We start from the raw sequence: 259,207 nt of genomic DNA, 5'->3' as shown, positions 1-259,207 counted from the left end.
AGCTAAGGATGCATTTGTGCAGGGGCACCAGACCCTGTTTTGCAGATGCCAAGGGTTCAGGAGGTGCTTGGGAAGGATGAGTTATGAAGCTGAATCTGGAAAGGGAAAAAGAGTCTCACTTTTTTTTAAGTGTCAGCCTTCTCACTTGGTGGCAAGTGGTATATCCCATTCACTTGACAGATATTCTGTGATTTGTGACTGCCGAGGGTCTATCCATAACATTCAGGTTGGCTTTAACACGGCTCCAGACCTAAGAAATGGGGTGGCATTTGTCCGCCGTTTTGACAGGATGGAGCACGTGTCCGCAGAGAGGGAGATCGTTTGCCTGCTGGTTTTTCTCCTGGACTACAAAGGGTGGCTTAATCTTGTGCACTTTAATGAGCAACAACTATTTGCTTGCATTCACCCACGTTCAGTCGAGAGCTTTCTGTGCAGAGCTCCCAGCCAAATGAAAGAGAAAAAAGCACCTTTGAAGTGGAGAGCTAGAACCAGGTGAATCCGGTAGGACAGTTTCAGGAGCATTTAAACAGCAGCAAAGGAGCCCAGGCCCGTGGGCATGCCCTTGCCATACCTGCCAGATGTTACGTAGCTGGATATACATTCTCATTTCATGGTTCAAAATGTTTTTGGCAGGACCCAAGACTATGGACGTCCAAAATGGCTGCAGTATCCACAGGAAGGATTGTTACAGTTTTGGTGTAAAAGTATGTTGCGTGCAATTTTGCATTCAGATTTGTTCCTGTAATTACATGTTAGACTGAAGTCCTGGGAGCTAATGTTTTTCCCTGTAAAATTAATTGGGGAAAGCTAACTACAAAATGTAATGATGGAATATTGAGGAAATTCATTCTAATTGGCTGTTATTTAAGCTTTATTTTTAAACAGTGCTGCTGCTTTCACCGGTAATGCAGTTTACTATAGTGCTATATTAGGCACAAAGAGCTGTAGCTATATGATAATCATCTCACAATTAAATTTACAAGTACTGGAGATTTCATTACTAAGTATCAAACTCAAAGGACCAGATACATCATTCCCATAAATGTTATTAGTACAGTAAAGTTGGTGTTGTTTTTTGTTGTTGTTGTTGTTGTTGTTTTTTCTTTCAAAGCTAATAAGACGATAAAAATAGAATCTGTCTCCATCCCTGAGATCTTCCAAACTTGGCTGGACACAGCCCTGAGCAGCCCAATCTGGCTGTGACACTATCCCTGCATAGAGTTGGGCAGACCAGAGAGGTCCCTTCCGATCTTAATTTCCTTATGATGCTGCTGCATGTTGCTGCTCTCATACCTCAAAATATAGCTAACTTGAGAGGGCAGGGTGCTGTGTGAAGTGCCCTGCCACCCCAGGGCTGTTTTGCAGCTATTTTTTTTTTTCCCCAGGAAATTCTCTGATACTCAACTCTATTTTCCTCTCAGTTTCTCCTTGTAAAATCTGGACTACAGATTCTACCCAAGTAGGAGAAGTGACCCTGATGCCCAGCTGTGAAAGGAAAGGAAAATCAGACTTACTGGAGTAACTGGTGTTGTTCATAACCAGCAGCTTGGGACCTTCTTTTCCAAGCAATGCTTCTCCCAGGGGCAGAGCTCAGCACTGCAGTACTTGGATGCTGTTCTCACCTCCAAAGTAAACGTTTTTCATTCTGGGGAGACATTGTTTTTTTAAAGGCATGTCTTTCACTCTGACACCTGCTTCAGTGAGCTGTTTTCCTTGTTTTCACTTGTGCAAGAGCCAAGTAGGGCGCATCCCCAGTGATACGGGTGAGGCAGGGGCACAGTACGTAGCTCACGCTCTGGGTCATAGTGATGGAGAATTACTGAGGAGGGAAGGACCATAGCTAGCAGCACTGTGAGCTCTGCCAGCAGCAGAAATAAGAGCAGTTGGGGCTTGATTTGTGCGCAGGACACACAACCATGTAAATAAATACCATACTTGTCTGTCCTGGGCTTAGCAGAGCTTTTTGGTCTATTTTCTCATAAAATGCTTTGTTTGTTTGTGTATGTACAATCTAACCCACCCCAGCATTTCAGAAGCCTCATGGACGAGTAGAAGGCAGTAGGCAGTTTTATTCCTCTCTGACCATACACCAGTTTGTGACCACCTTAGCCTACCAGTCCATAGCTATACAGTGTATTCTGTAAGATATAGGTATGTGAGAATAATGTATCAGAGTTTTGTTTTGGCTGTACTGTATGTATTTGCTTCGTTGGAAAAGCTGAAATCAATAAAAATTGCTGGAATTTCTTCAAGCTTCCTGTTTCGGATGGATTTATTTTTGTTGTCTTGCCATGATATGGTAATGAATATAGCATCTGTTTGAGAGGTTTGCAAGAGCCTGTTACCCTGCAGCATTCAGCCACTGGTCTCACCACTGGTCTGTTCTGCTTTTTCTGATACAAGGAATGAAGCCGTAAAGCCTGTTTCCTCCACCATTTCGTCTTTGGCAAGCCTTAGAAGGTTTCTCTCCCATGAGCTTTTACAGTTACCACTTCAACCTAGGAAAAATTTAAGTATTGATAGCATCATTTGTGTCACCTCTATGGATCCGCACTTTGTTGTGGGGAAAAAAAACACCTTAATTCCTTCTGAACCTGACTCACATGAGCGGTGTTTGAAGCTACCTGAGTCTTATATTTAAAAAGCGAGATGAGTTGATGCTCCCCAGTGTCTCAGACAGCCATGGGCTGTCTTTGGTCCAGGCTGGGAAGTCCCAGACCAGTTCCTCAGACACAGCCGTCATTCGTTGTGCACGGTGACCTACTCTGAACCTGTCCCAATTAAACTATTTCCTGCAGAGATGGGGAGGCCAGAACTGCATTCAGTATGCAAAGTGTGACTAAGTTGTGGGTTTATTTAGGGGCATAATAGCCACATTTTTGTTCTCTTCTGCTTCCCTAGTAATACATAAAACTCAGCTTGCTTTCTGCACCACTGTTGCGCATTGAACTGTCACTGGGATGGGACCATCTACCATAAAGTTCCCTCCAAGTCAACTCCAAGCCCACTATTTGGGAAGATAAGTTTATTTCACCCCAAGCATATCACCTAACATTTTCTAAGCTGCTGTTTCTCTGTCGTTTATCACCCATTCTTTATCGATCTATAGTTCACACACGTTTTGTATACAGGCATCACACTTAGTTCTCAGGTACATGGCCATGTGGGTTTTCCCCTGTCAGGTATTGGCTGTTGTAGGAATCTTCCCCATTTCTCAGAGGCATCACATGTAAAATAAAGAGAGAGAGAAAGAAAGATCTTTTTCTGCTCTTCCCCTTTCCAAGTATTCTTTTCACCCTGATATTTACTGGCCCTCCAGTCTCTGTGGCAGGCCTTTGTATAATTGAAGACACTCTTATTTTTTATATCTTATGATGTTGCTCCTTCAACTCCTTTTTGGAATATTTAGTTCAATTTACATTTAACTTGGCAGAGGTTATGAAGTTTTTCCTACTTTTGTCTTCAGCTATTCAAACAACACCTTCTGATAATTTCCCTCTCCTGCTACTTAACCCAGCCAGCTCCCTTCTGCTCTTACTCGAGGATTTCTTCATTGGTGGGATGTACTGGGTTTGTCTTTCAATATGATAAGCATAATCTGCACTGCCTGTAATGCTCAATTCACCCTTTTTGCTTCTCCTTGCAGTAAGCAAGCAGCATCCTCTTGATCTCCTTCAGAAGATGGCTCTTCAGAGAAGAAACCTTGCAAAGGGGAACATGATCTCAGCTATGAGGAGTGTTTAGCTTGTTTACTCGAGGCAAGGCTTAGGGATAATCCTTACCACTGACAAGTGTCTTATGAAAAGAGGATTCATAGCCTATCGGAAAGGCTAGGCACATCCTGTAAATCCATGCATAGAAAAAGGGGCAGGCATCGCCCCATGCCATTTTGCACAGAGCTCCTTTCCAGGAACACCCTCTGCTGCTCTGCTGAGATTTTTGAAGGCTGGGAAAGCACCAGAGGATTAAGCACAGAGGCAAAACACCAAACCTCAGACTCCTTAATCAGCTTTGGATGGACCTTATACAACAACACTTTGAAAAAGAAATTGCATTGGCAACCATGATCATTCCTTACCCAAGCTGTTTCTAGGACAGTGCATATTTCCAGTTGGCTTTGAATGTAGTACCTAAGCAATTATATTACGAAAGCCCTTGTGGAACAGTGTATCCAGAACTCCTTGGGAGGATTAACTATCAATATCGCATGTGCTGATGATGTCAATTCCACAGCTTCTTCAGGTACAATCCACACCTGAAGGCACAGCCAAGAACGGTCATATAAATTATAGGCTAGGAAAGCAAGGAGTCTTCCACTGAGTCTTGCAGCATTTCTGAGTGTCTAAAATTAATGCAGATGAGTCCTACCTCTGTATTCTTGAGCAGGCTCTCTGGACACTGAGGAAGGACAGGTCATGTGTCATTGTAGATTGCAGCACATGGCTGAACTTTAAAAATTAAAGGTTGCTCAGCAATGAACATGACACTACTATGTGTTTGGATTTCTCTCTGTCCATTTACAGTATGTAAAATGAATACCAAGAATCTGGAACATGCTTTCATTTTTCATTCAACACCCCACTGCCCCAAGCCACCACCCAGAGGATCATCACCTCCCAGCCCAAAGCGGTTCCCAATTTGTGCTAATTAAACTGTGCAGAGACCACATGGCACTGCGCAGAGCATCCCTAGGACACACCGAGCCCCGGCCTCACACCGCAATATCACGAAGGACCCCACAGTGCCACCGCCTCGTGCTGGGACGCACTTGCACAGCCAAGCTCTATCTCGGTTTCCCACACCCTGGGTGCAATCACCCCGAGCAGAGGCACCGCCGTGGCATCCCGGTCCCACACGGCACGCTCCCGGAGGACACGTGGCAGCCCATACCAAAAGCCCTACCCCATAAAAGCCTGGTAGGTGTAAATGAGCTTCAGCATACACAGGGCACCCGCAGCCCACAGCCCCCATAGCGCTCGTGCACCCACACTCCAGGGCGTCTCCACCATGGGAGCCAGGGGCACGGGTCAGAGGAAGACACAAGTCCTGTGCGAGGTGCAGTGACTCATTCCTTATTTACCTTCCCTGTAACATTCGTTACTTTATGCTCCTCCATCGTATAACCGTCATTTGCATCTTTCCCGCAGCTATGTGTCCTTGAAGATTTAATCTCGCTGAGCACAGTTGTTATCTAGCCAAGACTGCACTTGGCCCCCTTCTTGGTGTTTTCTAAGCTTGCCTTTGTCCCTTGGGACATGTTGTAGGAAACCCTTTTGAGGGACTCCTGTGAAGCTACCAAACCCAGAACCACATCTCTCTCTCCTCTAACAACAGGTCTCTCCTTTGCATGGACAAAATGCAGGTAGAGCCTTTACAGCCCCTTCTCCTCCATCCACATGGGTGGAGCAGTGACATCCAGAGCAACATTTCCTTGTTTCAGGGAACACCAAGCACAGTTTGTCAGGATGTGGCACCCACCCCTGGTTGCTCGCGCTGAATGACCTCTGTCTGACCAAGCCCCCTCTTCCAGCTCCCTTCCAGCTTTCTGCAGTCTCATGTCAGAAGGGATGTGGTGAGAGGGCCACCAAGTCTCAGCTCCCACCCACCCGTGCACTGATCCTGCGTGCTGGTGTCACCAGTGGGACCCTCAGTGCCTCCAGCATCCCCAGCCCACAGCAGGGATGAGCAAAGGAGCATCTCACGTTGGGAAGAGCACGAGAGTCTGTGCAGGGTACGAGGGGTGGCACTGGGGAGGAATTGCTGGCAGTAAATCTGAGGTAGCAGATCTGCTCCCGATCGATGCTTCAGCCAATGCTGCAGGTCTTGGGTGTCCCGAAGCTGTGAGATGGCCACATCTGAGTGCTGCTCCTGCAGCAGCTCCAGAGCTCGATGCTGTCATACCGAGAACTTGCAGGAGACCTGCCCGAGCCTGGTTTCTCCCCTTCCTGTGGAGCTGCCTGCCTTTCTGAAAATGGAGAGCAAAGCCAGAGGAAATGCCCCCACCCTGCCACCCTGCACAGGCGTGCCCGGCTTCCCAAGGCAATGCAATGGAAAAAAAAAAAAAAAAAGTAGAAATTTCCAGAAGTGATAGCGCTATTGGAAGTTCCTGGCACTACAAAAGCCAAATACTTTCCCAGAAAAGCTGAGTTCCTCCCTCCTTCCCCTTTACAAAGAGCCTCACAAGTGTGCTGCAAGTTCTTAGCTAACAGATTTGAGCTCGGGCAATAACTGTAACTGCTTTTGGGTCCCGGGGCCAAGTTTCAGTCTGAGAGATGACCCAGACTGGGTGCTGTGCAATTAAGCATGGCAGGGATTTGCTTTGTGCATCTTATTGCTTTCTTCCTTACGTTTTCTATTCTTTCCCCGGGAAGCCTCTTCATCTCACAGTACAGGTAACTCCTGCCTCAATCAGCAAGGCTCTCTCCTGGCAGAACAGGAAAATCAGTCTCCTGTCAGCAGGGCTGAAAGAAACGCTCAAAAAATATTAAAAAAAATAAATGTGAGATTATCTGAGCACCTTTGAGTTCCACCCTGAGCTTTTCTTTAGCACTTTTCAGCTGTTAGGAAACCGATTCTTGTTTCCTTTCAGGGGAGGAGAAGCAGCACAGGGGTGCTGAAGGTGATGCTTTGTGTCACAGAGGGGCCACTGGCAGGATCCCAGCAAGACTCTGGATTTCCCAGGCTACAGCACATCTCCTAAATGGCTCCCATCATTTTTGTCTGGGTGATGAGAATCTGGCTGTGCCTATCTCAGATCTCTTTTTCTTTTTCTTTTTCTTTTTTCTCTTTTTCCCAGGGCTAATCCAGAAGCAGCCTAGAAATGATTTCCTGAGGGAAGCAGAGAAGCAGAGGGTTAAAGAGCCGGCGCGGGGGGGGAAAGGGAGAAGGAGGAGATGGCACAGGCAAGTGTTTATGTTATCCAAAGCGATGACTCCTTGGTACACGGAGCTAAACCCACACCCATTGCCTTTCTGCCCCTGGAACCTGGGCGAAGCAGCAACAGCACTGCAGGGCTCAGCCACCGTGGGAAAGGCAGCGGAGCCCCGGCGAGGCCGGCCGCGCGGCGCGACCCGCTGCGGGTGACTCAGAGCCCCACCTTGCTCCGAGCAGGAGGAAGCAGAGCTCGTGGAGAGGCAGCCGAGAAAAGGCAGAGCACGAGAAAAAGATGAGCAAGCCCCCCGTGTTCACACACACACACACACTCCCCACGATGCTGAGGGTAAAGGAGCGGTGGAGACGTGTGCGGCATCGCGGCAGCCGGTGGGGGCACGAGAAGCAGTGGAGGGTTTTTCTTCCAAACATTGATGCCCAGAAGGGAAAGGCTGGCGGTGACTGGTGGGGGGAGATGAGCAGCATCTTACTCATGGGCAGGTAGCGAGTTGATCAGTTTTGTCCTAGGAAGGGAGAAACAGGACCCCAGGCTGAAGGAGGCAAGAGCAGCGTACGTGGGGATGCCTCCCCTGGTGGGGATGCCTCCTCCTTGGCTCTGCCCTTGCCACTGTCCTCCTGCCATGCACCCCCCTGCAAGGGCACCAAGGGGCTGTGGCACCCCCAGGAGTCCCAGCTGGGAATTTGGTCCATGCATCTCCTGGTGTTTGGCAGGGGATGGACGGTTCTGCCCTTCATCCTGAGCAGGAGGGCAGAGGGCAGAGGGTGCTTGTGCCCAGGACCACAAGCACCCTCTACCCAGACCATCACCAGCACCCTGTCACCCTCCTTTGGGACCATGGAGAGATGAGAGAAGCTCAGAACAAGGTGAGGCACCGACGTTAGTGCTGAGTCTCCCTCACTTTCAGGCACCTGTTGTGGCTCTGGGTGTCTGTTCTGTTGCTCTGTTTTTTGAGGGGGTCCCATGCCATTGAAACATGGTGCGTAGCTGCCTGCACAACACCCTGCAGGCACAGCAGGAGTTTGCTGCTCCTATTCACCCCAGAAATCCTGCCACAAACCCCTTCACGTAACCTCAGGTGCTCTGAAGTCCCCCCAGATACCTGCTGGCTGCTGGGGCTCAGCACCAGCAAGCACATCAGGAATCTGCCTCCAGCACACAGCTCGTGCTGGGCCCTGGGAAAGAGCCCAAACCCTGAGCCTCCGTGTCTGAAGCCAGACTCCTGCTTTCAGCATACCGCAGAGCAACACTGGTTTCAGACAGACCTTGGCACCTACCAAAACCAGACCGCAGATTCAGGGCCTTAAATTTCACTGGCCGGGGAAGGACCGTCCAAGGCCAGAGGTGATTTTGCATCATCGTCTTTTCCAAAGCACAAACCTGAAAAGCCTTCTCTGAACCCTGGGATTTTCAAAAGGGACGAGTGATTTGTGAGGTCTCACATGTTTTTAAAGCCCTGTTTTCTTAAAGTCATCTGGAGGCATCTCAACACCTAATTTGTTCAGCACAAATTTGACAGTGATGGTGTTGCTGTGAGGGTGCCCCATGCTCAGCTGCCAGCAGTGCAGAAGGAGATCTACCATCATCTCTCCTCCCCTCTGGCTACGGACAGCAATCATTTGCCCACAACTACCTGCACAGCTTTGCAGGGCTTGTAGGACAGCTTGCTTGCATTATTTTTTTTTTAAGCTGCCAAACACCAGCTTTCCATAAGCTGAGCTAAACAACCACATCTGAAAAACTTTCCCTACAACCCTGGCCTCTATTGCTCATTCCCTGTTAGGAGAAATCTCTTGGGATCAATCCACCCTCACATGAGCAGCTTAAAATTAGACACTGAAGTCTGAGGTTGTCACTCTGGGTTCCCTACAGAGCCAGTGGAGAGAAATAGTCTGCCCAGCATGTGGTTCACCCCATTATACGAAAGAGGTAGAAGGAGGGGCAAATTAATAATTTTCTATTTCCACTGCTGATTAAGGAAGTCCAGATGAAGATAACAAATGTTCAGATGTAGCTAGGTTGCCTAAACCTCACCCTTTATCTTTTGTGAGTGCACATACACAAAAACACCCATGCTAATACTGTACTGCAAAGGGACAATCTTAATTTCTAGGATGCTGGACTAGCTCTACCCTGGCAGGACGGGATGCAGAACAACACATTCCCTGTGCCTTTCTGACATGAGAGTGAAACGAGTCGCAGACCACCAAACAGGGTGAAAACAGGTGGAGAAGCTTTGCAATGCTCCTGAACGTGGCGCTGGCACTCACAGGGCAACTGCATGGGTGTGCTCCCAATTCTTTTCTTGCCATCACCACTCACACTGTTCCTGTTTCTCTAGAAAAAAAAAAAAAAAAAAAAAAAAAAAAAAAAAAAAAAACAGCTCCTGGAGTCATTGAGCTGTTTAGGTTCACTTTCCTTTTTTTTTTTTTTTTTTTTTTTCTGAGCAAAAGTCTGCAGAGAAAAGCTTGACATGCTCAGCAACGCCCATGTGCTGGAGGGTAACACATCGTTTTGGTTGGGATTAAGAGGACTTCATTGTAAATAGCTGGGCGCTCTGACTCATGCTCATAGCTTAGTTCATTTTGCTCATCCTTAGATGGAAAGCCTTCTAACTGGATTTCCTCAGCAATTTGTGGCTGCTTTCAATGTATCTGGTTGGACATAAAGCAATGCAAAGAGGCTGTCAAAGCCTCACCTGACTGTCCAGCCTTGCCTTTATGGTGGTGCTCTGACCCAACAGGGAAATGGGAGCTGGAAGTTGCATAACCGGTGCCAGTTACGCACAAGGGCAATGGAAATGAGGAAGTTTATCCCCAAAACAAGGATATAATGTATTTGTTCTTTGTGTCCAGCAAGACTCATACCACAGACTTTTGCAAAGGTGACTGCTGGGAGTCTGGGAGCTCAGCAAGGGGAGATTCTGTCAGAAACCTGAAGATAGGAAGTGAGCGTCCAGTGAAAGCAGTTAGGTATTTAATTTAATGTGTCGTGGAAGATCTCCTCTCACATGCATGTGTGTGTACAGACATCTATGCCCAAGGGAAGAGGCTCATTCTCTGCCCAGCCTTCTCCCACAGAAAATTGCAGCTGGCAGCACGGCTGGAGCACGATCAGGTCAAGCTGGAGGTCTGCAGGGTGACTAAGGCAGCCCGGGTGCAACCTTTCCCCAATAAACACACGGGTATTTATGCTCAGGGATGGTCTCAAATTCAATAAGCCACTGGATTTGCATGTTGGGCCATTGCAATGGGAACACAGGGCCAAAAGAGTTCAGGCATCCAAATATGAAGGCACAAATCCTCGCAGCAGGCCACATCACTGCACACGCCAGTGTTTGAAATGCCTCTGGCATGAACCCCAAATTGCCAGATGCACAATTACTGACCAGCTATGTAGACAGGGCTGTTGTATCCACTATACTCCACAGGGCATGGCAGCTGTCTGGCTAGCATGCCCTTTGCAGACATAAAAATAATACTTTCAGTATTACTTCTTCTCTTTGAATGTAACCAGACACACATGAGCTGCTCTGTGCTAATTCATCTCACACACAGCATTCTGGGCTATTTAATTTCACACTGCTCTGTAGGATTTCAAGTTCTCAGGTGCTGAACTTGACTACTCACGCACCTACACTGGGACATAAACAAAAATAAGAAAACAGCAATAAAAAAAAAAAAAAGTCTCATTCTCCCCTTTCACATCCAGGTGGTACCTAGCAGGAAGCAGACTGAAATTCATGGTCCAAATCCCAAGATTTCAGGTCTTCTGTTAGGGTAGGAGTAAATCTTAGGGTGCCTGCCAGTTCTGTATGTACTGATGCTAAGCCACCCTCTCCTGCCTGGCTGGCGTTAAGGAGTTTAGTGTAAGGAGGTTCTGAGCACAATAAAATGGCATTAGCAAAGAGCTGCACTGAAATAAGGACAGAACTGGGCGTGTGGACAATTCATTTTTTTAGTGCTGTTAAGCATCTTAGGCTGAGCCTGGACGTTATTACTCTGTCACAAAAAAAAAAGATTGCAGATAATGAGCTAATAACACCTCACTTTCCCAGCCTGCTTTGCATCTTCAAAGCGCTCCACAAGAACAAACTAATTAACTGTCCAGAGAAGAAGCTCATGACTAAGAGCTGAGAAGCCATGTGAGTCAATCCGCTTGCAACAGGTCTTTGCAGATTTCAGTAAAAATTCATTTCGAAGGAAGGTCTGCCTACTGGCTCGACTGGTCACACCGATCCCAGGCCACATTCCACGGGTGTGAGCGGCGAGGATGGACCCAGCCCGGGAGAAGCCCCACCGACTTCAAAAGAGCAACACCTCGACAGGAATGCCCCAAAACCGACCGTGTGGCTTCCTCCTTCTAATTTGTGTGTGCGCGCACCCGGCACACGCTAAAACTGCTGAGCTAACAGTCCCAGACCCAGCAAACCTCCGCCAAACAAGGGCGCATCCCAATCAGCATGGGAAGGCATTACTGGCAAACAGCCCCATTCCAGTGTCCCGAGACCATTAATTCAGGAACACCACACCATACCAGGGGATTTTAATCGAGAATTAGGTTTTCTAGCATAACTTTGAGGAGTACAGACCCGACGTAGTCTTTGAGCTGTGTCTCCAGCTTGAGGATCAGCGCTGAAGTCCCAGCTCTCTTATTCCTTGCTTTGGGCAAATTATTAAGCTTCCACAAGAATGTGACTTCTCCTGCAGGTCCTTGGCTTTTGGGGAATGTGGGTCACATTTGCTTGAGCAAAACAGAGATGAGAACGTCATTTTTTTGCTGTGGGTAAGTGAATTCAGAGGCCCAGCCCTACAGAAAGAATTTAGACATTTCAGGCCAAGAATCTTCTCTTGTAAACTCCTGCCTAGCTGCATAAATCTCCACCAGGAAGCATCCTTGATCTACCTCTGGGGCAGAACCTCTAAACAAAGACCCAAATTAAACCTACTTTCCCCAGATCCTCAGCAGATTTCAACCCAAAGGTTGTGGGGAACAGCTGGGGAGGAAGCGTGGCTCTGGGACATGTTAAAGGGTCGGTGCCTTCCTCAGGGAGACACCCATCCCAGATGTGCTTCAGAGACACAAGCCCCCATCTCACAACCCCTTTGTCCAGGGTCTGGTGGGTTTCCAACCTGCAGTCCCCCAGCCTGCAGGCTGCTGAGGGTCCTGAGGAAGCTCTTTGCTGTCCCTCTGTTTTGTCCGTGGCACTGGAAAGCCTGATACAAAATCGCCAAATCCACTGGTGGATCCAGGTGCCTTTAAGTGACCTCATGTCTTTAGGGCAGGTGTTATGGGCCATATGCTTTCCCGCAGAGCACTGGGCCAGATTTCCAAAATCTCTCAGCACACTGCAACAAAATCCAAGGAGGAGTTTTGTGCCCAGGAGAGCTCACATCTCCATGAAACATCCAGGGTTGGGTTTGATGCTGCATCCGTGTCTGGGACTCATTGCAGACAGCGATTGCTCCCCTTGGTTCCTCAACTGGTTTGTGGGCAGAGGCTTTAGGGAGTTTCACATTATTTTTCCTTCTTCCCAAAAGAGAAGTGCTTCTTTCTGGGTTGTTTATTGGTTTGCGTGCAAGGAGCTGCCGGTAGGTCGGCCTGTCCCTAGCCCAAGGGCCTGCGAGCTACAATTGGGACTTTTCCGCAGCTGCCAAGAAATGCCAACAATTTCCAGAATCCTTTAGTTACTCTTCCTTTGCCGTGAAGATATTTGGAAGGCAGCGGTTAATCACGGGGCTCAGCAATTTACAGGGCTAATTGCCCCAGAGGCAAATAACCAGGGGATGAGGAAAAGTTCCCATCCTGCAGAAGTGTGCTCCCTCCAGCCGGGACCTCAGCCCCTGGTTTTACCACGCCAGGACACACAGCCCCGAGTCACCCTCTGGAGACTTTTGTCTCTGCCCACTGCTAGCAGGGATGGCTTCAGGGTCTGCTGGTGCCTGGTTTACTGGGGGCAGCTGGAGGGGCAGCAGGAGGAGCCCTTGATGGAGCTGGAAGACCCCAAGGGATCCCATAGAGGGATCTGGAGCCGAAGGGCCCCAGGGATCCCATGGAGGAATCTGGTGCCCAGCATCAGGCGATGCTGACGTCTCCGCACTGCAGTGCTCCACCAGCCATGGGGGACAGGAGCCCTTGGTGCAACCAGCCAGCCCTAGGGAGCTCTCCATCCTCTTGGCAGGGACCTTGGGCACCTCTTCCAGCACCCAGAAAATGCTTCTTAGTCTCTGGCAGCATGATTCTGCTTGTATGGATTTTGAAGTGTTTGAAACACTATCCTGGACAAAAACTCTGGGGTGGAAAATATCTCAAAGCTAAATGTTTGCTTCCCAAAATGTGTTGTTAAAAAAATATATATATATATAAAAAAAAAAAAAAAAAAAAAAAAAAGCAGAATTTGAGAACTGCAAAATTAAATTGAATTTCATCTTGTCTGTTTTATTTTGTTTGAGGTGTGACATGGCACACAGCCAACAGCCTGACAGCCAACAGCCTGACAGCCCAGTGCTGCAACGCTGCCTGAAAAGTTACAGTTGCTGCTCTATTTCAACAGGTAATCAACAACATCTGGTTCATCGTGAGAGATCAAAGTGCTTCCCTGGATCAAAGCATCCTGTCTTTGTCATGATATCAAAGTTAGATTTATTGCTCTGCGAAAGCACAACTGTATTTATTTACGTGTGCAGATAAAAGGTTTGGGCAGCTCACAACGCTTCCGAAGCCAGGTGAGCGCCCCAAATAGAGTAATTTTGATGTTGTGCTGTGCCACAATCTCACACATCAGCTGTAGCATGTAGCACAGGAAGCGTAAACCAACGTCACATGAAGAGAGCACTGAGTGCTGCAGCTCTGCTGGGCTCAGGAACCAGAGCTCAAAACCATGCTCATGTCAGGGGGAGGAGAGATAGGAATTTGGATCTTCCATCTCAGCAGCCAGTGCTGTAACCGCTGGGCTGTTAGATAAGGGATGCACTGCCTTCCTCTGCTGCTCTCTCTCCTCCTCCTCCATGTCTTTTGTTTAAGTTGTGAAGGCAAGCCGGGCAGAAAAACCTCTGCTGGTCTGGTGTTGTACTGGAGTAATCTGCAGCAGGCCAGCTTCTTGCATATTTATTTCATGCAGGAAGGCAGACAAAGAGAATTGCTTCGTAATGAGGATTTTCCCAGGCACAGGTCATGCCGGGTCTGAAGGCAAAGCCTGCAAGTCCGCACTTCAGCATGAATTTCCATCTCTTTGAATTTCCAACGGGCCCAAACTGGAGCTTGTGTGCAGCGGGCACATACGGTGTGCTGGGGTCATGCTGTGAGAGCATGGAGTGCAGGACCAGGCTCTTTGCAAAGGCGATGGCACTTTGTGAAGGAAATCCTCATTAAACGTGGCCATCAATGGACTTAGGACCTGAACATGGCTGCCTGAAATAAAATAACCAAAATTCAGCCTGGCATCCACATCCCCTTCGGAGCTCCCCAGCTGCTACTGCAACCAGTGCAGAATTAAGGGTGTCTTGAAACGCATACCCTGCCCTTGGGTGTCCAAATCCACTGGGGATGCCCCAGGGGTGCTGCGGGCATGGTTCCCCTGTGCCCACCGCTGCTGATTCACCTTACTCCAGAGGCACGTTGCAGGATCTGGCACGGTGAGCTCTGCATGTGTGTGCACACAGGTAGCTGCCTGTGTGTGCACAGAAGTATCCATGGCTGAGTGCACGTGCCTGGGACTCTGCGTGTGCAAGAGTGTGTGTGCTTGCATGCAGCTCCCTTCCCCTGTGGGGAGCAGCGTGTCGCAGGACAAGCTTCTGAAGATACCTGGCCTAGAGTGGGGTTCTGGGAACCCCCCCCCTGCCTATGGTTTATGGGTTAGAGATGACACAAAACTGGGAGGAGCAGCTGACACACCAGAGAGCTGTGCTGCCATCCAGAGGGACCTGGACAGGCTGGAGAAATGGGCTGCAGGGACCTCATGGGGTTTCCTGAGAAGTGCCAAGCCCTGTCCCTGGGGAGGACCAGCCCCAACCCCAGTCCCAGCCCCAGCCCCAGGATGTGCCGGGGGCACCCTCATGGCCCTGCTGGAGCAGGGGGGACCGGAGGGACCCAGGGGGCCCTTCCCACCTCCACCTCTCCATGATTTTGTGATTCAGACCTGGGTACTGCCCGTGACTGCCAGAGCTGCCTCTGCAGCTTGGCTGCTCCCACCAACCATCACAGCAATGCTGGTGCTCAGCACCACACCAGGTCAGGAGTTACAGTGCAGCACTGCCTTTACCAGTCATAAACCTTATGGATCCTACGCTGGGCTCCCTTTTGGTCTCAGCATCCCAGTGCTCATGCCAGTAGTTGCTGCCTGCACCAGAGAAGAGCACGGTTTACAGCCAGAGCTTAAGCTGAAACCTGGGCATGAAAGCACAAGCAAAAGCAATGATTCAGACATCACTAGGAAGCTTATTTTCCTTCCACTAAATGCCAATAAAATGCTGCTTCCAGACAACTGCTAAACCCTTTTCCTTTCCATCCCAGAGCATTGTTGCCTGCTTTGTCAGCAGGACTTGTCTCATGGACATGGGTCATTGCGTAGATGCTAAACTGTGCTTACGGTGCATTAAAGTCCTCATTGACAATTTTACACTTCTGTGGAATCAGCATAAAGCGTGGGCGACTTCTACCAGGTAAAGGTGATTAACTGTTACCAATGAGCTGGCTACTACAGGCAGTGATTTACAGGGCTAAGATATTAGTTGAAACTCGTAGTTTTATGGGGCGTTTATAAATAACCATAAGAAAATTGCAAGTGTCAGGTATTCTCTGCATGCCACCCAGGACGTGGGAGTTGGTGCACCTCAAACTTCGCACTGTGCCTGTTGGGGGGACAAAACACCCCAGCACCTCCAAAGTGCGGATACCCCAACTGATGGGGCCAACGAGGGGTTCAGCATCACCACTGCTGAGCCACACGGGGCCCTGGCAACATTTCAGCTTTGAGAGCTGCTGCTCCATCATGCTCGTGGACCACTGCAGCTACACCACGTGCTGTAATTTTGGTAGTCTGGGCACACGTCTCTGGCTCCTTGGGATATGTGCTGGCCAGGTGGCCCCAGGACAGCAATTTGCTGTGCTGCCTAGAGCATCCCAGGCTAATATGAGTATGGACAAAGATTCAAGCAGGCTGTTTCTGTCTGTAGTGGTGGTGGCAGGACTGGGCTCTTCAGAATCTGTGTTTCAGCCTCTGGGAACCATCCTGGGTCTCGAGTAGGCTGAGAAGAGCACAAAGCTGCCTTGCACACAGCTCTGGTTTCTGCTGCAGCCCAAAACATCAGAGCAATATTTCACCAGCACCTTCTAGGTAAAAAACACATCTTCATCTGCATCTGCTCCAGCACATGGGGACAGTGGTGCCCTGCCGTGGGGCTGCATCAACCCAACAAGTGCAGACACTTGTGAGACCTGGGCAGAGTTTCCTAATGCTGTGGTCCAGGCTCATGCAATTGTGCTGAGACCCCCGTGCTGGGAACCCCGTGCTGATCACCAGAAGAGGAGGCTTTGTACCCTGGGCTGGAGCTTTAGAGGGTGAGTCCCCTGTTCGGGAAAGGCAGGGTCTCTGCCCCTTGTACCATGCTCCAGAGGATGCTGGTGCTTTGGCTTAGCATCCAGAGGTCCTGCTGCCCACATGGACAGTGGGGCTCCACAGCAGCTAGCAGACACTAACACACTGCCAATGTTCCCAGTGGCACAGCAGAGAGGCTGTTAGGACCCTCCGTGAGCCCCCAAAGGCTGCTGTCAGGGGCCCCTAACTCCACAGCGGCATGGCCAGCCCAGTCCTACTGCTGCACTAATCCAAGACTCATCCTCTTGCAAAACACATGGCATGCGTGGCAGGACGGGGACAGCACGCCCGGACATCACTCACCAGCACACAGCACCCTGCACCGCACCCCAGCAAACCTTGGCACAACGCGCTGCACCCATACAACCATCCCGCAGCCCGTGGTGCAGCACTCGGGACGCATGCAAAACCCCAAAGAAGACCCCCAGACGGCTGTGCCACGTCCCAGGGGATGGATACCAGCATCCCTCATCACGCTCTACCAGGCCCACTCGTGGTGGGGTTGGGGGACATCCACAGACACGGGTGGGAGACGTAGCAGGGCTGGGCGCTGACTCAGGGTGCGGGGAGCAGGGAGGGAGGTGCCGGGCGGGGAGGAGGGCGCCGGTTTCGGCCCCGGCGCGCAGGGAGCTGGGCTGGCGGGGGGCCAGCATGCTGCCGGGACAGGCCGTGCTGTGGGAAGCAGGGAGTGCCGCCGTGCTCCCACCCTGGGCGCTGCCGCCCGCGGGGACGGGCAGAGCGGAGGCAGCACCTCTGAGCGGCACCGGGCGCCCGCATGGGCACGGCCCCTCGCTTCTGCAGAAAGGGTTGGGGGATCGGTTTTTGGAGCTGTGGGGAACAGGGTGGCTCCAAGTTGTAATCTTCTGCCCTGAGTGATGTTCTCTGCCAAGGGCCACATGTCGAGGCAGGGTGGGAATGTCACCAGCTGGACCTTTGCTGTCCTCTGGGGATTTAGGGCCATGGAAGGACTGAGGGGCTGGAACATCGCCGCTGGGAGCAGAGGCTGGGAGCTGGGGCTGCTCAGCCTGCAGAAGAGGAGGCTCAGGGGCTGCCCTGAGGCTGTAGGGTCTCCTCCTTGGGGAGCTCCAAACCCGCCTGGACATGGCCCTGGGCACCCTGCTTGGGGTGGCCCTGCTGGGGAAAGGAGGACCAGAGGATCCTAAGGGGCCCTTCCCACCTCCCCCACTCTGTGACTCTCTGTCTCCATGATTTGCTGCCCCAGCACTTCCAGCCTCCCCAGCTCTCCCTTTTTGTCCCAGGAAGGTTCCAGGCTCATCCCTCCACACCCAGGTTTTGAGGAGGTGGGTGATAGGAGGCTGGTTGCCCTCCACTTGCTGCCTCTCTGAAGCTGAGGTTTCCCCCAGCCTCGCTCCCCCAAACCTGGTGGCATGTGTTGGAGTAGGCATCGCTTGACAGGCTGCACCAGGAAACCTGCAACATGTTCCTGCATGGCTGGGCCTGGGACAGGGGGAACAGGCAGCCCCAGCATGAAGGGAGAGGAAATTTCTTGCCAAGTGACAAGCAGCCCATGAAGCTCCACCATCCTGCGCCTCCAGCCCTTCCCCATTACTTCCCCTATCAAGGGAGAAGCCTCACAGCCCAGATGCTGTTGAGCAACAGCAAGGGACAAGCCTGGTGCAAGCCTGGTGTCTTCTGCTGGCCCACAGGCCAGATGCGTGTCCCAAAAACGCTCGGGAGCATGCAGCAGATGTGCCCCTGTGGGCACTGCATGTGGGAGCGTGCTAGAGAGACGCCTACAGCTAAATGAAAGGGATCTGCACCCCTGCGAGGACAGAAAAAAAAAAAAAAAAAAAAAAAAAAAAACAGTCTCTGCACACTGACTCACCTCCAGTCTTCGTTGGAAGCTGTCAGAAATATGCAGACGAGGGTCTGCTCCCCTTTGGTGGGTGGCAGGGCTTGTGACCAACCCATGGACCAAGGGGGTTGGGAACAGGGCCCCTGCCCACGTCACCCCCAACCCCTGGCACAGAGAGGTAGAGCAAAGCGAAGCAGCCATAGGACTGCAACAGGAAAAGCAGCTCAGAGCACTGAGGTCCATTACAAAGCCTCCCAAGGACCACAAGGCAAGGGGCCGTGTTGTGCAGGAGGCCCTGGATGGCCGCTGCCTCTTTTGTGCTCCAGGGGTGGGCGAGTGGCCGGGCCTGGCCAGGGCCCGTTTCCCCCTGGTTCAGAGCTTCAAGGTGGAGATGACACCCGCACCCCCTCACCACTCTCTTTATTTACAGACACAACACCATTCGGGAGCGTGGAGATGAGAAGCAGCACCTCGTGAAGCCTCTGCCCGCCCAGAGCACGCCGTGCCTGCAGCAAGGCCCCTGCGAGCGCCGCGCGGTGGGGCGGCGGGCACGGGGCAGGCCCCATGGTGTGGGGCAGGCAGCTGGCTGGCTGAGCCTCACCTCTGCCTTCTGAGCCATCTATTTCCACCGGCCGCCCACCATGGTCTTCCCACGGGCAGCCTTCGACCTGGAAGGGAAGGAGGAAAAGATGTGCAAAAGGGCATGAGTGAGAATGGAAAGAGGGGAGAGGTGGGCGCCATCGGAGGTCCTGCAAAGAGGAGCGAGCCATCACTGGTTGATGCTTGTTGCCCTGCAGGAAAGGTCTTCCTTCCCAGCATGGGGCTCAAGTGTGGTTTGGGACATTTTGGGAACAAGCTCATGCATTTAGCCAGGTGTTTCCAACCAGCCCCGAACCCCTTCCCGTGCTTCTCCCTCCCAGTGATCCTTCAGAGAAAGAACGAAGGCTCTCCAGCCACAGAGGGTTAGTGATGGCTGCATGATCCTTCCCCTGAGGTCCAGAAGCTGTGAGGGTGTTAGGCAGGACCCACTGCACCGCTCTCCTTAACGAGAACCAGGGGAAGTGGCCAAGGATCAGGAGAAGGAGGAGGAGGTTCAGCTGGTCATTGATGGGCATTTCTGGCATCCTGAGAGTCACTGACCCCCCCCCTTGGATGCCAGTCCCCAGGTCAGCCCCTTCCTCAGCCCTACTCCTGGACTGGTGTCAGCACCAGGGGTGCATGCAGCATTCATGCAGGGGGGGCACGCAGCCTGTACTCACCCTTTGCTGCAGTTACAGGCCATGGTAGGGCAGAAGAGAAGAGAGATTTGGTGTGAGCAAGGGGGGGATGCTGCTCACTGCAGGGGAGGATGCAGGGGGGATGCTGCTAACTGCAAGGGGGGAATGCTGCTAACTCGGGGGCAGGCTGCTAAGCACATCCATCCCATGCAAAGAGGGATGTGAGAGCGGCATGGTGCTCCTGAGAGTGCAGGTTAAACATCCACCTCCACCCTGGGAGTGTTATGAAGGGTTCCCCAGCCCTGCACAAGGGGCATGGGGACCGGTTCCCCTGTATTTGTGGGGCCGCACAGCACCCACAGCCCATGGGATTTCCTCTCCTGCATAAGCTGAAGTCTCCAGCACCTTCCCTGAGATGCTGGGCAGAGGCCCTGCAGGGATAGGGACAGCTGGAGGCAGGCAGGACCCTGGAGGACACGAGGCTCCAGGTACAGAGACCTCTCCCTGGGGTCCGTCCCCAGCCAGGGTCTCTGGGACAGGGGGGAGCCGGTGGAGCTGGGAGGCCATGGGGATCTCTGGATGGCAGCAGAATGGCACAGACCGAGGTCTCTGGGCCAGACCTGCAGGTCCATGAACACAGGGTGCCAGCGGGCATGAGGCAGCCAGGAGAAACACAGGGAGAGAGCTGGGGCCAGGGGAGCGGGGAGCTGGAAGGGCAGGGGGTGGTGAAGGAGGATGCTCAGCCAGCCCAGCTACTTACACCTTCTGGTGGTCACTAACGCGGTTTCGGAGGACGTTGATCTGGAAGAGAAATGCAGGTGGGTGGTGAGGCTTGGCAGGATGCCTCACACCTGGCTGGGGACAGGCTGAAGGTGCAGCACTGCTCTCTCTTCCCCAGCCATCCCTGCCTGGGCTTTAGCACAGGGCTGTGATGTGCTGCACAGTGGGAAGCCTGTCACAAAGCAGAGTACAAGTCCCCAGGAGCTGTGAGGCCACAGGGCCACCACCAGCAGCAGCAGCAGCCACATCCCGCAGCATTTCACAGCTTTGAGCCCTGCTCATATTCAAATGGGAGGCAGAAGTGGCTTTGCTTTCAATTGTGTAGAGCCTCTTAGGTGTTTGTCACCCCATGGCAAGGTGGGCACGGGTCTTTTCTGACACAGCCTGGTCCCTGAGCCATCTCCATCAGGTACCCAACCCACCCGGTGTTCAAAATGGGGAGCTGATGGCTCAGCCAGGCATGCAGAGGGCGAGTCAGCCCGGGGAGGACCTGGTGGCTCACCTCATATTTCTGCCGCTTGAACTTTTCCTGCAGGTCAAATTTCTCAGCCTCCAGGTCGCGGATGGTTTGCCACAGCTCCTTGGCTTTGTCCCTGTGGGAAGGGACGGGTGATGTCAGTGCAGAAAAGGGATGTGGCAGCAGGGTCACCGCAGGGGATTGGGGGGTGATGGCACCCCCTGCATGGCAGGGACCATCTTTCCTCCTCCCCCATGGGTCCCTGCAGGCTCCGAGCCCAGCTGGGGACGTGCTGCCAACGATGCGAGGCCCACGCGTGTGTCAGGGCCGTGGGGACACGCGTGTCCCAGGCATGTGAGCATGGCTCCCTCTGATGGCCAACGCTGTCACCAGCAGCCTGGCGTGGTGGCCTGGCACAGCCACCCTGGGGTGGCACAGCCCGCGTCACCCAGCGGGTGGGACCCCATCCTGGACATCCCTCCTGCAGCACCCCTCACCTCAGCTTGTCTTCGCTGAGGTGGTCGATGTTCAGGGGCTTCCGCCGCTCGCTGAGGATCTTCTTCTTCTTCTCCCGCTCCGTTTGCTTCTTCCCCCCCTTCTTCTCTGACTGCAGAAGCCATCAGTCCATCAGAGGGAAGGAAACCCACCCCCAGCCTCTGCTCTGCCCCATCTCCAGCTCTGCCTCCCGGCACCCCCTGTGTTTGGCACTCCAGGAGTACATGAGGTCCTCAAGGAGATGCTGGCAGCACTGCACCAGACACAGCCCCCAGACCCCAATCCCAGTCCCTGTGGTGAGGCCGGACCCCCAGCTCCTGCAGCACAGGGCTCCCAGCCCACTTTGGTCACTACTGTCACCCAACCATGGTGTCCTGTCTTCTTCTGCCCATAGGACCCCCAAGCTACCACCACCGAGCATCTGCATGGTGCTGTGGGGCCAGCCTGTGGTCAAGCCCCCCTTGGGAGCACCAACAGCTTCACTGCAACCCCTGGGGCAGGATCACACCTTTTGCATGTAACCCCCGAAATGCAGCATGTTGGAGAAAGCTTTTTTCTTCCGGGCTTCCTCCTCGGCTTTCTTCCGTGCCTCCTCTTCCTCTTTGCGAGCTCTCTCCTCCTGCCAGGGTTAGCAGTGGGTCAGGAGGGGATGGATGGAGACCTCATGGGCCAACTTGCATGCAAAACGCAGCCCCCATGTGCTCCACGGGTGGGTTCACATGGCGTGGGTGGCCTGGGGGGTGCCCATGCCCTGCAGGAGGCCACTGCCTGAGCCCCTGTCCCCCGAGGAAGACTCACGGCCATACGGGCTTGGCGTTCCTTCTCCCTCTCGCTGCGGATCCGCTGCTGCTCTGCCCTCTCCGCCCGCCGCTGCTCCTGCGGGAGGCAAGGACAATGGCCTGGGGGTCCCAGGTCATCCCTTTTGTCCCTAGGGACACATCCCTGGCTTTTGAAGCCCTGAAAGCCCCACGGGCAGCTCTGCTGACCCACATCTCCCAGAGGAGTACAGGGACCAGAGCCCATGGGGAAGGGAGGGATGTCTCAGGTCCTGCTGTGGGGACTGCGGGGAGAGGATTGTGGCTGTTTGCCTGGGGCAGAGGGTGGCAACAGCGAGGAAAGGGGAAGGCTGCAGACATACAATCCTGTCCTTGAGGGAGATGAGCTCCTCCTCCTCCTTCTTCCTGCTCTCAAAGTGGGCTTCGATGAGGGCCTGCAGTTCATTCAGGTCCTTCTCCATGCGCTTGCGGTGGATGTCCTGCGTTGGACAGAAATGGGGGTGACAGCCATGGTCACACAATGCAACCCCCCAGGAGCGAGGGGAGCCCCCGCGGAGCTGGGCTGGGTGTGCTACTCACATCAAAATCCAGGCGCTCACCATCGGGGATTTTGGGAGGCACCAGGTTTGGCATGAAGGGCCTGGAAGGTGAGCGGGAGGGCTGTGAGCCTGCAGCAGGTACCCAGGACAGGACGAGGCTTTCCACCCATGCTCTGATCTACCCAGCCCTCCTCTCTGAGCCTCACGGCCCCCAGGGCTGCGGAGTGAGCACATTTTGAGGACAGGGAATAACGCTGCTTGCTGGAGGTTGCCAGCTGGACAGCGCCGGAGAAAGACCTCTGGCATTCCCGGGAAGCTCTCCAAGGCACCCGCATGGCTGAAATAACTCCGCAAGTGGCAGGCAGAGCGGCCACATCCCTTTGCCAGGCACCCTGGGGCTGGAAGACACCCTACCACTCACCCAAAAGAGAGTGGAGGGGCTGTGTGCTCCAGCATAAGCTGGAAACCACTCCCTCATCCCCTGTGGGTTCAGTCCCGGGGTTGTAGGGGCTCACACAGATGCCAGCCCTCCCCCACTGCCATGTGGGGAGGTGATACCCTGGCTGTGCCAAGGACCACATACCCCAGGCTGGGGTGCATGCAGATGTCCTCCAGCTGGAGGGCCACAGGGTAGCTGGACCTTCTCCAAGGAGCACATAAAATGCTTCAGAAGTGCCCATACACCCCATTCTTAGGATCCTCTTTGTATCCCTCATTTATCTGCCTGGTTCCTCTCCCCTTTTCTCTCCAAGTCCCAGTCTCCACACTATTTTCATGCTTTTTAGGCCTCACTGCCGCTGTCCCTTGTGGATCTCACCCTGTGGCACCAACCCCACCACATGGAGGCACAGCTTCTAGTTCAGACCTTGCACCGGAGAAAATGCACCAAAACTTACTTGGGCTTGGGCTTTGATTCACCTGTGGGTCCCCAGGAACAGGAGAGAAAGACAGTGTCAGTGGCACGGAGGCATTTGCTTTCACACCTCGACCCAAAAACCCACAAAACTCAGCCAACCTCCCCCTCTCTCCCAAGTAGATCTTCCTCCCCCAGAGGCACAGGGTGAGGTGTCCAGCTGTGTGCCAAAATCCCACACACACCGATGCTCCCCACTGAACATTTGGAGCCTCCCTGCACCGCCCAGGCATGGTGCCACCCACCCCAAAGAGGATCAGGGGGGGATGCCTCACCTTCCCCAGGCTCCTGCTCTCGGTCCCCCTCTCCACCTGCAGAACACACAGTGCTTGGAAATGGGGCCAGCCCCGCTGTGCACCCTGCCCAAGCGGTGCTGCCCCCACCACAAAATCCCCCCCCCCTCCAGCTCTCCAGGATGAACAGGGGAGCGCCTTCTCCCCTGAGAAAGCAATAGCTCTGCCCTCTCCTTCCGTTTTGGGGGTGAATTTCTTACCGAGGCAGCATGAAGCCATCCCTCCTACAGTTCTGCTGCTGCCCCAGCCCTGGCAGAGGATAGGCCCCGGGCATTTCTGCCCCATTTGCCGCAGAATCTCCCTTCAGCAGCAGCTGAATTTAATGCTGAAAACCCCGCAGCAAGGGGACAGCACCTTGGGAGATCAGGTTCAGGGCTGAAATGGCCCCAAAATGTCTTTCCTCCACTCCTGCTTTACCTTCTCCTGGTGCTTTTGTTTCATCTTCTTGTTCTGTTTCAAAAGTAAGGGGGAGAACGTGAGCAGAGCATCCGCAGGCGAGGGTCACCGCCTCCCCTGTGCACCCTGCTTTGTGGAGCAGGGCTGGGACCTGAGCGTGGCCACCGGGCAGGACTGCGTGGGGACACAGAGCAGGCAATCCAGGCCTCTCCAAAGAGGTCTTTGGATGGTGAGACACATCAGAGCATGGCCCCAGCTCTGCAAATCCCCACTCCAAGACGACAGCTACCTCTTGGTGGAACAGGCTCTACTCGTTTCTGGCATTATTTCGGAAGGCTGGACACCACCAACTTGGCGGCAGGTCAGCAGCCAGCAAAAAGCAGCATTAACCTCATGCTGCTTGTAGGGCCAAGGCACTCAGCACTTGTGAAGGGCAGGGAAGGGCACCCCAGTTTTGGCACATCTTTACTGGAAACCAGCAGTACGGGGGCTGCTGGCCCTGCCGTAGGTGACACCAGGACATCCCAGCCCTGCTCCGGGGCACAGCACGAAAACCAGCACCCCACCAACACAGAGCACGACCGTGGCATCTCCCACCATGTGCATACCTTCTGCCTTGGTTTCCTCGGTCTCCTCTTCTGCCTCCTCTACCTGTTCTTCCTGACCTGGGGAACAAGGGCAGGGTCACTGCGAGAGCCGTGGCTGCTGCTGGCTCCTCGCAGCCCCCTTCTGGGGGACATCTGTGGCTCAGAGCCGGCCACCAGCAATGCCAAAGAGCCCCGAGGGAGAGGAAGCTACAGGAGAAAGAAGCAGCAGCTCAGAAAGCAAAGGGCTTCGTTCTAACCTGCACCTGAAAGCTCTGCTTGGGTGGGGAGGGGGATAAATTTAAAGGATTTAGAGCCTGGTTTGTCCCTCGTTCCCTCCCCGCCAAGCTAGGCCCTCAGACCCCAGGGTGCAGAGGAGGGATTGCTGTTGCTCTCCTCCACCCAGCAAAGAACAAGGCTGGGTGGCATAGGTCTCATTTATGCCACGGTTGGAGCCTTTTTCCACTGGAGGGAGCAGTATCCCCATGAGAATCCTCCATCGGAGCGAGAGCAGCGCTAGGGCCCACAGGTCCTGGGAAGACTTGTGGTCCCGCAGCAAGAGAGGAAGAAAGAAAAAGAAAACAGCAAGCCACGGGCACTTTTTGGGGTAGATGGAAGACAGAAACCAGAGAACGAGAGCAGGTATGCACAGCACGGCTGGATGGGGGGAGTGCAAGAAGCAACAGAGAGAAGTGAAAGAATGGAAGAAAACCCTTCCCCAGCCGGGGAAAGGCACGAGACAGATGGACCCACAACGTGTTCACAGCAGCAGTGGAGAGATGAAATAAAGAAAGGTGCAATAGCTACCGTCTTCTTCCTCAATCCATTCTTCCTCTTCTGAGCCCGGGAGGAGGGGAAGGAATAAGCGCAGAGGTTAGTGAGACGCCGTAAAGCTGAGGGGTGTAGCTACAGCACGCGTGAGATGAGGACTCCAGCCCTTCGCTTTTAACTTCCAGGATGCTTCGCCCTGCAGCAGCCCGGGCTGCCTGGCAGTGCCCTGAAGCAGCAAGAGCCCCAGCAAAACCCAGGCCCCAAGCCCAGCCTCGCATGCTCAGCCCAGCCACGTCCCAGAGCAGCTGCATGCAGCGGGGAGGTCGGTTCTTCACCGTACGGGGGCAGCTGGAGGCTTCTCCTCGAGCACCATTAACATACATTCAGCTGAAGCGCCAGCTCCCCTTGAGATACTGTGCTCACACCTCTGAAAATACCCAAATCCAGCATTTCCGCCCCTCTTTTTTGAGACAAGGGATCTCCCTGTTAAAAGAGATCCTAAGACTATTCAGGCCGGCTTTGATCCCACTGATGTTTCAGGTGGAGGAATTCACAACATGGCCTCACACAGCCTCACACAGCCTCCTCTGGCCCACTGCAGCCCAGCAGCTTGCCACCACCACCCACTCGAGCATAACACCGAACCAGCAGCACTAATCCTTCCAACCACAAACAAAACACCTACCTTCTTCCACATACTCCTCTTCACAGAGCACATGTGCACACAGGAGAAAGGGAAGGGAAAGAAGACGCAGGTTATTGAAGCTGCTCTGATCATTTCTTAGCGTCAGTCTCGGGGCAGCTGTGGATGCTCCACGTCCCCTTACCTTCCTGCTCCCTGCAAAGCACGACACAAAGTGCCCCAGTTACAGCAATCCTCTGCAAAGGAGCTGAAATTTCCTCAAGCGGCGGGTATGGGTACTCAGCAGGCTGCGGGGTGCCGTGCTGTAAGGTGGCAGTGGGGACAGGTCGAGTCCCACATCACCCAGCAGGCTGCAGACATCGGGCAGCCTGCAGTGCTCAGCTGGCACTCCGGTGGTGGTCAGAGCCCAGGACCATTTCACAGCTCGAGAAGGTGGTCTGAAACTCTAGGAATGGGCAGCCTACATCTCGCCCTTATATCAGACACAGGCTCAGATCTAATTTTGCTGATGGTGCATGAGGAAATAGCAGCCACGTTTGGACCGATCCCTATAGCCACATGGCTCCAAGGTCAATCCCCTTCCCTTCAGGTGTTCCAGCAGCCCTCACCAGCAAAATCTGCCCTTGGATTTGGGCCTTGTTGGGATGCTCAGGATGCTGCAGTAGGACCCTATCAGTGACACGCTGATGGAGCCAGTGTTTTCTCAGCTCTGTCCCATTGGTTTAGAGCACATAACTTTTAGGGCAGGGTCTATTCCTTTGCAGAGCATTTGCTTATCGGCTCCAGACTCCCCACAGAACCGTCAGAGCAGTGATGCCAATGGGCAGGGGGGATCCCAAAATGCTTTCATGCTGGGTGCTGGGGCAACAACCACAGCTGGGCCCCCCATCAGCACCTCTAAGCAACGCTTGACCCTACAGGAAGACAGGAATTGGGAGAGAGAAAGGTGTTTAAAAACACACCACTTACTGCTCATACTCTTCGACGACCTCTTCAGAGTCCGACATGCTTGGTTATCTAGCAGAATTCAAGGCAAGGTGGAAAAAGCGAGGGTTAGGAGCTGAGATAAGGACAAGCACAGCCTGTCCTGCGGCACCCACAACACGGGCACAGTGATGCTGCGCCTCTCCAAAGTACTTGGAGCTGGGAGCTGTCCCCCGCCGGGCTGTGGTGGTGATATCTCAGTGGAGATAAGGTCCCCCCACTCTCCTCCTGTCCCAGGATCAGAGCTTGCCCCAAATAAGAGGCAGGAGATTAGACACGGCCTCGTGCCATGCTGATAGCTGCCATCAGGAGCCACGTCTGGGACACGCAGCTCCCCTTGCTGGAGCCATCCCAAGGTGCTGTGTTTGCTCAGGGCACAGGAAAATTACCCAATTATAACGTTCAGCTTGTTTTGCTTCCTGACTATTCTTAGCTCAGCTGGGATATGGAACCTTGCAGGGACATCCCGTTATCTGCAATAGGCTGAGCTTAGCTACAGGCGACAATAACTCAGATCCCAGCTGAGCAGCAGGTCTAAGTGTAGCGAAAACCATGGAAAATGTCCATGCTCATCTTCCTCACACACCGATCTCCCTCCCAGCCTGTGGCTGGGGGTGAATGCCACCCGTCGGCACTCCTCACCCTGCTCCCACCCGATGCTGAAGCACAAGGTTGCACAGCCCAGCCCCTGCACAGCCCGGCCACCCTGCTCCTGCGGGACCTCGGCGAGGCTGCGATGCGGCAGGAGAGCATGAGGCAGCTCTAGAAATAACCCCCATGTGCCGAGCCACCTGTTCCCAGAGCAGTGCTCCCATCGGGCAACCGGGAACAACTGGCCCTGGCTGCATCTGTCGGGCATTCATTACCCAGGATGGGTCGGAGAGGCTTCAGGATCGCTCATTAAAGATGCTGAATCCGGGACCGGGACCCACAGGCATGGGGAAGATGCACTGCAGGAGGGATGCCTCAGCATACCACACGGCTGTCAAACCTCCTTTCTGAGCAATGACTCAGGAGTGCTTTTTGGAGACAAATGAAGTCAGAAGCCAGCCCCGTCTGCCCCGTGTTCACTGCCCCAGCTGCTGCTGTTGTCCCCATCCCTCCAACAGACCCGGGGCTCAGCCCCACGCGTTCCCCAGAACTCCCCGTGCCTGGCCCTGTGAGGCACGGTCCTGCCACCTCAGAGTTTGGCCAAACCCTTTTATGTGGCCACTAGCACCCAGGGCTTCATGTGGCCCTTGTACAACACAGAAGCAGAGATCCCCTCCACGAGGCTATAAACATGGATTTCTGGAAGTGTATTTCTGCATTCCCATGCATCTCCTCTCTGCTACATCACCAGATACCACCAAACATTTGCTGAGGAACAGCAGCAAAATCAGGGCTGTTAAGGCGGCACACAAGAAAAGATAATGTTATACTGGAAAGTGGCTCTAAGAAATATTTTTCCATCCTCTGTGCAGAAAATGGCACAGAAGCAGGACAAATCTTCCAGTTAAAGCTCTGAACACTCGTTCTGAAAGAAAAGTGAGCATCCTGGCTCTGCTGGTCTCCGTGGGCCAGTACGATGCTCCCACAGCACCGCATCCCTCCTGTCCGCCCAGATACATGGGGAGCAGGGATCTGCAAGATCCCCCAAAGGCACCCAAAATCCTTTCCAGCCATCTTACGTCACTCAAGCAGCACTGGATGTGCTGCAGAGAAACCCCCTGGAGAGGGTCCTGATGCTTTCCCCGAGGGAATGCCTTCACAGCAGAAACACATCCCAGAGAAAGCAGCTGGGCAGGGCCATCAACCCCGAGCCAAATCCACGCGGGGCCTGCATCTCCTGCGCTTTCACAGCAGAGCCCGAGCATCCCACGGAGCCGCCCCAGCCTTACCTCTGCTGTGGGGCGCAGGTGAGGTCCCACGGAGCCGTGGGGAAGCCGGCGGGTGTCTGGGGTGTGCTCCTTGGGGGGCAGAGGCTTTAAGGGGCCCCCAGCGCCCACCCCGGGGCGGGCAGCGCCGGCAGGAATGCGCCCGGCGCCCAGCGAGGAATGCAACACTTGTGAGCTGCTATTTCGGCAGCCGCGGCCCCGGCCCCCTCCGCGCTCCCCCTGCCCCCCCAGGAGCCCATATAAGCCCAAGCTATTGTGTGGCCTCAGAGATTTGCTATTTTAAACCCGCTGGACGGAGATACGTGAGTGCCCGAGGGGCTGACACAAGCCAGCCAGCTGTCACCTTCTAGGGCTGGGGACGCTGATAAGGCAGAGCCGGGGACCAGACCCTCCACACCAAGACGCTGTCCTGTGAAGGTTCGGATTGTTTTTACCCCCCCTTTGAGACATCCGTCTCAGGTTTTTGCCTTTTTTCCTCTTGAGAGAAGATGGGGAGCAAACCTTTCAGGTCCCAGTCCAGGAGCAGCCAACCGGGAGCTTCTTAGAAAGAACTTTTATTAGAAAAAAAAAAAAAAAAAAAAAAAAGGCATAGAGGAAAACCAAATCCCTTCTAAAGCCCAACAAGCAAGATGAGACCAAGGGGCAGCAGGAGGGTCCCACACCGAATTTGGACACCGCAGTGGTTGCTGAAGGCACAGTCCCAGCCCGTGGCATAGCCCCAGCAGGATTTGAGCATCGTGTTATGGGCTGCCCACAGCACCTTGTGACCCCCCAGGGTGGGTGCAGCAGCCGGGGAGAGTGGGGAGCAGGTGGCTTTGGGATCTGCATCGCAAAGGTTGCTCCAGGGGAAGTGTGAGAAGGGAACAGGGCTTGCAGAAAGGGTCCAGGACAGGGTTCCTAGCTCCACGCAGCCCCACAAATAGGTCTGTGGCCAGCCTGCCCTCCCCATAGCACTCAGCAAAAGGGGTCACTGCTTGCAGGGGATGGGAGTGGTGAAGGACGTGTCTGAGCTGTGTGCTGGAGGGAAGCACCAGTGCTGTCAGGTCCACCTGTCCCTCCACGGGGTCTCCAAGCTAGGCTGGTGCACGAGCAACTTGGCAAACAGCATTTTAGGGGTTTGGGTCCCTTCCAGCAGTCACAGCTTGGGGAGGGGGTGACATCTGCCTGCACCCCCACCTCACGCCACACTCAGGGATGGGCACAGTCCATGGGTGGGCAGCCAAAACTGCCCTGGCCCGGCAGCCTCTCACCCCAACAGCAGGATCCAGCTGCAAGGGACACACACAGGCTGCTCCCCTTAGCAAGCACGGGTTGGGGCACAGCCAGGGATTAGGAGCAGAACGCCAAAATGTTGTAGGGAAGCAAGGCCAGAGCCTGCCTTCAGCACCTGCAGGGAACCTCCAGGCCTGGGAATTCCTGGAGAGCCAGGGAGTGAGGGTTGGGGACGCAGGGATGGGATTCCAGCCTTCTTCCTTCCCAGCCCACAAGCAGAGGACCCCGGCCACCCCATTCCACCCACACGTGGCAGTGGGGACTCTTGTGGCAGTGGGCAGGGCTGGCACGGATGATTGGGCAGGGCCAGGCTTTGATCTTCAGAGCAAACCAGTTTTTCCCCAGATCATCTGATATTATTGCATACGATATTATTGCAGCTGGAAGAGAAAGTGAAAAACAGTGAGGCTGGGGCTGGGGGTGATGCACGGGTGAGCAGGTCCCAGTTGTGCCCCAGCTCGGAGCAGTTTTCAGCGCAGCTCCACGTCTACCTTGGTGCCTGCAGGGGCATCTCTGGGCTGCTTTACCCAGACGTCACGCTTTGGCAGGCTGTTTATTTTCCCGACGTCCTGCAAATAAGAGAGTCGTGAGTGGCACGAGAAGGTTTCCTCCATGCATCGTGTGCATTACTGCCTTGCTGTCTGTAAGCAGCCCTCGAAGCGGGATTGCCCCAGCTAAAACCAGCCAGCCTTGAGATCCTACACCTGGTAGACCCCCCCAAAAAAAACAACTGCAGCACCAGCCCACAGAGGTGGATGGGGGCTTTATTTCAGGAAAATACGAGGAAAAAAGCCTTACCCAGGAGTGACCCCAGGAGCAAACCCTTTCCCAGCAGCCGGAGCCAGCTCAGCCTCCCGGCACAGACACGTTTGGGCAGTGCTAATCCTGGAGCTCAGCGCCGGGGTGCCCAGGCTTGCCCGCCCGGGCTGCGGGGCTGGGCTGGAGCTGCCCCTCCTGTACCTACACAGCTGCCACGAGCAGCGGCAAAATCCTATTGCTTTGTGGGGTGACACCTGCCCAGCATTTGTCCTGGCTGATTCTCCCCTTTCCAAGTACAGTGAGCTGTCTTGAGGCCAAAGGGTCTCCTGCCCATTTCCCTTTAATCCACATCCCTGGAGCAGCACCCGAGTCTGAGTCCCCAAAGCCAGGCACTTTGTGCCCCCAGGGGGGGTGTTTTTTGTGTTTTGTGTTTTGGGGGGGTTGGGATCTGCAGCAGGATCAGGCCCAGTACTCAGCAGGCCCTCTTGGTGCACACCAGGTCTCAGTGCCAGGCTGGATGGAGCTTTGGGCAGCCTGGTCTGGTGCAAGGCGGTGTGCCCATGGCAGGGGGATGGAATTAGGTGGTCTTTGAGGTCCCTTCCAACCTGACCCATTTCCATTCTATGTTTTCAGGCCCCACAGAGCAGTGGGTGAGCAGCGAGCATGCAGCTCATCTCCCAGCGGCCTGCAGGTGGCAGCTGAACCTGTGACCCAAATCTTTAGCGGGTTCAACCTGGGTTTTTCAAACCCTCCAAGCCCACCTTCCCCAGCTGCAAGGGGGTGTCCCACCAGGCTGCCAGCCCCCAGGCCTTGAGCCCGAGCTCTTGGCACAAGCTGGTACCTTGCTCTTTTCCTCCTTGGCAGGTTCCTGAGTTCGGCTGATCCACAGATTAATGCGGGACGTCACCGACCCCGGGATCTTCAGGTTGTCCTGTGGCAAGGAGAGGGACAGCAGGGTTGCAGCACCAGCTCTCCCATCGCATGAAGGCAACCCGGAACAAACCCCAGGGCACAGGGAGACAGGGCAAGCCTGCAGCAGGCAGAGACCAGCCCACACCTTGGCTCCCTCCCAGCTCCCCAAATACCAGCACATCGGCACAAACCCACACTCTGCCAGAGCACAGTTTCGGTGGCTCGAGCCCAGCCCTGATCACAAAACAACCACCAAACTCCCCCCAGCAGCCTGCCACGGTGTGCATTGGTACCCAAACCGGGGAGGATTTGCCCAAAAAGTTGGTGTCTGCCCTTGCACAGGACCCTCCCAGGGGATTCCTGCCCTCACCTTCTTGGCTGCGAGCGGCTCAGCCTTGCTGGGAGCGCTGGTCTCGAAGAAGTTGCGCTTGCTGGCCACCCCCTCCGAGGTCACCACGAGGCTCTTCTGAACAGTCACGGAAGATCTCACCGACCCCGAACGCTGGGAGGAGAGAGGGCTGTGAGCAGGGGCCGTGCTGCATCCCGAGGGGTGAAGAGCAAAGCCCTGGGTCAGCTCCTTCCCTGCCCATCACCAGCTCATGGGATTGCCCACCAGGACCATGCAGCATCCTCACGACCCTCTCCAAGGGATATCCCCTCTGCTTCTAAACCCCGTGGCCGATCTGTTTATCTGCATGAGACTGCCTTCATCATCCCCATCAGGGCTGTTTTTTTTTTTTTTTTTGGTGAAGCCCAGTCCCCCTCTGCCTTCTCCCCAGCTCCAGGCCCCCTTTCCCTCTTCCCCCCCCATCCCTGCACCATCCTGGCTGTGCTGAGGGTTTCAGTACCTGCACGGCCGAGGTGTACTTTTCCAGCTTCTCCTCGATGGTGGTGTTGCTACCTGGGATCCTCAGGCTCGCGCTGGTGAAGAAGAGGGGAGGGAGTTGAATGCAGCCCCCACAGTCCCCTAGACTCAGCCCATGGTCTTGGGGGGCTCCACTTGTTGGGAGGAGACCCCCTCTGACCCAGGCACTCATCCTGCCCCCAGTAGGCCCCAGTAGGACAGGGAGTCTTATCCACCCACTGCTCCCAGACCTGAGCCCTCAGTTCCCTGAGAAGATTTAAGCCCCTAGCCCAAACCTTGCCACAGAGTTGTGGAGGGCCACTCGAACTGCCCTCCAAAGCGAGATCGAGTTGCTCAGGGACCTGTATGGTTGGGTTTTGGGTGGCTCCAAGGGTTGAGGGACACCTTATGGCACTGTAACCAACTCCTAGCAGTGCAGATGAAAACGCTGGCCAGAGACTGCCTCAAGAGACCACAGGGGCAAGCTGGGGGTGACCTGTACAGATTCCAGCTCTGTGGTGGACTTTGGTCTGCCTGCTCTCACCCCAGGCATCGCTGCCCGGTCAGCCAGGCACCCTGGGGACAGCAGACCTGTCCCAGGCCCCATCCCCTCCTCCCCCTTGGAAAACAAGGGACGAGCATCCCTGCCCAAGAAGGCCAAAGCAGCATGCAGAGGGTTGCTGACCTCCTTGTGAGTGGGCTTTCGTCTTCTTCTTTCTGTTTCTTTGAGATCACCTGGAAGACACAAGGCAAGGAGACACTGGAGCCATCCTTGGTCATCACAGATAAACACGTGGAAAACTGGGTCAGAGTCAGACCCTAATTCACAGCACGGAGGATCTCAGTGGCTTTTGTGCTTTTCCCAGCCTTTTATTCCAGATTTTTTTTTTTTTTTTTTTTTTTTTTTGAAGGGGGGGCACAGGCTAGAAATGAAGATATTCTCAGGGATATAACGAGGAACAAGAGGGAGGATGGGTTATTTTTTCCTCCTGCATTCTCAGAGAAGAACAGAAATGGCAGAGGGTGGATGGTCATTTCTGTGACTCTTTGGGAAATCTGAGGACAACAAGCTCCCTGTTGTCTAACCACTTCCCACAAGTTTCCATGCCAGCACAAAGTATATGAACATGGACTTGTCCACAGTCACCCGCCTTTGGTCTGACAAGGAGAAGGGAAAGGGAGGGAAGACTGAAGAAGATCTGCAATGCCCAGACCAAGGATGGATTTCAAACGCACATTTTGGAACAGGCTCTGCCAACAAATCATCCCTTCCTTCATCTTCCACTGCCCTAACAGGAGTCTTTCTCCCACTTGCTTTTGCTCTTACCCGAAAGGAGACGGTTCTTGGGCTGCTTCTTCTGATGGAGCTGCTGTAAGTGGCATAATTTCGAGAAGTCTCTGACTTTTCTGGAGGTTCATCTTGGGTGGGAGGTGGCTGTATTACCTCCTTTAAGGGGCTCCTGGGTGGATGCTGAGGAAAAAGAAGACATCTGATGCACCTGTGCAGAGTTTGTGGGGAAGGTTCAGCTTCAGGTACAGGGATCAGAGCAGCCAGGGTGGAAATGGTTTAGAGACAGGGGTTTGAGACCCTCCTCCTTTTGGTCTCTCCCCCTTGCTCTTGTCCTTCCAGGACTGCACACCCCAAAACTCATCACCTTCCCCACATCCTGCTCACCTGCTGGTCCGGAGACGGGGTCCCCTCCGAGCCTATCTTCTCCTCCGTGCTGCGGATCCTCGTTCGGGTCAGGATCTTCACCTCACGGACCCGGCAGGTCCCCAGCTCCGGAGCCGCTTGCTGCTGTGGCTCCCCCTCATCCCTCCGCTGCTCCCCTCGGGGTGTCCCCGCGCCTTGTCCCTCTTTGTCCTGCAGCCGTCCCCTCACCACCACCTTCCTCTCGCGGGCTGGCTCCAGGTGCTGGTCTCCTGGTGGTGCTTCTTTGCCCGTGGCCGCATCCTGACCCTGGTCTGCAGCCCGGCTGCTCTCCTGCCCCGTGTGGGGCTGAGCCTGCTCACAGCTCGCTCCCTGCACTGTCTCCCGCTGCTCCTTCTCCTGTTTTGGCTTCTCAGACACGGCCATCGGGGACCTTGTCCGTCTCCCCTCTTGCGTCTTCAGCACCTCCGAGAGCTTGCGCTCCTCCTCTTCCTCTGGAGACGCCGGCTTCACCAGGGACTGGGGCCTAGAGAGAGACCACAGGTGTCTCTGGAGTCACAAAATCACAGAGAGGTCGAGGTGGGAAGGGCCCCCTGGGTCCCTCCAGTCCCCCCTGCTCCAGCAGGGCCACCCCGAGCAGGGTGCCTAGTGCCACGTCCAGGCAGGTTTGGAGCTTCCCAAGGAGACCCCACAGCCTTGGGGCAGCCTGTGCTAGGGCTGCGGCAAAAAGTTTCCATAAGTTTGGACTACTACTCTTTTTCCTTGTTTTTGGTAGAAAAAATGAAGCTTTTCTGCAGCCTCAACCCAGGGCAGTAGCACGTTTCCTGGGAAAGCAAGCACCTCCCAGTGCCTGCAGGACTGGCCAACAAATGTTTTAAGTGGGGTGAAGGCAGCCCAGCTCCTTCCCGTTCCCATCTCTACCAAGGAAAGAGAAATGCTAGCAAAAACAAAGCCAGAGAGCTGGTAACAGCAGAGCCCTGCTGTGTGCAAGAGGCCTCTCAGCAGCTGCAGCAGCAAGATAATAGTGGATGCCTAGGGAAAGTGCAGGACAGGTATGAAGTCTCCAGCCAGGGGAAGCTGGGGGACTTCAGGGCATGTCTTGATATTCAGAAGCCCACAGTGGCTCCATAAATGTGTCCAGAAGCCTTTGCAAACCCCATAAAACATTGGCATAATATTTATCCTCATCCTGAATCCCTGCATTGCATTCACCACACAGCTGGCCTGTGCTAGCACCAGGGAAGGGGGATGTGTCCTATTTACCTTGTCCATGCAGCCACATCCCACCCTTCTCCAACCCAGGCAAGAGAACAAGGCAGAGAGCTGTGAGTGCTCAGCACCACGAGCGAGGCCAATGCCCGCAGGACCTCACGCACCTGCTGGGCGTTGGGCTGGGGTCTTTCACTGGGCTCAGAGGCTCTTCATCCACTGATGAGGAGGACAGAAGGCTCCGGTGCCTTCGCCGGCGCTCCCTTTGCTGCTCTTCTTCATCCTCAAGCGTCCTCTGCTTGGCCAGGCTGTTTGGGGTAGAACATAAGGTCGTGGTGAGGCTCTGTGCCTCGCAGGGATCTTACAGAGAAAAGGGACCACAGTGCCCTCGGAAGGGCCCAGGGGGTGGTGGAAGGGCCCTTCATGGGGCAGGGGCAGAGGGACACCAATACGAGCCGGGTGTCGCAAAGTGCTCTCACTCCACCCAGCTGATCCGGGCATTTCCCAACACAAGCACTTGACTTCCCAACTCCTAATTTCTCCTGTTCAAGGCAGCAGTCATTTAAAAGGAATCCCTACATTAAGCAATCCGTTCCAGGCACGGATATTTAACCTGTAACTCAGCAAGACCCTAGAGCCACCGCAGGGATCTCAACCACACGACCTCGAAGGGTAACCGCGAGTGGCAGACGGTTTTAGCCCCAGCATGAATTATGGAGGTGGCATTTTAATTTTTATTGTGCAAAAAGCCTCAGATGCAAAAGCGTCCAAGGCTGAAGGGCGAGCACCGCTGAAGAGCTCTACACAGGAACAGGGACACAGGAGCCCCTTTGCTCCCCAAGTGTGGCCTCCCAAAGCCAGAAGGACCAGGAATGTGTTAGTCACAGCTTATACCAAAATGACAAGGTTCATAAGAACCTTTAAAGTCTCACCTTTAAAGATTTTATTTTAAACAATTCATAATTTGTAGGCTAAAATGCCAACCCGAATAAAAAGTTGTTTGGGAAGCTTTCCCTTCCTTCCGCCGTGCAAACCATGCCCAGCCTTTCTGCTGGCGCATGAGCAGTGTTGGGCAATATTTCGTGCCTGCACTGCATTTTTCACAACAGCGCTCATGTACCTGCAGCACTAGTCCTGAACCAGCTGCAAACACACACGGGGTCACCAGCACCACGAGGGGCAGCTTCCTCCTGGGAAGCCCTGGCTTTTGCCCTCCCGTGCAGGATCTGGCCCCATGCAGACTCCCAGGGGCTGGCACTCCAGCTTCATCCGGGCCCAGGGTTTGCTTTGAATTTGACTTTTATGAACCTGGAAGTCAGAGCACGCTTGGGTCTGTGGTATCGCCAGCACCGCTGTGGACACAGTGACTCGCCGTGTGGTTTGCGAGTTACTGTGTAATGAAGCCTGGGTCATAAATTAAACCACATTACCCCCCGCAACCACTCGCGGCTTCTGTTCTTCCTGGTGGATGGAGGCAGGGGAGCGCTGGAGGGTCAGTAAAGCAGAACGGAGAGCACGGGTCCCAGCTCAGCCCCTGCCTGCAGACAGAGCAATGCCACGGGACATGCTGTCCTCCTGCTCCCCCATCCCCATGACCCCCAGCATGCCACCCCAGGGTGGTCCCCAACGCGTGGCATGGGGTGGGACGGGGATGGAGAAGGCTGGGACCTGCCACAGGGAGCCTCTGTGAGCATCCCCAGCTGGGTCTCGTCCTGCCTGGGGACATGTCCCCAGCCAGCCCCCCACAGCAGCATTTGTCTCATGGGCCTGAGCCTGCAAACGCTGATGTACAGCTGGGCTGTGCTTGCAAGGCTGCAGGGCTGTGCCTCTGCCAAGCTCTCTTTGCGTGTCCCTCCTGCAGTGACAGCGTGGAGCCCCAAAGCCAGTCCAAACACGTGTGAGAGCCGGTTACTTCTTTGATTTGCATGCACAGGCTTTCTTCAAAATGAAACAGATTTTCCTGCCTCGAATTTGCTTGGCTCCTGCAGAGGCAGCGCATATCCTGGCGTTACCAACGTGCAATTCCTCATTATCGGTAATTAAATAATCCACACATTAGGCTATGGATTTGCTTTGCCAGTCTTTCCCTCCTCTTTTCAAAGAGGGATTTCTTTCTCACTGTCTTGCCTTTTTTAACCTCAAAGAGATGAGTAAAAGAAGACTGGCAAGTCTCCCCTGCCTTGTCGTCTCCTGCCCTGTTAATCATTAGTGCTGAGATATTTGACATCTGTGCTGTTTCAGGGAATTCTGCCTCTTCTAGCGAGAGGAGAAGCTGCCTCACTGCCTTGTGAAACTTCCCGGGTGCAGGACCCCACCGGGCTTGCGTTTGGGCAGCTGCACAGCTCAGAGGTGGATCTGGACGGGGTTTGGATGTTCTCTGGATCCATACTTGTGCACCCATGATGGAGGCAGTGGTGTGAGCTGGCAGCCTCTGAGCAACAGGACCTCAATTCCCAACTCTGTGCTGACTGGGCTGGGTGTCTCACCCAAAATTACAGCTGATCTGGGGACCCTTTGGCCTCCGTCTCACAGCTGGGTGAGGGGAGGTGGTCTCTGATCCACAACCCCGATGGGGATTTCTGCTCTGTTTTGTGGGCTGTGTCTGAACCACCATCACCACCCGTGCAGCCAGCAGTGGAGGTTGGTGGTATCGGCCCCAGGTCCATGCGGGGTCAGTGCTGACCCCGCATCCCTGTGAGCCACCAGCCCCTGCCTCACCCGGCCGTGCCCAGGAGCTTCCATCGGAGCCCAAATTGCTTTTTGGGAAGGGCGCAGCGGCAGGGCCGGGATGGTTCAGAGGCTGGGGATGAATCAGGGCTTGCTCAGCGCCAGATGGGCAGAGCCGGGACATGCACCCGGGGGCTGCATGGGTGAGCACGAAGTCCCACAGCCACCCCTGGAGCAAGCCCGGTGCCACAGCCCCACCGGAGAGAGCCCAGGGAAAGGCAAACAGACCCAGAGACCAGGAACACACCCAGCGCAGGGCGAGGATGCCTTTTCCAGAGCTGTTTTCCAACGCAGAGCTCAGCTTCCCCAGGCAGAAGAAACAAAACTGCCTCTGATCTCACCCACCCACGAGAAACCCCAGCAGCACCGAGCCACCTCCTCAAGCAGTCCCCCAACAGCAGCCCCCATCCGTCCCCGTCCTCCCCGACGCCCCGCGGTGCCGGCAGCCCACCCTCGCCTCCTGGCCGCGTTCAGCCACCCCCCAGGCACCCACCTGGAGAGATCGGACCAGTTCCTCCTGCTGTAAGACATCGCGGCTTCACGAGTCTCAGAGAGCCCCCAAAACCTGCGCTGGCATCCAGGCCGAGGCGCCGGCGGACCCACGGGGATTTGCGCTGCTCGGGGAGGGAGGGACTCCCTGCAAGGTTATTTCCCTGTGCACCTTTACCCTGCCTGCAACCCGTTTACCACCACGCAGCATCACATGGTCTCTTATCTACCTTGACAGAGGCAAGGCTGTAATTTGTCTACTAGCGGCGCCGCGCAAAAGACGCCCTGCCCAGGAGTGCCACGCAGAGCAAATCCCTGCTCGCTGCCTGCTGTGCCAGGGCTCGGAGAGGGACCCGCGCTCGGGGCTGGATCCATCCAGGTCTCCCAGGGTTTTGGAGACAACTCCCAGCCCAGAACCTGTTCTACCAGCAGCTCTGCACCCGTCAACACCTCCTCCAACGCCGGCCTGGAGGAGGTGAATTACCTTGGGCTGCGTGGGAGGAGGCAGCCGCTGGCTCTCCGGGATCCAAAACAGTCATTAAAACACCTCCGTCAGGGCGCAGACCGACCCTTTCCAAAGAGCAGGGCAGGGTGCCCCCCTTTTTGCAGCCTGGTCTGGATGCCTTGGGTGGAGCAGACACAGCTCCATTTTTTTTTAGATTTGCTGCAGTAAAAAGCACTCAGAAAGTCTTTGGGGAGGCGGGGGAAGCCTGAGCAGGGGGTGATTTTTGGGTGCTGAAGCCCTGTGCACACACACCCCGCTCCTGGCCTGGCCCACCCAAGCCACCAGCCCCTCCAGGCTGGTCCCCAGTCCCCGTGCCCCCAGTTCTCACACCGTGCCCTCTTTGAAGAGCAGGGGGAAGGCAATGGGGGGCTCACTGGGGCCACGGGGGCACCCCAAGCACCACAGGCTGGGCAGGTTGGTGGATGACTGCAGATGTCCTCTGGGACCCCACAGGGTCCCCAGGGGAGGTGATGTGGCCAAGCACCTTTCCCTGCCTCTGCCCCACAGGGTGTGCCCAGCGCCCAAGCAGCTCTCTGAACCAAAGGTGCCTGATTAAAATCCCGTCTCTAAAATACAGCCCTGTCAAATGAGCCATCCACCACGAGCCAGGCTCGTTCTGCTTTTCTTCCTCTTCGCTGTCACAGCTGTCTTTCAAGTGCTGTCATACATACGGAAAGTTCAGTGAGCTGTGGCACAAGGGAAAAAAATTACTTAAATAACCTTGTAAGCGTCCCGCTAATTGCTGGCAAACTATATATAGCAGTCCAGCATCAGCAAGCTACTATAAAGCAATAAACCTTTCTGATTAATGCACAGCGAGCACTTTACTTGCAAAACTCATTGCCAAAGGATATCACTGAAGCACAGGACTTAACAGGATTTATAAAAAGGATTACACCAGCGTAGTGAAAGAACACCCCCAGCTAGGATCTATACGGCAAAGGAACATAAAACCTCACGGTTTGTGATTCCTCTGGTTACGACAATGAGGAAATTCTAGACAGGCATTTAGCGGACAGGGATTAGGCAGGGGACAGGCGCTGGTGACGCTCGCCCCTCACACTCCTCCGGTCTTTATTTTCAGCTCAGACAATTTTTGAGCTGAATCAAAGACCCCCCCAGGGGGCTGCTCCTCCGGGGACCTGCCCTGGTTCTCTCAAGCCCAGGAGAACTGCTGGCGTGAACCTGCAGCGAGGAGTTCCCCGGGTCTGTTCCGCGCTGCAGGAAGAGCTCCCACCTCTCCAGCTGGGGCTGATTCATGCTGAGCTGTTTGGCTGCACGAAGCGTTGATCTCCAGCCTCCAGGACACTCCTGGTCTGAGATTTGTGCTGTCACAGAGCGGTTAGCTCATGTTTTCCCCTGTGCTGCTTTTTTTTTTTTCTTTTCTTTCATGTTTGCTCTAATCCCAGGCTCTCACTCCCAGGTAGACAATGGCCAGCCTCGAGCCCATTGTCTTAAACATGAAGTCATGTTGAATTTTTCTCTCTGTGTGTCACTTTGTACTCTTCCTGAAGCTCATCGGCACTTTTATCTTTTATTCCCAAATCCCAATCCTGCAAGGTTCCTCAGAATGCCTTCATCATGACCCTTCATCTCTGCCATGCTGGATACACCCAAATTATCTGCAGGCTTATCTTGCCATTGCTGTTTCCTATCTGTTAACTGATTATTTACCTCTGGTTGGACTTTCCTTCTTAACCGTGGCTGACCTTTTCCAGCCTTTGCTCCTGGAAATCCAGGAAAACTCTTACCTACTGAGTCACCCTTAGCCACTAGCTTGCCGACGCCTTCAGCGCACACCAGCAGCTTTGTGAAGCCAGACTTCCCTGTACAAAAGCTATTTCGGCTGCCCCACGCTCATCACCAAAGCAGCATTCACCAGCTCAGCCCAAGCTGCAGGTCCACAAAGCAGGATGTGATGAAATTGGGTGCGGGCACAAGTGGGGAACCAGGCTGACATTTATCCAGACCTGCTCCACGCACCAGGCTGCTGTGTGTGCTGCCCCAGATCTCCACCCAGGAGAGGAGCAGGACAAGGGTACGGTGCAGAGCTGTGCTTCTCCCTGGACACCCGCTTTGCCCAGGGTGGAGAGCTTGCAGCCAGCCCTGCAGCTCCTGAGGAGCTCCAGGAGGCCAGACTGATGCAGATCAGCAGAAGGCACCCATTTATACCTGCTAAGGAGCTAGACCAGTATCAGCTGGTTTTGCTTTTTGTTTTTTTTTTTTTTTTTTTTTTTTCCCTTGGGAACAGTGTCCTGTGTCTCATCCCTATGCAGAGCCTGTTTCTTTGGCTACAGGGCAGTGGAGAGCTTCCAGTTTCCATAACCGTGCTGCAATTAGGGCATTCCTCTGCCTCGCCCCAGGGCCCAGCGGTGGATCCTGCACCTCCGCCTTGCCCTGCGTGGTCCCCAGCCTCGGCCCCAGCTCAGCTCCTTCAGCACCTTTGCTCCCTGCCTAAAATTCCTTCAGCTTTTGGAAAGATGGGGGTGATGCACTAGAAATTCATAGTACTGAGCTACCTGCACTGTACAAAGAAAGCCAGGCAGGAAAACATCTGAGGCTGGTGCATTGCTGTTCAGAAACCGGGCAAAACCCAACCACAGAATAAAATCTTCTGTAGGAAGGGAACAGCCATTGTCTGAACTGCCTTGGAAGGAAGGAAAGAAGGAAGGAAGGAAAGGACATTTTAGACAACCATTGATTCAGAACTGCCCCCCTGGAGCCCCAGGGGTGCTGTGATGTTTTCGGGCTCCCCTCAGCCCTGCAGGGTGCCCTCCCCAGCAGATCCCCTCCTGTGGTGCCCCAGGACCACGTCTCATGATGCACGGACAGCCCCAAAGGGGTGTTGCTGGCAACGTCCCAGCTGACCCATTACATGGACAGACCGAGAGCAGCCGATGTTGCCAGCTGGAAAGCAGCTGTGTGGCAGATCCCATCCCTGACAGCACAGGAAATTAGCTGTAATTAATGAGGAATTCCTTCTGATATGAGCGACGAGGCAGAGGTTGACTTTCCTCTCTGGGCTGGGGCAGGGAGCTGCAGGGGTGCAGCTGAGCTGCAAATACCCCCAGGGCAGCACCCAGTGGAGCTGACACATCCCCAGGGAGCACCCTGGAAAAGGAGATATTTTTTTTTTTACAGCCAGCTAGGAGGGAGATTTTTGAATGGCCACATCAGGCCGAGCCCTTTGCTTCTCCCTCACTGCAGTTTTGACAGCAAAACCTTTCCAGTTGAAAATCGTTGCATAGATTTATTTTATTTTTTTTTTTTTTGACTAACCAATTTAAGCAAGTTTTGCAATTTTGAGCTTCCCTTGTTTTGCTCTGGGGGTTCTCAGCTGCCAAAAGTTACGGCGTGGGGGATGGTAGGCACAAGGCTCTGTTCAGTTCAAGGAGACGGGACTGACTCATGCCCTTCTAGAAATAAATCCAGTTTCATTAGTGACTGCTCCAAGCATCATCTTCTCCTCCAAAGGAGAGCACCTTGAAATTCCCCCTGGAACTGCAAGGGGCAGGAGAAGAGCTGGCTCCCAGGGCACGGAGCCAGGAGAGCTCAAAGCACACAGCTGCGTCTTCCCCTCGAGACTCGAGGCGGGGGGTTTCCATGCTTCTAAGAAAGCTGAAATCCACAAAACTTTGTCGACCATGGCAACTGATGGTCATGGGAATGGTTTTGTGCCAGACCAGGATGAAAGCAGCGACTGGAGAACGTCGTATCGAAAAAGCGGGTGAACTTACAGAGAAAGGAGTTTGGGGTCAGGTTGGTTTTTTTTGATTTTTTCCCTCCAATTTAAAACCCAGGCTGGCCATACGAAGTCAGCTGCAGCCTGTGATGAGCACACGTAGGTCTGGGACCTTGCTGAGGGCACCCCGGGTGCAGAGACGTGCTGGAGAGCCCCAGGCTTTGCTCGGCCACGGTTTGGGGAGTTTTGGTGCTGAGGATCTGGCGACGAGCTGGGCTCTGAGGAGCACCCACGGGAGCCTGGTCCCACAGCACCCATCGCCCGCATTGCCTTTCATCTCCCTGCCATCCCTCCCTGCCCCGCAAACACGACCCCTTTTATTAAAGTCCCAAATTATCGTAATTAACGCCAAGCTCAAAGCAACTGCTCTCGACCCCGACTCGGCTGGGGTTTTCTGCTGCTGTTTCAGGTCTGAAGCAGGCTTTGTTTCCATGAAACCTCCCTGCATTTTCCAGCTCTTCCAGTCGGTCAGGTACAGCCATCGCCTCTGCCTCCACACCTTTCTTCCCCTGCCAGAATCGCAGCCGAGTGTGTGAGCTCCCCCGGGGATAGCTGCCGCCCAGATCCCGGGACGCAGCCCTGGCGCGGCGCCTGCTCGGGCAGCGAGCTCGGAGGGGCGAGATCGGAGCCGAACCCCGGCACGGTGGGGTCATGCTGGCAGCTCCCCCATCCCCAGCACGTCGAGATTTGGGAGGAAAACGCGGGTGGGAAGGGCTCTGGGCGCTGGGCAGCAGCTCTGGGGGTGGGACGGGTGGTGCTGCCCCTGCAAGGGGGATGCAGAGGGGGACACAGGGTGACAGCCGCAGGGGGTGGAAGTGGGAAGGGACCTCGGGAAGTCATCTGATGAAGCAGCCCAGGACACCATCGGCTTCTTTGTGAGCCACACTGCTGGTTCCTGGTCACCTTGGTGTCCTGCGGGGCCCCCGGGGCCTTTCTTGCCTGGCTGCTTCCCTGAGGGTGCCCCCAGTTTGTCCTAGGATTGGGCCTGGGGCTGGGGCTGGTCCTCCAGGGACAGGGCTTGGCACTTCCCAGGGAACCCCACAAGATCCCTGCAGCCCATTTCTCCAGCCTGTCCACGTCCCTTCGGATGGCTCAGCTTTGAAAATGGGGATGCTGCGATTGCTCTGGGTACCTGGGGACAGGGACAATGACCAGGAACACCCTGCCAAGGGCTGAGCCTCAGCATCCCCTGCAGTGCAACCAGGCAGAGGCCCCATTTTGGTGCAAATCCTCCCCAATCCTCCCCTCTCCTCCCTCCAGCCCTGCTGGCGTGTTCCTCCCCCCCTGCTTGCACCCACCCAGCTGCAGTTTTGGGGGGCTGTGATATAGGGAAGGGTGGCATGGGGTGGCTGGTGGTGGACTGGGGCTCTCAGCAGAGCTGGGAGCAGCCAACGGGGGCTTGAAGAGATGACCCCATGCAAGGCTGGTCCCAGGGCGTGCTGGCCTGAGAGCTATCACGAGGACATCGCCGGGTGGCAGGAAAGGGCCAGGATGTCTCCCCCAGGGGGCTGTGGACCAGCAGCTGCTCGTGGCCCACGCAGTGAGGAGGCCACGCGGCGCAGCCCCGGAGACCGTCCTTTAATGCAGGAGCAGCCACGCGGGCACGTCTCAGGCTGCACCCAAGGGTGAGGGGAGCAGGGGGACCGGCGGCTGTCCCCAGGGCATCTGGGCAGTGGCAGGAGGGGCTGGCTGGCTGGTGGCCCCTCCAGGAGCACGTCCCGTGGGGATGATGCCCGCGGGAGCCGCTGTGCTGGGGCCGTGTGGGAACAGGGCAAGAGGCAGAGCCGGAAGGAAGAAGCTCGGGTCTCCTTCCCGCACGGTTGTCCACACTTCTCATCTCGGTGCTGAGCTCGGGGTGAGGGTGCAAAGAGTACGGAGGGGCAGCAAGGGAAAAGGGGGCAGGTAGCGGGGTTGGGGACCTTCTTCTGCCCTGGCACACCTGCGGGAGAGAAACAGAGCAGAGCAGTGGGGCAGAAGAGGAATTTCACCAAAAGCTGCCCAAAGCTGGTGCCACCCATGCCCGCACTGTGCAGGATGAGCACAGAGTGGGCAAACCCCAGGGAGATGGGGAGGAGAAGCCAGGGGAGCTGCTGGTGGGGGCTCCATGGTTGGGATGTGTGGGGCAGGGACGTGTCCCCCGTGTGGGGTGGGAGATGGGGCAGGCGGTGCCTCTTTGGGGCCGTTCTGCATTGCCCCAGCCACAAGCACAGGCAGGGGATGCTGCAGGGAGCAGGGGCGGACGGAGCCCCTACCTCTCACTGCCCTGTGGGGGACTTGGCGGCGTCGAACATCTTCTTCCTCCCCTCCATCCCCGACATGGCCTCCACGTTCTTGCGCCAGTCGCCCACTTCCACGGGGCGCTCCTGCCGGGGGGAACGGGGACAGGGCTTAGTGGGGGGACAGCCGGCAGCCCCACACCATCCCACCCCACAGTACGGAGCCCTGCTCGGGGTCAGCAGCTGCCCTGCTGCAAATCCCCATGCCCTGTGGACCTGGGGCTGGCCGGGAGCTCTGGGTGCACGTGGGTACCTGCCCAAAACCTGGCTAAACTGCACCGGGAGGCACGAAAATCCCAGAAAATCTCTTTAGGAGGAAGAAGCCAACACGTGGGACTAACTCCAGAGCTACACCAAATGCGAGCAGAACCATTTTCTGCGCCCATTTTCTGCGCAGGAGGCTCCCAGCTGCGCTTCCTCCCAGCTCTCGGTTGGGACTGGGGTTGCTGGTGATACTGGGAGAGCCCAGCAGCCGCGGCTGGGGCAGAACGGGGAGGTGGAGGCTGCCCTGGGAGCGTGCCAGGCACCGGCCCTGCCAGCCCACAGGCATTCATAGATTACGAGCCGTGCCCCAAAATCATCTCACGGCATCTGCAACAGACTCAGATCTGTTCACCGCCTGGCGTTGGGATCTGTAAGTGCAGTTTTCTGTCCGAAGGGCTGAAAACATGCCCTACTAGCAACACTGGGGAAAAAAAAATAAAAATAAAAATAAAAAATAAAAAATAAATTGTTGTGCTGCTGGGAAAGCAGCACAACTCTTCTTGGGAGGTGGGGGGGGATCTTTACATCCCAACATTGCTGCTGCTGCGGAAAGGACCAAAGGACCAAAACATTGCAATTCCTGAACATGGCACTGAGACAAAAATCCCCCCCGGTCTTTTTGGGGTTGTCAAAGTGTTCTGCTGCAGCACTGCCGGGATGTCCAGCCCGACAGCCAGCACGGTGACAGGATTTGTGCCTCCTCGTGGATATTTAGCCCGTGATGTGCTCAGGACAGTGAGCCAGGATGAGGTCGAGGTGCAGAGCTGGGACCCTGGCCCCTCAGGGTGCCATTTCCCACCTGGAAGCAGCGACAGCTCCGGTGGCTGCTGGTGCTGTGTCCCCATGCCCACATCCCACCCCTCGGAGGGGCTCAGCACCCCTGGGTGGGTCTGGGCACCCCATGCTGCCCCCAGTTTGGGGGACAACTTTCCCTTCTCATATCTCTGCAGTCACTAGGACTGGGCTGCCTGTCTCAAGTGTGCTCGCTGGGCTTGCTTCCTCTTATCTAATCTGGGTCTGGGAGTCTCCTGGGTTGTTTTCTGGGTGTGATTGCAGTAAACAGGAGCTCTGCTCGTTCCCAAGAAGACCAAAGACCAAACTCCCAGCTCAGCAGGTACACCGAGGGAGCTGCAGTACCCCTGCTGGAAGGGCCCCACTCGTCCTGGGAGGGAAGAGCATCCCCGAGGCAGCCACAGCTCTCACTCACCATCGTCCTGCAGCTGCCTGGCCCAGCCGAACTGCTCCCGTGGTGCCATGCAATGGGCACAGCACGCTCACAGGGAACGAGGACAACCCTCAAGGCTTCCCAGGGGACCTTGGAGAAGGGCGAGGGCAGTCCTGGGAGCCCTCTCTGCCTCTGGGAGAGCGACCCACCTTCTCCGTGTCCTCCTTCTTGACGGACTTCAGGTTGGCTCTGAGGTCCATGGAGACCTTGTGCTTGGAGCCCAGCAGAGCCCTCAGCATGGCATCGGCGGAGACGCGGACCCGCCGCAGGGGCGGTCGCTTAAACTTCCCCCTCAGGTCAAGCACTTTGATTTTCAGGTCCTTAATCTGCGGGAGGAGGGCAGGGGAGGGGGTCACTGCCTTGCAGAAGATGCCCCTGTGTGTAGCAGGACTCTGCTGACCCTGAGCCACAGCTGGGACAGGCCTGGCCTTGGGGACACCTCCACCAAGGGACCGTCCACCCGAGCACAAGGCTCCCCCTGCCTCATCCCAGCTGCTTGCATGGCAGCCGGACCACCAGGAGCTCTTGGCCCTACAGGTGGTGCTCAGGGGGGTGAGGAGGTTGCCCAGGGACCCAGGGGACAATTGGAGCTCCCTGAAGCAGGGACAGCCCTTGTGCTGAGCGACGTCTGGGCCCAACATCACTTGTGCAGGGCAAATGGCAGCCCTGAGGTAAGGCTGGGGCACATCCCGTGTCCCAGCTCAGCCCAGTCCCTGACAGACCCCCACCAAGTTCACGTAGCAGCAAGCCCGTCCTGCTGCCTACCTCCCTGGTGTTGTGGTTGCACTTGGCTTCGATGTCATATCGCTCCTCGTCCACAATCTCAACCTTCTCGTGCAGCTCCCTGCACAGGTCCTGGGGGCCAAGCACAACAGGGGAGTGGTGAATGCTGGGGAAACCCAGAGGAGCCTTGCTCCACGCTCAGGACACAGAAAAATACCTGGAGCTGGCTCAGGGAGAGCCCGCTGGTGTGCAGCGGCGTGACGCGCTCCGCCAGGTACCTTTCCTTCTCTGACTGCTTGTCCACGATCTCCTGATCCCATTCCTCCTTTGCTTTTGCCAGCATCAAGCTCTGTGGACACAAGCAGACGGCGGAGATGTGAACATCCAGGCTCTTGCATCCACCCCACAGCCTCCCCACACAGGGTCTGCGGGTGGGACGGGGACGTCCCCGCCTGCCCCCAAACCTCCCCTCACTGCCGCTGCCCTCCCCAGGTCCCTGCTTTGCAGCAGCACACATCAAACCCCCCTCCACAGCCTTCGTGTGGTGACCCCGGAGGCAGGGGAGCGGCGGGGCTGAGATATCAGAGGGCTGTGGTGGTCCAGGTGGGTGCCGACCTCAGCACTTTCCTGCGTGGCTTGGCTCTGCCCGAGACCTTCCCAAGGGGAGATTTGCTCGGCGTGTCAGCCGCAGGGCCCACAGGAGGGAGGGTTTCTGAGCCTACGAGGTGGGGACGGGAGCTGCTCCCAAAGCCCACGTTGCGGCCGTGCCCCATCGCTGTCCCACCAGCCCCAGCTCCGTTTCCCCAGCCAAACCCCAGGGAGTTTCCAACCCTGAGGACTCACCTTCAACAGCAGTTTGCGCGAGGCTGTGATCTTGGATTTTCTCTAGGGGAAAGGGGAGGAAAGAAAGCTTTGAAAACAAACTCAGAGCAAACGCAGGGGAGCATCAAATCACTCCGAGAGGCAGGGCACTTACCTCCCTGCAGGCAGGCACGCGTTCAGGCAGGAGCAATAAGGAAGGAGAAGAGAGAACGGGGCATCAGTGAGCAGCAGGCAGAAAGAGGAGGCAGCAAAGCAAAGTGGTTGCAGTCGGTGTCCTTATTTCTGCGTGCAATATTTGGCTCCTACAAGCCAGCCCAGTCTGCAGCCAGGCTGAGAGGGCTGAACTCTCTGGAAATGCAGTTTTTCTGAAGACCAGCCCTCAAAAAGCCAGAATTCCACTCAAATGTGGCAAGTGAGCTGTCATGGTACCCATTTTGCCAGGTCCCCGAGGCTCGGGTCACAGCACCCTCATCCACACCTCCCTGCTCAGCCTGGAGCCTGGCCCTGACGGGGCACAGAGGTCTCGAGCACTGCCTGGACCCCATAAAAAGAGACGGGATCAACCAGCACAAGCAGGGAGCATTGAATGACAGCCGAGGGAAACCCCTGCTACTTACGGCTCTGGCATCGTGGCTTCGTGTTGTTCTCCTAGAAATAAATAAATGCAAGAATAAATAACTTAAAAAGGGAATGGAGCTGAAACAGGTGAGCGACTCTCAAAGCTGAGCTCCCCGTGGAGCCACAGGCTTGCAGGAGGGATGGAGCGAGGGGCCATGGCCACGCATCGCAGATTCCTTCAGCATCCACATCCCCATGAAATACTCACAGTTTCATATTTTAAATACTCTCGGTAACCCTATGCCCCAGCAGCAGCTGCAAAATGCTGTTCCCCAGCACTGCCTCTAACACCGCCCCTGCTCGCCCAGAGGCCAGGTGCTGCGTAAACCCGAGGGATAGAAAAATCCAGGGGAAAAATGCCAATCTTTTGGAAAACGCCAATTTTGCTTTCCTCTTTCCATCCGGGAGTTACAAACTGAAGACACGTTTCAGAAAGAAATGGCTTTCTGCAGTGTTTGGTTCTGTTCCTTTGAACAAGGCTGAGATTTTTTGCCTCAACCTTTTGCATCCCCAAGAATTTGGGAAACATTTTCAACAACCCCAAAGATTACTGCTGGGAAGAAAAAAAAAAAAAAAAAAAACTATTTCTGGTCTCCTGGAGTAGCTCTGAGGCATGCGTGGGGGCTGTGCTGAGCAGATCCCAGTGTTTCAGGCAGCACTTCACCTCCCAGCCCCGTCCACTTGTCCCTGTCTCCTCCCCGTCCCCCGCTGCCTTGCCAGAACTGTGGCTTGAAGGATTGCAGCTGGCGAGGAAAATGCCATAAAATCCCAGCAGGAGCCCTCTCCTTCGGGACCTGCCAGATCCCTGGACCTACAAGGAATAACTCCAAGAACTGGAGATAAATATTTATGTATATATACATATGTTTAGCAAATCCTCATCCATCAGTTGTAAGCCACCGATTTCACTCCTTTTTGGAGGTTTTTGGTGACAAAATGAACATCCCAGAGGACACACGAGGAAGGCGGCTGCTCTTGGCTGACATGGGTCAGTTCCCAGCTGCTCCCTCCCAATCTTCCCGGGGGGGCAGCGAAGCCTTTGGCTCCCTGGAGCTGGGCAGGGGCTGGCGGAGCCGCTCGGCGTCTCCCTCCTTCCCCGGTGGAACAAAGCCGCAGTCCCAGGAGCTGGCACCCACACCACACCTCAGCCCGGTGACCTCTACCAAGGTCAACCAAGTTTTGGGGCCAAACATTCCTAATTTGACTTCCCAGAGGGCAGCCAGGGCTCTACCGAGCAGTAAGACGCGCCCAGCAAACTTGTGTCAGGGATTTTGGGGCTCCAGCCAGAAATAGAGCATCCGAAAAAGACTTTGCTCTCTGATGGGGACAAGAGGATCTGGGCAAGTTAATTCTGCAATGCCTCCATCCGTGAAAAGCTTAAAAAGCGTATAACAACTTTAAATCACAGAAAACCCCTTAATTCCAACACAGCCAGCCCTGACACCCCCCCACAGTGCAGGGGCTGGAGGCAGGCTGTGTACAACCAGCGCGATGCCACGCACGCTGCTCGCACCCCAAATTCCCCTCCCTGCTCCCACCAGTGACCCTGAGCAGTGAAACCAGGATGAAAGGGCTAGTGCTCCCCAAAATGCTCCCATTTACCACTTTTCAGGAAAATTCAACAAGCCTCAGCTGCAAAGCAGCCGGGGCAGATACTTCTCCCCTTCTCACCCAGCCTCTCTCCGGGAGCAGAGGAAACCTTTGGCAGATGCAGGTTGCACCGGGCTCTCTGCCAGACCCAGGAGCACCCCCCCATGAAGAAGTGGGAGAAATTCAGCCCAAATTTGCCTGCTGGGGGGAGCCAGTCCCACTGCTGGGCGACCCCAGCACCCGCAGCACGGCCGGGACCGGGATCCCTCTTACCTCGGTGGTGCCTGGTGTCAGCGGAGCCGCGCACTGCGGGGCCCGGCGGCGGAGGGGGAGTATTAAACCACAGGCGGCTTGCAAGTGGTCAGTAAAAATAGCACAAATCCCCTCTTGTGTGCACACGTTTGCTGCGAGCCCCGGCGCCCTGTGACGTGCGGCACCCACCTGGGGCACGGCCTCGAAGACGGGGCGCCACGAGGCACCGCACGCGCGCGCTGTCGCACCCATGTTTTATTGCACCCATGACCCCCGCGCAATTTGGGGAATTCCTGGGCTCTCCGTGGACGGTTCACCCTGGTAATTCTGGTGCTCACTGCCCGATGCCCTGTGCGTGCACGTGTTTGTGTGTGCACGCAGCTGTGCCAAGCCAGGCTGACCAGGGGCGCAGTGCCCGTGCGCTTTCCACTGTGCTCCTCTCCCTTCTGAGCTGGAAAAGCCCTGCAAGGAGACAGAAGCCACAATCCAAAGCACGGCGGTGCTTTTTCCCTGCAGAAAATCTCCTGACATGTTTTTTGTTTTTATGAAGAAAGCCTCTGAAGGGAGATGGGGGCGGATGGCCAGGCGAGCTGATGTGCAGGCGCCCATGCACGGCGGTGCCTGCGTGCTGTGCAGCGCTGCAAGCACACAGCAAGATCCCCACGGGAGCACTGGCCACGGGGCTGTGGCTGCAGGGGGGCAGGACAGGGCACACCAACGAGGGCCAAGGGGGAAAAACAGCACAGATTTGCTTACACCACCAGACCGGGTGGCTGCTTGGGACCGACGAGGGGGCAGCCCCCTTTTTGTGGGGCAGCACCAGCCAGACTCGGTCCTCCAGACCCAGCACAGCCTGGCAGGTTGGGATGCTTCAGTAACTTCCAGCCCTTCATCAGCCCTGATGTTTTCCCCGTGAAATCACTGAAAATTAGCAAAAAAGCTGCCATCTGCCCCCCGCCCCACAAAGCCGGGTGTCCCCGCTGCAGGAGGCTGGGGCCGGCAGCACCTGTTCCCAGGGTATTTTTAGGGGCAAGTTTAGGAGCAAACAATTCCCAGCGTGCGGCCCAGCAGGGACAATGCCTGGTATTTTAATCCCGAGGCTATTATGGTCGTGGAGGGACATGCAGCTGCGTGCATGGGGCAGCTCCATGGTGGGGGGGACGAGGAGAGCCCCGTGTGCCACGGAGCATGGGGTGCGCGGCTCCCCCAACCCCTTCCCCTGCCGGGACACCCCGAGGAGCTGTGCCATGGGGGCAGCAGCCCCCAGGATGGTGTGAGCTTGGTGGCAGTGATGGGTGGCAGCGGTGGTGGCAGCAGCAGCAATCCCATCCTGACTTCACCTGCTCTGGTCCCAGCACCCAGAGGTCCGGCACTGGATCTGCCCCTGGCGCTGCAGCCCTTTATAAGGCAAAAAGCCCCGCGGGGCCGTGCCTCCAGCATCTCCCCTCCGCCTGGGATTGTTCCCTGCCGCAGAGGAGCCAAATTTAGCCGGTGACAAAGGCGCTGCATTCCCCGCAGCCCTGCCCTGGGGACCCAAGGGCTCGGTGTCCGCAGCGCGGGCGATGCTTGGGATGCCATTTGCTGCGGGCTCAGGTTTCCTTCTCTGCTGGGACCCGGGCTGAGGAGGAGGGATGGGGTGGGGGCACCCCACAGCTCGGGGCTTCGGTTTCAAAGCCCTGAACTCCAGCCAGCAGCCAAAGGGCCGGCAGGAGCCCAGGGTCTGCCCATCTCTGCTCCAGCTGCTGTGACGAGGACATTTGGGGTCCTCACCTCTGGGTCACGAACAGCCTCGAGATGTGGGGCTGCTTTCTGGGCTGGCTCCTGATGCTATGGGCGCCCCTCCGAGCTGCTGGTGGGTAGGACGGGGACAGGCTGAAAGCCTGGGGGGGACCAGTCTGAGACCCCGTTCCTTGTCCCCCAGTGTTTGGGGCACACCAATTAAAACCAGGGCTGCCACCGAGGGGATGGATGCCAGCAGTGAATTCCCAGAGCTGCATGGGGAGGTCAAACCCCCTGGGACCAGCGGCCTCTTATAAAGGGAGCCATCAGCTGCTCTGCCTGTGCTGACGGGCTGACACGGTTAAGCAAGGACGTTGGTTTATATATTCTAAAAAACATTCCGGTTTTCAGCCTTAGGCAAAATATTTTGAAAGACAGAGAGAAGAAGGATAAAGAAAAAGAAAGGAAAAAGAAAGGAAAAAAAAAAAAAAAAGGAAAAAGGAAAAGAAAAAGGAAAAGGAAAAAAGGAAAGAAAAAGAAAAAGAAAAAGAAAAAGAAAAAGAAGAAAAAGAAAAAGAAAAAGAAAAAGAAAAAGAAAAAGAAAAAGAAAAAGAAAAAGAAAAAGAAAAAGAAAAAGAAAAAGAAAAAGAAAAAGAAAAAGAAAAAGAAAAAGAAAAAGAAAAAAAGACCATTCTCAACAATCCAAAATTTCAGGCCCAGACACTGACCCACTTCTAAAGCTCTTCCAGGGTATTTCCAGGCACTGCCACCCACCTCAGCCCCTGGACACGTCTCAGCATCCCCCGCTCCTGCTGCCTGGGCACAGCAGGGACAAGGGGACACAGGGACACGGGGACACGGGGACACGGGTGTGTGTGAGCTCTGCTGCCGCCCTCTGCAGCCCTGCCGCCTGCTGCTCGTGTCCCTGCTGGTGGCACGTCCACCGCTCGTCACCTCCTGCTGGGACACCACGGCAGGACATTTGGGATGGGGTGCCCTGAGCAGCTCCTGGGCCCCGCAGCATCCCGAGCATCACGCCACAGACAGTGGCGCTCGTCCTGCCCCCGGAGCCGTGCCGTGGGTGCAGTGTCCCCGGCTGTTGGTGCCCCACGAGCACGGGGCAGCTCCAGCACAGGCTGCTTGGGGCAGGCTCCGGGGTCCAAAAGGAGATTTGGTCGCTGAAGGATTATAGGTAGGGATGCTCAGCACCAACATCATTTTAGCAGCACCCGAAGGAAGCCAGCTACTTAACCCAATGCTGAAAAGAATACAGGGAAGACGTTCGGCTTGCCGTGATCGTGATTTCATTGTTGCATTGAACAGCACCCAGAACCTGCACCGACGTCCCCTGGAGCAGCGCGGCAGTGCCAGGGCTCACAGCAGGAGCAGGCACGGCCTCTCCTGCCCCAGAGCATCGGCACCACCACGCTGCAAACCCTCTGCCAGCCCCCAGCAGCCATCGGGGGCACCCGGCCAGTCCTGGAGATCCTCCCGCACCCTTTCCCACCCCCTGGCGCTGCACAAGGGCTGCCAGCACAGCACCCATGGGTGCTGGCCCCAGGGGGAACGGGGGCACCTCGGGGCTGGGAGCCGTGGAGCCAGCTTTTCAGGCTCCTGCCTTGGAGCTCGGGTGGCTCCGGGCACTTCACTCTGTCCTGGGGCTCTGCCTGGTGGCCCCCAGCATCCTGGTGCCACCGGGACTGGGTGACTCCCACCCCCCTTGCCGTGCCTCAGTTTCCCCACCTCCTGCAGCGTGAGGAAAGCTTCCCGTGTGTCCTCGCTCCGCTTTTCGGGCTGGAAGTGCCCCGAGAGCTCCCTTGCATCCCCACTCTGCAAGCAGTCAGCTCACCATCTCCGGTCCGGACCCACAACCAGCACCAGGTCACCGGCACTGGGGATGCACCAGACGCCGTCCCTTGTCTCTGCTCTTCTCTGGCCAAGCCTCTCAGCTCTTTCCTTGTTTTTCAGTCTCTGGGTGACCTTTTCCTCAGCCCCCGCAGCACGCTGCCGAGGGGATTTGCTGGCACGCAGCTGGGTCTGGCAGGTTCCTCCTGTGCCCAGGAGGCTCCGAGCCCCAGGGGACCGGGCTCAGCTGCACCTTGGGGTGCGCAGGGCGATGGGGAGCTTGGGATGGGGATGGAAAACCTCAGCTTTCCCCATGCCTGGACCTGAAACCTCATCTTAGCAATTTGCCTCGCTCTTTCTGTCCCTAAATTTCTCTTCCTAAATCACCGGAATTTCTACCCAGCTCACTGGTGCCCTGACCGTGCTGCTGCCTCCTGTGTCAGAGTGCAAGGGAGGTGTCCACGGCCAGGGCTGCTGTGTGCACACCCCCATGCTGCCCATTTTCCTCCCAGCTCTTTGCTGGCACTTGGAAAACAAAAGATATTTATTCACGGTGAGCGGGAGAGCAGGAAAGCCAAGACCCAGGAGTTAGGGCCCCCCAGGCTGGTGCAAAATTGAGAAAACCCCTCATGCTGGTGCTGCCACCCCTGGGTGCTGCTCCTTAATGGTTCGGGCTTGGGATGCTCGCAGGGCCTCACACGAGCCCCGCTGAATGCCCCAACCCTGGGAGCTGGGGCTGTATGAGAAGCCAGGAAAAATCCCTGGAGATGTCTTGTGGGCACCGACACCGACCACTGACACCAAGAAGTGTGTGGGGATGGGGTCTGGGGGTGCTGGGCTGGCCCACGTGTGTGAGCATCTGTGTCCTGAGCATCTCCCCATAGTTTGGGCCCCAGGAGTGCGAGTCGCTGGAGCCCCAGGAGCCAGAAAAACCCCAAACCTGGGGGGGCTTCAAGCTCTGAGCCTCTGCTCCCCAGCACCCCCTGCACCCCCCATGCTGTGCTCCCCCCGGTGCGCTCCTCCCGTGCAGAGCTCAGCCCAAGAGCACAGTTTGGCTCCGGCTGCACCCTCAGTGCCCCCCGCTCATCTCCGCTCACAGGCAGGGGGGGATTTAGCAAACCAACCTCCGAGGGCACGGGAGGAGAAAACGAGTGGAAAACCACCCGGCTCCTCATTCCCAGGCTGCTCAGAAAGCGCCCGGAGCAGGCAGCGGCCGTGCCACCGTCCCTCCCCAAAAGCCACCCGGCGCTGGCTTGGCGCGGGGCCCCGTGGCCGTGGCACAGCCCGGGGGACATCGCATCGTGCGGTGCTGCCGCGTTCCCACGCAGCCAGGCAATCTCCCAGCGGATCTGCAGCGCCTCCGGCCGCGGGGCTGGGGCTCAGGCTCCGGCTTGCGGAGCTCGGCAGCTCCAGGCGCTCCGTCGGCGCTGCTGCTTGTCGGGGCAGAGCCCCAGCGCGAGGTCTCCTGCAGAGCCAGGCAGCCGAGCTCGTCAGCCACCTTGGGAAGCCCTGGGGACAGCGGGAAGGGGACCCGGGAGGTTGGGGGTGAGGAGGGGGGTTTGGGAGCCCGGCTGCGGGATGCCGGTGGATTTAGGGGGATGCCTCCAACCCGTGAAGGTCTGTGCAGGGTTTGTGCTCTCCCGTGCCCTGCGGGGCCCCACAAAACAAAGCAACAAGAAGGGAAGCAGCAGAAGGGCCTGTTTGGGGATGTGCTCGGTACAAGGAGTCCCCAGTGCCCCCACAGCCACGTCTCTGCACCGTCCAGGCACAGCAAGCAGGGGTCCCTGCTGCAGCAGCTCTCCGGCCCCTTCTCAGCGTGGGGGCTCAGGGGGAGCCGCGTCCCCTTCCACGTCCGTCTGTCCCAGAGCTCACCGCTCTGCTGCTTCCTTCGGGCTCAGCCTCCCCCATCCCATCCCCTGTCCCGCAGGAGAGGCCTAGGGGGTCTCCGCCAGCCCGCCACAGTCCTGCCCACGTTGGCCGAAGGACAGGGGGCCCCCAGGTGGGGACATCACCTCCGTCGTGTCCAGAGCCCCGTGCGGTGGCCCTGGCTGTGTCCTTTGCCCTGTCGGTCTCAGTGGATGCGGCTCAAGCCCTGTGGCTCCTCCGGTTCCTCGCTGTCCTGCCCCAGGAGGGAGAGGCCGGCGCCTGCGCTGCCCTCCCCGGGACCACCAAGGGCGGTGGCCTCAGTTGCCGGCCGGGATCCCGTTCTCCCCGCCGCCCGCCGAGCCGAGCACCGTCTCCATCCTGCTCCTGGGATGCTGCGGGGCCGCGGGCTGGCCCGGTGGGGCTGCGTCGTACTGCACCACTGCGGAGAGAAGGCGCTCGTCACCCACACGACCCATGCTATGGGGCAGGATCAGGCCCCCAGGGGGGCTGGGGAGCAGGATCGGCTGCGGTCCCCACCTTCATCCCACCTGCACCCCCCCAAATATGCATGCAATGCCCATACCCACCCACGGGACCGCCCTGGCCCTGGGACCACCGGTGCCGTGATTCCCCCGGGAGCGCCCTGGGGGCTGGATGTGGCCCCTGGGACAGGATCCCTCGGGTCCCCCGCGCCCCGAGCACGGCGGGGCCGGTACCTGCTCTGCAGCTGTGCCGTGCCCGCACGATCTGGATGGCCTGCTGGTTCTTGAAGCGGACGAGGCCCATGGTGATTTCGGCGTTCCAGCCCGGGTCCTCCTGGGCGCAGCGGAAATCGATCTCGTGGCTGTCGTCCATCACCACGGTGAAGTAGATGTGCCGCTCCTTCCACTCCACGCACTCCACCGCCTTCATGCGGGCGAAGCTCAGCTCCTTGCGGCGCGAGCCCTTGGGCTCGAAGAGCTGCAGCCCCTTCTCGGTCAGCAGGCACCGCTTCTTCTTCCAGAGCTGCAGCAGCCCCCCGCTGCGCTTCTCCAGCACCCCCTCCCGCAGCACCTTCTCGGGGGTCATGGCAGCTCCTGGGTGCCGCAGGATCCTCAGCTCCTCCGGCCGAGCATCCCCCGACGGGGATTTCCAGCCCCCCCAGCCGGGCGCCAGGACCCCCCCCGGCTCGGTGAGGGGCTCAGCGCCCCCAGGATCAGCCCCCCGGCGGCTCTCAGAGCGGGGCAGCACCGGGATGCCCCATGCCGGCCGTCCCTATCGCCGGGGCTCTGCCTCCTGCCCCATGCAGCGTGTGGGATCCCCGGCTCCGCGCTCCCCAGGATGTGTCGCTGCACGCCCGGCCGCTCTCCCACTTGCATTCCTTCCCCGCCTCGCCTGGCCCCTCCTGCCGTGCAGGCACCCTTCACGCCCAGGCGAAGCCCGGCCAGGCCCGGCACGGCCCCGCTGCACCCACCCCGAGGGTGTTTTTGGGGTGCCCGCAGGCGGGAGCAGCCCCGAGGCCCTCTCTGAACCCCACAGGACTGCGGGGGGCGGTGGCAGTGGGGACGGGGGGCGGCGGGTGCAGCATGAGGTGACCATGGGGCTGCAGGGGGGCAGTGGCACCCACACGTGGGGCCAGTTGGGGAAGGGGCTTGGGGGGCACTCCTGGACAGGAACGGGCTGTGGGGTGAGGTGGCAGCTAGGGCAGGGGGCTACGGGGCTGGCACAGGGGGCGATGGGGTGCGGTGCCACCTGCAAATGGGGCTGTGGGGTCAGCGCAGTGCCACCGGGGGTGCGATGCTCTGGGCACTGCACCGACCTTGGGGGAGCTGTGGGGACCACTTAAGCCGTCCCAAGGAGAAGGACTCGATGTCCCCAGCCTGTCCCGCAGCGAGGAGCAGCACCCCCAGCCTCGTGTGACCTGCAGGGAGCGGGGCTGGGGCAGCACGGCACAGCCCGGTCCCGCCGGAGTCCTCCCTCCCCGCAGGCAAAACCCCGGCGCCTTTCCAGCCCGTCTCGTTCCCGGCCACCGCAGCTCCTCTGTTCCCGTGCCAGCGCCTGGTGGAGGGCTTGGCCCGGGTCTGCTGCCCCCGGGGACACCTGGGGACACCGTGCTGGCCCTGGGCTGCTCCAGAGGGGGACAGTCACAGCCCCACAGGTGGCTGGATGAGCCCCTGGAGATGCTGAGGGCGCAGGTCCCTTCACCCTGCGAGGGCTGGAAGGGGAAAAAATCCCCGCGGAGCCGTGCCGGGGTCACCATCCGGGGCTGGTGCCCGCCGGGGGCAACGCTGGCAGCCGGCGTGGCCGGGGGGCAAGTCTGCAGCCCAGGAGAGGCTCCTCATTATCCCTCATTAACAGGGCAGGGCCGTGGCTGCCGCAGCCAAGAACTGGTTCGTGCTCCCCGGGGCCAACCTCGCCACGCTGGCACGGCTCCTGCCCGTCCCGGGTTTCGGGATGTCGGGCGGCCCCGGCTCCTCCGCGGTCCCCAGTGACCCCACCGGGGCTGGGCACGGCCGGGGGTCACCCCAAGCACTGCTTTTGGGGGAGCAGAGGTGCCTGGGTCCGTCCCCCCAAGGAGCACCCGGGGCTGTTTTCCCTCACACTGGCAAAGCTCAGCTCCAGGGATGCTGCATCCCGGGAATCTGGGGAGAGGTTTGGGGGCTGCAGTTCCCAGCTCACACCAGCCGCTGCAGGCTCCTTCCTCGGCACCTGGGGAGAGCCCAGGGCTGCCAAACCCCCAGCCCTGCTGCTCACGGCCTCGCCACCACGGCGAGATCATCTTCCCACAGCCACGGAGGTAAAAGAGCTTCGGCCAAGGCTTTCTCCACACCTCTGTCCCTGGGTGTTTGGGGACACCCTTGGGTGCAGCTGTCCAGACGTGTCCGTGCACAGGGAGCAGTAACCAGCAGAGGATAGCAGACGGTCGCAGCCATCCCAGATGGGGCTGGGGCATGCCTGGAGAGCCCCTCTGATCCCAGTTGTTCTCTGGGGTCTCACCCCATCACCTCCTCCACCCCACCCCAGAGCAGCCCCAGCGGCGTCCGCCCTGCCCTGCCCAGGCTGGCACCCCCTGCCAGCAGCGGGGATTTCAGTCCCGACCTCACCCTCAGCCACTTCAGGACAACCCAACCAGCGATAACAATCCCTGGGGGCAAGGTCCCCGTCCCAGGACACCGCCCAGGCTCTCAGCTGGGGGATATTTGGGGCTGGGAGCCGAGCAGAGACCCACCCGCGGTGGGCTGCAGCATCCCGGAGGGCTTGGGTGCTCGGGAGCATCCCCAGGAGCAAGCGAGCAGCCTGGGGGCGGCTCTGCCGAAAATGCCCAGCAGAGACGAGCCCCAACCAGCCCCTGGGCTGTGTTAGCACGAGCTGACAGGCACTGAGCATGGCTCTGAGCCCCTGGGTGCCCCGAGACGGAGACAAACAAGGGAGGCCAGTGGGGAGGAGCAGGCAAGGTGGAGGAGAGGCCGAAGGACTGCGTTTGGTCAGCCGGGGGATGGCTCGGTGAGAACAAAGTGCAGTTTTCCACTGCTTGGAGGAGAAAAACACGGAGAAAAGGGACGCAGAAGTGCACAGCAAAAGGACAAGAGACAACAGATCTGTGTGCCACAAGGGGGACTGATGCTCACAAGGAGCCAAACGCGGTGATGGGAGCTGCACTGGTGGCACCTCCGTCTTTGGAGGGTTCCCGACTTGACCGGACACCAGGAGCTCTGCTCAGCCCTTTGGAGCTGGCCCCACAGGGCAGGCGGCTGGACTGGAGACCTCCACGGGCCCCTTCCACCCTCTGCCTTTCAGACATCCCAAAAAAAAAAACACCAAACCCATCAGTTTTCCCAGCTTTCCAGGTCTCCAGGAGCCAGCAGCCTGAGCGGAGCCCACCACACTCGCAGCACGCCAGCAACCCCCTGCTCCCTGACACCTCCCCTACAGCTACAAGGAAACGAGCCCGGAGCAAGGCTTGCTCTGCCTTTATTGACTCGCCAGCAGCGCTTGGACGGGCGCCCAGCACGGTGCAGGCAGCTGCAGCACGGCACCCACCCCACGCTCACGGAGAGCACAGGCGGCTTCGTCCCCCCGTGCCCCCTCTCCGAGGCGGCCAAGTTTCGGTCTCTGCACCGCGGGTGCTGCCCGAGCCCGCTGCTCTCCCTGCTGCTCACACCCCTCCTGCACCGGGTGCCTCCTGTCACCACCTCGGCCAAACCCCAGCCAGGCAAATCCAGCCCAACCCGGCCAGGAGAGGCCTGGGGGACAGGCTGGGTGATGGGACGGCGGTGGAGAGGATGGCTGGGAAGGCAGAAAGGGCTTGCTGCCCACCCCAGCTGCCCAAACGCCACATGAAAATCAAGGGTGGGTTGAATGGGAGAAAGTGCTTAACTCCATAAAGGTGCCCAAGTCCTACCCAAGGGATTTCTGCCTCTCCTGTGCTTCTCCAAACACCACCCGTCCCGTTTGCCCAACCGTGTTTACAACCACTGTGCTTCAAAAAGCACCAAAACTCCCTCTGGAGCTCACCAGGGATAAACTCTAAGCTGCAGCGAGGTTGATCCTGTGGGTATCTCCCACGGGTCAAAGGAGAGAAGCACGGAGAGAAGGCGAAGTGTTTAGCTGAAAACAAATTAAACCTGGGAAGCTGCCAAACTGGTGGATCACAATCCAGGGTGCTGCAAAGTAAAACAAAACAAAAAAAAAAAAACCTCAGGAGTAGGTGAAAAGTTCTTAATTATCCAGCAGTGCTGGGCACGCCTGTTTGGAGGAGCGCCACGTAACAGCCCGGGCAGGGGCGTCGATTCGGTGCGCAGGCGTGGCGGCACCACCACGCACCCGGGTTCTGCTGCGGGGCTGCAGGAAGGAGGCAGAAATTTGGGAACGGCCCCGCAGGGAGGGAGCAGGGGCAGAGCCCGGCCAGCATGAGCCCAGCTGGGCCACGTCGAGTCCCAGCGAGCTGCTCCCCAGCTCCTGCTTTAACCACGAGCCCCCATCACCGACATTTCCCGTCCTCCCTGGTCAGTCAGGGGGGGAATAACCTCTCAGGCAAGGCCAGGCTTGGGTCAGCTTTGATGTTTATTCCTTGCTCGGTGACACAGCGCAGCGTGGCACATCCTGGCGGCACGGGCGACGGAGCGGAACGCTTTGGGCGCGGGGGCCTCGCTGCGGGTGGGGGCGAGCTGTGTCCCCAGCTGCAGCCGTGCCAGCGGGACCCGGGGTGGCCGTGGGGGTCCCGCAGCTTTGGGGGGCGCTGGGCCAGGGCAGGGGGAAGGCACTGGTGCTGCGAAGCAGCGGGCAGGGAGGGATGAGGGTGAGGGTGCTCACGGCGGTGCGGGGAGGGCCGGGAAGCCCGGGCTGGTCTGGAGGGGCTCAGGGCGAGCGGAGCCCGGGTCTCGGTGCCTCACTGCGAGTGGATGAGCGCCCCGGCCCCCTGCCCGAAGCCGAAGCCTTTGGGCCCGAAGTTCTTGGCATAGCAACCTGCAGAGTGAGGGAAGAGAGAAAAGGTAAGGGCGGCAGCACGAGGGGAGCACGGGCACGCGAGCGGGTCCTTCTCCTGAGGAAGGCACTGCTGAAACAGGTCGGGGTTTGCCCTGTCTGCCGGGCAAACAGAGAGGCCCCCGGCCCCACAGCCAGCCCCCAAACCAGCTGCGGGGGTCACCGCCTCCCCAGCCCTCGCTCCCATCCCAGTTCCCAGCACGGGGCTTGACCCCACGGAGGCAGCACGCACCTTTGCAGTAGATCTCCCCGTCTTTGTCTGCCAGGGTGGTGGACTCCAGGCTCTTGCCACACTTGGCGCAGCGGAAGCAGGACTTGTGCCAGGACTGCGGGACGGGAGCAGAGCACGGTCAGACAGTAGCCGGGGACAGGGCAGTGACACTTTGGCTACCAAGTGGGTCCCTTTGGAGACCCAAAACCATGAGCAAAGAGGTCTGGAGAGGGTGAAAGCCCTTCTGTGGAAGAGCTGTCCTCCCTGCCTCCATGCTCAGCGAAACCCCCCAGCCCCAGGGGGAGGACACAGAGGGGAAAATCTGATGTGGTCCCTGCTCCCACGCTGAGCCCGTTCGAGAGCCTTCAGCCCACCTGCAGCAGTCGCTTAAGGCAGCAGGTAAGGAGCAGTCACCCCCTTTTTGGGTCTAAAACACAAGGATAAATCCCTCGACTTAGTGGCCTGGGATCCACCGCTGCTGCTGCACCTCAGCCTGGGGTTGGGACGGGGGGGTTGACACCTGCCCCTGCACAGCTTCAGCTCCAAGGAAGGCAACAAACAGATAGTAAGAACGCAGAAATCAGCCAGCGTTTAAAAATAAAACTCCCCCACGGCCCTGCCAGTCCTCCGGGGATAAATGAGCTCACAGCCTCGGAGCAGCCCGCAGAGTGGCCAGAGCCGCTCACGGAGGAATTTAAATAAACAGTTTGGAAAACATGAAACCTTTTTTGGAAGAATATGTGAAATTAGGGCCGGGGGAGGAGGTAGCAGATGGAGTCATCCAGCAAACATTAGCACATGAAATACATGCCCTGGAATCCTCTGAGGTCCCTGTTCGAGCACAATGGCTTTGCCAGATTTGGGTCCCTGTAAACATCGACAACAGCAGGAGGCCGAAAGCCCAGGTCATCATTTTAAGGACAACTTTGCCTTCCAACCCTGGGCTGACCCATAACACATCCATCACAGCCCCTGCACCACCGACCGTGGTACAACGATGCCGTGAGGCTGGGGACACGGCGGATCCCAGCAAAAAGATGATCTGGGCACGGCGAGCACCAACCAGGGCTGCTGCGGGGTGTCCGGCACCGACCCCAGCTGACCCGGTGGGCTCCACATCTCCACTCACCTCCCCCTGCCCCGGGAGCAGCAGTGACCTCGGGAACTCACTCCCTGCCCCGAATTTGGGCTGCAGCACCCCAGCCTGTGTGTGTCCCCCTGCCACACAGCCACCTGTGCTACGTGTGTCCCCCCCTCCTCTCCACCCCGTTTCTTACCTTTCCAGCTCCGATCACCTTCTCGGCCGCGTACACCACCTGGCCGCAGCGAGGGCACCCGTCAGACCCCCCGACTTTCTGGGCCATTCTGGAGGCGTTGGGGTTGGTGGGTCGGTGGGACTGGCCCCTGTGGAACAGAAGGAGGATGTTATTAGGGCTGCAGGAGCAGGAAGGAGGAGGGAAGGGCTGTGGGAAAGCAAACCCCAACCCAGTTTTGGGGGGCCTGGCAGGGCGGTGTTGAGCCCCATGAGCTGGGTGCTGGGAGGGGATGGGCAGCAGGCTCGGGCTGTGGGGACGTGTCCCACCAAGCCCTCATCCCACTGAGAAGATGGGAGCAGACGTGGGCCTCCTGCCAGCTACGTGGCATCCTCAGGACGTGGGAAGCTCCCTGAAACTGGTGGGCAGCTCTCTGGGCCCTGCTGGTCCTCCAGGAGGTTGTTCCTTTGGCCAGGAGGGGTGACCCATCCAGAAACACACCCGAGTCCACTTCCCCTACAGGGACACCATGGGACAGGGCTGAATCCTCAGCACCTCGGTGCCACCAGGAGCTGGGTTACGCCGGCCTTCTCCCTGCTCCCTGGGCACAGGGCCCAGCTGGGGGCTCTCAGCTCGCCCCGGGATGCTTTCAGCCCCAGGGTGAAGGAGGAGGGCTGCGTGGGGTGGGTGTCCCTGGGGAGCAAGGTGCCCCCAGCACCCTCCAGATTAGGCTCTGCTGGTCGGGGTTTTCTGGGCTCCACAGCCGAGCAGCACGGCTGGACAGATGTGAGGGGAAAAAGACGTGTGCCCGCAACAGCCCCGGTTTCAAAACAAGGCTTCAACTCACTCTTCGTATTTGATTCCCAGAGACTCGCCCTTGTCAGTGCTCAGGGTCCCGGCTCCCATCCCGTATCCGTAGCCCTTGGGGCCGTACTTCTTGCCATAGCAGGACTTGCAGTAGATCTCCTCCCCATGCACGGCAACGGTGGTGCTGTCCAAGTTCTTCTTACAGACCACTAGAAGAGAGGGGAGGGCCCAGCCATTAGCCCGCACCCAGATCTCCCTAATTAGCTGGAGAAAACAAGTCCTCACAAGGGATAGCACGGCTCGGCTTTCAAGGAGCAGGAAACCCTAGACAAGATCATTGTTCAAAGGGAGCGCATGCAAAACAGCTGGAGATAAGGATCACAACAAGAACATTGTCTGGCTTTAAAAGGAAGCAACCATCAAAGCTACAAGGCTGATAATAAATAAGGCAATCGCTCTGTTAACCCCGCTGCTGCCGGCATCTTGGGGGGAACGGTGAAGGAAACGGGAGCCAGGACGGGGCAGGTTTCCCCCCCAGACCCCAGGCAGGTTCCCAAGGAGGTGTTTGTGCCAACACGAGACATCCCGGGCTGTGACACAAGCAGGGTGTGCAGGGGCACACTCAGCACACCTGAAGTATTCAAGCCTTGGGCATCATCGTGGGACACAGGACGGGACACGAGGGGACAGCAGGGGGGGCTTGGGGACCCGGCTGAGCCTATCCAGAGCCCGAGCCCGGTGCTGGGCTCAGACCACACAGGCTCCTCGCCCGACTTTTAGGTTTTCCTGACTCCTGTCCCAGCTCTGATCTCAGCCTCCACGTTGGCTTCCAAGCCCTTCCTGGCACTCGGCACCCAGCAAGCTGCAACGGAAGGAGAGCAGCAGCCGAGCAGGCTCGCAGCGATCTCCAGTGTTTACCTGCCCCATACGGAGCAAGACGCCCAAGGCAGAGTCCACGGCACTGGCAGCCAGCCCCAAAACAGATCCTGTTACAGCTGTGACCCAGCCTTCTCCATCCTGCTTACATGCCTTAAATGTCAACGCTCCCAGCAGCCCGTTTCCCTCCCCACCAGCAGGAAAGTTTCTTGGCCTTTACCAATATCGCAGGAATGCAAACAGAGCACGGCGCTCCTAAATTCGGGGCGAGAGGCAGCGGCCCCGTTACTAAATATGGTGCTTCTCCTCCATGGCAGCCCCGCACGCTGCTGATGGGAAAAGGAGGTGGAAAAGGAGCAGGAGGTGGACGGGGAGAGGTTGTCTTGCCATCTAAGGAGGGTCTGGCAGGGTCTCCTGCTGGCTGCGGGCACTCCGGTGAAGGGGTCCTGTGGCTGCTGAAAGGTGGATGGCACCTGGGGTGTCCCCGCGGTACCCCGGAGCTCATCGGGGGCAACTCCGTGCTCACACAGACCCTGCAGGCCTGGAATTTGGGGACTGGCACCGGCAGGTTTAAAGGCTTTGTGCTAAGGGGGGTAGCGAAGCGCAGCATCTGGCTCCCTCCTTCTCTGCCCCGCGCCTGAAGCAGCCGCACTTTGCCAGGCAGCACAAAAATTCCTCCCCGTCTGCTTCCTCGAAATCAGCCCCGGCTCCCCGTTTTCTGCATCGCAGAGATTCCAGCGCCCTGCCCTCATCGCCTGAAGGACCCTTTGTTTTTCTAGGAGCAGCTGAGCTGCCCCACATCAGCCCTCCAGGAGCCGAGGCTGGCAGCCCCTTGTGCTCCACTCCTGCCTCGCTGCGCTGCCTGGGCTGGACGCCCGCCACGCAGTCCGTCAGCACTCACTCCCGGAGCTGCTCTCCTGTTTGAAGGCACTGTGGTAGGTTTGGCTCCCTTCTGCTTATTTTCTTGGCAAATCAGGCCCGAGTGTTTGTTTTTCTGCCCTAAAGATAACGGCTTCGAATTCCCCGCTGGGGCCCAAGCGCAGCACAGGGGCAGAGGCTGGGAAGGCAGGCGGAGCGGGGAGCAGAGCACAGGGACAGCAGCCCGGGCTGGATTCGCCTCCAAATCTCTCCCTGGCAGCCTGTTTCTGTGTGTTCCCTTCTCAGAGCAATGCCTCGTGCCTGATTTCTTGGCTCCTGGTGCCAGCCCCGTGCTCTGGGTGCCGGTGTGGTGCGAGCATCCCCCGGCACTGCCCCTCTGTGCAGAAGGGGCCATGGGGAAGGACGGCTGCAGGGCAGGGAGACCTCAATCCTCAGCCTGGAGGGAGCTCCGAGAGCCCCCAGCAGCATTGTTTTGGGTGGTAAAAGCCATTGGCAGGGGCAAACAATGGAAACGTCCCCACCCTCCTTATCTGGGGCTGCGGAAGAAAGGATTTCCTGCTGCAGGGAGCCAGCACAACCTGCCACCACTCCTGCCCATCCGGGGACGGCCACTCAGGGACAGCAAACTGCCCTCCTGGTCCCCTCGAGCCACAGCGAGCTTCTCAGCCCAGACACGGCCAGGCAGGAGGGCTCCTGCTCCCTTCGTGCCGCGCAGGGAGCTGCTGTCCCACGCCTGCATCCTTCTGTCCGCAGGCTAAACAGAGCCACGCCAGGGGCCTCACACCTTCCCCTCGCTCTGCTCAGGGACAGCCCTCAGGGCAGGGGCAAGCTGGTAACACAGGCTGAGGACCCTGGTAGCCTAATTCAAAGGGCTTTGAACCTGCAGCGTGGCCGTCCTGGCTTTAAGGAGCTGCTCTCAGCAAGGTGACACTACTCGCCAGGCCCTGTCCTGCTGCCTCCAAAGGGAGATGTGAGTGGCCAGGGTTCCTGCAGAGCACACCAAGGGAGGGACCCCCGCGGTCAGTCCCCGGCCAGATCCCACAACCAGGCTGGGAGCTTTGGGGTGAGTGGGGCAGGAGGGCCGGGCTGGTACTCACTGCAGAGGAAGCAGGACTTGTGGAAGCTGCTGCCTTCGCACTGCACCTCCTCGGCGAAGTACACCGCCTTCTGGCACACACCACACTTCTTCCCTCCACCCCAGTTCGGCATTCTGCGGAGAAAGCAGGGGCAGAAAACGTTTGTTGGTTGAATCGGGGCACCCGCTGATGTCCCCAGACACTTGGGGGCTCTGGCGCCGTGTCCCCAACAGCTTCCATACCCTGGGCACGCCCGGCCGGCCGCTCACATCTCCTCCCTGTACGGGGACCCCAATCTGCTCCAGGACTGCGGGAGCAGTGCGAAGGCTGTGAAATGGGCACCCCAAGGGTGCAGGACAAGCACCTGAGCGCTGCCGTGCAGCTCCTGGGCAGGTTATCAATGCTTCTGCTTCTCCCTCCTCTTTTCCTGAAACGTCTCTGGTGACGCGTGGCCAAAAGGCCCCTTTATTGGCAGATCTGCAGCTGACCCCAAAATATTAGGAGAGGTTAACACGGGTGGCTTGTTTTTGAAGACCAGGCCAACAGAAACCTCAGGGCACCCCAAAATCAGCAAAGTCCCGCTAGGAGGTGCTGAGGGAGGCCGGCTCGTTGAGTGTGGCCACGAGGAGGATCTGATGGCAACCCCAGGTAACCGCAAAGACACCAGAACCAAACAATTTTTGGTGATGCCCTGTGGTGTAGGAAGGGTCCGTGAGCTTGGGAGGTCTCCAGGGGCCTCTCCCCATCAACACCTCCATCATCCTCCATCCTGCTTCCAGCTTCCCCTTCCCCAGCTCCTGAAAATTGGGGGGCGAGATCCCCAAAGCAAGCAGCCCTCGCACTGCACGCCCCCGAGCCGGGTGCCAGCCCCCCGTGGGCAGCAGCAGAGGCAGGGAGCTGGGTCGGGAGCTGTTTGGGTGAGAGCTGGAGGCAGGAAGCCCGTTGGGAGCCGGGTTTCCGACCAGCGCGTGGCCTCGGTGCCAAATCCCTCCCTTTCGGCCAGATCCTTTGCATTGCCTTAAAAGGCCACGAAGCGTTTCTCTGGAAAGCGCCTTATTTCGGGATTTCCTCCTGGCCTGGCAGGAGGGAGCCGCCAGGTTCAGGAGCTGACCCAGGGGGGGCAGAAGGAGCCCGGGCAGCCCCCCCATAGCCCCAGGCCCCTCCTGCACCACACCAGACCCCTCGGGAACTGCACGCCGCTGGCTGTGGCACGTGTTTGGGGCTCTCCTGTCCCTTCCCAAGCCACCAGGTGCCACCACGGGGGGCTTTGGAGCCCCCCCACCACCCCCTGCTCCCCAGCCGGGCACCCCCAGCACGCTCAGGGACACGGCACCCACCCAGTTTGGGGCCAGCCGCTCCTCTTTGCCTCCGCCACGTGGTTTTTGGTTTTGTTTTCTTTTTTTTGTTTTTTCCCCTTTCCAGCAGCAGCAAAGCGAAGAAGCTTCCTCTACCCAGAGCGAGACGTCTGCAGCAGGGACGCCCTCCTCTGAGCTGCAGGGCACAGGGGGTGCTCCCAGGTCCCCCCTGTCTGCCCCCCGAGCAGATCAGGCCCTCGTGCTGCTTATTTTCTGCCTCTGCCCCAGGAAGATGAGAGGTGAGGCTTTGTGTCAGCAACTCAACTGTGACCAGGGCAGGGGAACCCCCCCGGAAAGCACCCAGCAGCACGCAGGCAGCCCCAAAAAAGCCCGATAAACGTCCCCAGGCAGGATGGATCTGTAGAGAACCAGCTTGCCCTGGGGACACATGGGGCTCGTGAGGGTCACAGCAGGGCGCAGAGCAGGGGACAGAAGCTCCCAGCCACAGGGAACTCCACACAACACGCAGGGCACGTGCTGACAGCCCGGCAGGCTGCAAGAGAGGCAGAAAAGCAGCGTCTGGTACGGGGCAGAGAGGGCAGGAAAAACAGAAATCGAGGGATGATCCCAAACCCTGCGGAGCGCCCCAGCTCCCCCCTTAACGGCTGCCTGAAGGGCTGTGGGAGGCTTCGCAATCATTTCCACATTTCTCAGCAGGCTCTGAGCCTCCAGGCCCGTCGCCACCCTGGTAACACTTCTCCAAATCCCCACCGGGCCCGCTCCAAATGAGGAACACAAGGGCCCTGCAGCCAAAGACCTCGCTGAGCATGAGCGAGACCCAGGGCAGCCAAACCCAGGATTATTTCTCTCCCTCCTGCAGCTCCACATCCCCCAGCGCCGAGGGAATCCCAACCGGAGCCCTCCAGGCAGCATCCTCTGTGCCAGTTGTGGCTCAGCGCTGCTCTGAGCAAGGCAAGGGGCCCTACAAACCAAGACACCGCCGTGCTACCAACAGCTGCGTGGCTCGGAAGCAAAGAACCACGAGGCTGACGTGTTTTGGAGATTAAGCATAAATCCAGAGCCTGGTGTCTGGCCCTAGAGCAGCACCACTCACCTGCTCAGTGTGAGCAGCAGCTTCACCTTCCAGATGAGCCTGCGGCGCACCGAGTCAGGAGGTAGCCTAGGCTACACTAAAGAACCAGGCACAAACCAGTACAGAACCAGCACATCCCAGTGCTCTGGGATGCTGCTACACCTGGGATGTCAGCGCCATCGTTTGTTTTCCTGCACCAGCTGGAAAATCATCCCCATCTGCTGAAAATACCCCGCAGGAACTCGTCACAAGGCACTTGCTTCGTGCTTGGAGGAGCTCGCTAAGGGCCAGGAGACCCACGCTGGCCTGTGTGAAGGGTTGTTTTTCTCGCAAGGAGCATTAATAAGAGGGGATGGCAGGAAAGCACCGGTGCTGCACAAAATTCATGGCCTGCCAAAGGGACAGGACAAGGGGAGGGAAGCACAGCTGGAACCCCAAGCCCTGGGGTGCGATTGCTGCCTTCCAGATTGCAGCACAGCGCCCAAAGCAGTGAACTGACCCCACGGCAGCAGCTGTATGGGGCCAGACATCTCTGGGGGCTTTGCCTGGATGGGAAGGGAGAAGGTCGGGGGGTCTGAGGTGGAAAGAGACCCTCAACACCACCAGTACCCGGAGCAGGATGCTCAGCGCTGCTTCTGCTGCCGTCTCAAGGCAGGTCTGCAGCTCTGCTGTGTAGGGACGGGGCCGGCACCAGGCCAGCGGGGTGCTGAGCCCGCTGCCATACATGGGTATTTGTGAGCGCTCACCCAGCGCGACCGCCACGTGCCTGCTGCTGCCCGCTGCTCACACGGCAAACCTGTCAGCTTCCTACCACAACTGGACGTTCACCTGGTTTGTCAGAGAAAAAATCCGATTTCACCTAGAACAAACGCCCAAAGCATTTCCAGGTAGGCGAAGAAAAGCTCCTGACTTCTGCAGGAATCAAACCCTTTAATCCAACTGAGCCCACCTGAGCTTTTGCAAACCTTTCTGCCCCCTGGGTCACGTCCCGGCAGCGCGGAGAGGAGCTCAGGAGCCCGGCAGGCGGAGGAGATGGAGGCTGCCCGGGTGGCACTCCCCAAACCACGGGCACGGGGAAGGGGCCGTGCTGCCTGCCCTGTCCCTCAACGCCCCGGCAGCAACGAGCCACGTGTGCTGAGCACCGAGCCCTGCCCAGGACCACGGCTGGTCCCAAAACGAGCGAGCCCCTTTCCAGCCTCGCCGCCGAAACCTGGATGCGCAGAGGCCACGCCGATGTCCCACCATTGCCGTGTCAGCGCCCGTGTCCTCTCGCTCCCTGCATCCCGGCCCAGCGCCGGTTCCTCGAGGGGAGCTCGGGGATTTGGAAGCAGCTGCTGCTGAGCTTGGCAGCACCCGCTGCGCCTGCCAGGCGCTAATTAACGCCCTCTCCTACGCCCTGGCCCCGCTGCCAGCTCCAAGGATCTGCCTGAGAGCATCCAGCCAGGTCCTGAGGGATGGGGATCCCCTGACACAGGGATCTGCGGGGATCGGGGGCTGCAGGAGGGGATGGGGGGGATGCGGGAGGGGAATGGGGGATGCAGGAGGGGAATGGGGGATGCAGGAGGGAACTGGGGGGATGCAGAAGGGGATCAGGGGATGCAGGAGGGGAATGGGGGGATGCAGGAGGGGGTCGGGGGGGGATGCAGGAGGGCACCTGCCCCCTCCAGGGCTCCCCACGCTGACAGACGAGGCGGCAGCCGAGCTTAGAGCCAGGAGGGTGCCCCTCGGCATCACGCCCCCCCCCCCCCCTCCTCCTCCTCCTCCTCCTCCTCCTCCTCCACCCGTGCCCTCTGCCCGTGCTCCCCTTCCCCACCCGGGGGGTCCCGCACCTACCTGCAGCGGGGCCGGGCGGGTCGGGTCGGGTCGGGTCGGGTCGGGAAGCGGCGGGCGCGGCGCTGCTCAGCCCGAAGCCGCTCGGGGGCTTTTGTTGGCGGCGGGGGAAGGCGGCGCTTGGCGCTCAGCGATGGCCCGGCCCGGCCCGGCCCGGCCCTGATGTGACGGCAGCTCCCGCCCCGAGGGGCCGCTCTGCAGGGCACGGCCCGGCCCGGCCCCGCCGCCATGCCTGAGGCGAGCCCTCAGCGGCCCGCCGGGCTCCCCGCGCGTCGCACTGTCGCCATATGTGGCCCCCTGTCGCCTCACACAGCTCCCTTGTCACGCCACACAGCCCCCTGTCACCCCGTGTGTCCGGCTGTCACCTCACGCAGCCCCCTGTCACCATACGTGTCCCCCAGTCACCCCACACAGCCCCCTGTCACCCCACACGTCTGTCACCCCACACATCATCCCTGTAACCCCCCGCATCCCTCGTCACCCCACACATCTGCCCGTCACCCAGCACAGCCCCCCGTCATCCCGTGCATCCCCTTTTAGCCCCACACAGCCCCACTGTCACCCCACGTGTCCCTCTGTCACCCCACACGTCCCCTCATTACCCCACACATCCCCTCATTACCTCACACAGCCCCCTGTCACCCCACACAGCCCCCTGTCACCTCACACAGCCCCACTGGCACTCCAGTCAGCCCCCTGTCACCATACATGTCCCCCGGTCACCTCACACATCTCTTTGTCACCCCACACATCCCCCTGTCGCCATACGTGTCCCCCAGTCACCCCACACAGCCCCCTGTCATCCCACGCATCATCCCCTTTTAGCCCCACACAGCCCCACTGTCACCCTACGTGTCTGTCACCCCACACATCCCCCTGCAGCCCCACACATCCTTCTGTCACCCCACACATCCCCCTGTAAACCCACGCGTCTGCCTGTCACCCCACACAGCCCCCTGTCACCCCACACAGCCCCACTGTCACCCCATGCATCCCCTTTTAACCCCACACGTCCCCCTGTCACCCCACACATCCCCGTCACCCTACACAGCCCACTGTCACCAAACCCTACCGAGTCCCATCACTAACCCACATCCCTCAGAGCCACGTCCACACATCTCTTAAACACCTCCCGGCATGGGGACTCCCCCACCTCCCTGGCAGCCCGTTCAATGCCTGCCCCCCCTCTGCGTGAGGAAATCCTTCCCGATGTCCAGGAGCCTCTAGGAGGGGACACCAGGAATGAGAGCATGGGCTGGCCTTTTCTGCTTGAAAAGAAAGAGACCAGCTATGGGTTTTTGGGGCTCAAGGGTCCCTTTCTGCTTGTTTTCTTCTGAACCACGGTGCCCGAGGCAGGCACAGCCTTACGGGAGAGAGCCGAGAGGAAGGGAGGAGCAGGAGGGGAGCAGAGGGAGGTGCTTCCTTTGGACCTAGAAAACTTTGGCATCGTATCCTTTGCCCTGAGCTGTGGGTCAGAAATTCCTGGTCCTGAAGCAAGACCTGAAATGCAGGGAGGGGACGAGGATCACGAGGGGAAAACGCTGCTCACGTCCCGTGCTGTGGGGCAGATGCCACGATGCACATTGCCAAGAGGACAGAGACGGGAGCGCCCTGGTGTCACCCAGTGCAGTTGGTCACGACGGCCATGGATCTTCCACAGGGTTCCCTGAGGCCTTGTTACACTCCTACCCCAGAGCAGCCACAGCTCAGGGCTGCGTCCTTCCCCTCGGGGTTGGGAAACCTCTGCCAGATGACTCAGAGGAAGTGTCTAACACACAGCACTTGGTGCTGCAGATGTCGGCCTCCAGCAGACCTGCACAGAGTTGGCCTCTCCAGCTGACTTCCCTTGGCTGTGCATCAAGGGTCGTCAGGTTTCGGAGGCTCACATCCCCCTGCTTCTTTTCTCAGCAGATGGAGCGTGTGAATTAGAAGCGGACTCACAGCCTCAGCCCCCTGCATCCCAAAAATCATGGTCCACCGCTGCAAACCTCAGGTCTGCTCTTTGCTCTGGGGCCGCTTGCTGCAGAAGCTGGAGGAGATCAGACTCGTGAAGTACCCAACCCTCTGTAAGGAGGGAGTGAGCTCCAGGCACAGGCAGCGGGATGCTTTGCTGTCTCACTGAGACACTCTTCCCTTTCAGGACAAACTCCAAACTCGTTCACATCCCCGAGCAGCAGAGCTACCACTCAGGCTGCGCACGGCAGGCTGGCTTCAGCCCTTCATTCCCTTCCATTGCTGCAGCCTCCCCGTCCATTCAGCAGCACCTAGGAAGGAAGGAGACAAAAAGTTTTCATTCAAGACTCCTTTTCTAGCAGGGGGAAGAAGGCAAAGCAGTTCCAGGAGCTCGGGCAGGTGCTGTGGGTCCCCACGCCATCTAGTGTCGCACCAGCAGTGGGACAAATCGCCCCAGCAGCTCACAATCGTGGAGTTAAAATGTGCTGGAGATGTCGTGGGCACCTGGGAAGGATCCCACCGGTGGGTTAAGGCAAACAGTGCCCTGCATCGGTGAACTGGGAGCCAAGCTGCCACAAGGAGTGACCAAAGACAACGTGGGTTTGCAAGAGGTCAAAAACGGTGCTAAGAGCTTGAAACAAAACCAGCAGCATTTGTGGGACATTGTCAGGGTAACCAGATATTAAAAGAGCGTGGAGTTCACAAGCTGTTAGATTCTGGCTTTGATCTACCGTAGTACCCATGGCAGATTTTGTAAACTTATTTTTCAGCAAACATAAAAGGAATGATTTTTTTTTTTTTTTTTTTAACTCCAGACAAACAAGCTGCTGGCAGAGGTGCATAAAAAGCACAAACCTGGGCCATTCCAGAAAGCCGTTTTATTATATAAATAAAGCACTTATTTATAACAGAGCAGTTAAAGGAAATTCAGTGAGAAACTGAAGGGAAGGAAAACGGTAGTTAAAGATGTTAGCAGCTGGAAGCACACAGACAGAGGTTTTGCATGGCCAGCAACACGTGCTCATGTAGATCAGCCTGGGAGTAGATGCAGAATAATACTTTTTGTTCAAAAGCTTCCTGCTGAGATAGGAAGGCCAGAACTGAATTTGAAGGCATGGATGATAGGAAAACAGAGGTGGGAATGTGTTCACGAGTGTCAAGGATCCAGGGTGTGTTTGAGAGGAGGAAAGGATGGCAAGAGGCTCATAGCCACAGAAAATAGTCCTCTCTTGCAGCCAAGTCTTTTTTTTTTCTTTTTTTTTTTTTTTTTTTTTTTTTTTTCCTGGGGATATAGTCCATTTTCAAGATAAATTGTATTTGGAATAGGGCTGCCATTCTTCTGGCTGTGGTTGCTACAGAGCGGGGGCAGTTTGCAGAAAGCACAGCTTACAGCAGACATTTCCAGGAAGGCACTCGACTGACTCCCTGGCACACAGAGCAAATCCCACAGTTTGGAGGCTCGTGCAGATCTGTGCACGTGCAAAGCAGCCCTACATCCCAGAAGTAACGGTACATATGCCAGAAATTTTGGGATCACTCTTTGTATGATTTACAGCCAGTTCTCATGAGCTGTGTCTGTGCAGGACTTCTTGGCATCCAGCAGTTTAGTCAGATGTCCAGGAATCCTGGGCAGATGTAGAAATCTCTCTAAATACACTTGGGTAAAATTTCCATAAGGCAAGTTTTGAAAACACAAAAGGTTTTCACAGGAGCACGGGGTGGTCTTGTCAGCTGTGTAGGAGAAGGGGGTGGGCTGCAGCCCCGTTACCACATGGCAGGTGGGGAGGACACTCAGAGAACCGTGAGCCACACCACTAGCGTGGCTGTGCACATCGCTGCGCCGGAGCTATGGCTCACATCAGCCTGGCACGCAGCCAGAGGTAATTAAACGCTTGAAGCAATAAATGCAAAGTAACGGAGCTGCAGGCCTGATCCAGCACGGGCTCAGCAGGTTTCTCACCACGAATAACCAACCCCGCTGGGAAGAACATCATGGAAAGCACGGGAAGGCCACAGCTGGGCACCCCAAATGGGACCCAGCAGGCCCACATCCCACAGGGGCCAGGAGCGGGTGCTGAGGGCTCCCAGCCTCCAGCATCCTCCAAAGGCCTTTCTGAACCAAGGACGGTGACTTCGTATTTATGACCTGTGCCTGATTTAGTGCCATTAATCTGTCCGGTTGTATGTAAACCCATTTCAACACCTCACACCCTCACTGCCTTGCTAGTTGGAGCTCTGTCCTAAACTACGTATTTTCCTTGACGCTCTTTTCTGGTGACAGGATTAGGGGGAACGGGCTAAAGTTGCGCCAGGGGAGTTTTAGGTTGGATGTTAGGAAGAACTTCTTTACTGAAAGGGTTGTGAGGCATTGGAATGGGCTGCCCAGGGAAGTGGTGGAGTCCCCATCCCTGGAAGTCTTTAAAAGACATTTAGATGTAGAGCTTAGGGATATGGTTTAGTGGGGACTGTTAGTGTTAGGTCAGAGGTTGGACTCGATGATCTTGAGGTCTCTTCCAACCTAGAAATTCTGTGATTCTGTGATTTTTATGGGTATTTCACAGCCCCTAACGTGGCCCTTAGCTCTGTCCATTGGAGCGGGCTCATCTGCGCGCTGGGGAAACCGAGCCGGGAGCTGCCAGGAGGGGCTGCTCGGGGCCGTGCTGAGGCGCTGCAGCCACGAGAGGGGGCTCGGGGCAGGCCCAACGGAGAGATTTGGGCTGGGCAGGGCCGCAGCGGGGCTGGCGGTGCCCGGCCTCGGGGCTGGGGGTGCCCGCAGCGGGGCTGCAGCCGGGGAAGAGGCAACGCTGAGCGCCGGGGCAATTCTGCGCCTCGCAGCTCCCCGGCTCGCTTTAAGCAGGGTTTTTATGAGGAGAAAAGCCCCGAGCGGAGCCCTCACGGCACCTCCAGGCGGAGCGGGGCCGCCGCCATTTCCCCTCAGCTCCCCCCTCAGCAACGAGGGGTCCCCGCGGGGGGGTGTGGGGAGGGGACGCTGAGGGGCTGACGGGCGGGCCCGGAGCTCCCCAGCCCCGAGGCCGGGCTGGATTCTGGTGGTGCCACACGGGCGGGGTGCAGGGTGTGAGGTGCGGGCACCGCCGGGACCGGGGAGCGGGGGAACGAGGGGCGCGGGCAGCGGGCGGCGCTGTGATGGCGGCCAGCCCGCCCTGCTAGGGCTGGGGTAGGACGGGGGGGGGGGGGGGGGGGAGGGTGAAGCAGAGGCTGCTGGGAGTTGTAGTCCGAGGGCTCGCCCAGGTGCGGCGCCGCGCGGGGGCCGCCGGGAGCAGTGCGCGGCCGGCGGCAGGTGCGGCGCCGCCCGCGGGAACTACAAGTCCCGGGATGCCGCGGGGCGCGGGCGGCGCGGCGGCGGCGGCGGCTGTGGCAGCGGCTGTGGCGGCGGCGGTGGGGGCGTAGCGAAGATGGCGGCGGGGGCGCTGCGCCCCGCTCCCGGCTGAGGTGCGGTCGCTGCTCCCTGCGCCTCAGAGCGGCGGCTGTGGAAGAGGAGGAGAAGGAGGCAAGGCGGCGATGTCGGAGCCCGAGCACCTGGGTGGGAAGCGGGCCGAGTCGGCGCGGCTGCGGCGGGCCGAGCAGCTGAGGCGCTGGAAGGGCTCCCTGACGGAGCAGGAGCCGGTGGCGGCGGGGGGCGGCCGCGGGCGGCACCGCGGAGCCGGGGGGTCCCGGGTGCGCTTCGAGGAAGGCGCCGTGTTCCTGGCCGCCTGCTCCAGCGGAGACACCGAGGAGGTGAAGCGGCTGCTGGGCCGCGGAGCTCGCGTCGACACCACCAACGTGGACGGGCTGACAGCCCTGCACCAGGTACCGGCGGCCGGCACCGGGATGGGGAGGGGGGTAGGGAGGCTCCGGGGGCTCCCCGAGGGTCCCCCTCAGCTCCGTGAGGGGTTCAGGAGGCTCTGCCCTCGCCTCACGGTCCTGCAGGCTTCGGGTGCTGCAAGGGGGTGAAGGCAGAGGGAGCGCTGCCTGCCACTGAGCCCTAAAATCGGGACCAAGCCCCCAAAACTGGGATTGAAACCGGGAGGGGTCCCGGAGGGGCTCGTGGAGAGCCCCAGTGAGCGGCTCCCTGCACCGGCTGCTCCCCAGGATGCTGAGGCACCCCTGTAGTGAGTTACAGCACCGGGCTGTGAGAGCCAGGAGCGTGGCAGGGAGCTGGGTGGCCCTTCTGGTGTTATTTGGGGTCTTTTTTTTAGGGAATTCCTTGCTCTGTGCTTGGGGTGTGCAGGAATGGCTGTGCCCGCAGCGCTCGCAAGGTCAGGAGGCTCGCTGGCCTCCGTGCGTGTGGCTGCCTTGAAAGTCCCCAAAGCGCCGGGCTGGCACCGTCTGCAGAGACCAGAAAGCGCCCACGATAAGCAGCAGAGATCGTGGTAATGTGCGCCCAAACGTGCCGAGGATCCTACAAAAGTAGCCGCAGAAGTTGGGCTCCGAATGGCGAGCCCTGCCTGGGGACACGTGCGGTGTTTTGTCTGTGGCGTTTGCTGCCCTTGTGTAAATTGACAGGAATGTGAGGGAGCGTGCGATAGCGCTCCCCTTCTGCGGTGGGAAACCTGCCGATATCTGAGGCTGGCTCAGGATTGAGCAGGGCATGTGAAATCAGCCTCCCAGATTGTTGCATCTGGTCAGGGAAATGAATCCGAGCTGAGCCGGGGCCAGCCTCAGGAAGAAAACTTTCTGAGCTCAAGATTTCGTAGATTAAGCATGGAGAGCAGCAGCGGCACTGGGGAAAGAGGCACAGGCACAGCCCAGGAATGACATCTGGAAGGTCTTTGTAGAGACTGACCTGTTAGGAGCACCAAGAGCAGTAGTCGAGTTGATTAGGTTTTCTTTTTTGCTTGGGTGACATTATTAAACAGAAATACTTGGGAGGCTTCGAAGCTTGGTTCACGAGCTCATCTGCTTGTGGCTGTCAGCGGGCCCATGGGCAGAGGGCTTTATTTGTTTTCTTCTGCAGTTCCAAAAATAAGCTGTAAAGCAACCAGCACAGGGGCTCGCGGTCTGTTCTCCAGTATAGCGTGGATCCATTTATTGTCACGTAATTAAGGAAACACACGAACGTCAGTGAGAGCTGTTTGTGGAGGATCTGGCTACTGAAAGCCTTCTGCCAAGGGAAAAGGCTGAGCGGGAGGTGGGTGGAAGCATGGCCGAGCTGGGATGACTTCAGGAGGGTTTGCAGCCAAGGCTGCGATGATCTTTTCAGAAGTGTCAGCGCGTCGTGCTGCTGCCCGCGGTGGGACGCTCAGCCAAGAGCGCGTTGGATTCATCAGACGTTGATCAATGGAGAATTATTTTTTGCAAGGTCAAACTTCTTGAGGATACGGCAAGCCGCAATCACCAGGCAGCCCGCAGATAGAGCTCTGTATATGGAAAGGTTTGGGTTCGAGGAGCTGCCCACGGATCGGGTGACGTGTTGAAGGGTAGCACCAAGGCCCTGGTGCTTCGAAAAGCTTTTAGATGAGTGAGGAGTTGAGCAGATGCTAACCGTGCTCCTGCTCGAGTCGCTTCTTCAGAGCTTTACAGGAAGGGAAGATGACTTTACTTTCAGTTTAATAAAAGCTTTGTCCCAGTGTCTCATTAACATTTTCTCATCTTTGTGCCTCAGACGATGCTGAGGCGATGTGTGGCCGAAGAGAGGTTCTTGCGCACCCAAATGGAAGAAGCACTGATTTGGTAGAGGATTTGTACGTGTCTGGTTTGATTGTATAAATCTGGATCAGGTAGAAATGTTTGTTTTCATGGTTGGAGAGGTTTCTAGCAGTTCCTGATCACTGAACATGCCCAAAATGTTTGTTCCCATATTATATAGGGACTGATGCTGTGTATGGGAGAGTGTCAGCTGAAGTCCAGTTAATTGAACTCTCTGGAGAGCTGGTTGACAAACTGCGTGAATATAGTGCATGGGAGGGTTTTTTCTTTTAAATATCTTCTCACGGAGCTAGGAACGTGGCACAATGAGACACGGAGCAGGTGGTGGTGGCTGCCCACCGTTGGTGAACGTTTGTAAGACCAAATGGCCGTGCAGTGGGGAAGCGACTCCACACATTGAAAAGGGTGGGTAAACTTTTTGTGTTGGTTAAGGAACTTTGTGAGACTTGCTCTGTGCAGGCACACGTCTCTTCAGGTTATGGAAGGCTTAACGAAGTCAACTGGCTCAATTTGTCAGAGTCAGCATCTGCTTCCACAAGGCGTAGGGCCAATCTCAGACTGGCTTAGTTTGTTTGAAGCGCGCAGCGGCCCCAAACGTTGGGTGGCTTTCAGCAAAGGTAAATTACACTTCCTCTGGTATCTGGGCCACTGTGACTAAGAATAATTGTGTACTGTCTCGCTAGGTGAGAAACTGTCTGCTATTTATAGCCGTGAAGCTGTATTTTGAAAATAACTTTTTAAATTACAAGTGGTGTTCCTGAGCCTCCAGCTTGTCGTCATCCTCTTGGAAGCATCAAGCGCGGCGCTAACCCAGACCAGCGGCTGCTGTCGGTGTCTGTTCCCTGCACTGTGGCTGCAGCCCCACCTGCATCTTTACCTCAGTGACTCCTGGGTTAACGTCGATCCCACGTTATCAATGAGTGAAGTAATTTCTTGAATGTGATGTATTTTTGGCAGTGGTTTTCTGCTTTACCCAGAAGGAAAGGGGAGATGCTAGCTGGATGTGGGTGGACATCCAGAAATCGTCAAGCAAACCACCCCCAGCAGGGGAAGCAAAATCTTGGTGGTTGTTGAACTCCTTTGGTGTTTGCAGGTGGTGGGAAGCAGTCAGGTAAAGCTTTCTTCCTCCTGAATGGCAGACGAAACCAAAGGCTGAACTTTTATGGAAATTGAGTCTTAGGGGGGGAAAAGAATATGAGGCTTCTAGTTGGGAAGGCATCTCCACATGCAGCAGGCAGTGCTTTGCTGTCTGTAAGGACTTTCAGAAACGGTGACGACATAAAAGACTGTTTATCCTTTGTCTGCCCTTTGATGATTTACCAGCTGTTTCCCTCTTGCCTGGTCCGTGGGGAACTGAATTGCCCATGAAACAACTCCTGAGCCTGTCATTTACAACACCCCTGAAGTAGCTCAGCACTTTACTTTTTGGATTTATTTTTAGGTGCTGGGCAACCGTGGTAATTCAGAAACTGCTTCATGAGAAGCCAGGTACTTTGCAGGGTGATTCTGGCTTGGATAACTGAGGCTGCAACCTCCCCGGCAGTCCCAGATTAAGTTATTCCTGTTTCTGAGTCAGAGCTGTAAAACCATAGGCATGTCTCGCTGCTCTCCAGAGCTGTGTAAAGCAGCATCCATGTCATGCTGAAGTTGGTCGACTTTTTTTTGATTGCTCTTCAGCAAATTTGGCCCTTTATTTACTTTCAAACATTGGGTGCAGTCCTAGGAAAGCAGAAGGCTACGCAGTTTTTTGGACCTTCCAAAACCACAGCGGAGGGCACGATGTGTTTCAGACCGCTCTCCGTTACCATAGTCAGGAGAACGTTGTGGCACCAAGGAGCAAACAGTGGAACAAAATCCAGGAGATGGGAGAAGGCAGAGAGAATTCATGCACAGATTGTGGGGTTGGGCTTTTTCTAGGCAGCACAGCTCGCGCTGCAAGGGCATCGAGCAAAGGTTTGCTCATTCCTCTGCTGGAACTGCAGCGGTGGCTGAAGCAGCGTGGATTTGTTGTGTGGGATAACGGAGATAGGTCCAACACTGCTCACACAGAGCCCTTGCAGCAGCTTCTGGGAGTTTTGTAGGCACCGAAAGGTAAAAGCTGGCTTGTGCCTAGAAATGTGAAGGTGTTACAGCGTACACGCAGTGACACAGAAACGGAATGACGTGTTCAGTTATTACACGTGTGTGTTTGGGGCATCACGGCTGTTTCTTGAGGTAGTTGAGCTTCTGATCTTTTAATTGGGGTGACAGTGCCATACATCAGGCTGGTTTTAAGACCGGGTGGCCGCATTGTCTAAAAATACATTAATCCTTAGGAGAGAAGGTGATCTAGGGACAGCCAGACCTTTTCCACCACGCTCCGTGAAGTTTCTTTCCAACGCTGTGCTGCTGGCAGTGAAAACAGGCATTGCAGAGTTCAGACCGTGCTTAAAGGTGCTCGTCAATCTGAGATTTAAGGTGTCAGGAGTTGGGTTTATCAATAGGATAATTGTGATACTTCTCTTTGGGCTTCGCTTCTACATGGGGGGTGCGATGGTGTGTGTTAGGAGCGTGTTAGACAAAGCTGGGTAAAATTAAAACCCCAAGTGCTCTTTTCCCAACCTGACGCTTTTATTTTCTTGCTGTGGGTGCACTCGCTCCCTTTTTCACCTTGCTGTTCTGTCCCTGTGGGTTCGTTCAATTGTCTGTCCCTCGCATCTCAGTTTCAAGACAACCGAAGTGGGCAGAATTAACTCCAGACTAAACAACCCAACCTTGAACTGAAAGGAGTTAGAGGCTCGGAGGACTGCTGCTGGCTGCAGCACTCAGAAACCTTCCTTTGTTGTGTTCGGGCAGCTCCTCAGCTGCTTCGTTCGGCTTCTGGAAACTGAAGGCAGCCCCAGCAGTCACTCTGGGAGCAGCTACTGGGAGGAAACGTGCCCCGGTGCAGTGAGTAGATGGATATTTGTGATGGGAAGTGCGCATCTTCATTGCTTCCTTCCTCAGCCTCTGTTTATCCTATCTAGCGATGAGATGAGTCAAGCTCTGCTTCTCCCCATAAACAGTGGGCGAGGGACCCGACAGAATCTTCAGCTACGGTTTCCTTTATGGCAGCCAGCAGGAGAGGCGGCCCCGCTCCCTCGTGCTGCCCCGTGGAGAGGTTTGGTCTCTGCAGCAGCGCCGCTGGGCGCCCCGCAGCTCCGCTCCCATTTGGGAAGCAAAACTATCCCAGGGACAGCTTGTGCTTAGTGCAGCCACCCAAAGCTTTCTGACTTGTACAAGCGAAATTCTTGAGCCTGTGTTAGAGACGAGCCACCTCATCTGAACCAGCGTTGTTTGATAAGGTTTTAAAGCTGGCTCGGCCAGAGACGGGGCTGAGCGCTCATGCGGGGCTGCAGCTGAAACGCCCAGGGCAGCGTTTTTGTGCTGAGCTCTCCTGGCACTGCAGCACCCTGGCAATTCCTAATATCACTCACACCTCTTAACGTTAGGGTCTTGGGGGATTTTTCTCTTATGGACAGTTGTAGAGACTTAAAATTCACATGGGGTGGTGTGGGGGCTTAGGAGACATCTTTGCTGTATGATGTAGTGAGATAATTACTGGCTAATGGTACAAGGTAAGGCTTTGGGGTTGGTATGCGGGCTCTCAGGTGGGGGTTATTATATCCCATAAGTCAAAAAGGGTTAGAGCAGCCCTTGTAAGAGGGCTGGGAGAAGGGAATACTGGGCGAGCAGTTGTGTAAATCGAGGGGTTTTACTTCCTAACTCTTGGACACAAATGAGGGCAGGGGGAGCATTAAATACTCTGAAATATCAGCGCTGCTTTAAAAAAAATAAATATTGTCTTTCTGCACAGGGCTGGGATAGAAAACGAGCTAAAAGGCAACCCTAAAAGAGACCCTTTCAGGGGAATAAGGCCCCCAGCCCTGGTTGCAAGCTCCCCGTAATGAGCGAGCCGTTTGACCTGCTGCTTACGGCAGGGCCCTAGCACGGTGAAGGTGCCCAGGAGAAATCCTGGGGCCTGAGTGTGCGGTTTATTTTCAGCTGTCCTGAAGGGAGGTGCAACAGCTGTCCCTGCCATCTCCTTTATTGGGCTGCAGCAAACTGAGCTGCGCGGGGCCCGAAGGTGCAGCCGGGAGGAGGAGGTGTGCGTGTGCCTCGCTGGGAGCACTCGGCGTTGTCAGAGCTCCGAGGGGGGATTCGGAGGGGATTTAGGCACCTATTTTTGTGGGGCTCGCTTCGGCATGAATGGATTTAAGGACAGCTTCACGGCGCAGCCCGTACGGGCCCGTGTAGGGAAATGTTTTCATGTTTTTGTCATCTCCTTGCCCGTGGAGGGCAACGTGGTGTGCTGGTGGAGCAGGCCTCTTTGGCACGGGGCTGTTCTGAAATGCTTAATTCTTAAAATGTGTTTGTCACAGGAAAATTGCGCTCCTAGGTTCCCAGGGTAGTGCCAATGATATCCCACGCTGCTGACAGCCGAATCCCGGGAGTCAGGCCTCTGTTTTCCTATCGAGCTGCTGAAAATTATGAGCATCAAAATTCTCGGTTCGGACACCTACGCAGCTTCTCGTGACAGCGCTCATCCATAATAATTACAAAGTGCCGTAGTTACAAATTAGCAGTATTTTAGAAAATACAGGTAGGTACACTATTGTTAAATATTTTCACGTTAAATACATTTTTTTTGAAAGATCGCTCTCCTTCCAGCTCGAAGCTCTCAGCTCAAATAGTCTTTGTTCATCTGGAATAACTGGGAAGAAAAATCACTCGTTAAGAATAAATGGTGTGAAATTTTTTTTGGTATGCTGTTTTTTCTCAGCAGCTTCTTTCTTGTAGCTGAAAGAAGTGGAACAGTCTTCACTTGTGAGAGTCTCACTCGAAATGTTTCCATAATACAATAAGCTGACCTTGCAGAGGGACACAAGCAATTTCAGCATTGCTTTTCCAGCGTTCAGCCTGCTCATAAATCTTTGTGAAATGTACAGAATGCAGAATGACCACCTGCCATTAGCCTTTTCTGTGTCACTGCCTTTTCAGGGTAAAACTAAACCTAGCCCCTCTCTGCTCCTCCGCTGGAGCATTGATTTGCCACAGCGATTGCTCACCATCCATTTCTGGCATCTGTCTGAAGCCACCTCCTATTTATAATTTGTCATTCCTCACCGTCTTAGACGGGTAATGCTGTTTCTCTCCAAAGCTTTGTGCTTTTTTATGCCTGAAATCGTGCAACAGCAGCGACCTGTGGTACAAGACCCTGTCTAAACACAACCGCTGGCGCAGCAAGGTGCGAGGACCCCAGCAGGGGTTTCAGGAGCCCGTGCCACCTTGTGGGGCTCTGCTGGCCTACCCTGGCTCGTGTCTGTTCACTTCAGCCTTGTAAATATCACGCTGCAACCCCCATGGATGTACAGGGATGGAGAGCAGCGTGAAGCTGAGCTGAGCACACGGAGCTGTGCCGAATTAAGCGAGCTGTTCCTTCACCCAAAGCGTCCCTGCAGCTGTTCATCCTGGAGGCAGGGGACGAGCAGGCTTTCTCTTCCAGGATTTGAACTCAAGAGTATCAGCTTCATCCCATCCTATTATTAATTCCGGGTCTTGAGAGACAACCTGATACTTGCTGCAAGACGCTGAGAGGGGTTTCTCCCTTGGAAAAGGGCTGGGGCTGCCCTTGGGTGGGGTGCTGCAGCTCGGAGTTACACCACGGACAGATCCTGCTGCTGCCAGCGGGAGCCTTCAGAACACTGATCTCTTCCTCAAATGCTTCTGGGGTTTTGAAGGATGAAACAGTCCAAGTTTTTATCTCAGAGACAGCTTTGTTCCCTGGTTTCTGTAGGCAAGATGTGTTCTCAAGTGCTGCCGGTTTCTTTTGTGGCTAGCAGCTAGGTCTGAGCCGGGCGGGTGTGCTAGCGCAGCCTGCGCTCCTGCAGGAAGAGCTGCGCATCCTGAGCCGGGGCTTAGCTGCACCTGTGACAGTCACACAAGCACTACAGGGTGTTTGACTTTGTTATTTATTGTTTTAAGTGATGTGATCATGCCAGCAGAAGTTCCTGTGTTAGCAAACTGCGAGCCCTTGAGTCTTTAGATCACCGTTGGAACTGATGTTTGTGCTGTTGGTAGGATCTACGTGTTGCATTAATACAACCATTTCAGTTGCTAACAATGATTATACTGGCAAAGATGCTTTCAAAGCAGTTTGATAGCACCAGCAGAATGCTGCATGCTAGCCCATTACCCCAACACCTTCCTTTTTTGATAAGAGGTGTTGGTTTTTTACAACAGTCTACAGCAAGCACCTCAACCAGAATTGTGAATGCTGAACTTAAGCAGCTCTCTCTAGAGCAGGTTAGAAGGTGCTGCTGACTTCCTTCCAAAGAAAATGGTGCACAGGCGAAACCTTTAAAGCTGGTTTTTATCTTCTGATGTGTGCTTTCAGTTCTTGTCTTGCCTTATGCTTCTTCACTGTGTTCTCTGGGAGCAGATTGAGCTACACCACGCCCTGGGGCAGCTCAGCTGACTACCTGCTGATATCCTCGTTGGTCACATGAGCTTATAGGGGAGTCTTTTACCACATGCAGCCTTTGGAAGGGAAAAGTTGTGCTCATACTGATTGGTTCAATGGCATCTGAGAAGCAGAAAGTCAACGTTGTGTATCAGAATCTCCTCCAGACGGTTTGACAGGCTCTAAAGACAGTGATCTTGTCTGCCGCTCATCCTTCCCCTCTGCATCCCAGAGCTTACTGCGAGGGGACTTTGCAGGGGACTAACGTGGGGCTGGCAGCCCCGTAACCCCTTGGATCATGCTTATGTGACGGGTAGTGCTTCCATCAGGAACATCCCCTTACCAGTGTCACCTTTGAAAGACGGCAGTGACAGCAGCCAGCTCTCTCCCCAGCCTGGTCCTGGATGTGATCAGGGACTGTTCCTTCTTCCCTCTCTCACTGTGGCTCTGATGTAGCACATGCAGCCAGAAGGGCCAGTCTGCTCTTCCTGGGGACTTCCCTTAGTCTGTTCCTTCTGGTGTGCACCTCCTGGTTTTACCTGCCTGCTCACCTGCAGCACGGCTGTCGCTCTGTGCCCTGCACGAAGCTTCAGACATTCTTGCCTGGAGCTCTTTGTGGTGGCTGTCAGACACCCGTGCGCACATAAACCAGACGTTTTTCCTGTGTTCCTTGTGCCCCTGACATTTTTCCTTTTTTAAAAAAAAAAAATAATAATTTTGAGGGTGAGGTCCCCTGGCAGGAGAGAAATGGAAGTGGCTCCTTCTCGTTAACTTGTCTCCTAATTTCAGAGTTCAGCCTTGCAGGAACGCACTCAGGGAGCAATTGCTGTTGTCTCACACCTGCAGGGCCTTTTTGACTCGTAGTTCCAGACTTGTACAATGAATTAATGAACTGATTCAACAATCCTTAGCACCAGGCCAGTTTTAAGATACGTTTTGACCTCTTTTCTTCAGTAGGCACCCAGTACTTACTGCTGCCAGGGAATACCTCGCAAGGACGATGTCTGTGGTTCTGTTCCTTACTGCCGCTTGGTAAATGCTGCTTAACCTTCTCCCAGGCCAGACATCGGTGGCTCTTAATGCTAGGGGTGTTGTCTTCTCTTATCTTGGCTGCTTTAATTTATTAACGTGCTTAGCAATTGTCTTCCAGCTGCTGGAGCATGCTTTTTGCCGCTGCTGTGCGCGGAGCGGCTGACGCTACAGGAAGCGCTGTAAAGCTGAACTCTGCTTTTGGCTCGTGTCCACTTCAGCGGAGCCCTTTTACTCCCAGCCCAGCTGCCAGTTTCATCAGCAGCACTGATGTGTCACGGGGAGCAGCTTGGTGCAGCCCGGGCACACACACACACGGGCACCGGGGGGGTCACACGGGGCTGGACGGCCCCGAGCGCCCAGCAGCTGGATTTTTGCTCCTTGGGGAGCTGGGTTTAAGAAAGGACCTGAAGTGTGCAGGCAAAGCACTGCTGCTGCCAGCAGGTGAGGAAAGCTGGCTGGTGGCAGGACTGCACTGCTACTGCGATGTGTGAACCAGCGAGGGGAGAGTGAGCACTGGCAGCTTTGGGTCTTCCCATAGCCCGAGCCGAATGGCTTTGTTAGGAAGAGAAGGAAGAGGTGAGGAGAACAGCGCTGCTTGACAGCTCGTTCTGTTTTCCTCCCGTAGTCCCAGGTGGGATCTGGCTCCTCTGTGGTTTGTTTGCTACAAACAATGCAATTTAGGCAAATTCAGCTGCTTATACCTATCGGAAGGCCCCCTCTTCCCATAACAAAAACAGAGAATGGATGGTTTAGGAGAATTTTAATCCTAATTATTTCAAAACTGAAAGAATGGTACGCTGTTCCTTATGAAATATCTCTTACATGGGGTGGCCTGCATGCTTTCCCCTCTGCACAATAAGCGACTAGCAGGTATCTGCTGTGTTCAGGGAGCACACTGTCTTCTTTTTTTTTTTTTTTTCCTGGGGAGTGTTAGGAGAATCTGACTCTGAGATGCAGCCCAACTAAAGAGTTTCAAGTGACAAATCTGTCCCAGATTGGCCCTTGTATGCTGGATAACCTTGTATCGATTCTCTGCGATAACTGTCTGCATGCATGTACTATTTCCTGTACAAAGATGCTTAAAAAAAAACACTATTCAGCTTCCTGAGCTCTTCTAAGCTGTTGCATCGACAGAAGAGGTTCCAGAACTCCTCAGGCAAACTCTGGAGAGCATCAAGTTCCCAGCACCAGGCACTGTGTGCTCCAGAGGAGCTCATGTGCTGTTACGGTTGTGTGTAGAGAAAGATTTTAAAGCAAGCCGAGTAGCAGAGGGTGGTTCCCACGTCGGTGGGCAGTGACAGCTCCCCTTGTGACAGCAGCTTGGTAATCCATGATTTTGGGGCTTTTTCTCTGTTCCTGGCTTCCTGCAGCCCGAACTAATGTATCTGGCTACGCGCAGTACCTCAGTGTGCTTGCGAAGGATGTGTTTTGTCTTCGCAATTTGTACCAGCTTTTCTTTCTTGGATGACTGACAAACAGAATTTGACCTTCGCAGCTCGAAATGGTTTGTCTTTTAAATTGATATCACTTGAGTTATTCTGAACAAGCATTCCCTCACGCTGGAAAAGATAAGTGGTAAATTCGTCTGTCTCTTGATGAGAGCCTTCAGGACCGTGCCAGCAGAGCCAAGGCTTCAACTTCAGAGCGTATTGCATGAGTTATTTTTGATCCCTTATTAATAGTGGCTATAGAAAAAACCCTCTGCTTATGGCCAAATATTGGCTTATAAGTGTTTCAAGTATTGGCTTGTCTTCAGCGTATGACTCCATCGGTACACAACATCCATTCTTTTCCATTTAGCTAGGTGCTGTTAATCTTTAAGAAGATTATTCAACGTTGCAGAAAGTGAATGAGGAACAAAGAATTGATTGTAGCCATTGGCAGTGGGTCCAGGCACTGACATTATAGCCTGCGTCCTGCAAATTGTGCTGGTGACTTACAAATTCAATCCCCATCCAAACCAAGAGCTGCTGCGTTAGGGAAACCAAGACATTTTAGTGTAACTTGATCCCGGGGTTATCTTTTGCAAGAAAGTGTTGTGGAGTGAAACCCTCACTGTCTTGGCGGTTTGGGGCTGCCTGTGGACAAGGCTGGGGGCTCTCTCCTTGTTGGTTTTGTTGCCATGATCTGGTCTCAGTTTCTCCAAGCACTTTTCCGTTCTCCACTTTATCCAGCCCATTTTCCTAGTTCTTTCAAGGCTGCTGTCACAGTTCTCAGTCTGTTATCTGATGCTGAAGCTGCCTCTCGTCATCACACCGATTTGTGGCTTGAAGAGATCACAGAAGACTTTCTGGCCCAGTCCTCTGCACCATGGCCCGATCAGATTTATCAGAAATATTTTCAGAATATACTTAACCAGGCCATTTCTGAGCACTTGCAAAAAGTGCACGTCTGCATCTCCCCTGGAAGCCTGCTGCAGTGCTGGGCAAGCTGAGCAGCTGGGGAACGTTTCTCAGCATTTGACTGAATTCCACTTTTCTGTAAGTGAAACTGGGACTATGGAGAAGGAGCCATTGCTTTCCCTTTCACAACAATCCTCCCGGTACCAGCAGACTGTGCTCTTCAACGTTTTATCTTTTACCTAGATACAGCTGGTTTTATTTAATCTTTCCATCTTTCCAACTAGCCGATGTCTTACAAGCTCGCAGTGAGCCTTGGTCTCCTTTTGAGTTTCTGAGGAGTGTCCAAATGTGTTGCTCTCAAACTGAGTGTCATATTTAAGTGGAGGTCTCTCCAGCCCTACAATAATTTTCTTCAGGGCCTCGCAGCTCTCGTTGACTTTAATGTATTCCAGAATAAGCCTTGCTTTCTTCTGCAGCAGCACCCCACTGAGTCATGCAGCCAAGCCGTAATTATCCAGTGGGGGTGGAGGTGAGGGGATGAGAAAGCAAAATGAAAGTAATGGTGTAGATCACCGATTCCGTGACAATTGGAGTAGTAAATGTTCCTTTTGATGGGGTAAGCTGAGACCTTAAGCAAGCTCTGTGCTCCCTGAAGTGCCTGAGCTGCCGTGGTGTGTGGCGTTGGCCGGAGGAGTGCCATGCCGTGCCCTTGGGGTGCTGCGTGCCCTGCTGCCCTCAGCCCAGCCTGTCCCGAATGGAGCCAGTGATGGGCAGGGGTCCCCTCTGATTCCACTTTCTTTTTTTTGGCCTCGTTTTGCCTTAGGGTGCTGTGTGGCTCCCACCTAAACGTAGGAACTTCCCAGCTTCGCTTTGTCACAAGACCATTTCTCGGGATGGCTCTGAATCTGAATTCGGAGCTCTCTGCCTTCTCCAATCTGGTTTCATCTCACACCACTAAAACGGGATTTCTGCCCCCCCAGTTTGTTGAAAAAATAGCACAGAGCTGGGCCTTAACGAGCTGCAGCAGCGCGGGTGGGAGCGTGTGCCCAGGCTCACGGCTTTGCTGCCTCCTGTGCTGTCCTGCTGCTCACAGCCGCATGCTGAGCGGGTGCAGAGTGAGCGTCCTGCTCTCTGCACACCTCGTCCAGCTTGTCCTCTTCTCAGCTTCTGAATTCTGCAGCCAGTCTTTCTCCCAAAGCCCTGTTTTTGTCTCCAGTGCCCTGCAAGCATGACAAGCCATGTTTGTGGTGCCACGTAAATCTATAAGGAATGCTTTTGAAGAATGGGGAAAGTCGTTTGTTTTGCTTCTGGTTTTTCCTTTAATATATATTATTTCTATTTCAGGTCCTATTCGTGCCTATTGCATCCTTTTCAGGTGGGGAGGACTAGAGCCTTTCACAACACCAGAAGCACGCTGTGCCATCTATTTATATAGAGACCTGATGATATTTTCTGTTTTGTTCCATTCCAAATAACTTCTAGAATTTGCTTTGATTTCTGAGCTCGGAGCTGATGTTTTCCTACAGCTATTTGTTATAATCCAAAGAGCTTGCTCCTGAATGGCAGTAATAAGCTCGGAGCCTTTCATTTTGCTGCGTGACACTAGGTGTATTTTTTGCCTGTGATTCACCCTACAGTTATCCGCATTGAATTTCATCTGCCATTTTCTCAGCAGTTGCTCGGTATTGTAAGATTCTTCTGCCGGTTCATCCTTTTTCTTTATTCTCTTGAATAGTTTCATCATCCAACTTTGTCCCCTCGGTCATCGTCTCATCTCCCGGATCCTTTGTTCAGTGCGTTGAGCAGCACAGACCTCAGGAAAGATCACTGGGAAGAAAATCTACTGCATATTCTTCGGGGCTCTCCCCACTGTGAAAATATTTCCAAGGACTAGAGCCTTTCACAGCCCTTAGAGGAAAGAATTTCTTCCTTAAATCCAATATAGATCTATCCTTTTTTTTAGTTTTAAATCATTTCCCCTTGTTCTATCACTCCACTCCCTGAAAGAGTCCTTCCCCAGCTCTCCTGCAGCCCCCGTTAGGCACTGAGGGGGGGATGCTTTGTGATATCTTTGGGTCTCCTGCGTGATGCTCACTGCTGCTTTCCTCTTCAGCTGGCAGGGTGTGAGCCACTCGGAAGCGAGACTGCTTTATGGCTTTGTCAACAAACCCTGCCCTCGCCTCCATTTCTCCCATTGCCCAGGAGCGGCAGTTGGGGGACTGCGTGCTGCCAGCTCAGTGCACGCAGATGACACAGGGCAATAAAGGTGGAAATTGCCGTCTTCTAGCTGGACTTCTGCCTGCTTTTGGTTTACTCGAGGAATGAGTAACTGCCGCAGTTCACCTGGTGGCCCAGTTACTCTGCCTGCTGCTTCTGCAAATAGTCCTGGAGGTGGGGAGCTGGCCCCGACCGCTCCTCCCGTGGCCGTGTGGGTTTGGTGCTCGGTCCTTCCCTGGCTGTGGCCTTTTTTGGCATCTGTGTGACACCTAAAGCCCTGGCGGAGCGCTCAGGAGTTGCTACGGAGCTGGCAGTATCTAAACCACGCAGGGCATGCGTGTGGCACTCAGCAAGTAACACACCCCATTGCTGTGTCTTACAGCAAACTTAAAGGCTTGTTTCAGGTCTCTTTCTTCGATCACAGAGACCACGGCTCTCGATTAGACTCAGAACGTCTTTAATGTCGCTGGGGAAAGCTGACACTGTAGCTCTGTCCGTTTTTCAAACCAGTAAGGTATCTGGTGTCGTGCTTTGACAAGAGTTTAGTGTGTGGCAACATCCTCGGCACAGCTTCAGGGTCAGGTACTGTGGGCAAGGCTCTCGCAGAGAGATTTACTTTAATTTGTTTTATACAGGATTAAAAAGAAAAAAGAAAGAAGCCCTTTCTTATTTGGGAAGCCCTAATGGCATTAATTGATTTTATTTTTTTTTCCTGTGAATAAAGGCAAGTTCAAAGAAACTCTTCCTGAAAGTGCAGTTGACATTTGAAAACTAATCTTCATGAGATTCTCCAACCTGTGTTGAGCACACACCTTTATTCAGCATGAGGAGTTCTCGAGAAGTTTGTCACAGCGCAGCCGTGCAGACTGCCATAAAGCCATGAGTTCCTCTCGTCTTTCACCTACCAATTGAAAAACTTCAGCCAGGTTAAAAACTTCTGCCCTAGTTCAGATCTTAACTGCTGTATTTAGGTAGTATTTTGCTGTTTTAAGAAAATGTATAGCTTAATTTGCTGTTACAGCAGAAGTTATTTAAAGGTTTCCTTACTGTTTGAAAGACAATATGGCCTTAAAGCTGCACCACGTTAAATAATGCTCCAAATCCAAATAACTGCTCTGGAAATGGTTCTGGTCCTGCCAGGACAAAACATGGACTCACTTTCTTTTTAGAAAGTTTTCTTTACCCAGTGCTGTCTTTGCTCCCCCACTTGCTGCACTTCAGAAAAAATAAAATAGTGAGAAAATTGTGAGTTCTGTGACTGGCACAGGGCTGCTTCCCGCTGGGAACTGGGACACTGCACGGCCCTTCAGCCCCGGTGGGTACTGGTCCACCAGTATCCAGACATTACCTCTGTCCAGACGTTGCAGGGTTGGGAATGAATCGGTGGATTAACTGAGCGTGTATCTTCCTTTTTATAAACCAACTTTTTTTTTTTTTTTTCTGGCCACAAAGGTGAGATTCAGATGTCAAGGCAAAAACTGCTGTGACTGCCAGATAATGATGTGCACAAAGACGAAGAGCATAGTGTTCTGCCTCTGAATAACGCATCAATCAACACAAGGAAGCTCCTCTCGCTTGTCATTTGCAGTCCTGTTTCGATGTCCCTGCATGCAGCCGCTGTTCTCATATTGGCCCACGCTTAGCACAAAGTGGGCACTTGGCAGCGTTTGCGGGAGCTCAGGGAACTTCCCCTGGGAGAGCTTTGGGGTGTGTGTGGTGGGTTTCTGTGAAAGCAGAACTAGCTCTGGGGTGACCTTTTGGCTTTTTCTGTAGGGAAAAAAAAAGGATTTTGGTCATATACAGCAGATGGCTTGACATAAGCACGATATCCAAGTAAATGGTTACACAGCAGCGTGAGGCTTCAGTCTGGACCTGCCCCCTGAGCTCTGCAGTCAGGTAGCCAACCTCACCTTTAGGCTGCTAAAAAACATTGACAGCTGCTTTTTGTGCCTGTGGGCAGGAGAAGGCCCAGAGAGGCCCTTCCCACCCGGGCCTGGCTCACTGGCCATCGCACCCAGCCTTTGCCAGGTCGCTCTCGCTGCCATAGCACGGCCCAGCCCCTCTCCATCCCCACAGGTGTGGTGTGAGTCCGAGAGGGCTGAGGGCTGATCTGTCCCCTGCACTGACAGAGCTGGGCTTCCTTTGGCATCGGCCCCTCCGTGCTGCTCCGCGACCCCCGGCGGGGCACGTGTCAGCCCCGCGCTGCTGGAGGCCACGCCAGGCCAGCTGAAGCTGATCTCGGGTGGCCTCTTGGAAATTCAGAGCATGCGTTTATGTAACGTAGAGACGGTTTCTGCCATCGGCTATTTCGCTGGCTTTGTGGAAACACCGGCAGGAGCGGTGTCACCACCGACGGGGCACCTGTGGAGCCAAGGGACAAGGGGCTGGTCAGCAGGACGTCTCCCTGAGTGAACCTACAGCAGCTCCGTTCCTACTTTCCACCCAGGAGTGAAATGTTTGCGAGCTTTTTAATTACGAAATGTAGTTCTTTCAATCAGGAACTTAAAACTTCCTTAATTTCGGGGCAGGATTTTCTATAGAACGTCTTGAGCCGGTGCCAGGGCGCGCTGGCGGAGCGGGAGAGAAATGACATGCTTAGTGGTCAGAGTGACTGAGCTGGTGAGACTTGAAATGCTAATGCCATTGGAAAACTGGCAGTCCCTGCTTTTTAGTGCCAGAAAGGCTTTATTTTTAGCGTTGGCACTTCATCAAGTACTGGACTCGCTGCTGATTGAAATAATGGGTATTAAAATCATGTTGGAATTAATGGGGATGAAGATGATGAAAAGGGAGCGAGTAAAATGATAATCTAGACTGGATTTTAAAGTCAGTCCCGCGTGGCCTGTCACTGATTGAGGTATGTCCTCAGGTCTGAACATGGAAGTGGCAAACCAGTCCCTCAGTTACAGAGGAGAAGCCTGATGGTGGAAGTGGAGAGGCACAGCGCTGGGTCCTGTTGGGACGAGAGATGAGTTCAGTGTAGGCTCTGGGTGCACGGGGGCACAAATACTGAGGCTGGAGGAGCTGGCGGAAGGGCTTGATCCCAGCAGCTCCTTGCATAGTGAAATCCGTGTGTCTGTGGTCGTTGCTGACCTCGCTACTGCTGCCAGAATGCGATTTGATTGGAAATGGTAAACGAGGGGCAAGAAGACGGGCAGGCCTGGGTGCCTGCGCCCATCCTCCTAGCAGCACGTAACAGCAGAGCGATTCCGCTTTCTTCCCAGTTTGGTGCCATCTGTGCTTGACTGGATCAAGCGGGGAGTGCGTGCGTGTCCAGCCGACCTCTTTCTTTTTTACAGCAACGGCTCCGGCTTCCCAAAGAAGGCAGAGCTGGAAGCTTTGGCATGCCGAGGGCTACCTCGGAGCGAGCAGATAAAGCTCCAGCCAATGGCGAAGTGAAGCGTGGTGCTTCAGCATTCACTGGCAGCATCGTTGCTGCATAGCGAAAACAGAAGTCCCCTGATAATTCGAAGGAATTTTACAGATGTTCAGCTAAGCCATCGATAGCCTAGCGCAGCAGATATTTACATCTACCTCCTCTTAAATAAGTCTGTGTCCCCAGCGCCTGTGTGAAGGCACGGAGAGCTGCAAAACGTGGTTTCTGTTCAACGCAGTTCTCCACCTGATAGTTCGTGCTGCTATTTCGTCTTGAAAACGCTACCTTCATGACATAATTATGCCTCTGCACGTATCCCTCTTTTCCCTTGTGCTCTCCTGGAGCTGTGTTGTGCTAATCACTCTAAGAGATTTGTTGTTAGCTTCTTTTGATGTCTGGCATGGATACTGCTGAGTACTTCTAGTAATTGTTGGGTTTTATTATTTTTTTCCAATGGAAAAATCTGACATAACCCATGTCTCTTCTTGCTTGCACGAGAAGTACGACTACGCTGCTGTTAAAAAAAAATAAGCAACATAGATAATTAATCAGACTAGAAAATGGATAGTACTTTTTTTTACCTCATTTTCCTCCCTTTTCCCCTGCTCTTTTTAATACTGAAGCTACCTCTTTCTGCTGGTTCTAATACAATTGCTTTGGAATTAGACTTGCATGAGGAAATTAAAATACAAAGATTTAAAAACTTAAGTTCCTGGTACAGAAGTGCCAGTGCAGGATGTTCTAGCTATAAGGACCCAGTGAAGCCAGAGCTGAGAAGAGAGAAGGGGAGGTACAGGAACTCCGTGGTTTTGCAGGACCAACAGTAAGAGCTGCTTTGTTTTTTCTCAGAATCGCTGCAAATGCAGCCCCTGCTGCTGGAGACGCGGGATCGCTTGGAAGTGGAATTTTTGGTAGGGCCGGCTCTGACAAATGCCCGCTTAAGTGTAGAGCTGTGATCATGAGACACAATGGCAAGGTCATACCTCTCAGTGCTGACAATTGCTAGTGGTGACAGTTGCAAGGCTATTTTGGGAGTGCTTTTCTCTTTGTTTTCTGTGAACTCCTCTTTCTGTGTTCCCAGATTTAACCCTGATGCTGTTCAGCTGTCATCGGGCTTGCCTTCGTTTGTGGAGTGCTGGCTGCTTTGCGCTGTATGTTGACATCACATAGTTACTCTAAATTTGCACTCAGTGGAAGATTGACTCCCTTCATCTCCAGACTAACCATATTGCATATATTTTAGACTTATGACGGGAGAATATAACATGAGTAAGTCTTGCCATTTCATCCCTGTGACTGTGACCTATGTGTTGTGGCAGCAGAACTTCAGTGGCCTGCTAATTCTTCCAGTCCAGTTTATTAACAGGTAATGTCCGGTGGTGTAAAGGTTTTCCTCTGGTTTGCAGGAACTCCTTAACCATTTATAAAACTCCTCAAAGTCCTTTAGTTGTATTAATCTTACAGCCATAAGGTTGTGGAAAAGAAAACCATCTTAAGTCTGAGGTTAAGGAGTGAGATAGCAAATGTTGGCTCTTGGAGTTTTCTCTTGTGACTGCTGGTAAGTCCTTAAGGGGAGGGGGAATTCGTCTCCTCCTGTGGTGAAGGGGCTTATGCTGTGGAAAAAGGACATCCCACCTAGCTGAGACAGGCAGCACCCTCTGGGTGTATCAGTTTCGTTAAGTCTAATTTACACTTTGAAAATACAGATAAATCAATCTTGTGCAAGGCAAGGTGTGGAAACATATGGCTGGGGCAGGTGGGACCCCAGCAATCTGGGTTTAAACCGACTTAAGCTGTTGTGGGGTGGTCTCAGATTGAATTTGAGACTGCATTTGCATGCACTCAGAACATTCTGCTTCTGGCTTAGCACTTCTTACTGCCTGCATTCACTGCACTAACACTCCAGCTCTTCAATTAGCTCAAAATAAAACACAAACATTTTAATCCGTTTGAATATGATCTGGTTCTGTCTGATCTTGTCAAAAACAGTCCCACTGGTAATGTTAGGAAGGAGTTTGTATGAACAAAAACCACTTGTCGCCCCATATCTAATGCAGAATCTTTTGTAGCTCATGGGTGGTGCAGCCTCTGCCATCCAAATGAGTCTGGGTCGGGTTTCCAGCATGAGAACATCATTCAGGGGCAGAAAGCTAGAGGTTTGGGCAAGTGAAGCGTCTGAGCAACGGAGGTGAGTCAGTTCTGGGTCAGAATGGCTGCAGACACGATACAAATCTGCGTATCATCGTCCTTCCCCACTGCTGTAAAATGCCCCTGGATTCACAAAGAATAAATGTGTGTGTGCACATATGTACGTGCACACACACAGATACCCTACACATCTGTACCTACAGCCGAAAACCAGTCAGAGTTCTCTGTGGAGCCTGCCTTGAGCAGGAGGTTGGTGGACTAGAAGTTTCCTGAGGTCCCTTCTGGCTGCAGTGGTTCAATGATATGTAAGTTGCTGTTGTTTACCTGACTGATGCAATCATGTGTGGAGAGCAGGGTGCTTTTTCATCAATTGCAGATAGTCCCTGCTCTGAGGATCTCATAATCTAAAGTATTATTTGTTTTGCTGTATGCAAGAATGGAGCGACTCTCTTCGGCAATTTCAGTTGCAGAGAGGGTCCTGAAGATCAGTGTGAGAATGTCAGACCACGGACACGGGGTTGTATGCAAGAATCTCAGGGGTGTTTGGTAACACTTTGACTAAAGAGTTTCAGGAATTGGTGTCAGTAACAGAGCAGAGGGAGCCAACCAGCGTTAGGGGACTGATGGATGTGTAGCTTTGGGGATGGTAGCAACTCTTGCTTTCCTCGATTGGAGGACGGTTAAAGGATGAATAAGGTGAGTTCATAGAGCAATCTGATTCAGCAGCAGCATTTTGAATAGGTAAAGAGGTGCCATGTTCCTGTGAGGCTGAGGAAAATATCAGGGTGCTTGAGGAGAGGTGGCACGTGGCCTCTGCTGGCCTGACATCTGTAAGGCTCGGTGAAAAGGCTTGCGTGTGTCTGATGTGCCAGTTTGCATGTTGTATTTCCATGTGACAAGTGGAGTTACCAAATGCCATTTCTATGCAGGAACCATGAGGGGTGTTACACGAGAATGTGGCACGCAGGATTACTGGATTTTCGCTCTTCCAAACAGCAGAAGTCACCAAGATAGGATTCTGTCACAAGACTGATGTATTCATAGCAGAAGCATGTAACACAGAAGCCAAGGCACTAGCCCTGTCTTCTTTTCCCTTTCTATATCTTACCTCTGCCTCAAGAAAATGCAGAGGTTCTCTCCTAAATCCTAACCAACCAAGAAGGGAGCACCAGGGAATTAAACAAGCCAAAATTAAAACCACAAGTAGTTATTACAGGTTTCCCGGCTGACTTTGATTCCAAGCTCTTGTATGCACACTGCTGGTATTTTATTACGTGATCGTATGACACTGGGCGATGCGACGTACTGTTTGTAAACTAAATATTTATTCAGTGGGGCTGCGTTTAGAAGTGCAACACGCTCACAGCCAAGTTCACCCTTGTTAGATGCACTCGTGTACACGGTGCCACCAAACCCCGCAGGTAAGCGGCAGCCGAAGCGCCCGTGCTGCTGAGGAGCTGCTGGCACTGAAGTGCTGGCAGGAACTGTTCTGCCTGAAAACCTTCGCGCTGAGTTCTCCTAATGTATTTATGTTAAACTGCCATGGTGCTGGCGAAGTTGTGGAGAAAGCAGTTGGCTTAATGTGGGTGCCTGTGACGGTGCTGCTGACATGCAATTACTGCCACTGCTTCCGTGTTCTTCAGGGTTTGTAGCCAACCCTGTTTTTCCATGCAAAGCAAACGTGTATTCCTTTGGTTTTTTCCTTTCTACTAAGCCGATCCCAAGCAATTTCTTAGAAATTTGTCAGGTGGTTTGGTTGCTCCCCTCCCTGCCATCCTGCGTGCATTTATTATATAGTGGGAACGTAACACAAGTCGTAGGCTGGAGGTTGACTAAATCATAGAACCACCGAATATCCCCAGCTGGAAGGGACCCACCGGGATCATCAGGTCCACCTCCTGGCTCCACACAGGACCAAAAATCAACCCTAAATCCGAGAGCGGCACCCAAACCTTTCTTGAGCCACGGCAGCTCAGTGCTGTGGCCACGTCCCTGGGGAGCCTGTCCCAGCGCCCGAGCACCTCTGGGTGCAGAACCTCTCCCTCACCCCCAGCCGGACCCTCCCCTGTCCCAGCTCCATGCCATCCCCTCGGGTCCTGTCGCTGTCCCCAGAGAGCAGAGCTCAGCGCCTGCCCCCCCGCTCCCTGTGAGGGAGCCGCAGGCCGCCATGAGGCCTCCCCTCGGCCTGCTCTGCTCTGGGCCCAACAAACCCAGGCACCTCAGCCGCTCCTCACACGTCTTCCCCTCAGGCCCTTCACCATCTCGTAGCCTCCCTTTGAATGTTCCCTAATAGTTTTATGTCCTTTTTTGTACCGTGGTGCCCCAAACTTCACCCAGCACTCGGGGTGAGGCCTCAGCAGCACAGGGTGGGGTGTACCGGAGCTGCTGCATCCCCTACAAGCGAGCAGCGCCGCACGTTTCCACCCAGCGACTTGTTGGAGCTCGACTGCTGGTGCCGTGAACGCTTCAGCCTGATCCCATCTGGCTCCTGCTGCTCCCTGGTGTTGCTCTCTCTCTCTCTCTCTCTCTTTCCCTCCTGTGGGGGATGCCCAGGAGATATGCAAACCGAAAGCCTCGGCAGGCAGTTGGAGCTGTTGCGCTGCTGATACTCATCAGAAGTTAGACGGAGCTTGTGTGTTCTGTGCGCTCCGAGGAAGGAGCGAAGGCTAACAATGCCATTATAATAATGAGGTTTCATTCGAGATAACGATCAGATTGTGTCTGGTTGCTGAACAAGCCTTGCCAGGCAGGCAGAGTTTTGCAGAGCTGCTCTGTAACGTTTCCTGGTGGCCCCTTTTCGTTGCTGTAATGTAAACTCCGTGCTTTAAAGAAGAATGTGTTGGCAGCGGCTACTGGCGAAAAAATCCGGCGAGTGTCCCTGGCTGCTAAGGGCTACACCTGTTATCAAAGAGGGGGAAGCTAATATGCCGTATCTGCAAATTTTAGAAACTGAGCACTTCCTCCCTATGGAAAAACTGCTAAATGCTGGGCCCCTGCCAGGAGCAGAAGGAACACCATGAGCTGGGGATGGAGGCTTGCCCGCCGATGCCCGGGATTTAAACTGTACGAGCCAACTTTCTTTGAGCGGTTTGTCGGTAATTCTGGGCACTGAGTGCAGTTTGCATCAAAGGCTGCTGAAGCTGTAATACAGCAGTGCTGTTCCAGAGGTACGTGGGTCTCACCCGCTGCCAAGAAAAATACCAGAACGGCAAGAGATCAGCTTGCTGAAGATCTCGGCTTATCTCATCTCCGTGAAGGTTGTGCTCTGTCTGTTACAAGTAGAGGATAGAAGGTAAAGAAGAAATTAAAAAGTTAAAGAGAGAAAAAAAAATCTATGCTCTGCAGTTTAGCCTCTTGTAGTGTACTAGCAGCAGTTCTACACATGAAACAAAGCCACTAAACTTGGAAGAAATAAGCCCAATTATCTGCTTCTCTTTCTGCAAAGCAAATTCCAACAGCAAAATAGGGCAAGAGTGCTTCATCAAATTATTAACGTGGGGAAGGCAGCACTACTTTTGACTTTTTTCTCCCTTTCAGGGCTGGGGGGCAGATGCCTGCTTTGTGATACTGCAGTCCGATGCAGTTACTCTTACAGTGCTCCCAAGGAACGCTGTACCAAATAAAAGAGGAGAACTTTGCATAGCGATAGATCCTCTCGGGTTACTGAAGTTACCCACTCCTAAATTTAAGGTTGCAGGATTAATAGTACTTAAGGGAGGACACATCTGCCACTTCACTTCCTCTTTGTCCTCTTCTCCTTCCTCCAGTAACCTCAGAAAACCTATTTTGCTTAACCAAAAGGTGAACTTTACCCTCTGAAACTCAGTGAAACTTTTTCTTTTCTTATAGGGTGTTTTACAGTGCTTAATTTTAGCAGGTAAGCTCAATAAAACATAAAACAGATACTTACGGAGGAGGATAGGATAGGGTGTCAGCAGTCAGGACTTTCCAAATTTTAGGTGGCCAAATATGTGCCCTGAGAACTTCTAAGCAGGGAGAGCTCCTGTTGTTTATAGCTCAGTAAAGTGATCTTGTGTATGGAGCAATTAACACCACAAATGTATGTGCAAGTGTGAATTCTGTGTAAACACGTAAGTGTTACTCAGCTGATGCTTAAAAACCCATGTAGAAATACATTGCCACCCCTGCAAGCTGCCCTTCGGCCTGTCTGAGCTTTGATAGGGTTTTTGAAGTTCTTGAAGTTTAGGGGATCTTTAGAAATTCCTCATTTTACTCGTTATCCCACTTGTTAACCTCATAATTATTGCTGTAAGCCTTATTAAAACTGTTGTAAGAAACGCTGCAAATAATGCTGTGCCTGATAGTTTCTTTCAGGAGATGGTGATGGGATTTGGAGAACTGCTGAGGGGCTGCTCAGTACCCCCGCGGGATGCCAGCTTCTGACATTTCTTTTCTAGAAATGCAGCGGAGAAAAGGAATCTCGGCCAATACAGTTTTTTGCAATATTACACAATTCGTACATACTGATGCTTGTGGCAGGACAGAATCGTACCTGCTAACGTTGGCTCAGCCCCGGGCCGTTTATACAACCGTTCACGTTACTCAGCTCCACTCAGGCCTGTCCGTATGTGGCGCTAACTAATGCTAAAATAAATATTTGCCGAGCGGTATCACGCCGCTTGATCACACAGCGCCAACAGCAGTGTTTCACGATAGGTGCAGAAGGGTGGAGTGAGGTTATTTTGCTCAGATATTCCGGAATTCATTTTTGCTCCATTAAGGGCTCGATCCACCTTTGCCACGAAGAGAATTTCTAGCACCAATGCAAACAGCAAGCACGAAATCTGTGGTGGTTCCCTCGGGAAATCGAGGCCCTGCCTGCTGTCGTCAGCACCCATGTAGCTTTTTTTGACCCAATGTCACTTTGTCATCGTTTTATCTCTTCAGGGGCCGGGCGAATCAAATTACTGCAGATTTCTTTGTAGGAACAGGTGGGGTTTTATCCCATTATCCCTTCTGTTCCCAGCACGCATTCCTTAGGAAACATGCAGGATGGAGACCAGCAGAATAATGAGGCTAATAACAAGCATTAAAAAAAAAAAAAAGTGTGTGGGGGGGGCTCTTTTATGGATCTAAACTATTTTTTTTTTGAGTCTAGCATATCCAGTGGCTCGAGGAAGTTCTGGTCTCTTCTCCTGGCCTGCTCCCAGCGTGTGCAGAGGTAGTGGGTGGCAGCTGTTGGGGTGGTTGAAATGATAAACAGTGTAAATACAGCACTCCAGCTATCAAATGCACATAAAGCTCACGGTATGAAGAGGTTCTCGAAGCTGAACTTAGCTCGGCACTTAAGCTGCAGGTAGTGCTGCTGTGCTGCCTTTCTTCTGGAGTGAGTATGCACAGGCACGCAGCGCCCGCCTCGCTGCTTTATCAGAGCCTCGCTGATAAAATTCTTCTGCGAGGCTGTGATTCCGCAGCTGGCCAGACGTGACGGTCCTCAAAAGGAGCCTCTGTGTGGGCAAACGCGTCTTGGCTATTGTCAGAGCAACGCGCTGGTACGTGACGGTAGTTTTATTTAAAAATGGGTACGGAACGGTTGTGTTCCCACGTTAAAATGTAATGGACTCGTCAATAGGGTTAAGTATGATTTGTTTGAGATGTGTTGGGGAAACGTGTGCTGTATTACCTTCAATGTGGGTGGCAGTGACGTGCATCTTAGCTCTGAATTTTTGCAGGCTCGGACACAGATTCTTTTAAAAACTGCTTCTTGAACTGAGAAGGGAACGTTATGAGTTTACGAGTAAGAAAAATTCCTCACCCAGAGGGTGCCGAAGCACTGGAGCTGGGGCCCAGACCAACTGTGGAGTCTCCATCCTTGCAGCCACCTGAAAATGGCTGGGGCAGGCCCTGAGCAGCCTGGTTTGACGTCGGGTTCAGCCCTGCTTTGTGCAGGTGATCTGAATAAGAGGGCCGAGGAGCAAACCTTGCTCCCCAGGCCAGTGGTCAAAGCTGCTTTGCATCTGCACTGCTGGGACCTGACGGCTGTGCTGGGCCCTGGGACTGCCCCAAGCTCAGAGCCCTTTGGTCCCCAGGGCGTTGTGGTTTGTTGGAAGGGCTGTGTGGCAAAACACGAGGTCAAACAGGGCCGGGAAACCCACTGGCACCTGAGCACAGATGCAGATGTGCCTGGTGCCGTTTGCCAAGTGCCCGGACTGCAACCGCCTTTCCTGCAGCTGCCTTTGGGGAAAGAAGTTGAAAAGCCAGCCTTGTGGATGGCTGCTTGTGAACCAGAGAAACGGAGGGATGCTGGTGTCTGTAGCATAGGAGCCTCGTTTGAGCTTTTCCTTGAAATACAGATAACGAGTGGGATGTCCTAGCTTCGGGCCTTGGTATATGCAGTGGAGCCCAGGTGAGCATGGCAGGTAACACAGGATTGTCTCTTTGGGGGCTTTGCTTCAACACAATTCCTCTCCTGTCATAGCAAGTAATGAAGAATAGTGAGCGGTGCTCGGTTTAGAAGAACAGTGCTGGATCTGCCCACACCAGGCGGTGTGAAGGACCGAGTGCTGGGGATTTTGGAGGCTGCTCGGCCAGGATCACCCTTCTCGCAGCGAGGAGCGAGGTCTCTGCAGCTGAACACGGTCACGGACGGTCCTTTTGCCTCCCAGTCATGCCTGGTGCTTCTCAGCTGAGGCACACGCACGGGGACATACGTATTAAATTGCCAGCTCATCCTTAAATAGCAGCCTCCAGTGAGCTGCGAACGCGCCACAGAACGTGCTGCAGCCAGGAATTTCAGGAAGGAGGAATTCCACCTAACAGAACTGCTGAGACTTGAAAATCTTGCTAGGTTTTCTCCTGGCAACTTCAAAGCTCGCAGGTCTCTGTAAGTGCAGGCTCTGGAGGTAATGGAGCAGCTAATAAAGGGTTGGCGGTCTCGTCCACAGCTCGCTGGGTCTGTAGGGCTAGCAGAGAAAGTTGTGCTTTGCTATAGTCAGGAAAAGAAACGGCTGCTGCTGAATAAGGAAGTTAGGCCAAGTGTGCCATGTCGCGTCCCATCCGATTTGTATGCAGTCACTTCTATCAAAATTCTGCTTTTGCTGTAATTCTGTCTGTACAGGGCACCACCCAATCTACAGGGGGGCTGCTTTGCTCAGTCATCTTCAGGTTATGTTTGCCCTGCTCATCCCTACTGCTAGTGATATTTCAATGATTTTCCTGATTTTTTTTGCTGATATTTGGGGGAACAGCATCACCTCCGAAAACACACAGCTTGCCTTGCTTAAAGGAATCCGATGCCATACCTAAAGCCAGTACAGATTTATCATTTTACAGTGTCTTTGCCCCGCTCCAGGGAGCCAAGCGTGGGGGAGAGGAGGGAAACAAATCAATCGGTGAGAAGGTTAAAGCTCAGGCAAATTCAGAGGTGGTCCGCCTGGGGACTCTGACTTTCAATTATTTTTTGAAATTTCTGAAATTAATTTGGTTTAGTTCCCAGCTTCGTGCTACTTTAAGTTTCGAAATATGCTAGTGCACAGTGTGGGAAGTTCAGCCCAGGCATTGCCCCCTGACAATAAACTGCAAAGGGAAGTTGTTCAACTTGATTTAACACCAATTTAACACCATCACTTTTCTTCCTTCTCTCCAATTCTTCCCTCCCCTTGCTCCCCTCCCTCCTTTCTCCCTCAGGCCTGTATAGATGAGAACCTGGACATGGTGAAGTTCCTGGTAGAAAATGGAGCCAATGTCAACCAGCAAGACAACGAGGGCTGGACCCCTCTTCACGCAGTGGCATCGTGTGGCTATCTGAACATAGCAGAGTGAGTGAGTTTCAGGCTGTTCTGGGTATTCATAACACTTTCCACGTCTTCCTCCTTGGAGCAGCTACACAGACAACTGGTGCTCTGAAACTCATACAACATCTTGGAAGCAACAGTGCAAGTGGAGAAGATGCATTCCTTCTTTTAGCAGATCCTTAGTTTGTTCTGATGAAGGTGGAGCCTGGTTGTCTTTTGCTGATCCTATTAAAACGATTTATGGTTCATTTAGGTACTTCAGCAAAAGGGAAATGTGATGGCTGAGAGGCAGGCACACCAATCCATGGAGAACTGTAAGGAAGCAGAGCTCTGCTGCTGCTTTTTATGTAAATAAGCCTGTGAGCAGTATTCTGGTTGTGTGGGGACTTTAGAGAGAGAAGTGCAATGTCCTGGGCTCCAGAGTCACTGATAGGCCAACAATATAATTATTTTTCTTCATATAGAGTTTTTGTTTCTGTTACTTAGCGTACTGTCTTACAAAAGGCAGAGAAGCAAATAAAAGTGACTTAATTAACCCACTTGAAATTAGAGCATTTTTCTATTTTTGAGTACAACACAAGATACTGGGTGCAGTATGGACATAAATGGGTGACGGGGTTAGATCAGATAGTCTAGTGAGCACAAACACTAATAAAATACATAGGAAAAAAAGAGACAGTAAATATTACTGAGAGTTTTCTCCAGTAGATGTTTAAAGCAAGGCAGGAACCTGCTGAAAGGGACTCCCAATAAAGATTTGACTTTTGGCACACTTACTGATTCCAGGGCTTGAAATAACATTCTGTAACTGATCTGAACACTCATTATGCTCACAAAGCACTAAATAGTCTGTTTGTCCCAGAGAAGGTACTGATACCAGACTCCTTGTTGTACACCAAGTTGCCCTGAGAGTTTGAGAATTGCCCAAATGTAAGACCCGGAGTGCTGGAATAATTGGAACCAAAGAACCAGCAAACATAAGGAGTAATTTCCTGATTCAGATCACTCTTTCTGTGATAAGAAGGCTGCATCACAGGCTAGAAGAATAAGGGGAAAATAGTATTTCACAAGATGATCCTCCACAGTGTATTCTAACCAAAAAAAAAATATCTGTGGCTCAGTTACTTCTGTGCATTGTCCTGCTACTGATTCTGTACCAGTTTGTTGGTTTGTTTCCTGCCCCTCTTCCAATACTAGTTGCTTTATTCAAACACATTATGATTCTTTCCCAGTCATACCATACTTACATGTATATATTTAGTCCACCACAGCTACCAGAAAGTTACTGCAGTAGGAATACTGGTAAGTATTTATCAAAGATGGTGGTTGGTTTTAAAATTTATTTTCAAAAATACCTTTACCTTTTCTTACCTCACCCTCCTAGATTGGTGTTTAAAACACTTTTTTCTTCCGAGAATTTTGTTGGTTACAAGATGTACAAGCTGAAGAAGGCATTAATCGTTCCTGAATGAACTTTTGGTATATTTTTAAATAACACAAATTAAAAAATAGATGATAGCTCAGATTATCTTTTGTTCTCATCTTTTTTTAAAAAGCATAATCTTATTAGATGAGTGCAAGAACTGAGGTAATTTCAATAACCACAGAGAAAGAAAAACTATTTGCATGAGCCACTGACCAGGGCCCTTGCATTTAACAGTGAACTTTTCTGGAGTTGAAATTCGATAAGAATATGGAATGCTCATTTGAACTTGAATGAGAAGGCCAAATACCTTGTTCTGCCACTTGCTTTACTGTCTAAGTTGCTCTGAAGCCTGCACATGAGTTCTAATACATTGGTATGGGTCTCGTTTATGTAGGTATTTAATTAGTCATGGAGCTAATGTGGCTGCTGTGAACAGTGAAGGTGAAGTCCCATCTGATATCGCAGAGGAAGCAGCCATGAAGGACCTGCTTCTGGAACAAGTAAAGAAACAAGGTAAATCAGTGGTGGGGTTGAATATGTGAGTTAGAAACCCAAAGAAAGAGGTTTTGTAAAGAAATCCTGAAGGCTTTCTGCATGGCTATAGATGGAGAGACCCGAAATCTGGACTGAGTGGCAGCAGAGAAACTTTGCTTCAGTAGCAGAATGTTAGAATGGAAGCAGAAGGTTTGTGTTGTGCAGTCTCTGTCCCTGTTAGCAGAATTGTTAGCAGCAAGACATCACAATACCGAAAGTTGATTTGTTTGATACGAATGGAATCTGCATCACTGGAGGTATTCAAAGCTTGGATGTGTACAGCTCTGGGCAACTCGATCTGGCTTTGAAGGTCTGCCTCCTCTGAGCAGGGATTTAGGCTGGAGACCCACCAGGATTCCTTTATATGTAGATGATTGCATGACTCCAGGGGTTGGGGTTGGGTTTGCATGCTAGATGGAATCCAGTCTTCTCTAATCAATGTGTTCTGCTTGGCACCTAGTGGATTTTTGCGGAGTTGGAATGGTTTTTGTTTTCTTTAAGCTATATTCAGGTATAATTAAGAAGACACCACTCCTTTGCTACCTCTGTTGATCATGTTGCCGTTCCACTGTGGAATCGGTAATTGTCTGTATGTGAGCTGGTTGTTATTCATGCGACTGTTCCTGTTGGAAAATTCACACAGAATCATGCTTTTTTCTGGTAAAGAGAAACTTTCACTTTCTAGTCTTGTGGTATTTATGACAAAGTTATCCTGATTATGTTTCCTATTCCCATCCACTTTGACTTAAATAGCTCTTCTCTCATGCTTACTCTGTGCAGGTGCTTGAAAAGAATTGTCTTGTCAGCCTTTGTGTTACAGGGCTGGTCAAACTGTGCCCATCTCCTCTCTGCAGCCAGGCTTCCTTGGGTGACCAGGAAGACAGAGATCCTTTCTTTACATCATTGTAACCTGCCTCTTTAAAGTGGGTGATGAGAACTGCAATAAAGTAGTTGAAACTTTACAGGGCATTAAGGCAGTAATTCTGCCTCTGCTGCAGATATTTTGCCTGACACTTCTTAGGATTCTGTTTGGCTTTTTCATTGCTTCACCACATTAACGGCATCCTGCTAAGATGCCCTGAAACAACCATCTGTCTCCACTGAGAAGTTTCCCATTGACACAGTTTAAAAGGATCATAATTGCTGGAATAAATGCGTTACAAGCTTCAGACAAGCGTCCATCCAGCTCTTTCTTCAGCAGTAGCTGAAAGCAGATGCCTAGGGCAAAGTACAAGAACAGGACAAGCTTGTATGGTTCCCCTCCCAAGCATTTTCCCAGCCTCCAATCACCGTGCCTCAAGGAATTCCTGAGCCAGATGGGCTTTCTGTACATTTGCAAATCCCCCGTGGATCTCTATTTTGTGGACTTGTGCAGCCTTTCCTGGGAACTCCAAGCATGTATAGCATTATATTTAATAACTACAGATGTGCTGCTACCCTTCTACAAATTTCTAATTCTTGTTTTAGTCTTTGCAACATCCTGCAGTACTTCCCAATTCAGAATCTGAGTTGATAAATAGTATTATTATTATATATTTTTTTAAGTCTAGTGCCCTACAGCTTCCTTGGTAATCATGTTGTTGTTATATTGAAAGAATTAATCCATAGGGACAGTTGCTTTTCAACACCATTCTTGATTGTTTTTGAAATTTGGCATCTACTTCATATTATTTTCCCAAGTCCAAGAGCCCTAGCCTGGTTAATCTTGTATGGGGCTGTACCGTGCTTGTGGCTGATCCATCATCCTTATAGTACTGCATTAACGTGAAAAAATCCACTCACTAAAACAAGCCCGAGATAGTTTTGCCTCTTGTAGGTTTGATTGAAGCTGCCCCTCAGCCAGAAGCACCTGGTCTCTCCACAGAGTAGCAGTGGTTTCTGCAGGTGGAAAATTTGTGCCTCTTGTTATCAGCAAGGCTGTGTCTTTATTCCAGGTGTACGTATCAGTGGACTTGTCTGACTTCATCTAAAGCAGATCTCTTAAGCCATTGGAGTAGACTTTTTTTTTCCTCCTTCCATCCCCAGAATGATTTAGAACTGTTTTACCAGAATCTGGTGGTTTGCAGCTCAGAGGAATTGATTATATGTTTCTTTCAGAGCACACAGCATGAGTGGCCTTAGTGCAGTCCAGAGATATCTGTACATGCAGCTTGCTGACTTACTGAGCTCTGAATGAGCATGCAGTTGGGCTTGTGCTGGTCTTGCAGAAGATGTCTTAGGATCATTTCTTCACATTTACACTGCAGAAGCACCATTGCACCATTGTTTAATTCAGTTTGCTGTGCTGTTTGTGATGAGTTGGTTATTTCAGTCTGGAACACTGCATATTTCAAATATAACCCTTCCACCATGCCTGGTTCATGGCTGAGCTGGTAGTTGATAAGGCTGGTTTGCAACCAGTGTCTCAGCTTTCAGATTTTGTTGCTTGTTTTTGTCAGACAGCTTTGAAGTTTCTGACAGTGATGCAGGAGTTCTCCCAACTCCTAGAAAAAGCTTTTGCTGATTTTTGTGGAAGATGGAAAAGAGGTTGCTAACACTGTATAGCAAATAAAACATACGGTAAGTTCACTAAGTGCATGAGAGCTTTCACTTGATAATCTCTTCTGTACTTTGCTGTCTTAGGTGTAGACCTAGACCTGGCAAGAAAAGAAGAGGAGCAGCAAATGCTACAGGATGCCCGACAGTGGCTGAACAGTGGGAGAATCGAAGACATAAAGCAGCCCCGGACAGGTGCCACAGCTCTTCACGTGGCTGCAGCTAAGGGCTATTCTGAAGTGATGAGGTAGGAACTCCATCCATGGCTGGTACACTGAGTTGAGTCTGGTTTCCGTAAGGAACACGTCCAGCTTTATGGTTGAGAGAAATGTGTTTCGTACCTAGATCTTTATGCTTTCTCAAAAGGCTTTGTAGAATTATGTGCCCAGCTGTGGTGGTTCACCTGGAAATGTGTAGAGGTTGGAAGGTTCCCTTCTATACCTCTAGGCCTTTAGGGAGGTTAAAGCTTTTCTGAGACTGAGACATAAATTAGAAGGTCAGCTTTCACTATGAGAGTAATAGTTGTAGGGCTAGGAAATTAACCCTGTCAGGGGTTGAAAGTCTAACTTCAGCCTACAAGGTGACAATACATGCTGCATGGCCATCACAAACACCCCAACAGTTTGTGTCCAGCTCATCAGTCTAGTAGGAAAATGCAGTGTCCTCCCCTACCTTCCTGTCCCCTGCCACTTAATGCTACTGCTCTTGCAGCCATCAGCAGTGACAGAATCCCACCACTTAACAGTTCTGTTTCTGCTGCTGCAGCACTAACGAGCTTATTATGAACATAAACGTGCCCAGTGTGGCACTTCCTGGCAATGAAGCATCAATATTTTTACAGGTGAGATCAAATCAGGGATTCCAACAAGAAAGGTTTTTTCACCGTTATTAATGTTTGGGTGGAGCTACCCATAAAGATCTATCTGCAAGGTTACTCCATTTCCCAGGTTAAAATCCTTTCTGGAAACATTCATCCAGCCTGATTCCTTATTTCATAGCTTTAAGTGCCATGACTTGATGTGTAAGAGCTGCTTCTTATCAAGCTCTAGTAACTTTGTTATTCTTCATGTTTCCTCTTTGTATTCATTCATTAGAGCTTATAATTGAGTTATGAGCTGTCTGTGCCTCTGCTGTGCCCAAGACCAGTAATTCATCACAGATCATGTGGAATAGCAATCTAATATCTCCCGAACAATATGGGATGTCGATCCTGGGGGTTTCCAGGGGAGGGCTGTGTAGCCAGTGGTCATCAACAGAAGCTGCATTTGCTGTTTGCAAGGTGTCTAGTTCTGATCAGCTACTCCTTTGCATTAAATGTTGTAATGATAAACAGATCTCACAGAGAGCTGACGTTATTTCACTCTCACATATTTTATGGCCACTCTGTGAGTTCAAATATAAAGCTTCAGTGACTTAAACCAAAGGCGTTGAAAGCTAGAAGCTCACTAACTCTCAAACGAGACAGAATTTGTCTGTGACCTTCAGTCTCTTAACAACTACGTTCCTCCCTTTTGCCAGCTGGAGAATCAACATAAAGTCAGAACCTGATTTCAGATTTCTTTCTCCGTGAAAGAGAATCTTCTTCACAGAGAAAGGTGCAGGAGTTTCAAGACTGTTCATGTCATTCTGGGGTCATGCTAGACTTCCCCTGAGCTGGAGGAAGGTGGCTGTGAATGGTGGAAACCCACCATGGAAACTTGCAGTAGCAGTTTTACTGAACTTGCAGAATTCCCCTGGGATGTTCTTTAATATTTAAGCAGCTGGATAATGGTTTTGCTACATGAGTGGCTCGGTACTTTCACCTGATCACTTGTGTACTACTGTGCATATGCCTCTAAAGTTTCAGACTACAGTTGTCTCTCTTTTGTTTTGTTTTTAAATATTCAAGCCCCAGATGCTCTGCAACCCTAGCACTTTGCTCTGATGGAGGAGGGAGGCAGGTGGAAGGTGCACAGCAGTGACAGGGATGCAGGGCTGCTCCCTGGCTGGTTTTAAGCTTTGGCTGTGCAAGGTGTAGGCTGCAAAAGTGCTGGAGTTGTAGATAATTTAACTGACGAATTTCGCAGCTGGCGATCAGTCGGTAATGTCCCTGCTTCTTACCTGGCAGCCCTGCCAGCGTTGGCTTTTTACAGACCATTCCTACAGCGTGTCCTTGTTCACCAGTAGAAGCAGCACTGAACTTGAGTTACCAAACGTCCTGTCCATGCCAGGTGCTGTGCCAGTCCCTTGTCACAGGGCTTACACTCCAGAGAGATGTTGCTGGTTTGTTTGGTGCCTGCGTGAGTCTGGTGGCTCTTGTCTGTTGCAGCAGTCCGGACTGGGTCACCAATGCCAGATCAGAAATTAAAATGTTCTCCAATTTAGGACGTGCTGAAAGGCAATCTTATCAATTAGACTCATTGCAGCAGGTGTTTGCAGTGCCAAAGTCACTTCTTTCATTGCACTGCACACTTCTGTTACGTGCACATTGACTGGGATATTGCTGAGATGAATAACAACAAAAAGCTGCTGGCATATTTTAAACCACGTTCCCTACTCTGTGACTTATGGCGTGACCTCTCTGTGGGCAGAAATCCTTCCTGGGTGGGCAGGACTCAACACTGCTTCTTTTCTCAGGCTCTTGATCCAGGCTGGCTTTAATTTGAACGTCCAAGACAACGACGGCTGGACCCCGCTCCACGCTGCTGCGCACTGGGGAGTGAAGGAAGCTTGCTCCATCCTGGCAGAGGCGTTGTGCGACATGGACATCAGGAACAAGCTGGTTAGTGAGCACAGGTGTTGGGACGGCATGCAGTGTGTTTTATACCAAGATGCCAATCACCTTTTTGCCATAATTGCTTATCAACTTGATCCAACAACGTGACAAAGTTGTATGGTGAGCAATTGTCCTGCACGTGTACTAAAGCACCAGAAGATAAAGACTCTTGACTGAAGGAAGGAAGAAATGATTTCAAGCTCTACCAGGAAAGATTAGTGATGAAACTTTAGGACCAAGAACATGTGAGAGGATAGGAGCTAATCTGTGTTTTCCTATTTTAGTGTAATCCTGACAAATTAAACAACAACAAAAGTCTTGGAGTGCACAATAATACACTAATATGAAGGTACAAAGCATTGAAAACTCATGAACCCTTGAGGAACTGCCAGTTTAAAATCCTTCCTGTTCTACAGTCTTGGTCATAAAAAGAGAAATCGAAAAATTCACTTGTGAGAAATGAGTAAAGAAAAAGAGGATATTTGTGAGAAGGAAAAAAAAAACAACACTTCTAATTGCTAGAAGTTTCCTTGAAGAGCCCATGGGTTTTCAAGAGCTGCACTGTGCTTTTCCAGGGTTGTTCTTTGTTTTCCCTTCCCTGCTGTGATGTCCAGGCAGTGTCTGTGAGCCGCTTCCTGCTGGAGCGGATTCAGTTGTGCCATGACTGCTTCTGTAGTAGGAAATGAGGTTGTGTTTACTTGGAACAGCATCAGGGAACGAAAGCAGATGAGAACTTGGTAGGAGAATTGTAGCACTATGTGGTTTGAGCACATCTATCTGTGCTGCAAGCTGATGCAAAAGAAACAGCTCCAGGAGAAGGACCCGTTTTACCACGGTGAGCTCTCTGGCATTCAAAATCCCGAGAATCTTTTTTTGTTCTAAATGCCATCAGAAGCTTCTCCAAAGTGTTCAGAAGGCATGTGGGTTTACTATTTTAATAGACTTGAGAAGAAACAGATGCAATTATATTTGCTGCATTCAAATGCCTGCTCTTTCCTGTCAAGAACTATTACCTCAATAGTCAGATGGCCGAGACGATCTGTATTTATTTGGTCACTGGCCGTCAGGTTTCATTATGTGTTGTTAATTATATTGGTGGTTATAGCTTTAGTTATGGTATAAATGTAGCTGATTCCTCATTTTATGCCCCAAAGTATTTTTTCTGATTTACTTTATTTGTGAATGCCCCTGGATGTGGGAAGAGCTCCCAAATCCTTTGGCCTGCTGGTGATTGTCAGCCTTTCAGGAGGTTCATATACGTAATGATATAGTAGAAAAAGTTTATTACAATCCTTCTAAGTCCAAGAGTGTGCTTTTTACAAGCCTGGAAACTTTAATGTATTCCTCTTGGCTTAGATTTGATCAGCAGGAATGAGGGAACTGCTCCTCCTCTGATCATGGATCGCGTCTTGAAACCACCATCACTGCCACTTGGCGTTCCCTGCTGTAGAGTGCAGCAGGGTGCATTGCTCAGCATCTGGGGGGGTGTAGTGTGCGCTCAGTTTTGTTCTTCACTTGTAAATAGTGCTTTCTGGAAGACTCATGGCATGCTGTGTTGGCTAGCTTCTTGTGTTCTTGTACTGTTCCAGGGCCAGACGCCGTTCGACGTGGCTGACGAGGGACTGGTAGAGCATTTAGAAATGCTGCAGAAGAAGCAAACTGTGGTGAGATTTTGGTTTTCCACCTCTCCAATTACGTTTCTGTGCACAGGTGTTCCCTAAAGAATATGGTGTCAACACAGGCATGAAGCTGAGGTCCAGCGATTTTTGTTAGTCGTTCAGAATCTTTAATTGCACCAATATTGTCAGTAGCTAGAAATCTAGAAAACTGGGTGATTGTATCAAGAAGGTCAGAAGCATGCTGACAGGCAGACTTCTGTAAACTGATAAGGAATTGCAGTTCATCTTGGAATTGCTCTTCTGTAGTTACTTTTAGCTCTCTAACACCAAACTGCTCTTTACTTAATGAGTGACTACCCAAGTCAACTTTGGGTCTGTATTTAAGGAAGTATGCTGTCACTGGTAAGAAAGATATTTGTTATCACATCTGCCTGTCTTACAATAGGGAGACTTTTGATTGAGTGAGAAGAAATTATAATCTTCAGGGAGTTCCAGACTGGAAAAAAATCAGTGATTTGAAAACCATATTAAAGTGCTGTTTCATAATGCAGTGAAGATACTGGAAAGAGTTACAAGTAGAAAGTTGCTATTTAAAAAAAAAAAAAAAGGCAAAAATATATCTTGATCTAAGTAAAGCCAAAAAGTTGGTTTGGGATTACATTTTTTCCTATTTCATCTGGTCTACACAACTATATTGCCTGGGTGCTTTCAAAAAATAAACCAACCTTCTTTTAAAAATAAATAAATAAAAATCTGAAGGTATCATTTAAAATGTTGGATTCAGAAACAGACATAATGAGAACATTGCTGATAAAACCCAGTAAAGTATTTTGAGGAACTGACAATGTGGGTGGTAGAACTCGAACTCTGATCATAACACAGCTGCTGTCATCTTTAAATAGCACCCTTAACATTCACAGAAACTTTTTAAAAATTAATCAGCTTCTCCCTAAATGAGGTGTTGATAAATACTACCAGCGTTGTACTGCGGGTTTCCTCCTATCTAACTACACCAGGATTGTGCAGATAAATGTAGTGTTTAGAAGAAAAGAAAAATAAAAACAACCAAAGGAATTTTTTGGATGGGTGCTAGCCCATTTTTAGGCTTGCTTTGGAGGGATTAGCAACCCCCCTTGTTCCCTATATTAGTTGCGCTATATAAAGGCCTCTTCCTTTTCATTTATTAAATGAGTGTAGCAAGAAATAATAGAACTGGAAAGAAGAGAAGAATCTTTTTTTTTTTTTTTTCCAGTGGATGTGCTTTTTTTTTAATCGAAGATCCATTTCATTGTGTGTGTTTATCGTGTGCCACTTTGAAATCGCTTAAAATAGAAAGCTTAATTTGTTAAGGATAAAATAGGCAGTTCCAAAACACTTCTCTAAGTGCATTAGTTCACTTTCAAAATGGCTCTTAAATCAGAGTTTTTTAATCTAAAGCTTAAGTACAGAATACAGAGAGGAACAATGTTCTATCCCTGCTAAAAGATTTGCTGCTGTTACAGGAGAGAAAGGGAGTTCTGTTTGCTGGAAGCAAATCGTTTGATTTGTTTGGATTTGTTTTTCCAGTCTCTGAATTCCCTGTGAATGGAGCAGGCTGTTTCCCACACTTACCTTTGATCCACTTCAAAAGTTTATTCAGTTTATCAGTATGCTGTACCCCAAATTTTGGCATTGGGCTGGTCTCTGTGTGGCTTTTCCTACATTCAGAATTTGCAGAGCTTTTGCTTCTTGTCCCAGTGTCAGCTCCTTCTATCAGGCGAGGAAGAAAACCGTGCTAGACATGATACAAAGGAGACAGGCTTAAAAGTGAGCCTCTAATTGCAGTCCCTTTTTTTACCTCAGCTGTCACTGTGCTTTTTAGACTTTTTGGTTACTGGCTTGTCCGTTAGTGGTGACAAAATTCGCGCTGCTAACTGGACAAAATAGTTCAGCTGCTGCAGTGATTGCGGATATTCTTGTTCGATGCATTGTGCTGGCACTTGAGGGATTTAAGAAGTGACCCACCCTTGTGGAAGATCCAGCCGGGACAGGGCGCACTTGAATACTTTCCTGTGAGATAAAGTAAATAATAAGTACACGGGCAGCAAATTTTAAATTGGTTTCATGTGCCCACAACCACGTATGGACAGAGCTCTGTGTATCTGTGTGGGCAGAGGCAGGGCAGTACCATGAAAGTTACAATTTGATTCTGGGTCCCAGCAGATCCTGCCCCAAACTTCTGTTAAGTTCTTTGCTGCTGGAACCTAAGGCAGTGCTCAGTGTCCTGCTACGTGCTTCTGGAGCTCTAGTCTAAGACATTCAGCACTCTTGCAGATGTGGGTCTGTTGAACTGGCTTCTTAAACAAATTCACATTTTCCATCTAAGAAGGTTGGGATGGTTGTATGCTTGTGTAATTATTGGAATTGTGATGAGGTGGCTTGTTAAGATGTCTCTCTTTGTTCTTTCTGCAATCTTCTTGGACTTCTTGACAGCTACGAAGTGAGAAGGAGACGAGGAATAAGCTAATTGAAGCTGACATGAATGGCAAACCTCAAAGTGGACTCTTCACGAAGTACGTTTCCTTCCCCTTTGAAAAGAAGCTGTACAGCATGTAACAGGAGGCCAGCTACATCTGTACGCAGTCAGCTGGCCTCAACTGCTTTAAAAAAAGTCAACTGCTGTTCATGCTCATTTCATGGTTCCTTTTAAATTTAAGTTCTTTTAAATATAATTTTACATGTTTCTTAGCATACCCATACCCATAGAACGAAGAGTTGGCTTGGTGTTTGGTCCCCCAGCTTCTGCTCTTTCTGATTATCATTTTAACCCTCAAGCTGAAAACTACAGCTTTGAAGTTGCAGCCCTGGTGATGAATTGTGTAATGCTAGGAAAAGAGAGGAGGCTGCATTTCTTTGGACTGAGAAATGCTTGCAAACTTAGGAAATGCGAGACTGGCATTGGAATCCATAGAAAATTGGCAGTGCTGGAAGTGCTGGGATGCAGTCTGTAGACTGATTTTTGTCCTTTTGCATGTTCTGTATGTAGCAAAATTTGTCTAAGTGTTCCTGAGAAATAGAACACAAAAATAACTCGCCTGGTAATCCTTAAAATTTCCATTTCTTGCAGCAAAGAGAAGATTCTCTATGAGGAAGATATGCTGAAGTCCATGGAGATGGAGGAAGAGAATAAGGACTCTAGCAGTTCTAGCTCTGAAGAAGAGGAAGAAGCTGAAGAAGATGAAGGTTCAGAATCAGATGCTGAAAAGGAGTCAGGTAAGATATAGTATAGTTTTGGATATAATAATTAGCCGAGCAATAGTAGAAGTTTGGGTTGAGAACTGCTTTTTTTTTTTTTTGCTTAGTTGTTAAGACATCCTGAAAGTCTTACTTGAAGTGTATACATGTAGCATATGGAGCACTCTATAGCTAGTGTACTAAACAAGCTTATCTAAATGCTAACCTTCACATCAGCATAATTTTTGCAGAAAAAAATGCTGTGGATAATATTTTAATTTCTACTTCCAGCTCACTTGAGCTTAAGATAACGCATTGTTTATAGGTTGTTTTTAAATAGTTTTTTTTTTTCTCGTTGGCCATTTTCGGATGAACATTTCAGCTGCTGCAAGATGGTAGAAAAGCAGTTGAACATGTAGGAAGTTAATAGCCTGTTGTATTTTGGATCAGAGAGCTGAAATGAAGGGCTGATGATGTTCTACATAATTATAGAGATGAGGAACTTTTTTTCTGGCGGTGATGTATCATAATTGCAGAACATAGTGGAAAATAGGAATTAAGTACATCAGGTGACATTAGCCTTTACATTATAGCATATTGCTGGCATCTTGCTGCTTTTCAATCTTGTTCTTTTTCCATAGTTTTTCAGGCTTCCTTAATGAGTTTAAATAACATATATGTGCAGCATAGATAATTTAAATAAAGATACTTAATTTCATGATAAGCCAAGACTTGCTTGTGTTTAATTTTTCCACAGAGAGAGAGATGGATCTTCAGATACGATGTGCTTAATGGTTAAACTATTTTTAACATCAGCTTACTTGGCCTATATCCCAGTTATAAATAAGTCCTTGTAGAGAGGTGTAATTTAAAGTTTTGTCCTGATTCTTGTATCAGTAAAATTGTCACCTGTGTTTCAGTCTTATGAATTAAAATTATTATCGCAGTATGAGAGGTATTGAGAATCCAGGGTGATCTTTACAAAGCTGGTAGCTACAAAAGCTGTTTGGGTATGAAGGCAACATGGTGAAGTAATATCTTGGCTTGTAAATTGAGCAAATGTAGTGGAGAAGTCAGTGGTAGAAAAAGGTGTTTATTAGAGGAGACATTTATTTGCTTCATAAATCAACATTTCACTAGGCAGCAACCTTTTAAAGCAATGTGCCAATTCTTGTAAACATAGTAGGAACTTGACCAAAACACCTCTGAAGTATGTATAGCTACAAGAAGTGGAGCTACGTGGTGTTCAGTTGATTTGGGAACAGCATGGGGTTCTTCAGTATGGAAAGTGCTACAACACTCACCATTCAATTTTATATACAGCCAAAGCAGGTCTTTTGATTGAGTTAGTTCACTGAGCAAAGCATGTTATGCCGATCTATTTCAATCTACTAAGGCTAAAATAAAAACAAAAAATATTAAAGTAAAGCTAAAAGATCAGGCTTCAGGCTTTGTTACCTGTGCTGTCCTTTCCAAGAGAGATTATTGGCTCCTTCGAGAAATTTCAATCAAAATTGAAATTGCACTGTAAACTTCTCAAATCTGTAATTAAAATGAACATAAACTCATGCAAGGGGATGTGGATGTAGTTGTCATCTGTTGTATTTGTGAAGGGGGTGCACATTTTTGGTATTTTTTAAAACAAGACTGGGATTACATCAACCCATATGTTATTGAGCAGAAACCAACTCCAAAGATAAGTAGAGATAGAAATAGCTTTTCATAGAAAATTATAAATGTCACAGTATTACTAGAGTTTGAAACACAATCTTAAGAGCAATTATACTTCTTTTTTTTTCCTGCCAGACATTTTAATTATGCAAGCTTAAATGGGAAATTCAGGACGTACATTTATGAAAATGTGAAAATTACTTCCCCATTCCTCTAAATCTTTTTTTTTTTCCTTAGATTTAATGTTTACATATATAGCTTTGTAATTCTTAGCAGGATTATTGACCTAAAGTGTTCGAAGTGCAGATTAAGAAAACAAACAAAACAAAGAAACGAACCAAAAGGCATCACACTGTTGAAAGTGAGCTTTTTAAACCAAAAAATGACTAACTCCTTTTCTGCCTGAGCACTAGGCAGGACAAAGTAAAAGCTGGCAGTATAATGCAGTAGTTTAACTCACAGTATGACTGGGGGAACGTCCAGTCTCAATAAACTTGTAGGGTTTGCAAAGACAATGGAAGGTTAAGAAATACGAAGAGTTGAGCAGTAAAATTGCTGGAGTGCCTCAGAGTAACACGTTTCTTACAATCAGCGACATTCTTCAAACAAAAGAAGCTAAGTGCATTAATACCATTTTATTCAGCTTGGGGACAGTTAACAATTCGGCACTAGGATGTTTATAAACAAAGAAATGTATGAAATTCTGTGGTCTTTGTCTGGGCTAGTACCTATTACAGCAGGTAATTATTGTGAACTGAAGCAAACAGGGGAAGACTGGAATTCCCTGACGCAGTTTGGAAGGGAATCGCTGAAGAACGATGCTGTGCTCATCCAGTCCCTCACTGTGGTGTGCAGGGAACTTCTGCCCATCCTTCTCCTGCAGTTGACTCCTTTCAGTCACGTTGCTCACAGTTAGTTCCTTCCAACCTGTCATTATCCCTTAGGCTTGTGCCCTTGCAATTAGGTTTGACCCTAAAAGCTGCCCTCTGCACTCCAAGCTTCCAGAGCAGGGTCACAGTCAGCATCCAGCCCAGCCTGTAAAGCCTGCTGGCTGCCAGCTCTGTCCTCCCCTTCCTGCAAAGCTGGGGATTCTCATGTGTTTTACAGGCTTTGCTCTTAGGAAATCAACAAATGGCAAGGATGCAGTATTTTATTTATTTATTTATTTATTTGTCTCACTCTGTATTCAGCTTCATGGCCAAGGTCTGCAAGGAGAAATGAGAAACCTGCTGCTCCTTAGGGTGTTAGGCTGGGGAGATGAAATGCTCGGTATAGAGGATGCTGATGGCAGTTCATGAGACTTTCCAGGGGGAGAAGCATCCTTCTTAGGGCGTCCTTAATCCTGGAACTATCAGTCCTGCTGCCTGCCTGCTACTTTTAATGTTTCTCTTAGCTTGCTCTTTTCCATGTCCTTTGAATCCTCTGTTCTAAGGGTGAGAACATTTGTTTCAGAAACTGATCACCGAGCTCCAAGGTGCCACCCTCACAGATGCTCTGTACCAAACTGCTTTTTATATGGAATAGGAGATTTGTGGGTGCCGCATCCCTGGAAGTGCTCAAGGCCAGGCTGGGTGGGCCTTTGGGCAACCTGATGTGGTGGGAGGTGTCCCTGCCCACGGCAGGGGCATTAGAACTAGATGATCATTAAGGTCCCTCCCAACCCAAACCATTCACATGCTGCAGTAGCAATGGCACATGCTGCTTTTCTTCCTGAGTTTCACAAGGGAAGAAGAAAAGTCCCCAAGAGGGAACAAAACTGTGGATAAAGTCTGTCTATCATCCTTAAGGTGCTCCCTGCAATGATTTTCTTATCTGGGGGGTGAAGTTCAAAAGGTTTGCTTGGCAAATATATCCATCTGGTGACTGTGGAAGTATTATTTAGTGAGGAATATTATTTATTTCCTTGCAGAAAGGCTTGTTTGGCTTTGCACTGACATCATCTTTATGATCTAAGGCATGCTGAGGTCACAGCAACTCCGAACTTGAGTTTAGCACACAATGTGCTTGTAAAGAAGGGCCTTGGAAGGTGCAATACTGAAACATGTGGTTTCTCTTCTTGTTTAAAATTATAGAAAGGAAGGAAGAGTCCTTTGCCAACCACTCCAGCCATGAAACCAGGCCTAGCATCACTGAGCAAATACCACCACCAGAGCCCAACTCCTTCACTGCATCTGCCAGAAGAGTAAGTGAATTTGGAATCAATGGGGATTTGAAGAGTGCTTGAAAGCAGTCGGCTTTGCTGGGAAGTAGACGCTCTGAAGCTGACTTTCAGAGGAGCAGTGAGACTTGAACTTAGGAAAGCCCAGTTGTATGCAGTTCTGATACGGATGCTGTGTTAACAGCAGTATGGGACGAGTGCAAAGAAGGGTGTTTGTATGATACAATGCCTCTCCCAGCCTCTTACCCTCTAGAACAAATTGCTGTGTCCACAAGAGAAACCTTGCTTACCACAAGTGCTTTGTGTTGCTGTCAGTCCCGAGATAGCTGATGCCAATCTCTTACCAGCAGGAGATCTTTCACCAAAGGCTGGTTCCTGCTGATATATCAGCAGTGAATTTGGCATCATCATCTAAAGTGCCTCTAACTTGCCAAACTCAGTTTATTTAGTGGCATGATGTTACAGCCCAGTAAACAGAGAAGATAAAGTTTGCATCTGACTAGATAGCGAAGCAATGAAAGCTTTTTAAAGGTGAAGGAGAGTTACGGACATCTTATCTGAATTCTCCAGCTCTCGTGTCACTCAGCTAGGTGGCACTAGGAGGCTCTGTGTTTGGTTGAGGACGGGTATCTCACGCTTCTGGTTTGTTTTGTTGCACCAGAATATGGAGGACAGCTGTACAGTGCAGGCACTGTGGAAAGATCGAAGTACACGATGCATGACAGAAGGAAAATGTTTCTTGCTTAGTCTCATTTATTTATTTATTAATTTTTACTTCTTTCATGCTATTAAGTCTAATTTCTTGTCCAAATTAAAGAAAATATTGCTCCTCTGTGTGTTGTTCAACCCACCCAGGCTTACTTAGGAGGGGAAATATTAAAGGTAGTGTTAAGGGTGCTGGGAAGTGCTGCAGTAGCCAAGAAAAAGACACTGCTAAAATACTGCAGTGATAGTATTATCTTTGCAGTCTTGGTAAATGACTTTGAGGGCCAGAAGTCCCAAGCAGATGTATTCAGGATTATGTCAGATGTTTTATGATGCACAGAACATAGTACAATAATGTTTATGTCAGCTTTGACCAAAAGGCTGTCTGCACCAGTATCTATCCTTGACACTGACTCAAGATACCAGAGGAGATGGGAGAATTTAGCTGGACTTCTTTCCCACTTCCAGCAGTTTGCATTTCAGGGATTGCTGAGCCCGCACTATTATTTGTATTGGGTCCCCTTTGTTGTACTTTTCCTCTGTGAATTTGTCCAGTCACTATTTGCGTGCCCATAACATTTGGGATCCTATAACATCGAGTGGCAAGGGATTGACTGTGTATTACACAGAGCTTCCTGCACCTGTTTTTTTTAAGCCTGCCACATGTCGGTTTTGATTGCTGCCCCTCGTTCCTGTGTGGGAAGGAACAATGAATAATTGATCTCTTTTCGCCCTTCTGTGTGCCACTTAGGATTTTGTTGGTCACATCTCAGCCTGAAGACTCCTCATGTACTGAATCATTCCTCATACAGAAGTGCTCTCACTCTACTCATTCTTGTTGCCTTTCCCATGGCAGGGGTTGGAGTTAGATGATCTTTAAGGTCCCTTCCAACCCAAGCCTTTCCATGATTCTCTGAATCTCCCCCTTTCTTCTATACTGCTTCTGAGCTGTGGAGTCCAGCACCGTGCATGTTATCAAAGTTGTGGTTGTACAATAGCACAGGTATTGTGGTGTTGTTTTGTATTCTATTCCTTTCCAATAACTCCTCATTTATTTATTTGTCTACACAAGTTCATACTTGTCTTTGCAGAAGGACCTGTTGTGGTCCCAGGCTCCATTCCTGCGTGACAGTAGGCATCTCTTTGTAAGGCTTAATGACTATAGCTAACGTCGTGCATTTGAACTGTTCCTCATATCTGAGGAACAATGAGTGCCTCATGGAACAAAATGCACAAAGGTCTGTCCTGGCTGTCTGGAATGCGTGCTTACCTGACCACAGAAAGATTTCAGTTAAAGGAGCTTCTGCAAGCCAGTAGTCCAATTTCTTGCTCCAAGCACAGGCAGCTTCAAGCCTCTATCAGGTTGCTTTGCTCTACAGGAGTTGAGCTGAGTGCTGGAAACTCCGTGAGGCTGGATTGTTAGGCAAGGAGAGCTGCACAATGACACGAGATTTCTTTCATCATCTGTCCTTGGGGAGGAGGGCACTACAGCAGTTTGCAACCCAGTGAGTTCATCTTGAGCTACGTCATGTACTGAAAGCTAAGCAGGAAATCAAAGGGACTCCATCTTACATTTTCAAGCGTAGCCCAGCAAGAAGTGTGGTTTGTTGAAACACTTTCAGGTCTTAAATTGTGCATTGCAGTTCTCTTTTTCCAAATGTCCCTTTTTCTCCTCTGCAGTTCAGTTGGCTCAACAAGTCCGATGAGCAGAAGGACGAGTCACCTTCATCGTGGCGGCTGGGTCTACGGAAGACTGGCAGCCACAACATGTTGAGTGAAGTTGCTGCTACGCGTGAGGCTCAGAGAGATAAGACTTCTCTCTATCGTTCTTCATCAAGTCCTCGGATATCTGCATTATTAGACAACAAAGAAAAGGTTTGGCTCATCTTCAGCAAAGATGTTTTCATGTATCCCAGTTGAGCAGAGTTTATCCCATCACAGTTGTCCTTGCATAACTGGGGTTCAGTGCTCCTTTGACCTACTTCCTGCTCAATTTGAAGTGGGCTGCCAGTCTGGCATGCCTCATTCTTTACCAGAAAATATCTAATCTGAACAATAGAACATATCTGCTGTAGAAATTCCCATTCACCGTAATTTAAAAGGATTCCTCCTATACCCATTAGCTGTATTTGTGAGTCCCATTCCATGTATTCACTAGCTGTAACCAAGCTGCCCATCTTTAATTAGCTGCTCAGTACTTTACTTAGAAGCTGCTTTTAATATTTAATTAGAAGTTGCTTTTATTCACTAACATGCTGTTCTGCAAATCTTGTTCAAAACTGATACTTTTATGCTGACATGGGCCTTGCCCAAGAAAATGCCTTAAAGCAGTTGTCCCTAGACGAGAGGGTGCTTTTGTAGTCGAAGAAATTTGGATGTGAATTTAGTTGTCACTGTATGTGCTGTAAATTTAACAAATTTACAGTTGAATTACTTTTGCTTCATCAGGATAAAGACAACAAGAGCTATCTTGCCACAATAGCCCCCAGAAGACTAAGCAGTACAAGTGATTTAGAAGAAAAAGAAAACAGGTGAGACTGAACTTAAGGCTCAGCTTCAACCTTGTAGACTTTCCTCTTGTAGACTTACCTTTTTGTGTATTAATGCTTCATACTTGTTGTCAGTAGTCCTGACTGCACAGGTAATCACAGTATTTGGAGATTTCTCTGCTCCATAACAGTCCTGGTACGTTGTCTTGCATTTAGGTGAGCAGGACAGTGGATTAGTTTCTCCATCCCTATATTCCTACTTATATAGTCTCCCTCTGGGAAACTGGATTTCTGCCTGCTTTTTCATTTTATGTGTAAGTGCCTGACTTTGTAACTGGCACCTACACTTGTACTTCTGCCACTTGCTCAATGGTTGCTGTCAGTCCTTTTGTTCATATCGCCGTCACTTTTTGATTCACTGGACTTTGTGAACTCTCATGTACAGAACTGTTTCCATTGCAGGGGCTGTTTTTACAGGAATTGTTTGTAGTTGCCTCTGAACAGAACCAGATGAGCAATGGGATAAATATCTAGTATATCAAGACATGGTTGAATTGCTTATCTCTGCAAATAGGTTCTCGTGGTTTGGAATAAAAATTGGCCTGGCTTTATTTCTAGAGAGTTCCACAGTAGTGATAGAAAGGCACAAACAGAAAAGTTACTGTGAGCAGTAATTGTTGTGAAAAAGTCACAGGAGATGACCACCATGAGAGAGCTTCACAGTTTGAGATTCTTTTGCTGGAACCTCCCTGCTGTGTTCTTGCTTAATCTCAGCTAGCCACTGCGATTTGGACTGCAGCAGACAACTTGTGTTTAACTGACTGATAAGCCTGAGCGGTTTTGGCAGTGGCTTGAATTGAGTGGCATATCCAGCTGACTGCTGATAAGTGTCCTTTGCTCTATAAAGCAGAGTGAGGAGGATTGGACTGCATGAACAGATGGTGCCCAGATGTACTTTGTAGAACAGATTTTTCCCAATATTCCTTCATTTCAAAACAGCTGAGTATCACTTTATGGAACACAGAGATGTCTGAAAGGACATCAGGACAGATACTGCAATTGAAAAATGAAAAATAATTGTGGGCTGACAAGGGTTACGTTACACGGTTAAGGTCCTGTCCAAAACCAGAGCAGAATATTGCTAAAGCGTGAATTAGGAGAAGGAGCCCTGATTTCAGATAAATATGATAAATACAAAACTAATAATTTATTCATAGATTGTCAAGTAGTTTTAGATACTGCCAAATGTTTGTCTGTTTTCTGCTGCTGTATATAGCAAAGGATTTTTCATACTGAGTTGTTTTGACTTCTGTCATTGCCTGAAAGGTTGGAGAATAAAGAATTTCACTGCAGTTGCAATACCTGTCCATTTGTTCAATGTTGTTTGATACAAGGTGAGAGGAGGAATATCAAGTGATGTTACTTAATATTTTACTCTACTTCTGTGGACAGCCTAAATTTCAATTGCAACTTTTCTGACTAGAAAAGGATCTTGTTCCTCTTTATGCAAACATCACATCATCTCGTGATTCTTAAATAATGCAGCTGGTAATCACAGAAACTGATGTGAAGGCCAGCAGAAGCGTTTCAAAGAGATGTCACCTCCAAACAGTAATGTTTATATGTGGAAGGGAAGGATTTGTGTTGTGGAACTGTCAAAGACTGAAAGTTTTTCTAAAGAAACCTTGTGGTCTCTCCTGCATTAGAGAATCAGCCGTTAACATAGTGCGGAGCGGCTCCTACACCCGGCAGCCATGGAGGGATGAATCCAAGGGAAACGAAGCTCCCCATTCTGGTGCTCCTACTACCTACGTATCTACATACTTGAAAAGGTATGCCCAATTCTTTTACTTAGGTTCCCAGCAGTCATTCCTTCTCTTAACATGCCTCCCAAACTTCAACTCTTTGCCTTCTGCTCACTGCATGAGTGTAATTGGCCTTGAAAACTTCTTCTGAAAGCAGGAAATGAAAATTAAGATTTGTCAACATTTGTCATGCTAAACGGTCTTCTTAAAGACTGTCACTTTTGTTGACTTATAAATTGTTGTGCTGAATTTAAATGCTCTTGTTCACATAATTCAAATGCAAAATGTTTTGCCTCAGTTTTATGTTAGTATTATGGTTAGATAATAAAAGGGAAATTGATCATAAAAAGAGAAGAAAGTAATTACAGTCTGAAATCAATGTTCAAATAGCTATTAACAGGTAAGTTGGAGCTTAGCTGATTTTGGTTTTCATTAGTACGTGTTTATGGCATCAAGATTATCCGAAAAATGGCAGTGTTCTTATGCATGACTTATGACACTTGTTAAAGAGCGTGACTGATGTCTCCAATCATTTACTTGTGGCAGTAAGGAACCAGTTTCTGCACAGTGTACATGACACTGTAGAAGCAATTTCTGATTGCTGGTAGATTAGCCAAGCAGAATCAGAAAAGCAGTGCTGCACGTAACTTCCATAATAGTCAGTATGTTTTAGCTCTCTGGAAGTCAGAGGCTTAGTTTCCTAGAAGTACAAGGTAATGGCCATCTCTGAATGAGGTGAATGAATGTCCTCGGGTAAGGCAGATAATGCATCACTGGGCTTTCATCCATGTTGTGAGAAGGAGGATCAGCACTTTCTGCAAGTACTGCACCATCACCTTTATTTTAGCTAGTATGGAAGCCATCAAAACAGCGTGTGTCATGGTGCAAAGCCAGTTGTGCTTGAGGAAGAGGGCAGAAATGTCTCAAGGTTTTAGGTTCCTTCACCAAATTCTAGACCCTGAAATAAATAACTGTCCTGAAGATGGAACGATCGCTTGAGATTTGGGAAGAGGCATGCTTTTTGTGTTCTCATCCTCATGCTGGTAGAGGTAAGTTCTGTTCTAGGATAGGTCCATCCAATTGCTGCGCACATACAGACCCATTTCCACAAAAGGTGAAACAGCCACTTCGAGCAGTAGACTCTTCCTGATCTGCTGATCCGTTCCAGTGACTTCACATCTATCCTGGGACATGATGACAGGCCAACCTCCATAGCTCTCTCAAAAGGCAGGCCGACAAGCAGCAGCTGATTACATTGGAAAACTTTTGCCTCCTGCAGCTGGCATGCCTTACTGTTTTCCCTACTATGAGAGACAGTCCAGTCCACAGCACCACTAAAAGGGTTGTTGAAATTTTATGGACATTGACTGTCTATCTCATCTAGTCCAGAACCAGCTGTAATATTACACTCACACAGTTGTACTGTATTCCCTTGGTTAAACTGTACCGAGATCACCTAAGGTTTTGGCTAGCAGTGGTATTTTGCTCATAAAAATATCCTGTCACAAAGGCTGAATTCTGGCCTTTTCTAGGAGGGTATTGTATTATAAGCAATTACAGAGCATAACTTTGCCAGCTGAGGAATAAAGGGTAGGGATATGCGCACTTTTCTACAGTTTTGTATGATTTTACAAACAACAAAACCACGATCAATTTGCCCTCTGTCTCCTAATGTTTTCTGTAGAAGAGCACAGGGAAATTAAACATAATTGTATTGAACCTCTGATTTCTATTATAAGATGAGAAAGGGAACCTGCTGCTTGTTACAGATAAGCTCTTTGTCACCAGAGTTTTGTTAACATTTGGAAAACACAACTCCAAAGGATAAAAGCTCATCCTAAGAGAGAAAGAATTAAAGTGAACATGACATACTTGTATGTCACTGACAGGACAACTGCTGTGCATCTGCGTTTCCCCCTCACCTTAGCATTTAGCTAAACTCCGTAAAGATACCTAGTTACATTCTGCAAGCACTTTTATGACCCCCCAAACAAAGAGTAAACAACAGCAACAGCATCTTAAGATGTTGAAAATGGCTTTTCTGCAAAATTGGGACAAAATAGCTTGCGTTAACTTCGCAAATGCACTTCAGCTCTAGTTGAAGTAAATGTTAAACCTCTTTCTCTAATGGCAGTGATTGTCATTCATTCTGCTTACTCCCTGGGTGTACCACTAGTGAAAAAAAAATCACAGAACCCTTTTCTGACAACCTGTTCTCCGTTTTAGTGCATGTTGGCCTTTGAACAGCCAGTTCGCATCAGCTCTGTGTTAAAGTGTTTGGAGGAGAACTGGTGAGCAGATTGAATTAATTCAGCACCCTTCCTTCGACATCGGCCATAAGAGATGCCTCACACCAAAATGAAATCACCTTTTCAGTTTTCTTCTTTTTACATATTTGCAGATACTCCTTGCTATTTTTGATGACATAAAATCCATCATAGCAAGCTGGCCCAACCATCCAGACTCTAGGAGGCAGTTCACACTCCATCAGCAGTTCGTTTTGAAGACCAAGTTGCAGAAGCTAGAGTAACTTAAGAGCAGCCTTCCCCTCTACCCTTGCTTTCAACAATCATTAATTTTGGAGCTAGGGGTCCTGCTTAGGCCATGGTTCTTGCTAGCGACCACTGTGACCTGCTTCCTTAAGCAAATCCCATTTTGCTCTCTGCAGCACCCTGTGGCAGAATATTTAATTTAAAAAAAAGTTACATATTTTGGGCCAACATATTTTTTAGTGTATGTGGAAGCCTTTTAAGGTTTTGAAGGTTTTAAAGATTTTTTTTTAAATTCCACTTGCCTTAGCTGTTTCCAGAAGTATTCTTTTTACTGATGTGAAATGTTGCTTTCCATTTCATTGCTTATTCCCTCATGGCTATGTTATGGTGCGATGCTAGAAAATGAATAGCAGCGTGTTGGTGCCTTTATTTCTAATGTTGGATTCTTTAGCATAAATTCATAATCCTCCTTTTTACAGATTTACATGAACACAGCTGTTAATTAACAAGATTTTCCAGCTTACCTTTTTCTTGCTATTTTCTGGTCCCGTTCACATCAAATGTGAACAATTTGAATAAATGTCTTGGAAGCTTCCCCAAACTGCGCGGTGCCACCCGTGCCAGGTGGCACAGCGGGGAGGTGAATTCCCATGGGGCTGGCGATGCCTCGGCTCCCTTCTTGTGAGCAGGAACGAGTGAGTGATGCCCCAGCACCACCTTTCCCTGCCACCCGGGGCCTGTGCATGTAGGAGCCGGCCCTGTGCCATCACCAGGCTCTTCTCCATTCCCCCTTCTTCCCATCTCTGCTCTCCAGGCACCTCCATCCTGTCATCTCCCCTTTCCAGCCGCTGCCTTTTTGCTTCCGAAGCACTTGTCGGGTCTCCCTGAATAACCAACCCTCCCACCTCTTCCCTGACCAAGTTCCTTGTCTCTTTTGCAGCCCCCGCCTCGCGCCGCAGCCTCTCTGCCTTGGGTTCTCCTGGGATGGTGCCACGTTGACCCTGCTCCCCCCAGGGTTGCCTCCAGCTTTTCCCAGGCTTCTCCTCTTGTTCGTTCCCCTGCTGCATGCTCCGCTGCAGTCATCGTCCCAGTACTCCAGGCCCTGATTTCTCCCCCTCATCTCTGCAACTCGACGGCTGCTTGCTCTGCACGCCCACGCCAGCCAGGTTTAGCTCCCTGCTCTTACCCTCCTCCCAGCCCATCTCCAAGGCTTCGCCTTTTCTTCTGGTGCAGCGAGCCAAGAAGGAGAGGCATTTTCTTCCAAAATGATTTCATGCTCCTGCATGCTCCGGGCTGGGGCTGGCTTTCCAGAGGAAGTGTTGTGTAGAGCCCAGTGGAGGTTGCTACCTGGTGACGGTAATTTGCTTGTTCCTTTGGGACCTGGACCTGGCAAGCAGCCATCAACTGAAGAGCCCAAATGTAATGTTCCTCCCCGTGGAGGCCTTCCAGGATGCTCCAGTCTTTCCTTTGGCTGTCTAGGGATCAGCTGCTTGTTCTGGGCTGGCCGGCCTTCTTGGCATTTTATATGATTCGCAAATTGAGTGCCTAAGTGAATCGGACGGGTTCCTTCCTCTGACCTCCTGTCCTTGGCTGTTGTCCTGCCCCTTCCAAGTTTTATTTCAGCCTCAGGCTGCTCTCTGACTCTTGCTGTAGTGGTAACTTCCAGTCCCAGCCCAGTTACCCCGGCTTTCCCACAAACATCCATTTTTTTGTCCTGGTCTGCTTTTCCTCTAGGTCAACTTTTATCCCCGATGCATTTTGTCAACCACTTTCCTCCATGTGTGCTTGCATGGGAGTTGTTAGGATGCAGGAGGTGAGACGAAGCCTTCCTAGTCTTTGATCCTGCAGGCAGCCCAGTCTGACCAGTAGCAGCCAGGAATACCAGTTGCTGGGTGTGTCAGGTGTGACGGGATCCTAGAGCGTGCATGCATGCAGACAAGGAGCAGCCTGGCTGTTCGTGGGACATTTCAGTCAGTCTGTTTTTAGAGTTGTATAACTTATCCCACTTCGGGAGGATTTTTTCCGGGTATATCCTCATGGGAGAGCCCTCCTCCTTTTCTCCAAAGTGTGAGCACTTAGAGCATTTCAGCAGTACTGGTTTTAAGGGTTTTGCATTAAAATGGCAAAACGTGAATTTCCCTTGCTCATTCTTGAATATTTTTGGATGGTTTTGGTAGCGATTTGCCAGATGTACAGAGTTTGTGCCAAACGTGCCTTCAAGAAAATTAGAGCTTCAACCGTTCATCTGTGCCAAAGCTTTTAGCCACTGAAAACAGGTTCTTAGAGCTGGGAGCACTGGGCATCTTGAGGAGGCGAGGCAGCCAGACCTGCTTTTGTCACTCTCTCCTTCCCTGCTTTCAGCACCCTGATCCTTGCTCGTTGTTTCTGCCTTGCCCCAGCACACAGGGGTGCTCTGGGTGTGCCGCTTCCACGGCGGTAGGATTTTTCCTTTCCCTGATCTTCACTGATTCACCTCCACACCGTTATTCTCTCGCTGAAGCTCAGCTGGGCTTGTCTAAAAGGTGCTGCTCGCGCTGGCCTGCGTGTGAGTGATCTGCAGCGGCTCCGGTGTGCTCTAATCCCCTCGCACACACTTTGCCAAGATGTAATACTCCGCTGAGAGCCCGGCTGCGGTGATGTTCTGTTGGATATTTACTGTGCTCTGAAGGACGTGATTTTGTGATGTTTTACAGTGCTTCATTTGGTAGAAGTAGTGACCTCAGCAGCCCCTACATTTCAGCCAGTCGCAATACATCTCTAGCTACCTCACCCACTACCACTGGTCCATCTACCTCACTGAGCGCCCCGTGGCAACCTGCCTCTGCCTGTCCCACACCTCTCGGTGCGAACACTGCTGCGTCAGCCCGCCCGTACACCAGGTAACGGCTCTCAGCGGAGATAACGCTGCAGCAAATCGGCATTTGGGTTGGAAGCTCTGAGTTCTGGAATGGATTGTGGATTGGAAATGTACCTGCACAGGGGAAACCTTGATAAGAAATTCCAGAGTGGTTACGTTGGGCAGTTTCGGTAGTGTGTATGCACCAGGAAGCAGTTCACAGCCCGTGTGTGACCTTCTTCACTCACTGGAGTGGTCGACTGGGCACTCTTAACGCCCTGGTACGATCACAAGGGGCTGCTCAGGCCGCTCTCGGGTGTTCACTGCACGTGTCTCGGCGTTCATTCCTCCTGCCTGCTCACCGGTCACGTTTTCTAATCATTTTTGCTGCAAACAGGGATGTGAAGCCTAACCGTGAATTCCTCTCGCTTATTCTACAAGATTTTAAACTCTCATTTTCCTCTGTGCTGTTCCCTTCAAAAACACGAGTGCAGAACAAGGAGAAGGAGCTGGCAGTGTTCCCCAGAGGTGGCTGGTCTCGGTTAGCAGTTGAGTTCACTTGCTTTGCTTTCCATTATGTCTTCTCTATTTCAGAGCCCCTTTCAGGCAACAAACTGATTCTGCTGTAGAGAAAAGTACAGAGGGCCTCTCTGCTAGCACCCCCCTAGGTGTAATCACAAACCGTGCTGTGCTCGGCTCTGCTAACGGTATTGCCAATGCCGGTGCTGCCTCCACTACAGGAAAGGACTTCTCAGCTGAGGAAGCCAGGGAGCGCAGAAGGTTAGTGAGCAGAGTGCCGGTGCGTTTCGTTCCTCCTCTGTGACCAGGTCTCCCGTGGTGGCAGCAGGGGGCTGTAAGAGGTGTTTCTTAGGCACGGCGCGAAGTCTCTCTGCTGCCCCTGCTCCGTCCTGAGGTTTTGAACGGAGTCATCGCGGGGTTGAAGGTTAAATTTAGCCTCGTGATTTTCTGCTTGTCCTTTCAGCGTGTCTCGGCGTTTTTCTTCAGTAGTCGTCTCTGCTGCCAGTCTCAGTCCCTAAGGGCTCTGTGTATAGAGGGACAGACTGCACAGCAGCCACTTGGAGTAGGTCCTGTAACACAAAGCTCCTCCTAAAAGAGCTTCGGGCTGAGATGCGTTCAGACAAAAATGCATCCCTCTGGTTCTTAGTCCAGTTTACACATGCCCCCATGGAGACATCTGCTGCCCAAGTCCCCTGGGTCCCCCGTTGTTAGTTTGGGGGGCAACAAATCTTCCTGGAGCACATAGGTGTGTGACACGGGAGCAGATGGACTGCCCTCCAGCAGCATTCATTGCTTTCCTCTGAGGGTGGTGAGGCACTGGAACAGGCTGCCCAGAGAAGCCATGGATATGTTCAGGGCCAGGCTGGATGGGATTTTGGGCAACCTGCTCTGGTGGGAGGTGTCCCTGCACGTGGCAGGGGGGTGGAATTAGATGATCCTTAAGGTCCCTTCCCACCCAAGCCATTCTACATGTACGGTTCTGTGATTTTAAGACTGGGAAAATAGAAACCTGGCATGGTTGGTACTCCTTGAAAGGAAATTTACCTTGTGCATTTAAGTACGGAGCATCGAGTGATCCATATTTATTGCTGCTAACAGGTAAACTTTTGCAAGATCTGTCCCTTCTGATGGCGTGGATGAAATGGCAATAAATAAAACGCAGCGATGAGCTGTGTATTTCTAATGGGCAGCCTGTTCATGGAGTGTTTCCAGTAACTAGATTCTTCTGAACTAAAATAATAACTTCTCCTTGAAATACAGACTGTCCTGAGCGTGGAGATAATGCTCTGTACTCTGACATATTTTAAATGGCCTCGAGCCAAAGGATGTGAAAAGCAATGATGGAAATTATCAGCTTGTAAAGATAAATGGTGGAGCTCCGAGGTGCCATGTAATCTGCAGGCAGCCCCGTGACCTCTCTGGTGGAAGGAGGGCATGCCTGCTGCATGCTTCAGCTGCAGTGGATCCAAGAAAGCAAGCTAGGCTGTGCTATCTGGAAAATACCCACACTTGTCAGGTTGTTCAGGCATTTTTTTTCTATTTTTTAGAGCTAGCTCAGGTAGTGCTCTGAAGGTATTGCAAGGGTTCTCTATGAACCACATCCATCCACTCTGTGTGCAGGGAAATAATTTGCAGTAGCTGCTGCAGTGTGTCTTTGTCTGTCAGGACACTTACAGTCACGGCTAGGAGTGCCTCTGCGTGCTCCTTGTCATTTTGCTAGGGTCAGTTGGCTTGGTGTCATTTGCAATTGAATCGAGACGAGCTGCCAAAGATCCTCCTGGTGCACAGAGAGATTGTGCAAGAGGACAGAGCGTGCATTGTGCTTGCAGCTCACGCTCCAGCCCATTTCACAACCCTATCTCTGTTTTGGCAAGCGCAGAATAAAGTTGCGGAAGCTTTAGATTCTTCCCAGGAGAAGTGGTCTCCACAAAGCCCACCAGAGCCTTGGCGCTGTCTCCAGACAGGGAGCTTGACTGTGACTGTACTTGTAAATGCCAAAAAGATCATCTATTAATATCACTGCGTCGGCATTTATTGCCGAATCAGTTTCTATAAATAATAGAGGAGATCTGTTTGTCTCCTGCATTTTTATTAGCGAGCCGTCTCTGGCGAATTATGTTAATGCAAAGGGATCAACACCAGAAAATTCCTCCCACCTTTAATCGATGCTTTGCAGCTACCGAGGGAAAAAACACAGCAATGGTGCATTACGGGTGGAGGAAACCTCGTTTGTGGGTGTGTGTTCTACCAGCAGGATACACCGACACAGCCCCTGCCTGCACGCGTTGAACTAGGAAACATGGACTTGGAGGAACGGGAGAGGTCACCTAAATGGGAAAAGCTCATTTTGGGAGGAGGCCAACTTCAGGAAAATAAAATAAGAAGGGAAAATGGCAAACAGTTGTCAGGGAAGCACTGTATGCATTTCGGCTCCTGCCGGCAGCTGTTGCAGGAGCATTTGGTCAGCTTCAGTGTTTCCAAAGCTCCGGCTTTCTCTTAGCAACAAAAACACAAACAAGCTTATCTTCTAATATTAGATCGCAGCGATGGCTCCGAAGTTGTAGCCTTAAATTATCCAGGCGAAGCCAAAAGGTTAGAGCAGAAGATTGTGTTAGGTCTGGGGAGGAACGAGGATCAAAGGGCTCAGGAGCGCAGTTGCGCATCCTCTGCCAGCCAGCAGCCCTCGCCCTGGCCCATGGCAGCATTTCTTCCCTGTCTTTTACCTGCTGCACGTGTCGGCTGGCCAAAGCGGTCAGCAAACGCTCCGGTGGCTGGGAAATAGCATGAACCATGGCTGTGTCTTTACGGAGGGGAGGGAAGAACAAAAAAGCAAAGGCAGCAGCGCAGCTCGGAGGAATGTCCTGCGGTCTGTGTGCCTGCACTGGCCGTGGCCAAAGTGCTGCCTGCTGCTAGAGCCATATGGCTGTGCCAGGCGGCCAGGCTGCTGCCGTGCGTATTTACAGGTACCCAGCTGCACGTTCAGCCTCCCTGCATTCTGCTGCAGCACTGCGGAGCGCCGACAGCGAGGGGCTGGAAACGTGCCATCCTCCAGAATCAATAGTTTTTTTTTTGCCAGTTGATTTCTCCTTTTTTCTGGGGGACTTTCGGAGCCAGCGATGAGCGTTGCTGCCGGGCCGTTTCGATGATCTCCTGCCAGCGCCAAGCTGTCTCGCATTGCAAATGCGTTTGTCCAGCTGAGCTCTGAACAACACCAGCTCTGAGGGCGAGGTACAGGCGCGGGGGGTGCTCTGCATCCCGTCTCCATCCCCTGTCTCACGTGGATCCTGTCCCCCTCGGTGCAAAGCCGCCGTCCTTTTGGTTTCTGCTCGGTGCAAGCAAGTGGTGGGGATTCAAGGGGGGTCCTGCTGGCTGCAGCCCGCTGCCTTTATCTGCATTTATCCGAGATGACAGCGGCCTCTAGTGCCACCCACAGCTCCCTCGCAGAGTTCGCCACGATCCTGCCCCTGCGGTTTGAGCGCCGCGCTGCGTGGCCACGTCTCTCCTGGGAGCCCTACGCATGGAGGCGAGGTGGTCAGGGGTCACACCGAGCTGGATGTGACTTGTGGCACTGAAAGGAAGGTCTCAGGGTCTCCGCGAAGCTTTTCTGGGTCTGAAAAACTGCTCCGGATCCCAGGGCAGATGCAAAGGCCACCATGCAGCCCGTGGGCAGCACTTCTGTGCGGGGAGACGAGCTTTCCCCGAGAGCTTCTGAAGACAGGTCCTGAGTTTGAGCTCTCCACTGTGTAATCGCTTTAAAAGGATGTTCTTGAAGTTGAAGTCATGCCCGGTTTTGTCAGATTTAGGAATTTAATTTGTCCTTCCTCTTTTTTCCCCATCCGCCTTGTTTACACGATTGCATTCTGCAGTCGGGCGTTCTTCCTGCTGCTCAGGAAGGTTCCAGCCAGGTGGTCGTACTTGCTGTCAGGCCAGCTGCTAGAGGCAGGAAATACATCTCTGCCTTATTATTTTTAACATACTCTGCCCAATTTTTCAGATAAATCAAGAATAAGAGTGAGATGGGCTTGTTTTCTTAGGGCCCAGGGGCTGGAGGCCGTGCTCAGCCCGGCACCTTGCCCTCTAAAGCTTTCCACAGATTTTTTTTGCAGGTTTTGAAGAAAGTTCACTGACACGCAAAGTAAACGTGCCTGGCAAATATTTCTTCTCTGCTTCACTCCCGAGAGGAATTCATTCTTCATTCCTTCATTCTGAGGATCCAGCTGCTAATTATAGTAGCGTATATTAATAATATATTAATAACTGAATCCTCCTCCACCAGTACTATTAGATGAACAATTTTTGGCAAGTCCTTTTGCCTCGTGATTCTTGTCCTGTCCAAATTCAGAACATGACTCCTGCGGGGTGAGCGCAGATGCCTGATACCTCCGTTAACCTTTATCATTTAACCAAAACCCGTGAAATCTTAGAGATAAACCACGGACGTTGCGTTCAGGGGGTGTTTAAATGTCACTGGAGAGGAAGCGGTGGGTAAAGCTGTGAGCGCTGCCTTGCTGCCACCTTATTGCTGTTGTCAGTGGTGGCTGACCCTATAATCCTTGTCGCTGAGCGGTTTTACTTCCACGGGGGAGCACCCGTGGGGACACCCCCGCCAGGCACCACGGCAGGGGCAGGGACAGCTTCCCACCCCGCTGCCCAGCGGACAGCAAGAAGTTAAAAGGGCTCGTGGAGAAGCGAGCCATCATCCGGCACCTGCTGCCGAAAGCGTTTTATCGGCCATGCTTTTGCGGTTAATCTCTTTCAGATAAAGTCGTCCTTTTTTTAAAAGGCTGCTGGCCGAATGACGTGGGAGGGCAGGAATCCTTCAGGCCGTGGGGTTTGCCATGTTGGGACGAGGCGAGGTCGCTCCCGCCGTCTCAGAAAGCGGGCTGCGGTTTTTTTATTTGGGAAAAGGTCGAGGTGTGGGCTGGGGGTCACTGCTGCTGAGCTCTGCTTCCTGTAAGGAAGGCGAGCAGGTGTGCTGCCGCGTGCTCAGCTGCCCCCTGCCTTTATCCAGCGCTCAGGGTTAAGGAAGGGGGGGGGGATTTTGGTATTTGCGGAGGAGCCCAGGCTGTAGGTTGGCCCGCTAACTCCAAGCGGGAATATATGCGAGCTCCTCCAGGAATGGTCGAGGGAACGAAGCGGGCACTGCTCGAGCTGACCAGCCTCAAAGAAGTGCAGCTGGAGAGCATGGAGCAAGCAGAAGGTAAAACTGCTTTTCCCCATCCCTGCCTCCGTTCCAAATCTGCGCGTGATTCCTCTTTACATCCTAACCAGAACTGCTGATGTTCCCCGGATTTAATCGTGTCTGATAGCCCCTTCCCCTAATGGACCCCAGTCACCTCTGGGTATCAGCACCTGGATGTTCGGAGTAGGGGCATTGACTAACTCAAACATCTTCCCATGCTTCTCAGTGTCCAAAAACATGAGTTAGACTAAAGAACGGACCTGAAATATTTGTAGAGATGCTGTATGGGTGTGCAGCTGGGAGCGAACAGCACAGAACCAGCTCTTCTGTTCATGTCTTTGCTCCACAGCACCGACCCGTGGATGCTACAGGTGGAGAAGCAAAGGAAGCCAGGTAGAGACCCAGGGACTTGTACGGAAAAAGTTTTTGAGCAAGCTTAATAAATCTGCTGTCCCTGGGAACAGCAGACTCATGAAATCGAACCAAAGCCTCTGGCAACTCTAAGAAATTGCAATCTTAGCTCGGTAGGAAATGGAAATCTGTTCTGCATTATTAATACTCGGCGATGTTTTCTGTAATTCAGATGGGGCTGATTCATGGTTTGGATCCCATGGAAGTGCTCGGGCAGCTGCTTAGTGCCTTCCCCACGAGGTGGCAGTGGAAGGCCGTGCAGCCCTGTGCCAAGCGAGCATTTTTCTCAGGGTTTATGTAGTTCAGTAGCTGAATCCTCCGTATTGCCGGCAAGTTCGTTGGGTTTTTTAGTTGCAAAAGGTAATTTCCCAGATATTCGTGTTTTTGTCCAGTGAATTTTAGTCAAGAATTTCCTGCCTTGTGTACAAACTGGCTTTTGGGAAAGCTGCTGTAGGTTGAAAGCTGCTTGAGGTTGGTTAAATGTCAGATTGTGTTCCCTGACTTGCTGCTTACTTGACAATGAGAGAGAAATACTGCGGGAGGCAGAGCACTTGCAGCTTTGTCTGCGTTTCGTTCATCAGCTGGCAGGAGATGGAGTTTCATCCCGCTCCATTTCATGCAGCAATTTTTTTTTTTTAATGCGAATTCAGCCTCTGAGGACTGCAGACACCAGCGCACCTTGTGCTGTGACGCAGTGATAAACTGCTCAGCGTGGTGTGTTGGCACCCGATGTCCTGTGCTGAACACAAACCAATTCAAGTATTCCAGCCTGGGAAGCTTTGCACTTAGGACAATTACAACTAATGCAGTCAATTAACTAAAGCAAAGTTCAGTAGAGAAAATGTGTTGCTGGCCAGCAGCTTTGTTTGCAGAACTCTTTGCTTGTGTCTTAGGGAAAAAAATCCTCAATTATTGTTGTTGTTAAACAACCTTTTCCCTTTTTCTGAGAGAGCTGCAACAGCCGAGGGTCACAGACCGGTGGTCACCCAGACAAGGTGGTCAGCTCGAGGAGCGTGATCCCCGTGCCGTTTGTTACCATTTCACCAGGATGCCAAGTGATATGAATTAATGCAAGGGGATAACACTGATCATCTAAAAGCTCCCAGCCCAGGTTCTGTCTCCCTGACTCAGTAGGTAACAGGGCTGCTGCCTTTTCCTTCCTCACAAAGGAGATCCCGAGCACCTGGAGCAGAGAGCAGCAGCACCCCTGGGTCCGTGCTTGGAGCACTTCTCACTTCTTCGTGTTGCAGCAGCTCAGCCTGTAGAGGACTGGCGCTGAGCTAGCTGCTGCGGGGATGCAGCAGGAGAGGAGCAGCTCTGCTTTCCGAAGAGCATGGGAGGAGATGAACACGGGCAGATGGGACACACGCAGTCGCTGTATGATGGGAAGTGTTCCTAGAGCATCAGCTGCCACGCGTGTAACCTCAAACCATTGTAAACATCACATCAAAGCGTGAGTTTTGAGGAAGGATAAAGGGTACTTGTTGTTTTGATTAGCAAGTGACAAAGATCGCAAGGCTCTTAATCTCTCGGATCAGCACCTGAACGTGTTGAGCACAGCCAAGCTGTTGCAGATAGAGAATTTCATCTTGTGCTTGTTAACCTGCTAATCGTACTGTAAGCAGATGATTGAAATTCAGGCCTTTAAACTTCCACGAGCTGAAAATTCACAGTCCAGATTGAAACACAATGACGGTTCACGACAGCCAGGCCTAGCATGAGGGAGAAAAGCAGAGGCCTGAAAATGGGGAATGCTCAGGCGAGCCTTCTCAAGCCAGCTGTGAAACGCTTTGAAGAGTGTGATCTTGAAATCTCGTTATCCCTTTGTCCTCGGCTTATTAAATGACTCAGCATTGTCTGGCTGTCTCTCCCCTCGTTCCCAGCTCCAGCATTTTCAGAGCCTGACATGTCATCCTCCTCTCCTGCCTGTTGCGTGGTCTTGTTAAATTATGGTCAGACAACTTTTTTTTTTCGTGGCAGCTTCTCTAAGGAGTATTGTCAGTAGCTGTGGGCTGATGCAGAGGACAAGTTAGCGCAGGGATGGATACAGGGGAGAACAGAAACCTGTTGCTTGGTCGTGAGTGCAGGAAGGTGTCTTCTGACTGTTCCCGTGTACCTGTCAGTGCCTGATCTGCTGCTGCATACAGACTTTAGTATCTAACTTAAGAAATCGTATTTTGGGAGCTGCTGTCAGCATTGTTTCCTGCAAAGCTTGCTCTTGCTGCTCTTCCCTCCCCCGGCTTATGGATAGTTTCTTAGCTAGTGGCAAGTTTCCAGCTTGTGGGATTGCACTGCTGGGATGCTGTACTTTTCCAATTGTTTCCAGGGGAACTGTATCAGTTCTTAAGGCTTTTGCCGGGCATTTTTCTCCCTTTTTTCATTATACCTACACATATATCCATATGATAAGGATTTTTGAATTTACTGCAGTGTTTAGGACAGCGAACGTGTGCTCTTGAGGGAAGTGACTCCAGCTGTCAGAGCCTGAATGACTGCATGGCCGTCCCTGTGCCGAACGTGCTGTTTGCCTGCAGGAAGCCAAAGCTGTGCCAGCTCCTCCTGCCTGCGTTATCCCGAGCTGGAAGCACCAAAAGTCTTCTCCTGGCTTCTGAGAACATGGTGGCTGTAAGCTTCCAGTAATTCTGGTTACTGAGTGGAGCATAGGGTCGCTCCCAGAGTAGAAAGGGGATTTGGACTGAGAAGAGAGAGGAGTCGGGGGGCAGTGGAGAGGCTCCTGCCCTCTCCACGATCTCATTTGTAACACCAGCACCAGGCATGGCCCCAGTTCTTATCCAGAAGTGCTGTGTTTGGAGGGACCAGACACCTCGAGGTACTGTCTGCCAAGCAGCAGCCCTTCTTCCTGCGCTTTATGGGAACAGGGGTGTGCTGGGGAAGGACCTGATGGGGCTGGGGCAATCCCCCGTGGCCCCCTGCAGCTCGGGGCTGTGCGGATGCAGAGCTGCGGTGTGCTGGCAGCAAGGCAAAGCTCCCCGATGGCTGTGACAAACGGGCAGCTGTGGCATTTAATGAAGATTCAGCTTCCAGATCTGCTCCGAGCATTGACCCACGCCGGTGACTCTCTTGTAGGCAAATGCTTTCCCAGTGCTGCGTCACCCGGGTATGAAAATGTCAAACTTGGGGACGTTTTCGGGGTTCTTGGCGTGCCCTCCCTGCTGCAGGTGGCTCCCCGCTCCCCCGGCGGTGGATGGCGTTTGTCACGAGTGCTTCAGGTGAGAAGTGCTCGAAAGAGTTCAGGACAGAAAGAAAGGAGAGCGGGGTTGTGATGGGATTATCAGAAGCCTCCGTGTTTTGTGGAGAAATTCATCATAATCCTGTTACCTGTGCACCAGTTAACACGGCTCGTCATTGCCCCGTGCTCCGGAGGGGTTTCTCTCCACAGCACGATCTTATTTTCCCTGGCACAGGTTCTCCTAGGGACAGACCCTTGTATTCCTGCCTTACCAGCTCATGGATCCAGGTTTCCTTTTGCCCTGTTTCGAATCTCCCCTTCTATCAGAATTTTCCTGCTGCTGCTGTTGGTGTGAGGTGGTGATGAGCAATTCGGGATCAACCTTTGTGTGGCAGTGTCCTCGTTAAAAGAGTTAACAGTGAAAATTGGCGTTTTCTTGAAAACTGAAAGAATTAAATGGAAGCTGGAGCAATCACTCAGTTCCCAGCTCGTTTCTAGCTCACACACGAACCAAAAGCTTGCAGCTGCCTGGTGGCAGCAGGACACGCTCGGCTCTGTCTCTGGGAACTGTAAACTTCTGCAGTGGTTTTGCAGCCTCTCACGTACGCGTCTCCAACAATTTATATGCTGCTGCTGGTTCTTGCAGCCGAAACTCTGAGAAAACGTTTCTCAGAGAAAGCTTAGCGCAAGGAAATGCAGTGCACGGGGCCACTTCTTTAAAGATCTGCACGGACCACGTGATGTTTGCTGGAGTTAATAGGATGCCGTGGATACCGCACTTCATTAAGCAGTGCGTTTCTTGAAATAATTAAAAACTCTGTGGATTGTTTACAGGCTGCTTTTGCTGTTTGTTCCCTTCAGCCTGCTGCGATCTGCAGTTTTTCTGCTTTGGAGAGCAGTGCATTGCTCTCCCTCTGCCGTTTAGCCCAGCCTTGCTTTGTGGCTGCATCAGATCTTGCTGTCTCCTTTCCGTGAATTTGTTGTCTCTTTCCTCCTTCCCTCTCATTTAGCATGCTCCAGTAGCCTAAAATTCAGCCGGTAAGCAAAGTGAAGCTTCACCCAGATTTGTAAAATCTGTCTGTACCTCCTGATGCCAGCACCGCCGCCCCAAATAAAGGAGACAAAAAATTCCTCTTGTCAATTAGAGCAAAACTGCGGCTGGCTTGCCAGCAGGTGCGGTGTCTGTGTTTGCACTGGAGATGTTTACAGCACAGCCACCTTCCCTCATCGCCAGGGGAAGGCTGGAGCTGCTTACTCAGAGAAATCGGCAGTGTCCCTGTGCAGTGGCTCTGCTGATTTGTATCAGAACAGTCCTTTAGCTCAGACTTGTAAAATGGCTTTGGGTGAGCTCCAAGCTTTGGGGAATTGTGTAAATGGAAACCAAAAGTTGGTAATCAATAAAGGCTGCAGCCTGAGCTGTGCTGGTCTGACTTGCAAAATGTGCTGGAGATTAAGTCACTGTTACGGGTGAGGCATGCAGAATTGCTAATGGTGCTTTTAAAATATTCCCATCTTCCTATAAATTCTGGAAGCACAGAGAAAAAGGTCTGGGAGAATGAAGGGATAAGAGACAAAACATTTATTCTCTTGCTGCATTCTTGCTGTGTCCATGCACTTGGCCGCCTTTACCCAAAGCTGTAGCTGAGCACTGAAGGAAGGGAAACCCTGCGGCAGCCTCGCTGTGCTCCTGCAAACCTGCTGCTTTGACCCTGCCACAGAGCCAGAGGGCTCCCAGTGGGCACACCACACCTTGTTTTAGCTCAGCTGGTGCTCCATGGATTTGTCTAACCTTTTTTTGATCTGTTTGGAAAATCTGCCTTGTCCTCTCCTGCACCCTGTGCCAATGAGCTTGGACCTTTTTTTGCTGCGTGCAGAAGTATTTCAGCTGCTCGAAGCACGACCTCGTGGTGCTCACACGTACCAGGAGTGTTCCTGAACAAGCACGGTGTGGCTCTCTGCATACGTGCTGTCGTATGAGCCAAATTCCTCTCCAGGCAAAGGCATGTCTCATTTTTCATCCTCCAGCTCCCCGATTCATGTATGTAGCTCCTGCGCTCCTGCCCTGTCAGTGAGAACTGCTGAATCCTGAAATCCTAAAGAGCACGAGATGCAAGTTCTGCTGATTCAGAGCTGCTGCAGTGCCCTGGCCACCTGACTTAGCCACAGCTTTACTTGGTTTCTACCTTTCAGGATTTTTTTTTTTACAACTGCTCTGAACTTAACTCGTGGTATATTTTACAAATGCGTTCTTCCCGCAGGTGGCTTATTACTTGGGGATGCTGTGCTAATAGCAGCAATTCTGCTTGTGTCAAAAGCTGCAGGAAGGGCTGATTGTTCCCTTAATGTGCCATTACCCGGGTAGCCCATATGCACAGCATAAAGGGGAGCAAAAGAGAACTTCTCCTCTGCAAAATTAGGAGTTGCATAGCTTTCACCCGACGAATGGCAGGTTGTTTTGTTCGTGAAACAGCAAATTCCTGGGAGGCAATCATCTCTCTGAATTTTAGGCACTTCTAGCGTTGGCATATCCATCACAGCTAGTGTTTCTGTCTGGATAATCAATGGGAAGAAATGAGCTCCTCTGCAATGCATTCCCATGATCTGTGCTGGAGGCTCTTTCTGAAGGTGATGAATTGCACCCTGGAAGTGCAGTTCGGTGAGTCTGGCCAGCTCGGATGTAGACATCTCCATCGCAGCCAGCTCCCAGAGGATGATTCATCTCCTCTACAAGTCTGCAGCGCCGGCATCTCCAGCACGGACGATCTTTCTCCCTCTCCTTATCCTCTGGAAACCTGGGCAGGACACGCAGGGGAGTTCAGGGCACGATTTAGCGGGTTGAATGCACCCAGGTTTAGGTGAGAAGACTTTGTTTTATCTGCCCCGTTGGGGTGTGAGGTACCCCATGGAAGTACCTGCAGGTAATCAGAGCACCCCCTCTGTTACGTGGTGCGAGTTTCTCTGCTCAGCAGCGGAGGGCAGCGTGCGTTTGGCTGCCAGCCACGAGCCAGCTGAAATCAGTGCTAAGCACACGATCGTGAAGAGATGGATAAAAGCTGGGGGGAGGGGGGAAACGATTTCGGAATGATCCACCCTCTGGGATTCGTTGGGTTTTGTCGTAGTGCAGCAAAGTCAGTAATCTTCCTAATAAATTGCTGGATCAGACGAAAAACCCGTTCAGCCCATTTCTTTATAGGTGGAAGTGGCCTGGAGTGGAGAAGCCAGGAAAAGAATCCAAGGAAAAATTAACGGTGCTCCTTGATAGGTCCTTATCCCTCTCCTGGCTAATTACTCTGTGAACTGATCTAGATCTCTGATATTCTGTTAACCTGTGGCAGGGACAGACCTACAAAAGAACATTTCATTTCAGACGCTCGTTCTTGAGGCAGTGTTAATAACCGTTCCCCATTAACCAGCCTGGAGAGTCCAAGCTAATTAATCTTCCCTGAGATGGAAGCCACTCCACCAGGATGGAGAGCAGTCTCAGCGCTGTGCAATCTCTGGCTCTGCTGGGGCACTGCCGAATTTCTCTCAGGTTCCTCCGCAGTCAGTGCATGTGCAGAGAGTTCAGTTCCTGTATTTTCACGTGAATAATTCTGAAATCTCACGGGTTTAATGAAATCTAGTGGTGACAAGATCTCTGTTTTAACTGGATGCTTTTCCGTATCGAGGGACTTGGGTTTCTCCGGTGTGCGGGGGTCAGTGCTTTCATTTCTTAACTCTTTCCCAGGTGGTTTTTCTTTGTAAGACGCCAGCAGTTCAGCCGGTTTCTAGTGTGATGGGTTTCATATTGATGAAGACAGCAGATTGCAGGAATATGACCGTGAATATAATGACAGGAAGGAGGGTCTGAGGAATGTGCCAGTGCAGGATTTCTGTTCTTGAGATCTTAATCTGCACAAGAGGTATTTTTTTTTCCTTACGAATGCAGTAAGAGATGAAATGGAGCAAATAATCTACTAAACAGTTATACATTTTTAACAGAACGTGTTCAATGCTAAAGAGTTTATTTATAAAGAGGCTGCAGGGAGAACGTAATGTGTGCATTTGTGTGTCACATGTTCATAGCAAAGTTGTCCCAAAGCAGAAGACAACATTAGTCTTGGTAGATGGAGCTAAAATTATATTTGTCTATATGAAAAAAATAATAATATCATGACTCTGGAGTTCACAGAGACAGGAAGGCAGAGCATCTGTTTTTATTTTAACATCTTCTGCCTTTTTTTTTTTCTTTCAGGTCATATCTGACTCCAGTACGGGATGAGGAAGCAGAATCACTGAGAAAGGCACGATCCAGACAGGCTCGACAGACTCGCAGGTCTACGCAGGTAAAGAATGGCAATTGTCATGTTCAAGTGAAAGATGAAGAGAGCCAGTGTGCAAAGAAGCAAGATTTCTTTTGCTAGTGTACTGCTACTTACTACAAGGGGCTTGTCTGCCCTGCCAGTGTTGGAGAGATTCTGTCAAAAGTTCACCCAAGCAGTTATTACCAAATACTCCTCTAAGCATACACAAGTGAGATTTCAAAGTTCTCATTTCTGCAGTATAGCTGCCTTTTCGTTTGTAGCTTGATCGTGTATATTTGGGTTGCTTTGACTCATTTATTGCGTAGATGCACTGAGAAATGTGTTAAAGGCAACACAGTGCTTTTCTTGGTGTTAGCATAAAGGCAAAGCCCAAAAACATTCACCTGGCCAGGCAGAAGCCTGCTGGGCATCTTCAACTTAGTACCTGAGCTGGAAGACTTGAAATCTAACTGCACAAATTAAAGAATTCTCACTCTTTCTCTCTAGGGTGTGACGCTGACAGACCTTCAGGAGGCAGAGCGAACCTTCAGCCGGTCTCGGGCAGAACGGCAAGCTCAGGAGCAGCAAAGTGAGAAAGCTGAGAGCACTGAGCCTGCTGAGGACAGCAGTGAGAGGCAGGAAACCCGGTCACGGTGGAGCAGAAGTGCAGATGATGAGGTGATCCTCCTGGCCTTACGTCTCCTTGTTTGAGTTAATGAAACCATTTAGGATAGATGACACAAGGAGAAATTCTTGTGGGGTCCTCTGTTTATTTCGAGGGGGGCAGACTTGCTGGAAAGAAGTAATATTGAGGATTATCCCCACCTCAGAAATCTGCGTGAGGGGTGTGGATATGGAGGTGTAAGATTTTATCTCTTCCTTTGCTCTCAATTGAGAATTTTACTTTTCTGCCTTGCCAGAAAATAAAACTGTGTAGATCATAGAAAGTGAGGACTAAGTCAGTGATCCTAGGCTTCCCGGCCATGGGAAGGTGCTCTCATGTTGTAGCTGTACAACGCTATTAACATTTGTCCCAGTCTGATGGAATGAATTATACTTGATCTGGTGGATAGAGATGATCGCTTCCAGCAGCAGTGAAGAAAAAAATTACGTTCTATAAGATCACTCAGTTACCCGAAGTCCCAAATCCTTTTCATTTTACTAACTTTTTGTCCTGTTTGTTTACAGACTGTCTATCGGCGATTAAGGTGCCCAGCACAACCAGACAAACCTACAACACCTGTATCTCCTTCTACGTCAGCGCCTCTCCTTTATACAAGTTCTTATCTAACTCGAACAAATAAGTATCTAGGTCTTGACTCTGTGAATCCAGCAGACTTCAGAGGTGCAGCCACAGTGATGGAGAAAAATGGTACGTACCCAGCAGAATGAAGGAGATTCAAAGCTCAGGGTTTTTCATGGGTTTTAGAACTTTGTATACAGAGAATAAGTTTACTTGTTGTTCTGAGGGGAGAGGTATGGGGAGCTGCTATCTCATCAAATAAATATTATTTGTTTAGATTGAAATCTTGATGTAGGATACAGCCTATTGCTTGTAAAAGAGAAGTCTTCCGTTTTTGGCTAAGTGACCGTATAACATGAATCCATGTAGTGTTTAGATCTTAGAGCTTGGGGGGAGCAATTCCACTACTACAGTTTGTCCTGAGAACAGAAGTAAGCTGTGATGATGTAGGAAAAGCTGACAGCTCAGATATCCTCTCTAGTCTCTGATAAAGAAAGGTGTGTGAGTAGCCGGATGTAGTAGGGCACTGGGATTCCGTTTCATTTTAATAACTTCTTTGTAATATAACACAAGCCAAAATGACCTTGATCAGCTTGAGAAGAACCCCGGTGCCTTAGCAAAAACGCAAATGTAAATCACTGAAACCAAAGCAGTCTTTCTTTGCTTGGCTAGAGTGCGAAGATCCAGATTTAGACGACAGATCTTCAAACAAACAGTCGATCCGAGAGAGGAGGCGGCCAAAAGAGAGGCGAAGAGGCACCGGCATCATTTTCTCAACAAAAGATGTGAGTTTGAGTTCCTCAGCGAAGTAAAACTCATTCTGTAATATTCAGGGTGAATTTTCTTCCAGTTCTGAGCTTCAGATTTTTTCCAGCTCAGTTGATTTCCCATTAGTCCTTCCCTCTCCAACTCTGTTTCAGACTGGCACTTCCAAAGGAATCACGTCACGCTTTGGCCCATGTAAAATCCAAGAAGCAGGCTCCGAGAGGCCTGCTCTTGATCACAAATCAGTGTGATCCTTGAAAAATTGTGAAAGAGCCCACATGGGAGAAGAGAGATTAGAAGTCTGGTTTCTTTGGAAGAAGGAGGTCTTGAGCCACTGGAAGTATTTTTCAAATTCCTCCAAGTCCAAATTTGGCTACACTTTAGGCCCCCTAAAAGGATGACAGTGAAGAATAAAACCTGTGTCTGGATCCCCTACCCAGCACCAGAGAACACACACAGCATATAATGCAGAAGAGCTGGCTGTGTCACGGTCATTTCTTTTTGTTCTGGTTTCAAAGAGATTTCTTCAGTCTGAGGGAAGAAAGGCAGCCCTCCAAACCTTGGTTAGAGGAGGAAAGAGCGTAAGGTACAATTCTTGCACAATACTATGAAAAATCAATGGTCTTCCCAATGGCAGACACAGATAGTGTTGAGTCTTTGGAGTTGCGAGTTGACAGGACCCTCCTGGAACATCAGAAAGTCCATTAAAAGACTGGTTGCAAACACCCCTTTTGACTATTTTCAGATGATTCTGGCATTTTTGCACATGTGCCAAGTGTAATCTTTTTTTTTTCTTTTTTTTTCTGCTTATTGTTTTCTTTGTTAAATGCTTTGCAGCTTGCCCGGTTATCTACAGGCTCGTTGGAGCGATGTTACTAGCTTCAGAGCAGAAGAAAAATCACTTCTCAGAGTTTTAGTTCATTTCTCTGTTATCTCTATATGAAACCACAGATACAGCCTCCGAAATGTCTTGAATTCAGTGCTGAGTCAGGTGTGATGCTGTGGTAGTTTACCATTGCTCTGTGAACTCCTAGAGCCTGCCATGGAGCTGTTAGGACGAGGGTTACAGAGGCAGCATAAAGTGCAAGCTGTCTGGGGTGGCTACTCTTTCCTTCTGAGGTCTGTGTGAAGGGGAGGACATTATTTGAAAGTCAATATTTTGTCAACATTTCAGACACGTAGTCATCTCAAGTGTCACAACATTTGTTCCCCAAGTAAATTAGGTGCATTACTCCCTCTCCTACGAGGTCTTGAGGAGCATTCAAATCACAGTAGCAGTCTCTAGAGAGTAATGCTTTCTCCACTACTAAGATGCTGCAAATGGCCATTAGTTTACCAAACATTATCAGATAATCAGCCAAAAGCAGCTAGGCAGGCAGTTATTTCAACAGAATTGTTCACAGCTTTAGCATCAATTCATAAGCAATACATTATGTTGCTGTGACAAAAAAATAAATTGCTGTTTTCAAGGCTGCCTAATTATATTGTTTGCTTTTCATCTTAGGATGATGATGAAGTTGATGGAAATGAGGAAGTGAAGGAAACTCGGGTAAGTGAAAACGTATTTCTGAATAGTCGGTGCTTCACTCCTGAGGGTTGGTGGCTATAAGTCTTCTGTGGCTGTACTTCTGTTCACCCCAGAGGTTCAGGCTCTGTGCAGCAGCTGAGCACAAACCGGGAGGTGGCTGAGTAGCATTTTCCGTACTGATTTCTCTTCTGAAACATGCTGAATATCTACAGACTGGCTTAGGTTCAAAAGTGTGCTGTCTGCAAGCTGCATAGGCAGTTCTTAAACCCAAAGGGACTGGAGCAGAATCAAGGGTGCGTGCATTGTGGAGGGAGCTGTCGGAGCGGCAGCGTCCAGGGAGCGAGGCTGTCAGGTGCCCTGGGGGAGGCGCGTGCCTGTAGCTCAGAATCATCCTGACGCTGTTAGTTTGGGCAGTATGTTTTGTGTTTCCCAAATCTGCGCCCTTGTCTCCTCCTGGATTTGTTTCCTTGTGGGAAATTGTCTTGCCAAGCAACACATCAGAGATTGTTCTTTGTTCCCCTGTTCTTGCAATAGTCTCTGTCGTCCTTTGAGGGCCTTTCTTTCCTTTCATAATAATTGCCGAGTCCTTCCAAATTGACTTGGTTTCTTTTGTTTCTGTCTGTCTTTGTCTAAAACACATTTAAGCCTGACAACATGACTTCCTCTGACAATGTTAAAGCTAAATACATTTCCAAACTTAAAGCATGTTGTGCAGGACCTGGGAAAAATAGTAAATTTAAGCTTGTGTAGGGGTGAGCCTGCTTGTTGTCACATTTAATCTTTGACAGAAAACATTGAACTTAGAATAGCTTTCTCACGTTCTTTGCAATTCAGTAGTGACCGAAGGATCATTTTATTGAAAACTTAACTGGTTCTTTGCTGAAAGTTTTCCATAACACTCCTTAGGGTATACTTTTGTTTTTCTTAGTGCTGCACTTGGTCAAAATGGGGCAGGGTCCTGGAGCCAGAGACTCACGTGGTGCTCGGATGGCTCTTAGCATGTACTTGTCTTTCAGTGTCAGCCTTTGCTTTCCCAAAGCTTACATTGCAAATGTGAAGCTGGGGACATTCCTTCCCATAGCGTGCACTAGACGGGGAGCACCACCTGCTTCAAGAGGCCTAGCTCTTCCCGCAAGAGTTTCTGTTCATACTGGTATGCAGTTTTGTTGGATTTTCCACTTAAATGGCTGAATCTTTCATGCAGTGTGTCATCCTTAAAACTGTTTTGAAATGTTGGTCGTCTTGCCATGAGACTGAAAGGGGTGTGGTTTGTAATGGATAAAAAGTAATGGTAACAGGGACACCTCATTTTCAGGAGTTGTGTTTTGGGCTTGCTAGGAGTGTCTTGTTCTTCTGGGAAATTGTCCCCAGTAAGCTAAATTAAGACAAAAGAGTGTGCGAAGCTGCAGGTTTGGAGGCATCTTCGAGTCTGATCCTGATGAAAACTCTGAGCACAGTCTGCATGACTCTTGTAAACAGGTAAATTGCACTTCCAAAGAATTCACCGTACGCTCCCAGAAGTTCAGGGTCACCCAGTCTCTTACAGTCAGTGATGTTGTCTTTCCCCAGACTAACAGCAAGGAATCCTTTTGTCTGGTACTTCCCACAATTTTCTTGTGGGTTCCCATCTAACAGCATGGCGACTTTCCATCGGTTCCCCTGGCCCCTGTTGCTTTGTGGCAGCAGTGCCCCTTTTCTTCTTAGGACTTTGCACATGTTAGATCCTGGCTTAGACTCTCCTTCCACTGGCGCCGATCCTCCCAGCCCTCTTGTTCTTATCCAGTTTCCAGTTTATTTTCTTTCCTGATCGCCTCCAGCATCATGTTTTCTTGATCACTCTTCCCCAGTTTATTTTACGTGCAAATTGAAGAGATTTCTGTGCTGCTAACTGCCAGCCAGGTTGGCAGGAGTCACTGAGCAGCTACTTGTTTCAGTTCTAGCAGCAAGGACAATTAATAATAATTAATTTATCAATGGTAACTTGCTGTTCTGGACAGGTAGGTGCAACCAACAGAGTTGTGAGCTTGAATTCACTGAAATGCCCTATTTTAGTTGCAGACCCCCACAGATTCCCTGGAGTTTGAGCAGATTTTTTTCCTTCCCGTGTTTATATCTTGGCTGATATTAGAAAGATTTTCATGGGAGCCAAGAAAGGCCCTACTTGAATTCCCTCCTCCAAAATATGCGGCGATGGAGCTGAGCGAAAGAAAGGTAGATGCAGTTTTTTGAAAAGGGAGAAAATACATGTTGTTCTAATTCTCAGAAGTGGATGAATTATTTTGGCCGAAACTTATGAACACCAGCGTGGGAAACCAGCCCAGACGCTTTGGCTGAGTTTTAGGCAACTGAGAGCAGTCTCGTAATAGGATGTGTCAGGCAACCTTCATATGTTTTGCTACCAACCCCGCCTTTCTCCTTGTGATGTAGACTGCTTGAGTACACTGTGGAAAGTTGGAAGAGTAGACAAAGTTTTATTGTGGAATAAATGTTCAAGGGCACAAGGGCTTTAGTTGGAAAAAGCCTCTGGGGAAGCAGCTTTAGGAGGTTTTTTTTTTTTTTGCATGGTTCCATTGGGAAGAATATGTAAAGGAAAGAGCCTTTGTTCGGTTTGGGCAGACCTGAGCTCAAACCAGAGATGAGAAAAGAGTTTGGCCTCAATCTAGTCTCCATTTCTCAGCAAGTAAAAATAATAAAATAAAAATAAGAAATATTTGCAAGAGTCTCAAGGATCACAGGAGCAGTACCAGGCTGAGCACTGGGGATGGGCTTGCATTAGGGAACCTCTGCGGCTCACAACAAAGCAGTGACCGAAATATTACCGAGGATTCAGTCATGGTGAGGCTAATGAGTATGAAGACCGTGTGATCAGTCCAGGTGCAAATCAGTGCAAATCTAGTTTGGGATGCAGCATTTGAAGGGTGATGATGAAGACTAAAGAGAACAGTCCGGTGTTACATTTTGGAGAGGGTTTTCCCTGTCCCTGGCTCTTTTGCCTTTGACTTATACCTGACTTCTGCCATTGCCATTACACAGTAGAAGAAATTGGGACCAATCTGGAAGAAAAGTGGACTCCGAATGATGTATCATCCATAACAGAAGTAGAAAAGTGTTTGTAATCATTTAAAGCATTTTACCTCCTTGCATTTCTCTTCCGTGGCATTGCAAATGTGCCTCACCCTTGGGTCATACGGTTTGTCAAGGGAAAGCTTTAAATACGGCAGAATGCACCGAGTGTCATGTTGGTAAAGTAACAAGTCTCTGGGCAATAAAAGTGTCAAAGAAAACATCTGTTTTCATGAACTTCCCCTAGGACAGTCTGTATAGCACAATGTAAAACCCAGACACATTAATGGGATTAACTTTTATGCAGAAATAATGCTGAAGCGTACGATTATGGATTATGGTCACAGTAAGTGTATTAAATAAGCTCCATTCTTGCCTTCCTGAACTTTGATTTACAAAACATGAGTATTTTAAATTCTGCAGAACACCACTCAAGCCCACTCTGTTTTGTAAATACTACGTTTTTTGCCTAATTGTATTATTAACATGAAATCACCAGATGCAACTGGATGCTAATAAAAACTAATCTCTCTCGGAAGGAATGAATTTCTAAGCTCGATTTTATGAATTCTAAGGGAAGACCAATGAACTGAGAAGTTCTTTATGCAAACTAAATGTCCTGATGTTATAGCTGTTTCCAAGTATGACTCGGGAGTCTTGATACTGGTATATTTCTTACCTATATTTTTGCTTTTAGTGGCATTTTATCTTCCATGGAGACTTGCAATTTAGCTTTTGTAGCTGTGCTGTTTATCGCATCCATCTTTTAAAAAGATAAACAACCAAAAGATCAAAAGCCATTTCAGTTCATGTTTTCTTACTTGCCTGTTACAGCCAGACTGCATCTGTCGGGAGCCCTGGGAGTCCCAGCTACGGATCCCACTAGTTTATTGTCCTCTTTTCCCACTTTGAGCAGTGCGAGGCGTAGCACTGTGCAGGCTGTTGACATGCTTGCGGACTGTCTTTTTAAGCTAAGGAAGGATCCGAGCCCTCCACTTTCTGGCCTCGGATTGCCTAATATGGTAAGGTATGTCCTCGGGCTGCACTGTTTTGCTGAGATACCAGGGAAAGTTGACTAAGAAAATGGAACAAAATAGGTGAACTTCTTGCTAGCTGATAAGAAAGGAAAATCATTTAATCTAGATAGCATTTTAGGATCCTTCTCATCGTCAGCCTTACTGATAGCATTATAGGATACTGCTCATCGTCCGCCTTACTGCTCCTAGCCCTGGGTCCCATTTGGGGAATAAGGATGCAGGAATTTTGCCCTGGTTTTACCCTTGACTATTTACTTATAGCATAGATGCAGTGTGACGTGGGAGGGAAGCCATCTGGCCCACATCCAAGGTAACGTAGGTGGTAGCTATGCGTCACTTGCAGGGCTATAGTTAAATGATAGAGAACTTAATTATGTGGAAAGCAAGGCTGTGAGAGATTGGGTCTGTTTAGTCCTGTTTATAAACAAAATGCTCTAATGGATTGTGTGTGCTGCAGCGAGAGGAGATCTTTAATATGAGTGCAGCTAGCAATATCAATATGGGTTTAAAATAGCAGAAAATTGCTGCAAGAGCATGAGTTAGTGTTTTGCTGTAGAGCTTTAAGTGTGGCGAAGAACATTTGTATTGTATTTGGAGTACCCTGGCTTCCTTGGGAGGTAGAGGGGGAAGACTATAGAACTTCATTCTGCAAATATTTCTACTAAAAATTCTTCACCTCTGCACAGACGATTTGCCTCATGAGCTCTCCAGCCTGATATGCCTCTGTTGTTTTTACTTAACCTTAATGTTTTGAGAAGGTTATTGGGCTTGCTGTCTGCCATCCCTGTCGGTACGGCATTTAAATCATCAGCATGGCTGTCCAGTTCCTATTTACAGCTCTGGGAAAACACATTGTTTGTGCTTAAAGCCAAGCAGGCCAAGTCGGCTACGTAGACTACAGGGTTACAGCTAAGTACGTTCAGGTTAATTCCTGCAATTCACCGAGCTGCTGAATTAGGAAGGTGTAATGTGAAGCAGTGGCCACGATGGAGCTGAGTAACACAAAACCTGCTAATAGCTGATTCACGGGTCCTGGTAAGACGAAGCAAAATAGCAAGTCCTCCAGGAATGGTTTACAAGGTCATAGAGCCATAACTATTTAAGGTAACTTCATGCTTTAACTTCTTCTTTAGGAAATTACTCTCTCAATTTCTATGTAGTCCAAGGTGACAAATCTCTCTCAGTTGTCAGCAAGTGATTTCTCCTGAAGTTATGGAGCTGAGCTTAGCAATGAATCGGATACCACCACCCCGAATGCCTTGGCTTTTGCTGGCATTGCTGGGAGGCCTGTGCAGTTAGTTCAAATTATCCCACTCCAGCCCAGGCTCCTGTTCCGTCGCCGACATGGGATTGATCTCACTGGTGTCCAGGGATCCTTTTTCTTCCCAGAAGGAACCAGGAGCAGTGTGATGACACAGTGCATGGGGTGGCAGCAGGATCAGCAGCGTGTGGATGCCTCTCTCCACCTCCAGTTCCACGTGAATGTGGCGCAGCCCCTCCAGGAGACAGGACTGGTTGCATTCAGTGAGGTTATTAGCCTGCCTCAGCTGGGTGAGGAGCGGTGTAATTCCCTGGAACATATCCCAAAGACGAGCTAAACCCAACTCTTGTTTTATGGCTAGTTGTGTTCTTACACTTTTTGACTTTAAAAGTTCCCAGCATATGTTTGTGCTGATACACGTCATGGAGCATCATGCTAATTTTTGTTTGAAACTGTCAAACTCTATCTCATCATGACACGCTCAAAATTATGGAAGGGAAAAACATCTCCAACCACTTAACTACTTGTAGCGGGCTCTCTGCCCCCCGGGAGCTGATGATCACATTTCATTGTCAGTCATCCAGCAGGCCACAGCACGGGCGTCTCTCCTGATGTAGCTGAAAACATTCTTCAGAAAAATCCAACCTGCAGGACTGAAGTTGTCCCATGCAGCAGCAGATGTCGGGATAGCCCTGTTGTGATGTCTGCCTTACAGAAAGGGTGAATTGTGCATGGGCGATAGGAAATGGCTTCAGCAGATGCAGCACGAATGTGTTGCACCTGGTGCTTCCTTTCTAGCCCTTCTCACCAGTCTGCTGGCCAACGCTTCCTTGTGGCCATGTGGCAAAGTCCCTGCGAGGTTAATAGTCTTGCAAGGACCATGCGGGATGATGTAGCCTCATGTTTAAGTAGTAAATGATTTGTCTCCCAGATCTGTCCAGAAGGAGTGAAAAGCTGAAGCTGTATTGCCAGATGGCTAAAAAGGAATGAAGAATAATCTACATTTGTTTGGAAAACTGAAGTCAAATTCTCTGGCAATAAAATATCCTTTGGAAACTACCACTGTAGGAAAAATTGTGTGTTCCAGTGACTCAAGCCTGGTGATGCTGTTTGTCACCCTTGTCTTTAAAAGGTCACTTTTTGTTCTGAGTTTATATCCTCCTACATGCTTTTGTTCAGAAAGAAGCCTCATATTTGGAAAGTCATTGTTTGGGGGTTTGTGTTGTTTGTTTTTTTTATAATTTAGACATGTAGTATCACTACCAGAAGTAACATGGTTTGGCAGGAGCTGCTTCATTATTTGGTATGTCAAGATGTAGAATCCTAAGCTGTAAAACTCCTTCCTGGCAGGGATTTGCAACCAGCTTTGGTTTTTCACGCCTCAGTATGTTTTCTTTACTCATTATAGTAGGTACCCAGTACAGAGCTAGTGCTGGGCACAGCTTTGTAATGGGCTTTTTTTTTTCATTGCTCCTCGATTGCATCCTTGGGAGCGAACGTAACCTTCTGCACCACAATCTGCTGCTGCTGTTGAAAGAAGGCCAGAAATAGGCTTGAAACATAGTTAGATAGCAATGTGTTGAAGTTATACATTTGTTTGGCCAGCAGCACTAGGATATTGCGTTGTGTCAGCCAGTTGCTTCCACAGACAGGCGAACGCAAAGGTTTTACAGCCCTGGAGTGGCTGGGGAGGGTGGGAAGTATGCAAAATCTGATGAATTTCGATAAAGGGAAAAATGGATCTGTTAGTGCCTGAGCGCTCCGAGATTTTTATTTCTCTTGTCATATTTTGGAAAGTCCCGTGGCTGGAAATGGCTGTGTTTACATCTGGTTCTCATATTCCTCTTCACTTTCTTCGTTTCCCTGACACCGCCTGTTAATGTTTGCGAGTTTCTGCCGCATTCCTCCTCTGGAATTCGACATCTTTGTGCTTCCTCCCTCCTTTGTTAGAAAGCTGAATCAGGGAAGAGGTAACTCACCAATAAACACTTGCAACCGTTGAGCAACTTTTACTGGAAAATGTACTGTTCTAACACTACTTCATTCTTAATGGTAGTCAGTGGAGGAAAACTTCAGTTTTGGCATGAGCAGGGCTCCAAACTGGACTTCAGAGTGGACAATGGAAAGAAAACATCTCTCCAGATGTTATCGTGCTGCTTTTTTGGAACAAAAGCATAATATTGACATTGGGAAAGAAGCCTGACTCTGAAAAGACAGAAGCAGCTTTTGGATGAACATGAAGCACATTATCTGCAGATCTCAGTCCTCCCCCTGGCGTGCGGTCATAGCGAGGGTTGTGGCATACGAGGACGGAGCCTTGGGGTTGCACCAGGCCTCTGGGTTCGTGGCTGGTCACACTTACAGCCTCAAATGGCACGAAATCTGGTTATTGATTCCATTGTCATCCATTTCTCCAACATCTTAGCATCATCCCTTGCAGAGCTGTGGTTAACGTAATGAAATCCTTCTCCCTCTTCTGCAAACTTTTCATTAAATTCAGCTCGCAGCTTCTGAAGTCAGGGAAGTCCCCGGAGCTGTTGGTGTACATCCCTCTTCTTGTCCTCTTCCAAGCGCTGGATTTGAGTGTTCACCTTGTTCATTCTTCCAAAATCTCAATTCTCCTCCACAGAACTGCTCGAATGCTCTCTCTTGCATGCATAATTTGGCACTTATAGGTGCTAAAATGAAGTTTCTCTGCTGAGAATGGTGTGGATTTTTTTTTAACTCTTTTAATCACTGCTTTTTTTCCCCATATTTGTAAGAAAACAAAAAGTCTGAAGATTTATATTTAAACCTATATTTTCAGCCCGCACTAAAATTATCTGCTTCTGCTCCTTCATGGTAACCCAGGTAAGCCTATTAGGTACAGCTCCCAGCCTTTTTGTGATAAATTTAGTGAGGGGAATAAAAAGTGGGGGAAAGTATGATGCTGTGCGTGCAATTATAGAATGTCAGCTGATGTGTACGTTCGGGAGGGGAGGAAGATCCTTCCCTCCTGCCTCCTGTCCCTGAGACATAATGCCAGATCTGCTCCTGGGAATCCTAGGCAGTGTGCTGCAGATGAAAGCCTGCTCCCTTGTACAGTTTGTATTCCATTTATGGCAAACTGCTGCAGTGCCTTTACATCACGTTTACAACACAGCTCGTTGCCTGACCAATAATTTCTTTGCTACAGTCCTTCAGCCTTCTGTTGCCGAACAGAACCGTCGCTGCCTTTTTCAGTTCTAAGCAAACCCTGCGAAGCTATAATTGAACCTGTTAAAGCTTGCATATAATTTTGCCGTGATTTATTTACGGCGTTTTAAAGTGGTTTTTATAGAGCATGTATTTTCAATCAAGTTTTCGTTATCCAAAATAATAGTGGGCTGGGGATTACGGTGCATACAGCTGCTACAGCTTTGACCCTGAGCTGTCCCACATCACAGCAGCGCTCGTCAGCCCTCTGGGTTCTTACAGTGTCTGCAAACTGGGTTGCAGTTCGCAGATAATGGAGAGTTGGCTGTACAAGGAGCAACATTTAGTATCACAACCTCTAAGGCAGGCTTCTCAGCACATCTCCTCGGATAGATAACAGTGCTGCTAATTTCAAACCAGCTCATTATGCACTGAAATGAGCAGCTCCGCGACAGAACCAGCACAATTTCTTTTGCACAAAGGCGACGGGCGCGATGAATAAAGATGTGAGAGCAGCAGGAACGAGGCTCAGCCTTTTCTGTGCAGGTTAATTCCATTCCAAAAATTCTGGTCGAGCTCTTCAGACTATTTAACCACGAGATCCCCTGCAGAGGAAGAAGTGACTGGTGTCCCCGTACCCGGGGTGTGGTGAGCACCAGTACTGTAACCTCTCATCCAGCTCTGGCACCCTGGATGCTAAAACAGGATCCCTGACTTGTCAGATCAAAGCTCGGGTTGATCACGGGCTTTTCCTTTGCAGGTAACGGTGCTCACATCCAAGCATTTGGATGTAGTAGAAGGATAGTGCAAGGCATGCAAGACATTCTTCCAGGGGAAAAAAAGTAATTGTAACACTTAGTGTGTGGAAAGACATTATTTAGGGCTTAAATAATCAGAAATGTAGGACATCTTGGGATGGATGGAATCCCAGGATTTGTTAAACTGTGCCCACAGTGTAAGCGCTCCTAATATTTGTTGTTTTGGGAGGTGCTCTACACTACAGATTTCAGTTTTGCATTCCAATCCAGTAACATAAAAGCAATTGGATATCAAATTTTGAGTCTGTTCTCTGTGGCTCGCATCAATAGTTCAATAGCTAATGGATATTTCGTGTTTAAGCTGATTTTCTCTGCTTTTTTTACAGACTACTTTAGACCCAGAACAATGACTTTATGGGCATGTAGCGCCAGGATAGTTTATTTCACTCAGTCCCTCCAGAGAGGTGTCATAATAAATGTGGCTTTAGAATAGATTTAAGGATTGCATAAAATAAGAAATGTAGATTTCAGTATTTCCCTGGACTTGGACATGACTAAACATACAAACAGCATGCTCTGCTCCTGCAGGAGCAGAATCCAGAAGCGAGGGTTGAGAAGATTTGTAATTGAATAGCAAAGAACTGAAGTCCCCAGGAGGTGCCAGCAGTGTCGGGCTCAGCGCAGCCTGACTTTAGCAGGGAATTCCTCTGCTCAGAGAAAAGTGAGCGAGATCATCCTCAAGGGCTGTGTTTGTGACTCCCAGCTGTGCCAATTTACCGATCCCTAGCGCCGAGGCCAGCCACCAAGGCAGGCTCACCCACGTTGCTGAACCATCGTCCTCTCCAAATTGCTCCAAAACCCTGCCAGGAGGTACGTGGTGTGGAGAGCAGCGTGGTGCAGCGTGGCCCCAGGGATGTCCTCAGCTCACCCCCTCCGTCAGCTGAGCCCTGGGTAGCCGGGGAAGGAGATGTGCTCTTCCATACGTGCCTGCTCGGGGGAGATAGGGAGGTTTGGCTGCAAATGAAAGAAAAGACAACTGAATGAGAAGTCATTCGGTGGCGTACAGGAGAGCGTGGTGAAACCTGATGTGGAAAATGACAGCTAGGACTTGGAGGAGATAGGCTTGGGATAATTTGTTCCAAAAATACCGACCGCTCTCCCTCATCCTTCAAGTTTTATTAGAATTCTTGTCTCCCGAGAGGGCTTCTGTTTTCCTTCTCCCCTGCGCTCCCGGAGAACATGCCGTGGGCTCACATCACCTGGGAGCATCGTTCTGCAGCGCTGGCTGTAAATCCTAGCTTTCTTTCCCATTTCTGTCTGCTGCAGGTTGGAAAGTTACCGTGCTGCTTCTATTCGCATTATCAGGGTAATATTCTGTAGGTGAAGGTTTTCAACACAGATTAAAAGGATATTTGATTTTTTCCCCTCAAATACGTGGCTCAGAGCTTCATCCTCTTTCTGGTACGTCGTCTCCTCACATACGGGTTTCCCTCTTTGTTTACAAAAAAAAAATGTTCTGCTTGGGTGCAAACACAAGTGTCCTGACCGAAGGAAGGGCGAGGATGGCTACCTCGAAGGACAAATGTCTGAAAAGCGCTCATAATCGCCATTGCTCAGAGCAGAGATTTGTGCTGCTTTACCCCAAGTTGAGACAAAACTCGAGAGCGATGTTGCCCATAAACACGGTTCAACCTGAAGTTACGGTGGGCGCAAAGTCTCGTGCTGGGGTTTGGGTGAATATTGCTCATTATTATTCCTGGGAGCTGCAGAAAGACTCCGGCGCAGAATAAGCAGCGCCGCATCTCCAGCCCAGCGCAGGCTGGTGTTGCATACTGAGGAACATCCTGACAGGAGCCCTCAGATCTGAGCCGTGACCTTGAATCTCCGAGCCGTGGGGATGTGAGGACACGCGAGCTGCGAAGGAAGATCGGGTTGCAGACTTGCACAGGGGAAAACTAGAAAGGGAGAAACCCCGAAATTGGGCACCTTTGTTGAAACAGCGCTGAAACCCGCCGTGTTTTGCCGTATTGCATCTCATTTGCTGCCTTCCTCCTGCCTAACCAGGATGCAATTTCTCATGCTCGCCCTCCTCTTTAAAACGAGCTCTTGTCCACCAAGATGCGTTTTGTCAATCTGTGAGGCATCTGCACTGGATGACTAATTAACTTTTAATTAGGAGGGAAGAGAAAGCTCGCTTTTTGTTTTGGCGTGAGGCTCGAGCTGTGAGCTCTGCACGTCAGCGTTGATTTTTGGAGCTTTCCTGCCCCTCGGCACGAACGTGGCTCCAGAGGGCTGCGGCACTGGGTCACGTAGGGCTGGAGGGGAGGCAAAAAGGGGCGAGCTGGACTTGTTCAGCTCCACCTCGGTGACTAAGCTGGGCTCTGGCAGCCTTGTGATCGTGATTGAGACACGGCTGTGCTGCTCGCCCCACGGGTTAGCCCAGTTTCAATTCCTCGTACTGTTTTGAAACCCCAGAAACCGAGAGCGGCGCGAAAGGACAGGCCGCGTGCGCGAGGGCTATAAATGTGCACTCAGTGCCCGAGTTTACCTCCTTGCTGCTGCTCCGAGAGCTGCAGGCTGGGGGTGATGAGCGCAACAGATGGAGGCTGGAAAGATCAAGGTCCTGCCCCAGCCTCCTTGAGCAGCGGGGTGCCTGTCGCTGCCTTCTCCTGCGTCTGGACTTCATTTCCATACCTTCCAAAGGGAATGCAGAACTATTTCCAGGGAGAATTCGACCCCTTCCAAACTTTTTTCCTTCCTGCAGCCAGTGAATAATGAATCCCCTCCTTTCTCATGCTGAGGTATCAAGCAGAAACCTGACCTCGAAGTGGCTTTCCCCGAGACCAGCGGTCCCACAGCCGCATTTCCTTCTCTGCGGCCACGCAGCGATGCTGCAGGGCTTCTCCCGGGCAGTGCTGGCTGCAGGAGGCTTTCACACAGCTGGGCCAAGCACCGTGCCCTGGCTGTGGGTGTCAGTGAAATCACACGATCACCGTGCAAAAACAGGGCACTGCTTCCAACCAACAGATCCGTGACTGTAGTAATATTTGCTAAGGAGTTCCATGTAGCTGTTCTTTTGTACTTACTATGAAATATTTTGTGATTAAAGCGACCTGTGGAGCCGGAGCAGAATGTGGCCTGCAGGTGGGTTAACTCCGGGCACGCTGTTTGGGCAGGGGCTGGTTTGGGTGGCTGGAAGCACGTCCAGGTCACACCAAACCCTGCTGCCTGGCACTGCTTCATCAGCACTGCCCGAGCAGGGCTAGTTCGGGTACTGAGCTCACCCCTTCAGGTACTGGGGCTGACACCTTCCCAGCGAAGAAACCCAGAGGCTTTTGCAACCTTACACTTGCTGCGCTCCACTCTTGTCTTTAGCGTCTGGGAGCTATTAAATCAGCTCACCGCTGCGTGGCTGGGGGCACGTTTCCCGTGCGTTTTTCCACCAAACTCGCCGCGTGCTTCGCTGGGACCCCGAGAGCCTCCCGCTCGCCTTTCCTGCAGGCAGCCTTGCCTCTGGAGACGCTGCTAACGTCTGGTGGCTGCCCAGGGAGGCAGCGTTACAGCAGAGCTCGCTGGAGGTTTGCTGAGGGAGAGGTGCCTGCCCTCCCCACCCCTCCTCTCCTCCAAGCTCCTCTCCCCTCCTCCTCGATCCCAGAAGCTGGGCTGAGCACGTCCATTACGCAGGCGAAGTGTCGCCTTCTCGCAGCTCCAAACAGGCTGCTGAGCAAACAACAAAAATCCTGTTGTGCTGCATGAATGTGTACTCCCTTTAATGGTATGAACTGCTCCGTGTCCTTTGAAATATCTCCCTTTGTCACAGCCACAACATGCGTGCTGGGGCTGGCGGCTGGAATTTCAGCTTTGCAAAGTGCAGCCGCTTCGCCTCCGACCCCCAGCTCTCAGCCTGCCGGGCCTTGGGAGCTTAGAAGTTTTTTTTTTTTACTTTTTGTCCTGTTTCTCTTCTTCTTTTTTTTTTTTTTCCTTTTTTCCCTACAAGTGGCAGCCCAAATCCCAAGCTGAAAGTGAATCGCTGCTGCTGGCCGCCCTCCAGCATTCCTGGCTGCGCGAGTAAGGATCTGGAATGTCAGAGGCAGCGGGGAGGGAAGGGAGAAGCGTGCGCGTGGGTAAAGGCGCCCGGGAGGAGGAGGAGGACGGAACAAAACACAACTTCATCTGGACTGCCCCTTTCCAAACCAGTGTTTGTTCCTGATTTATGCTTTCGCGTTTCACTTAAAGCATGCAGCTCCGCGCGGTTACGGCAGAGAGCTCGCAGCAGCGCTCGGGAGTGAAACAGGTTTTTGTTGTGTTTTTTTTTTTTTCTTTTTCTTTTTTTTCGCAAAAGCTTCGTGTCTCTAGATAAACTCAGCCTTTTCTCTGGCTCTTCCTCTTGAGGCGGGAGATTTTTCCTCCTCCCGTTTTGGGGGGGGGGGGGAGAGCCTCCTGGTCGCGCGGCACGGACGCGAGGAAATGCCCTTTTGTGGAGATCGCGGGACGGGGCCCGGACGGTGAGGGTGGCACGGCGCCGGATCGCACCGCGTCCCTGACACTGCCTCTTCTGCCTGGACAAGAGACGTTGCGGAGCCTCAGCTCTCTCTGCAGCAGATTAATGCCTAAAATTATACACCCTAAACAGCGGGGTTTAATTACCAGAGCTGTGAATAGTTTAATTAGTTTGTTCTGACCTTGGAAGAAGGACCTGCCCAGCGCTGTAGAGCGACAGGAAGGCAAGACTTTTACTCCTTCTCAAAGCTACCCAGCCTGCGAGGCCATGTCGTCCCTGTACACCAGGAGTAAGGAATATACTCGAAGCAGGAAGGCTCAGTCAGATTCGCCCCCATCCTCTCCTTCCCCGATTGCAAAGACACTCAGAGTAAGCAGCCTTTTCCTTTCTGTATTGCAGGGAGACCCGCTCGGTGAGCGGAGGCGGTGGTGGTGGTTTGTTGTCTTGCCCTTGCAGACCTGCGTCTGGGGTTTGTTTGGGAAAGAGGATCGTTTAAATGAAACTTGGGAAGGTGCCTCTGGTAGCAACAGGTTTTAAGAAAGCTGCAAATTCCTGGAGCCCTCGTGCTGCGATGGTTTGCGCTGCTGGCTGCGGGGGGCTGTGTGATGGCAGCTGCCCCCCTGCCCTGCTCACCGTGGGCAGAAACATCCCTCTCCAGCAGCCTGGTGCTACAAGAAAGCATCTCGGATGAAAACGAGGCACAACCTGAGCAGCTTGTTAAGCTGCGCTCTTCCCATCAGTGCTTTTGATACTGCTGGCACAACGGGGTTTGCTCTCCGGTGGGGTTTTAAGCCTCGGGGCTGCTGTGAACCGTGGCATCGTTTAAGAATTTCCACAACGCAAAAAGAAAACCACCTGTTACGGACGGGCTGGCAGGCTGAGAGAGTTGTCTTGTCCTCCCTGAACTGGGGTGGTGTCCTGATCTAAGGAGGTGTTTGAGAGTGGGAACACCTTGTGACAGCGTTGGTGTTAGCTCTCGGGCAGCTCCCAGTCCCGCTGGTTGTAGGGCAGCCTCTTTGCAGTCAAGCAGTGTTATCGTGCCAGCGTCAAAGCCTGGAGGAATTAGTTTGAAAAAAGGCAGACTAATTTTAGATGCAAGCATTAAATGAAGCCGAGCGCTGCTGTTTGCTCACATCAGATCCGCGGGGTCTGCTCCTTCGTAGCGACAGGTCTGGGTCTGGGAGAGGCACAGCCCTAAATCTGCAGAGGGGTCAGCCCGCTGCCGTGGCCGTAGTGGAAGCTGCAGCCTCGGCACCTTCCCTGAAGGCAGGAGAAGAGCTCGGTGCTTCGGTCCTGCATTCAGCCGGGGCAGCTCTGGGGAGCTGGAGGTGGTCCCTGCCCATCCCCTCGGCTCGGCTGGGCTCCTGCACCAGCTCACCCAGCTGTGCTCTCCCCAGTGAACTGACCCAGCATCGCTAAGCAGCGTCACAGGAGGTGGGAAACAGGTTCCTAGTCACAGCATACAACTGAGAAACGTTTTAATTTCTCTCAGAAACCAAGTGTGTGGTGTTTTTTTTTTTAAATCAGCCCTGTTCTGCGTACACACTGACTCATTTTCCCCTCCTGATCCAGCACATAAACGTGACAAACATCTCACACGAGCTCTGACTGCCGTATTCGCTTGCATGGCGCGTGCCTGATGGCGTTGATGCAAGTAGTGACGGGCTCTGGGGGGCTACAGGGTCGAGCTGTGGGAGTTCCCAGGTGCCCGGTGGGAAAGGGAGAGCCTGGCGAAGAGTTTTCCTTGGCCCCTTGTGATTCTGGTGAGCAAGGAAGCCCTGCTTATTCTTGCAGTGTCAATGGTGCTGGACGGAGCACCGGAGCATCGCTGTGGGAGAAGCCGTGCCGCAGGCAGGTTGGCTCACGGGTGGCTGTAGGAACCTGTCGGTGTGTCAGGGCTGGGGAAATGCCGATGCCTTGGAAGGGTTTAGCTGAAACCAAAGCAAAGGGTTAACTCGGGCAGTCTGATCCCCAAGATGATGTAATTCTGCCATGAGCAAGAACAAGAACCAAGTGCATTTTCCTATGGATTTGCCCCATGATTGTGTGTGTCCCCCTTTCACCCCTGTGCCCACAAGGCTGGCAGCCCTCACTAAAACAGGCAGGAGTGTGAGATCTCGGCGCTTTTTAGATTTCCATCCAGCTGGGACCGATACCCGCAGACCTGTGGTGCTCAACATCCGAGCAGGGGTGCAGGAACAGAGGAGCAGGCAGCGGCTGCACCCATGGGACAGACATGGAAACCTCGCAGAGAACCAGGCAGCCCAGAGGAGGTCTTATTAAGGCAAAGAGCTGCGTGCAGATGGCATTTGCAGAGCGCTTTCCTATGGCATGCCCCGCTGCTCTTTGCAGCATTCCTACTTAGGTGTTAGGATGAAGTTGCTGGGCTTCTTCTCCCACCTTTCACTGATGGCATCTCCACGACTGCACAGCCGAGGAGGGTGAGCGCCTTGCAGGGAGCCACTGCACATCACACAAGGGTGATATTCTCAAACACAGCAGGGCACCAGCAAAAGGCACGCCGAGGAAATTCTGCAGCGTGCCCTGGGGCAAGGTCAGCACCATCTTGTTGTCCTCAAACCTCGTCAAGCTACGGTACCTCATTTCTGTGTCGAGATGGCACAGCCTGCAATTACAGTGACCGTGTAATTACATCCTGTCAGATCACCCTGGGTGTGTTTTACCAGGTGAAAGGGAGGAACGCTTTTTGTTTATTTATCTTTTAAAGACCTTGTTTATGCTGGGCCAGTTTTTTGGTTTTTTTTTTGTAGGAAGTGCCCTGTAGTTGTGTTTCAGTTCGCCTCTCTGTGCCTTGGCACTCCACAACCCTTGTGTTTCCCCGGGTGCTACAGGTTAGGAAGATGAAAGCTGGAGGAGATGCACGCTCGATGCATGCTCCCAGCTCACGGCACAGATTTTAAGGGCAACTTCTCAGCCGTTCCCTGCCTCCCTTCCTTTGGAGGAGTGCTCCCTGTCCTGTCATCCCAAGCTGCCAGCCCCCTGCATGTGCTGGGCTGCACCTTGGCTGTCATCACTTGATGCTTGCCACTCGCCTCTCAAGAGGCTGGAGAGTCAGCGTTGGTCCTGGCCATGCCTGAAGGTTCAGTAGAAGGCTTTTCCTGTCTGCTGCTGGGTTGCTCCCTCATTAAGCCACCTTCCCTGCTTGTTCCTTGAGCTTTGCAGCAGCATTTTTGGCAGCAGGCTCTCAGCAATCAAGTGTTAAGGGTGCTCCATCGTCCGTACCCATTGATTTTGTCCTGCCTTTCCTTGGAGGGGCTGCAGGAGCCGTGCTCAGTGGGATCTGGGATGCAGGAGCACCTCGAACGGGCCGTATGTTTTCACCAAGTCACTTGAGAGTAATACTCAAAGCAACTTTACAAACCGCCTTGTGTTAGCTGGCCTCCAGATCCAGCCCGCGGTCGTTCTGCTGCCATGGCAATCGCTGCTCGGATGCTTCCCACCCGGGTGTGATTTTGATGTGGACACATGTCCAGAATCCAAAGCAAATCTTCAAGGAAGAAAAGCGAACGCACAAAAGCATTGGCCATTTGAGCTGCAGATGCTTGGTGTGCAAATAAAACCGGCATGTTTTGGGTATTAACACATAAATAATGGCAGAAAATCTTAGAGGTCTGGTAACGCGGCCAAACCAGACGGCTTTTAATCACGGAGCGATGTCCAGGAGCGTTGAGGCGCTGGTAGAAATGCCTGCTCAGATTACAGCCTTCGCAGAGCTCTGAATAAGTGTGTCTGACGGTCAGTTTTCGCTCTGTTGAGTGGTTTTGCAACAAGTTTGGTCTTGTTTCAGATGTTAATGGTAACAGGTTTATTCTCACATTACTTAGACCTGTGTGAATCACTTGGCTTGCTGCGCTGCTGCTGCAGCCGCATTAGAACATAAAGGGTGTGCTGGAAACATTGCTCCAGGAAACCTTATCTTCTTGGCTTGCCAGCTGGTGGCTTGGACTCGTGCTGGTTGTGATAAAAACGATGCTACAGAACTTGAAATCAGGTCAAGGAAGTTGTCTCAGGACTTTTTCTTTCTAATGTCGGGGTTGCTGACTGGCCGCACAGTGTCTGAAGAAGCTGCTGCATCCTCTCCGTTAGCCAGCAAAAAAGTGGGATGCTGGAGCTCAAACTTCAAAGCAATTAACTTCAGGCCGTGTTCCTCCTCACCCTGACTTGTTCCTTGGTCTGATCAGTGGTTATTCCTCAAGCATCGTATTCCTTAGATGGGTATCTTTAAGAAATCGTTCCGCGTTCTGTTTGTTCTGTATTTTGTTGTTTTCCTCTGTAATTGGCCATATCTGGCAGCGTATCAGGAACGTCTGGCCATCCCCCGGGCACCCCCGGTTCGCTGTTCTCTGCTGTGACTCAGTGGCCAGACAGCTCTCTGCTGTCCCTGGCCGCATCCCTGGGTATAAATAAAATGGGCCAGGGCACGTGCTGTGACCCGCGGAGCAAGAGGCTCACCCAGCTGGTGTCCCTGTGGCTAAACTCTCCTCTTCAACCCCCCTCGCTTCCCAGGGACAGAGCAGGCAGCCTGTAAACTACCGAGTGGTCTGAACGCTCACGGACCTCTGCTTGTTCCTGTGCCCCAGCCCTGATGCGTTTTCTAGGGTGGGCAAAACCCTGCTGTTATCAAAATAACATTTTCTGCTCCTTTTCTCCTGTGCAGTGCTGTGCTGCTGCTGCGGAGGATCCTCACGGAGCGCTAGGGCTGGGCCTGCAGGACGCGGTTTCACACGCAGTGTTGAGATCCCCCTGGGACCTGGCTTGTGTCGTGGTCTGGCTGTTTTAGGCGTGCTGGTGACTGGTCTCAGAGAAAGCAGCACGGGGACCACGTTTCGAACTTCCCACTGCTGCCCAAACAACTCCAGCTGCCTGGAGAGGGCGGCCGGGCTCCGAGGGGAGCCGCTCGCAGCCACACGCCATCGCTCGGCACCTCCGAGGGACGGAGCAGGGAATGAGCCTGCGATACCCGAGGGGTGAGGAGGAGGAGGAGATGTGTGACGTGGCTCAGCCCGTGGTCCAGCCACCCAACCGGGCACGCTGGCAGAGCCGGGACAGGGAGGTGCCATGGGGTGGGACCGGGCGGCCAAGGGAAGCGATGGGAGAGCGGGTGGAAACCGTGGGCAGGAAACCACTTCAAACCGAACTGGAAACCAGCGGTTACTGCAGTTGCAGGAACCTATTATAGCTGTGTTTGCCATGAAGGGACTACAAACCCAGAGAAAACAGGGCTAGGAGAGACAGAGCTCGGCCCCATCACATCCCCAGGGCACCAGCAGCGTACCTGTGCCCTTCCAGGCAGCTTTGTGCCGTGTGCTCGCAGATTTCCACCGCACCGGAGTCGCAACTGGTGGTCAGATAAAAACCCTGGGGAGCTGTTAACATTTTGGTTTGCTTTTTGTAGGGTTTCTGTTGGTTGGTTGATTGGTTGCTTGGTTGTTGTTTTTTTCCAAGGAGTTTTTTGGTTTTTTTTGTTTGTTTTTTTTTTTCTAAGGAGTTGTTTGTGTGTGTTTTTTTTGTGTTTTGTGTTTTTAATGACCCCAAATTGCTGAAGTTACTCCTGCAGTTCAATAGAAACAAAATCTTCGGAGCAGACGTCCCCAACCAGATTTGGGTTCAGATCCCTGCCTGGCAGCTGGTCTGGAGCTATTTTAGCCTGAAACAAATGAGGAGGGAGAGAGAGACAGCACAAAGAGCCTTAACTCCGACAGCCCAGGGTGCTCAGCGTGGCACAGACAGCTCGGCATACCCACAGCAGCCCTGATGGCTTTTCCATGCGAGCGCTCCCTGCAGCTGGAGCAGTGTCACAGGAATGCTATGTGGCTGCAGGACGGAGGTGTTCAGCAGGCTTCGTCGGTGCACGCTTCGTGCCAAGACGTCGGCAGGTTGGTTTGAGGCAGCTGGATCCTGGCTGCTCCCCTAATTGGTATTTAAACGCCCGATGATAACACCTGGGAGCGTCCCAGGGGAGCGTTTGCAGGGGCAAGGCAGAAGCTGTTGCCTGCAGCCCTGTGGCAGTCTCATACCGAAGAAATTTGGGAGAAGCGATCTTCTTTCTCCTCGTGGGTCACTTGGCCGTTCAGCTTTTGTTGCCTCATGTCTGGAGAGCTTTGTCTAAGCTCGCGTCGCTTTGCGAAATGAAATTTTTCACCAATAAAATTTGATCCCTTAGAAAAAGAAGGAAAAATAAGAGCAGCGAGCCCAGGTTTCTGAATTGTGGCCTTCCCGAAATTAAAATACAATCCAGCCTGACGTTTTACATGGAGAGCTTTATCCCCCAGAGACCCTGGTAATAAACTGCAGCTGCTGCAGAGCCAGCGGGCCACGTGAGGGAGGCGCGGGGAACTGAGGCACGGGGCTGGCAAGCGCACAAAGGTTGCAAGGCTGCAAAACGTTTCGATGTGTTTGGGGTTGCGGGAGATGCGGTCGTCAGTCCGCCACAGCCGTGTGTATTTGTTTCTGATTAAACGCGCGTTGTCCGTGCTGTGAACGATGCGATCCGTCTCAGCCCGCTGCCAAAGCCACTATTTCATCTCGGAGGATCTTCTAATATCATGCTTCGGTAATGGCAGCTTTTATTAAGCAAAGCCTATTGATTTATAGTTTGTGAAAACGTACTTTGCGTCGGGCTTTGGGGAGCTGAAGGTTAGCTGGAGGTGGTTTGGCTACGCTGGATTATTAATCACATCGATGGGATTTTGTAATCCTTGCGTTTGCACAAACGCGAGCGTTAGCGGGAAGGGAGCAGGAGCCATCAGCTCAGCTGTAGCTAGCAGGAAGCTGGAGCAAAGCACAGCTCTCAGGTCAGCAGAGCAGCTTTCCAAGGGAGGCAATGACCTCAAAAAAAAAAAAAAAGGAACAAAAGCAGCTTTCAAAACAGATCTTGTAACCATTCTGCACCCAGTGGAAAACTTTCCGAGCTCATTGCCCTGCCAGTACCCAGCTGGACGGGCACATCGAGGGGAGCCCCGCTGCGAGCTGCACCCGGCCGAGATGGGGCTGGGGTCTGCACGTGAAGCCAGCAGCCACCCTCGTTGCCTTTCCTCCTTCCAGCTCAGCTTTTGCACGGCTCCAGGGAGATTTGGGAGCTGCAGCAGCAGCACGGGGCACTGGAGACGTTGTCCATGCAGCCGCCGTGCCAAGTGCCCGCACCAGCACAGCCACGGCACCGCAGGAACCCGGCGGCTGCTCGGCACCCAGCTTCCTGCAGCATCCCTGGTGGCTTCGCGTCCAAGAGGGAACGAAGCGGCCCCACAAGCAGCTGGCTTTGTTTCGTATTTATTTTCTAAAACAAACAGGGGGACAGTTGCCAACGCAAGAACAAAATTGGAGAGGTTCATAAAACTTCCTCTCCTGATTAAGAAGGGGGAGGAGAGCAGGGCTGGGGCTGCGCTCTGGGATCTCGTTAAATGGTGGCTCGTTGGCAGGGGTGTTGGTGGGGATCTCGGAAGCAAAACACCCCAAACTAAACTCCTTGAGAACTATCTTAAAATAGAGCAGATTTTCCTAAGGTTGGCCAATTGGAGATAAAGAAGCATAAAATGTTCCCAAAGCATCTATTTTCCTTTTTTTTTTTTTTTTTTGGAAGAAATGTAAATAGCAGGCTAATAGTAGGCTTTCTCTCCCTTTGCTGGGTCCGATCCTAGCCACAGAGGAATGCGATTGGAAGCAATTAGGCCAATTTCTGACTTGGCAAGAGAAGTGGCTGATCCCCCTCTTGGCGCTGCCTTTCAGGGTTTCATTTTATCTAAACCTTCCACGAGGAACTTGGTTTTAATTATACTTTCCTGAACTTCCAACAGCTGTAAAAGCTTCTGAGCTTCGAAGGGAAGGCTCCTGCCTTCCACAGTCCGAGCATGTTTCTAAAATCCAGTCCCGGGGGTGCTCCTGGTGCTTTGCAGCATCGCAAGGGGTCCGGAGGAGTAAAGCCACGGCCGGTGCCCGGCTTTGCCTCGTCCCTGGAGTGGCCAGAATGAGAACAGGGGGCAGGAGAAAGGTGTGCAGGGGAAATCAGCCTGGTATGATGCTGTTTGTCCTTGTTCTCAGGTCCTATCTCACATATCCCGTGTTTTGCCAGCCCGGCTTGGCCAAGTCAGCTCTGACCCTGTCTGGGAGGCTTGCAGAAATAACCAACCCCCTTTGCTGCCCTCTGCCACCCCCTAGGCTGCCTGAACGGCCGCGAGGAAAGAAGAGGAGACCTGGCAGGTGAAGGGCAAGTTTGGAGGAGACGTAGGACACCCAGCCTCCCTCCACGAGAGGTCCAGGAGCGAGGGGTCACCAGAAACGAGAGGCATGCCCACGAGCTTTCTGTGCTTTTAAATTACCCCTTAAATTACGCTTCCACGTTTAGGGCTCGGTGCTCTCAGCAGGGTGCCGGGGCCTGGGCTCGGTGCTGGCTGCCGGGAGGGGAAGGCGTGCTGCTTTCCGAACCAGGGCAGCCGCTTCTGGCTCCTCGCCGCTCCCCGGGGTCCTCCTCCCCCCCCACCCCCTGAAACGCTGTGACCCTGTTTAGGTTGTGAGAAGGAGGATTTCACAACCCCATGCTTCCGTGGCTGCCGTTTCTAGTCAAACTCCTGGTCCCGAGGGAAATAAAGCAGTCCGGGCAACGCTGAGAGCACAGTTCCAGATTTGCCAGGAAAAAAAGAAAGCAAACAAAGAGCGCTGCGTTCCTAGGGGTGGTGCAGCCGTCTCTCAGCATCCTGTCCTTAACCTGAGCAGGTTGTGCGGTGTTCAGTCAAGAGTAATCAGGAGGAGAAAGCCCTGTCTTGCAGCGTGTCAGTGCACGTTTGTCCTTTGGTGGTCTTGGCTCCAGTTTCCCTATGTTTACCCCAACTTCTATTTCAAGAAATGTTGCAGGGAGAGCTTTGCCCTTCACCTTCTGACTCTGACCTCAGAGTTTGAAGCTCTGGGACAGGATCTCCGAGCAGACACGTCCTTCTTCACTGCTTACATACACCACACGGTGAGAGAGCTGATGCTGCAGAAGTTGAAGTGGCATATTTAGTGGTTTTAAAGAAGAGGCAGTCAGTGGAGGAGCAGTGATGACCATGCAGGTGCAGCTGGAAGCACAGCAAAGGTTTCCAAGGGCTCTGTGGCCAGCAGCAGGGCAGAACGGGGCTGGAAGGAAGCTGCTTTCTGTTGGAAATGTCACCGATGTGATGTCCCAGTGGCCTCTGAGAACATTTGTCTGTGTGTGAGCAAATAACAGGGATGTCTCAGCTAAGCACGTACTCCAGTGTTTGCATGCAGAGCTCACGGTTCCCCTGCCAGGTACCTCTCCAGCAGCACAAGCGCGTCCCAAGTGCACAAGATTTCGGTCATCATTTTGTTTGACTCATTTCCTCAGGCTTCAAAGCCTGTCTTTGTGCTCAGAACTGCTGCTTTTCATGTCACCCTTTTTACTTGGAGCCTTTTCTGTAACTGAAAAGTGGAACTTTTTTTTTTTTCTCATTCAGGCTTTTTTTTTTTCCCTCTTCTATCATAATTTAAAAAAAAATGAATAGGATAAGCTCCTACTTTCGATGCCAGCACTGGCCTCCATGCAAAACTCAAGAAAATATTGAGCGAGAAACTGATTTAAAATAAAATAAATATCCCTTCCTTCCCTGAAGGTAACAGCAAGCAGAGGAATAATCTGCTGATGAAAACTGCTTTGCACCTTCCATTAGAGCAGGGCTATTTCCAGCAGTGGCTATAATGTCTTGTTCCCAGACCCGGGCTTCATCCAGTTCCTCTCAGCTTAATCATCCTTGTCACAAAAATACCACTTAACTGAAACAACATGGTGAGAGGCACCCGAAAATTGAAGGGTGAGGGAAGGACGCGGGCTTTTCCCAAGCACTGTGACTGCAAACATTTCCCATAACTCGGCACCGTGCGATGCCTGCGTCCCTTTGGGATGCCGCGGTGCAGGGCGGCACCTTCGGCAGCTGCGAGGGCAAAGCGGAGCAGACCCTGCAGAAAGACAAAAAATCCAGCTTTGGGCTCAAGAAGCCCCAGAGGTGCCCAGTGCTGGGGTGGAGAGTGTAGGAGGGAAGCCGCGATGCGCTCGTCCTGGTGTTGGCAGGAGCGGGGCCCGCAGGTCCCCTGGTCCTAACTGGTGTCTCCCTCCCCGTGGAGAGACAGGGACAGTTGCAACCTGAAATAATTCTTCCCAGTTCACAGGGAGGTTTTCCAATCCAATAAACTAGGCCCTGCTTTGTTATTTTTTTCCTTTGGTATTTAAAATGATTCCTGTCTTACCCCACCCCTCCTTAGCAGAAGCACACCCCTGCTGTCTCTGCCTCTGGAGATTATTTGTTTCTTTGAGGAAAAAAAAAAAAAAAAAAGACAAAAATGATGTTTTCCTCCTGCTGGAAGTGCACAGACTTGCTTGGGAACCTGCTCAGGTTTGGCTTTTCTTGCTCGGTTTTCACATCGCCTTGCCCTGCCACGTGTGGACTTCCCCAGCTCTGTTCAAATCCATTATCGGGTGTGTTTGTTGAAATAAATGCAAGCTTGATATTAAGTGGATTACTTGTCGAGCCGTTTGTCACTGTAAGGGGAGTTGTCACTGAAAGGGATTAGCAGAAAGTGCACAAATAACTTCCAGCAAGAGGCTTGTTAATCACTTCCCAATTCCCCCTCCCACCGAACCGCGGAGCCCAGGTCACCGGGCCAAAATTTCAGGGGAGCTGCCAGGCCTCATGCTGGGGCAACCAACGTCTTAACGAGGCAAGTGTGAGGAGCTCTGCTGCCAAAAGACCCCAGAGACCTCGGCCAACGCATTGGTGGCTGAAAACAGGGAATCTTTTTAGCAACACCCAGCGCAAGAGGTTGGTCGTGTGGTGACTGCTTCTTGGCGTGTGGAGGCTCTGAGCCTCTGGGAGCAGGGCTGTTCGTGTCTGGGTTTTGGTGGATGTCCGTGGGACAGCGACAGGCAGGAGCATCGCCTGTGTGGTACAAAGAAAACTTGTGCTGTCCTGCATGGAGAGGGGTTAGAGCCAGTGAAGGAGCCCGGGGCTGGGCCCACTGTCATGGCTCCGGGCCTGTGCCAGCACCTGGATCGGCTGCGACAGCTCTAGGGAGGGTGTGCTAATTAACAGCGGGCTTTGCTCGTCCCTTTTGAGCTTCGGGTTTAGCAGCTTCAGCTTGAAATGTGCTTGAATGAGGCGTCGAACGTGTTGGGCTGCTTCGGTTCGCAGCCTTGGTGTGGCTCCAACAGTGGCATCCCAGGGAGGGCGGCCCTCCAGGCGGCCCTGATGGCAGGCCCCGTCAGGAGGCTCCTTCCTGGAATCCGGGATCAGGGTTTTATTAGGGTAGGATGAATTAAAAGCAGCACACAGAGTGTCATCACGTTCCTGCATCCTGACAAGTCCTGAGGACGGGGCTGAGGGGCCTGAGGCCTGGTGCACCCCTGGGACAGGCCGAGAGAGCTGGGGCTGCTCAGCCGGGAGGAAAGGCTGAGGGGAGACCCGTCCGTGGGGATAAATGGCTGAGGGGAGGTGTCGGCAGGATGGAGCCGGGCTCTGCGGTTGTGCCCAGCGACAGGACGAGAGGCAGCGGGCACAGATGGAAGCCCAGGAGGTTCCGGCTCAATATGAGGGGCTCCTCCGTGCTGTGAGGTGACAGTCCTGGCCCCTCTCCTCAGTTGCAATGTCCTTCTTCTTGTGTTCACTTCTTAAAAAGGCTGTAGGGAAATAGCTGGTAGCACTGGCAGGTGGTTTGTGCTCGCTTGCAGAAACAGCATTGCTAATAACACTGGTAGCGGGACGTCGGGCTCAATTTCCAGTTCAAGAGACTGAAAAAGTGTCAGACTGCACCTCGGGTTTGAGTAAACATCTGCCAGATGGAGAAACTTGCAGGAAGGAAGCGCTAGATCAGGGTGGTGCATCCTGCGGGACACCTGTGCTATTGCTGGTTGGCTTTGGCATTTGGAGGAGAAAGCTGTCCAGTCCAGAAAACCCCATTAAAAACTGCGGTTTACCACAACCAGGCCCTGTAGCGTGTTACAGTGCCAAGCAAAACTCTTCTGTAACCTCCCCTGTGCATTAGTTGGCCCAGGTCAGTTTTGGTGTATGAGCAACGACGGAGCTGAGAGCTGCACCGCGGCCACTGGGACATCGATGGGGAAAGCAGAACCTGAGGCACACTACAAGCAGTGTGATGAATATTTTGGCTGCTGAGGGCTCCTCTCCCTTCCTCGGGCAGCTCTGCTGTGTTCCCCTGGCTGTCATGAAGCTCTCCTTGGTAGGGGAGGTGTCTGCCCATGGAGAGAAAAACGGTTTGTGGTTTTTAGACATCCAACGTGAATGCGCCGAGAGCTCAGTGCTTCTGGTCCATAAATCACTCTCACCCACATCGTGCATAGGACAGCGGTCAAAATCGAGAAGAATAATTTGATTCAAAAAGGAAACAATAGATTAGTTTTGGTCCAAGGAATGGATTTCAATTCCGTAAACTAGGATTTGAAGTTCAAGGTTCAGTAGTTTTTAGGTTAAGGAAAGAAATTAAATCTGAAGTACTTCAGAGCAGCAGAAGCAATTGAAATTCAGGCAGGAATTGGTGAATCGCAGTTTGGGCGTGGGAGGTAGCGCTGTGTAGCTTGTTGTGAGCTTGCTGCTTGTGTCAGAGGTAGGAAACTGCTGCTACGTGGCAGCTCTGCGATTCTTGAATTGAACTGTCAATTCTTCTGGTTATTAATTTAATTTTTCTTTCTTTTTCTCCCCTTCTCCTTTCAGCATGAAAGACTTTCCAGGTAAGAGTTTTGTTTCTTGGATTTTTTTTTCTGTTTAATATTTATCAGTGACACTTTTTTCTATGGCTTCAGGGCTTCCCAGCACTTCAAACCAATAGCATAAGCTGAAGCTGCTTCTGGCCATTCGGTACTTACCATAGCAGAACTGTTGGGCCAGCTTGCTTCCAGCCTTTGCTCCCCAAATTACTTACCAGATACAAAGAGACACAAACCCTCTGTGCCCCGTTAGCAACGGAGCCCATTCCCACCATGCAGATGGGAGATGCACGGGAAGTTACTGCCCTGGTGGGGTTGGGGCTGATACCCACTGGACTTTTCCCACTTGTTTCGGTGCTGCTGCTCCCTGCCCTTGGGCGCTGCGCTGCAGCAGGAGCGTGCTCAGCAGTCCCAGCGCCTGTGCACAGCCTCGAGCCCCAGCCTGGCAGGCTCAGACAGGCAGTCCCAACATGGTCCCTGCTCCATGGTGCTAGATCCTCTTTGCATTTTAGGTTGGAAGCAGCTACAAACCCTACTCCTGCCAGTGACTCCTCCTCCTACAGCGATCGTGCCTCCAGCCGCTCCAGTGCCTACACCCGGAGGGAGAACCGGTTAGCTGCCCTCAGCAGCAGAGCAGAAGAGGAGAGTAACAGGGACTATAAAAAGGTAGGATTTTCAGGTGGATTATTGTCAATGCGTGCACCTTAGAAGCTGCCTGCTGCTGCAGAAACCTGCACTGAGAGTCATTGGCACGAAAGAGCAAAATAATTTCCTTTCGTTTTCTGTTTCCATTGCCTTTGGAAATGACTGTAGCCTCTTTCAAATGCCACAGCTCTTCAGAGGGTCAAAAAAGGACAAGGGGTGAAAGGACACCATGCAAAGTCAGATATCTGGGAAAGAAGAGTGAGGAATGAGGCTGGAGAAATGTTGGGAGGGATGTGTGAAGGAGCAAGAAAAGATGTTGCCGAGCACTGCCAGCATGACCCAAGTATACATACCCAACAGAATTATGTTTTGCTGCTCTAACACTCCAGATTATTTTTTTTCTGAAACTTTCAACATAATCCTTGAAAGCTAATAGTATGGAGCAATGCAAACCCCGCAGCTGCCTCTGCTCAGTGCTGGGACTCGTGGAGTGGCGTGGCAGAGCTGGGTCTGTGCACTGGCCGAAGAGCAGCCTGGTTGATTGAAATATTTGGTTCATATTTCAGTTATATGAAAGTGCCCTGTCTGAAAATCAAAAGCTGAAGACAAAACTGCAAGAAGCCCAGCTTGAGTTGGCTGACATCAAATCTAAGTTGGAAAAAGCAGCCCAGGTAAGGCAGAAACCAACTCCTGGACTAGAGAAACCGAGCACTGGCCCGTGACAAGCCACCACGTGTTTCAGTGCAGGGAGGGATCTGTTTAGCTCGTGGGAGGGAGGGTGCTACAGAGGGGACTTGTATATTTTGCAGAAATAAGAGTGGTGTGAGTGATTCTCTAAGGACTGCTTCTTTGGGCAAGTGCTTCTGTAGGCTATCTAGGCCTTTGTACAGCATCCTATGAAATCCTCTCAGTTTTAATAGCTTTCTATTTTTAATTTACATAGCAGAAACAGGAGAAAACTTCTGACCGGTCTAGCATGCTGGAGATGGAGAAAAGGGTATGTGTCTGCTTTCTTCTGAGTCGCGATCCTTGCCTTGAATTCCTCTGCAAGGCATAGCAATTTCTTGAAGGAAAGTGTTAATTAAAAGATAAGTTATATTTTTGCCTTGCAGAGCAGTTCATAGTGATAATCGTGTTCTGACCTTTTCAATGCCTGCGACTTCCCTGCTCTCTTTGCAGATCAGCCACGTTCTGGTCTCATTCCTTTGTTACAGGAAGCTACAGACCAACAAATAGTGGTGCATGGTCCTATGGGGCTGTTGGTCCATTATGCTTTAAAATATTATTGTTCCTTGTAAATAAAGTTACAGGGCAGAGAGGGGAGCAAAGCACAACACCAGCTGGGTGTCTGTCTGACGATTACACTTGAAATCTGACTGTCTGAATGCTCCTTCCTCCTAACTGAGCAGTCAGCTTTATTGCAGCAAGCTAAGCTGACCTTGCAGCGTGTGGCTGTCTCTGCCCTAAATGACCTTCAGCCAGGTCAGAAGGGACTCGGGGAGGTCTGTAGTCCACACACCAGGCGCAGGCAGTGCTGAATTTGAACTGCCTTCCTTGGGGCTTTGTCCTGTCATTTCATGGAGATTTGTAAGTGTTGAGGCTCCACAGCTGTGGCCCCTTGTTCTGGTGCTTAAATATCCTCAGAGTTAACTTTTTATCTTGTATCCTGTCAGAACCTCCCCTGCTTCAGCTGATGGCCATTATCTCACATTCTCCCACCACATACCTTAATGGTTAATTAAAGTTAGAGCCAGCCATCACTGCCATCTGAACCGGCAGCTGGGGGAAGTCGTGACATGGGTGGAGCTTTGCTTTTGTTTAAAAAAAAAAAAAAAAAAAAAATGTGGCAGTGAGAGCATTGCCCTGAGCAGGACATCCCCAACCAGAGGGAGCTCACCCCCACATCCTATCTCCCACCCATATAGGGTGCTTCCAAGATGGGGCAGCGTTCTGCATTATTTTTGTTGCATTAGGATCACAGCAGGCACAAACGCAGGTTTCTGACAGAGAGAAAAGAGCGTTGCTCAGGGAGGATGGCATTAAGTGCTTCAGGACAGCTTCTGCAATTTGTGTACCCGTGTACTGGTTGGTTCCCAAAATCTGCTGCAGCAGTCAGTCAGTTTTGCAGCTCTAAATTCCTAAATTTATCTGGGAGAAGCAGGATTTCCAGACACCTTTCCCTGGTCGCTGTTTGGTATTTGATGGGCTCTGCGGGTTTTGTCATCATCTCCTTTGCAGCAGGGGACGTGGGGGTACAGTTACCTGCACGGCTTCACCTGCACAGCTCAGAATCACATTTCATCAGAAAGGCCTGAAAGCTGGGGTCACTAAATGTAGTGGGGTAGCTTCACTGAAGAGAGCTCAGGGCTGAGAGGTCTGAAAAATGGGCCGCAGCACGGATCCCCTGCTGGTTCACCAGCTGCTGTGTCCCATCTGATCAGGCCGGTAACCTGCACATTGCTCTGAGATGCTTTTCAGTGACTGTTCATACATACGACTCTTACTTTTCCTTAAAAGAAAATGCGCTGTAAGTTTTTCCTCTAAATCCACGTGACAATCTTTGTTACGAATCTTTGTGAACAGGAGAAGCGAGCCCTGGAGCGGAAACTCTCTGAAATGGAGGAGGAGATGAAGGTAGGAAATAATCTATTCACTCTATTCTATTTTTTATGCTTTGTGTTAATGTCTTTGGGGATTGTCACCCAGGAATAGGATATTAAAAGTATACATGGGAGGGGACTCCTGTTACCTCTGAGTGTGTTCCTTTATGCACAGAGAACTTAATTTAAGGGCTATGTTCTCCAAACATGAAATAATAATAAAACTGCTCCGATTGCACCATATGTTTTATTTGTTAATGCTCTTTGATCTGAGAACTGTGAAGGCTGTTCTCCCTAAATGCTTTCTAAAACTAACCTTTTGTGGCATCCATGAGTTTCAGTTTGCTGATCCCCTGTGCTAGTCTGCGGCCCAAGTTAAGCCGTTGCGGTTCTCTCCAGATGGGTAAGAAGACAAAGCTGGCTTTTGAGATCACGCACACTAGCCAGGAAAAAAACCACAGAGTGATTGTATTCCTGTACTCCCTTCCTAAAGCATGTCACTGGAAGGCTGTGGCAGTAAGTCAGCCTGGAATGGATTTCAGCAAAGAGGAACTTGCTTCCTGATGAAACGTACAGCATGGCTTACTGTCACGGGACATCCCCCACTGACTGCTTCCTTCGCGTTGCCCTCTCTCTCGTGGCATTGCTTCGGAGGACGGTGGCCTCCTGCCGTGGCTGGGATGCCCTGGGAGCATGGGGCTGGCGGGGAGCACTGCAGGGCAGGGAGCAGTGTGTTGGCCGCCTAGGAACGCCTGAAAATTCTCACTGATCTTGCAGTGTTACAGCATTGGACGCTGTGTGTTCGTGCTCGTGTTCACAGAATGCTCCTCTTCGCTCAGTGCCCTGTGCTTCCCTTCCCTCTGAGCATGATCCAGGTGGGACCAAGCTACTTTAACAAGGAAAGATGCAGGGCTGAGAGCCGTGAGCTCTCTCGCCGCGGTGTGCTGATGGAAATAATTTCCTGCCGTCCTCCAGGAGGCTCCAACTTCATTTTTCTATTTCAAGCTTCATGTATTTACCAAGGGTACAGCTTTGAAGGACCCGCTGGTTTGTGCTGCATCTTCTGCTGCAGTGAGCACAGAACAATTTGGTGGAGTCTTACTGCAAAAGCTCTCTTGTTCTTTCAAAGAGGAGAAAATAAGTGTGGATGTGCTAGCTAGAAGGGGAAGGAGAAAGGACTGAATGTGCCTGAGCTTCAGGTCCTTTGTCCACTCCACAGGTGGCAACATTTAACTCCAGAGATTCTTCCCCATCATTACAGAAATGGGGCCTTCAAGAGAAAACATGGTCAGTAGCATTTTGTGTTGTTTCTCTCACTCTGTAGATTACTCCACAAACCAGCTCAGGCCTTGGAGTAAAAAGACAAATTGGTGTCCCCTAGTGGTCTGTCGGTTTGGAACATTTATATTGGTTCAGGAAGCAATTAGTGAAATAAGGTGCCTGTAGGGACTGCTGGATGCTGCCAGAGCGCCTCTGGTTCAGCTAGTTGGGAGCTGCAGACTGATGGAAGCCAAGATGGTGCACTGGGAAAAGCACTGCCAGGAGTTTGACGTGTTCTTGTATTACCCTGAAGCTGCTGGTCACTGCTGGGGACAGCACACGAGCTGAAGCAGCCTGTGGGCTACCTGGAAATGAGCTATCAGATCCTCAAGAGTGATGCTTGCTCTTTGCTCCCTGCTGTGTTCCTGCTGCATTAAACAACCAAAATGAGCTTTTGTTAGTGGAATAAATAGACACGGAATTTGAAAGTGCCTCTTCTGAGGTCCTACTGTGTTTCCTTATCAAATCCTCAAGTTGCAATTGCGGTGGAAAAGTTAACTCCATCCCAGCCAGACCCGGTACAGCGCTGAGTACCTGTGTGTGCTGCGACATTTCTTTTGTGACAGCCACTTAAGAAAAAGGAGTATGAAATCCATGACAATAAAAACGTACTGGGCAAGTCCGTAAGGAAAACAGGCTTTCCATGTCCACTTACATCACGTCTTACAGTTGAAGAGTTGGCCCAGTTGTGTTTGTGCAGAGTGAGATAACCTCTGCAGAACATCTGTGTTAATCCCTAGGGTGGAAGCAGTGCCAGGAATCAAACCTATTAATGCTGGCTGGACTTGCATTCCTGCTACTTTCGCTAATTGAATTGCTATTGAGCAGAATCAGAAGGAATAAGTGATTTAAGCAAATCCACCCGTTTCTGTTAAGGTGGAGAGCAGCAAGGGGAGATAACCAACCGTGCCAAGTTATTACATCTTGACTAACACTGCAGTCTTCAGGATTCTGCCCACCGGTCTTTGAATTGAACTGGTCCATCCTGGCTCACATCCAGCCTTTTTGTCTTTGTCCAGCTCAGGGCTTCAGGTGTGGCCGCAGCAAGGTGAAAGCAGCTGACTCCTTTGGGAGAGGAGGCACAGCAACGTCACAGAAAGGTCCTGGGCTGCTGTGACAGAAATGCTGTGCTCTTCAGCCCAAGCTTGAGGTAACAAGCTGTGTTCCTGTCGTGAGTTTATCCACTGCTGATGAAGCCGTCAAGAAATGGAGAGGAGCAGGACGAAATCGGTGATCTCAAAGAACTCCTTGATGCTAGAGTTGCTCCTGCAGGCCTGCTGTTGGGAAGGTGACAGGGTGGTACAGCATTTTCCTAAGTGACTGCAGAATTTGACTGGAGATAAGGCAACTTGGCTGAGGAAGGAGGAAGAAAATTAACATTTGCGCTGAATTGAATTCAATGCCAAGTGCCTGAGGTCCCAACTTAACACAGCAATTTTCCTTGAAGGTCACAGAAGCTTCTTTATTCTGTAGCAGCTCTGCACCTCCTGGCTTTGTACATTGTGCATGCTTTGGGCGTTTTTATTTCCCCTAGTGTTGCAGGCACAAAATCCTTTAATTGAAGGCAAGTGCAGCTGAACCGAGAAGCCTGCTTTCTGTAAGCCAAGTATCCAGCAGAGTGATAAGCAATCACAGCGGTGTCGTCCAGATTCTGGTCTCTGCCCTTGGCTTCAGGCCCAGCTTTCCAGCCTTCACTAGGTGTCTTTGAGCATGATAAATAGAAAGCCATCCTACCTGCAGCGCACACACATTCGTGCAGAGGTGATCCTTTTTATCATCTGCGGCAGGGTGCTGAGCCTCAGCTGCCTCTGATCGTGCCACGCTGCAGTTTTGTGCTGTGCTGGTATGGAAAAGTCAAGGTGGTCTCTAAGCTGACCGCAATCCTTCCCACCTCCCGTAGCACGGCACCCCCTTTTACATATGTTTGACGTTTTTCTGCCAGCCAGATGCTCAGCTGAGTTCCCTGGAAGGAAACGGAGAGCATTTGTAATCCGGGGATGCTCCTCCAGCCTGAGCATCCCCCTGCAGCTCCTGGGGACGGTCGCTCACAGGACAGCCACGGCCTGAGCTGTGACATCCGTCTGTCCTCACTGGGCGCAGGACAGCCTGCCCACCGGGATGGTGGCCAGGATTTGGGGAGAAGTGTCCCCGCCGAGCTGTCCCGGGAGCTCTCCTACCCCATAGCTCTGTCTCAGGACCTGTCGGTCTGTCTGGTGTCAGAACTGCGCTGCTGAAGGCCAGGGCTGGTGAGGCAGGGGGGGCTTCATCACTTGGACAGCAGTTCTGTGGGGATCTGCAGCCAGCTCCCTCCCGTGCAGTCAGGTGGAAGTTCCTCCTGTCACCGTAGGTTTGCCAGTGCTCTTCTGGTTGAGGACACCTTCATTATTGCAGACAGCAACTCCCTTTGGCCACTTTCTGTCGATTAAATGGCAGAAAGGAATTCCCTTCCCCACGGACCCTTCCCTCCCTCTGCTCCCTGCAGGCGAGGGGGGGGACGCAGGCAGCACGGCGCTTTGCGGGCAGGACGGGAGCTGCTTTGCTGTGGGCTGGGATTTCTTCACTTGAACTTCAAATTCCTCTTCTGGCGGGCGTTCCCCTGCCTGCCTCCCGCTGCCCTGTGCCTGCATCCCCTCCTTGGTGCCAGAGGCTTCCCCGTTCCTGCGGCACTGCTGCCCGACGAGCTGAGCTGTGAGGGGTAAGGACGGGATGCTGCTCAGGCAGCCCCTGGCTCCACGTATGGTGTAAACACCCCACATAAGGTTTTATGTCAGTGTCTCTGGGGAAATGTGGTCCTTGAACGAGAAACGGTGATGTCTGCACAGCTTCTGCCCTCTTCTGCTTCGCCTTCTGCGTTGCCTCCGTGTCGTGTGTCCCCCTGTGCAGCTGGGACTGTGCTCGCCCCACCTCGGAGGCTGGGTTCCAGCACTGTCCCGTGCTCCTTTCTGTGTTTCTTCTGGTACTAAAAACACCGTGTTTCGAGTGCCTTCTCTGTAAGATGCTGTCATTTGTACTGCTGTCGTTAAAATGTGTGGATTCAGTGTTTTAACCTTGCACTTCCAGATGAGAGAGACGTTGAGCCTCGGGACAGGGCAGACCCAGGAGTTCAGGTGCCGTAGGGATGGGGGCTGTGAGGTGACGTGTCTGGGTGATCCACTGCAGGACAGTGACACCCACGGGTGCTTAATACATAAATAAAACCTCCCGTGGAGCTCTGGTTGCTCTTTGCTACACCAGGCTGCTTTAGCTTTTGGAGACACGTGAAGAAAAGGAGACGTAAAGAAATTCCCAGCAGCGCTTTCATAGCCCATGGAGGTGGGAAGTCAGCAGTGGTAGTTCTCAAAGCAGTAACTCCGTGGCTGTGTGCTGGTGGAGCTTACACCTCGATAAATTAGAAAATAGCCAGGTAGAGAGCAGCCTGCCCTGTAGGAAATGCACCTTCCTAAAGGCTGTGGAGGCCCCTGGAGAAAGGGAAGGTTCCCGAACACCCTCAGCGTGTCGTAAGGCTTTCTTCGTATGCATCTGAGCTGCTGCCTGCCCAGCACTCACTGCCACTAATTTTTCTTTTATTCTCTATTTCACTGCTCGTGGACTAAATTCACCTTTCTGTGCCCTTTTGTCTCCGTGGTGTGTTCTCTCTGTGTCTCTGTGTCCACTCCTGTCACTCTCCGCAGAATCTCCACCAGCTCAAACAGATTCACACTCTGAGGCAGATGAATGAGCAGCTGCTGGCCGAGAACAGGGCTCTGACCCGGGTGGTAGCCAGGCTTTCACTGCCCGCCAAGCCCTCCGAATCAGAGGAGCTGTAGCCGCTTCCCCTCCGGCTCATCTCGCCTCCCTCTTCCACTCTTCCAGGCAGGTCTCCGCTCCCGTGGCCGAGCTGCTCGCCGCCTCGCCGCTCCCCGGGCTGCCTGATGAAGCTCGGGGGCTCCAAGCAGCATGTGCCCGAGGAGCCAGCGTGCTGCTGGCCCTGCTCCGGCTGCAGGCAGGGCTTCACCGCAGGCGGCTGCCTTCACCTCTGCTGCCCCTCGCTCTGCTTGGCAGGTGCTGACCTCCACCCGCAGCGGCAGGGTTTGCTTTTTCCTTTTCCCCCCGTTGAGCAGAGAAATAGGAGGGCATGCTCCCTGCTTTATGCCGAGGCTTGGAGTCCGATGGATGGCGCTGAAGTGGCTGCGGAGGAACGGGAGCTCGGCTGCTTCCCCGGGGCTTAGCACGGCCGAATGCCTTCGGGGTGGCACCAGCAGCAGCATCCCCCTCCCAGGGCCTGACCTCGAAGGTGGTGCCTTTATGGTGTGAGCCTGGTCGTGGTGTCACTGGGCTGAGGGCAGTGAGAAGCTGGCTCGTAGCAGACAGGACTGTGCCAAGTCAGAATTAATCTCAATATTTCTCGGGATGTTACAGAAAACGCAGGTTCTAGGCAGGAAGGGGATTTTTTTTTTAAATCTAAAACTGGGCAGTCTGCAACAATTTCTCTCACTCAGCTGAGCAGAGAAAACAAGCTCCTTCCCTCGTTTTTAGGTAGTGAGATGTTTCGGTCTGAGTTCAGAGCTGCAGCATCCCCTCTGCCTGCTGCAGCCTGGTTACGAGGCAGGGCAAGCAGCAGGAGGCCGACCAACCAAGTTTTCTTTTTTTCACCTGGTATTTTAAATTCACTGCAGAAAAATTAGTGTTGGAAATCCAAGGGCAAGCCTTCTGTGGCTTTGCCATATGCTTCACACTGTTAAATTACATCCCTTCTTGCTGCTTCGGTGCTAAAATAAAGCCATAAACGCTTCTTTCTGCGGGCCCTGCCTGCCTTTTGCAGGTTAGTAGGGATATTTGGGTCCCTACAGACAGCTTTTTTTAAAAAAAAAAGAAAATAAAATAGAAGCACTGTGCTCTAATGGGCTGGAAGTGGCACTAAGGTATGAAAAAATCTATTCTTAGCGCACAAATTATATCAAAGATGATTAACCGTGGAAACAAACTAACCGGGGGAATTGGGGCTTCCCTTCCCGGGAGTCTCAGTGCAAGACCAAGTGTTCATCCCAGGCGAGCTGGGGGCTGGCCGAGACGGGGTGTTCCACCTCACCTGCAGGTGGGCAGAGGAACCAGTCCCACCAGCACCCTGCTTGAAATCGGCAGAAATATCCTGGACCTTGTCCCTGCCTCACCTCGTTCCCCTAAGCAGGGAGTTTCGGTCAATCTCTTTCCCGACGTGTTTTGAGCTCGGAGAAGGAGAATTGACCACAACCACTTCCAGACCCGCAGAAATACCGTCTCACACCCTGAAGCCAGCTGGCTCTCTTCTCCAACCAGGCAATAATCGCAGCTCCGCTTCTCCCCCCTGCTGCCACCCCTGCTCAGGGTGCCACCACCGCGTCCCCCGTGCAGGCTGGCCGAGACAAGGACGGGCTGATCGTCCCCTGCTTGCTTCTAGGTTTGAAACTCCCTGCTTGTGTCCGAGCTGGAGAAGAGCTGTGTATCTGTGAGCTCATCCGTGTGTTTTATTTTTTTCAACTCCTCGTAGGTCTAGCACGGGATGTCACTGTTACCTGTAAGCCTTGTCTCCTCGTGTCCCCAGACATCGCAGCCCTGCAGTCACGGCACTGTTTTAAACTGGCAGGGGCGCTTTTCAAAGAATCTCTTTCCCCCAAATCCCCATCATTTCCTCAGTGTCACCTTCTCCAGTGCCACAGCTAACAGGCACGGAGCAGAGCTGCTCGGACAAGCCCCTGGTGCTGCGGTGTGCTCGGCATCACGGCACCCCGCGCGCCGGGCTGCGCCCCTCCTTGCTGCTTCCAGCGAGATGTTTACAAAGCTTCATTTTCCAGGCTCTCGTATTGCCAGCCTGCTTCACCTGCAGCTTATTTTGCAAGGCTGCTTTGCCCGGAGTGCCCGCAGCTTGGGAGGAATTCCAGTTCACGAGGTTGATTTTTAGCTTTCAGAAAGCTTCACGGGGAACTGATGGAATCGGGTGAAAGCCAGGAAGCTTTTCAAGAAGTTCTGCTCCTCGTTACCTTCCTCCCTTTTCCGATAAATCACCAGAGTTGCACTGAGGGTGGTTAAAAAGCACAGCCACCAGCAGAGCTCCCAGCGGGCTGTGGAACTGGGGTGGTTGCTCTCTGCTGGTGCTCACGGGCACACGCGGTGGGTTTTCTCTGCCAAAGCAAGGGGCAGAATTTCCGAGCACTGTCCTGGTGGAGCGATGGGCTCCTGCAAGCCTGCAAGGCCCCCCTAGGACGTGGCAGAGGGGACAGGGACAGCCCAGCTGCAGACCACAGCGGGTGCTTGGACGCCTCCAGTGCCCTGGACGGGAGGCAGCGTGCTTTGTCAGGGGGTTTGGGGGAAGCTCGGGAGGAAACGAAGGGGCACAGCGAGACTGCAAGTGCTTTCCCCATCTCCCTTCCTCTAAGATCCGAGATGAGTCGGGGCTGAGCTCGCTCTGTGCCTGAGCTGTGGGGTGGCCCCCGCTCTGTGGCCGGGGGTCCCGTGGTGTGACCGCCCCGTGGGGACACCCCAGGCTCCACCTGGGGCAGAGCTGTCCTCGGAGGGGCTCTCAGAGCGATACCCACCTGCAGTGTGGGAAATGAGAGGCTTGGGGCCTTTCTTTTGGCCAGCAAGAAATGCTGCAAAGGTCTCCTCGAAGTCTTTTCTTCCTCAGTTTCTGATGAAAAGCTCTCTGGCTTTTGGCTGTAGTGCAGCTGCTGTTTTAGCCCCAGCATCAGACAACCACGGAGCACCAAGGAGGTGGCTCTGGTGTGTTCTGCCACGACACAAGCACCTACGTTAAACATCTGTGGGATCCCAGAGGGATTTTTTTTTATTCTGAAGAGATTTTGCAAAGCAGGCTTGGTCCCATCCTGAATTAAAAGTCCAAAGCTGAAAAAATGTCAGGCCTTCGTTTCCCCTCTAGTCCTGGCCAAATGGGAAAAACAATACAGGAAAAAAAATAAAATAAAATGAAACTTTATAGTTTTCTGCCAAGCCCTAATTGACCTTTGGGAGCATGTTTGGGCTGAAACAGCTCAGAAATGGCTCCTGCTCCCCCAGCCGGGTGCCGACCGAGGGCAGGGGCTGGGGCACCGCTTCCCACAGGGGTTTTGCTGTGCTCCGTGTCCGACGGCCACCCCGCGGGACCCGTGGCCACCCCGCGGTGCTGAGCAGGGCACCAGGAGGAGAGCTGCACGTGGGAGCAGGACACGAGCCGAGCTGGCCACGCCGTCCCGGCTGCTTTTCCTCGGAGCTGCAGGGTTTTTTTTGGCCATCCCGCCGAGCTGTAACCCTGCCTCGTCTTTGTCTTTGCGCAGATTTTGACGGAGCTGAAGTCGGACAATCAAAGGCTGAAGGACGAGAACGGGGCGCTCATTCGTGTCATCAGCAAGCTCTCCAAATAGGAAGCCTGAGCGAAGGCAGGACGAGGAGGGGTGTCCTACACGAGCTGCCAACCCCGCACCAAGCCCTACCCCCTCTTTTCCTCCTGTCACAAGTACAGCAAGCATTTCAGCCGTGGGATCAACGTCACACCTGCCTTGCCCTGCCCTTTGCTGTACATTCCCTTCCTGCCCTTTTTTCCCCCACAACACGCACCCCTGCCATTTTACGAGTTTTAATTTAAGCATGTTGTGGTATCTCGGACATTTTATTCAAGGGAGAAGAGAAAGAAGAAACACAAGGACTGGTTTCGAGCTGCCAAAACTTTTCCTTCCAGAAGCCCGGGATATGGCATTGGACTCCGGTTTGGAGTAGGTAGCTTCTACCTTAAAAAGTGACGCCAAAAGAACTAAACCGGCACGTCCAAGCCCTTTCCAGGTGGGAAATGTGAACGTGGGCTGGGACTCTGCCGATGTGCATCAGCCCACCTGGGATGTGGGACTCTGGCCGTAAAGCGATGCTGCGAAAGCCACCAGAGCTGATCTCTGTAACGGGCTGCTTTGCACAGACACCTTGTTCTCCTTTTGCCCCGGCAGACCGAGCCTTTTGATTTCGTGTCAGATCTCAGAAAATGAGTGCTGACTCAGCACGAGGCCCCCATCCCTCACCCAGCCTGGGGGATGGCATCCCGCGCTGCGTCCGCTCTGCGGCCAGCGGCATCTGCTCGCTGCCTCCGGGCTCTTGCTTCTCAGGATAACATCACCGGTACTCGCCAACCCTTCTGAAGGAGAAGCTTGACCCGGGAAGAGATCCTCTGCTGCCTTCACGTGCATTCAGGTGTGAATCACCTGGCAGGGAGCTGTGCCCACGCCAGGAACCGGCCTCCTACCGGCGTGTGGGGCATCTCCCTGCCAGCTGTCGGTGAAGGCAGAGCCCTAGAGGAGTCTGGTCGGGTGTTTCAGGTACCGTGCGCTGGTTTTCAGCATCGGGCTGACCAGCTGGAAAACAGTTTTGTTTCTGGGGAACGGAGACAAGAGAGGGAATGCCAGAGTCCTGTCCCAGCCACCCTTCCCTCTGGGGGAAAGCTCAGCGCAGCTCGTCCTCCCGCGTGCCTCGGGGGCTGCCCCCGTGCCAGGGGCAGGAAGGAGCTGCCCTTGGGCACGCCGGCAGCTGTGTCTCTAGGATAAAAGTCTTTTAATCTGTCAAAAGCTTGCAATAAGCCTTGACCTTGAAGGAAACCTCAAAAAATCAAAAAAAAAAAATACAAAAACGTTGATGTTGTACGTACTCAGAACAGTTTGGAATTGTTCTCTCTATGGGCATTCAGACAGCGACTCCTCCAGGTGCTGTGCGACGCCTGGTATCAGACCTGTTGAGCTTCCCATTCTAACAGACCCTTCCCAAAAGATACCTTCCCTCTACCACACTTCTTGCTGGGTGCAACCCCCTTCCCATCTCCTTCCATGGTTCCCCTCTCGTTTCCTTCGCCCTGTGAGTTCCTCGCTCCGTGTGGCTCGGGCACCCATCTCGGGGGTTGCCACAAGTCCCACCCAGCTCTGCTGGGCCGGGGGGGCTGGGAGCAGAGAGGAGACACCTGAATCCAGAGCATAACTCCTGAGCTCGCTCAGCAGGGTAACATTTTTTGGTCTGTCCTGGGCTTTTTGGAACCTTTTGCTGGTTATTTCTTCAGAAAGTGCGAGTATTTTCCTCTCCCTTGGGTGTTTTTTTTTTGGTTTCATTTCAACTCTTTTTTTTTTTCCTTCCCCTCCCCGTCCTGCCTGTTTCCACCTCTCTGGCTCTTGCTGGAGCTGCCCTGCAAACACTGGCAGCTCCGGACAGAGCTTCCTCCTCCGCCGCTCTTCAGCCAGCGGCGTTACGTGGGCGCACCACGATGCCGTTCCTCCTGGTACACTGAGGCCCTTCCTCTGCTGCTGTGCTTTGGGGAGGAAGAGACCAAAGCTGGTAATGGCATCAGGGTTTCTGCAGAGCACTGCCTAAGCCAGGCATCTTTCTCTTTTTTTTTTTTTTTTTTTTTTTTTATTACTTTATTTTAACCCTGCTATATTTAACAGCTTTAAGTCTTGAGATCCGGTCAATGCTTTTTCTGCACGCCGTTCCCACTTGGTGCACTCTTTATGTGAGTACTTCTGCATTTCTTGGTGTTTTCTCAGTGGTCCACCCCTCGCTCCAGACCTGGGCTCTCTCGTCCCTCCCGGGGGCAGGAGCCCGGCCCCCTGTGCTGCCCCCCTCCTTCTGCGCCAGGCTGTGGGTGCCCAGCGGGACCGGGGGCAGGAGCTCAGACCGAAGTCCCTGCTCTCGCGAGGCGGGTTCCTGGCCGTGGGAGGAAGCCCGGTATCTGTTTAGGGACAGGGTTCAACCCAATCTGACAAATCCATCCCGCACTGACGTGTTGCCCCTTCCCACCCGGACGCTCATTGCGTTTTATCCTAAGGAACAGGATGCGAAGGGCGCGGGAGGCTTCGTCCCTCCGCGCGGCCCCTTGCGAAGCCAAACCACTTTAGATGAAGTGTCTGCTTAGCACTGGATTGTCCTCCCACGCCTCGAGCGGGGCGGGGGACCCACCACCAGTTTAGTCGTGCTGACTAGCCAAAGCTGTGAGTACTTGGTGATGACGATGTAATTGCAAACCAAACTCGTGAGGATGATTTTTGGTCTCACTGCGCAACGCCTGACATAACCAGTGCACTGAGGAGGTGGCGAATAGGATACCTTGCATTCTGCGCCTGGGACAGAGTGCAAAGAAAGCAGTTTTTAAAACTGATCCCTATTTGAACCATTTGCCAGACGTGGTCTCCATTGGAGAACACGAAGCTTTTTTTTTCTAAGCAATTGCTTGGGGTGAATTCATTTTTATTGCTTGGGGTGAACCCGCCTGTTGTGGCTGCAAGTTTGATGATGGCTCTTTGTAAATAAACTCCTTGGAGAAAGCAGGACTAGCTTACGAGATGGGGAGAGAATGTATTTTTATGCAACTTTGAGTGGCCTTCCAAACCCTGAGATGAATGATTTGTTTTACTGGTTGTTGTTATATAGTATTATAAGTATTATGTGTTTGAAAGTTTGGGAATAATATTCACATCTATGATGCTTGTAAACACAACAGTATTTATAAATGAATAAAATAAGAGTTGATAAAATAGAAGTTCTGACTTCGCCTCCGTCTTTCTGAAGCAGGGGGAAGCTGCTGCAAGCAGGTTAGCAAAACGTCTCCTTTTTCTCCAAGTGCCCGTAGCACGGCAGCATCCACCTGCTCTAAAAGCAGAAACGCTCTGCAGGCACAGCACAGGGCATGGTCTATGGATGTGGTCAGTGCAGCCCGAGCTCTGCCCCTCGGGGTTTTGTGTGCCCAGCACCCCTGTGAGGCAGGGCAGGAGCTGGTGGCCGGCACGTGCCATAGGGATGGGATGGGAGGTGCTGGGGCGAGGAGTTTGGTGGGGAGCCGCTCGGTGCCCAGCGTGGGGCTGGGATGGGGGCTGGCACCAAGGCCCGGGACATCCCTGCCGTGTCCAAGCACCCCTCGCGCCCCTGCTCCCTCCCTCGTGGCCATGGGGCCTGCCCCCTCCCCGAGCACCCAGCAGCCAAACCAGCAGGGACGCGGGGCTCCTTTCAGCTCGTTTCTTTAATAAGGAGACAGATGTCATTACAAAATAACCATTTAACGATCAGAGACGGAAACGACAGAGTCCACACGAGAGGAAGGGGCTTTAAAAGCAGCTTCCTGCCGGAGCCGAGCGCTGCAGAGGCCAGGACGGGCGCAGGGGCCGGGGGCCGGGGGTCTTCCTTCGCTGCAGGAAGCCACGAGACCCTGAGACTCCCAAAGGTGCTGCTTTTTCCTCCCGGCGCTGGGGGAAAAAGGGCGAAGAGCCGAGCTTGATGCATGGACTCGCTCCCTTTCCCCTGGGAGGCTGAAGCTGGTGTCCCCAGGCACGGCGGGGCTCGCACCGCAGGGGAGGCGAGGAGAGGACGGGGCAGCTTCCCCCAGCAGCGAGCGCGCCGGTGCCTTGCGGCCGGCAGCCCCCAGCACGTTGCAGATCCCCCCAGCTGCTCACGAGAGCCCTTCCACCACCAGATCTCACTTGTCCCAACCTTTCTGCTGCAGAAATGCCACCGCGGGGAAGTCCCCGGTGCCGCTGCCCCAGTGCGACGGCCGCGGCCACCAAGCCGGCGGCTGGCACGGCTCATCCTGGCACCCCGGCTCCGCCGCCGAGCCCCACGAAACGAGGGGGCCGTGGACACACGGGGATAAAAGGGGGGGGCACGGCTCACCGGCGGACCCATCCTCCTGGGGCCCCGGCACGCCGTGGTCTAATATGGCTTCTAAAGTTGCTCTGACGGTGAGATGCACCAACGCGACACAGGACGCCGAAGCCACGATGTTGCCGCTACCCGGCCATGGTATAAACGCGACGAGACACAGGAACAAGACACACATGGAAGTCACGGCTGCGTCGGTGACGGCTCACCCTCCGCTGGCTGGACTGGCTTGGCATGCTTTGCTTCTTGGCGTATTTTCTTCTTTTGCATGATTTAAGTCATTATTTTTAGAGACGGGGAGGGGGGGGATAACCGGGGTGGTGGAGAGCTCTCAGGCAATGAGTTTGGTTCGTCGCCGACTCCGCCTCGCGGGTCGGGCACGGAGGCGCCGTCGGCGCGGGGCAGAGCGTGCAGCTCGGCTGGGAGCATGCTGCTGGTTACAGGGGGCTGCAGCGCATGCACTGCTCATGGTATATACAGCTATGTCTCCATACAGTTAACTACACACGGCTACGGGGGGAGAGGGGGGGGTCAGAGGCAGCGCAGATGGCTTTAAATATGTTGGTTGGTTTCCCCTTTTTTTATTAAAATTAAAAATCAAAATAAATCAGGTATTAAAGTCACCGTTCCCCCCCCACACCCTCCCGAGGCTTAAAGAGTCCGAATGGAAACCTGCAGGCAGCAGGCGAGGTGCGGCGGGACTGGGGGTGCCGGGTGCATGTAGGGGGGTGCAGGGGTGGGCGTGGGGGTGTGTACATGTGAGTACAGGTGTGTACGTGTGTGTACATGTGTGTATGTGTGTGTACATGTGTGTACATGTGTGTCTGTGTGTGCGCAGGCATGTGCGCTCCTCCGCCCGCTTCCCAAGGAAGACTCCGGGGCCGTGCCCCCCCACGGCAGGGTTTGGGTGCTCCTGCCAATTCCTTGACTCTTTCATCTTTACAAACACAAGGTAACCCCCCCACGGTGCCCAGCCAGACTCCGATGTTTGGGAGATCCCTGATGCTGTCCCCAGGCCCCACGCCACCTGCCCCACGCTCCTGTTCATTAAACCCCCTGCGTCTCCTCCCTCCAGCTACACGACCCACACGGCACCTTGTTGACCTGAACCCCCCCCAAGCAGCATCCCCAACGCCAGGGGCATCCCCACTGCGCTCCTTTTCTCCTCCTCGCAGAGCATGCAGCACCCTTTGCTGCTTGACTCCGCTTGTTGAGGACTTTCTCCCCATCGCCACCTTCTCCATGACCTCGAGGACCAGCGGGCACAAGGCAGCGCTGGCCTGGAGCAGCCAGGATGAAGGCAAAGGAAACCGAGCAGAGCAGCAAGCACGAGGCTGCCGGGGAGTCAGAGGTGGTGCGGGGACGCCCCGTGCTCCAGTACAGACTGGGCTGAACTGGGCAGGGCTGCCCAGCCGCAGGGAATGGAGTTGGCCTTCCAGCTCACACTGCCCGAGGGGAGAGGGATTTGGGGGCAGGGGGTACAGCAGCCCGTGAGGCCCGGGGGTCTGCAGCCCCTCCTTGGCCATGGGCTGGCTCTCACCCTCCCCACTGATGGTGGGACGCAGCAGTGGGGCTGGAGCTCCCCATAACCCCCCCGAGGGCCGTGCTGGGTGCCCACGGCAGGGCTCAGCCCCAGGGACACACGGGGGCCTCGAGGATGGCACCAGGCACTGCCCCGGGGCTGCCTGCCCGCCCAGCCCTGGGGACCTCTCCGTGTCACCCACCGCTGCCGCTGCCCAGCCCCTGCTGCCTCCCCGACAAAAAGCTGTCTGCAGCTACCTGCGCCCATCCCGCGGGGTCTGGCCACCACACCGAGGGCTCAGCACCAACCACAATGCCTTCTGCAGCACAAGACCCCCCCCAAACCTCTCCCCAGAAGAAGCCAAACCTGGAGCCGGCCGCAGGCAGCCCAAAACCACGTCTCTCACCCTTCCCAACTGGGAGGGCTGGGGGGAAGCAGAGCGGGTGCGGGGATGCCCCCAGGCCTCCTGCAGAAGGTCTTCTCCACCGTGTTGGTGCCCATGCAGGTGTCCACGTCCCAGGCAAGCACAGTGAGCCCGGTCACCTTGCGTTCTCAGGCTCTGGTGGCACCTCCATGCACAGATGCTCGCCGGCTCCCAACTGGGCCCACTGGAAGGACGGAGGCAGCGATGCTCCCAGGCCCGGGGAGCCCCAGGCCTGGCGGTGGCTTCAGGCCATGAAGGGATGGAAGTTGAATGTGATGGGGCATGCGGCCGAGGGGAGCGATGCTGGAGAATGAAAAGAACCATCCGTCTTCAACCTCTTCCCCTGGAAGCTATTGGGACAGTCTGGAAACCCTTCCACAGCCGTCAAAGGGTATTTCAGCTTAAAACAGAACCAAAAAAAATAAATAAATAAAACAAACCAAAGGGTGCGTAACTGAGGTATCAGTAGCTCTGGGTTGCTTCGACTGTCCACAGGCCCACGCCACGCTGGCCAGCAGATCTTCCTATTTGTTTTTCCCGAGAGCTGCATCTACTTCTTCCTCTGGCTTCAGCGAGTGCCACTGGGCGATGGGCCGCCGGGGGTTGGCCAGCATGTCGGACCAGTGCCGCAGCTCCGTGCCGGTGGAGTTGCAGCCCGTGAAGATCTTGCCGATGGCTTCATTCTTCCCCAGCTTGTCGTAGTCCAGCACCGTGATCACCACCTGCACTTTCTGGAGGAGGAAGCCTTCTTTAGAGGGGCTGAACAGGCGGCCTGCTTTGGGGCAGGGTCCCCTCCGTGCCCGTTCCTTCCTCCGTTTCCTTCCCCGAGAAGCCCAGGGTTGTGGGGCTGTGGTGGGGCCCAGCTCGTCCCCACATGGCCGCCTGGGCACGTCGAGGCACCGAGGGCTGCTGCAGGCTGCGGAGCTCGATGGGGCTGCACAAAGGGGCTGGGACTGGACATGGAGGGGCAGAAGGCACCTCCCGATGGTCCAGGACACCCCTGGGACCACTGAGGGCTCCCTGCCCTACCTGGGGTGAGCACTACAGGGCCGGGAGCAGAGGAAAGCCCAGTTCCTGCCGTGAGATAGGTTTGGGGTCGCATCTCCCATGGGTGATGCCCAACATGGGCAGCTGCACCAGGAGCTCATCAGGAGCCACTGGGACATGGCCTGGGACAGCGTGAGACCTCTGCTGGCACCACCACCCTGCCCACGTGCCCCCGAGGATGTCAGCGTACGAACCTGTATCTGCTCAAAGGGGATCTCGAAGCTGAAGGACTCATTGAAGTAGGGGTTTAAGGTCTTCTTCTTGACTGTGGTCTTCTTCTTCTTCAACCTCTTTCCATTCTGCAGCAGGTGAATCTTCACGTAGGGATCTGGGGGAGAAGGGGGAGCAGGAGATTGCAGTGCCCAGGGACACCATCGGCCTGGCCCTGGGACAGGTCCCAGCCCAGCACGGGGGGCAAGGAGCCCAACACAGCTCAAGGTGCTCCCAGGCTCGTGGATGGAGGCCAAAGCCGAAACACTCCAAAACTGTTGGATTTTCAAGGATTTTCCTGATTTTCAGGAGCCACTGGGAAGGGACAGAGCTCTTCTGCCTCCTGTGGGTCTCCTTGCAGGAGGGCTGGGGCTGGTGCGGGGAGACCTGCAGATGTTGTCTCACCCCCTTTCTGCAGGAGCAGGGCCAGGAGCGGATGGCAGAGGGGTGATTTCACCACTCAGGACACCCCAAGGAACCAAGCCCAGGATGTCAGGGCCGGGGGGGGTCTCATCTCCCCTCACCTCCAGCCAAGTCTTGGGCACAGGAGGTGCCGGGTGCTGGAGGAGCTGCCCCAGCCCTGCCCGGCCGATCTCACCTGAGAGGCCCCCCACGTCCATCTTCTTCAGGTTCTTGGCCTCCAGGATGCAGACAGTGAGCTTCCCGGCCGTCGGCACGTACCGCAGGGAGATGCAGATATCGCCCAGCTTCTCTGGCTGCCAAGTGGGGCAGGGGGCAGAGAATCAGAGCCTCCCCAGGGCGCTGTATCGCAGTGCTGGGACGTGGTCCCAGCTTCATTCCCCCCAAACCCCACTCAGCAATCGGTGCAGGCACAACCTGGCACCCCACACACGAGGGTTTGATCACTGGGGTGGGGGACAGGCCAGTCCCAGCACAGCACCCAGATACTTACAATCCTCATTTTTATTACAGAAAGGCTTCTGCACAGGGCAAGAAGGGGGTCGGATCCTGCCCAGCACTCATGCACAGCACTGAGATGGGGCCATGCAGCGATGTCTGGGAAGCAGAGCTCATCCCATGGCCAGAGCCACCCCACACCTCGACCTTGTAGGGCCCCCTCTCACCTCCTCCTTCTCGCCGCTCTGCAGGTCCCGCCACTCCTCGATGGGCTGCCCCAGGTCCACCGTGTTCATGGGCACCTTCACCTCACCGATGATGTCGTGCTTGGAGAAGCGATCAAAGTCGTAGATGGCCATCACCAGCGTCTTCCCACCCAGTTCTTGGTAGGGGACCTGCGGGGAAAGGGCCACCGGGTGGCAAGGGGCTCCAGCAGGGCCAAACCACGAGGCCAGGACACAGCAGGGGGAAGGATGGGAGCGGGAGACGAGGTCCCGTGGTGGGGTGGGCTGGGGCTCACCTTGAAGGTGAAGGTCTCGTTGAAGGCGGGGTTGAGCGTCTTCTTCTGCACCTTGGTCTCGTACTTCTTCTTCTTGTCGGGGAGCAGGAACACCTTGACGTAGGGGTCCGAGGTGCCGCCCATGTCCAGGGCTGGCAGCTCAGCGGCTTGGAGGATCCCCACGGTCAGCTGGAGGGGAGAGAGGCAGCTTCAGCTGCAGACAGCACCATGGGCTCCTCTCCAGCACCCAGCTCCCCAGCTCCATCCCACACCACCCAGCTCCCCCAGTGGGATTGATTCCTCCTCTCCAAATGCCCTCCCTGGGCAAATCCCCACCCCTGCAGCTCCACAGCCCCTTCCTCGCCTGGTTCGCCTGGAAATCGTAGTCCAGCGAGAACTGCAGCTTGCCCAGGTTCTCCGGCTCCTTCTCCTCCTCTTCGCCTTCCCCCTCCGTCAGGCCCGTCTCTGCGTCGTCATCATCCTGAGGGTCCTGCGGCAGCAGCCGAGGTGCCCGGCTCAGCTGGGGGGTCCCGGCCCCACATCCCCATCCCCACACGGGCACCTCCAGCACCCCGACCCCTGGGCATCACAAGGGGATGGGGACAGAAGGCACCGGCAGGGCAGCCCAGGGGACACCAGCTCTGCTCAGGGCTGGTCTTAGTGGGATGGAGGCAGGAGGGGCTGGGGGCTGCCCGGGGCACAGGGACTTGGGGCCAGCTCCAGCCAAAGGAGGTAGCGTGCAAACCACCCCGCAGGTGGGTGTGGGGATCCTCTGCCTCCAGCCCATGCTTGGGAGCACTACAGAGGGTTAGCAGGGCCATTTCTAGGGATTATGGTGTTAATATAAGAGAGGACCTAGTTCTCCTACGTCTAAGGCAAAGCCAGCTTTCTCCCCTGCCTCTCCACACCATAGCCCCCCAGCACCTCTCTGCTGTGCCTGCGGGTCCCCAGTCCCACCCTGGACGCAGCTGATGGAGAAGGCAGGCTCGGGGTGGCACCTACCGTGGAGGATGTCCCCGGACACAGAGGGAGCACGGGGTCAGGACGGCGACAGCACCAGGAGGGAAGAGATCAACATTACGGACAGCACCGCGGTGGGACCCAGGCTGCGGCAGGGAGCTGGGGTCTTGTATGGCCCCACTGAACCCCTGGGGACCCCAACCCTCCCCAAGCATTTGGGAATTTCACCCCGTGGACCCCCAGATGCATTGCTGCTCATCCCTCCAGCCCTGTGGGCATGCCTGCAGTGCCCACGTGTCTCTCGGCAGTAGGAACAGATGCCCAAAATCTGCCATCCCCAGATGGTCCCGGCTGTGCCCTGGTACCAGCACCAGCCTTCCGAGCTTTTTGGGGACCCCAAACCAGTGGGGTTCTTGGGCTCCCCCCCTGCTACGGGCACAACCTGGGAGGTGACTGAGCTCTCCCGAAGGCCGTCACCTGGTTGCCCGACTTCATGTCCTTCATGTTCATGGCGTTCTTCATGCCTTTGCCCTTCTCCTTCTTGTTCTTCTTCTTCTTGCAGCAGCACTTCTTGCAGATGCAGAAGCAGCAGGTGAGGATGAGGAGGCCGGCCACCACGGCGATGGCGATGAGGGCCCAGGGCGGCACTGCGGGAACGTGCGGGGCCGCGGTCAGCCCGTGGTGGGCCAAGGGGAAGGGGGTCCCGGGAGAGGAGGCAGCTACTCACGGGGGATCTTGTTGAGCTCGTTCATGAACTTATCCCTCAGCTTGGCGAACATGTCCTCCTTGCTCTCGCCCGGCCCCGCCGCCTCGGTGGAGTTCTCCATGGTGGCCATGGGCACGGTGGTGGCCGCGGCCTCCGGGGCCATCATGGACGCCTGCTTGAACGTCATGGTGGGACGGGGAACCTGCAACACAGCGTGGCCGTGGTGGGCCCTGCTGCCCTTGGCTGCCTCCCCGAGCAGCACTGGGGACATCCACAGCTGCAGCAGGGCCATGATGGCGAGCTTCATCCTCTGTGTGAGGGCTGTGGAGCCCAGAGGTTATGTTTAATGGGAAGGTCCAGACCCCAGGAAGGTCCAGACCCCAGGGCCCCCTCACAAGCCATGGAAGCCCATTGAGTCTCCTGGCCCTTGACACCTCCGAAGCCTCCACGAACGTCCCCCAGGACCACAGTGGTGCTGGAGCCAGCCAGCAGGGCCACGGAGGCACTCCCAGCCCAAACGGGGCCAGCTCACCACATGCATCCCCATTTTTCACCCACCTCCCCAACGTCCCTGCCCCAGTCCCTACAAGGGACTTGGTGGCTTCATGCCAGGGCCTGTGGGGGGCTGCTCCCTGCCCACGTTACAGCACCCAGAGCCCAGAGCCTTTCCTGTGCCCCTTCTTGCCGAAGCCCCTTGCCTGGAGCCTTGTCCCCAGCGCTGGCTGCTGCCCCCTCTTCCCCCTGCAGCTGGAGCTGAAACAGAGAGTTCTTGCCTCAAAATGTTGGCCAGAGAGACCTGGGGGCTTCCCTGCCCCAGCCTGGCAGCAGCTCCCACTGCCACCTGGCTGAATCCAGCACCACGTCAGCCAGCTGCCTCCCATCCTGCTGCCCTGACTGAGGACCACCACCGAGGCAGCTCCCCAAAAACCGCTGAAACAGCCCAAATTCATCACCTCCCTCCCTGCTGCAGCCAGCGCCAAGGTCACTGCCGATCACAGCTTCACCACATGAACACTTTATAGAAAAAAACACAAAAACTGAAGGCAGGGCTGAGGTTTCCAGGCTGCTGATGCCTCCTGGGGGAACTAAACCCCAGACTTGCATGGGGAGGGTGGTCACCAGCCCTGGGAGCTGAGCGGGGCTGGCACCAGCCCTGCCTGCAGTGAGCCCTGCCTGCAATGAGCCCTGCCTGCAGTGAGCCCTGCCTGCAGCCCCAAGCCCTGCCTGCAGCCTCCCAGTGCTGGGCTGAGCTCGTGGCTGCACCAGGAGCTGCCCGGGACCACCAGCTCCCTCTCAGCCCTCATCCCTTCCAGCAGCATCATTTCGGTGTGGATGCAGTTCTCTCTCCTGAGGGGGTCCCGAGCCCAGCCAGGTGCCCCCCCTGGCAGCAGCACCGGCTGCTGGCTCCCTGCAGGATGACTTTTCTCCCCCAAACTGCTGATGAGCGCGTTTCTGCCCATCTGTTACGGATATCGCAGAAACTGTGTCAGCAAGGTAACGAAATGGGGCCACGCAGCCCTTCCCTGGCGGCAGCCGTCAGCCACCTCCAGCCTGTCCATCCGTCTGTCCGTCTGTCCGTCCTGCAGAGCTGCCCAGCCCCCGGGCGATGCCGCAGCCCTGGGGCACTGCAGCAAACTGCCAGAGAGCTGAGCAAGAGGAGGAGGAGGAGAAGGAGGAGAAGGAGGAGGCTCCGTGCAGGGATGCTCCCAGCAGCTGCTCCCAGCCCCTCGCCCATGGGTCTGCTCCAGGAATTCCCAAATTGAGGGCTGCTACCCCAATATCCAGACCCTGCAGACAAGTGATTACGGGACTCATCAGTTCTTTTCTTTCCCCAGCTTTCTAAAGAGCTCCTCATCCTCCTGATGCCCCAAAATCTCGTTAAAAGCAGACAGCAAAATAAGCGAACCCCGGGTTATTAATCTGCAACTTGTCCAGGACACAGAGGGGACAGCGGGCTCTAAAATGGCATTTTGTGCATCTTCACATCCTCCCCTGCTGCCGGTGCAGGATTCACGCACACGTGAATCACAGGCTGCGAGCACAGCGCTGTCCTGGTGAGGACAGAGACGTGTCCTTGTCACACAGGGCACGAAGGCAGTGGGACGAGATCACCCAAGCCACCAACACCTTGGCACCTTCTAGGAGGTTCTTCCAAACCTCCAAACCCCACGAGGGTTTTCACTGGGGTTTGCCGAGGGAAGCGGAGCTGCCGGCGGAGATGCAGCCGGGTGAGCGAGGCGCGAGCATTTGGCAAGTTGGCCAAGTTCCAGCCTCATGCAGGAGAGGAGGAGTTTGTGCACCACTCGCCCAGCGGCCTGCCCTGCGTTTTGGTGCAAAATGTTGTGCGGGCATCACTGGAGGTCTGCAGCCACCCTGAGCCCCTGAAAACAGAAGTCCCAGGAAACAGGAGCAGCGAGACTTCAGCCTCTGCGTGCGTGTGTGTGCACAGAGTGGCGTGCAAATGCTTGTGCAATGTGCACACGTACAGGTACTTGGGTACAGGGTGTGCGTGCACACGTGTATGCGAGTGTTAGTGCGTGGGGTGTGCAAGCGCTTGTGCAGTGCCCAAATAAATGTGTGAGTGTGCACAGGGGGGTGCAAACGCTTGTGCAATGTGCATGTGTGAGCGTGTGTGTGCAGGATGTGTGAAGCTGTTTGTGCACAGGCAGGACACGTGTGTGCACGAGTGCTCCTGCACACGCATGGCCTCGTGTCCGTGTCCGTGTCCGTGTCGGGGTGCAGGTGTCTGTGCACGCACGCAGCACCCGCGGCTCTGCAGGTGCTTTTGTGCGCGGGTGTGCGGCTGCTTGCAGCTGTGTGTGTGCAGGCAGCCTGGGGATGAGCTTGCACACGCGTGTGTGTGTGTGTGTGTGTGTGTGTGTGTGTGTGCTGCTGGTGTCTGCGTGCCCGAGCGGTTGCATTTGCTGCGCGCTGCCGGAGACGTCACTGCGGGAGATGTCGATGGCGCGGCGAGGGAAACCCTCCCGGCAGCACCGGAGCCCCGGGCTCGTGACGCTGCAAAGCCAAAATGAGCGAGCGCAGCAAGCAGCTCCCCGCGGCTGGCTTTTTTTTTCTTTCTTTTTTTCTTTTTTTTTTGCCTTTTCTGTCCAGTTTTCCCCTCTGGTACAGGCACAGGGCAGCCAGCAGGATTTTTATTTAAGCTCTTCCAACCCTTCTCACGCCTCTAATTTGTATTTATTGAAGGAAAAAGCAGGTGAAAATGCTGGGCTGGGGAAACGCCGCTTTGGGGATTATTTCGGCTTCCTGGGACTCACTGCAGAGGCTGGTTTCAAGCAGGGTCGCTAATTAGCATTGCTAATTGCTCCCCAGGGTGTGCATTGAGCTGTCCCTGTCCCAGCCCCTGGTGCCCCTGCTCAGCTCCCACCAGTGCTGCTGGAGCTAAAAAGGGGGGAAACTGAGGCACAGGGGGGCTGGGGGAGGCTCCTGGTGCTGCCCCCCAAGGACACCTCGGTCTCCTCGAGCCCCACTGAGGGGGGCCACCCTGTGGCCCCAGGGGATGACAGCTTTCAGCATTTTCAGTGGTTAAAAATAATCGGCACTACCTTTTTACACTAGCAAAACCCAAGCTCTGCAAAGCAGAAAATTTGATATTCCACCCCAAAATTTCTGCAGAAACACCCACAAAGAAATCTAAGGCCAGCGTGAATGCACCTCCCCGGTTTGAAGGCTTCACCTCCCCAGTTTTAAGGCTTCACCCCTCCTCCTCGTGTCCCCTTGGTTTGGGTCCCAGGCGTGAGCCAGAGCCACCCCCGGGTGCCCCCAGGTCCCCCCCCGCCACCTCCCCGCGGTGTCCCCGGGCACGTCCCCTCGCCACCGCCCTGCAGTGCAGGTGCCAGCGGGGGGAAGGCACTGCAATGCAGCGCTGCAGGGCTTGGGTTTGTCGTTTTTTCTTTCTTTTGGAAGCCTTTTTTTTTTTTTTTTAATATATATCTATCATTTTCCTCCCTTTAGAATAATGAGGTGGCATCTGGTGTGGAGGGGGGGGGTGGAAGTGGCTCCCTTGTCCTTTCCCCTGCCCCGTCCCCTGCCCTGTCCCTGGGCAGGCAGGGGACAACCAGGCCCTCGTGCATCCCACAAACACCCAGTGCCACTCGTCCTTGTACCCAAACGTGGTTTTTTTTGTGTGGGTTTGTGTGGGGTTGGTCACAATCCTGCCCGTGCAGGGGTGCACAGATGAGCAGGGAGGGCTGCGCCCCCGGGAAATCCCCCCCGAGGGGCCAGCTGGATGAAGTGGTGGAGACAGCCACTGCGGCCACCTGGTTTGTACTCGTGTATTTTTTATAAAAGCATTTAAGCCCCGGGATTGTCCCCCTGCATGCTCAGGATCCCTCCCAGCACCAAACGCTGCACCCCGGGCTGCCCACACCAGCTGCGATGTGGCACGGGGACCGGCCCCGGGGAGCCATCCGGGGACACGCGGAGGGACCCGGCCTGACCTCGGCACGTCCCCAGCCACCAAGGAAGCCACACAAGCTCAGCAGTCCCCACGGCACAGCGAGGAGGGGGATTTTGGGGACCCTCCTGCCTTGGGGCAGCCCCACGCAGGCGGACGGGTGCAGCCGCTGCTGGGCAGGAGCGGTGCAGGGGGAGCGGGGTGAGGGCGGCCAAAACCTCTCCCTCCCAGCCCAGAGGAAACCCCCGCTGCCGGCCTCCTCCTCCCAGCTCCTCCACGGCACGGAGAAAGGCAGAAAGCAGCAGCTAATCAAGATTAATGAATCTGAGGCAGCAATTAGTGCCGGCATGCTTCGGTAGGCGGCTGCGGGAGCGTGGCACCACAATTTGTCGCTGGTTTTGGACACCGCGGGCATGGGGGCAGCCGGCCCCCAGCCCTCCCAGCACGGGGAGCAGGAGCCGTGCTGGCACCCAGCAGCTCCAGCTTGTCCCGAGGAGCCCCAAAAGTGGTGGGAGCTCGTTAGGTAACGAAGGGCTGCAGCCATCACGTGCCAGGAGCGTCCCTGCAGGGACGGAGCCGGGACAGCAGCCACACTGTCCTGCACCCGGGCTCTCCTCGCACCCACGTCCCTGCCCCACCACGCTCAGCAGCGCTGCTCTCCCCATGGTTCTGGGGACCCAGGCACCCCACAAAGCAGGGCAGGGCCCTGGAACAGCCCCAAAACCACAGCCGTGGGGCCCGGACCCGCTGCTCCCAGAGGGGATCCTGCAAAAAACCTGCTGCCGGAGCGGCTGCCGGAAAGGCTGCTGCTTTGCTAAGGGGCCTGCTCCGCTGTCACCGCGGCTGCATTATTTAAAGCAACCCCCCGAGATGTATGGCAGTTAAATACAGTCCTAAAGGTAGCCTTCATCCATCATTTGGGTACCAGATTAATGGCTCAGGATGTTCCCAGGCCAAAACAAACGGCTCCTGCTGCTGCCGGGCGCTGCTGCAGCTCCCTCGGTCCCGGCATGCGTGGTCGGAGCAGCTGAAGGTCAACGTCTGCAAAGGGCCGGGCGCCAGGAGCTGGGGAGGGGGCGAGCACATCCTGCGCCCCCAGCTCAGCCCCTAGACAAGTGGGGAAGGGGCTGGGGGCGTTTTGCAGGATGAGCCCCCCCCAGCAGCCTCCCCCCAGCCCAGGGGACCGAGCGAGCTCCTCGCCGTCACTGCTGCTCCCCCAGCCCCGTGCGCATGCTGGGGACGCGTCTGCGCACGGGCATCGGGGTGCCGAGCCCGGCAGCTCAGGGGTTGTCCTGTGAGTCCGAAATCAGGACAGCAACGAGGAGAAATGGGGGAAGAAGCGATGCAAAAATAAGCAGGGGAGTAAAAGCGAGCGGTGTCTGCGGGGTTCAGCAGAGAGGCTCAGCTCCACGGTGCTGCCCATGGGTGCCGCTCTCCCCAGGCCCGTTTGCCCTGCAGGAAGCAGGGGCCAGGCCCCAAATATCCCCATCCCCACCCCCGCGCCCAGCACGGGGCTGCAGCAGAAGGAGCCGGCCGGGCTGGAGCATGGGCTGGTGCCGGGGCTCCCCGGGGAGCAGGCGGCCGCGCTGCAGCAGCCGTTCCAGCGCGCTCGGCGAACGGGCAGCAAACGCCTTCCCCCACTCCCCCAGAAAGCACGCCGCGCTCATCAGTGCTACTGCGGCGCTTCGGAGACCCCACGGAAGGAAGATTCGTCGTTAATTAGCTGGGAAGCAAAGGAGAGAGCATTCCCAGGCACCTGCAGGGGCCAAGGTCCCCGGGGACACTGGGAGCAGCCCTCCTGGCGTGGTGGCACAAACACATCCCCGTGCCACGGAGAGGTTTCGGCACAGGCTGTAGGGCACCATGGTGCCTGCAGTCCCTGCAGATAGCAGGGTCCCTGAGCCCTGGGGACATCACCATCCACGAGGACCCCGAGCATCCCAGCTGCAGCCACCGAGCCCCAGCATGACGCCTCCTCCTGCAGCCTGCAGTGTTGCAGATCACAAAAAAATCCTTCCAAAACAAGGGGACGGGAGCTGCTGGTGCCCAGTGCTGTGTGCACCGCGCCAGTGCTGTGGTGGCTGCGCTAAATAGGGCAGCAGAAGGTGATGGGGCTGAGCAATCTGAGCCGCCCAGCTCCGGGGTGGCACCGCGAAGGCGCCGCGTGGCCGAATCCTGCGCAGCCGGGGCGGCATCGCCCTGCCGGCACAGCTCCCCGTGGCAGCAGCGGCCCCGAGGAGCTGCGGCGTCTCTTGATCGATAGGAAGAAAACCAGGATGCTCCTGGGGAGAGCCAGGAGCTGCTCTGGGAGAGCACGCAGCCGAGCCACATCGATTTTCGTGGAGAGAAGGAGCGGAGCGCGCCGGCACCTGCCTGCAGCCCCTGTCCCTCGCTGCTCCCGCTCCAAACGAGCCCCAGCGAGGTGACTGCTGGGGTGCAGCTGGTGCGAGGACACAGGGGGCGTGTGGAAAATCCCCGTTAGTGCCCAGCCAAGCATGAGGGTGCAAAATGCCAGTGCTGGACGCCCAGAGAGGCGGCTCCCATCCTGGATGAGGCCCCAGCCACCAGTGCTCAGGAGCCGCCTGCTCCCACGGGTGCAGGAGCAACGCTGCGTGTTGCAAGGAGACACCGAGGAAGAGCACGGCCCCGTGTCCTTGTGCCACCTGTCCTGGCACCATTTACAGCCCCCCGGGGTGAGGGCAGAGAGGTGACGATGACAGAATCAGTGGGGACACAGCGCTGCAGCCCTGTGCAAGCCCACAGGAATTTAATGGCAGCACAGGGCAGCTCCAAGGCCAGGACACCAGGAACTCCCCCAAATAAACCCTGTTGTGCTCCATGTTTCCATGTGGGGGAAGCAGAAGGCTCACACTTACACCCCAGGCACCAGCACAGCTCTCCCTAAGCTCCAGAAAACCCCGGAGCACCCCGGGGACGGAGCAGAGCCCCGCAGGGCAGCCCTGCGCTTGCAATTCCATGCACGGCATCGAAATCCTCTTTCCCCTCTGGAATTGTCTGCTTGAGGCCAGTGGGAGCAGCAGCACGAGGATGGGGACGCCTGGGGGGTACCCTGCCCAGCAGACTTCGGTCACGGCCGGGTCCACAGGGACACCCCGAGTCCTGCAGGGGGACGCCTGCCCCCACCCCATGACCACGTCTCGACCTCAGCAGACACCGCGGTAGCTGGGCCAGGTCCTGCAGCCCCAAAGCAGCCCAGCACACCACGGCCACCCCTGCGGGCACCCACCTGCCCCATGGCTCCAGAAAAGCCCCAGAGCAGCCCCCCCCCAGCACCCAGCAGCAGGACAACCACCCCAACCACCTCCATCTGCCCCAGCCCAGCACCAGGACTGCCCCAGCGCCTTCCTGCACCTCCTGCCAGCAGCCCCCAGGCTTCCTCCTGCCTCCTTTTAGCGCTGCACCAGCCCCGAGCCCTTCTCTGCTGCGCCCTCACAGCACCACGAAGAGCAGAGGAGCGAGGAACACCTCGAATTCTGCCTTTAAGCAAAGCCTCCGAGCTTTCCTTAAGCTGCGCCAGGTGCAGAACACCCCAAAGGCACCAGGAGCCCCCTCCACGCGAGGCTGCAGATGCTGAACCGCCTGCAGTCAGCAGGGACGGGTTTGGTGCAGAGCAGGCGGCCAGGAACACGCAGGCTTCGGGGACAGACCGCAGCGATCCGACACAGCCCAGCTCAGCACCCTCCCCCCGAGCAAACCCTGCACAGGGGCTGCAGCGGGGGCACGTCCCGAAGAGCCACCCAGGGGGAATTGGGGTCTCTGCCAGCCCCACCAGGACCCCAGTGGCAGCAGTGTCCAGGGGTTCCCCCTCCAGGCACCGACACGGAGCAGTCGGCTCCCAGAGCTCGGGGGGGATTTGGATCCCGTGCCCTGGGGCTGGCCGGGATGGGGGAGCGCAGGCACGGGGCCAGCGCCGTCCCCAGGCTGTCGGATTACGCCATTGTAGGGCATCTCAGCTTCCAGCCGCATGCTGCCTAATTTATGGTTTAATTAATAAATGAGGAATTATGCTGAGTTTATCCAATACTTCTGGACGCGCGATGTTATCAAAATCCCATTACAGATGAAGGAAGGCATGAAGAGCAAAATTAGCTTTGGCATCTGAAACATTTCAGTCGATGCGATAACACAATTATTAGGGCTAATAATCAAAGAGCACTTAGGGGAACGCCAGCTCCTGCGGGAGCTGAGCCCAGGGCAGCCGCAGCCCCAGCTTGGGGCGAGCCAGGGACCAGCAGGGTTTTCACCCGGGCGGGCAAATCTATCAGCAGCCAAGGGCAAAAGCACTTGGCCAGACTCCACCGAGCGTCGGCCAGCGGCTCTGGGCACGGGGACGAGGCGCAGCATCACCGCGCACAGCGGGCAGCGCCGCGCTCCACTGCCGGCGTTAGGGTAAGCAGGAAAAAAAAAAGAAAGAGTTGAAAACCAGCAGGCACTCGGCCCTGTCTATTTGCTTTGGGCACTGATCCTGCTCGAGGGCATCCCACCTCCCTGCTCGCAGCTTCCCTGCGCAGCCGGGAGAAGGAGAAACTCGAGTAATAATTAGGAGCTGCAGTCATCCAGCTCCTGGGGCTGGGCCCTTGCCAGCAGCACCGCCAGCCCGCGCAGCGCCCGCTCCCACCCTGCTGGGGTGGGCAGGAGCTCGCCGCGCTCCGCTGGCCCTCGGTGACCGTCCCGCAGGGCTCTGTTAGCAGGGGGGCCGCTCCTGCAGGACCGAACTCGGCATTGGGCTGGCAGCCCTCGGTATTTTTACGTCCCCCCCCCTCGTGCCGTGGCTCTGTGCGGTGTCGGTGCTGCGGGGCAGAGGGGCGCAGAGCCAGGGCTGCCTCAGGAGATGCAGTGCAGCAGACAGCAGCTCACTGCTGCTGGGCACCAAGGGACCCGTCCCTGCCCCATGGGAGCTGGGGGCTTGGAGATCCCCACGAGGGGACCCCAACACTTGCCCCAGGGGTCGTGAAGGGGCAAGGTCAGCCCCGCTCCTGTGCCTCGCTGCTTGTGAGAAGGGGACAGCACGTGGGGAAAGAGGGTTTGGGGGGTTTTATGGGATCGTGCTGTCCCTGAGCAGCACGGGTGACATCCCGCTGCCACTGCCAGGCTCAATGACCTTGGGTGCACCACCTCCCTCAGCGCCCCACACTCCCCCAGCACCGCAACCCGGTGAGCCGCTCGGCTTCCCTCCAACACCCTCCGGCCACAAGCAGCGACGTGCCGCCGAGGCGAGGACCCCGGCCACCCTGAGGGGACCCCAGCAGCCCCAGCAGCCCGCGGCAGCGCGGTCGAGGCGCTGCGCTAGCGAGGAACAATGCAGCAGGCAGGAGACGACGCCTGCCGGTCGCCGTGCAGCATGCACAGGAGTGAAATATCTGCAGCAGCACCTGGGCGCACGAGCAGCCGGAGCCCTCGCGCGAGGGCTGAAGTTTGGCTGCTGCAGAGGGGCAGGGGGGGAGCACGGCTGCACCCTGCAGCGGGTGGCAGCCTGCAGAGGGTGGCATCCCAGAGCGGGTGGCATCCCGGAGAGGGTGACATCCCGGAGAGGGTGACATCCCGCAGCAGCACCTGCCCAGCTCACCCGGAGGCCAGGCGGGTGCTGCACCACGCTGCCTGCAGCGCACAGGGGACCCGCAGAGGTGCCCAAACCCCGGGGCACGGCTGAGGACCGCACGGGGACGCGTGACACAGGCTTGTGTGTTGTCCCCCCCCCCCTTCCCAGCGCCACAGTCACCTTGCAAAACTGCCTTTCCCCTGCGCAATTGGCAGAGCTCTTTTGGGATCGCGCCCGGCCCTCTGAAAGTAGGCTGCAGGGGGGCACCGGGGGCAGGACGCGGGCGCAAAAGCTGGGTTCGGGTACCCCGGAGCTGCTGCCCCGGCACCGCTGCACCCCACCGGTAACGGGGGGCGCAGGGGATGCCCGGAGGCTGCTGCAGCCCCGGGAAGGGACCCACTGGAGCTGGCTGGGGGCCAGGACGCGGTGCAGAGCCCCCCCCCCCACCCCCAGGAGCAGCCGGCCCAGCACCGCACCGCGGCTGCGGCTCCGGGGTCGGGACCGGGACCGGGACCCCCGAGGGCACCCGAGGGGACGCGGGGCTGGAGCATCGCGGGTGGCACCTCGGCGTCCCGGGGCACCGAAACGCGGGGGGATCCCGCACCTCCAGGGGGTGTCCCGCATGCCGAGGGAGGGGGTCGCGTCCCTAATGGGGGTCCCGCATCCCGAGGGGGGGCGTCCCGCGGTCCGGGAGGGGTCCCGCGTACCCGGGAAGGGGTCCCGCATCCCGAGAGGGGGGGGGTCCCGCATCCCCGACTGGGGATCCCGCATCCCGGGGGGGGTCCCGCATCCCCGAATGGGGTCCCTCATCCCCGGGGGGTGTCCCTCACCCCCAGGGGGGGCTTCCCGCACCCCGAGGGATGTTCCCGCACCCCGGGGGGGGTTCCCTCCATCCCTCCCCCCCCAGACAGCCCAGCCGGGCGCGCAGCACCCCAAGGGCACCCCGGGGCACCGGGCAGCCCCCAGCCTCCTCCATCCCCCCGGGGTGGTCCCACCGCCCCCCCCCGACCATCACCGTGCGCCCAGCCCGGCCCCGACCCCCGACCCCCGCCCCGCCCCGCAGCCGTCCCGCAAAGCCGCTGCGGCACCGGGGGCACCGGGGGGAGACTCGGGGGGGCGAGCACTTACCGGGGGCGGGGGGCGCGGGGCCGGGGGGTGCGGGGCCGGGGGGCGCGGGCCGGGGCCGGTGGGTGCGGGACGGGCGCTGCGGCAGCCCCGGCCCCTCCGGGCTCGCGTGCGGCGGCTCCGCGTAGCCCCGCCCACTGCCTCGTAGCCCCGCCCCCCTGTGGATAAGCCCCGCCCGCTGTCCGCAGCAGGCCCCGCCCCTCTGTGGATAAGCCCCGCCCCCTTTCGGCTCGCCCCCGCGCTCCGCAAAGGGGGGAGCCGGCAACGGGAGTCCCCTATGGGGGTGGCTATGGGGCGGGGGGTTGTATGGGGGGTGCTGGGCCCTAGAGGGGTGGTGCAGTGCCTATAGGGGGTCCTGTGGCTATATGGGGGGTGCTGTGCCTATAGGGGATGGTGCTGTGCCTATAAGGGTGCTAGTCCTATAGGGGAAATGCTGTACCTATAGGGGTGGTGCTGTGCCTATAGGGGCTGTGCAGTGCCTATATGAGTGGTGCTGTGCCTATAGGGGATGGTGTGCCTATAGGGGTGGTGCTGTGCCTATAGGGGTGGTGCTGTGCCCCACGGGTGCTGCTGTAGCCATACGGGGCAGTGGTGTCCCTGATGGGTGCAGCACCCACACACAGCGCTGTCCCGGTGTCCCGGTGTCCCCAAGGCCCCTTCAGGCTTCGAGCTGCAGCAGGTCAGGGGGTGTGGGACAGACGGGACCACCGGAACCACCAGGACACCAGGACACCAGGACACCAGGTACCAGCAAGCCCAGGAGCTGCTCAGCTCCTCTCCAGCCCTGCCCGGCCCCACTGCCGCGGGTGCGTGGCCGAGCCACCCCGGCACCCACCTCACTGACCCCACGGGGCCACGTGCAGGCTGCCACCGGCTGCTGGAGGCAAGGGAAGGGACCCCACAGAGGGACCCCTCATCCCCGCCACAGCGCTGAGCCCATGGGTGCTGCTCCTGACCCAGCAGCATCCTCCTGCATCGCCCTTGAGCCGTGTGGCTGAGTCTTCCCAAAGGAGGCACGGTGCCGGGGTGCTCCCTCTGCATCCCCCCCGGACCTGGGGACAGCTGCCAGGGGGCTGCCTTCCCCCTCCTGTCCCCCTCTGCTGGTGATGGGTGGCCAGAATCCATGGCAGGAGCGTCTGTCCCCATCATGTCCCCATCGTGTCCCCTCAGATGGGGAGATGGGGACCAGTCCCGGCAGGGTGGAAGGGGCCCAGCACAGCCACCTGCCCACCGAAAGCCCCCTGCACACCCTGGCTAAGGTCTGCCCGTCCCCCCCCGTCAAGGACACATCTCCCCCCTCCCCCAGCATCCTGTAAATCCTCAAGGGTTTCCCCCCAGAAGCATTTCTGCACGCCCCAGGACTTCACAGCAGCACAAACCTCTTCTAGAAGGGGTCCCCCCTCTGACAAAACCCCCCAGCACCCTGCAAACCTGCCACGATTTCAGACCAGGGGCGTTTTTACAAATCCCTCCCCGTGAGTTTTAGGGGGACAAGGGTACAAATGGGACCATCCTCCCCACCCCGCGCAGGGACACAGGACGAGCAGCCGGGTACAGGAGATAACTTTATTGAATCCAATGGAGTTAGACAGACGACCGAGAAGAGACATGCCGGGTGGTGCGGGCAGCGTGGGCAGCAGGAGCTGACTTGGTGCAGGGCTGGATTTGTTTTCTGTCCTTCGTGATATCCTCAAGCCTTTTCCTGGCTTCCTTTTAGACTTGAAAATTTCTTGTAAGTAAAAACGAGGCGTGGTGGAAAGAGTCCAGATGGTGTTTGTTCCCTCTGATTGTTCCCGCAGCTATGTACAACGGAGGGTTGGGTTCCAACATCAGGTATAAAATGGAGCGAGTTTACAAACTTCGAAGAGGCAAGGAAAAAAGCAAAGACAGACAGGCGAGAGCAGTAGAAATCCGGACCAAAATCTTAAAGAGAAATTTAAAAAGTGCTATAAAACCCCTCGGCAGGAATACCATGCAGTTAAGAAACACAAAACCCAGTCAATTACACAGATCATCTAAAACAGGAATTTGTCCGTTTTCATCTTTTATTTAATTAAAAAAAGGTTGTCGTTTTGTTTTTTTTTCTCTCTTTTTTTTTTTTTTTTTTTTGATAGAAAAAAGCTAAAATTGTAAGGTTCAGGCCACCGGGCAGCAGCAGCTCGAGGGGGGCAGGAGGGGGAGGCGCTGGCAGCCGCCAGCCCCAGCCCCTCGGGAGGGCTCCTGGCGCTCCGAGGGGCCGCGGGTACCTTGGGGGTGACGGGCACCCCGGGCACCCTGAGGGACAACAGGCACCTTTGGGGTGACAGGCACCCCTGGGGCTCCGGGGGATGCCTCAGTGCAATTGTCAGCCCCGTTGGGCCAGGCACCGGCAGCCCTAAGGGACACTCGGTCCCCGGTGCCCCCGATGGCTGCCACGCTTGGGGCCGGGGGGTGCGCGGTGTGAGCCAGGAGGAGCCCTCAGGGTCTGTCCCCCGCCTCTGGGGAGCCCCAGAGAGAGCCCCCCCCACCACATCCCATCCTCGGGGCATCGCCCATCCCATCACTGAACCGGGCTGACGCAGGGCTTGGGATTCCTCCTGCTGTACACCGGGGTTTGTCCCTCGCCCCAGCGCACGGTGGCTGAGGTTTTGGGGCAGTCCCGGGGGGAAAAAGATGGGACAAACGCGTGGGAAAGGGGCTGGGGGCATCCAGGTGTAGGGCCCCGGGTGAGCCGGTGATGGGGACGGTCGGTTTGACATTTTGGTGGCTCTGTAGGGGTCAGGAAAGACAGCCCGACCCCGGCCACCGTGCGAAGCAGGGGGGACGCATCGACCCCTTACACCACGGGGCTCCTCAGGGCACCCAGGAGGGCACCCAAAGGTGCTTCGTGCCCTGCCCTGCCTCGGGCACCAGAGCCCCCGAGGAGGGCGAGCGGGGCCGGAGGGGAGCACGGGTCCCCAGCGCCGGCCTCGAGCGACTGCTGAGCCGGGGTCTTGTACAATCAGAAAAAAGAAGTCAGCACAGCACAGTTATCACAGAGTACAAAAAAAAAAAAAAAGAAAAAGAAAAAACGAAAAACAGAAAGAGGCGCAGGGCCGGGCCCCACCAACTCCCGCAGGGCGTTCGACTACAGATCTATTTACAGCGAGTCCTTAGCCGACGGCGGCAACACAAGAGAAGGCAAAACGAAAAAAAGCCCTAGCGTCCAAGCCAGCAAGGGGAAGGGGACAGCCCTGTGCGGGGCGGGGAGGCTGTGGGACAGACGGAGAAGTGAGCACCAAGGGGCGCGGGCGCCGCGGCCGGGAGGCAACGGGGCGGCGAGGCGAGGCGCGCCGGGCGAGAGAGCACCAAGGGCAGCGGTGGTGGTGGCCGCCGGCGAGGGGCAGGAGGGCCAGGAAGGGCCTGGGAGGAGATGGCCGCCTGGCAGGGTGGCGAGGTGTCCCCAAAAACCACGCGCAAAGAGGGGCCGGGGGCAGGACAAGGTGGATGGAGAAGCCCCGGGGGTGCCTCTCCCTGAAAGGGGTGCGAGGAGAGGGGGGCCAGGGGTTGCGCTCCCCTTGGCCCCATGGGGGGACCGTGGGGATGAGGAGCCCAGCGGGGGGCAGAGGCAGCAGCAGCCCTGGAGCATCCTCAGGGATGTGCAAGCACAGGGCGTGAAGCCAGCGGCCCCAACGGGGCTGGGCTCACCCCAGTGCCACCACCCTGTCCCGGCCCGGCTGGCTTTAGGGACACAGTGAGAGGACACCACCCCCGGGGCAGGCGGGACCGTGCCAGCCCCAGCCCTGCGTGCCCCCTTCCCACACGGCACAAGGATTAAGGCAGCGTGACATTGCACCTCGGGGCCAAGAGGACGTGGCCCCAGCTGGGTGTCCCCAGAGCACCGGTGTGGGGTAGGGCCTGGCCCTACTGAGCAGGCGCTGCCAGGCCCGAGGGCACAGGTGGGCACCTGGGGGCCACCAAACCCCAAGAGGGCCTGGGAGGGGATCAAGGGGCACGGGGACAACCCTGGGCACAGCCTGGCACCCTGGGTGCAGGGCAGGGGATGTCCCTTAGCACCCCAGCGGGGTGGGAGACCTCGTCCTGAGGGCCAGACTCTGCCTTGTGCTTTTGGGGAGGGGGGCTGCCAGGCAAGGGGGTGCTCCGGGAGCATCCCGCTGCCAGGTCCCGTCCCGGCCCAGCTGCGAGGCTGCAGGAGGTGGATTGAGGGACTGGAGGTTGTCCAGTGAGCACCAGTTTTGTAACGGAGGTGGTTGGAGTGGTGGAAGCGACGGCTGCAAAAGAAAGGCAAAGGAAGGGGAGCTGCTCGCGGGGAAGCGAGGGGCCCCGGGCCGGGAGAGAGAGAGAAAAGCAGACCAAGAACAAAAAAAAAGGGACCAAAGCAAAGTCTGGACTCGGCCAAAGAAAAAGGGAAAGAGGGAGGGGAGGGGGGGAGGGAATAAAATAAAATAACCGAAGCAGGGTTTATTGGGCTGTCCGGGTCGCAGCGGCTGCCATGCAGGTTAAACAGGGAACGTACAAAGGTAGCGGTGGGTCCGTGCTGCCCCTCGCTCAGAGCGGGGCGGGCGCTGCCCCCCGGCAGCAGTCCCTCGGCGCCTGCCCTGGCAGAGGGACAGAGGGACGGAGGGGGACGCGCCCCAGCTCCGGCCCAGGTGGCTCCCGCGGGGTCCCTGCCCCACGCAGGGGCCTTCCTGCGGCTCCGCGGAGCGGGGGCTCGGTCCCAGCGCTCACAGCCCGGCCCCCGAAGCCCGCGAGTTTTGCAAGAGACAGAAAAAAAAAAAAAAAAACAAGAAGAGAAACCAGGATTCTCCTACCCCCCGGCGTGGGGAGGGGGAACGGCACCTCGCGGGGTGAGCCCAGCTTCCCCCACGCTCCGCGAAGGACGCGCGGAGCCCCAGTCCTCTCCGCTCGCTCGCCAGCCCCAGCCCCGCGCTCCAGGCTACCAGAGGAGGAGGAGAGCAGCCCCGGCGGCTGGCGGCGGCTCCCCTGCGCCTGGGCCGGCATGTCCGTGCCTCACAGAGTCGACTGCAGGTCGGGATCCACCATGGTCTCGCGGTCCGGGGACTCGATGTAGTTGGCGGCTTCCTGGAGCTTCAGCAGCATGGCCATCTGCGGGGAGAGGCGCGTGGCACCCAGCCCAGCAGGGACAGGGGGACCTCGGATAGGAGCACCCAGCCCTCCTGGCCCTCCCAAACCGGCCACACCCCAAGAAATTTGCCCAGAGGGGAGAGGGATGCCCAGGGATGTCACAAATCCTTCCCCAGCACCAGGATTTGGACTCGGAGGATGCTGAAAGCTCTCCGTGCCAAAGCACTGGCACTGCACTGTGAGCCCCCTTAGCGTGTGCCCGTGTGGGGCTGGGATGGCTCCTGGAGCACCAGGCCATGCGTTCCCCTTGGTGCCACCACCCAGGACCCCCTGCTGCTCTCAGGAGCACAGAACAGAACTCAGAAGTTGGGTTTTTTTACACCAAAAAGGCCCCAGGAAAGCAACGCACAGCCCCGTCCTGTTCTCCTCCACCCCGGCCCCTTCCCGGCCGTACCAGGGGGTCCGCGTCCAGGGAGCTGGGCGTCGTGTCCTTGGCGCTGCGCTCCTCGGGAGGGGACACGGTGCTGTGGGGCCCGATGGTGGGCGGGGGCAGGTGGTACAGCTTGGACTGGTCCTGCTGCGCTGACGGCCAGGGCAGGGTGTCCCGCACCCACTCCACGGGGTCCTCCCAGGCCGCCTTCTGTCCGTGGACCTGCGGGCAGGGAGCATCAACCGTGGCCTCAGCACACACCAAAACTGGCAGCAATCAGGGGAGTGGGCAACGGGGGGGCACCTGCACCCCAAATCCACCCCTGCACCTCCCCTCTCTCCCCCGTGTTGTCTGCTGGGACAGCGCGTCCCCAAGTGCCCCCGGTCCCAGGCCAAGCCCTGCTTTGTGTCCCCACGTGCCAGGTGGCCTTGGGTACCTTGAGCCCATCTTTCGCTCCCTCCTGCAGGTAGGGGATGATGGAGTTATTCCACAGGTCGATGAACCAGGTCCGGAAATCCTCGATCCCGATGGGGCAGGACAGGAAGAAGCAGGGACCTGCAGAGGGAGGCAGAGAGCGAAGATGGGAAGCGGGCGGCCCCCAACCCCGCGCCAGCCCAAAAAAACAGCCCCAAAAGTGTGGGAGGCAAAGCTACAAGGACAAAGCGTGGCTCCTTTGGGACACTTTTGCCCCCATCCCATGGGGGCTCCCGTGGCTCCCAGCAGCACGAGGCACGAGAGGGAGCCCAGGGCCGTACCGATGAGGAAGTCGGAGGTGCTGTGTTTCTCCAGGAAGGTGTGCAAGTGGTACCAGAGCTTGGGCACCCAGTCCAGCACGCGCAGCAGCTCCTCCTTGTTGGCGTTGACGTCCGTGTCCGACTCCAGCAGCTTCCGCCGCAGGTAGCGCACCAGGAAGCCGTTGGCCGGCTCCACGTTGTTGGAGAAGGTCAGCATCCTGCGGGGAGAGCCGAGTGCTCAGGGCTGGGTCTTCTCCACAAGAAACCCAACACCCAGGCACCCTCCCCAGGGTCCCCGCACCTTTAGAGGACCTCCAAGCACCCCTAACGCTGCCTGCGCCCAGGGCTGGGGACTTCAGACCCTTGTGGGGTGGCAGGGACAGGCCTGGGGCTCGGTCCTCACCAGGGTCCCCAGTCCCAGCACGTGTCCCTAGGATTGCCCGGGGGCAAGAGCGATGCCCCCAGATCTCCCCAGCCCCACAGGGACGCTCGCCGGAGATGATCCATACCTAAAGCTGAGGTGGAGGCCGTGGTTCGGAGTCATCTTCACGGGCTGGTTGGTGGTCCCGATGATGTAGGGGCTGAGGGAGAGATGGAGAGAGACAGGAACCATGAGAAAAAGCACCCTGCAGCGCTCTCACCCGCAGCAGAGCCGGAGGAAACCCACAGGGCCGTGCAGCCCTACCCTCCAGGAGCCCGGGGAACGCGCTGAGAGCAGCGGGGAGCGTGCACGTGCCCCGGAGGGGGACACCACGGGGCTCTCACCATTTGTGGTACTTGCAGGTGAGCGCGCCGTTGACGAGCTCGCTGATGGAGCCCGCCTCGCTGAGGTCGTCCAGGAGGATCACCAGCGGCACGTCCGCCGTGCCCGTCTCGCGGTCGATCTGGTTGGCCAGGTTGGAGAGGTACAGCTGCAGGTCCTGCAACCAACGGAGCTGGGCGTCACGCGTGGGACCACGGCGTCAGCGCCGGCGCCAGCGGGGAGGGTCTCAGCCGCCGCGCGCCCTCACCTTGCAGGACTGCTGGTGCATGTTGAAGGTGCTGACGATGCCCTCGGTGACGTCCCGGCCCGAGCGCTCCACCAGGTACTCGGCCAGGCGGTTGGTCAGGTAGGTCTTGCCCGTGCCGCTGGGTCCCGAGAGGATGAGCCGCCGGTGCTTCAGCAGGAGGCTGATGTAATGCTGCATCATGGGCTTGGGGATGAGCGTCTCGAACACCAGGCTGTCCACGCACTTCTCCTTCAGGCCTGCGGGCAGGGGAGGGCTGAGGGTGCCGCTCGTGCTCCGTGCCACCGTGGGGCAGAGGGAGGACAGGGCAGCAAGGGAGCCCACCGACCTTTGAGCGTCACCACGATGCTGGTCATGCCCCGGCGGCACAGCGGCAGCTCTGGTGGCTCCGTGTCCAGGACCCGCTTGATGTGGCTGATGCTGTAGCCGTAGACGGACTCGGTGCTGAGCCCCAGCGTGGAGGCAGGATCCATCTTGGTGATGTAATCCTGCGGGGACAAGGACAGGGCCGTCAGGAGGCAAACAGCACTCAGCAGCTGCCTGAGCTCCTGGTAAGGACCAAGCCAGGGAGCGTTAGGAAGAGCGGAGCAGTGAGAAAAATGTTCTCAAAAGAGATGCCGGGATGCTCCTACCTTGAAGACCTGGCAGACGGCCTCATCCAGCATCTTCCAGTCCACCTTCCCGCTCACCTTGGTCCAGCCCAGGAAGAACTCCTGTTGCTTGAGGTCCTAGGAGCCAAGGCAGAGGTGTGCAGAGTGGGAGCGCTGCACCCAGCCCCGGAGACGCGTCCCCTGCCCCTCATCCAGGACCGTGGCGCTGGGCCACGTCGGGCTCCCCACGCTTACCCCCTTGATGATGTGCTGGGGCGGCATGCGCACCACGATCCTCAGCGTCAGCTCGTCCTTCTGGGTGCCAGCACTGACGGCGTCCATGGGGGACACATCTGGGGACAGAGCAGAGTCAGGCCGTGCCAGCAGGGCGAGCAGAGCCACGGGGCCTGACCGTGCCCGGCCTGAGCTGATCGGGACACAGGCAGCACAGCAGGTCCCCATGCACAGCCAAATCCCAGTGCCCTCCCAGCACGCTCCCACTGCCTGTGCTGGGCACCCCCACGCACATCCGTGTCCCTTCTGTCACCCGGCAGCTCTGTCACCCCTACCTGTGTCCGCCAGGCTGGGGCTGAAGGCATGGCCGAGGGCGAGGCCCAGCGAGCGCCGCGGCGAAGAGGAGGCCGAAGTGCTCGTGACGTGGCCGGGGAGGGATCCCGGCACCGCCGAGGGCCCCGGAGCCACTTTGAGCCGGTCGTTCTCGGCCTTCAGGAGATCCACCTCCAGCTGGGGGAGAACCAAACCGCGTGGTGGCCCAGGGTGAGCAGCTGGGTGCCAGCAGCATCCCAGCACCAGCCCGGGGCTGCAGCACGGCTCCAGGGACACGAGGACCGCAAGCCCCGAGGTGCGGCTGCCCTCACCTGCATGTTGTGCATGGTCTCCCGCAGCTGCTCCAGCTGGTGGGCCGAGTTGAGGGCCTCCAGGCGGATGTCCGTCAGCTTCATCTCCTTCTCCCACAGCTCCGAGCGCAGCTCCGACACCTCCTTCTTCTCCGGCTCGCCCTCACTGTGGGCCTGGAAGAGCCTGTGATGGGGAAGGAGAGCGCGGCGTGCTCAGGGCTGGGGTAAGGCACCCCAAAACCCCGCGCCCAACCTTCCCTGCCCCACGTACTCAGCCGTGTCGATGCCCACGGAGGAGGACGTGGAGGACTTGATGGAGGGCGAGGCGGTCTCCGTGGAGCCGTGCTGCAGCTTGGGGGAGGACGGGGCAGACGAGTCCGGCGTGGCGATCTCCTCGATGTCCGAGTAGGACGAGGCCGACTTGGGCCCCTTCTTGATGCTGAAGGCTTTGTTGAAGGAGCTTCGCAGCTACAGGAGACCAAAAATGCTCGTTACGGACAGCCAGACAGCGCAGCCTCACACACCCAGGCCCCACAGATGGTCTGAGCCGGGACCAGCAGCACCAGAACCATCGCTGAGGCACCTGAAGCTCCCCACCAACACCACCACCCCAGGAGGCACCGCGGTGACCCCGCACCAACTGGCCCCGCTAAGCAGGACCCGTGTCCTGGCCGGGCTCCCCCCAGACCTACCCCCAAATTAGCACCCACACAGGGGCACCGGGGGACTGCACCAGCGCCCTGCTCCATCGGGAAGGGGCGACTCCATCCTCGCGGTCACCCCACCGCAGCCAACCCAGCGAGCAGGAATTTGGGGACAGAGCTGGGGACGCACCCCAAGCCTCTCCTCTCCGTGCTTCTGGAGGGGCAGGGGGCCAAACAGCCTGCTGGAAGGGTGCGGGGGCTCGGCAGGCGTCCCGGCCGGGCATGCAGCATGCACACAGCACACACACAGCAGCGGGCGGGCGAGTGCGAGGCCGGGGGGAGCTGATGGACACTGATGGAGCTCACGGCACGTCCCCTGGGGCGCCCGGGTCTGCTCCAAGGGTTGGCAGGGGGAAAAAAGGATGGAGAGCAGGCAGGATGTGGCCCATCTCCCACAGGCACTGCTGGGCAGGCTGGGCTGGGGCATCCCCCAAAGTGAAAATACTGCATTTCAGGAAAAAAAATAAAAATAAAAATAGAAAAAGAACAAGCTGAGCATCTGGCCCTGCTGACAGCAGGAGAGCAGGGGAGCATTGGGACCTGGATGGATCCCAAAGGGGACAGTGCTTGCCCTAGGCAAGAATGGGGGAAAATCCATCCATGGGACCAGTCCCCATCCATGGGACCGATCCCTATCTGAGCCCTCCCTGCTGCCCAGGTGGCTCAGCCCCTCTGCATGGGTGTGTGTTTTGACCCTAACACCAAAAGGAAGCAGCCGAGGCGTGCGTGGCACAGGGCCCCGGGGTGGCCGTGCTAGGGATCAGTGCCAGTGGGATGGATGGGATGGTTTGGGGCACGAGCGCCGTCCCGTGAAATGGAGCAAGCGCCCTGGGTAGGCACGGCACGGGGTGGAGAGGATGGCGTGGGACTTACCTCGTACACCTGGAAAAAAAGGGTTGAGGTCAGCATAGGGGGAAGAGAAACAGAACAAAGCAAGACTTAATCACGCGTCCAGCTCGGGGCTGCCTGGCCGGGTGTTTGCAGAGCCCCAGGCTCTCACCCCGTGCTGCCAGCGCCTGCAGGGGCTGAAGGGAGGCAGGAGGGAGACACCACAAGGGAGCAGGCGTGCGGGACAAGGGCTGGAGAACTCCCAGGGGAGCTGGGGAATTCCTGGCCCCAGGCAGCACGAGACAGAAATATCCAGGGTGGCTGCACGCTCCTCGGCAGCGCTGTCCCCAGGGGACAGAGGGAACCAAGATGGACCGAGCGGGGCTGGCTCAATGGGGCTGAGCCCGGCCAGACCCTGCCAGCGGCTCCCCACGCCCCCTCCTCCTGCCACTGTCCTGCCCAACCCACCCAGCTCTTCTTCTTCTTCTTCTTGGCGTCTGCGTCCTTGCTGCTGCCGATGCTGGAGTGGCTGGTGATGCTGTTGAGGCTGGAGATGCTGTCGGAGGAGTTCTGCCGCTTGATGCGCAGCTCTGGGGCCGGCGAGAGAAGCCAGGGAGTGGGGAGAGACCGGGAACGGAGCGGTCAAACCGTGCCCGTCCCAGTGCCACAGCCCCCCCTGCGAGCTCCCCCCAGCCCACCCTGAGATCCCTCCCTTCTCCCCTGGGCCCAGCCGAACCCCGCAGCGGTCAGAGCCTCCTGGTAAGGAGGATCCCGGGGGATCCAAGCCAAAAATCAGCAGCCAGAAACACAAACGTGGCAAAGAGCCCATCCCCTAGGCACCAGCACCGAGACCTGCCGTGCCGACAGCCCTGGCTGTGTGCAACTCAGGTTTTGGATGCTCGGGGGTCCCAGGCAGGAAAGGGGCTGCTGCCCAGAACCCCAAACACCTCGCAAGAGCCAGGGATGCCCCAGGGCCCTGCGTCAGCCCCGGGCAGGAGGAGCCCAGCTGGATTCGGGCAGGGCTGCCAACCCCACAGCGGGGACTGATGAGTTCCCTGCTCCCCGGGGTGCAGCTGCGGCCCCGTGCCCTACCTTTGGGCGCAACTTCGGTGCCGTTCAGAGCGCCTTGGATCACGGCTTGGGCCTCCGAGTTCTTCTTCTTCAGGAAGTCGATGGTCTCCCGCAGGTCCAGCAGCTCCGTGTCCTGCAGGAGCGGAGCCAGGAGCCCTGCAGCGCGTCCCCACGGCACGGGGGACGCCCCGAGAGCTCCCGGGGGCACCCTTGGGTTCACCCCACGTACCCCCCGGCCCCGTGAGCACTCTCCCAGTGCCTCCCCATGCTGCCCACCTTCTCCTCGGCGGTCTCGGCCAGGTGCCGCAGGCGGGATGTCATGCTCACCAGGCTCTGCTCGAAAGCTGCCACCAGGTTGGCCTGGGAGAGACGGGGACATGGGTGAGCACCCGCGGCCCCGAGCCGCTCGGCACGGGATGGGGAGCTCGGAGAGGGGATTTCTCCTTGGGCAGGGGAGCCAGCGCCAGGGAAAGGGGGAAGCACAAAGCAGGGAGCACCGCAGGCTGGCCTCGGGGTGCTCCCAAGGGAACCCAAATCTCCCGCGGGTGAGCACCAGCCCCACGCGTCCCCCGTGGGTTCCCGCAGGGACTCACGTTAGCAGACAGCTGGGACGTCAGGGTGGCCACCTTCTCCTGCGAGGACTCCAGCTCGCGGCGCAGCTTGCGGATTTGCTGCGGGGAGAGAACAAAGCGGAGGGGTTGGGGGTGAGAGGGGTCGGGGCGCTCGCCTCGGCTGCGGCAGCGAGGTGGGGACCAGGCGGCAGCGCTGGGCACGGGCTCACCTCGGACTGCATCTTCTCCTCAGCCTGGCAGCGCGAGGGCAGAGAGAGACAGACAGAGGCGGGCAGTCAGGAGGGTAGCGAGGCACGGCCAAGGCTCAGCGCGGGGCGCAGGACATGCACAGAGCCCCCCCCCCCCGTATGCACAGCTCAGCGCCCCCGATCCCACCCGGGTCCCCCCCTCCCAGCCCGCAGCCATGCAGGAGGCAGCGCAGCCCGGCGGTGGCTCTTACGGAGGAGTAGGTGGAGGAGGCGCTGGAGGCCAGGGACAGCACCGATCCGTGAACTGCAACAGAACAAAAGCCGTCAGGAAGCCGGGAGCTCCTGGGGCCACGGGGGGGCTCTGCGGGGCCACGGGGAGGGTGGCTGCAGGGCTCTGCCCGCTCCTCGCCACTTGGCTGGTGGTCTCCGTGTCCTTGTAGGGCTGCTTGGGGAGCACCCTGGGCTCTGTCCAAGCCTCAGCCGCTCTGTTTAGGTCCCCTGTCCCTAGTGCCAAGGACACCAGGCACCGCTGGACACCCACCACGGCTTAAACCTGCCCACCAGCACCTCTGCGGGTCGGGAGCTGCACAAAGGGCCGATGCCAGCGCAAAGGAGGTCGCCAAGCGCTGCGCCGGGTGTGCCAGCCCCTCCAGCAGCACCCAAAAAAAAAAAAAAAAAAGGGACGAGGATCCGAGGAGCCCCGCCACCCCCCCCCCCAGGGAAGCCCTCTCAGCCTGGGCACACTCTCACCGTCGTCCACAGGGTCGCGGAAAGAGCCCGAGCGGATCATGCCCTTGGGTTTGTCTGCCAGGGAGAGGGTGCTGCCCATCTGGGAGGTGCTGTACAGCTCAAAGGTGGAGTCGTGGGTGGGGATGCTGTTGGAGCGGGTGATCCGCGGGGTGGTGGCGGCGGTGGGGCTCACTGCAAGGAGAAGGAGGGAGGGGGAGAGGCAGGGTCAGAGCGGGGCTCGGGGTGGGGAAGAGGGGCTGGGAGCGGTCCGTGGAAGGCGGGGTGGGGAAAGGAAGCAGGGATCGCGGTCCCAAAGCAGAGGCACGGGAGGAAAGCTAAAAAGCAGGTTTACACAGGGACCTGGAGACCTGCGACACTTTCTGGTGAGCACAGAGCTGAGGAAGAAATCCCCCACCCTGAGGCAAAGCTTGTGCCACCGTGCAGGAGCCCATCACCTCCGGGAGCAAGGGGAAAGCACCCCAACACCTCTACCTGAGTCCCCAAACCCTCCAGGAACGTGGAGGAGCCAGGAAAAACAGGGCAGGGCTTCACATTGCTCTCTGGGCACCCCCAGAGGAGAGGAGCGCTGCGGGCAGAGACCCAGTGGTGGGCTGGATGCCCTGAAGCAGCGGCGATGCGTGCCCCTGGTCCCCCCATCACATCCCAGCACCTCGGTGGGGCCAAAGGCACCAGATACGGGGGGTGTGGAGGAGAAACCCATCCACCCAGGGGCAGCCAGAGCCCAGCAGAGAGCCCAGGTGCCGGGGGGGACCCAGGGGACAAGCGGGACAGGGATGGGACAAGCAGGACGGGGTTGGGGAGGGCGGCACTGACCGATGCTGGTGAGCGGGCCCTTCCCCACCAGCGCCATGGGCAGGGCGGGGGGCGAGGGCAGCTCCGTCTGGTCGTCCGACTCGGGGAGCCCGCCGATGGTGTGCGAGTGGCGCCGCTCCTTGGCCTCCTCCTGGGAGTGGAGCTGGTACCTGCAGCGGAGCAGAGCCCAGCACGGTGAGGTGGCGGGGGGGGCCGCTGCCAGCCCCACGCCCCAGGTGCCCCCGCACACCCGTCCTCCCTTCCCAGAAACATTCATGAGCCGTTGGGGCCCTTTTTACCTCAGCCCTTTCTTGGGCAGCGTGTTCCTGTCGCGGTTGGAGCTGGAAGGGAAGGGAAGGGAAGGGAAGATCAGCCACCTGCACGGAGGGGAGGTGCCATGCCGCCCCTAGGGGCTGAGCGACGGCATGGGGACAGATTTCCCCCAAATATCAGCCTCCGAGGCAGGCAAAGGCCACGGTAGGATGGCGAGGAGGGTGCCCAGCAGCCCGTCACCCACCCCTCAGCCCGTACCTGTCCAGATGTGCGAGCCGGGGGCTGCCGCTCCAGCCCAGCTCACCCGCCTCCTCCTCCTCCTCCTCCTCCGCGCTGGCAGTGGGGACAGCAGCAGGGCTGGGGGCGGCGGTGCTGCCCCCCGAAAAGGCACTGGGCAGGCTCATGGGCATCTGCAGGGACTCCATGCTGCGGTGCAGGCCTGAGAGCTTGGGGTACATCCTGCCCTCCTTGGGGACGCTGAAGCCGCCCATGAGCTCCAGGCCCTGGGAGAAGCTGGCCGAGTTGATGTTGAGGATGGGGGCAGGACTGGGGCTGAAGCAGGGCGTCAGGTGCCCGCCGGTCGGGTGCAGGTCCTGGAGCTTGGCAGCGTGCGGGGGGTGCAGCTCGCTGGAGGAGGGCAAGTCCAGGCTGTTGGAGTTGACCTTGTCCAAGTTGGCCAGCGAGGGAGGCTTCACGTACGTCTTGGCAGCAGCTCTGGGGGAGAAAAAGGGGTGAGGACGGCGGTGAGAGCGCACGCCGGGCACGGCTCGGTGCTGGGCACGGCCACACCGGGCTCCTGCTGCCTTTGGGGCAGGGAGGTTCATACCTGAGAGGCGTGGGGGGCAGCTCAGCCACCTTGGCCGCCGGGGGGAGGTTGGCCTGGGCTTTCGGGGTGCTCTCGGGTGAGCCGATGCTCTTCAGCGCCACGCACTCGGAGTCCAGCGCTACCGCCTTGGCCTTGGCCTTCTCCTTCTCCCGGTCCGTCTGGTTGACGGGGGCCGGGGCGCCGCGGCCGGCGCCGATCTTGGACGGCTCCTTGAGCCGAGACACCGAGATGCTGCCCTGCTTGGTGCTGAGCAGGCTGGGATCGATGCTGCTGCTGACGGGCCGGTTGGCACCGCGGCCGCCGGTCACGCTCATGGAGCTGGACTTGGCCGGCCGGGGCAGGCTGCGGTACTGGATGTTGGAGCGAGCCCCCGGGGCCAGGAACCCGGGCTCGGCCGCGTTGGAGACATCCAGGCTCGTTTTCCTCCCGCCGACCGGCTTGACGGGGATGCCAGAGCTCTTCTGGATCTTGCCGAGCGTGGCCGAGCCCCCGGCCTGCATGACGGTGGCGGTGCCGGTGGCAGGAGCCGGCTTCTTGTAGCCGAAGGAGCTGGAGGCCGAGGGGCGCGTGAGGCCCGAGGGGGGCTTCTTGGCGTCACCGATGCGGTCGCGGCCAGCGTCAGAGGAGGAGCGCTGCAGGCCGGTGTTCTTCACCGACAGCTTGCTCTTGTCGGTGGCTTTGGGCTCAGGTTTGCCTGTGGCAGGGAGGGAAGGAGGGGTTAGCAGCCCAGGAGCAGCAGGGAGGGTTTGGGGGACGGGACGTTTGGGTGCAGGATGGCTCACAAATGTCAACAGCCTTGGAGATGAGGAAGCAGAGAGGTGATGTAGAGGAAGAGGACAGGACGCGGCGCTGCCCAGAAGCCAGGATCCCCCCACCCAGCCAGCCTCCAGCCCCGCGGGGTGTTCCACAGCCAGCCCACGGCTGATGTGTGCAGGGAAGGCACACGGAGATACCCAGAATCAGCCCCTGCCCAAACCGGCCTCACCTGCCACTTTGAGGGTGCTCTGGGCCGTGTGGGTGATGGGAGAGGTCACTGCCACCGGAGGGGTCTTGCCCTTCTTGAGGGAGCCCGGGGTGCCCAGGCTGACCGGCTTCTTCAGCTCGCCGCCCTTGGAGCCCTCCTCGCAGCTCTCCGAGGGCTCCCGCCGCCACTTGGAGGAGCCGTGCTCCATCTTGAGGCTGCTGCTGTCGTAGTCCAGCTTCTTGGTCGCCTTGTCCTCGGCCTCGCCGTACCAGCTCAGCCCGCTCTCCGCCAGCGAGCGCTTCTCTGAGTCGGTGCGCAGCTGCGGGACGAGAGGAGTCAGGGGGCAAAACCGGCACCCAGCACAGCCCCAGCGAGTGCCAGGGCACCAGACACCCGTGGGTGCTCCCAGCCCCACCGAATCGCGGCCCCGTGGCACGTGCCGTGCCTTGGGCACCCCTCCCCTGCCCACCCCGCTGCGGGGTGGCAGCGCGGGCACCTACCGCTATGGCCGAGTTCCTGCGCGAGGCCGTGGGGGTGGAGGGCAGGGAGTTGAGCGAGGAGCTGGCGTTGAACTCCTCCGAGCTGAGGTTGTCAGAGGCATCGCTGAGGCCGCTGCTGATGGAGCTGCTTTCATCCCAGCTGCAAGGGCGAAGCCAGCGTGAGGCCCCCTGCCCAGCCGGCCCCTGCCACCGCCGTGTCCCCCTGCCACCCGACTGCACCCCCGGGGCCAAACCTCAGCTCCCGTTCTCCTGGTGGGGAGCCGACGCTTGGCAGCCGTGGCTGGCTCCAGCCCAACCTCGTGCAGGCTCCAAACCCTCACAATTTCCCCGTGCAGGCCCCCACGGAGGTGTTTTACGGACTGCAGGCACCTGTGCAGCGGGGGGGACCAGCACCTGCACCGGCACGGCAGGCGGCACCGCGGCCGGCACCGAGCTCCCCGCGCCCAGCCCCACCGAGGGGGTCAGGAGGATTCCTGGAAAGGGCAGGGAGCGGCCGAAACACCAAACTCACCCACCCCACAGCCTCCACCCTTTCTCAGCCAGCTCCCACTCGCTGCTCCGGCGCCCGCGGGGGACATCGGCACCTCCCCAGCGCCTGGGCAGCTGCTCCGTGCCGGGGGCGCAGCGGAGCGTGCACGAGCCCATCTCCGGGGCTGTCAGTCAGCACGGGCAGAGCGCACGAGCACGGCCGCCTTCCAGCAGGATGAGCACGGCCCCTTTCAGGTCAGCGGCTCAGTAGGTCAGGGAGGGCCCCGCAGCCCCATATCGGCTGCTCTGGGCTTTTTTGGGGGGGACGGGGAGTGGAGCCGAGGGGACGCAGCCAGCTGCGGTCCCCAGCACCGGCACCGGAGCTGCAGCAGCCGGGGGAGCTGTGCAGCAGCACCCAAGTGACATTTGGGGACAGGACGGGCAGGGATGGCAGCCACTGAGCACCTCTGCCACCCAGGGTGCAGGGAGGGTGCCCAAACGCTGGGACGGAGCCACGGGGCAGCAGAGGTTGGATGTCCACGGGGGACTGGTGTCCTCAGCGCCCTGCGGCATCGCCTGGGCAGCTCCAGCACAGCACCGGGTGGGGGTCTGGAACCATTGGGGGGCACGAGCGGGTGCTCATCCTTTCCTCCTCCACACCCCCCAGGCTGGGCACCGCCACAGCCCCTCTGCAGGAGGGTCAGGATGAGGCTCCCCACCCCACGCAGCCCCGGGGGCAGAGCTGCTGTCAGCAGCCAGAGGTTTACGGCCGGGCGAGCAGAGCCTGGCCCCAGGGAAGGGCCCCCCCCCCCCGTCACATCTCGGGGGAGCCCAGAGCTGCCGGGCACCCCGGCAGGGTGTGGGGAGCTCCTGCATCCCCAGCACGAGTCTCTCAAACCCAGGGAACTGGCCAGGGACAGAGGGACGCAGCCCCCTGCATCCCTCCAGCACAAGCCCTGCTGCCCAGGAAGGGATTTAATTACAACCACGTGCCCAGGAAGCGCCACGGAGCTGCCCGGCTCCGCAAATCTCCCAGCACCAGCCTCTGCTGTGGGGATTTCTCACCGGGACAGAAATCCCCAGAGCTCGAGGCGAAGCTCCTCTCCTTTCCCACCTCAGCCCCTCGCCACAGGCAGCCCCCAGAGCCAGGCAGAGCTTTGGGGAGCTGCGCCCCGCGGCCACGTGGCTGCGACCAAACGCGGTTGGGTCTTTCCAGCTCGTGCCAGCCCAGCTGGGCTGACCCCAAAAGCTCTCCCAGCCTCACACAGGAGGCCCCAGGGGGCTGATATATGCAGAGCCCCAGTGAAATGGGCACAGGGCTTGGGGCTAACCCATGGGGAGGTGGCCCCGGACCCTCCTCAGCAGCCCCGTGAGGAAGGACCACGGGGGGAGCTGCCTCTGGCTGGCAGAGACAGAGGGAATCCATCCCAAAAGGGGCAGGGAGCGGGGTCACAGAGCCCGGTGGGGTGACAAGGGGGAAGGAGGGCACCGCTCCCAGCACCCCACGGCATGCGGTGCCCCCGGAGGTGTCAAGGTCCCTGGGCACCACCTCTCCAAATGCCTCCCGGCGCTGCTGCCGCCCCTCTGCAGCACTGGGGACGTGGGGAGCTGAGGTGATTTGGGGCTGAGCCCCTTCCGTAACCCATGGAGCAAGCCCCCAGCACCACCCCAGGACAGCCCGAGGGGGTCACAGGCCACATCCCAAAGGCACTGGGGCCACAGGGTGAGACCTGGGTGCCAGATGCCCACCCCGGGGTGCCTCGAGCTCTCTTGCAGGGCGCATGGCTGGCACGCAAAGGGGTCCTCAAAACCCAGCACCGTACCTAAATGTGACCCCCCCACCACCCCCCTGGCAGAAAAAGGAACTCAGCTTGGGCAAACACAAGCCCCTGGTCCGTGGCTGAGCCCAGGCAGCCCCAAAGCAGCCCTAACGGGGGTCCTGCTGGCCAAGGTCACCCCAGCGCCCCCCTCAAACCCCAAAGCCCCAGCACCACGCTGACACCAAACCCACAAACCCTGCCTGGGGATGCGGGGGGGGATCCTGCAGGGATGCAGCACCCGAGGGAGGGCTGAGCCCCCAAATCTGGGCTGGGGGGGGGGGGGAGCAGCCAGCTCCGAAGCATCTCCGGGGCTGGGCTTTTTGGGACCGGCTGCTGCGGCACCGCGCTCCGGGGGAGCAAAGCTCGGCCCCGCTTTGTGCTCCCCACCCTCCACCTTCCGCAGCGCCCCCCCCCCCAGCTCCCTGCACCGAGACCCCTCCCGGTGGCACCCCGGGGCCATGCGCCCACCCCGGGGAGCTGCGAGACGAGCCCGGGGTGCTGAGGGTGGGGGGGGGCTCCCAAAAGATGCTCGGGGGGTCGGGGTCCCGGCACCGGCTCCGCGCGCGGCGGAGCGCAACGGGGCCAAACCGCGGGGACCCCCGGGGCCGGCAACCGGGAGCTGGAGCTGGGGAGGGGAAGGGGGGGGCGCGGGCGGGGCCGCGGCTCCCTCCCGCCCCCGGCGCGGTGCAGACAAAGCAGCGGCCGCGGTGCGGCCCCGGGGCTCGGGGCCCGGCAGACAAAGCCCCAACCCCGGCCCCGGCCCCCGGGAGCCGCCCGCCCGCAATGCGCCCGCGGCCGCCCCGCGCCGCGCCCGTCGGTGCCGGTCCCGGAGCCGGTCCCGGAGCCGATCCCGGTGCCGGTCCCGGTGCCGGTCCCTACCTGGCGGCCAGGCGCGGGGCACGGCGCATTCTCCCGGCCCGCAGCATGCTGCCGCCCGGAGCAGCGGCCCCGCGGGAGGGGCGGCGGCAGCGGGCCCGCCCCACCGCGTTAAAGCGGCAGCGGCCCCGGCCCGGCTCGGTTCGGGGACAAAAGGCACGCCCCCAACCCCCCCCTCCAAAAAAAAAAATTAAAAAAAAAAAATATTCAGGGGTTGGGGGCTCATCGTCCTTCCAGCCCCCCCCGCATCGCCCCCCGCCTGCACGGAGCCCCCCCCCCGATCCCCTCCCCGTGTCCCCGCATCCCTGCGCCCGGCCCCAGCCGCCCCAAGACCGGTTCTGGTGCCCCCAACCCAACCCCGGAGCTGCCCCCAGAGCTTCTGGGCTCTGCCCCGCACAGGGGGCGGCTGCTTCCAGCAGGCCTGGCTCCCGCAGAGCCCCCCCCTTGCACAACGGCTCGGTTTGCATCTTGGTTTTCCATCCCTGAGCCAAGCGGGAGCTGCGCCCCCAAGGCGGGGCGCACCCCGGGGACCCCCTGGGCCACCCCTCTGCGGCGTTGCGGTGGGCAGAGAGGGTTAAGTGCGGCTCCAGCACAACAGCACCGGTCCCTGCGGGCTCGGAAATAAGTAATTCCTTCCTCGCCAGCCCTCGCACGGCAACGCCTCTTGGCTCCCTCCTGCCGCACAGCCCCGCTCGCGCTGTGCCTGCCCCGGCTTGGCGAGGCGAGGCCGTGTGTGGGGTGCGCGTTGCCCGACCCCGATGGTCACCCCCTTGCCGGCACCTGCTGGCCCCACGGTGGCTCTCGGACACGTGGCTGCTGGCCAGGAGGATGGAGGTTGCCCCCCGAAGCGCTGCGGCACCTCGCTGGGGGGTCTGGCCCCATGGTGAGAGCACCGGGATGCGCTGCCGTGGGATGTGTGCCAGCGGGGCGGCACCGGCACCGCTCCCTTGCGTCCCTCCAGCCTTGCACAATCAGGGTTCCGTCCCCTTCTGTCCCTCCCTCCTGCTCAGGAGCATTTGGAGGAGCAGCTTTGGCCTAAATCTGGATTTGGGGCTGGTGAGGAGCCCCCCTGGACAGCCCGGGTACGCTGGGGGGAGAATCGCTGCTGGTGGCTCCGCGCGGTGCATCCCTGAGCGAGAGCATCACGGCCACGGCGGCACGGCCACAGGTCCTGCTCCTCACCCGTCTCACTCCTGTCACACTGACACCCACCCAGCTGGCCCCGCTGCCACCAGCCTTGTGTGTGAGCCAGGGAAAGCCACCGGGAGCTGGCTGAGCCTGGAAGGACAGAGGGGACGCGGCGTGGCGCACCCCACTGTGTCCTCAGCCACCAGCTTTCGCCTGTCACCTGCCCCAGTTGTCCCCAAAGGAGGACGTGGAGCCCCTCTCGCTCTGTCCCGGCCCTTCTCCCTTGCTCTGCTGTGGTTGTTGCAGTGGGGGAGGCACGGGGCACGCGCAGCCCCCCTGTTTCTGTAGGGCCAGGGCTCTGGGGGGTCTCCGTGCCTAAATCCATGGGTCGCTGGCACCAAGGGGGCTCTGAGGACGGCCGCTGATCTCTCCCATCAGAGCCTCACCCCTGAGCTCCCTGCTCCCAGCAGGGAAAAGCAGGAGCAGCCTGGGCTCTTTGCTTCTCATTCACTTAATGGGGCAGAAAAAACAATTAGCTTCATAAATTACTGGGGGGGGGACGGGTAAGGGGTCCCTCACTACTGCCCAGCGGCTCCGGGCGCTTCCCTGGGAGCACGGCTTCGATGCAGGTGCCCTTTTGGGTGCAGGGGGGAACTGGGCCACCCCTTTACCACCCCCCTGAAGCATCAGAAACCCCGGAGGAAGCGCGTCCCCGCGCGGGGATCTCCGGGAGCGGGGAGACTCCAAGCCTTGCTCAGGGCCCGGGGCGTCGCGGCGGCCGCGTGCGGAGGTCGGAGAGTCCCAGAGCAGCACCGGGGTGGGGGAAGCCGGCGTGACTCAGCCTGCTTGCGAAACTCCTGTTTTTCCTCTTGCCTGGACAAGCCCTCGGCCTCGGACACCTCTGCCTGCAGGGGCCGGGCTCCTCGCACGGGGCACGGCGGCACGTGGCGAGCGGCAAAGCCAAGGGGCCAAGGCAGCGCTTGGCTCCCCGCCCTGCAACGGATCCTGTCCCTGGTCCCCAGCTGTGCCCGGCCCTGTTTCTGGGGTCACAGCCTGCTGGGGACAGGGCTGGAAGCCCCCATGCTCCCTGCACCCCTGCAGGGCCATCCGCCAGCCCTGGGTTATCCCCAGCATCCCCTGACCCCCCCCCCGATCCCAGGAGCCCCTTCCCAAAGCACACCCGAGGTGGCTGCTCCTGGGGAGCCTCAGCACCTGGGGTCTGCACCCCGCTCCTCGAGCAAACCCAAAATAAGGTGGAAACTCCAACACAGAACCCCCAGCGTGGCACAGGGCAGCACGCTTCGATGGTGGCAGTGCCCGGCAGGGCTCTGGGGCTCTTTTTTTGGGCCTGTCCCCAGCTCGCCCCCATCCCGGCTGGAAGCAGGAGCCCCGCGGAGCCCCGGCACGCGGCGCAGCGCAGCCAATATTTATCCAACACCTCTTCCCCGCTGCTCCCCCGTGGCCCAAAACCTCCCTGCCCGGGCCCCGAACACACGCAGGGCCACGTGCGGGGCCACGACCGTGCCCCGCGGGATGTCCCAGCCGAGCGATGACTTCACGGGGCTCTCCGGGACGGCGGAGAGGGGTCAAGCCGGAGCGGTCGACGCCGAGCGCAGGCGTTTGAGGGAAGGGGAGGAGAGCGCCCACGCCGAGCCCGCTCGGAGCAGGGGAGGAGGGCGGCCGCTCCCCCACCGCTCGCGGGGAGCCGAGCCAAACATCTGCTCCAGCCCCCGGGGCTGCGCCGAGCTCAAGGAGCTGCGAGGAAGCCGGAGCCCCGTCCGAGCCTGCTGGAGCACGGCGGTGTCAGTGGGGCCGTGAAGCCACCAAGCTTTTGTGTGCCCGGTGTCAGAAACGTGCTTCTGCACCGTCAAACCCCACCGAGCACAGCTCTGCACCAGGATCCTGATACAGCTGGGGGGGAATAAGGGAAACTGAGGCACGGGAGGTCCCTTCAGCCCCACTCCTGCACCGCCCGTACCCCGCCGAGCCCTCGGCAGCAGGCACAGGGCACGGCAGGTAGAGCTCCGTGGTGCGGCGGAGCCATCCGGGGGCTTCTGGAGCATCCCAGGGCTCTGCCTTTTTGCTGTGCCAGCGTTGTGGGGAAGCGGTCGGGAACGGGCTGGATGACGAAGGATCTGGCAAAAGGAGGGCAGCGGAAAGCACTACGTCATGCAGGGCGCTCTCCAGCCCCGGAGACGTGATGGGGCGGCTCGGAGCGGGGCAGAGCTGACATGTCCTGCACGGGAGGGAGCCTGAGCGTGCGGGGTCGGAGCCCCACCGCCTCCAAGCCCTAACCCTAACCCTATTTTTTCCTCCTGCTGTGCCAGGAGCTGCTGGGACCAGGTCGCCCAGCACGTGTGAAGCAGGGAAGCAGCAGCACAACCACGCAGCCACGCCACAGAGCCACGAGTGGCTCCGGGAGGATGGGGCCATGCCGCCTGGACGCGGGCAGGATGAAACCAGGCAAAACCCGACTTGAAAATCCCCGCCTGAGCCACCCGTGCCTCCTCCGCTTCCGCCTGATTCACACGCAGGTCCGCACACGAACGCGCCCGGCGCCGCCGCATCGCCACCCCCAAAATCACACGACAGCCATCAAGCTGCGGCGCCCCGGGGTCTTCGCAGCCCAGGAAATGTCCCCAGCCCGGCTGGGGGTGGGGATGATAAAAGCATCGCCTTCAGCACCCAGCCAGGGTCTCGCATCAGGCAGGAGGCAGCCACCGGGCGCGCTGGGCAATGCTTGCAGATGAGAACCGTCCGTGGAAGGGAGATTTGTGTCTGTCTGTGCCAGGGACACAGCCCGGGGGTTTGTGCTGACCCTGCCTGCGCCTTGCCCGGCCCCCAAGGACCATGAGGACAGGGCAGGAGAGCGGCACCAGCGCACCCAACGCTGCTTTGAACCCAAACCCACTGCACGCTCAGCCCCGTGGCACGCACGGTGCCCGCAGCGCCACGAACACCTCCTCACCCTGCTGCCATCCCGCTTCCCCTTTGCCACCTTCCCCAGCACCGGCGGGGGTCCCCTGGGGCTCCCCCCTCCACCGCCACCCCCCTGCGGGGGTCCCCACACCGCCCACCCCGTCCACGTGCCGCTCCCCTACCTCGTGCCGCAGCGCCGCGTCTCCGAGGGGCTTTGTCACCGCGTCCCCGTCCCCGGGGATGTGACACGGCGTCCCCCGGGCGGGCTGTGTCCCACTGCCCCACAAGGCTCCGTGCGCGTGCGTGGGGGAGCTGCCCCCACAACCCGGGCCCGGGGGGGGGCCGCTGGCCCCATCTGCAGCGCGCGGCTCCTGCCCGGTGCATTAGCGGCACGGGGAGACGCGGCCCGGGGCACTGCTGGGTTTCTAGGTCAGGCAGCCGAGGAGGTTGGATGAGGGGCTGCGAGGTCCCAGCTGATCCTCCCGGGTGCCACACGACGCCGTTGCCTCGTGTCCCATCTTCTGGGACCCGGGAACAGAGCCCGGCCCCCTCCTCGCTGCAGGGCTCTGCCCTCAGCCTCCCCTTCTCCAGCCCGAACACCCCCAGCCCCGCAGCCGCCCCTCCCAGCTCAGTTCCCAGCCCCTTCTCAGCTCGTTTCTCCGGGAGAACACCGGGCCAAACGGTGTAAATGCTGTTCTGAAGCCCAGGAATGCTGTGGAAAATGCAAAACGCTGCTGAAACCCAGGCAGACGTCATCCACAGGGCCCCACGCAGGGATGGGGACCATGGTGCAGCCACCTGCCCTGGCTGAGGACACCCTGAGGTTACACACACAGCTCCAGGACGAGCACGGAGGGTGAAGGGGGGTGCTGGAGCCCCTCACCCCATAGGGAGACCCACAGAAAAGCCCCAACTTCAGCCCCGAGCTACACCAGGCACTGCAAAGCCACCCGTCAGCCCACCGGGTCCCCCAGCCGGTGACACGCCACCTCTGCCTGCTCACCCGGGGGGGACACCGCGCTCAGCCAGCACCAGGCACCGGCTCTCACGAGCACGGGGCAGCCCCTCGAGCCCCCCGAGGAGGGCTCGGACACCCCTCAAGCCCACAGTCCCCATGGCACAGGCTGCATGACCCCCCCGGCCCCCCGCTCACCGCTGTCGCACGCCTCCGAGCCGCGTTTGGGCAGCGCTGCCCCGAGCCCCAGGACGGGGGTGAAGCCGCGGGCTGAGCCGGGTTCTGCCAGGAGCTGACGTGACTGCGGACACCCCACGAGGGCTGGAGCAGCACTGTCAGGAGGCCAAATACCTCCTCCTGCTCTGGGACAACTCAAACGCTGGCGTTATTTATTTTCTCGTGCGCTGAAACAGGAAACCTCCAATATGCTGGAGCCCTGGACCCCCACCAGAGCCAGGGGCACCTCGGCAGCTCAGCGGGAGCGGGGACAAACTGGTGTAAACTGCACGGGACAAACTGGTGTAAACTGGGAGGACCCTTCTGAAGGCAGCAGCTTTGGCCTGCAGCCCTTTACCACCGGCTTTTCTCAGCCCCCTGCTCTGGAAACACCCAGGCGAGCCGGACACCTCCTGCACACCAGGACAGCAGCACGTCCCTGCTAGCCACCAGCAGCCCGGGGCAGCCCAGCACCATTTGGCTCCCCAGCACCAGCACTGCAAGGGCCACGTGCCCTCGATGGAGGGCAAGCACCTCCTGGGTGCGGGGACACGACGCACCCGCGGCGATCTCCGTGCTCCTCCACCCCAAACCGAAAGGGGAGGTGGCAAAACCTCCAGAAGAGCCCAGCCCGGGGCACTTACCCCGTGGTGATGTCGTCGTCCTCCGTCAGGGTCTTCCCCATCAGGTCGCTGTCGCTCATGTAGCCCGACTTCAGCTCCACGTCGTCCGTGTCCAGCGCCTCGACCAGCTCCAGGCGCGAGATGTGGCTCAGCTTGCTGGGGCTGCGCATGGGCATGGTGTGCGAGTAGTGCGCCCGCTCGCCGTGCATGTACCAGCTGGGGGTGCCCTCGGAGCGGCAGCTGCCCCCCACCGAGGGCGCGTCCCCGGCCTGCAGGCGCGGGCTCGACTGCCCGTAGCGCCAGGAGAGCGGCGAGGAGCGGTTGGAGAGGCTGGAGACGCTGCGGGGGTTGGCTTCGTCACTGTCGTAGCACGTCATCTCCAGGGAGCTGTGAGGACGGGGAGCCGGGTTTAGGGTCGGGGTTAGCGTTAGGTTCTGGCAGATCCTCCTGCCTCTAGGATTTCCCGTTTTGAAACGTGTGGGGTCTCTGCCAGCACCGAGCCTCAGGATCCCCCGTGCAAACGGTTCAGAGGGACCCGGAGTCTCCATCGCTGCATCCCGCCCACCTCTGCACCTCCATCACCTCGGAGCAGGGGCTGGCAGCAAACACGAGAGGGGCAGCACCTCCGCGTGGCACCAGGGACCAGCCCAGCCCCCCGAGGGTCCTGCTGAACCCCATTAACAGGCAGCTGTCAGGGAAAGCCCAGCTGTGCTGCCCGTGCCAGCGCGCCTCTCCGCAGCCAGCCCAGAGCCGCGAGCGCAGCGGTGCCGGGGAGCTCAGCTACTCCCCGCACCCCTCGGGGTGTATTTCGGGCAAACGGCATGTCAGGGAGTGATGCTGAGGCTAAATTTAGACACCAAAAATGATTACTTCTTGGAGCAGCTACTCGGGAACCCACAGCCCTCCCCTTGGCTCCGCACTCTGCTCTCAGGGAGCTATTCCCGAGCCGCAACCGCGCCGCGCTTGGGCTGAACGCTCCGGCAGCAGCACCAGAAGCCAAAGCCCGGCTGCAGCACGGAATTTAAAAGAGGGAACTGCATAAAAACTAGGAAGTTCGTTCCAGCGGAACTGAAAGGGGCAGCTAAAAGGGTGCGTTTTTTGTAGGAAGCACAAAGGCTATTTAAAGATGTTGTGCTGGCAGCTCGCAGCAGATGCGAGCCACGTCCCCGAGCAGGGCGCAGAAAGCCCCGAGGAAGCTCCCGCGGCCCCGCGGCCAGGCTCAAGGGCTGTCAGAGCACGGTGACAGCTTCCAGGAACAAAGCTGCGTCCTAGCACGGGGACAGGAAAGGGTCAAGGCTCCGCTGGATGAAAGACCCCAGCGAGGAGAAGAGGAGAAATGGCAGGAATATTTGTGGAAGGAATAAAACGGAGCGGTAAGCCCTTCCCAGGCACGTGGGAGCAGGCAGAGAGCGTGCACCAGGAGGACACCCAGCTGCCAGAGTGCCCCAGGAAGAAAGCTGCGACAGATGGGGGGCACTTTTTACATCCAAGCTGGCTTGGGGAGCTGAAGGAGTCCCCACACCATGGCCCCAGTCCCCAGAGAACCTGCCTCTGGTGCTCCTGGAGGGAAGTGGTGGACCTCGCACCACGGCCAGCACCACAGAGCCCGAAGCGGCTCCGATTTGAGGAGACCCAGGGTGCCCCCAGAGGACCACAGGAAGCATCTGTATTGGGCACACTTGTAGAAAGTGCTCCTAGGAGCAGAATTAGTGGGTCTGTGTGGTGGTGACAAGCCGTGTGTGGCGGCCCAGCTGTGGGAAGTGCAGCCTGGTGGCGTGGTGGGGCTGCTGGAGGGATGCCTGCAGCACACTGCTGCAGGTCAGTGAGCTCTCCCACCAAACGTAGCTCCCAAATAAACTCATCTGTCACCGGGTAAGAGGGAAAGCCCTCACGGATGTAAGAACTCCTTACGGGACAGAAAGCAGGGGCAGGCTTCCCTGGGCTGCTCCCACCGGTTACCCGTGGTCCATTTTCTCCACGGCAGGGATTGGGCTGAGGCTCAGCCGTGGGCTGGGTGCACGAATCATCAAGGAAAGGAGGTGATGGCGAAGAGAGAAAGCCCACCAGCAATACTAATTTAATCGCCCTTAATATCCTTGCCCTATTTCCCTAAGACAGGGGCTGACAGAGGATTTGCTCAGGAGCCGCTGAGCCGAGCAGCGCGCCAAGGAAGCAGCGGATGAAATTTGACACAGATGAATGCAAAGCAAATGCAAAGCAGCCCTGACTCGGCGTGAGCAGCGCCAGGCTGCAAACGGGCTCCCACACCGAGCGAAGAGATTGCAGAGCTGCAGTGGATAATTCCAGGAAATCGCCAGCTCGGGGAATATTGCCACGGCCCCCGTGGAAATCCCAGTGCCCGAGCGCTCTGCTCCCTCCAGCTCAGAGATCTGGAAGGTGGGGTGAGGATGATGAAGGTCTTGGCAAGCTGCTGGGTGATAAAGAGGTGAATAGAGGGGGTTCTGCAGCCTGGATAAAGCCGGCTGGGGGTGGGGGGCACAGGGGAGCCCTGTAACTGCCAGTGGTTGGTGAGGGGGGGCCAGGAAGCCCCTGGAAGGTCCAGCAGGTTCTCGCCCCTTCCAGCACAAAACCAAGCATGCAGCGAGGCCACGAGGTGGCAACAAACACCCAGAGAAGGACGCACAGCTCCTGGCTCCCCGGCCTCGCCGACACCCGGCGCAGTCGCCCTGCAGAGCCCAGGCTGGGCACGGGGCTGGAGCTGCTGGGCAGAGCCCGAGCGCATCCAGAGCACGGCAGCAACCCTGCAGGGACCCCAGGGGCACAGTGCTGGCCCCAGACACGTGTCAGGGACACAAACGCAGCCCCAAACGCCCACGTGTACATGTAGGTCCCCCCCCGGGGCCATGGGGTGCAGCCAGAGCCCTCTCCCACCCGGGACCCCCAAGGGAAGGTGCTGGTTGTGGGGAGGGGGACGTGGGGTGCTGGGGCCTCACCTGTGCGACACCTGGGAGCCCCGCAGGCTGGACATGGTCTCCTCCAGGTTCTGCCGAAGGTCCAGCACATTCTGCACTGTCCTCTTCCTCTGGGACTCGGGGTCTGCGGGGGGACAAGGAGGTGGCATTAACGGGATGAAACCTCCCAGCGCAGCTTTCCCAACCAAGGCCCTCCCCAGGTCCCACGCTGCCACCGGGAGGGGACAGGGCAGGGCCCCCACACTGAACCCAGGTGTTTGGTGGCCGTGAGCAAGGGCAGAGGGACCAAAAGCAGGGACACCGAGGCCTGAGGTGACCCCAGGCATCCCCAGGCAGCAGGGCCAGGACCCTGCTGGGACGGGGACATCTGCTCCAAAAAGACCACGCTGGGAGCACGTTCACACCTGCACACCCCCCCTAAGGGACCCGCACGCGTGCTCACATGCCCAAAAGCGTGTGCACACACACCTGGAGACCCCCCCGTGCGTGAACACACACACACACGTGTCCATGCACACAGCCGGGGGGGGTCCCTGCGCCCTTTCCATGGCAGCTGCTACTGGGCTCGGGGCACGGCTCCAGCCTTCCTGCAGGTCCCGTCGGGTAACAGCCGTGCCCACGCGGCTTTGATCCCCGATTTCAAGCCTTTCAGCCGTGGCCACGGCGTGCCATTGAGCCGTGGTGACAGCTTAAAGGGCAGCGGGCGCGAGGGGACGCTGGAGGTGGCTCCTCCTAACGCGCCGTGGCACCCGGCGCTGCGGGAGAGCTGCAGGAGCCGGGGGGACACCCCCAGCAAAGCCCCCCAGCAAGCTCCCCACGACACCAAGGCCACGTGTCCAGCACACGAGCAGAGCCCGCGTCCCTTTGTCCCTGTCACAGGCCAGGCACCTCCCCGGGCACCTCCCCGGGCACCGCAGGCAGAGCCCACGCGCCCCGCTGCGAAGCATCGCTGATCTCCGCGTGGAAGGTGGTGATGATGAGCACCAGCAGCCCCGATGAGACGGGTGAAATGAAGCAGGTTCACGCCTGCAGCACGAAGGGTGAGCTCCAGCAGAGCTCCTGGCCGGGGCCGGGCAGGCGGGGGGCACCCAGCACCGCTCACACCCACGGGAGAGCGGGGACGGGGATGGGGACGTGCGGGCAGCGAGGGCGCAGGGGTGCAGGGCTGCCAGCTCAGCAGCGGCTCCCTCCCAAAAACGCTCAGCTGCCTCCCCTGTGGCCGTTCCCACTGGCCCCAAGCCACCGTGGGGCTGGTGCTGCCTCCTGCGGGGTGGCCACACGAGCACCCGCTGCGTCCCCAGCCGCGCTGTGAGCCCACAGGGTCCCAGTTTCAGGGCGCTGGCACTGACTCCGCTCCCCAGCTTCTCCCAGCCTGATCCCCGCTCCAGCCACCCCACTCCACCCCCTCCCGGCACAGCTCGCTCCCCGAATTTTTGGCCGGCCATCCGGAGGTCGCTCCAACCTCTGGAGATGCCGCGGGAAAAGCTGCAGCTTTCACCTGGGAGAGATCCAGCCCCCGGGAGCTGCTCTCCCACCTCTGCACACACCCCAGCCGGCACCGAGGTGCCGCAGCGTGCGGGCAGGGGCGGTGGCACCGCCGGGCAGCGGGGTCCCTTTCCCAGGTGAGCGGGGCTGGCCGAGCCGCTGCGTGCCAGAGCTGAGCCGAAACCGGAGCCGCCGGGAGAGGCTGGAGTGTGGGAACGGTGCTGGATTCCTCCCCTCATCGATTTAGCAAGCCCTGCTGCAGCCAGATGGTTCCAGCTGCCGGCTCGGGGAGCAGCGGGTCAGACAGACATCCCACCTCGGCCGGGCTGGCTTCCCCGGCAGTGACGTGTCCCGCCGTGTCCCCTGCTCGGCCGGGGCCGCGTTTTCGGGGCCATTTCCTCCACCCCAGCTCTGGAGCACAGCCCCGCCGGCAGCCCCTGGCTGCTCTCTCGGGCTCCGTCCCACTGCAGCGCCCCGCTGAGCACCCCCCAACCCCGCCGTGCCGAGGAGGTGCCCCAGGCACTGTCCCCAAATGCTGCGTCCTGCGGCCACGCTTGAGCAGCTCTCCTCGCCCCACTGCAGCTCCATCCCTCGCCTGAGCACCCTCAGCTCCCTCCAGCGTCAGCGAGCAAAATTCGGCTGATTCACAGGAGGGGAAACTGAGGCAGGAAGACCGAATCCTCCCCAAAGCTGACCCAGCCGCCCTCCCACCATGCGTGCCGTGCCCGGTGCGGGGCCGCCACCTTCCCCACCTGCCCAAGAAGGGCTCCAACACATCCTCGTGCTGCAGACGTGGCCGAGTACATCAGGGAACGAGGAACCCATCGGCTCCCAGCGGCTCGTGACAGCTCCTTGCAAAGGAGCACGTGGCCAACACCTCCCGCTGGGGCCAGGCAGCTCCGCGCCCGTGGGACACGTGTGCCCCATGTGCCTTGGCAGGGAAACCCGGGGGGGTGCGCGCGCCGCCCGAGCGCTCGACGGCGTCGTGCGCGTGCTCATGTGGGGGCCACGTGGCAGCAGGAGCCGTGGGGCCGCGGGGAGGTGTTTGTGTGTGTGTGTGTGTGTGTGTGTGCACCCCCGTGACCGGGCAGGCGTGCACGCACCAGGACAGCAGCAGTAAAAGCAGGCAGCCACGCACAGGGGCAGCGCGCAGCAGAGGGGCGCTTGCCGGGCTGGCACGGGACGTTGGTGCCGGTGTGGCGCTCACACGCGTGCATTTTCTTGCCCCCGAGCCACCCCGAGCGGTCTCGTTCCAGAACAGGCTGGGATCGGACTCCTGGTGACCCGGCGAGGTTTTGCACGGCAAGCAGCAATTTCCTATAAAAGGCCTCGCCGCACTCGTGAGTCATTCCGGTGGGCCCCTGGTACACAGGAGCTCCAACAATTTTCCCCAGGCCACGAAACGTTTTTACCCGTTGCTCAATTCCTTGCAGAGCGCTGAAGAAAACGCCAATAAACTCAGCAAGAAAAGCAGCTCTCCGGGGGCAGCGAGGTGCCTGCAGGCTCCCCGGCCCTGCAGACCCCCAAGTGGACGCGCGCTGCCCCGGGCCGTGCTCCCGGCTGCGCCTCGGGACGCATCGGGGCCGTGGGGAGCCTGCCCGAGCCCTTCTCCCCCTGCCCACGCTGCCTCCAGCCTCCTTTTTTGCTGCGTTTCCCTTTCAAACCCTCTGCTCCAGCACCTGGAGCCCGCTGCAGCCGAGGAGAGCCCAAGACCGGTTCAAGACCCAAAGCTCCCCAGCCTGCAGCGTGCGCATCGGTTCCCCTGGCGTGGCCCGCTGACAGCAGAGGCTTTCCATATGGAGGCCAGGGGCTTTATCTTAGGTTTCCTGCAGCTCTGATTCACGCTCCTGGGCGGCCGGGCAGGGGGATGGTCACACCGTGCAACCCTTCTCCCTGCGGTTTAATTAATCCTTCCTTCCCCCCACGGCCACCCAGCGGGCTAAAGGAGCAGTGGGGATCGCTAACGGGACTCTGTGGGGTAACCGCCGGGTCCCCGGGGTCTGCATCCACCCCGCGTCTCTCGTCGGGCTGGATCCTTCTGCACAAATCCGTGGCTCTGCAGGAGGCTCCAAAGGCAGCCCCATCCCCTGCAAGGACGCACTGTACCCTATAACAGCTGTCCCCATAACCGGGGCCGTCCCCATAGGGCCGTCCCCACTCCCAGAGCAGCCCCGCAGCACACACAGGGGCCGTCGGCTCCCCGCTGGCAGGCGAGAGCAGAAAATCAGCAGCAGCGCAGCGGGGACAGGCCAGGACTTCAGCCGAATCAGCACTTCTGGGGCGAGGGCTGCTGCTAAGCCTTGTGAATCGCTTCTCCTAATGAGGGCAGGGCTGGGAGACCTGGAGCCTGAACCCGGTCTGGCTCCAGCAAGCCAAGCTTTTAAAAGGGATTCAGACTTTCTCAGGCTAGAGCAGCCATAAATCTCGTTAATTGGGTCTCTCCCATACACTACTTTCCAAGTGAACCCGCTGGAGAGATCCAGCCTGGGCCCCCAGCCCATTTGCGGGTTTCTTTCAATGGATGCTGCGCTTGGCCCCGAAGCACCCCACCTGCGCATCCAAATCGCAGCTCCTTTTTCTTTCACGACAGCTTCAAGCTGCTCGGCACGTCCCAGCTCCACGCCTCGCTCCGTGCCTCCACGCCGGGAGCCAGCGCCTGGGGTGCCCCAAATCCCCCCCCGCCGGGGCAGACCCTGCCCCGTGGCACAGCCACTCTCACCCCGCGCTGGGAGCAGCCCCACGCTCCCATCCCCGGCACTGCGGGTTCCAAAATAACACGGAGGAAACGCCGGCAGCCTGGGAGCAGAGCAGGAGAGATAGCAGAGGGCAGGGGCTCGCCCTGATCTGCACGCCCAGGGGTGCCCTGGGGCACTCGCTGGCTTCTGGAGAGCACAGAAAAGGGACACCAGGCACCTGATGGCACCGCCTGCCCGCCCTGGGACGCACACACTGCAAGTGTCCCCAGCCCGGTGCCCTGCAGAGCAGGGTTTGTCCAGGCACGCGTCACTCCGTGCCTCAGTTTCCCCCTCCCTGGATTCGCTGTCCCCTTGGGGCACCAGTATTTGTGCGTGCGAGCGTCGGGCTGCCCTGCGCATCCCCTGGGTAGCAACGTGCAGCCCTGGGATTTCAGGTGCCCGCTGCGACACGCCGCCTGTGACAGCCACCAGCACACGCTCGAGGGGATGCTGCAGACCCTAGGCAAAAAAAAAAAAAGGAACAGAACCGGGGGGACAAAAGCAAAAAGAAAAACCTCGAGGCAGAAGGTGCGGGCGGGCCTGGGGGCCCCGGAGCAGCCGGCAGCAGCAGGTTCACGCTCCCCACACGTCACGAGACACGGGGCGGACATGGTGGAAATTCAAAATTCCAGATGGCTCTTTGGGCTTTTTTTTTTTTTTTTTTTTCTTCTGTCTCATTTCCAAGGCAACAAGACTCGCTGTCATCTGCCAGTTGCCATAGCGATTTCACCTGATTCTGCTTCAGCAGCGCAGCGGAAGAGAAAGCCGGGCGAGCCGAGCTCTCTGCTGCCGCGGAGCCGCGAGCTGGGGCGCGTTCAAAGTTCCTGGGGAGAGCAGGAGATAAATGGGGCTTTATCCGAGGAGGCAATGGGCTGATTCACGGGATCAAAGGAAGGAACTGCGGGTTTCTATAGCACAAACCAGCCCTTCACTTAACTGCTTCGACGCCCTCCAGATGCGCCGCACATCTGGGGACGTCGCCGCGCCCCGCGCCGAGCTCTGCCTGGTGGAGGAAGGGGTTTGGGTGCCGGGGGTCCTGCGCCCGCTTCTGGCTGGGTCTCAAGGACCGAGCTGGGCTCCTGCAGCGATCCCAGAGCAGGTCCAGCACTCACAGCCACCCCTGTCCCAGCACAGCCCTGCCCCAGCAGCTCGGGGAGCAGGAACTCCGGCGTGATCGAGCGCTCGGGCAGCCCCAGCAGCAAGCAGGGATGCAGCACCCTCTGCCGCTGCAAGGACGAAGCCTGGCACCCTTTGGCCTCCCCAAATTTGGGGTTAGGCAGGACGCACCGCTGGGAGCTGCACGCAGCCGGCCACCGACAGCACCCGTGGAAAGAGCGAACGACTCGGGAGCTCCCGCTCTGCGGTAGCCGCGTGCTGACTCGTGGTCTCGTGGTCATATGCCCCAGATCAGCAGATCTGACGAAGCTCCAGGAGCCAGCCCGCCCTGCCTGAGGCTCCCTTCTGCCGTTTGCATCCTCGCTGAGCACAACGAGCCCCTTGAGCAGGGGCTGGAGGGCCGAGAGAGGACACTCGGTGCTGGCAGGATGCTCGCGGGTGGCAGCCTCCCAGGCGGGCAGAGCCCCCGTGCCCATTCCTCCTTGCTCTCACTGCCTGCCATGAGCCCGGGGCTGGCCGAAATAGGGTTTACGACCCCACAGGCCTGTCCCCTCCTCAGCCCATGTGCCCGTCCCCAGGACTGAGGGGAAGGGCCCCGGCGGGGCAGCTCCTGGCTTGCGCTGGCTCCAATTTGCAGGGAGCAGCGCTCCAAGCGCGAGCACGGTCATGAGCGCGGCCAAACTCCCCGCTCCCGGCCAGAACACAGCCATGCTTGGGGAAGCTTTATATTCACAGAGACAAACAACTCACATTTGCTTTTTAACTGTTGGAATTGCACCCACTGGGACGGAGCGAACAGGGAGCCTTTTGTCCCCTTCTCCTTGTGACTGAGAGCTTTGTGCAGAGCAATGCGTTGCAAACCCAATTCTCCGCGGCCTCAGCTGGGCTCTGCGGCTCTGGTAGACACTTGGTGTGTCTGTCCATCACCCGGCCAGCCAAGGAGCCCTCGTGCGTCTCCAGCCAGCGTGCAAAATGCCCTCCCTCCCTCTCCAGCCAGCCGCGACCCACAGATGTGCCCTGCCCAGCGTGTCTTCTCGCTGAGCCACCACGACAGACCCAAAACGCGATGCTGGGGAAGGCAGCGGCTCCAAAACCAAGCTCAGAAACCCAAATTGCACAGGGCCACGGGCGGCACGGCTGCTCCTTTGGGTTCCAGCCCGCTGGGAGCATCTCCAACCCTGAAAATGCCAGCACAGCACGCTCAGAAGGACCGGGTCGCTGCCGACTTCCAGGGGAGGTCTCAGCCACCATCACCTCTTGGAGAGGGGGCTCCACAGACCCCTTGCCACGGCAGAGCTCCTGAATTCAGAGCTCACCAAGCTGCCAGGGTGCTGTCACCCTGCAGAAGAGGCAAGGGGCGGTGTGCCTGGATCAGGCCACGTCCTTGAGGCACCGGTGGAGCCCGTCCTGGTGTCCCCAGGACAGCGCCGGGGAGCGAGCCCAGCCGACGCGAGCTGCAGGCTGCTTTGTGGCTCCATTGTTGCCACCCCCCTCCAGGGGGAGGGAGGCAACCCAGGCTATTTTTACTTCCATCTGGGGAATCGCTTCCCTCCAAAGTACGCTGCCACAATGCTAATTTTGAGGCTGATGATTAATTGATGTCAGGCTCATTAGGGGGCCAACGGATCCCTCTTCCCCGGGAGCGCCAAGGACAAGGGGGACGTGTTTTGACAGATGTTGCTCGAGCCGCGTGTGAGCCACGTCCTAACAACGGAGCAAAATAGGAGCCATTACCATGGAAAGCCCTGGAAATGGGAAGGGAAGTGCCTGCACGCGACCCCGCCGCCCTTCCCCGCGCACCCCCTAATCAGCCCTTCACGCTCTGCCCGGCGTTACCAGGGCTTTTCTCCCGGAGATAAACGACCATTGTGTGCCCGGGGGGGTGACCGAACCCCCTGCCGGCAGCCCTGCGGGGGGAGAGAGGAGTTTTTCTCCCCCCCCAGCCTCGCAGGAGGGCCAGGTGCCAAATCCAGCCCGGCACCGGGAGCCGCAGCCTGCGGGCGCGCTGCTCGTGCCAGGCACGGGGCACGATTGCCCCCGCTGGAAATCACAGCTGAGGATTGTGGCGCTCATCACACATTTTGGGGCCCTGCCCCGCGGCCTGGAGCCACTCACCCCGAGGCAAACCTGCTCCTGCTCCCCTACACACGAGGTGGCACAGAGCAGCGGGGGCAGGTTTGGTAGCAGCAGGCACCGCGGGGCTGCCCGTGCTGCACCGAACCCTGCGCTCCCCTCCCAGCAGCAGCCCCAGGGGCCCTGCCCGGAGCGGGGTGCAGGCACCCCCGTAAGGCTGCAGGGAGCCAGGGATTTGTGCTAATTGCTGCGCAGCGCCTCCAGCACCCCCGTGAAGGGATGCATGTGCACAAATTTTCTATTCTTAGAGCTGCCGCTTCCCCGCGGGGAGCGCAGCGGCGGCAGGACCTGCTCCGTCCCCACCTCTCGCAGCGCCCTCGGTGCCTCCCCTCTGCTGAGAAAAGCTTTTCTTAAGCTTTTTTTTTTTAATAGCTGCGTTTTTCCTATCAAAGGGGATTTGCAGAGGAGGAACGGGTTCTTCTTACCTCTCACAGAAGACCTGGCTTCCTTCTGCTGTGCCCCAAGAGGGAAGGGGGATGCTTGCAAAGCCCCGTGCCACCGCGGTGGGAGATGCTGCCCGGTCCCTTCGCTTCCTGCTCTCCTCCACCGACCCCAAAGCAGGCAGAGCCCTGCCCAGGTGCCACAGCAGGGCTGGGGAAGGCATCGAGAAGCTCTCCTCATCTCACCTCTGCCATCGGCACGCAGATCTGTGCCCAGGGCCGCACATGATGGCGAGGGGAACGACTCGGACATGCCTTAGGACTCGGTGCACAGGGCAGTTGTTTGGCCACGCGCATCCAAGCTTTGCTGTGAACGGGCGGGGCAGAAAACGTGCTGGAAAAGGCGTCTGCACCAACATGAGGGGTTTCAGCCGAGCCTCTCACGAGGAGGAACCGGGGCTGTGCAGCACCCGGGCAGGACACGTCCCCTCCCAGCCCCCGGCACCACTCGGGGCCGTGCCAGCTCCCCAGCGCGCGCTGCTCACACCGCCGAGTGCCACGCGGTGACAGCCCAGCCGAGGGAAGGTGACAGCACACGAGCTCACCCAGGCACTCAGACATGGGGCAGGAGGGTGGGCGCCCACCCCGTGCCCCCCACACAAGCAGCAATCCCCCTGGGGAACGTTCCAGCGTGCCGAGAGCGCCGAGCCACGCAGCGCAGCGTGGACACCTTGGGACGCTCCCCGGCGAGCGGGGAGGATCCCGACGCCAGCATCGCCCTCCCGGGGCTGGCGTGGTGGGGGCTGTGGCCGGGATTTTTCCCCGTCCCCGCGTCCCACCTCCGCGCAGCAGCTGCCCTCTCCGCCGTGGGAATCGGCGCCGCGCTGTGCTTCGAGCTGGGCTCTCCGAATCGGCTCCGGGGGCCTGTCCAAGCGCTGACGACACGCAGCCCGCAGCCACGGCTGCTGGAGGAAAAGCCGAGCCAGGGCTGCGCCGTGGGGAAAGCAGCAGCCAAAAGTCACTCAAACAAGGAAGTGATTTGTCTTTTTCTGGATGCACTTTCCACTGACAATGAGCGGGGAGCAGGAAAGTCGGCTGTGATAATGTGCAGTGTACCAACAAAGCGGCTATTGAATCGGTAAATGAGAGCGCTCGCACCGGGAGCCTGACAGATAAAACAGGCCAGGGAGAAAGGAGGAAAAAAGGATCGCCATGTGACCCCCGAGCTCCATCCAAACCAGGCAACACATCCAACGGTTCTGAGGATGGAAGACACACAATGAGCTCCAGCGAGTAATTAATCCCTTCAGGAACGCTGTAAGTGGTTGCAGACAGTTTACCGAGAGAAATAAAAAAAAATAATAAAAAAAAAATTGGAAAGCCATTGAAAAAAATTACCGTTAAGTATTTTTTCTGCTCCAGTACGAAACGCAGGGAGATCCAGGAGAACTCTGCCCCTGTGAACCTTACAGGAGATGGATTTAAGCAATTTTTCTACCACCACCTCATCGACCTGCCAAGATTACTGCCGGGGGAAGGCAGCCTGAGGCCGGCCCGCTGAGGGCAGCCGCTCACCTCGGGCTCCCCGTGTCGTGGGATGTGGCAGGGGGAGATTTCGAGATTTCGGCAGGGGATGAAGCGCAGGGAGGATGAATCGAGGGCAGGAAGGTGATATCGATGGCACCTCAGCCCTGCACTGCGGGATCAGCCAGGGAGAGCATCCGCACGCAGCACTGCCCTTCTACTTCCCCATTTCTTGGTATTTTTCAACCCAAAGCTTCTGCTTGTAAAACTGGGGGGGTTGCTGAAAAGAGCCTTAGGAAAGGTATTTTCTCCTCTTGATAAAATGAGGTAAAATCAGCTGGAGTCTTAGAGACACGCATGAACTTTCACTTCCCCTTGAAATCACTCCGGTTTCGAAAGCTGGCTTTTCTCCCCCTCCCCTTGTTCTCTCCTCACCATGTTTTAGTTTAAAAATTCTTCAGGCCAGGGAAAAATTCCAGGGCAGGAAAAGGAAAAAAAAAAAAAAAAAAAGCATAAAGCAATTGTGGCTTTCGCAAACCCAGCGCTCCAGACTTCCCTTTCTTCATCCTGGGAAGTGAGAGACGCTCGGGAGGACGCAGGAGAGCACGGCGCAGGAGCCCGGCCATCTGCTGGGGGCTCGCACGGCTCCCGGCACCTCGGCCGAGGAAAAACCACGGGGAGCTGAGGAAAATGCCCTGCTGAGACCCCCACAGCTCGAAACGGGGCTCTCACCCCGCCAGCCCCGTGCTGATGTGTGTCCCAGCGGTGGCACTGAGCTGGGGAAGCAGCGAGCCGTCCCCAGGGGCTGTTCTGCAGCTGCAAGGTCGCTCAGCACCGTGGCGCGCTGGGCACGGCGGCTGCGAGGCCAGAGGCACGGAGCTGTGAAGGGATGGGGACGGATGGGGACAGGATGGGGACAAGATGGGGACAGGATGGGGACAGGATGGGGACAGGATGGGGGCTGCACCCCGGCCGAGCCCCCTCGGCAGCACCACGGCCTCGGCTCAGCAGTTTTAGGGCCAGCTGCTGCGCAGGGCGCGTGTAATGTCTGCTTCGCGAGGGGATGCAAAGCGACGTGGAAATGAAAGCTCATTACCACCATCTCCTTGGAAACGTCCCATCAGAGCAAGTTTGCCTTCCTCCTCCTTCCCTCGCCGCTCCCCCTGCGCACAGATTCTGGCACCCCGCGCATCGCTTGGCGGTGCCTCAGCGCTGTGGGTCCAAAATGCAGGCGTCTGCTTTCTAAAGCCATTGTCTAGGATGTGCTATTGAGCTGCAAGCCATGGATGGGCTGGGATGGAAAACAGAAAGGAGCTGGCAACCCAGATTTGATTTGCCTTTGAAGCTATAGAGAAGCAAAACCAAACAGCACTCGCTTTATTCCCACAAAGGGAACGCACGAAGCTTAGCAACAAAACAAACCCACACCTCTGCCCCCCGAGGAGCACGCCGAGCGCTGCTTCACCCGCGGGTCGCGGCTGCGGGCTCGGCCCGGCCGCTTCTGGAGAGCAGCAGGCGGCTGCGAGCGCGCCGACACGCTCGGCTGGGGAATGCGAGGCTGGAAAAGCTGCTCTGCAAATTTCCTTTTGAATCGGAGAGCTCTGGGGCTGTTTCCTCCCCGCTTGCGTGCCGGTACATCTGGTGAGCGCTCGAGCCGCCCGTTCGAGGCGGGGAGGTTTTCAGGAAGCCCCCTTCAGAGCTCCCCAGGTTGCAGCACGGTGTTTGCCCAGGAAAGCACCGCGGGAAGTTTCGTGCCCGCTCCTGGCTTTGCAAAGCGAGCGGGGCTGTGAAGTGCGCAGCAATGCAAACAGCAGCGGGGCTGAGCCTCGCTCCTGCCTCCAGGTTTCTGTACTTTCCCCACGATTAATAAACCGGCGGAGGCAACCTCCCACCGCCAGCACCGCCGCCGCGCACGCTCTGCTTGCCCAGGGTTTTCCAGGCGGCCCCGAAAACGCCAGCCCCCGGGTCCCGCTCCCCTCCCCAAGCATCTCACGGGCTCCAAGATATTCCCTCGCTCATCCCCCACGCTGCTTTACGAGCGGGGCCGTTCCCTTCCCTTCGCAGGAACCGGCCACATGTTCTCCATCTGGGAACAGATGCCCACGAGCCAATAATCTCGACTTGGAAAACTCACTGAAAATAGCAGCGAATTGCTGAGCGCCCCGCAGACCGCGGCCGGGTGATGGATGTCAGAGCTCGAGCTGCAGCAGCACCGGGACGCTGCTTGGCGAAAGAGCAGCGAAAAGGGCCCGGGCATGAAAAAAAAAAAAAAGGAAAGGAGCTGGCTGGAGGTGCTGCCCTGGCGCCTGCCCTCTGCCAGATGCTCCTGCCCTCAAGGAAGGGTTGTGCTCTGCTGGTAAGCCAGTCCCCAGCTGCTGCCTTCAGCCTGGAGCACTGCAGGACGCAGACTCTGTGCCTCCCACGTCCCCAAATCCACCGGGGGACATTCTGGTCCCTCAGGTGGAAGCCAGAAGCCCCGGGTTTTGGTCTGGGTTTTGCTGTTCCCCTCGGGGCCGAGACGCTGCTGGCCTCCAGGTGTCCGAGTGCCTTCAGCCCCTCGCAGCAACCGCACTCCTCAGCTGGAAAGGATGTAAAGAAAATGATGCATCCAGCCTCAGATCACCCCAGTGAGCTACGACAAAGGAATTTGCCAAAAGACAGAAGGGCGGCTGAGCTGTGAGCCCCCAGCTGTGCACAGCCCCAGGCGCACGAAGGCTCCAGGTCTGCGTCTGGGCGCCAGGCAAATGCGGGTGCTTCCCCTCCGCCACCATCGCACAACGCGCCCTACAACGTGTCCTCCAGGCCCAGCAGGATTTTAAAACCCCACACCAAGTCTGCGTGCGTATTAAATGCCACCACCGGGTCCTGGCACACCGGCACCAAGCCCCCACCATCCCTGCCCAGCTCCGGCTCCCTGCAGGAGCTGAGGATTTGGGGTTTTACACCACTCCGGGAGGCTCCGTGCGGGCGAGGAGCGCAGGGAAGCGGCCTCCTTCCCCCCAGCAGCAGCAGGGAAGTCCCAGCCCGTCCCCGCTGCCTCCCAGCACCGGCTGCCTTCGGCCTCACCGTCCCCGAGCCCCTCGCAGCGGGAGGCCGGGGCAGGAAGCGAGCGTGCGAGTGCCAGCGGCCGCGAGCCGAGCGGCTGCGAGCTCTCGGGCTGCAGCTGCACAAAGCCCAGCGGGGCCGGAGCTGGAGCGGGGCCACCTCCCCGGGAACGGGCACACGCCTTTTCCTGCTCTCACCGAGGTTAGCGGTGAGGTTTCCAGCACGTGGTCCTGCTCTCTGTCCCCTGCTTGGATGGGGAGGAAGCTGGACTTTGGGGTTTTCTCTGATTTGGTGGGGTGGAAACGGGGAGGCTGTGGGCCGGGCGGCTGCAGAAAGGCAGCCACGGCTTCGGAGCCACCCGAGCTGGAGAAGCCTCTAGAAGTAGGAGCAGGCGGCCACGAGGCCGAGCGCATCCCCCCGGCCCCAGGAACCAGCCAGGAAGGGGCTCGCTTGCCCCAGCCAACACCTGGCAGGATTTTTCTGCTCGCCTCGGGGAGCTGCAGCCCCACGGCCATCGGCGCCCATCACCCTCTACCTGTTCCTCCTCCCCGCGTTTGCATCCACTTGGAAACACAACGCCAGGAGAGAAAACAAACTGGAAACAAACTGGAAACACCCTGACAGCCTCTAACGCTCCCAGCCCGAGGGCTTCATTAAAGAGAAAAGAAAAAAAAAACCAGCAGGGCCAAACTCCTCTGGGCTGGCACGGGCCCAAGGCGTACCCACAGCAGCGTGCGGGGAGTCCGGGAAGGCGACGAGGCGCATGGGCAGCAGGCGTGTGATTGTGAGAAGTGTCTAATCAGGGAGTTATTCTCAGCCCTCTGCGAGGCTGCAAGCTCGCACGTCTATAAATAGCCGGCAGCGGGGCTGTACCTGAGGCGCTGCTCTGTGAACGTTGTTCACTGCTGCTCCGTGAAGCCGGAGCGCCGGGGGCAGTGCTGCCGTCGGGTCCTGCACAAAGAACCTGGCAAAAGCACCCGTGGCGCTGCTCTCCTCATCCTCCTGGGCTATACGGGAAGGCCCACGGCCTCTGACAGGGCCAGAGCTCTGAGCACCCCAGCGCCCACCCTCCCCAGCCCACGGTGAGGAGCCCAGCCCTGGCTTGCAGCCCTCTGAGGGAAGCGTGGCTCCGGGAGCGCGCCGCCACGCGCCGACCTCCAGCTCCAGCCCGAAAGCCAAATCCTGGCCCCCTCCTGAAGCTCCCTCCTCCTCTCCAGCTCCCCACCAGCACCACAAACACCGCCACCTTCGCTCCTTTGCGCTGCCACTGGGTGAGGCAGCGTGGGAGAAGCTGGAGGTGACGGCAGCTCTGCCTTCACACCTCCAGAAATGAAGCCCTGCATTTCCCACAAACCCGGCGATGCCGTGGGAAAGCTTCGGGACGGACCCTCGCGGGCGTGCTGGCTGCCGGGAGGGCTGAAAAGCACTCACCTCCCGGCGAGGTGGGATGAGCCAGCGAGACTGACACGAAACCAAAGAGGGATGTGGGATGAGTAAAGCATCCCTGGTGCCTACGCCAGGTAGGAGAGGGAAACCCGGCGCTGTCGCAGCTGCCAGGCGCGCTCACGCGGTGCCGAAGGCAAAGGAAGGAGTCTCGGGCACTGGGGACTCGCCTGCATCTCCCCAGGCACTGCTGCAGGCACCGGGCACTGCTGCAGCCCCTGCTCTGCCCACGCTGCCAGCTCCCTGCTGCAGGGCAGCTCCGAGGAGCCGGGAGGAGATCCCTGCCCCGCCGCGCTGCACCCGCTGCCCTGCCCCGCTTCCAGCGGCTCCTTCCAGGGGGAGGTGAATCCCAGCCCTCCTCCTGGATCCGTAACAAATGCTTGGAACGAGACAAACAGCAGCGGCGAGGGATGGAAGCAACGCCGGAGCGCCACAAAATGTGGGAGAAGCAGATCAGAGGAAGGACGAGCGAATCCGAGGGCGTGCCGGGCGCCGCTCGCCGGTGTCACACCCGCTCTGCCACCGGCACATCTCCATTCGCACAGCTTCTAATCTCAGCCCTGCAATGCAGCATCCCCTGCCTTCCCAGCTCCCCTCCGCGCTCCGCTCCCGGCTGGGAGCTGCAATGCAGCAGCGTGGGGAAGCCCCGCTCCCCTTCTCCCCTTCTCCCGGCCGGCAGCGGGGTCCCCAAGCCCCCCACCTCCCCCAGGCTCTGCGCTCTGCCCTCCCCGCGCTCCCCCAGGAGAGCGCTCCGCGTGCCGGAGGAGGACGTGAGATTGCAGGAGAGGGATGGGGGCAGAACGGGGCCGTATCCGATCGCCCACCACCCCGTTAGAGGCACCCTCAGGGCAGCTGCCACCTGCCCCAGGAGCTGCACGCCCCGGGGCCACCGCTGTCACCGTGCGCTCGCATCACCCGGTGCCACACACGCAGTGCCACAAAGCAGGCTGCAGGTGGGACAAGGGAACAATTCGGAGGATGCCACAGAGCCAGGCGAGCGGTGTGACCACAACCGGGGCTCGCAGCCCCCCAAAAAAAGCCCCTGTGTCCAGCGGGACCGCGGCTCAGCCCGGCACACACACACAGGCGGCCGTCCCTGGCGGGTTGCTCGCCGCCGAGGGCGCGCGCTCTCTGGCTCCTCGTGGACCTGGCACCAATCCCCCCGCCCGGGCAGCAGGCACAAGCACCAGCCAAGACCGCGGGCAGGGGAGGACCAGGGAAATTGTTTGCTGGCACCACGAGATGTGGAGCTACGCCTGAAAGCACAGAGCGGGTCACATCGAGAGATGGAAGCAGGCGGAGGTGAGGGGACTCGTGCTGTCGGCACAGCCGAGTGCTGCAGAGCAAGACCCCAAAGCCAGGGCAGTGACACGAAGCTGGGGACACCGGGAGGGGGCTCTACAGGAGGAGGCAGGGCTGGTTTTGGCTCCCCGAGGCCACCCAGCTGGAAGCACATCGCTCGCACCTGGCAGCACCCAGCAAATGGTGCCAGCAGCCACCAGGCACGGCAAGGCCTCGAGGGGACATGGCCCAGGTCCCAGTGTGGTCACATCCCTCCTACAGACCCCAAATGGCCCTTCTGGGATGGAGAGCCTGCCGGTGGATGCCAGGTCCCTCACACCAACCCAGTGGAGGAACCATGTAAAGCCCTGCACTCATCCACGGATTTCCCGTGAGGAAATGTCAGATCTGGGGGCAAAATACAGCTGGCCACAGCCCCACGTGAACAGCATTTTTTGAGTTCCTTAGGGGAAGAATTTGTTTCACGAACATATTTCCAATAGTTCTGCCTTCTCGTCCTTGCTCAGCTACTTTTCCACGGGAAACCTTGACAGATAAATCCGGATCCATTTATTTCTTACAGCAGGGCGGGGGACGCGAGCGGAGGCAGCGACACGACAGCGCAGGTCCCCTCCTTTCTCCTCACCCTCCCCAAACACAGGGGTTGGGTTCTGCAGGCAGAAGGAAAATCAATTCCCCCCTAAACAACCTCATCACACGGGCGCTGTCCTGCCGGGGCACCGAGAGAGGCACAACGTTAGTGTCAGAGCGGGCTGAGAACGGCGGCGGTGCTTTACGAGGCAATAACCCACTCCCGGGGCTGTGAAGAGCCACTTGCTCTCTGACCTCCCGCTGTTCCCCAGCCAGCGAGCCGGGCTGGTGCTGCACAGCGCTGCAACGCGCCCATTAGTGCTTAATTAATCAGCGAGGAGAGCTGTGGGGCTGAGGAATCCCACACCATGAGCCTGGCCAGCAGGGGATCTCCGTGGGAAGGGTCGCCGCGGTGAGACCCCCTCCACCTGAACGCGCTCGCAGGGGACGTGTCGGACACGAGCCCCCCCACCTCCCACCTCCCAGGGGCTGTGGGACCAAGATCTATTCCAGCTGCACCAGCCCCTGCAGAGCCTGGCAGGGCTACAAAGGCTCCTCCAGCCCAGCCTTCGGGGAACGCCGCTCCCCCGGGGATCGCACGCGTCCGTCTGGGCTCCGGCCCACGCAGCAGCGGCCATTTGGGTACTTATGCCCATTAGGAGCCACTTAAGAGGCACCACACGCAGCACGAGATGGCCAAGGAAATGGCTGCAGAAAGCAGCTGCAGGATCCTGGAGCTGCTTCGGGGTCCTCTAGGTAAGGGCAGCAACCACGCGGGGTCCCTGCACCCCAGGGGGAGCTCAGCCACAGCCCCCCGTGTGCTCTCACCCACCCGCTGCGCGCCCCGAGCTGGCCACGCTCCCTCTGTGCCCTTCCTCCTGTGGCCAGGCACTGGTGCAATTAGCAAAGCCAGCTAGCGCTCGGCTTTGATGAGAAGACTCGGCCTCTGCTCGGGATGAAACGTGTAATTTGGACGTTAGAAATAGCCTCTACAAAGCACATGTGGTTGCTGTGTCCCGGTGACCTCTTCCATCTTACGCAGGCCGCTCGTCTCCGAGCGCGGTTCCATCTCCGCCGGCTCTCCAAAGGCGCGGGTGCCATCAAACAGCTGACACATCTGCAGCAACCAAAGGAGAGGCAGCGCTTGGCCACCGCTAAATAAATCGTGTTGTTGGCCGGCGCTGCACCTCAGCGGAGGCCGATGAGTGCTTCTGGCAGGAGGGACGTGAAATGGAGATGAGAAGTCAGGTGTGGAAACCACGGATGCAGAAAGGCTCCGCGAGCCGCCGCGCTCGGCGGAGCAGGGAGCTCCGGTTCGTCAGCGGCAGCGCCGGCTCCTCGGCACAGGTCAGCGGCTCAGGCGGGATCTGCAGGGCTGGGAAATCACCGCGGCTCCCACGCCTTTCTTCCAGGACAAACCAAGCTCCTTGGGTCTTCTCGAGGCGCTCCGGCAGGCGCAGCAAAATGGCTCTGGCTGCCAAAGGAGCCCCGCAGAGCGGAGAAGCCTCCTCTCCAAACCCAGCACCTCTGGGAGCCGCTGAGCCCCTCTCCTGGCCTCGCCCGCCGGCCCTCACAGCCTGCTCTGAGCGGGGGGGGGGGTCCTGTCCCGCCTGGGTTTGTGCCCCCCACCAGGGGTCGGTCTGCAAGAAGGAGCTGGAGGGGGCTTCGCCCGCCCGGATCGCAGCAGCAGACAAGCCGAGGGGTCGGGGCCAGAAGCTCGGCGCGTGCCCGGGCTCACGCACCCCCAGCCACGGGTCCACCACCGGCACGTAGGAGGTGACGGAGCAACCACCGGCACGCCGCTGGCACGTCCCCAGCTCCTGTCACCGTGCCCACCCCTCGGGCTGCCAAGGACAGGCCGGGTCACTGGTGGATGGCTTAAACAGCCACGATTCAGCGGCACAGCTCCCACCAAGGCAAGAAGCTCAGCCCGAGCCCCCCCAGGAGGGAAGATGTCAAGCTCCTGGCCCGCCAGCCCCAAACGCTGCCCAGCTGGGGGTGGAGAAGCAGCCCTCCCCGCTGCAGGGTCCGTGCACGCGGACGGATGACCTATTTCAGCAACCACGCAGAGCAGGGGGGGGGGCACGAGGCAGATTTGGCAGTGCAGGGCCCTCACCACACAACTGGCCGAGCCTTCAGATGGCAAGCACCGCCCGAGGGATGCTCAGCACCATTAAAACCAGTCCCACCATGGACCGAGGCTGGGAACCACCCCCGAACTTCCTCACCTGGTGCACGAGGAGCCCTTCCTCCACAGGCCGGCCCTGCGCCCTCAGGGAAGCTGCAGGATTTTTTCCTGGAGGTGCTGAGGAACCCCCCTAAGAGCAGGGCACTACAAGAGGGACCCCGAGATCCCCCACGGGTGGAGACCTGCTCGTCACCAATCCTCCTGCAATCCTCCCGTGTTCTCTGCCCCAGTGGGACCAAGATTTACCCCAGCGTTTACCAGCCCAGCGGCAGGACCACCACGGGACCACCAAAGGACCACCACGGGACCACCAAAGGACCACCACGGGACCACCACGGGACCACCAAAGGACCACCATGGGACCACCACAGGACCCCAGCAGCAGACCAGCCTCGTGCATCCCATCTCTGCCATCTGCCTGCCCCGCCTTGGCCTCACTCCGTGGCTTTCCACGAGCCACTGGCACGGCCCCAGCAAGCCCTGGGCCAGCGGGCAGTGGCCACAGGACATTTTGGCAGCCGGGGCAGCCCCCTGCCATGAAAGGGAGCGGGCAGGGGACATCGGCGTGGGGGCTGCATGCAGCACACGTGTGCCAGAGCCCTGTGCCACAGCAGGGGCTGTGACACCCCGAGGGCTCCAAGGGAGAAGACACTCGACACGCCAGGGCCCCCACCGAACGCCACAGCTCCAAACCCAGCTGGCTCGGGCGAGCAGCCTCGTCATGGCCGCACGCAGCTCGTTGCCATTTCTGCACGCCGGCTCGCCGCACCGAGCCGAGCTCTTCCCAGCTACAAATCCTCCATGGTACAGCCACGGGGGAGAGAAAGCCGGCGGGTGGGGACGCCGCCTCGCCCTGCCGGAGATCAGCCCACGTCCCCCCCGCCAGCGGTGGCCACGATGGGAACGCGAGGGCCGGGCACGCCTGCACCCGGAGCCAGCGCAGCCGGCGGAGGGGCGGCGAGCCCCAGCTCCGACCCGAAGCGTTGGCTGCTCTGCTCGGATGAAAAAACCTCACGTGATACCACGCCGGTGACGAGCTCTCGACCATGCAGAGCTCTTTCCCAGGCTGGGAGATCAAACACATCAAGCGAGGAAGCCGGGGGCTGCCAGCGGCTCACGCACACCCTGCAGCAGCGTCCTAGGGGGTGGGGGGCACAAAGCAGCACCAGGGCTGGGGCTCCCCACGCGTGCTGTCCCCAAGGTCAGCCCCTAGGACGGGGCAGCGGTGCTGGGAGGGCAGCCTCGGGGCTGATTTAAAACTGGGCTGTGGCCAAAAACACACCGGGGCACCCCAAGGCGGTGGGCGCCCACCTGAAGGCATGGGGCCACCCCACGCTGCCTGGCTTCACCGCTGATGGCCGAGCCACGGGGAGAAGACCCCAGAGCCTGCCAGGAGCCAAATTTCCATTCCTTAACCCCACAAAAGCCACGACTGAACCCTCCCAGCCCCGCATCCCCCCCCCCCCGGTGACCACCTCGGGGTGCGAGGAGCAGCGGGGGCGTGAAGGCGAGGAAGGACGGAAGCAAGGCAGGGGGGCACCGCCGCGGGGGCCGCACTCACCCAACATCTGGCTGAAGAGGAGCTGCTCCAGGTCTCCCAGCACCGTCACCACCAGCTCGGGGTCCACCTTCAGGTACGGCTTCTCCTCGGCGCCCGCCGCCGCGGGCCCCTTGCCGCCCAGCAGCTCGTCGTCGCACTTGCCACCTCCGCCACCGCCACCACCGCCTCCACCACCGCCGCCACCGCCTCCACCTGCCTCGGGGGCCTTGCTGAGGGGCTTCACCTCCGCGTAGGGCCCCCGGGGGATGCGGCTGGGCTTGCCGCTGGCCGGCGGCTTGGCGGGGCCGGCGGGGCGCGGCGGCAGCAGCGAGTGCTCGGAGCGGGACAGGCTGCGCGACATGGTGGACGCCTCACGGGCACGGGGACCACCGCCACCGCCACCACCGCCACTGCCACCGCCGCCGCGGCCGCTCGTCGCCACCGTGGCCGCCGCCTTGGCCATGTCGTCGCTCCAGCGGGGCTCGTAGAGCTGCCGCTTCTTCTCGGCGTCGGTGAGGAAGGCCAGGTTGGTGAGGGACTTCTGCTTGCGCAGGTTGGAGCCCGGCAGCCGCCCCTCGGCGCTGCTCGCCTTGAACACCCGCAGCTCGGCTCCCCGCGGCCCCGCCGTTGGCGTCGTCGGCGTCGCCGGCGTCGTCACCGTCGCCGCCGCTTTGGCCCGTTTGGGCATCACGGAGCCACCGTCGGGCCCCCGGCGGTAGCCTCGCAGCTCCGCTGTCCCCTCGTCGCCCAGCTCCACGTCGGGGAGGCTCTTGAGGTTTGTCCCCAGCATCCCCGCGCTGCCACCATTTAACCCGGCTGCTGCTGCTGCTGCTGCTGCTGCTGCTGCTGCGGCACGGTGGACGCGGAGAAAGGGAGGAGGAGGAGGAGGAGGAGGAGGAGGAGAAGGGAGGGGAGAGAGAAAGAGAGAGAGAGAGAGATTGAGAAGCGCCCTCAGCTGCCGCCCCAAAACCGGGGCGGGGCTGAACGGGGAGGAACGGAACGGAGCGGAACGGGGGGGGGGGGAAAAAACGGGAGAGGAGCCGCCCTACCGCGCCGCTCCGCCGGCGGCGGGGCGCTGCGAACCAAGGGAATGAGCGGGGCCGAACAAAAAGGGCCCGCCCGCAGCCGCCTCCGCCACCGCCTGGGCGCGGGCAGGGGGCGGGGCCGCGCGGCGCGCGCGCCCGCGGAGGGGAGGGGAGGGGAGGGGGGAGAGGGGGGCGCGGGAGCGCGCGCGGGGGGGGAGGGGTTGTGGGGGGGGCACCCATGGGTGCTGCAGGGAGGGGGGGGGGGAGGGAATCCGCCCTCAGGAGCCGCCCGCGCGCCCCCGCGGCTCCTCGCCCCGTCGGGAGCGCGCACGGGGAAGGGGGGGGGGCGAGGGTGAGGCCCTAAAGGAGCCGAATTTCCCCGTTCCCAGCCCAAAACGGGCGCTGCGAGGGCCCGGGGTGGTTCCCAGAGGCAGGGGGGGCACCGCCAAGGGGGGGGCTGGGGGTCCAAGGGGGGTGAGGGGCAGGGGGAGCGGGGGCTGCGGAGCCTCATTTGGCATTAATTACCCGTCCCCGGGGAGGGGGGAACGAAGCCTGCGCCGTGACCTCACGCGGTGCCATGGCAACCGCCGGCACCCAGCGCCTCAGGGCGAGGGGAGAGAACGGGGGGCGAGGCCTTGGGGGGGGTCACCCCGACACGGGCACCGCCGTCACCCCCCAAGGGGGGTTTGGGGGTCGGTGTCAGGGGGTCCCGGGATGGCCTGGATGAGTGGGGAAGAAGGAATGCCAGAATGGGTGGTTTGCGCCCCAAAATAACGTTGCTGGGATGGGATGGGTCGTCCCCAACGCTGCAGGGAGGTTTTGGGGTGGTACGGCCTCTGCCGAGCCCCAGCGGCTGCTGTAGGGCCTGTGGGGGGGGGTAAATTGGGGGAGTTTGGGTGGGTTTTGAGGGTGGGTGAGGCGGCGGCCTCCCCGCGCCCTGCTGCTGGAGCCGCTGGGGCCCCAAAAGGCAGCGGGGACACGCAGGGGGCACGGAGCCCCCCCTGCAAAACCGTGCCGGGAGCGGGCGCCGCGGCTCTGACCGACTTCTGTCGGCTCGGATCAGCCAAAGCGGCTCCCGAGGCGCCTGCCCCCCTTCCCACACATCCCTCGAGCATCCCCAACCCCATCCCCAACCCCATCCCCATCCCCATCCCCATCCCCATCCCCATCCCCATCCCCATCCCATCCCTTCGAGCAGCCCCGCCGCATGGCCACCCCCCAAAAACCCACCCCAAAAGCACCGGGGCAGCTGGGGGGGGGGGGACCTCGTATCTGGGCTCAGCCACCCCCACCCCCAAAAAAATAAAAAATAAATAAAAAAATAAAGGGGCTCGTGTCCTGCTCGCCCCAAAAGCCAAAAAAAAAAGCCAAAGCGCAGCCGGCACCCGGTGGCGAACGGTTCATTGCCAAACGCCGTGGTGAGCACGGAGGGTGTGGGTTTGTCCCCAAATCCGCTCCCGGGGGTGTCACCGGCAGCTGGGGACGCTCCGGGTGTTAAATCCCCTCCCGGCAGCCCCGCGGTGCCGGTGGGAGGTTGGCGGCGCCGGGAGCCGCCGGTGCCAGGGCCTTCCCCCCCCCCTCCGTCCTCCCCGGCTGCGCTCTGGCTCTCGGCCGCCTCCTCGGAAATGGGGTCATTCCTGGAGCTGGGTGGAAAACTAGAAAGAGGAGAGCGAGCCAAGAGGCAGCAGGGCCTCGGGAGGGGACGGCCACACCGAAAAAACGGGGGAGGTGGGCGGCGGGGATGAGCCTGGGGGCACCCGGCTGCTTGGCAAGGGGAAGAGGGGCTCTGTGCTCTCGGGGGGAGCCCCTGCCCCACGGCAGCCCCACAGGGATGGACGCGGCTCCAGCAGCTGGGGAAGGGTCCCCCCGGTCCCCCCCATCCCCTGCTCCTCTCCTCGCTTGTGCTTTCTGCCCCGATCCTTGCTGCCACGAAGCCACCAGCACCCCGCGCTTGCCCCGCGCCCACCAGCCTGGCCCCGCAGCCCCAGCCCCTGGGCCCCCCCGCGCGGTTCCCTCCTCCCTCCATCCTTCTCCCTCTCCCCCTCGCTCGCTCCGTGCGGCGGTTTCGGGATGCTCCTGTGCTCGGCAGAGCCCTGGCCCCACGTCCGCACGTGCATTTCATCCGGCCCCGCTCCCAGCCGCCGCCAGCTGCTCCCGGAGGCCCCGCACGAGGCATTAATAACGCAGGCGATGGCCCCGGTGTGTCCCCGTCCCCCCCCCCCAGCCCCCACACAAGCAGAAGGGGAGCGGGGGGCACCCAGCATCGCCCCCCACAAGTCCCAGGCCAGCCCCCAGGAAGGGGGCACACAGGACCTCCCCCCCACACCCCCAAAGGAAACCCACCCCACAGACTCACTCAAGGCTCCGGGTTTGGGGTCGGTGTCACACGGGGACGTGGCCTGCTCCTCCCTGTCCCCTTGCACCCTGGGGACAGAGCGGGGTTAGGGGACAGCCTGGGGCTCTCCGGGGACCCTGGGGACACCGGCCCCATGGTGGCGGGGGTCCCCAGGGTGTCACATCCCCTTCGGTTTTACCGAGCCCGCCCCACACCACCCCTCAGGCTCCCATGGGTGCACCCCAACCCGGGGGGAATCCCCCAGCCCCACTGACCCAGCCCCAACCCCACCATCCCGGTGAGGTTTCCCCGCAGCCCCCCCATCCCCGTGCCCCCGTCCCCGGGCACTCACCGGTACTGGAAGGGCGCCACGGTGGCCGTCACGGGCCGGCTGTGGGGGGAGGCCGAGGAGAAGCTGATGGCCCCCGACCCGAAAACGGGCACCCTGCTCTGCGAGCCGGCGGGGGGGGCGTCCTCCACCTCAGGGGTCCCCCCCAGGCCCCGCACGGAGCAGCTCAGGGGACGGCGACCCCCGGGTCCCCGCAGGCTGCCCGCCACCCCCTTGCCCACCTCCAGCCCCTTCCCGGGGGGCACCGGGGGTCTCTGCCCCCCACGGGGGGGGACGCCAGGGCTGGGCTCCCCAGCCAGCTCGTGGCCGGTGGCAGCTCTGGGTTTAGGTTTAAGGCTTTTGGGGGCAGAGGCCAGCCGCGGGGACGAGGCTTGGTGGGAGGTGGGGGGCCCCGGGGTGCTGTGTCGGGCCGGGGGGGCCGCAGCGGGCAGCTTGCCGGGGGGCACGGAGCGCGGCACCGGGATGGCGGAGCCGTAGTGGCCGCGGCCGC

At 55.6% G+C, this 259,207-nt stretch overlaps 8 protein-coding genes across 17 annotated transcripts; 1 reads left to right on the top strand and 7 right to left on the bottom strand.

Moving 5' to 3' along the window:
* Positions 1 to 18,919: 18,919 nt before the first annotated feature.
* On the bottom strand, positions 18,920 to 27,171 carry TNNT2 (troponin T2, cardiac type). 3 transcript variants are annotated; one of them, XM_032203224.1, is made up of 17 exons: positions 27,134 to 27,171; positions 26,349 to 26,359; positions 26,207 to 26,224; positions 25,558 to 25,587; positions 24,775 to 24,831; positions 24,188 to 24,220; positions 23,753 to 23,788; positions 23,461 to 23,482; positions 22,605 to 22,665; positions 22,388 to 22,504; positions 22,048 to 22,125; positions 21,758 to 21,868; positions 21,252 to 21,361; positions 20,800 to 20,890; positions 20,278 to 20,318; positions 19,560 to 19,565; positions 18,920 to 18,968 (listed from the first exon to the last, which is right to left on the bottom strand). In XM_032203224.1, exons 1-17 carry the CDS (start codon positions 27,169 to 27,171, stop codon positions 18,920 to 18,922), a joined length of 909 nt encoding a protein of 302 aa, XP_032059115.1. The 3 variants fall into 3 exon arrangements, with proteins under 3 accessions (XP_032059115.1, XP_032059116.1, XP_032059117.1); XM_032203225.1 differs by lacking the exon at positions 25,558 to 25,587; XM_032203226.1 differs by lacking the exons at positions 23,753 to 23,788; positions 25,558 to 25,587.
* Positions 27,172 to 30,767: 3,596 nt separating this feature from the next.
* Positions 30,768 to 39,263, bottom strand: LAD1 (ladinin 1). The gene is made up of 10 exons (XM_032203006.1): positions 39,125 to 39,263; positions 38,893 to 39,013; positions 35,840 to 35,980; positions 34,488 to 34,989; positions 34,140 to 34,283; positions 33,498 to 33,547; positions 32,817 to 32,889; positions 32,339 to 32,470; positions 31,898 to 31,987; positions 30,768 to 30,866 (listed from the first exon to the last, which is right to left on the bottom strand). Exons 1-10 carry the CDS (start codon positions 39,261 to 39,263, stop codon positions 30,768 to 30,770), a joined length of 1,491 nt encoding a protein of 496 aa, XP_032058897.1.
* A 6,127-nt stretch (positions 39,264 to 45,390) lies between these two features.
* Positions 45,391 to 51,157, bottom strand: TNNI1 (troponin I1, slow skeletal type). Its single transcript, XM_032203005.1, has 6 exons — positions 51,095 to 51,157; positions 48,467 to 48,508; positions 47,841 to 47,972; positions 47,666 to 47,755; positions 47,050 to 47,226; positions 45,391 to 45,498 (listed from the first exon to the last, which is right to left on the bottom strand). The coding sequence occupies exons 1-6, from the start codon at positions 51,155 to 51,157 to the stop codon at positions 45,391 to 45,393; spliced, it is 612 nt and encodes a 203-aa protein (XP_032058896.1).
* A 5,495-nt stretch (positions 51,158 to 56,652) lies between these two features.
* PHLDA3 (pleckstrin homology like domain family A member 3) lies at positions 56,653 to 57,403 on the bottom strand. The gene is made up of 2 exons (XM_032203205.1): positions 57,052 to 57,403; positions 56,653 to 56,774 (listed from the first exon to the last, which is right to left on the bottom strand). Exons 1-2 carry the CDS (start codon positions 57,401 to 57,403, stop codon positions 56,653 to 56,655), a joined length of 474 nt encoding a protein of 157 aa, XP_032059096.1.
* A 3,957-nt stretch (positions 57,404 to 61,360) lies between these two features.
* Positions 61,361 to 71,222, bottom strand: CSRP1 (cysteine and glycine rich protein 1). The gene is made up of 6 exons (XM_032203204.1): positions 71,122 to 71,222; positions 66,922 to 67,034; positions 64,110 to 64,278; positions 63,287 to 63,413; positions 62,031 to 62,124; positions 61,361 to 61,780 (listed from the first exon to the last, which is right to left on the bottom strand). The coding sequence occupies exons 2-6, from the start codon at positions 67,031 to 67,033 to the stop codon at positions 61,704 to 61,706; spliced, it is 579 nt and encodes a 192-aa protein (XP_032059095.1). The 5' UTR covers position 67,034; positions 71,122 to 71,222; the 3' UTR covers positions 61,361 to 61,703.
* A 5,261-nt stretch (positions 71,223 to 76,483) lies between these two features.
* PPP1R12B (protein phosphatase 1 regulatory subunit 12B) lies at positions 76,484 to 187,107 on the top strand. Of its 7 annotated transcripts, XM_032203273.1 has the most exons (26): positions 76,484 to 76,878; positions 103,961 to 104,091; positions 105,888 to 106,006; positions 108,650 to 108,809; positions 111,179 to 111,323; positions 112,907 to 112,981; positions 115,409 to 115,488; positions 116,043 to 116,188; positions 119,893 to 120,002; positions 122,364 to 122,558; positions 123,132 to 123,214; positions 124,879 to 125,004; positions 130,163 to 130,348; positions 130,900 to 131,085; positions 143,842 to 143,932; positions 144,398 to 144,568; positions 145,079 to 145,262; positions 145,806 to 145,918; positions 147,403 to 147,447; positions 173,952 to 173,968; positions 174,457 to 174,610; positions 175,156 to 175,260; positions 175,533 to 175,586; positions 177,173 to 177,223; positions 182,181 to 182,361; positions 185,796 to 185,852. In XM_032203273.1, exons 1-25 carry the CDS (start codon positions 76,591 to 76,593, stop codon positions 182,313 to 182,315), a joined length of 3,150 nt encoding a protein of 1,049 aa, XP_032059164.1. In that variant the 5' UTR covers positions 76,484 to 76,590; the 3' UTR covers positions 182,316 to 182,361; positions 185,796 to 185,852. The 7 variants fall into 7 exon arrangements, with proteins under 7 accessions (XP_032059164.1, XP_032059165.1, XP_032059167.1 ...); XM_032203274.1 differs by lacking the exon at positions 182,181 to 182,361 and having other exon boundaries at positions 185,796 to 187,107; XM_032203276.1 differs by lacking the exon at positions 130,163 to 130,348.
* A 2,374-nt stretch (positions 187,108 to 189,481) lies between these two features.
* On the bottom strand, positions 189,482 to 196,575 carry SYT2 (synaptotagmin 2). The gene is made up of 8 exons (XM_032203281.1): positions 196,382 to 196,575; positions 196,132 to 196,301; positions 195,059 to 195,175; positions 194,716 to 194,883; positions 194,423 to 194,590; positions 193,936 to 194,053; positions 193,322 to 193,455; positions 189,482 to 192,811 (listed from the first exon to the last, which is right to left on the bottom strand). The coding sequence occupies exons 1-8, from the start codon at positions 196,545 to 196,547 to the stop codon at positions 192,605 to 192,607; spliced, it is 1,248 nt and encodes a 415-aa protein (XP_032059172.1). The 5' UTR covers positions 196,548 to 196,575; the 3' UTR covers positions 189,482 to 192,604.
* Positions 196,576 to 212,200: 15,625 nt separating this feature from the next.
* NAV1 (neuron navigator 1) lies at positions 212,201 to 255,816 on the bottom strand. 2 transcript variants are annotated; one of them, XM_032203174.1, is made up of 31 exons: positions 255,210 to 255,816; positions 255,030 to 255,173; positions 235,569 to 235,671; positions 232,636 to 233,001; positions 223,610 to 223,748; positions 223,131 to 223,428; positions 222,146 to 222,839; positions 221,578 to 222,033; positions 221,346 to 221,387; positions 221,068 to 221,216; positions 220,255 to 220,425; positions 219,756 to 219,808; positions 219,526 to 219,549; positions 219,338 to 219,415; positions 219,021 to 219,104; positions 218,766 to 218,877; positions 218,142 to 218,263; positions 217,719 to 217,727; positions 216,413 to 216,609; positions 216,163 to 216,325; positions 215,854 to 216,028; positions 215,540 to 215,637; positions 215,327 to 215,422; positions 215,023 to 215,182; positions 214,698 to 214,933; positions 214,453 to 214,607; positions 214,197 to 214,268; positions 213,709 to 213,905; positions 213,390 to 213,508; positions 212,978 to 213,175; positions 212,201 to 212,544 (listed from the first exon to the last, which is right to left on the bottom strand). In XM_032203174.1, the coding sequence occupies exons 1-31, from the start codon at positions 255,796 to 255,798 to the stop codon at positions 212,449 to 212,451; spliced, it is 5,595 nt and encodes a 1,864-aa protein (XP_032059065.1). In that variant the 5' UTR covers positions 255,799 to 255,816; the 3' UTR covers positions 212,201 to 212,448. The 2 variants fall into 2 exon arrangements, with proteins under 2 accessions (XP_032059065.1, XP_032059064.1); XM_032203173.1 differs by lacking the exon at positions 217,719 to 217,727 and having other exon boundaries at positions 255,030 to 255,816.
* Positions 255,817 to 259,207: the final 3,391 nt, after the last annotated feature.

Source organism: Aythya fuligula, chromosome 25 (assembly GCF_009819795.1).
Source record: "Aythya fuligula isolate bAytFul2 chromosome 25, bAytFul2.pri, whole genome shotgun sequence".
Classification (NCBI taxonomy): Eukaryota; Metazoa; Chordata; class Aves; order Anseriformes; family Anatidae; genus Aythya; species Aythya fuligula.
This window is presented reverse-complemented; position numbering and strand designations above follow the sequence as displayed.

Bases quoted from the DNA above. Each gene is read 5' to 3' on its own strand.
- TNNT2 (XM_032203224.1), bottom strand. From the start codon at position 27,171: ATGTCGGACTCTGAAGAGGTCGTCGAAGAGTATGAGCA. The intron at 24,832-25,557 runs GTAGCTATTGCA...CTTGTTCCCCAG, and splicing joins ATGGATTGAGGAAGAAGACG to GTCAGGAAGAACAGGTAGAG. The intron at 24,221-24,774 runs GTATGCACATGG...CTTTTGAAACAG, and splicing joins CGAGGAAACCAAGGCAGAAG to AACAAGAAGATGAAACAAAA.
- LAD1 (XM_032203006.1), bottom strand. From the start codon at position 39,263: ATGGATCCAGCCCCGAGCGCGGGTCCCTCTCCGAGCCCTGGCACAGCA. The intron at 32,471-32,816 runs GTACTGAAACCC...CTCTCCTCCCAG, and splicing joins AGTACACCTCGGCCGTGCAG to CGTTCGGGGTCGGTGAGATC. The intron at 31,988-32,338 runs GTGAGGGCAGGA...TCCTTGCCACAG, and splicing joins AGCCGCTCGCAGCCAAGAAG to GACAACCTGAAGATCCCGGG.
- TNNI1 (XM_032203005.1), bottom strand. From the start codon at position 51,157: ATGGGTGCGACAGCGCGCGCGTGCGGTGCCTCGTGGCGCCCCGTCTTC. The intron at 47,756-47,840 runs GTATTTTTCTGT...CTTGGCCCCCAG, and splicing joins TCTCCCTGAGCCAGCTCCAG to GACCTGTGCAGGGAGCTGCA. The intron at 47,227-47,665 runs GTAGGCAGCAGG...CTCCTCCCGCAG, and splicing joins GCAACCACAACACCAGGGAG to ATTAAGGACCTGAAAATCAA.
- PHLDA3 (XM_032203205.1), bottom strand. From the start codon at position 57,403: ATGACCCCCGAGAAGGTGCTGCGGGAGGGGGTGCTGGAGAAGCGCAGC. The intron at 56,775-57,051 runs GTACCGGCCCCG...TTCTCTCCGCAG, and splicing joins ACGGCACAGCTGCAGAGCAG to TGGTGCAGTACGACGCAGCC.
- CSRP1 (XM_032203204.1), bottom strand. From the start codon at position 67,033: ATGCCGAACTGGGGTGGAGGGAAGAAGTGTGGTGTGTGCCAGAAGGCG. The intron at 64,279-66,921 runs GTGAGTACCAGC...CCTCTCTTCTAG, and splicing joins CAAGTCCTGCTTCCTCTGCA to TGGTCTGTAAGAAGAACTTG. The intron at 63,414-64,109 runs GTGAGTTGAAGC...TCTGTTCCACAG, and splicing joins CTGGGAATCAAATACGAAGA to GGGCCAGTCCCACCGACCCA.
- PPP1R12B (XM_032203273.1), top strand. From the start codon at position 76,591: ATGTCGGAGCCCGAGCACCTGGGTGGGAAGCGGGCCGAGTCGGCGCGG. The intron at 122,559-123,131 runs GTTTGGCTCATC...TTGCTTCATCAG, and splicing joins TATTAGACAACAAAGAAAAG to GATAAAGACAACAAGAGCTA. The intron at 131,086-143,841 runs GTTAGTGAGCAG...TTTTTCTTTCAG, and splicing joins GAAGCCAGGGAGCGCAGAAG to GTCATATCTGACTCCAGTAC.
- SYT2 (XM_032203281.1), bottom strand. From the start codon at position 196,547: ATGACGTTCAAGCAGGCGTCCATGATGGCCCCGGAGGCCGCGGCCACC. The intron at 195,176-196,131 runs GTGACGGCCTTC...CAGGACCCTCAG, and splicing joins ACATGAAGTCGGGCAACCAG to GATGATGACGACGCAGAGAC. The intron at 194,591-194,715 runs GTGAGCCCCAGC...CTTTCCCCGCAG, and splicing joins ACGAGACCTTCACCTTCAAG to GTCCCCTACCAAGAACTGGG.
- NAV1 (XM_032203173.1), bottom strand. From the start codon at position 255,798: ATGCTGGGGACAAACCTCAAGAGCCTCCCCGACGTGGAGCTGGGCGAC. The intron at 219,809-220,254 runs GTGAGAGTGTGC...GTTCTGTTGCAG, and splicing joins CCGCGACCCTGTGGACGACG to TTCACGGATCGGTGCTGTCC. The intron at 216,610-218,141 runs GTGGGTTGGGCA...GGTCTCCTGTAG, and splicing joins AGAAGAAGAAGAAGAGCTGG to CTGCGAAGCTCCTTCAACAA.